Source organism: Pelobates fuscus, chromosome 1 (assembly GCF_036172605.1).
Source record: "Pelobates fuscus isolate aPelFus1 chromosome 1, aPelFus1.pri, whole genome shotgun sequence".
NCBI lineage: Eukaryota > Metazoa > Chordata > Amphibia > Anura > Pelobatidae > Pelobates > Pelobates fuscus.
Window position 1 is genome coordinate 155578447 of NC_086317.1, and position 288358 is coordinate 155866804.

General features: G+C 40.8%; 4 protein-coding genes and 1 long non-coding RNA gene across 9 annotated transcripts; 4 read left to right on the forward strand and 1 right to left on the reverse strand.

The window, feature by feature from the left end:
• The first annotated feature begins 412 nt into the window (after positions 1-412).
• Positions 413-78320, forward strand: IKBKE (inhibitor of nuclear factor kappa B kinase subunit epsilon). 2 transcript variants are annotated; one of them, XM_063451047.1, is made up of 22 exons: positions 413-487; positions 7146-7259; positions 7451-7574; positions 10747-10887; positions 11465-11594; positions 12222-12403; positions 13839-13999; positions 17952-18062; positions 21353-21532; positions 23238-23434; positions 29405-29469; positions 38021-38112; positions 51287-51388; positions 58640-58718; positions 60550-60659; positions 63238-63314; positions 66176-66215; positions 66305-66406; positions 71351-71447; positions 71611-71717; positions 76840-76911; positions 77315-78320. In XM_063451047.1, exons 3-22 carry the CDS (start codon positions 7488-7490, stop codon positions 77346-77348), a joined length of 2166 nt encoding a protein of 721 aa, XP_063307117.1. In that variant the 5' UTR covers positions 413-487; positions 7146-7259; positions 7451-7487; the 3' UTR covers positions 77349-78320. The 2 variants fall into 2 exon arrangements, with proteins under 2 accessions (XP_063307117.1, XP_063307126.1); XM_063451056.1 differs by lacking the exons at positions 413-487; positions 7146-7259; positions 7451-7574; positions 10747-10887 and having other exon boundaries at positions 11471-11622.
• A 5277-nt stretch (positions 78321-83597) lies between these two features.
• RASSF5 (Ras association domain family member 5) lies at positions 83598-187430 on the forward strand. 4 transcript variants are annotated; one of them, XM_063451080.1, is made up of 8 exons: positions 83598-84254; positions 108208-108329; positions 129762-129893; positions 130355-130489; positions 166060-166158; positions 167224-167515; positions 183231-183346; positions 185225-187430. In XM_063451080.1, the coding sequence occupies exons 1-8, from the start codon at positions 84107-84109 to the stop codon at positions 185375-185377; spliced, it is 1197 nt and encodes a 398-aa protein (XP_063307150.1). In that variant the 5' UTR covers positions 83598-84106; the 3' UTR covers positions 185378-187430. The 4 variants fall into 4 exon arrangements, with proteins under 4 accessions (XP_063307150.1, XP_063307158.1, XP_063307167.1 ...); XM_063451088.1 differs by having other exon boundaries at positions 129765-129893; XM_063451097.1 differs by lacking the exons at positions 83598-84254; positions 108208-108329; positions 129762-129893; positions 130355-130489 and adding an exon at positions 148092-148538.
• A 3616-nt stretch (positions 187431-191046) lies between these two features.
• On the reverse strand, positions 191047-225160 carry EIF2D (eukaryotic translation initiation factor 2D). Its single transcript, XM_063451069.1, has 15 exons — positions 224979-225160; positions 217809-217999; positions 216456-216539; positions 207503-207593; positions 205795-205902; positions 205359-205621; positions 204342-204459; positions 203026-203071; positions 202814-202917; positions 201159-201317; positions 200538-200627; positions 197346-197441; positions 196995-197115; positions 196693-196867; positions 191047-191859 (listed from the first exon to the last, which is right to left on the reverse strand). The coding sequence occupies exons 1-15, from the start codon at positions 225032-225034 to the stop codon at positions 191789-191791; spliced, it is 1773 nt and encodes a 590-aa protein (XP_063307139.1). The 5' UTR covers positions 225035-225160; the 3' UTR covers positions 191047-191788.
• A 13207-nt stretch (positions 225161-238367) lies between these two features.
• Positions 238368-270382, forward strand: DYRK3 (dual specificity tyrosine phosphorylation regulated kinase 3). The gene is made up of 3 exons (XM_063451121.1): positions 238368-238642; positions 252539-252654; positions 267958-270382. The coding sequence occupies exons 1-3, from the start codon at positions 238600-238602 to the stop codon at positions 269503-269505; spliced, it is 1707 nt and encodes a 568-aa protein (XP_063307191.1). The 5' UTR covers positions 238368-238599; the 3' UTR covers positions 269506-270382.
• Positions 270383-272490: 2108 nt separating this feature from the next.
• LOC134608367 (uncharacterized) lies at positions 272491-275166 on the forward strand. Its single transcript, XR_010090737.1, has 2 exons — positions 272491-272800; positions 272834-275166. It is a non-coding gene; the product is annotated as an uncharacterized LOC134608367 (long non-coding RNA).
• The last annotated feature ends 13192 nt before the right edge of the window (positions 275167-288358 follow it).

Here is a 288358-nt window from a genome sequence, read left to right on the forward strand (position 1 = left end):
AGACATACGCACCAGAGCAGGGAATCCTTCTAATCTATGTTCGGGGAAAATTCCCAGAACATAGACCACCTCTCTAACGTGCAAAATCCCTTGAATCCCCACGCTAGGGAGCGGGTCATAAGTGCGAGCCGTCGCAAAGCAAGGACCACCTGTATACCTTTCCCAACAATTGAATAACCATGAAACTGTTAAACCCCAATATTCATGAACACTTATGACCTGATCATGTTTAAAAGGTATGGTGCATAATGTCTTAGAACACTGGGGCAGAGATGAAGGAAGGAAGTGATGGCTAATAATCTCATTTTGAAGGTTGAAAGAATATGTGCCCTGTCCCTTTAAGAGGCATGACATTGTTTCAAAATACTACTTCCTTGTTTCCCTTTTCTTTCATATAGTGTGGGAGTGACAGACAGGGTAACAGAAACCGGGGCAGCTTTGTGCTTGTCTTTCAGCATACAGATTTAATTATCGATCCAACATTCAGGTCGGTATTTTAGGAGTACACTGTCCGAAGCAGACCACTCTCTGCAATAGTGTGTAGTTCTATGAACCTTTATACTACTTGTCCTTCGTTTCTTTCTGTGTGTGTTGCATTATGTTTATATCGGGCTTTGGTTTTTATGTTGGCACTTGTATTTTGATTAAATATATTTTCATTGTAATGATACTTCTAAAATGATTTGGGTCATACTGACCTGGATTATGTTTTCATTATTCGGTGATTTGCATTGAAAAGAAGAACAGAACAGATGTAGTTTGGAATGATGAAAATGTGCTTAGTACAAACTTTTGGAGCATACTGTCAATTCTGTGCAGAGATTCAATTTCACCAGTGTTTTTCTTCCTTCTAACACTTCTGCATTCTGTTTTTATTTAGTTCAGAGTTTGAATGGGAATATATTTTGTTAAAAAATACTTAGATATATATTGTGCAATCAATTAAGAATCCCTGCCTATATTGTGTACACTTTAAAAAACGTTTTTTTTTTGTTTTTGTTTTTTTTTATTTTTAAATTTAATTTTATTTATCTGCTAGTGTTACTGATGTTATTTGCACTTGTTTTATCATCATTTTTTGTGTTGCTTGCCTCCTCTAGGCTAGCATATAAATATAACCATGATTTTGAGGCGTCTTTTTTTTTTTTTTTTAATATATTGGGAAGTGCATAAAAGCACTGTAGCATTAGATTTTTTTGTTTGCCACAAATTAGTGAGTAGGTAACCCCATAGTGTTTCATTGTTTAAAGGAGAACTCTGACATTTTAATATGAATTTGTGTATGAGTGACTTCCTTATTAGTTAGATTTGCCTTCCTCCCAATACTAAAATAATGACTGTCTTCTCTCCATATAATACACTCTGCACTGGTCTTGCTGAAGCTCCCCAATCGCCATCACTTTGCAGAAATGCATTAGCTCAGTGCATCTCTATTGCGAGTGTTCTGCGTCTTCATGCTGAACGTCGGTCCTGCAAACATTGCAGGACTTAATATAACGTTCCTACACTCATCCCCACACCACACACAATATTTAAAAGGTTACTCCAACCACCATGACCACTTAAGTGATTTAAAGTGGCCATGGTGATAGGAGTCTGTATGTGCATAGTTACTGCTTGAAACACCGCTCATACAGAGAAATCTGCACTTTTGTGGTGGGGTCTAGTTGGATCTGTTGCACAGATGACTTTCGCCAGGGCTTGACAGATTTGCTTTGAATCTAGGATCCAGGTTTTTCATTTTTTAAAAACATTTTTTAAACCATCAAAGCTTTATTTTAAACCGCAAAAATGCAATTCCTTAAGGGGCACTATACTCACCAGAACCGCTTAATATTGTGGTTCTGGTGTCTATATCCTGTCCCTGCAGGCTTTTCAATGGAAACGCTGCATTTTCAGAGAAAAGGCAGTGTTTACATTGCTGCCTAGTAACACCTCTAAGTGCAGTCATTCAGACGGCCACTAGAAGTACTCCCTAGTACAGTTCTGTACAGTATGCAGCACCAAAAGTTCTCCACGCTCGGCTTGGAGGCACTAAACATTTTCCATAGATATGCATGAATTCAATGCATTTCTATGAGGAGATGCTGATTGGCGCAGTGCTTTTCTGCACATGCGCAATAGCCTCCCAAGGCTTTTTTTATAGGAAAGCATTGAATTGACTTGGGTCATTAAGATTGATTGTAGGGGCCGGCTGAGGAGAGACTGGCTCAGGTGAGTAAAAACATCTTTCTCGGGGGCGGAGCCTAGCTTCCTAGCAGAGTGGACGTGCAGCACGATAGCTCCTGCAAGCCAGCCACTAAAAAGGGGGATATACCCCAAATCACCGCACGCACACCGCTGGGAAGGTGACTACAGAGTGGGGGAGACCCAGGAAAACGTTTTGATACCAAACTTGTACCCGCAACTCACCGGGTCCCCACGAATCCAACTTGAGGCCTAGCTGCGATCGAGCCAGGGAGAGGCGGCCGCTCTCCTGGATGGTAACCTTGCAGATGGCAACCTCACCGTACTCACCTCTAACCCCCCCCCCCTCTGGTCCGGCGGGGGTTATCCCGGTCCACGCTGGGAACCACAGGCAGCCGGCCAACATTGCCTCCGATCACCATGAGGCAGCAAGGCACACCTAAGATGGCGGAGGATGGCGGCAGGCACAAACGAGCGCAGACCCTATGCACCAAACATCCCCAGCACAGCCTGCATCCTACTCCACCTGCACCAGGGGTAAAGTCAGCTCGTAGAGCTCACACACAGAGAATCCCTGCCAGAAAGAAAACTTGCCGACCTAACCTACCCGCAACCAGCTCAAGCACCCAGGTACTCCAGCGCCCTACGGAACATCAAAGACACAGCCTGACCGTGGTGAGGAGGGGCGGTAGCGGTGGGTGTTGGGGGACAGCAAAACACACGGCCTGTACCGGTCCTGAAGACCCTGACAGCCGACCACAGCGTGACCTGCTGGCAAAAGGCATCGGATGATCACAGGACTGAGAGCCCAGTAATCTCTCTAATGCTGCGCTATTCCCCCTCTTTTTCTCCTTATGAAACAAGAAGCCCACTAATAAGCATGCATAGCTTGTAGCCAGTGGACCTTCTCTGGGTGGTGATACTCTCAGTTATCAGCATGTTCTTATCATGGTTTTCGTCTATGCTTTTCTTATGTGTTTAGTTTACCTTTGTGCCGTGATAAGTAGCAATTATCTATGAATAGCCTTGCTATTCTGTTATAAAAGTTGGTTCAGCTTGCGTACCTTTCTAACCTACAACTGTTTATTAAGCATGACCACGATATATATGCTCCTAGCTAGGCATACAGCGGTCATAACGTCCCATTGCTCCTCTTCTACTCATGTCTCAACGTATAACCAATCATACTGTTATCTTTTGTTGAAATCTCTGCTACGATCTCACAACTTAACTACTTAAAGCATGTATAATCTACTGCACATAGCGTGTTTAAAACATAACATTTAAAAAATGTGCCGATATTCTTATGTCACAAATGTACAACTACTGTGTCTATCTCTTTTGAATATGCTGTTGACTAAGGTAGCCTGGAACTCTGTGACGGACTGCTTAATGTAAATTTTGTGCAAAAATTATGTCTATCGTCAGAGTGCTGACAACACATAATGATCTTTTCCCTTGCAGGCAGCAGTGACGGAAATACCACTCGTGCAGCCGGTGTAACTGCACTGGGGCCTGAACGCTGGAAGGAGTCCATCGGGCGGCCCATGCATTTAGGGCCACTGATGGCCCTGGGTGAAGAAGGGCCCGGTCAGGTGCAGCGGGTCTTTAAGACAGCGACTGGACCTCTTTCACATCGGCAGTGCTGGGAGGAAGTGAAAGATGGCCATTTCCTTGCAGCAGCAGGGCCAGTTGGCCATCTCTCACAGGGTTCCTGCCAGGTTCACTAATTTACCCTCTGTCCACACTCCTCTGCGGCAGCACTAGGAGGAAGTGATATCACATCCTGTCACATCCTGCTAGAGCTCTATGGAAGCCCCGCAGGAAGGAGCCCTGGCAAAATTCAGAACCTGGGACCTGTTTCTGCAGAGTGGCCAGCAGGATGAAGTAGCGAATGAAGAGAGAGAAGGGGCATGTGCATATTCCTGCAATAAAGATGGGAGTGTGTGTGTAGCGGAGGCCTGGTATTCCACAGGTTAACTCCACTAAAGATCCCAGTGAGGCTCAGGAACAAGTAGTAAAAATACCGTGAAGTAATAATTCCAGCAAGCAAAGTAATCCACGAATATCCCCATACAGATCCCAATGACTGGACGACACACAGCATCAGGAGCAGAACTGACTTTTAATCCACACAGTCTCCTTATAAAGCATTCTCCCATGCAAGGGAGGGATTTACATTAATCAGTACAGTATCCAATAGTGTAACAGTTACCTCCCACAGATCTCCTCCCCTCAGTATGACACTTAATCCCATTACACATGCTGTAGTTTTCCCCGAGTTCTGGATGTACCCTAAAACAAGCAGTGATAATAATACTTTGGGTACCCCCTGGTAGCCCTGATCTGGGTGACTAACATATCCAAAATTCACCCAGATCAGACCAGGGGTTCGGGAGTTAGATGGAGGGTGTAATTTGACCGACCGCACACGAGGTGGTATCCGAAAACGGTTCCATGTGGTTTGGCCCTGCGGTCGGTCTTCGTTCGGGAGGTAAAACACACATAAAATACTGCCATCCACGATTAACTTTACATTCGTATGAATCCCCTTGTTCGGTACTTTAAACTTACCGAACGGGGGGCTGATTAGCCTTCCCGTTCAGGAGTTACGGAGCCCTGGAGGTCTCAGCGGTGTTCGGGTAATCGAGTGTCCGATTTGAGTTCCAGACACTCGATGACCAAACACCGCTGATATTTTCGTGCGTAAGATGGCCGCCGCCACGTGTTCGTATACCGAACGGCGGCCACCCAGATACATCAATAAAGTACTGATTAACTTGCGGTTAGAGAAGTGTGAAAGCTTAATAAGGTACATACTTCTCTCTGGGGTGGTCTATTGGTTCGGTAGTTTCCATTCGTATGGAGTACGGATCGAAACTACCGAACAATCATATGAATCCTACATACAGTTTAACCATATAAATAGAAAACACACAAATTGCATTTTTACCGCAGTCTTTTAGGACAGCCCTTGTACCATCCGCTACAGTGTGGGTCACTGTGTGCATGTGTGCGTGTGTGTTGGCCTCTGTGTGTATGTGTGGACCAGTGTGTGTTGGTCACCGTGTGTGTTTGTGGTTCACTGTTTGTGAGTGTGGGTCACCCTGTGTGTATTTATGGGCCACTGTGTGTTTTTATGTGGGCCACTGTGTGTTTTTGTGTGGGCCACTGTGTGTTTTGGTGTGGGCCACTGTGTGTTTTGGTGTGGGCCACTGTGTGTTTTGGTGTGGGCCACTGTGTGTTTTGGTGTGGGCCACTGTGTGTTTTGGTGTGGGCCACTGTGTGTTTTGGTGTGGGCCACTGTGTGTTTTGGTGTGGGCCACTGTGTGTTTTGGTGTGGGCCACTGTGTGTTTTGGTGTGGGCCACTGTGTGTTTTGGTGTGGGCCACTGTGTGTTTTGGTGTGGGCCACTGTGTGTTTTGGTGTGGGCCACTGTGTGTTTTGGTGTGGGCCACTGTGTGTTTTGGTGTGGGCCACTGTGTGTTTTGGTGTGGGCCACTGTGTGTTTTGGTGTGGGCCACTGTGTGTTTTGGTGTGGGCCACTGTGTGTTTTGGTGTGGGCCACTGTGTGTTTTGGTGTGGGCCACTGTGTGTTTTGGTGTGGGCCACTGTGTGTTTTGGTGTGGGCCACTGTGTGTTTTGGTGTGGGCCACTGTGTGTTTTGGTGTGGGCCACTGTGTGTTTTGGTGTGGGCCACTGTGTGTTTTGGTGTGGGCCACTGTGTGTTTTGGTGTGGGCCACTGTGTGTTTTGGTGTGGGCCACTGTGTGTTTTGGTGTGGGCCACTGTGTGTTTTGGTGTGGGCCACTGTGTGTTTTGGTGTGGGCCACTGTGTGTTTGTATGTGTGGGCCACTGTGTGTTTGTATGTGTGTATCGACCACTGTGTGTTTGTATGTGTGTGTGGGCCACTGTGTGTTTGTATGTGTGTGTGGGCCACTGTGTGTATGTGTGTATCTGTATTTATAACCGAATATTTGTGTATCTGTGTCTGGCAGTGTATGTTTATATGTCCATACATCCCAGCATTCAAACACCAACACAATAAACAAATACACCCCTGCATTCAGATGCCAACAGTGCACACAAATGCACAACTGCATGCAAACACTACTTACAAAACGCACTACTATATTCAAATGGCAACAATAATTACAAATACTCTCTCTGCATTAGTACAGCCACTGGCAGGCAGCATGCCTGCAAGGGGAAGCCTGGTGCTTCCTTTCCTCTGTGAGCTCCCTCCAGTCTCCCTTTTTTACTAAAATGCGTGATACTGGAAATACTGGAAGGTTTCAAGTCTTTTGATTTTTTTTTTTTTTTAAAGGTGGGGGAAAAAAAGAGATGTTTTAAAAAGTGGAGGAGGAGCCCGTTAAGTGGCAATATACAGAACCAACAATATCAGCTCCATTTAATAGCAGTTTCAGTTACATGTCAATCGTTCTGGTTGCTTCAAATCTTCATCATTATTGTTTGAGAGTGACCAGACTTGTTCAGCCTAGGGTGGCACTAGACTTTAACCTTGTTGCAACGGTCACTGTAACCTGTTTTTCTCCAACACTTGTACATTTGGCGATAGCTGATTTTAAAGGTATGTCAGCCATATAAATTTAGCCAAAATGTTGGGCTTGTATCTACTTCTAGAATCCTCACTATTGGTGATGTGGAGGAACCAGACCCATCGACATATACATTTTGCTGGCTCTGAAGATTGTGAGTTAAATTCTGTGGGTCACTTTTACTGTACATATTACGCAATTACATGTGTGTCCATTTGTTTCCATTGTAGAGTCCCAAAGTGGCTATCAAGACTATTCAGTGAATCAGTTTATTTTTCTTTAGTTTCACTGGTCGTGTAGAAATTATTGTAAGCAAAACTGTGCAAAAATATTTTTTCTATTTTTCCCTCTTTCATAAAATTTGAAATAACCCTAAATCTTGTGTTTATGTATATATAGGTATCAGAAGATACTAATATCTGTCCTTTAAATCACAATGGAATGAACATATGACAAACGTGCCAAAAAGGCCCCCAAAACACAGGATCTCAGACGACCTTTGTCTACACTCAGGTCAGTATAGCACCATTTAATTCCATTTAATTTTACTGATGGCCTTCCTGTTCTCTAAAAAAACATCCTCTTATGGACACCAGAACGCATTTATTATTTTGATTTCGTAACAACGGTATTACTATCTTCTTTATGGGGAGAAGGCCAAGCAATTGTACTAATATTTGTTTGATTATAATTTTTCCCCACAGAATCCATATGATGTTGCAGACTCCACATAATTAGAAAATGCCTAGCACCCCAAATTACCTGTGGGAGTTGGATGATATTTTAGGACAAGGTGCCACAGCATGTGTATACAAGGCACGGAATAAGGTAAATGATCTGTTGTCAAACCCCAGAACGACTTTGGAAAAAAGTGAAGTCCTTGCATCAAATTCCCTTCTCCTATTTCCTACCCTTACTTTTCGAGGGTCTAAAATGCATTGTATATAGGATTGTATCACAGAACTCTCCCATAAGCATAACTCATGGGCATTTAGCATTTAGAATGTCTAATTGCACATATAATTCATTATTTTCTCAAATAAAATACTTGACCTTGATTCACATTACCTACCCAGTTACTTCTTAAATAACCAATAGAAACCCACAGAAATTACTGTATTAAATACAAAGTAAAAAGCGGTATTTTGTTATTTGGAGTATTGGGCGATAGGGGCGACGCATTGCAAGTTAACAGAGCTTTAAAACGGCACGGTCAGCTCTGCATTCAAAATGAGTTATTATAAAAATAAAATCTTTATGAAATACTCACATTCACTGGTTTGGCATTTAAGACTATTCTGCCTTAGTTTTTTTTTTTTCTGTGCTTGATAAAGTTTGAGAAAAGGCGGAGCTACCTTTTGTCAAGCTGTCAGTAATTTTGCCTAAGGAGAAAAATGCTTGCGGCATCCTCTATAGACATTAGTGTTGTATTCTCATGAGAATATAACACTGACATCGGCTCCTGACAGATGAAGCACCTGAAGCTGAAAAGGGACTGGCAGGAATACGATGGCAGTGGTCTTCAGCGACCGGTTCAGGTAAATCGAACTCACCTTCCCCTGCACCCCTTGGTCTGGGGTCTGTTTAAATTATGCCAAGACCCCAGGCAGTGACAGAGCTGCTTTAACACACCATTCTCCGATTAAATTCTCATTCTCCAAACAACTATTTATGCTACGTTAATTTGCAGGGTTATTTACTATAAACCATAAATTGTCTGGAATCCACCAGGAACTGTAAGTGGAGGCCAAAATAGCACGTGTTGAAAACTTCTCCAAAATACCTATGTTTCTAGTTCAGCTATTCTGACTGTCTGTGATTTAGTGAGAAGAGTAACCCTGCAGTTAAAAAAAAAAAAAACTTTAGCAAGGCTAAAAGTATTATCAATATAATATTTGAGCTCAATTAATGTTTCATTAGAATACATCATCTATTATAAATACATAGTCATTAAATGAAAAAAAATAAAATTAAGATTGCATGTTTCTATAAATGATAGCAGTGATGACATCACTTGTGAAGTTATTCCCTGTAATAGATGGTAAATAATGCACCATTTGGCCTTGTTTAGTTCTAGGGTCCTAACATTGAGAAGTACTGAAACATGCATAAATAGGACTATACATAGGACACATATTTGACTCATTCCCAGGTCTAATTAAAGGTACACTCCACTGTCCAAATAAAGAAAAGAAAAGAAAAAAAACACTGTTTAGTACACATACCCCCAATGAAACCTTGCCAGCATTTAACTTTGCCTTTCTTTATTGGGAGAATATCTAAAGACATCTTGCAGAAGTTGCTGATCTCTCAGCGAGAAGTCTCGAGCTTAGATCCATGAGCTAAACAACAAAGGGGTGACAGGACTGGCTGTCTGGCAGCCAGGGGGTGTAACAAATGTAATTTAATAAAAGTGCCAATTTCGGCACTTTTGTAAAAAAAAAAAAATTAAAAAAGGAACACCGTTAACTCATAAATAAATTCAGCAAGCAGACATCCCCTTCCTTTAACCTTTAGACTACTATAATACTTACATGACCCTTAAGGACCAAACTTCTGGAATAAAATGGAATTATGACGTGTCAGACATGTCATGTGTCCTTAAGGGGTTAAACCCTACAGTATCCATGCCCACTTTCCTAGCTTGGAAAAATAATGTAATATAAAAGATTCAATGAATCTGGTACTGAGGGAAAATAATGCCATATTGGCGGACATTAATAATTGTGTATTAGGATGTATCAAAATCCCTCAATGGCATTATTTTCCCATCATACATGGGTCACCTATGTTTCAAATGCACATATACATACATACATACATGTACATATTTGCAATTAAGAGAACCTTTACAAATTTGTTTAATAGGTATAATTTATAATTATCTCCATTACCCTCCCTCTTTACTGGGTACTATTACAGCTATAGGATCCCTTGTAGGCACGGGGGATGAAGCCTGTTAGACAGTGAATATTTTAGTCTAACTATCCTTCTCCATTTTTTTATTGGAAGGCTTCCCACATTATTTACTATCTGGAATTAAACATGACTATGTTCCAATCTCCTTTTAGAAATAGGCAGCGAGTTTCATCTATATACATATGCCTGCTATTTATGGGAGTTGGATTCCAGGTCAGTACCTTATTTACCCCACACTCCTGTGATCACCAAACCTCTATTCCATTGCCTATACGTGTGTAACAGTTGTAGGCAGGGAGCTTTCCTTTATGCGTCTGATTGCTGGATATTATCCTGTTATACGCTACAATATCCATTTGGTGCCGATCTTGGTACTACCAGTTATTCCCTAGTATATCACCCCACTGAGACAAAATCTTGATACAGACGTGTGCATAGATTTATACCCGCTACGTTGGTGATACGCTTTACCTTGATACTGGAATCGGTAGTACGATAGGTTTTACGAATACAACGTTTTTAGTTCTTACTAGGTTGTGATTATTCATTTAGACCTTTCATACTCCTATTTTTTATGTATTTATTTGGGATTTCTTTATTTTATTTTTCTATTTTTATTTCCTTACATTTGGTTTGTTCACAGCATAGAACACCATGGTATTTGATGTTGGGCAATTTTATTAGTTTTTTTGTTTCATTTTTCAAATATGAGATTTTCCTTTGTCTGGATTTAAAATTTTTCCTTTGTATTTGTTACCCATCCCAGCTCTCTCCTTGGTACACCACCTTTTCTCAATATACATATTTTACATTTGATGTTACCCCCCTCTACTTGTGTACCAATCCTATATTTAACTTGCCTTATTCCATTTGTTTTTTTTTTTTGCATATCAAATTAGTTTCAGGTGGAAGGGGTTTTCAATCACAATTTTTTTCTCCACCGTAACCTTTTTGGCTTTTTCTATGTATGTATGTATGTATGTATGTGTATATATCTCTTTTGTAAAGAGAGAGAACACTTTTTTTTCCTATATGGGGGGTGGCCAAGAACTTAATTGTGTCTTGTCTCTTATTTCTGCAGAAATCGGGGGAAGTGGTGGCGGTAAAGGTGTTTAATAACCTGAGTTATCACAGGCCGCCAGAGGTCCAGATGAGAGAGTTTGAGATGCTGAGAAAGCTCAACCACACAAACATCGTCAAGCTTTTCGCTGTAGAGCAAACTGTAAGTCCTGATCATTTCACACCTTTCACAGTGCGATAAATGTGGTGGTAGTTCTCAAAGCCATCTCAAAATCCTAAGCACAGGAGACCAGCAACCTCATTATATTGACAGTTTGTCGTGCTCTGTTAATAATTTCTTGCACCTAATCAATGCACCTGTTTTAATGTTCCTTGTCTCTACTTTGCATAAGTGTTTACTATTTTGCAGATACATGCCTCTGTTATATAGAAACTGAATCATATAGCTGTATATTGAAGCCCAAAGAGAACACCTATAACAGTAATGATTCATTGTTACAAACATTATAATATAGTTCTCCTTAGTGACCTAGACCAATATACCACTTACACCATTGTATATAATCCTTTATTATGTGCCGTGGTTTTTGATACTTGAAATAGGTCCAGGAATTACCAATTGATTTTTCCAGTCTAACATCCTTATCTTCTGTGTTCATCAATCTCCTTATGACTTTGACCACCACACATCTCCGGTGATTGTTCATTCAATCGTTGTTCCTCCTGTTGCCCATGTGATTCTTTCCTATGATTCCTCTGATTCACCATTTATTCCCCAGGGCAATTCCCGGCAGAAGGTCCTAGTTATGGAGTACTGCGCTAGTGGGAGTCTGCTGTCTGTCTTGGAGGAGCCAGAGAATGCTTTTGGACTGTCGGAGTCAGAGTTTCACATTGTGGTGGAGTGTGTCGGTGAGATGCCATACATTGAGAAGTTCAGGTGTCTGCCTCCCTGATATTCATTACTGCCCATGTGTCAGTCTACAAAGAAATCTCCTGACCCATAATAGGGATTTATGTTTCATAACCTGTCCAGAGTGCTTTGTCATGAAAATATATTTAATATCTTTTAGACAAACACTTTTAGGACAAGATGATGAAGGAAAATGATAGGGTATAAACAACCCACTAATTTAATGCATTATATACAAACAATGAAACCATATATATTTATATGCAAAGTTTCCCTCAATTCACTGTTTAGCTCCGTACCACGAAGAGACTTGTATCCCACTTATCATAGTTGCTATCACTTTACACACTACCTGGTTCCCTGTTTACTGAACCAGGCTATGTCATGGTCCAGAGAGAAGAGAGCGAACTCCTGTTCAGATTCATTTTGTAAAAATGTTTTTAGTTCAATACGATACATTTATTAACTGTTGTTTTTGTTTTTTTAAATGCTTGTAATTAGATTTTTTTTGTCTCCTGCTAAAAAAAAGAATCAACCAAAGAGGGAGCTATTTTTGTGATGTGCAAGAATTGTGTGATATCTTGGTTCAGTTTTTTCTGTAGTAATTTCTTCTGTTGGATTCTCAGTTGCAGGAATGAACCACCTTCGTCAAAATGGGGTAGTACACAGGGACATCAAACCCGGGAACATCATGCGTGTGATTGGGGAAGATGGACGAAGCATTTACAAACTGTCAGATTTTGGTGCTGCCCGTGAGCTGGATGATGATGAGAAGTTCGTATCCATTTATGGGACTGAGGAGTATTTGGTGTGTAGCTGCTATATATTCCACTTCTCCCCCCCCCCCCCCCCCCCAAAAACACACATTTGAAAAGCCTGATTACATGGCCTACAAATTCTACATTTCCTGGCAATTCTACAAATTCGTTTCATGTGTGGGGGTTGCTGTTTGCATTGTATTGTGTGTATTGGGGGTCTGCTTGTGGTCTTGATGAGTGATACTGAGTTGTGTGTGTGTGTGTGTGAAAGAGGAGTGACTGTGTATGAGGATTACTGTGTGGGTGTGACATAGTGACTGTGTGGAGCAGAGTGTGACAGAGTGTGTATGAGGATTACTGTGTGGGTGTGACAGTTACTGTGTGGAGCTGAGTGTGACAGAGTGAATGTGTATGAGGATTACTGTGTGGGTGTGACATAGTGACTGTGTGTGGACATGAGTTAGGGAGATGGGCTGTTTTCCTGTACAACCTCCCCACACTGTGCAGTTAATTTTTTCAAAATTTATTTTGCTTTTGCCTCCCTGCTTACCTTTTGGGCATGGAGGGAGCTACTCTTCATTTCTCTGAGGGTTCCTTCTCCTGTCCTTTTTTGACATACTAAGAGCTCTGATAGATTCAGCTTGGACAGTACAATACCTATCTCAGGATATACATTTCACAGTGGTTATGATATTTCTCCAAACAATAAAATATGTGGAAACAAAAAACTGAAATGTCCAATAGCGCCGTATAAAGACCAATAATTCTGTAGAGTAAAAAGTAGTTATCCTACTTACATGGTATAGAGCTCTTGGGTTTTAGATCGTTGGTGGTGCAACCCCCACCTGGGATGTATGGAACCAGAAAGCAAAATGAGTAACAGAGTAAAATCCAAAATAAATTAACTTTATTACAATATAAAAAAACAACGATTAAAAAAATAATACGAATAGATAATAAAATCCACACTTAACACGTTTTACTTTCAGGTTTCATCAGAAGTGTGGAGCTCTAATTTGGAACCTTGATAATTTGATCACCTCTCAGTTCGAAAACAAAAATGAATGTGTACCTTTCTGACTTTGTTATTCCTCTGTATACTTTCATTAATTACATTTTACTCTGTATTACTGCCCTTTCAATGTTACATTCTAATATTACATCATAAAACATTTCAGTATAGTTCAATATCAGATTCTGTATTAATCCTAAAATGCTTTTGTGCCTCTGTAGTGTCAGAAATTATTTACATTGTTTTATTAGTCGTTCTTTACATGCTATGCTATCCTTAAATATAATGGATATTATGTCATTACTCTGAAGGGTAAATGTATTAATCTGCGATCTTGTCCATATAATTACTTTGATTCCTTATCTTTGGGATGTAGCGGAAAGCAATCTGTCTCCAATGTCATGCTCTGATGCTTTGCACCCACACTTTGGTGACATCATTACTCATTTGGACATCATTTTGTTTCTTCTCAGCATCCTGATATGTATGAGAGAGCAGTGTTAAGGAAACCACAACAGAAGGTGTATGGGGTTACAGTTGACCTGTGGAGCATTGGAGTAACCTTTTACCACGCAGCATGTGGTAGGCTTCCATTCATCCCATATGGAGGATCGCGGCGGAATAAGGAGACCATGTGAGCATACATTTTACAAAATGGGAACTGGATATGTCAGAGTAAATAAGAAAAGATTACTTGATGAAGAGAAGGTCTTTGAAACAAACCCGACTCTTTACTTCCTTAGATGTGCACAAATGTTCAATTTAAAGGACCTGTCCCTAAAATGCCTTTTAATGCAATATCCACTTAATTCCCCATGATCCTTTGTAATCTTTGTTCCACTAAAACAAAGCCTCAAGACACTTTCCAATTTTTTTTCTCCATCTATTGACTTGAATATTGACCAAGCCTTTCCCACTAATATACCCCTTATATCTGATATGTATATGTCACTTCCAGGAGGAACACCATTGATGATCCAAAAAAAAAAAAAAAAAAAAGGCGGGAAACTCCTTATTAGATCCCATGTAAAACCATTAAATTAGAGACTTGGTCCAGAGTTCAAGGATTGCATGAGAAGCATCTGATGGCCTTGCATACGCTAGTCAAAAGGTTTAATGGATAAGAGACTGTTCTTTGTAAAATATATATATTCCATATATGAAAACAATGTAAAAATTACAGCATGGAATATTTACAGTTTATCTGCAGAGATACTCCTTGAGAAGTGTCATGACAAGGCTTGATTGGCAAGTTGTAATTGAACCTTGTTGAGGTGTACCAAGATGGAGGTGAGGGGTGGAGTTCATTTTAACTATGGCTCCATGTGTGAGAGAGAATCTTATTCAGACCTGGCACAACGAGGGCATACACAACAAACGCGGATTTGAAGCAGAAACATTAGTTTATTTCTCCCATTCTCTGTATGCTTTCTCTATGCTTACTGCCATAGGCAAAGTACAGAGCTTGTTACAATGATTGACAGGGAGCTAAGAGCAAGGTACTTCAGAATAACTCCCTCCAGTTTCCTTCCACCTATTATTATTGATTATAGCCATCATTTCATTTTACGAGTTGTAAAAGCCACTTACGAAATACAATTGTCCAAAACAGATATAGACAGGAGTTACTGGATATGACTACTAATGAAGTGGCTTTTTAAATTAATAAATATAGTTTGTGTTGAGATTTTGAGCATTGCAACTGCTTCACAGTGTGGAATGTCATGGAGTTTGTTTTGCCAGAGTTTGTGTGCATATTGTCCTTGAATGTTACTGTCAGCATGTCAAACACACAAATTGACATTGTACACACGCAGAAACACTGACAGGGGTTTTTTATGTCCATATGTGTGTTTGTCAGTGTTTCTTTGTGTGTATTCTCAGTATTTGTCTTTTTGATGGTTAATGTTTGTTAGTTTGCAGAGTTTATGCTTGTAATGTCAGCATGTGTGTTTTTAGTGTTTCTGAGTATCCAAAGTCAGTATGTGTGTGTGATTTTTATTTCTGTGTGTAATATCAGCATGTGTGTTTTTAGTGTTTCTGTGTGTGTGCCATTTCGGCACTGTATTTATGACTTAGAATTAATGGATAACAGCAACCAAATTTTAAAGTAAAAAAAAAAAAAATCTTGTTTACTCTCCTAAGTATGGGTATGAAAAAATGAATTCAGCAACAGGCAGCATACAAAGTGACAGATAACATTAGTTTACAGTTTCATACCCTTGTTCTTTAACCAAACTCCACTTTTAGTGCAAAACCACTGTCCCTCTTATAGCCCCACAATTCTCCTCACATACATTCATTTTGCACTAAAAGTGGAGTTTAGTTAAAGTACAAGGTTACAAACTCGTAAATTGCTGTTATCTGTCACTTTGCATGCTGCATGAATTTTCATACCCATACGCGGGAGAATAAAGAAGATACATTTTTTACTTTGAAATACGGTTTCTCTTATCCATTCATTTGTGTGGTTAGACCACCATATTCCATCAGCAAAGGATTGGGGTAGAAAGCCACTGCCTGTGGAATGAAGTCCTGTGTGCATATATTACTCCAGCGTTGGTGGATAATTGGTTACAATTCTAGATTGTGATTTATGGCCCATTCTATAGCCCTCTCCATCTATAGCTCCCTCGTCTACAGCCCCCACCATTTGTAACCTCCTAAATGTATAGCCTCCAACATTTACAGGCACCCCTTAATACATTTTAAATAGTAATCAAACACAAAGTACCTAGAGGCATTCTACTGGGACCCTGCTGGTCCAGTGGCTAGAACAGAACGTGGAGCATGCATCTGCCACACTATCTGTTCCCTCCCTTTGATTCAGTACCTGAATATTATTGTACACAGCAATATTAAGGCGAGCACTAGACGGGTGTGTGTACCAGCTCCGTACATTCACAGAAATACTATTGCAACTGTGCAGTGTTGGGCTGTGCTTGTCAGCTGCAAAGGGAAAACTTTTATACCTCAGGCCACTCACCAACATCCTTATCCTATTGCTCTGCGTCAGTGCCCTCTCGCAGTGTGTGCAGTAGTTTATGACATAACTGCATCCAGTATCTAGGTTGCTGTGCTGATCAGTAGTAATTGAGGCACAGCTCCATGCACTGTCTCTACTCGCCAGAGATGAGTTCTTCTTCATGATCAAAGACAGGCATACCAAAAAAGAGGATAGGGACATTGCAGCGGGAGTGGGAGGAAGTAGCGTGCAAGGAAGTTGATGTATGTGCTTTTATCCCTCTCCTCTGACAAGACATACTATAGACAAAGCCGGTGACAAAAGACCAAATAACACAACGAGGCAATGCGCTCGGGATATAGAAATAGTGATTGGTGGACCAAGTAGTCTAGTGGCACGGTTTGGAAATAAGAATGTGGCATGAGGAGAAGGATGCCAGCTTAGAGATGACACCGAGGTGCAAATATATCTACATTTAGACACACTGCCAATCCACCAAAATCCACGTCTGTATTCACACATTTTATGACTCTCCAGTCAAACACGCGCCTTCATTCACTTTCAGAGATGTCATGTTGTGGATCGCTGTCTATGGACCATTAAAATGCCATGCATTTTGTGGTAGTGAGTAACTTTAAGGCCTAGTTAGTAACATAGGCCTTGAAATGCCAAGTCTGAGCATGTTATGAGGCATACCTTATCTTCTGAGTTGTGTCTCTCCAGCTCTGTCAGAGGAAAATTACAAGTTGTGGTGGTGATTTTCTGTTCATAATTCGTGGGTTATTCCCCAGTAGGGAAGAGTTATTATGGCTTTATCCAATACTTCTTTGAGTTAACATCTGTGAGCGGACGGAGATGTGAATGTCTATTTATTGTATCTTGCTGGCACACTGTATAGGTGATCTCTTTATAAATCAAACCACTTCCCAAATAGTTTAAAGGAACAGTATAGGGTCAGGAACACAAACTTGTATTCCTGACCCTATAGTGTTAAAAACACAATCTTGCCCCCCCTAAATATAGTAAAATCCTACCTTTATTCCATTCTACTTCTGGCTCTGCCCATGATCTCCCTGCTTGGCTGACATTATCAGAAGTGATTCTCTGAGCCAGTCATAATTCTTTCCCATTGGATTGGCTGAGACTGTCAAGAAAGCAGGTCAGTGGCAGAGCCAGCACAAGCCAAACACAGCCCTGGCCAATCAGCATCTCCTCAAAGAGATGCATTGGATAAATGCATCTCTATGAGGAAAGTTCAGGGTCTCCATGCAGATGGTGGAGACACTGAATGTCACTGTGCAGCACTGCCCCTGGAAGCACATCTAGTAGCCATCTGAGGAGGGGCTACTGGAATTATCCCTAGGCTGTAATGTAAACACTACATTTTCTCTGGGGAAAAAAATACATTGTTTACGGCAAAAAGCCTGAAGGTAGTGATTATACTCACCAGAACAAATACAGTAAGCTGTAGTTGTCCTGGTGACTATAATATCCCTTTAAGAGAAGGGTAGTGGGATAAACTGCTAGGGGCCGTTTTAGGATTCTTGTAATGATGTATTATATCTAGAACTGTCACAAAAGGGTGATATATTATTACAAGTAATAATTTTGATTTTATTAGGTACAAAATAACTACTGAGAAGCCAACGGGTGCAATTGCAGGGGTACAGAAGAAAGAAAATGGCCCTATCGAGTGGACTTATGACCTGCCTATTAATTGCCAGCTGTCTGTGTAAGTAAATGTCATGCATGTTTGTTGATGTGTTTAGTTGCCACTCTCTTGTGACATTGCAATTTAAAGGAACGCACTAAGCACCATAACCACTACAGCTCACTGTACTGATCTTGTTGCACTGTCAAACAGTTTGCTAATGACTTGACAACTCACCTGGAAATGCTAGGCGCCCTTCCTCTGAGAGCCGGAAGCGATCAGGGAACAAGTGAACTTATCATGAAAATGTCATTATCAGGGTTATTCACGAAATGGAGAGTTATGTGGAAATAAAAATGAACTTTGAAAAGAAAGCAAAATATGCCCAACTGGAAGTAAAGCTGACTTGAAGAGTTTTTCCATTCTTGCTATTTTGGCCTTTAATTTTAAACTCTGTTTGAATTCTCGACAGTTCACTCACTAGTGAATAGTCTTGCTAATATCTCATATCAAGTAACAAATGTATCATTGATTGTAATGATCAATCATAGTGCTTAATTAGATACAAAGTTTGTACTATCCTAGTTGCCATCTTGGTGGGTGTTACATTAAGGTAACTCTTACCCCCAGCAATGCGTTCCTTGCACCCTCCACTAATGGGACTGCTTGTTCTTTTGAACACTTCCACAGGTTGGACTCAGCTCTCCTAAGAAGTATTTATGCTGGCTTCATTGCCAGCATTTCAGTGTCAGACTAGAGCAGGCCAAACGACATGTTCACTGGGAAAAAAAATCATAGCGTGTGCAGTGTATTTGTTGTAGGTGCTGTGAGAGAGCAGGACCACGCTCTTTAGGAAGGCATGCTCATGCTTCTCTTCTGTCACTTAACTCTTGATGTTGAAACAGTGCTGTTGGTATAATCCTCTGTGTCAGGAACAGTGGCGTAGCGTGGGTTGTCAGCACCCGGGGCAAGGCAAGTAATTTGCGCTCCCTAACCCGTGGATTTTTAGACACACACACACTAACAGACAGACACACACACACACATACACTAACAGACACACACACACACATACACTAACAGACACACACACACACATACACTAACAGACACACACACACACATACACTAACAGACACACACACACACATACACTAACAGACACACACACACACACACTAACAGACACACACACACTAACAGACACACACACACACACACACTAACAGACACACACACACACTAACAGACACACACACACACACACTAACAGACACACACACACACTAACAGACACACACACACACTAACAGACACACACACACACACACTAACAGACACACACACACACACACTAACAGACACACACACACACATACACTAACAGACACACACACACACATACACTAACAGACACACACACACACTAACAGACACACACACACACTAACAGACACACACACACACTAACAGACACACACACTCACTAACAGACACACACACTCACTAACAGACACACACACACACTAACAGACACACACACACACTAACAGACACACACACACACACACTAACAGACACACACACACACACACTAACAGACACACACACACACACTAACAGACACACACACACACACACACACTAACAGACACACACACACACACTAACAGACACAGACACACACACACACACACTAACAGACACACACACACACTAACAGACACACACACTAACAGACACACACACACACACTAACAGACACACACACACACACTAACAGACACACACACACACACTACAGACATGCACACTAACAGACATGCACACTAACAGACATGCACACTAACAGACATGCACACTAACAGACATGCACACTAACAGACATGCACACTAACAGACACGCACACTAACAGACACGCACACTAACAGACACGCACACTAACAGACACGCACACTAACAGACACGCACACTAACAGACACGCACACTAACAGACACGCACACTAACAGACACGCACACTAACAGACACGCACACTAACAGACACGCACACTAACAGACACGCACACTAACAGACACGCACACTAACAGACACGCACACTAACAGACACGCACACTAACAGACACGCACACACACACACTCACATTTTTAACACATTTTTTTTTTAAATGTAACCCCCCCAGCATCCTTACCTTTGGAAATGCTGGGGGGGGGAGGGGGTTCTCTTCCTCCCTGGTGGTCCAGTGGCTGCTGGGCGGGCGGCATTGGCGGGCGGCAGGCTGGCGAGGGAGCACTTCCCCTGAGCTGTCTGCTCAGCTCCCTCGCGCGTTGCAGAGTGAGGCTGGGAGCCGGAATATGACGTCATATTCCGGCTCCCAGCCTCACTCTGCGGCACGCGAGGGAGCTGAGCAGACAGCTCAGAGGAAGTGCTCCCTCGCCGGCCGCCCACCAATGCCGCCCGCCCAGCCTAGCAGCCCGCCGGCATGTCTGTTAGCCGCAAGGCTAACAAGACATTTGCCTTGGGCATTTGGGGGCGGCTTTTTTTGCCGCCCCCTGGAAAATGCCGCCCAAGGCAAATGCCTTGTTTGCCTCGCGGCTAATACGCCCCTGGCGCCCCCCCAGATGTTGCGGCCGGTGCGGCCGGCCCCCCCTGCACCCCCCACGCTACGCCTCTGGTCAGGAAGTGATTTCAAGTGGGTAGGGAACTTCAATTTAAAGGGACACTATAGGCACCCAGACCACTTCAGCAAATGGAAGTGGTCTGGGTGCAGTGTCCCCCTTAGTCCTGCAATCTAAATCATTGCAGTTTTAGAGAAACTGCAATTCTGCAGGACTAAGACTATCTCTAGTGGCTGCCAATCAGATAGCCACTAGAGACACTTATGGGTTTTACCAGACTTGTCTAACTAATGCTGGACGTCATGATGCTCTTCCTAAAGACATCCAGTGTCCGAAAAATCCCCATAGGAAAGCATTGTGTATACCCCACCGGTACACTTTAACATTTATAATAAATATCACCCTCTTTTAAAATTAAATCAATTATAGAGATTGGAATATTGCATGCATTTTCTTATCTTAATGCTTCTAGCAGCATTGGTAAAGACTTTCAATCAATGTTTGGCAGAGCTAAAATACCTGTCAAGCCTATTTGCAATTTTTCACATATTGATAAGAGATTGACAGCAAACAGTATGGTATATCAAGGAATAATTATTTATAAATCATTGCAGTGTGCAGTGCTTGCTTCCTCTTGTGTTTTTTTTTTTTTTTGTTTTCTTTCTTTCAACTGTACTTTCTTTTCAACACTAAAGTCTGCCCATGTGTGTCATTTATAAGCGTCAGAAATGTCCTCTGTCTGCTTTTCAGGGGGATGAAGACCCAATTAGAAGCCATCCTTCCCAATATCCTTGAAGCTGACCAAGAGAAGTGCTGGGGCTTTGATAGTTTTTTTGCAGAGACAAATAAAATTCTTGAGCGCATAAACTTCCACGTCTTTTCCCTGCCACAAGCCACCATGCATAGAATCTATTTGCACCCTTACAGCACGTGAGTGTTCGCAAGAGGTCATAGAACTTGAAAATGAATCACAATGCAAATCTTGCTGGCTTTAACAGATTGGGTATGCAATGCGGACACAAGGGGGAAGTCTAACCATGGGAAAATTCTATCTTTCTGTTAATTAAAAAATAAAAGTATTCAGCATTTAGATTGATTTTGGAAAAAAACCAAAACATAACAATTTAACACATCCACCTACAATATTTACATTCTTAAAATATTTGTTCACACCACAGACTTGAAAATATGTTTAAAAAAAAAAAAAAAATATCAGCAAACTGATGTTTTCTTAACGACATGACAAAATAAGACTTGGAATACATTTACTGATATTCGTGTAAGTCAAAATATAGCACTTTCCGAATAAATCATCAAATATTAGAAATGTCCAGTTTGAGCCATTTTGTTTCTTTTAGACTAATTTCAAATGTGTAATTGATATGGTAATTTACAATGGCTACTATAACAAAGATATTAAATAAGAAAATGTGTGGTTTCTCAGGCAAGTCGTAGTCGAGATCTTTTGGCCATTTGAAGGCCGTGGAGAAACAGTTGCAAATACAACTCTAGTGTTTAGGTAACATATGTTTGTGAAATTCTCTCCATGAAAACTTTTTTTATATTTTAAAATTATTAGAAGGAACACTTCAATTACCATAAGCACTGTATTGTTCTGTAGTGGTTATGGTGTTATAAGTTCTTAACTATTTAAAAATGATTTGACAACTTACCTAGGGGTCCTGTATGGAGCATACAGGGCCAGCTTCAGAAGAGGAAGTGACCCCAGGTAAATTGTCAAACCATTCTTAAAACGTTTGACTCGTGGTCCCATGACCACTACATTAGGTTTAAGTGTCTGTGGTGCTCAGAGTGTTCCTAAGATTGTGTCTATTTCTACAGATGAATTGACGGCGACGTACCTACGGTAGTTAAAGGGTCACTCTAAGCACCATCACACATGTTGTATGACTGTACAGTTAGCGGTTTGCAGGGCACCCTAAGCCTACTCTTGGCTGTGAGAATGGCTGTCCAGTATTAATATTATCATTTTTGCTACAGGCACAACTTGGTAGAGAACTCTCCCTTCTTCAGAAAGAGAACTGGGCCGCATATCACACATGTTTAGAGCTGCATATAGTGTGCTTCACTTACAAGGACACTATTGTTACCAAAACAACTTATGTGCAGCTGTTACATTTATGGTTTGTTATGATTGAAACTGATTTTTGGGGATTCATTTAGAATCCCTTAAGCTCCTGGTAGTCTAGAAAAAGATTTCCTTGACTGGAAGTCTCCTCCTGGTTTTGGTCGAGTCTGCCTCCATCTGAAGGCAGTCACACTAACCAAAGATTTTTATCTATTTTGGAATATCTATGTAATGCATAAAAAAATTGTATTTTTCACCCCAACAATTTTCCTGTTCATGTTTACAGATTGTAACTGCTATCATTATGTGAAATGTTCACTGTTTTTTGAATGTGGTTGTTCTTATGCAGAGAAGTTTATTGGTGAAATGCACATCTATGAATAAATAGCACATGCTTGAATTAAAACCAATCAATTTTACAAGATACTGATTAAAGGGGCAGCCCAAGTAACACCATTTCTTGACATTGAAAATTGCATTGTGTGTCTGAAATGTATGTGTTTTGTTTGGTATTCTCTCTCATAATATCTCCTATTGCTGTTTTAGAATGGCTAATTTCATGGAAGTGGTAGCCACGTACACATTCATGGCTCCAGAAAGACAGACTTATTTTTATGAAGGCCACCATTACTTGATTAATCCAGCCTTGGAGGTCCGGGCCTTGCCCAAGACTACAGAGCAGTATCCTCTTATACTCATTGGCAATGAGTTGCAAACTCTCAATGGAGTCTCCTTCAAAGACCGTAAGTTTTATCAGATTTGTAGCTTTAATTGTGCTGCTTTAACATCTAATCTATTACCTTCTTTTTTTTTTTTTTTTTTTTTTATAATCTTTATTCGGAGATCAACTCCATTTTCCTTTTTTTTTTTTTTTCTTTCTTTTTTACAAATAAAACATTGTTCACAACAATAATAAACAACAAAAAACATCACATAGCAAACAGTGGGCCAAACTAACAATCGAGTTCCTATTGCATATAAGTAAACGAAATAAGAATGTTGTTCTGAACACATCCGAATTCATCTTAAGTCCCCACTGTAAGCACCCCCACAGACAATAAAAAACAAAACATCAATTGGTCATATAGGGTCCTACTGCATGAACATATCGGTCATCATGAACCCAAGGTATTTCAGGAGAGTATCTATTAATCGTCACAAACATCCAACCTCCCAAGCCAAGAATTATATCGCTCTTGATATTTTCTGTTTAACCCAGATTCCATTTTTAATTGGTATTTAATTTGTTCTTTAACTATAGGCCAGGAAGGCACTAACGCCATTTTCCAATACCTTGCGATAGATAATTTGGCCGCTAAAAGAATGTGTAAAATGAGCGGGAGTGAATTGTGACTAACCTGGCGGATATCTAATTGTAAAAGACACAATTGTGGTACATGAGCTAATTGAATCGTGGTGATATGTTTTATCTTGGCCAGAATAATTTTCCAGAATTTCTGAATATAGCTACAGTTCCACCATATATTTTAGTAGTTGCCGCATAACAGATTACGTCTCCAACACAATGGAGTCGCCTGAAGTATTAAACTTCTTAATTTTGCTAGGTACCATATACCATCTATTTACAACTTTAAATTGGCATTCTACCAGGTTAAGACAGTGAATGTATTTGTAAACCAAATTAAGAGCTTCTCTCCATTGGCAGCAAGTAATCTGGATATCCAGATCTTTTTGCCAGGAGTTTATTATGGATTCTAAAGGTTTATCTAGGTCTTTTTGCATTAGACTTAATCCCATAGATAGTAATTTTTTGGGGGAATCTCTATTGAGGATGTTACTTAAATCTTTCAATCGATTAGAGTTTTCTAAATTAACATATTGGTTACAGAAGCCTTTTAACCTAAGGTAGTTGAAGATTTCCTTATTATTTATTTTGTATAGTTGTTTTAAAGTCTGGAAGTCCATCCGCCCATTTCTATCCATTAGGTCTTGAAATTTATGTATCCCCTTCTCGGTCCAACTTTTTGAGTTAAAGTTGGGCATATAATGTGATATATTTCCTAAAGGAAGGAGGGGAATTAGCATATTGTGAAGACCTAGGGATTTCTTAATTTTTTCCCACTCTTTTAAGATGTTTTTCAAAACAGTACTAAGTGATATGGGGTCCGGCTTGTGGTCAGTCCTTAATTTTAAGGGCCAGAAAAGCAGAGACAGATCCTCCAAAACTCCCTCAGTGGGGGTAAGGTCTTGTTCTAGTTTATACCAGATCTCATTCTTACTATCCTTTAGTTGGGTAATGGCCGCGTGTGTGAAAGTCGCGGCTTTTTGGTATTCCTTTAGGATAGGGATCCCCAGACCCCCCTTTTTCACTTTTAAGGATAAGCGGCTTAGGGCTATTCTTGGGGGCTTATGTAGCCAGATAAATTTATTTATAAGGGATTGAGCTAAGGATAACCAGCTGTCCGGGCACGGTAAAGCCACCATTCTAAACAGGTAGACCCATTTAGGGATGATGTATGACTTGATTACGTTAATGCGGCCCCACCATGAGATCTCTAAGTTTTTCCATATTTTCAATTTCTTTGCGGTAAGCTTAAGAAGAGGTAAAAAATTTTGTTCCATAATCCTATTAACGTCACTCGCAATTTCAATTCCTAAGTAACTAAAAGACAACTCTGCCCAATCAAACTCAAATCTTTGGCTAAGGCTAAAGCAGTAGTTTTGTTAACATTGAGTTTGTAACCGGAGTATAGTGAGTATTCGTCTAAACAATTAAAAAGAGCCATTGCGGAGTTTAAAGGCTCTGTTAATGTTAATACGACATCATCAGCGTACATTGTTAATTTGATACAGTCGTCTTTAAGATTAGGGCCTTTTATTGCTTCGTTTTTCCTTATTGATATTGCTAAAGATTCTATTGTCATTAAATAAAGAAGAGGTGAGAGCGGACAGCCCTGTCTTGTCCCGTTATTCAACTGAAAAAACTCTGAGCTGAATCCAGCCCCCATGACTTTTGCAGAAGGAGTTGAATATAAGGCCATTATTGCCTTCCTTATGTTCCCTCGTAGACCAAAGGCTTGTAGGACCGCGTCGAGGAAATCCCACCTGACCCTGTCGAACGCTTTCTCTGCGTCTAGGGACAGGATCAAGAGGGGGCACTTCCTCGACTGGGCCCAGTCCACTACGTCTATCAGACGTCTAACGTTGTATACTGAGGATCTTTTAGAAATAAAACCCACTTGATCCCTATGGATTATATCCGTCATGATCTTATTTAATCTATTTGCCATTATTGATGAGTAAAGTTTCTAATCTATTACCTTCTACTGTCCCACAAGCTAACTGAAGGCATTCCCTCTGATATTCCGGAATTAAACAGTGAACATTCTATTCTTTAATTTGTGAATGCAGCAGTCTCCTGTTTGGACCTGTAATTATACATTTCTCTCCTGGCATTTTAGTTCTTTTGAAATGACCATTAGTTAAAAAAATTAAAAAGTTTTCTTTTCTACTAGTAAAGAAGTGGAATTCTGTAGTGACAGAAAGAAAATGTGGGGGTTGGCTTCTTTCTAAGCCATCACAATGGAGGAATGGGTGACCAAACCTCAAACGTTCCTCCCTTGATGCTGAATAAAAATTATTTAATGGTTATGGGGGAGACATTGATGGGGACGCAGCAGCAAAGGTTTCGGTATGTGTAACCTCTCAGGAACAGATGTACAAGATACTCTTTAGGTGGCACACCACCCCCGTACAGCTTTTAAAAATGGGAGATCACCCCTCAGATGATTGCTGGAGGGTGTGTGGGATGAAATGGATATATACAATCTCTCCGGTTATTTTTGCTCTCTAAACCGTGGAGGGTCTGACCTATCGTGAACAGAAACTTCTTGCATTACAAAACTTCGAAAAGATTCCAATTTTGTTTCCAATTACCGTCCAATCTCTTTGATAAATATGGATATTAAAATCTTATCAAAAGTGTTGGCAGAGAGATTGAAGTCAGTGATCCCAGGTTTAACAAGTCGAGATAAAGTGGGATTTATTACTAACGGGTATGGAAGCGATAATATCAGGACACTGATTAAAATTATTTCCAACATTAACAACAACTATATTCCATCTGCTCTTATTACTTTAGAGGCTGAAAAGGCATTTGATCGAGTGAATTGGAACTTTTTATCACAGGTTTTGGACAGTTTTGAGATGACTGGTCCATTCAAAGACCTGGTTATGAGTCTAGATACCTGTCTATCAGCTAAGATAGCAGGATATGGAGCAATATCAGATTGGTTTGAAATAAATAACGGGACCCGTCAAGGTTGTCCACTTTCTCCTTTATAACATAGCCTGTCTATTGAACCGTTAGCGGCACTTATCAGAGATTCAAATAAAGTCTCTGGAATTCCCATGATAGTAAGGGAAAGTAAACTCTTATTATACGCTGATGATATACTTACTCTTAGCGATGTAAGAAGTTCAATTCCAGATACTTTAGACATCATCAAAGAATTTGGGTTTTATTCGAATTATAAATTAAATCTGAATAAAACGCAGATTATTTCTACTAACTTTAGAGATGAAACAAAGGAATTCCTCCAGACAACATATAATTTTACCTGGAACAAGGAAACAATCGATCATTTGGGCATTGAGTTATGCTTTGGTGTAGATAAGATAGTGCCCTTAAACTATAATAATCTCCTAAAAGAAATTAAAATTATTTTGTACTCATGGAGTAAAGCTTGGGTTTCATGGTTGGGAAAAAATAATGTTGTGAAACCTTATGTAATGCCTAAAATAGAATATGTGATAAGAAATATTCCTATCAGAATTCCAGTTACAATATTAGAACATTTTCATAACTTGATGTGGAATTATGTATGGGATAAAAAGGCTAGGATCTCTAAGACAAATATGATGAGAAAATCAGATAAAGGTGGGATGTCTTTCCCTGATATAGTTCTTACTTCTAATTCTATAGTGTTTTCCCATTCTAGAGTATGGAACACAGTTTTTAAAAACCCACCATTATGGTATCTATATGAGAAATCATGTTGTAAAAACCCTAACTTAATGTGGATATACTGACTGGAACCAAGTGTCTTCAAAATCTTAAACGTATATAATAGAATCATCCACAAGAAGTCAGAAGTATAAAAAATAAGTATGTAACACAGCAAGAATACTTAACCTTTTTAACACCTATAAAAATCTTAGAAATATTCAAGATTTGAATTTAAAAGTATGGAAAGAACAAGGAATAAAGCAATTTGGAGATGTCATGGACAAAGTAAAGATCATAAGGTTCTCCCAAATCCAGATAAAATATAGATTATGTTTTAAAGAATATTTTTCATATCTAGAAGTGACATCCTTTAAAAAAAATAAAAAACAAGCTAGTTACTGAAGACTCGAGCATAGATAAGCTACTGATCATTTAAAAAATAAACAAAATATTTTACTTTAGTAACGATAATGGAAAAGTATTGGGAATGATAAAAAGATCTTGAACAAACATACTCATTAGAGAACTGGTTTAGTTCTTTTAGAATGTTTAAAAAGACAATACATTGTGTTAATATCTGGAAAACCCAGCTTAAAATTATTCATAGATGGTATCGAACTCCATATTTATTACATAAATTTAATATAGATAACCCGGAAATCTGTTGGAGATGTGAAATGGATATAGGAACCCATATGCATATTTGGTGGTCTTGTAAAAAAAAACTTGACTTAACTAAAAGATGGATGAAGGAGTTAATAAAAGAAGTCCTAAATATCGAACCAAATATTGAGATAGAAATGTTTTTATTTCACCTAGCTTTACCCAAGACTACCAAATATGCAACATTTCTAATGATCCACATTTTTATGGCGATTAAACTCTGTATGGCACACTATTGGAAGCTGAAGGATATTCCAGGCCCAAAATAAATGTCAGTTCGAATGCCAAAGTAATATTGAAAAAGGTACATATAAAGCTTTAAATAATCTAAAGATCTATAAAAATATGTGGAATCCCTGGGCATTATACTGCAAAAATCACAATGTTTGAAAATAATCTATATTCAACTTCGGACTCCACTGTAACTAATCAATATCTAACAACCCTCGTTTGTTAAATTAAAAAAAAAAAATTTGGGGGAGGGGGAGGCTGGAGGGGGTGATGTTTTATTGAGATATAGAATGAGTGTAGCTTACGGTCAAATTATTTTAACATCAAGTGGCACAAAACTATTCCTTTAAATAATACATAATAGCTAAACCTATAAGTTGACTAGACAGACTCTTCTTAGAAATTGAATGCTGCTTGTAAACCTGTATATATATATATATATATGTGATTTGTATAAATGTTTGTAACCAATAACAATAAAAAATAATATTTGATAAAAACACTTCAGCTTATTTAACACTAGCACTATTTGATTTGTTTCCCGCATTGAAATTAGTGTAGGACCCACCAATATTGGGGTACTGTGAAGTAGTAGTGGGGTCCACACAACATGGCCATATGGTGGAACTGAATCCCCATAATTTGTTTTGCTGACATAGGTGATTTTAAGCAGCTGTGCAAAGTTCCTATTTTCATCAAACACATATTAACATATTTTATCTCCAGGGTAGTTGGACATACAGGTGAACACGTTATGAATTTCTGGTCAAGGTTGTCTTTTAAATGTATACGCTATTAAGAAAATCTTCTCCTAATTTCGCTCTCTTTTTTATTTTATTTATTTTTTTAGCTTCTAGTGATTATCCCAGATTCCTGCCTTCTGTAAATGTAATTGGTGACTACACAACTGCAAAGGTATGGATAACCTTAAAATATGCAATAATAATAAAGAGTAATACGAATATGTAATTTAACGCTAAACACACTAATTATTTTAAAGGCAAAACAAATTATATGTATTTTAAGATATTTTAATACACAGTTAACTATGGTCAAATACAATAGCAGATATTGGTATTAGGGATTGACCCTATCAAGCATTTAGAAATACTCAAGTGGTATTGCATTAAAATACTGGTAAAGTATAAAAGGTTGCCTAAACATCCAACATATAACCAAAACAAATTAAAGGGACACTCAAATACCAAAACCACTAAATCTTAAGGTAGTCGGTAATATATATATGTTTTAAATAAATAAACTGCTTAATTCCTTTATTAACTTAACGTGACAGTGTAGGCACTGTAACTGGTCCATTTAGTTGAAGTAGTTATAGTTTCTGAAGTCAACTGGTGCTGACTGTTTTTAAGTTTTAATGCTAAATGTGAGTCCTCCGCAACCTATCCCTTATGTTCTGATTGATGGATGATTAGCCTGAGCAGCAATGGGTACCTGTGATTGGCTGAGAGTGTCATCTGATTGCTTTCACAGCACCCATTGCTGGTATGAATATGGCTACAAGGAAGGGTGTCTCTGCCTTAGCCATATCTCCAGTTGGGGTCAGGCCGTCAGTAGGCAGCTACCCTCATTCAGTGTTGGAACTGCTGGAAAATGGATTAACACTGAATGGAGGGACAGCTCCATGGGACTACAGGCACTATAACCAATTCAATTAGATGAAATGGGTATAGTGCCTACAATATTGCACAGAAACAAACCTCAACCATCTCCCAGGATGTTATCTCACACCTGGCAGAACATTCGTCTGACATAGCCGTAATGAGCACACTACATGGTGATCCTTAACCATGTGAGAGTGAGTATGATCATCAAGTAATTGGATGGATATTTAATAAAGTCTGGTGAAGAAACCAATTGGTATATTGGATTTATTTATTATTATAATTTTTTATTTCAGAGGAAATTAGAGTAAATCAAATAATGTAAGCATTTTTGTTTTGCTCTTTATGGCCAAGTGCTTCTAACAAGTCAATGTGAAAAACATGGTATAGTTTAACTTGTACAATAGATGCAAGAATATCGATTCTCCAAAATTGGACATAAGCAGAACTCAAAATGCAACTGCTAGAATAAATGGATTGTAAGTTGTATTAGTATAAAGATATGCCATTACCTACAATTAAATTTAGACAATCACTATTTCAATTTATTGGTGTGAGCGGTGTATATTTTAATTTCATCCCAGAACCATATGCTTGCATTCTGTAGTCATTGTAACAGGTTCACCTCCCCTTGGTTAAATTTGAATCAGCGGGAAGGAACTCTGATTCTCAATCAGAATTGTTTGTCTGGGGGCATAGTATGTCTGGCAGATGATCTTAAAGGGGCACTATAATGTGATGAACACAAACGTGTATTCCCAACACTATAGTTCTAAAACCACCATTTAGATGGTTGGCTCACCTTACCTCTGGTGAGAGAGGTGATTTACACACCTTTTTCCATCGAGGCACGTGGCTCCTCGTGTCTGGTCCCATCCTCGATCTGCCTCCTTAATTGATATCAGAACTCATCCCATAGGAAAGCATTGGGTTGGCTGAGATGGTCAATTCTGATGATCTCAGCCAAGGAGGTGGTTTGAGGGTGGAGCCAAATGCCACTTTTGCCAATCAGCATCTCCTCATAGAGATGCATTGAATGAATGCATCTTTATGAGGAATGCTCAGCATTTCCATGCAGATAGTGGAGACCCTGAACATCAGTGCTGCAGAATGTGCAGCACTGACCCAGGAAGCACCTATAGTGGACATCTGAGGAGTTTCTCTGAAAAGGCAACGTTTACAGAAAAATGCCTGCAGGGACTGACAGTACAGCAAGCTATAGTTGTATTGGTGACTGTAGTGTCCCTTTAAAATCCATTTCCTAGTGTGTAGAGGCAGGTAGAAGTTTGTTAATATAGGTCAGGGATAGGCAACCTTCGTCCATCCAGATGTTGTGGACTACATTTCCCATAATGCTCTTAAACCCTTAATGCTGACGAAGCGGCATGGGAGGTGTAGTCCAAAACATTGGGAGTGCCGAAGGTTACCTATGCCTGAAATAGGTCATAGAGGAGGTTGAGGAATTGTGCTAGTCCTTTAGTAGCACTGAATGGTTGAATAGCAGGATCCGTCATATCAGCTAGTTAAAGCTGTGTTAACATCACTGCCTTGGAACTGGGAATCCCAGTCAGACTACCTTACCAGTAAGTGTATTTGGACAAGACACCTAACAAAATATATATATATTCTTACTTCAATCCTCCTAGATTGTGAGCTCAGTTGAGCAGGGTCATCTTCACCGTCAAATATAACCTTTCTATTGTAAAGCTCTGTGCAATAAAAAAATGCTAATCGTAATAATAATAATGTGATTCCTCATAATTAATACTCATTGTCTTATGATTATTGTAAGACAGTGGTGTTCACGTGTCTAATGGGTTTGACCAGTACAGGGTGGTATGGAAGAATGGTTTATAAGAAACTTTGGACCTGCCAAAATGTGACTAGGTGGTTAGTAAGGCTGGGAAATTAATTGCTGTAGCTAAAGAATTTCTCATTAAGCAGTATTGAAGCAGTATTGAAGCAGTGTTCAGAATTTCAACTATTATGCCAAGTAGGGTAATGGGTAAAAATTACTTGCCAGTGCTAGCCTAATGGATTCATGGCACCAGCCACCATGGCTTAATTTTCACTTATCAAAGGCTAGTGGATGAGCTAACATTTTGAGTCCTGATTAATGCAGTTCCTGAAAAAAGTGAATTGATTCCAGTAGACCAGGAAGAATAAAAATAACTTGCTCCATCATCGTGAAATTAGAGGGTCTGAATAAAATGGTATATATTTGCGAATATTGTTAGTTTAGTTCCAATATAACAACCAGCTAGTCTTTGATTGTGGAAAACAAGAAAGGATTTGTTACTCCATGTTGAAGTGCAGCCTAAGCTACATGAAGCAGTTGGTCTAGGTCTATGGATGGGAAAAATTGTTGCTTTTAATGTAATGATCCTCAAGAGTAGGCCAATTCGTTGTATGTCTATCTGACTGCAAGACCATACTCCATTCTTTTCAGTAAGCTTATCCCCAAGTTAAATTTAAATTGCTGAGGTTTGTAGATGGCTATTTTTGGAGGGTTAAAAAAACTAAGATTCTGTTGAGTATTTTTTTTTATTTTTTTTTTATTAGGGACAAAGCCTGCATCGGATCTTAACTGTCGCATTGTAATTGATTAAAATCTGTAAAAGTATAGAGCTCCCTATCTTTGTTGGAGATTATATCCACCTTCCCTTTTGGATATGGGTCGCATAAAAAAATAAGAAGTTAATAGTGAATAGAGCCTCTAACATCCTGGATAATAGCATTCTTCTTCAGTGCTCTCAAAGTTAATCTTGGCCCAAGATGGCACGTCATGGAGAAGAGTTCTCTTTTTCCTCAGAAGACCTCTCCATGGAACATGGAGAGGAGACCTCTTATAGCCCACCACTTAATAGGGAACTTGCAACCTTTAGCAACAGGAATGCTGAAAAGTATTCTTGCAGAACTGGGGTCCAACATTGGCTTACAATGTTGGCTGCCACTATGCTAGATTGCATCTATTGAGCAGAAGCTTGCTGACCTCCAATCGATCCACCAAAATACCAGTTTTTACACTGATACACTAGAATATCAATAATGGCACTATAATGTTTGAATCAGATGTATTTCGGACAATACAGCTTCTACTGAAAAAACTAATTTTATTTACATGCTATTTGTGGCCTTTATGCTGCCAAAGCCCATTTACTTCATCTAGATAGCATGCTCTGTTTAATAAATGTGGCACACTATTGGTTCTCATTATTAGCCCTTTAGATATCAATGATATGTCACTATGCTAGTTTTACCTTTGCTTTATTATTAACCATACAAGCCTTCAATCCATCAACTCATTTACACTGTACTATGCATATTGATACTTGCATACTGTGTACATGCATGCTTCTCTCATGTGTTGACTGAGATATATAATTGTATTTTTTGCACACAATGTAATCCATGCTCAATAAAATCCTAACCAAGACCCCTCCGCTAGTAGGAATTTTAAACGTGGGTGCCAATAAACAGAGATTACCTGTGGGTCTGCCAATTAATTTGTGTACAAATGCCCTTCATACCTAAATAAAAAAAATAAAATGAAGAAAAAGTAAAACAATAGCAAATAGGAGGGGTAAGAAAAAAGAGATATGAAAGGGTTACCACCATGAGTGGTAACAGATGTTGTCTCCTACAATCCATTCTCTGTTCCGGGCTGCTTAATGGAAATCTTGTGCATGTTTAACATCATTTATGTAAAGACTGAGCTCCTGCAAAGGAAAGCAAGCTTGCCCCTCCCTCTCACCCTGTGTGCGTCTCCTCCCACCCCGTGTGCATCTCCTCCCACCCTGTGTGTGTTCCCTCACGCTATTGCCAAAATAACACTTGTTTGTTTTTAAATCCTCCCCTCACTAACTCAGAGTGTGTACTTGCATGTATATTGTATGTGTATGTGATGTCATTTTAGAATGAGAGATGATTGTCAAATGTCAAACTGGGATAGTCAGAAAGCTGTAACAAAACTTGGGACAAAATGGGATTTTCTCAGACTTAAAGTGATCCTATAGTGCCAGGAAAAAAACTTGTTTTCCTGGCACTATAGGCTCTGGAGAGCCCCCCTCCCTCAGCGCTGGTGACCACTCCTCCCCCGCTGACGCCAGCTCCCGAATGGAGCTGAATGCGCGGCCAGAGGCGCGCGCGCGCATTCAAACACACCCATAGGAAAGCATTACTCAATGCTTTCCTATGGGGATCTTTTTTGATGCTGGAGGTACGTGATTTAGTCCATGTAATGGAGACAGCCACTAGAGGCTGGATTAACCCTGCAGGGTAAACATAGCAGCTTTTCTGAAACTGCTATGCTTTCAGTTGCAGGGTTAAAACTAGGATGACCTGGCACTCAGACCACATCATTGAGCTGAAGTGATCTGGGTGCCTATAGTCCTTTAAGACAAGAAGGTGTATTAGGCAGCCTTTGTTATATCATCAAATATTTATTAACCCTTTAAGGACCAAACTTCTGGAATAAAAGGGAATCATGACATGTCACACATGTCATGTGTCCTTAAGGGGTTAAATGATGAGTTTACTCTCCTCAACATCTTTTCACTACTAATATCTTTCTTCGGAGTAACACTTATGCTTTCATCTCCTCTCTACAGGGTAAATCTGAATGTATAATAGGAATAGGTGATTGGTACCTAGTCTGGCTTCCCAACTCAGACCGTTACATTGTTTAAACTTCTACATCACTTTAGAGTAGACCTTAGTGCATAACATTACATTGTTTTATTAAAAGAGCAAAGAGTGATATTTCCATGCAATGTAACATTTTATAACTCAGCAGTATGATGGAATTTGGTCGGGGGGGGGGGGGGGGGGGGCTGAATATTTTTATAAGACTGGCTGTGTATCTATCAATACTTAAATAATAAGAATTAATAACTCATTACAATTAATAACAACAATTATGTCAAATTTTCTCAACTTTCATCTAATTTATTTTGCATTTGAGGGCATACAAGACTGTAAAACAATGAGACCATGATCTCTATATAATCACATTGCAGGTTTTCATCCGCCTAAGTTTCAAAAGGATTTCTAATTAGGGTTGTGTAATATAATTATGTTCAAGCAAATGCTTTAATTAGTATAGTACATTTTTTATCATCTAAGTGGCAATTATTTAGACTTTAGATGTCTTTGAACATGATAGTCCTGTAATCAGGTTTTACATTATTAGTTCTAAAAACCTTTTATACGTGTTGATTTGGTTTAGTATTACCGTGGTTTGCCCCAGCTGTGGAATCATCAATGTTTTATTAGTTAGTGGGCATGCTCACTTACAGCTGTTATCAAGTGAGGACCAATTTAAATTTAGATATTTTTTTCATTTGTTTCAATTGAGTCTAAATATTAAATGTTGATTCTCATCTCGCCATAAAATCCCAAGTTTTTTTTATCACTTGGTCTTATCTTGTATGTAAAGGGCAAGGAGGCTTGCAGGTTTTTTTTTTTTTGTTGTTGGTTTTTTTTTTTTTTTTTTTTTTTAAGTGAAAGGAATGTTTGTGGTGCCCATTGCTATCACAAGTAATGGATTTAAAGGAACACTATAGGGTCAGGAACACAAGCTTGTAGAATGGCGGAAATCAGCAAGGTGGCGGGATGTGGGTGGGGCAAACAGTTTTTGCCAATCAGCACCTCCTCATAGAGATGCATTGAATCAATGCATCTCTATGAGGAAAATTCAGCGTCCTTATGCAGAGCGTGGAGACGCTGGCAGCGCTACCCCAGGAAGCACCTCCTGTGGCCACTGCAGATGTCCCTAGGGGGCAATGTAAACACTGCTTTTTCTCTGAAAAGGCAGTGTTTACATGAAAATGCCTGATGGGAATGATTATACTTACCAGAACAACTACAATAAGTTGTAGTTGTTCTGGTGACTATAGTGTCCCTTTAAACAAAAAATTTGTGAAAGACAAATTGCCTTTTTTATTTTTTGTGCGTTTATATGCACAATACTAGTATATATCTGCATATCATACAATTGGATATTGTAAAAAATAAAATACCCTCCAACCTATAAATAACTATTTTAAATTAAATAGAATCCAGAGCCAGTCAAAGCCCATGGTGCAGACTTCCATGCCCCCTCCTAACATTAGACTGGAACCTTGCATGATTCAATCACAGGCTTCTCTATAAAAAACAAAGAAAAAAAGTTACTTGCGGTCAAACTCCCACTACTAATGGGCTACCTCAACAGTGGGAGTTTGAGCGCAGGGCATAATTTTGTAGGCTTCTCTTTGATGAGACCTATTCACTGGCTCAGAGCAAATTCAAGCAATCTGAGCAGCAGAGGGTTTAACCCCTTAAGGACCAAACTTGTCATGTGTCCTTAGGGGGTTAAAGGGAAACTCCAGTGCCAGAAAAACGATCAGTTTTTCTGGCACTGGAGGGTCCCTCTCCCTCCCACCCACCAATCCCCGGTTACTGAAGGGGTGAAAACCCCTTCAGTGACTTACCTGGGACAGCGGCGATGTCCCTCGCCGCTGTCTCCGCCTCCGCGACGCTCCTCCTAGTGTTTACGTCGGCCGGTGGGCGAGACTAATCTCGCTCACCGCGCATGCGCATTACGTCTCCCCATAGGAAAGCATTGAAAAATCATTTCAATGCTTTCCTATGGGGTTTTGAGCGACGCTGGAGGTCCTCACACAGCGTGAGGACGTCCAGCGACGCTCTAGCACAGGAAACCTGTGCTAGAACCCAGGAAGTGACCTCTAGTGGCTGTCTAATAGACAGCCACTAGAGGTGGAGTTAACCCTGCAATGTAATTATTGCAGTTTATGAAAAACTGCAATAATTACACTTGCAGGGTTAAGGGTAGTGGGAGTTGGCACCCAGACCACTCCAATGAGCAGAAGTGGTCTGGGTGCCTGGAGTGTCCCTTTAAGGGATGGAGGGAATTTAAAAAAAAACACAAACAAAAGCATTTATTTATTTTTCGTTTTATTAGTTGGGAGAGAGGGGAGGAAAAACGCTTCCCTACTCAATATGTTTGTTGCCAGCGTGATGTATACGCTAACGATGGAAATGTTTTTATGCACAGAATGTACATTAGATAGGTAGTCAAAAGCTCTGTATTGAGCTAAATCATGTGTAACTGGGGTGCAATTAGCCACTGGAACACAACTAAAAAAATTCTCTGCAGTGTTTCAAGCCGATACACTGCACATATCGGCTTGAATTAAATGGAGTCTTGGAAGTATAATTCCCACTAATCTCAGAAGGCAGTTATATGTATGTTCCCACACTGATTGGTGTCAGTCATACTGTGCATTAAATAGACTCTATCGGCACCCACACAATTTAATCTCATCAAGCGGCAATGTTTTCTTTGTAGAGTTTACACACCTCTAGTGACTCTCTGGAAGACAGACAATACAGGCTCTACCTCAGCTATAACAGTTAATCTCCGTTATAGCTCAAATTACTTTCATTTGTTTGGCACACTTTTCCTATGGAGAAGTACTTGATTGGCTGAGATCATCAAGCTTAAGGATCTCAACCAGGGAGGCAGAGTGACAGCACAGAGACCAGCGCAGGGTGTAAAGTAAGTAAATCTTACCTTTTTACTTACCCTTACATAGATAAGGGAACACTATAGCGTTAGGAAGACATGTTTGTATATGTAGAATAACTTTTTTTTTTGCCTGTGCATGTGTGATGTAACAAAACATTGCATTGATGATTTTATTTTGTTATGTGAATTTGTTGACAACCTTTGATAATTGAGACTCACAATTCTTCTACCATTTTTTGTTTATATATGAAAATGTGTTGCGTCTATGCGTATATGGTGGTGCACTGTCTTACCATAATTTGTGCCATTTCAGAATGTCCTTAGTGCGGTTTATCAGACATTACGAGTGACACGATTGCTTTTGAGATGTCAAGAGTTTATTCTCCGAGGGACATACTGGCTCATGTGAGTAAGTTTAGATAAATGTCAACAAGGAGTTCTTCTAAATATAAATAAATTGGATATGTATGTTCAGGCAGAGGGACCCTTAAGATTACTAGCATGCATGGGTTGTATGCAGCCTCACAACACCATTCTTTTGTTGATTAAAAGCAGAGGGAGGAGCAGTGGGATGTATGTTAGCAGAGTACTGCAGGAGTGCGGCAACCAAGGCTGACATCAGGGGGTGACGGCTATTACTCAGGTAAGGAACCTGGTAGAGCAATGTGGCCAGCATGGAACAGGCAGCATTCTGCTATTCCAGCACACCAGGCCCCTGCACTTACCACACTAATTGGCCCTTCTTCACTCCTGTGCGGCAGCGTTGGGAAGAAGTGATGTCATATCACTTCCTGCCAGCCCTCATGGACGCCTTGTCGGAGGTTAGAAGAGGAGCCAGGTGCTCCCAGCCTTATACTTGCCCGATCATCACTAGACCCTGGGTAGCCACCTTCTGTCTGTTTTAATATAATATAGCAGGCTGTATGTCTACTATGATAAATAGGAACATAGTAATATTCTACAGTGTAAATCTGTCTGTATGTTTAGCAGTGTGTGTATGTAACTGTGTTTAGCAATGTGGGTGTTTAGGCAAGTGTAAATCTGTCTGTATGTTTAGCAGTGTGTGTATGTAACTGTGTTTAGCAATGTGGGTGTTTAGGCAAGTGAGTGTATCGGTTTGTGTATGTGTGTGTGTATGTATGTTTAGCAGACCGTGTGTTTAGTATTGAGTGTGTGTCTGACTTTGTGCCTATTACTGTGCATACCTCTCTAAAAAGCATATCTCTGCCTGGAAACCAGTGTGTGTAGGGGGGTGCAGCCAGTGGTTTTGTAAGGGGCTTTAAGAATGCACAGGTTTGCACTTGTGTTAGAGGCCATCTCAATGCTCTCTAGGCCACTAGAATATTGCATGGGGTATAGGATCTGCACCAAAAAAGGCAATTGATTTGCACTTGTATTTAATTAAATTAACTTTTCTGCTATGTAACTATGTAACTCTTCGTGTTATCTTTTGGCCTGCTCCATACTGGTGTGGTACTGTAATTAGTTGAAAATTTTATATATATATTTTTAAACGTATCTTAATCTTTTGTTTAGTCTGTGAACCTGCAATTTTGCGTCTTGACCTGGATTCCTGTTTATAGTTTCTGAAAAGTGAACAGAAATTAGATTAACGGAGAGTAAAAACACAGGTTAACAGCTTGCACATTGGCATGAACGACACTCAGGAGTAAATCTGATTGTTCTGCTCAGGCTTTTATTACAGAGGAAATGCTTTCACATGCACATCAGACATATACAGGCAAAAAACAGTATTTCTTACTTGTGATGAGTGTGTTATAGGGTAAGCTGTTATGCCTTTTAATTAAAGTGAACAAATCTGTTCAAACCAGCTTATGTTCATAAATGGATCCCTTAAAATCGTGCCTAGCGGGGCTGTACCTTCATGAAAAGGTATGTAATAAAATGCAAAGTGGTAGTCTGGGCTTGATTTTTCTCATCTGAAGACAGATGGCACACATTGGGCAAGAACAATTTAGACTTGTTCCTGACTATTAAGCTATTGCCCATACTCCGTTTGAGCTGATTTCATTTCCATCCACATTAGTTACAGTTTCTGCTTCTTGTTGACATTAATTACAGTTCACATTATTCACAGTCTCTGCCTCTTTAAATGGAAAGAGTGATTTTTTGACTACTTTGTACTTTACTTGACTGATTAAGTAGTCCTGTCACCTAGAATTGAACCTGTCAAGAGTGTGTCATGGGAGCCATTTATTAGTGCCTGAAATGGTTTGTAAAACAAATGTAAAAAAGCTTTAGTGTAAAGATTACAGTTACTGAAATAATAAAAATAACAATGCTTAAAATCTGTAAAAAAAAAAAAAAAAGATGAGTGTAGCTTGGTACATTTTGTGATATAATGAATACAAGTTCACACACAATGTCTACAATACAGGCCCACTGGCTAATCAAACCAGGGTCAAATATGTCAAAATGGTCTACAGAGCTTCCACCTCCCTTACTTACAGTGGCGACGCATGCATAGTGCAGCTCCCCACAACACTGTTGTCATAATAAAATAAAATAAAAATGTATTACCGGTGATAAAAATGGTAAACTAGGGAAAGTGTAACCTTACAAATTTCTATCATAAATGGTAGACCTACACTATTTTAGACTGGTACATACATACTCGCTGATAATAAATTATGTCTGTCTGGATAAGTTATTGAGAGCAACTGGGCATGTGTAGAAGTTTAGGTCATTAGCTAAAAATTACCACTCTCTCAGAAGGCTCCCATTAGCAATTTCTGAACTGTCAATTTTAATCTCTGTGCCAACAGAAAAACATTTATTTTTTATTTTTCTGTGACCGTTTTAATCGGAAAACAATCATAGCAAGATAACCATTATACAATGCATCTAATGACAAAGTGATATCAACATAAGGTCATCGTGTAAAATAACAGCACAATTATAGATATACATGATGTACACGTGTCTAAGCTATCACATATTTTGTTGTAATAAGAGAGAAGAATTATCAGATAATAATTAAATAGAAGTTCTCACAACCTCCGCGCAAATGGATGTATCCCTTGTTTGTTAAAAAAGAAAACTAATATATTAAGCAATAAGCCTTTATGGACCACCTGATGCTGGTGTACTGCATTGGCTTTAATACTCTGCTTCAGAGTTTGTGTCTCTGAGTGTCATGGCCAAGAGAGAGTTCAAAAGATAGGGAGAAAGATTCTGGAGTACAGAATTAGAAGAGAGAAGGGAAAAGAGAAATCGTCTAGGTGTAAATGAAAACATAGGGCAGCAAGAAACTTTTAGTAATAGCCCTTGCACCGGTCCATGGTCCTTCCGTTAGAAGAGGGTGTCTGTTCACCAGCAGGAACCGCGAGCTGGCAAGAAATGCTCATAGGTCAGTACCTTAATCTATTACATCACTAGACAACAATGGAGATAAAAACATTTCAATGCCATTGCCAGAGATAAATGTATCTTTGGTAATAGGATGCAGCAGATGTCCATCAAGAATATTTAGGTTTCATGCTAAAAAAAAAAATTGCATACTATGTGTATTTTATTCACTACGTCCGTAAAATAAAAACAACTCTCAGAGCAGTCTTATGATGTATGGATCGTATTTAATAAATGAACTAAGCCGGATGTACACAGAACAATTAGACTATTACAGAACAATTAGACTATTACAACTACTCTTAACACATGCACCAAATAACTAACCTAATTCTCTCTCCTAAACGATATTAACATTTTAAGTTAATACATGTATGGGGGTTATTCACTAAACAGCGTTTTGAAAACACGTGCGTGGCGTTCACAATAGATAACTAGTGAATGTGCTTTATGTGGAGAGTGATTCAATACTGAATATTGACTATATCTTGAAAATGTGTAATCTAAATATTGTATTACTATTTAATGAAGTACAAGCATGTATGCAGGGCGTAAGTGCACAGTATATGGCACTGAGACTGCAGAAAAATGTTTATTGCCCTTTGTACAGAACAATCAAAAGCAACTGCTGACCCATTAGCGCAGAGGAATTGCCTTGTGCCTCACATCAAATATATAATATAGATAATGTATTTAAGAATTATTTTTTATATTTTAATTGTTTAGTAGATAACTCCCTTATTTGTTATCCATATTTAATGTCAAATTAGGGAGCTATCTACTAAACACATGCACACATAACCACAGGTACACAGACAATCATAAATCTCTACAAATATAATCAGGCACAAACACATACAATCAGAGACCTAGATGCACAATCACAAATACACACAATCACAAACACACAGACCTATACACACAGTCACATACACAGCTATAATCACATATGTATGCATACACAGATATACACACACAATCACAGACCCACACACACATACAATCACATACATACATACACACAATCAATCAGACTCTCACACACCTACATTTACAGACCTATACACATAATCACAGATATACCCCAACGCAATCACAGACCTATACACACAATCACATACATACATACATACATACACACACACACACAAAATCGCACACATAATCACAGACCCACACACATAAAATCACTGATTATACACAGATACACACACACATAATCACAGATATACACACTCAGAGACCAGACATATGCATAATCACAAACTTACACACACAATCAGTCACTGACAAAATATACACAAAAATCACGTACACACACATTTAGTACTAAAGAGGTCCTACCTTGCTCTCGGAGGGCTGGAATGGATCCTTTGTCCTTGGTGGCCAGTGGTTGCTGCTGGGCTGAGATCTATCTCTGTGCTCTTCCTGCACAGATCCCTCCCGCACCCAGCCTTGATGCCAATGCTGGGATGATGTCATATCCTGGTGGCCACGACACTACAGGGCGCACGAGGTAGCTGTCCAGGAAGAGCACAGGATGTAGTGGGCTATCTTGCCACCTGGACAGCAACCGTGCCGCACTGCTAGCGGTCCCGGATGCATGCGACCTTCAGGCCATGGGTTGGACACCCCAGCTTTAAGGCATGCATCATTATGTGGAACCCACCCAGAATACGTGAATTATAAGACAGAATAACCTGTTTAGGTAGATATTCCGGTATGTGTTTCTGTATGGATAAATTAAAAGGCTAACATAGCGTAAAAAATATATAGAATATTGAGTCTCAATATATGTGATATAGGTACACTCACAAACGAATGAGAAAAACGAGCCTTTCACCCACTCAGGGGTACTTTGACGAAAATGAGCAGTAGTCTTCCAACCAGATATGTAAATAAAGAATAAGAATATAGTGAAGCACGTATGTAAAAAAGTATAACAAATTTATTGGTCGCACTTACACTTCAGTAGTTTAAAAAGGCATATCTCCAAATAATTGGACCTCCTGGTGTATGGAAATCCAGAGTTCCGTGGTAATAGTACTTGGAGCAGTAATAACAATACATAAAATAAACAATAAAGAATAAAATAAAAGTCCACAGGGAATAAAATCCAACGCGTTTCGTCCTTTGTAGAATATTGGACTTCTTCAGGGATTCTTGTAGATCATTCCTTGCGAGCATTTATACCTAGTGGCGTCTCCGATTCATCTCAATCAGCTGTGCGTTTCGTGTGCGTTCCATAGATGGAGCGCATAAGGGCGCCAAACATCCGGGATTCTCGATTTGTATTTCCGGGTGTGAAAGGCGCATGCGCGGAATACGCGCATGCGTATGTAAAGAGTACCGTGACCTGCGAGGGACATAAAGCAGAAGGCGGAAAACCGCCTGAAAATCTAATACTGACAGATAAAGATACACATTCGTGTGGGTGTGACACTAGTCAAAACCATACAATATATTCGAGGGGAATAGTGTCAAATTGACCTAAAACAAAATATATAAATAGCAGTCTGAGACCACACCAAATATGGTCTATATAGAAAACTCTTCTATTGATCAACTTATAAGGTTAACTAATTATTGTAATGTTTTAGGGATGTCACACCAACATAATATGAATCGAAATTTCCAAAATACAACCATTTATACGAGTAACAGAAATGATAAAATAAACCAGATATAAATATAGATGATTAGCACATCTAGTTGCCATAGTTGCATATAGGAAAAAATAGATTCCATCCTAATACATAAAGATCTAGTAAACATGTGTAAACCAGTGTACATACAAGATACAAGTGAATAGTGGAGTGTAAAAATATACAAAGAAACATCAAATGAGCCCTTGTAGATCGATTTCTTGGTTTAATCCCAACTTCAAAGTTTTAAGATTAAAAATCCAGGAGGCTTCCTTTCTGATTAACTCCTGCATCCTGTCCCCTCCTCTCCATCCTAAATGTACAGAATCAATTCCGAAAGCCTGAAAAGAATCCCAACTAAACAAGGGGCATGAATTGCAATGTTTTGGAACGCTATGATCAAGTTTATTTTTCTTTATGTTGTTAAAGTGTTCTAAAATTCTGATATGTAATTTTCTAGACGTACGTCCAATGTACTGGGCCCCACAACTACATTGCAGTAAATAAATAACAAATGAAGATGAGCAGTGGATATGTTTTCTTATAGTGTATGTTTTATTAGTATAAGTACCTATAAAATCTTTAATTTTTCTTTTTTGATGTTTGCAAGTTGAACAATGACCACAACTAAAAAAACCTTGTATCGGAGTCTTTAGGAAATTATTATTACAGGCTGGTGTACTAGGGAGTAAACTGGGTGCCAATTTATTTTTAAGATTGGCGGATTTTTTATAAATAACCATTGGTGAATCTGGAATTATATGTTTTAGAATATCATCTCTTTTTAATATATACCAATGTTTGTTGAGTATTTTTTCTATCTGTTTTGCTTTGGAGTTAAACTGAGTTATAAAAGCAAATTCAAATTTGTTATTCGTAACCTTGTCTTTATTTTTATTCTTATTTCTATCTTTGTATATAGACCTATTTCCAATTTTTTGAGCTATTGTTAGGCAATCTTCCTTGCTATTTTCATTGTCATTGCTATTCTTTTCTTTCAAAAATACTGTTCTCTCTGTGTTGAGTATCTCAATCTCTGTTTTTTCCATATTTTTTTGATCGTAACCTTTATCCGCATATCTCTTCTTTATAATTTTAGACTGTTCAAGAAAAACCTGGTTCTCTGAACAGTTTCTTCTAAGTCTGGTTAGCTGGCTTTTAGGGATGTTAGAGAGCCACGGCCGGTGGTGGCTACTGGAATATTCTATGGCTGTATTACAGTCCGTGGGTTTAAAATACGTTTTTGTTTTCAGCTGGTTATTTTCTACGTATATCGTTAGGTCTAAAAAATTGATGGTAGAGACATTGGATTCATAAGTAAATTTTAGATTATAGTCATTCCTATTGACCTGGCTCAAAAATATATCTAGATCTTCTTTTGTGCCATCCCAGATGATTAGCACATCGTCGATGAAGCGTCGCCATAGGACCAAACCGCCCCCGTCCTGACAACCTATTTGGATGTGTTGTAATTCCCAGTGGGACACATACAGGTTGGCAAAACTGGGGGCAAATTTGGTACCCATGGCGACGCCGCATCTTTGGAGGAAAAACTGATCATTAAACCAAAAGAAATTTTTTGTGAGAACAAATTTAATGCAGTTAATTAGAAAGTCAATTTGGGTTTCCTGTAGGTCCTGTTGAGACTCAAGTAAATTTTTGATGCAAGTAGTGCCTTTTTGGTGCGGGATATTAGAATATAAGGCGGTAATATCTGCAGTGGCTAGAATGTATGAAGGTTTCCATTGTATTGATTGCAAAACCTGGAGGATATGTTTAGTGTCTTTTATAAAAGTATTTTGTAAAGGTACGTATGGCTGTAAGAAAAAATCCACATATTCCGATAGATTACAGGATAAGGAATTTATTCCACTGATTATGGGGCGTCCTGGGGGTTGTTTTATGTTTTTGTGAATCTTTGGCAGAAAATAAAACACTGCCACCTTACAGTTGGGATTGTAGATATATTTGAATTCGTCCTGATTGATCACATGCCTCTCCAAACCTGCAGATAACAGTGTCCTAAGTTCTGCCAGAAATTCACAAGTGGGATTGTGGTCCAAAATTTGATACGTTTTTTCATCCTTTAAGATGTTATAGGCTTCTTGTAGATAATAAGATTTATGCATGATAACAATCCCCCCCCCCCTTATCTGCTTCTTTTATAACTAGATTATGGTTTTCTGTTAACGATTTTAGTGCTGTCTTTTCCTTCTGTGTGAGGTTTGGTTTAAATTTATCATTGCTGATCTCATTAAAATCCTCCTGTACCAAGTCATTAAATACTTCTAGAAATTTACTTTTTGCTGCCCAGGGAAAAAAGTTGGATTTAGGTTTTAAAGAAGTATGTACAAAAGTAGGATTGGCACTTGTACTATCATTTAGCTCCTCTATAGAATCAGTCTCATTCAGGGTTAAATTCAACGTGTCATTGGTTGTATTTGGAACTTTTTCTTTGAAAAATCTTTTTAGTGTCAATTTCCTTAAAAATTTTTGATTATCCAAATAAAGATTGAAAGGGTTACAGTTAGAGGCAGGGGCAAAATTTAAACCTTTCTTTAACAGTAATAGTTCTGGCGGGGATAGAACTACATCTGATAGGTTAAAGATACCCTCTAAGTGATTCAGTTTTGTCTGTACGTGAGATGTAGTGGAGAGTCTTCCTCCTCCATCTCTAGGTGCGGTCTCTTTTTTATGGGGGATTTTAGATTTTGAAACCTGTTTTGTGTATGTATTGAATACTGGGTTAGACTTGTTTTTTGGTTTTGCTCCTTGTCTAAAAAAATCTCTTGATTTCTTTTTGAATATCTAGGTTGGTTAGGGGAATGGTTAGATGTTGGTGGGTGAGATCTGGAATGGTTTCCAGTATTGGAATGATTATATAATTTTTGCTCCGATGAATTTGAGTAGAAGTTGGAGTTGGAGTTAGAAAATCGTCGTCCAAAAGATTTTTTTGGATGAGAGATTGGGAATCTAGAGTTAGTATGATTCCGTGTGAAATGATTGTTTGATTTTTTAAAATCATTATTGGGTTTAGGCCAATTTCTTTGATTTCCTTTTTGATAATCATCTTGATCTCTTTTAAATTTCGTAGATTTAGTGTTAGAGATTTTATCATCTATGACCTTTATTTTTTCTTTTAGAACTTTATAGTTATATTCCACTGCTTTTGTTTCTATATGTGTGGATATATCTATTTCAATTTGATTGATTTCTTCCTCCAATAATTTTAAGGATCTTTTTTGGTAATTAATCAAACCAATCATGTATTTTTTTGAACATTCATCGTTGGCACTATGCCAGTCTTGCATTAATATTTTATCCTCTAGGCCAAAAGCTGGAACTTTCGATACTCTTAGGCCACGAGGAATAATGTCATAAGCTAGATATTGCTCTAAAGATGTAATCTCCCACCATTTGCGAGTTTCTTTTTCTAGCAAACGTTCCAATTGTACAAATTTATGGTTTAATGGACTTTCTGTCAATCTAGAACCTCCCTTAAATAAGGCATCAATTTTTTGTTTCCTTGCATTTCTCATTTCATCATAAACATTTTGTGAAGCCATTGGCTTTTAGAAAACAATAGTGATATACAATGTGAAGTGACAAAATATAGTAAAACAAAGAAAGTATATACACTAAAGATGAGAAAAACGTATTACTGGGAGTGATCCCAGGTGTACTTCACAGCCACCTAAGTAAATATGGTTATATATAGAAAAGTGGAACCCACCCAGAATACGTGAATTATAAGACAGAATAACCTGTTTAGGTAGATATTCCGGTATGTGTTTCTGTATGGATAAATTAAAAGGCTAACATAGCGTAAAAAATATATAGAATATTGAGTCTCAATATATGTGATATAGGTACACTCACAAACGAATGAGAAAAACGAGCCTTTCACCCACTCAGGGGTACTTTGACGAAAATGAGCAGTAGTCTTCCAACCAGATATGTAAATAAAGAATAAGAATATAGTGAAGTGTGCTAATCATCTGGGATGGCACAAAAGAAGATCTAGATATATTTTTGAGCCAGGTCAATAGGAATGACTATAATCTAAAATTTACTTATGAATCCAATGTCTCTACCATCAATTTTTTAGACCTAACGATATACGTAGAAAATAACCAGCTGAAAACAAAAACGTATTTTAAACCCACGGACTGTAATACAGCCATAGAATATTCCAGTAGCCACCACCGGGCGTGGCTCTCTAACATCCCTAAAAGCCAGCTAACCAGACTTAGAAGAAACTGTTCAGAGAACCAGGTTTTTCTTGAACAGTCTAAAATTATAAAGAAGAGATATGCGGATAAAGGTTACGATCAAAAAAATATGGAAAAAACAGAGATTGAGATACTCAACACAGAGAGAACAGTATTTTTGAAAGAAAAGAATAGCAATGACAATGAAAATAGCAAGGAAGATTGCCTTACAATAGCTCAAAAAATTGGAAATAGGTCTATATACAAAGATAGAAATAAGAATAAAAATAAAGACAAGGTTACGAATAACAAATTTGAATTTGCTTTTATAACTCAGTTTAACTCCAAAGCAAAACAGATAGAAAAAATACTCAAAAAACATTGGTATATATTAAAAAGAGATGATATTCTAAAACATATAATTCCAGATTCACCAATGGTTATTTATAAAAAATCCGCCAATCTTAAAAATAAATTGGCACCCAGTTTACTCCCTAGTACACCAGCCTGTAATAATAATTTCCTAAAGACTCCGATACAAGGTTTTTTTAGTTGTGGTCATTGTTCAACTTGCAAACATCAAAAAAGAAAAATTAAAGATTTTATAGGTACTTATACTAATAAAACATACACTATAAGAAAACATATCCACTGCTCATCTTCATTTGTTATTTATTTACTGCAATGTAGTTGTGGGGCCCAGTACATTGGACGTACGTCTAGAAAATTACATATCAGAATTTTAGAACACTTTAACAACATAAAGAAAAATAAACTTGATCATAGCGTTCCAAAACATTGCAATTCATGCCCCTTGTTTAGTTGGGATTCTTTTCAGGCTTTCGGAATTGATTCTGTACATTTAGGATGGAGAGGAGGGGACAGGATGCAGGAGTTAATCAGAAAGGAAGCCTCCTGGATTTTTAATCTTAAAACTTTGAAGTTGGGATTAAACCAAGAAATCGATCTACAAGGGCTCATTTGATGTTTCTTTGTATATTTTTACACTCCACTATTCACTTGTATCTTGTATGTACACTGGTTTACACATGTTTACTAGATCTTTATGTATTAGGATGGAATCTATTTTTTCCTATATGCAAATATGGCAACTAGATGTGCTAATCATCTATATTTATATCTGGTTTATTTTATCATTTCTGTTACTCGTATAAATGGTTGTATTTTGGTAATTTCGATTCATATTATGTTGGTGTGACATCCCTAAAACATTACAATAATTAGTTAACCTTATAAGTTGATCAATAGAAGAGTTTTCTATATAGACCATATTTGGTGTGGTCTCAGACTGCTATTTATATATTTTGTTTTAGGTCAATTTGACACTATTCCCCTCGAATATATTGTATGGTTTTGACTAGTGTCACACCCACACGAATGTGTATCTTTATCTGTCAGTATTAGATTTTCAGGCGGTTTTCCGCCTTCTGCTTTATGTCCCTCGCAGGTCACGGTACTCTTTACATACGCATGCGCGTATTCCGCGCATGCGCCTTTCACACCCGGAAATACAAATCGAGAATCCCGGATGTTTGGCGCCCTTATGCGCTCCATCTATGGAACGCACACGAAACGCACAGCTGATTGAGATGAATCGGAGACGCCACTAGGTATAAATGCTCGCAAGGAATGATCTACAAGAATCCCTGAAGAAGTCCAATATTCTACAAAGGACGAAACGCGTTGGATTTTATTCCCTGTGGACTTTTATTTTATTCTTTATTGTTTATTTTATGTATTGTTATTACTGCTCCAAGTACTATTACCACGGAACTCTGGATTTCCATACACCAGGAGGTCCAATTATTTGGAGATATGCCTTTTTAAACTACTGAAGTGTAAGTGCGACCAATAAATTTGTTATACTTTTTTACATACGTGCTTCACTATATTCTTATTCTTTATTTACATATCTGGTTGGAAGACTACTGCTCATTTTCGTCAAAGTACCCCTGAGTGGGTGAAAGGCTCGTTTTCTCATTCGTTTGTGAGTGTACCTATATCACATATATTGAGACTCAATATTCTATATATTTTTTACGCTATGTTAGCCTTTTAATTTATCCATACAGAAACACATACCGGAATATCTACCTAAACAGGTTATTCTGTCTTATAATTCACGTATTCTGGGTGGGTTCCACTTTTCTATATATAACCATATTTACTTAGGTGGCTGTGAAGTACACCTGGGATCACTCCCAGTAATAAGTTTTTCTCATCTTTAGTGTATATACTTTCTTTGTTTTACTATGCATCATTATGTGTCCACAATGTATTCACTGATGTACCAGAGGATACATTGTGAAGAAACATGTGGCAAGCCAGGAGACTCCATATACCATACGAGGGTCAATTTACTTGACTTTTCTGAGGTCAGAAACGGCTGCTGTCTCCCAATGCCCAACATTTTAAGGATGGCACTCTTACTGGCAGATGACTTTTTGGTCAGTATAAATGTATGCTCATCCTTGGTTTATGTGTAGTCAAAGGTATGTTTGTGCAATTTCGAAAAAAAAAACCTTGCTTTGGACTTCATCATCATTTTATGGTGACTTAAACATGAAGGTCTTTGATTTTCGAAAGTCTTGAAAAGATGGTGCCTCTACTGGCGTCTATTTCAACAGGGGCAGTGTTTTGCATTGCTAGAAAAAGGGACATCATCTGTTCACAAAAATCACTACGTAAAGCTTTAGTGTTTTGGTGCTTCTATTGTCACTTTAATAACATCAATTCCAATTTATGTGTTTTTCGTTTTTATTTTTTGAAAATACATTTGTAGTACGGAATGTCAGATATTGTCAAATGCACTCATGACATACAGTGAATAGTAAGCATTATGAGAGGTAAAGCAAGATCATATAGTTATCAACACTCCAAACATTTTGAATATGTAATCCTTAAAAATGAAAGGAAAGGGAGTTATAACCTTTAAACAATCCCAATCCCCTCCAATCAACCTCATCCCATTTTTCTTCCTCTCCCCTCACAAGGAAAATTTATATTGGGATAGTACAATTTGGAGGAGTGATGACCTCTCATTGATAAGTGTTTCTTAATCCTGCGTCTGGATCGGCTACACGGATCGAGAAATGCTAATCAAAACTGCTCTTCAAAGGTTCATTAAAGAGAGACCATATAATCCGAATACAGCATGCACATAAAATTCAAGGGTCATTTGGTTAAAAGGGGGATAGTCTGTAGTGAGTTCCATGGAAGGGGACATTTGGCCCTTGCGTATGTATACAACATATTAAGCTAAAAATTTTATCAGTATTTTTATGATTGACTTTTGGTCTTTTGTATTGCAACCATGTAATTTTCTCATCACAGTGAGAGCATAAAAGAACAATGCCGGCGCATCCTAGATAAGAATTCCTCAGTGGTATCCATCTTGAAGTGCCTGGTCAATATTAACAACAAGACTACACGACTGTAAGTATGGGCAGACCTTCTCCACATCATGTAACCTAGACATAACCCACGGTATGTATGAATGGAAAAACATACAAATTAGTAATGGCTTTACTTTTTTTAAGATATATCTAGGTCTTTAAAAAAATCTTCCACCTAGACAAGATACTTCCTGTTATACTTTTCATAAGTACCTCTGTAGGCCGTTTGATAGCCAGCGTATGTTGCATAGGATTATGGGTGTGCAAAGGTATATTAGTAGTACTATGGTATCATTAGGTTTTTTAGCCAGGCTTCATCCACAGGATTCAATGTACCAACCTGACTACACTTGCAAGAATGTAATACTCAGTGGTTCAGGCATTGTCCATTTAATTTGTAAACTGGATAATGAGATGACGAGATTTCTTGACATTTACCCAGAGTTAGTGGCAATTGGTACCTCAACTGCCCACCATTCTCTGTAAAAGTGCCATAGAATGGGCTGTTAAAATGGACTCACTAAGCACCTGCATAAGTTATGATGTAAGAAGCTCCCTGTATTCTTATGCTTTTGACCTGCAGCTATTTTGATAGAACACACCCCTGCTTGATGGCATTACACTGGGATGCTATGCATCTACCTTCCAGTGAAAATAATTGCATATTGGTCGGTTCCCTTATAGCCTCCAATGACAGGTCCTGTTTTGCAGGCCTTATTAACTGTATTTATTTTAAAATAACACTCTAAGCACCATAACCACTACAGCCTAATGATAGTGGTGATTATTGTGTTAGGAGTGCCCTGGAACCCTCCCAGAGTAACTAGTCAAACTGTTTAAGAATGGTTTCACAGCTTACCTGGTGTCTGCTAGGCATCTGTCACCTCTTCTGCAGCCGGAAGCTCTGCCACTGTGCCAAGTCTCAGAATGATGGCCCTGCACTCTAGAGCTTAGCTCACTTTCAGGAGATATAGGCTGCAGAGGAGGTGGATCCCAGGTAAATTGTACCATTCTAAAACGGTTTGACAGGGAAGACTCCAGGGCACTCCTGACCCCGTAACCAGTAAAGCAGACTGTAGTGGTTATTGCGCTTGGAGTGTTCTTTAAATGCATCTATATAGTAATTCTATATTAAAAAAAAAGTGGTCAGCCATAGATAGAAATATCACTCTTAACAGACTAGACCAGTGGTGGCTAAATCTGGCATCCCAGATGTCTGTAAATTATTGGTTAACCTTTGCAATGATACAAGATTGCTTTAGTGCCTAGAGTGACCCTTTAAAGACCAAATTGTTATGGTGGCATAAACCTTCCTTGGTGCTTAAAGAGTCAAGAAAGTTATATCTACTACCTCAATGCAGTTTCACGTGGTTACTGAAGTAATTTTAATGCAGTCCTAGGAAAGATGTGCTGTTTAATGGAATGCTCCTGGACACCTAAAGCAATTGGCTGTGGAGAGTGTTTTTATTTTTTTATTTTTTTTATTCTTTATTTTTGCACACGATAGGCATAGCAAGAGCAATACAACTGTGTGGCTTGCGCAGAAGCCAAAATTCAAAAGAACAGTCTCGTAAACACAATATTTGACATCAGCCCATATGACAAGCGTCTTTATAAATTCTGTACCACTTGCCTCCCATCAAGGATTTTGCATTTTACAATCAGGCTATGCATCCTAAAAAGGAGCCCCAACCCTATCCATGTCAGATTTCACTTTAGGCTCCCTCAATTCTCCGTCAGTATGATCATGCCTGAGTGAGGAGAAAAAAAAAAAAACTGAGACATGTAAAATAGAAAAAGGTAAAGAAGAACAATACCCTTGGAAACCAAGGGTTGAGCAACAAGGTGTGAAATGTGAGGAAACAAGATAGGAAAAGGAGAGGAGGAAGGAAAAAAGGAAAAGAAGATGTAAGTAGAGAGGGTAGGGAGGAGGTGTGAGGGGGGGGGAGGGGCGAACTAGGCCAACGGAGTCCACACCGACACTGGACCTCGCAGTGCCATTTCCCAACCGATACCATACACCCATCCCATCAATCACTACTGGAGCCCATTACGCTATTATCCCACGGTTCCCAAATCCTCTGGAAAGTTGCAGTTGTCCCTCGTAATCTTGCGGTCAGGTCGTCCATGATTCTGCCCTCCCTTATCTTAGAAATCACCCCCCGGAACTCTGGGCCTCCCGGTGAGAGCCACGCCGTTGCTACCGTTCTGCGTGCGCTTAATGTTATCGCCCGTACCAGTTTCTGCTCTCTTCTCGTCCATCCCTCAATAGATCTGTTTAACTGGTAGATCCATGGGTCTAAAACTAGGGATTTGCCAAACGTCTGTGTCAATAGGTCTTCAATGGATTTCCAAAATCCGTGGAATTTCGGGCATTCCCACCACATATGGAGATACGTGCCTCGTAATCCGCAGCCCCTCCAGCAATCGTCCGTATCTATCTTGCGCATTTTGTGCAAAGTCACCGAGTAGTATACCACCTGAGCATGGTTTTCCATGCCTGCTCCTTGGTTGCTTCCCAAATCTCCTGCCATTCAATTCCTTCCAGTTCCTCCCCCAGGTCTGATTCCCATCTATCAGTGTACTTCAATCTACCCCATTCCTTAGTTTCAGTGCTGAGATGGGTATATAGAAGTGTAATCATTCCTTTGGGGGCAGAACCCTCCCTACATAATCTCTCATAGAAAGTAAACTGTCCCTGGGCTGCTGCTTTAATACGGGGTCTTCTAGCGAAGTCCCTTATCTGGACATATCTGAAAAAATCTGCAGGAGTCAAGTGATTATTTTGTTGGAGATCTTCAAATGGTATAATTTCCCCGTTTCTATGCAGTTGGTAAAGACGCTGCAACCCAGTCTGTTCTATGTTTCGGAAGTTCCTAGGGGTCATACCAGGTGGGAACTCTCTGTTCCTAAGTATCGGAGCCATAGGGAGGGGGACGAAGCAAGTCCAAATTTGACGCAGTTCGCATCCCATAGTCGAAGAGAGTTGAGGATGGCCGGGCATGTCGCCCTTAAAATGGGCCTATGTTCTTTTGGTACCCATAACGTGAATTGAGGGACGTCGAGACCCACCATCAAGGATTCAATTTCCACCCACCTCCGTTCCCCAACAGGGGAGTGCCACATGGCCACCTGAGACAGTTGTGCCGCTAAGTATTAATAATACAGGTTTGGTAGACCCAAACCCCCTCTATCTTTACGCCTATACAGGATTTGTCTGGCTATTCTATGCCTCTTATTGTGCCACACAAAGTCACAGATCACCCTCTGTAACGGCATCAGTTGAGATTTCATGACACGGGCAGGGAGAGCCTGGAATAGAAATAATATGCGCGGGAGGATATTCATTTTCACAGAGTGAATACGTCCTAGCCAAGAGATAGGTTTGTCTGACCACTTTTCCAAGTCACCTATCAGGGTCCGTAGCATGGGGTCGTAGTTGCTAGAGTACAATCGACCTTGATCTGCCGTCAGGTGGACGCCTAAGTATTTTAAGGAGTTTGGTTCCTTCCGTATTTGGTACGTTTCCCATATCAGAGCCTCATCGGCCGCCATTAAGCCTATAGGCATCGCGCTAGATTTCTGGATATTTGCCTTGTATCCGGACAGACCCCCGTATTCTTGTATGACACCCTGCAATGCCGATATCGACGCAATCGGGTTCGTTACGGTGAGGAGGAAATCGTCCGCAGAGACAGTGAATTCTTCCTCCCCAACCCTAACCCCACTAATGTTTGGATGCCTGCGAATCGCCTGTAGTAAGGGTTCCATAGCCATTACGAAAAGGAGGGGGGATAGAGGGCACCCCTGTCTGGTTCCGTTGTGCAGTTGGAAAGGATTCAGTGGGGCTCCTGTTATCTGTATCTGTGCCCTAACATCGTGATACATTGCTCTCGTGACTTGCATGAATTCTTCCGGAAATCCGAGGTGTTTCAATACCGAGAACAAGAATTGCCACCTAACCCTATCGAAGGCCTTCTCCGCGTCGATAGAGATCGCTAGAGAAGGTGTTCTGGTTGCCACTTGTTTCCAGATGAGGTCGACATTCCGTCTGGTGTTTTCTAATAATTGCCGTCCTTGTATGAATCCGACTTGATCAGCGTGGATAAGTGAAGGCAGAAGTGGGTTCAGTCTAACCGCCTGTATCTTAGCCAAGATCTTTAAGTAATGATTAATCAACGATATGGGCCTGTAGTTTTCAGGGTGGAGCAGGTCCTTCTCTGGTTTGGGCAACAGTACGATCGTGGCCAATGCCATCTCTGGGCCTAGGCGTCCCCCTTGCCTTAAGTAGTTGAAGAGTGCCACCAGTTGGGGCGTAAGCTCTTCTCTAAAGGCCTTGTAGTACGACCCATCGAAACCGTCCGGGCCTGGTGCCCTTCAGACTCGATATTGCTCTGTCGGCCTCTTCCGCACTGATTTCCGCGGCTAGGCTTTCCGCTGCCTCCCCTCTTAGTTTGTTCATACCCAAACCATCCAGGTACCGCAAGATGTCGTCTTCCCCTTGCACCTCCCGGGTTTGCCCACCCGGTGTGTGATTGTACAGTTGTTTGTAGAAATCCTCAAAGACCTTTGCGATATCCGTCGGCTTCGTTTTCGTTGTGCCATCAGGGTGTCTGATGGCCGTGATGTGGGACCTGTTTTGCCTGGGCCGCAACGTCCTGGCCAAGAGCGTATCCATTTTGTTAGCTTTATCGAAATACGTACGTTTGGACCACGTCATGGCCCGAGCCGTGTCATCCAACATAAGGGTACGGATGTTCCGTCTAACTGCCTCCAGGCGACCGAGTAGCTCATCGTCCGGGGCAGATTGGTGTTTCTGCTCAAGGTTCCATAGTTGTTTCAGTAAGGTTTCCAGCTGATGGTGCTTCAGTTTCTTCTTCCTCGTGGCCAATTTGATCAGGTTCCCCCTTATCACGCCTTATGAGCCGCCCATACCGTGCTAATTCTCATGTCCGGCATGATGTTTTCAACAAAGTAATCTGTTAAAGCCGTTCGAATGTTTTCCAGTAGCTTCGTATCCCTTAACAATGACGTATTTAGTCTACGGAGAGTGTTTTCTTGTTTGTATTATACAAAAAGTGCAGATTTCATTAGAAAGTAACACTTTTGTTTTATAAATTAACAATCAGACAATCGATCATATTACTTACTGGTTTGGTTAACTCAGTGAAGTGAAATTCAAGAGGCAGACAACTGCCCAGAGTCTTGTAAAGACTTCTCATTCAGCTGCATTGGGAAGTCTGTGATTGGACAGACACAGAAAGTCTGTATTGGGGACGAAGGGGAGGGCTTGCAAAGGCTACAGATTAGATCTGCAATAATTAATATTTAATGAATAATTAAAGTCATACATGTTTTCATTGAAGGTAAATCTACTAAATAATGATTTGAATAGTAGAGTGTTACTTTAAGTTAAATAAAAACTGCTAACATCCAAGATTATTCTGAATTCAGTTTACATTTTTGTCTGCATTGTTGTAGTGTTGTGCCGCTGACAGCAATGAGCTTCAACTCCCCAAGAACCTGCCAGCATTTATTTTTCAACTCTGGAATCACAGAATAGCAGAATTCCCATGTTGAGATTGCTCTCGCATTTGGGTGCCTTACTCAGGAGCTATTTTGGTGTTTAGCAACCACCCTTCCTAAGACTGAAATTTTTAACACTGGTTGCCTGGCAACCTCTGTTAACTCATTGAATTCTGAATCGTTAGCTACTCAAATCTATAGCATGCTTACATTCGTCAGGAGTCCTCTTAAAGCAAAGAGGATATCAGGACATATTGTTGGAGCACTTTGTTGAAGCTTTGTGACTTATGGACACCCCCCTTCTTGCACCCCCCCAAATTAAATTTGTTATAGGCCAAGTGACACAGTAATAAAATAAAGACTGGGCATTTCCCTGATAGATCTGTCAGAGATTTACTTATTAACTCATATGGGTTCCTCCTAGTTATTAGGGTTTACGGTAACCTATATTCATTACAGTGCTAATTTTCTGGTGGTCCTCCCTCATTTTGTTTTTAACAACTTTCCTACATGCACACATACCTATACTGTTGTGTTGGTGGAGATGGAGATGGGGCGAGCCACAAGTTTAACTCCTATTCTACTCACTTTAAGTTAACAGAATTTTAGGTTAGGCATCATTTGTGCAGTTTTCTTTTCTTTTTCACATGTTGTTATTTGTATTTTTTGGGGGATCAGTTTATTCATTGGAATTACATTTAGTTTAAGGGTTTTCATAATTTCAAAATGTGATTTATTAGCTGAGTCAGCAGCACCTAGAGGAAAAAATATTCGCTCTAACTGGAAGGAACTGGAACTAAACTGTTCCATAGAAAAGCATAGAAACTGTGCAACTGTGTAACCTAGTGCAGTCAGTGAAGTCAATCCGTGCCCTCTAGCTCAGCTGAGGAATAGCCAGGGAATGCTCCTGGTCTGAATTGCAGAGCATGCTTATTCCCTACTCAACAGATTGCTTAGATCCCTACTCAACAGAGAACCTGGAGGTGTCTAAATACGCCAACACAAAAAAAATATACACTACTCCCTTCCTACCCCAGCTCTAATAAATATTGGGTGGAACAACAAATAACAAACTTGCCTGGAATATAACGTTATACTTGCCTATCAATGTCTTGCGTATAGATGCTCAATATCAATTGAATGAGAGCATGGCTTGTGAGAGGAATGCACTGTGAATAGCCAACTAGGCTTTGCAACTCTAGACCTGCTGGGGCATATCATGCTTCTCTTGACTCAAGAACTTTTCACTATAGAAGTCTCCAGCCAATGGTCTGGATCATTCTATTTTTTTAATTTACTTGTGTTCTTCCTTTATCATTTATTTATTTAATTAGTGTGGTGTTTGATAGACATGATGATACCTGTGGCATGTTTGGTAGGGGTTAAGGTATGGCTTGGACGCCATCTGTTTTTTCTTTTTAACTTTTTATTGTAGCAGCTGGCCTGTGGGAGCTGCAGTAAGCAAATAGCCAGACACACAGCATATGGTAGTATCCAGGTCTGAAATCTGGTGGCCATTCGGCTTGCATAGCACTGGGTAACCTGTGTGTTACCCAGACATGTTTCTTTCTTTATAGTATTTGCCCGTTTGATGAAGGAATGATCTTTTGCTCTCTATAGCCAGCTAGCACGAGGGACTACACAGAATTACTGAATCAACCTGCAGTATTTGTTGCTTCATGCCCATAATCATTATGAAATGAAGTGCATAGAAGGAGAAAGTATTAAAATAAATGTCTTTGGTGTATGCATATTCATTCCACAGGTGCAATGTTATTTACAAAGGAAATTCTGAAGTTCTGGACATGGAGGGGCAAGGAGAAAGTCTATGGAAGAAGCAGTCTGTGAGTTACAAGCGTGTCTTCTATTTATAATCATTATAGTGTTAAGAAATTCAAAGTCTCATTCTTTATATTAAACTATGCTCTTGCTTGTATCAATTAAAACCCCTTTATAAGCTTTGCCAGAATTTCGCTTTGTCATATTTTCACTGAGCAGTCTTCTGCTTGGTCCTTGCATGCATTCTAAGATGAACATAACCATCTTTACAACATCGATGAAGACCAGTGCTCTGCAGACACTCTCTAACATTTGGAGCAATAGTCTGTAGTTATCTTCTATTAACAAGATGTGACCGATCCATGTTGCGTTACCCCAGTGTATGTTATTTTAGTGTTTATTGGGATGAATAATGTAATGGAGATAAGTAAAAAAAAAAAAAAAAAAAAACCTTTTCACGGCACTAACTCATTTTGACAACTTCATCCCACGATGCCTGATACATGCGCACTCCCACATATAATGGAAAATGACTTGCACACACATGTGGTATTTTCTACAGCCATATGCACGCATGGGCTGTGTGTACAGCCATACATGGGTTATCTAATTTACTAACTTTCTCGAGCCATGCCTGTCAATGCATTTACATCATAATAAAAGGAATTAGAAAGAATTTAAAAATTAGCACAACAAGCAGCTAGGTATTAGGTTGTGCTAAAATTAAGGCAGTGATGGTTCCTCTTTAAAATGTGAGTTGTGAGCTGCAGGATTTCATGGCTCATATTTCTCAGATGAACACTTGGTTGTTCTCCTGCAAAGTTCTAATTTTGGAGCAGTCACTATGGAAACAAATACTCAAATTGAAGGCCATAGTTATCATGGTAAGATAGCTTAAACTCAGACTGTGAAAGAAAGCCATGAATCATTCATTAACCCTTTTGCATATTAGGCTGACTATTCTATGACGTGCAAGCTTACATATTGTGTGCTATTCATTCCTGCCATGTAAACAGCTGCACATTCAGAAAGTAACTCTTAACTGCTTAATATTTTCTGTACATCCCTGAAATAGTTGTTCTGTGTTCTTAGGCCAGAGATGGATGTTGCTTGCGGGGCTAAAAATTTCCTATGCTACTAGACAGGCGTAAACGTTGCCCTTCACCGCAAGTATGAAGGGTCTATAGCAGGGATAGGCAACCTTCGGCACTCCAGATGTTGTGGACTACATCCCCCATAATGCTCTTACACCCATAATGCTGGCAAAGCATCATGGGAAGTGTAGTCCAAAACATATGGAGTGCCAAAGGTTGCCTATGCCTGGTCTATAGCATACTCATCAGAGATGAATCTCTACTTGCAAGGCAGAAATTAGTGGCCAAGTGTAAATGTTAGGAATGCTACTTGCAAATTTCTATTATATACAAGAAGAGACTGGTCTGTTAAAGTACTTATAGATGTACCTGGAGACTTATTTCAGAAGCACTTGGATTTCACTTGGGTGAAATAATAATTGGATCACTTAGCACAGTGATGGCAAAGATCTTTGAGCCCGAATTCCAAATGTTCCGCAGAAAAGAAGAAAACCTTCTGAAAATGCCCCAATCTCACTTTACATTTTGTCTGCAAAAAGTTATAGTTTTCTCTCAATTTTGAGAACAGTTGAATAAAGATGTCAAAAGAGATAGACTAGCTCTATGTAGCAAAGTGTCTTTGACTTTACATTGGAACAATACTGATTGGTTTTCATCTATAATACATGTACATTTTCCTCTTCAGTACTGGACTAATATTGATTAACCAAATATCGTAACCATTACAAGTATAATGTTTTGTGTGTGTTTCCCATGAAACAAAGCAGCTATGTAATGTGCGATGTTATCTGTTCTGTTGTAGATCCGCGATATCATGTCCACTTGCTCACACAATGCAGACAAGGAGAGAGTTCTGGGACTTTTGCTGCTAGAGGTAACGAAGGAACAAGATCAGATTCGGCAGGATACAAGGTACACTTTTTCATTGCTCGGAGAAAACAGTACAGGGAGTGCAGAATTATTAGGCAAGTTGTATTTTTGAGGATTAATTTTATTATTGAACAACAACCATGTTCTCAATTAACCCAAAAAACTCATTAATATCAAAGCTGAATATTTTTGGAAGTAGTTTTTAGTTTGTTTTTAGTTTTAGCTATTTTAGGGGGATATCTGTGTGTGCAGGTGACTATTACTGTGCATAATTATTAGGCAACTTAACAAAAAACAAATATATACCCATTTCAATTATTTATTTTTACCAGTGAAACCAATATAACATCTCAACATTCACAAATGTACATTTCTGACATTCAAAAACAAAACAAAAACAAATCAGTGACCAATATAGCCACCTTTCTTTGCAAGGACACTCAAAAGCCTGCCATCCATGGATTCTGTCAGTGTTTTGACCATCAACAGTGTGTTCACCATCAACATTGCGTGCAGAAGCAACCACAGCCTCCCAGACACTGTTCAGAGAGGTGTACTGTTTTCCCTCCTTGTAAATCTCACATTTGATGATGGACCACAGGTTCTCAATGGGGTTCAGATCAGGTGAACAAGGAGGCCATGTCATTAGATTTTCTTCTTTTATACCCTTTCTTGCCAGCCACGCTGTGGAGTACTTGGACGCGTGTGATGGAGCATTGTCCTGCATGAAAATCATGTTTTTCTTGAAGGATGCAGACTTCTTCCTGTACCACTGCTTGAAGAAGGTGTCTTCCAGAAACTGGCAGTAGGACTGGGAGTTGAGCTTGACTCCATCCTCAACCCGAAAAGGCCCCACAAGCTCATCTTTGATGATACCAGCCCAAACCAGTACTCCACCTCCACCTTGCTGGCGTCTGAGTCGGACTGGAGCTCTCTGCCCTTTACCAATCCAGCCACGGGCCCATCCATCTGGCCCATCAAGACTCACTCTCATTTCATCAGTCCATAAAACCTTAGAAAAATCAATCTTGATATATTTCTTGGCCCAGTCTTGACGTTTCAGCTTGTGTGTCTTGTTCAGTGGTGGTCGTCTTTCAGCCTTTCTTACCTTGGCCATGTCTCTGAGTATTGCAAGTCCTTCTTTTGACCCATTTTGCCAAAGGAAAGGAAGTTGCCTAATAATTATGCACACCTGATATAGGGTGTTGATGTCATTAGACCACACCCCTTCTCATTACAGAGATGCACATCACCTAATATGCTTAATTGGTAGTAGGCTTTCGAGCCTATACAGCTTGGAGTAAGACAACATGCATAAAGAGGATGATGTGGTCAAAATACTCATTTGCCTAATAATTCTGCACTCCCTGTATAAACTCTATTTGATGACACAGGCATGAGGTATATAGATTTGGTTATCAAATAGATGAAGTATTTTCTTTTCTTTTTTATCTGATGGACCAGGAAATTTGACATTTCTTTTTTGTTTTTTTTTTTAAAAAAAAATGCTTTGAGGTCTTGAGTTATAGTCTTGGTACAATTTCAATCAATGTTGTATGTACATTGACTTTCAAAAGCATTCAACCACCTTGGATGTTTCCAACCGGGGAGAAAATTAAATCGTATTAGTCTCTTAACCATTTTATTTGTTTGCTGCATTCACTTTGCTTTTTGGTTTTTCTTTTTCCAAATACCGGATATGTGAAAGGTACAAAATAGTTTGTGTTGAAAAAGTTAACGAAACAAAATATATATATATATATATATATAGTTGTATACGTATTAGAGTATGCTGAGTTATAAATGGCAACTTATCTCCACATCACTGGTGACTTCACCTAAAGAAAACGTCATTTGAAAGAACAGCACCAAGACAGGAAAATGATGTAAGAATTATAAATGAATATTGCTGATTATTCAGTTGTGCTGGAACTCTCCTATCTTCTTATTACACAAAAGAAATGTTCCAGACCGTTAAGATATTTTTATTTGTAAATATTAGTTTTAGTTTTTCTAAGGAAGTTGTCAGCATTTAACTCAACGGTACGTACAGGTCCCTAGTTTTCATAAATATCTTTGGTCTCTCATGTTTGTTTCTGAACAGTATGGGACTCGTAGGTCCTTGCGTAATGGTAATTATACAGTAAGGTCATTCACCTTTTAACGACCTTGTGGCTTGGCCACTGAATAAAAGAGTAAGAAAGTAATAATAAATAAGGAATATTTTCATCTACATGTATCTATATATACCTTGCAATAAAGAAGACAAAAACGGTACAAGCTTCTTGTGATTTAAAATTTGAAATCACATCATTATTTGCGAATCTACCTCCCATATTTATATAAATTAGCATTTAGCCATTGACCTCATTGTACAAGCTATACAGAAGCAAGGTTGTAAAATAGAATCCAGCCATAGTATTACATCACAGAGAACGAAAAAAGGTCACCGGATTATTTGGAAAGCGGAAATGATGAAATATATATTTTAACTAAGATGTAAAATTATTGTACGGCTGAACCTCTCTATGTATGTTACTTTTTCTCTTTTAATTATGTCCATTTCAGCTCTGCTGTACTTAAAAATAAGGTAATGGCATATCTGTGTTTTTATCTCCAGTATCAATAGAATGGAACATTGTCTGCAAAAAATGCAGCAGATATTCAAGCAGTTCAATAAAAGGAGGCAGCAGCCACGTAAGTACTGCATGTTGCTAATAAAACCTAAAAGCGGTAGATGGCAAATTATCCCACTATCTATTATGCACCAGTGGACAGCTTGATGAAATGAAATCAGCAGTTACCTGGTGAAATTACAGGTTACAGATCCCTAAAGACCAGAGATCTGCTTTAGCAACTGATTATCTGGTATTTTTGGGTCGAACAATCCAAAATGATGGATGGTCTTTCAGGATTTTTCAAGATCTACTGCCCTCTTAGACTGATCTATGATCTGACAAAGCTGATTGAAATTCGCTTTGAATTCCTGACACAAGGTACTTTATTGAATAACAACAACAAAATTGCGCACTGCACTCGCAATTCAATGCAGCCTATACATAACACTTTTAGTCCCAGACGGACTTCGTACGTTTTTTTTACTCACTAACTTGTAATTTGTAATGATTTGATAATGTTGCAAATTTAAGGTCAGAAGCCAACCCCCTTTAGGTTGTCAGTCTGATGAAGCTAATCAGATGATGTGGCGCTGCCAACTTAGCATGTGTGGTGTGGGCTGTGATTGGGAAATTGCTTGTCGGTTATTGGGTGTCAAAGAATGAGTGGCGCTTAAAGACGAGATTTGAAGTCACGCCAATATCAAAGATGCAGTCTTTCACTCTGGAGGGTTGCCAGCTTATTTTTCCATGTACAAGTACTGTATAATGAACATCTCTAACAGGATAATGTCAACGAGTTCTAGATTCACTGGAAGGATGCATCCTGTAGATAAACAATAGTCATAAGTAAACCTTTTGGCTGGGACAGTCACAGGTTCCTTTAATGTAACTGCAGATGATATAATATGCTTAACTGTAACCTGCCCAATCATTTATTCACTAAATGGCATACATGGTTATTCATGTGAATAGAAGGCTTTTTAAAAAAAAAAAATATATTTTTTTTTTATTTCATTCTATGCAACACATTTTTTTCTATAGCGTGTGTTATCCCCACATGCAAAATGGGCCGTGACCTGATTTTTTTTCAAAAGAAAATTATTTTAGTTTTTGTATAATGATTTTTTTAATCAAGAAAATAAAATAAAACTAGGCAACTTGTAATATCAACAATATGACATACATTAGAAAATATCCTAATTATGATAAAAGTATATAAAGTTTGCATTCCTCTTTATAGAGCGTCATAGTGGCAAATAAAACAAAATTAATGCAGATTGTGCAATAGGAAAAAACCTTTATAAATACAGGGTGACCATTAATATTTTTTTATTTTAAAATGTTTCAATTGATTAATATCTATTAATATTAATAGACCATTATCCTGAATCATAGTTAAGCAGTGTAAGGTGGATACAAAAAATTATTGACAGTCACTGGCCAAGCTACTAGGACATTCCAGAGTTTTCCGAACTTAAAAAAATAATTATTGGGGGAGGGGGGCTGGGTTTCATGGCGGCAGTGCACGTTTTGCTGGAGCTCCCACTCCTGAGGTTCTATACTAGAAGTTATTCTACTCCTACAACTCTCAATCGGAGACAACACTACCTAGTGTCTATACAGGACGGGTGCTTTAGATCGGTACTTTGAAGCTCCTGCCTTCGGATATCCCTGGGGAATCTGAGAGGTCTGGTGAATCGCCGTAATGGTAGAGGCGGATGCTCTCCTTAGTCCACTTGGTATCGACCTTTACGGAACGCCTCCACAGTCCCATTAACCTCCCCCCCCCCCCCCCCCCGGGCTGAGGGGTTATCCTGGTCCCCACTGGGCTGTTCCATACATGGTCTCTTACAACTCAGTGTTTCATTCCGTCAGCTCCAACATAACTCCGCACAAACAAGATGCTTTTGCTACCCTGGGGAAGGCCCGACGCTGCAACAGACAACTCAGCTCTCTTGAAGCTGGAAGTTATTTTCAGGCAGTTTTGGTTGACCTTGGAGGAGCGTTTAACAACACCACCAGAATTTAAGGCTGGGGATCGGAGGAGGGCTCCACAAAACAAAGAGTGGAGAGCTCCTGTTAGGTACCACATCTAAGCCGGTGCCTGTCCAGTCAGCCGCTTGCGCACCCGGCTGAAGGCCTCTGGAAGTTTGGCCTTCAGCATCGCCCACATCAGCAGAGGTCCGTTCACATTCTCCATTGCGGGAGGAGGATTTGGACTTTGTAAGAACCCGAGTTTGTGGCACTGTGATGCCGGCCTACACACCAGCCTGGGCAGAGAGGAAGCCCTTTCTCACTCCAGTACTACGGACGATACCTGTTGCCCACCTGCGAATCCCAGTGGTCTGCCCACTTCTGGAATTTGGGTGAAAGAGGACTAGTGTTCTATGAAGGCCATTCACTCCATATCTTCTATAGCATAATCATAATGAATGTCATCTATTCCTACTCTTTTTGTTTAATTTTGACCTGATGTCTTTTCTGTTTATTTTCACTGGCATGAGGCTAGAAGCATTTTACGTTTTTTATAAGAATCAGTCCCGGTGGTGTATTCTTCATAGTGTATGTACTTATTCCATGTAGTGGTACCTGAGCTATATCACATCTACGTATATGCTAAGCAATTGATCCTCTTTCTGTTCTCCCTGTTACACACGCTGCATTTCCCCCACATGTCTCTCCATCTCTTTCTGGCTACATTACTTCTTGTGAAATTGTAGACATGTATACTCTTATCACTCTTTACATACTTCACAACAAGTATACTTTACTACAAAAATGAGACATTTTCTTTCTTGAAACTTAACCTGACCTGTTGCAATGCTTGTTCTTGTGCAATTACTCTGATGACTGATTTTCCTATATTACATGTATTACTTAAAAGCCTCAATAAAAAACAAATTGACAAATATATATTATTCTATTTATTTATTTTTTTAGAACTTACATACAATGAGGAACAAATTCACAAACTGGATAAGTAAGTTATACTCTAGATCTGATTTGTTAACCTTCTTGTTTGTTGTTGTTTTTTTGCCATTATAAATGCCCTTTTCTGTATATTCACAGATTAAATCTAGGCACCTTGGCCAAAAAGGTTCTCTTAATTTTCCAAGAGGAGGTTGTGTTGATATATCAGACAGCTCTGTCACAACATGCCATCAGGATAAGGTAAGGTGGAACATTCTCATGAGCCAATTTTTTGTGTGGAAGGCTCTGCGGCCCATATTCACAGTTACCTTTGAGCAGCTGCTATACATTTACCTGATATTAAGACTGGCAGTGATTGTTGGTATGTGGGCAGTAGGCATACCACTTGACTCTGTGGTAAGCATTGATTACTTCTCATTTAGGGAGTGGCTTGCTGATTATTTTATAAGGTTCAAGGGTGCAGGATATGACACCAGTTGAGTGGGTGGAACAATAAAAATGTCTTTATTAAGGGCAAAACAGTCTAATCTTTCTAATTGCTAGAATTTTAAAAATAAAGTAATACATCACCAATTTATTGTAAAACTACATCCAGGCCCAACACGGCTGGGGAAGGTTCCTGTGCAGTGCATCCACTCGCAGGTAAGGCTTCTGGCAAAACTTGAAAAAAAGGTCCAACTTTTATAATCTTATAAGAAGGGGCTTACATAATTCACTAATATATGCAAGTGTCATGCTTATTTTATTAGTGCAAACGTGCAATTTCTCATATATCTAAGATATCAGCACATCCCTGAAGCATTTTCCAGGTTCCCAAGGATGTCTCACACTACAAGGAATTTGCAAACAATAAATATTGTAGGGATCTTTAGAATTATGGGCAATATGTCCAAAACATTCCAGAACATTGATAAGAAGTCAGTTTATTTCAGTCAGTATCAAACTTCCAAAAGTCTCTGCTCTAGACAAACTTTGGGAAAAGGGCTTGGTGAAAATCCTGCAGGATCCAATAATTAATTACAGTGATTGTATTTAAATAAAGGTTTTTTTCCTCATATGAAAATACGCAGTGTAAGTGTAACATTCAATATTTAAAGGGGTGTATGTGTGTGTGTAATATGAGAAAGTAATAACTTCCAGGGAGTTCAGGTGTTGTGGTTTATGAATGCCAGCAGAACTGGTTGATGCAGAATTTTCCTAAAACACTCTCTCTCACTGTTAGGTTGTGCAGACACACACTTGTAAAACCATATACACACCTACTTGTTAGGCCACCCTTCCCGGCTCCAATTTTAATTTTACCCTTCTCCCCTTACTTATATGCAGGACATGTGTTGGGTAGAGTGAGACTTTTCTCTTTCTCCCTAGCCATTCAAATGTATTTCAGTGAGGGAACCGGGGAGAATTAATGATGTCACTTGCAAACCTCCTCTGCCACGCAGAAAAGTGAGTTGTGGGGCGGGGCCTAACCGTCGATCAGGCTGGTCGCACATGGAGAGAACTCTGAGCAGAAACCCACTAAAAAGCGACAAATTGCAGACAAAATACACCAGAACCAACATCTGGGAACAATAGAGCTACAGTGATACCCCGAGACTCATTTGGGTGAAGTTCCATGCTCGGAAAAACATTATAAAAAACGTTCACGAATTGCGGCCTACCAGCAGCTGCAAACGGGGGAGAGGTGGCAGATCTCCCTGTGAGCAGCACTGCAGGACAGCATTGACACACCTGGGACCCTCGTTCCCCCCCCCAGCCGGTGAGGGTCATCCCGCATAAGCACAAAGGCTTTCCCTTCAAGCCAACTGAGGTACACGGTAACCCATCCACCCCTGGGGCCTGTGTTCAGCTTTACCGCTGACACCAAGATGGCGGCGGAGGACCCTGAAAATGCAGCACGAAGCCCACAAGCGACACTTGAAGAGCGGCTAGATGAGTTATTTAACAAATTCTGGCAGAAGCTGAGAGACAGAGAGGAGCAGAAAAGAGAGAGCAAGCACCTTAACAAGCCTCAGGACCCTCCTTCCCTCCCGACAGACAAGCGTTGGACGGTGCACGCGGCTCCCAGCTCAGCGCGGCAGGAGAAACAGACGACCCGCTTGTGCCTTAAGAGACCCGGTGCCCGCTACCACCTACCTGGACAGAAGGCCCGCATGGGAAAGATCCTAGTGCGGACCAGGCCTTCATCACGAGCGGAGCACACTAAACCTCGAGTTCCTGCTCGCAGCTGCAAGACGGACCAGAGCAGAGGGACTCGCACATGGGCTCCTGACAGGGCCTGGGGCCAGCGAGACGAGCAGCCTCGGGATCATGAGACTCTATGTACCTATGTGTTGCCAAAGACTAGCACAGGTGTTGGGTGACCAGTACTAGCCAGTGGGGAGAAAGGGGTGGGTGGCGGCAGAAGCTACCGAGAGCGGTGCTGTTCCACGCATCTCTTTCTGCCTAAGAATGACCAAGGTGCCTCCCTTTACTCATAAAATACCAACCTGGTGGAGCATGTTATCATTAGTTTTGTTTTCTTTTAATTTAGTTAACATTCCAGATTTAAACATCTCTACTTAGGATGTTGTACCACTTTTATTTGTCAGTTTGGTTTAAGCTTGCGTAACACTTACACACTCAACCACAGTGCACTTGGATAGCATAACGTAGGACCTGCAGTCTAACTTGATGAGCACTGTATATGTTTAATCTTAAAAGCCTAGGATACAATTCACTTAAGCACGATAATCCATTTGTCTGGATAACCCACTAAGACAACTCGCTACAAGTGACTCAGACAAGTTGGATAGCCTGTAACTCAGCTACTTAGCTTACTAAATGTAAAAAGGTCCTCATGTTTTTTGCTCTTTTTAGTCACACATGTTTTTTTTGGTTTTTTTTTGTTTGTTTTTTTCTTATTTTTGGCTGCCTTCGCATTACTCGTGACCCAGTAGCATCAATCTAAGGCACACTGACATAGCCTGTACAATTTGAATGTGTGCAGCTTACAGCATATAGAGCCTGAACACCTATCTAATATAGGACCATACTCCATGACTAAATCCTGTTCGATTAGGACACTTCCCAAGCTACACTAGACATGGATAAGTTGGAGCTAGACACTATGTCGGTGCCTTAAAAAATTGATCAAGCTTGTTTAATATCTACTAGTACTTCTATCATTTCTCCTGTATTCTCTGGTCTTAAGCGCAGACCTATGATTCAGCCTGTTTATTGAAAACATAAAAAATGTGCAGTTCTTAATATGCCATGACACTGTATCAACCTGTGATCTTGCAATACGCTTATCAATGCCGTTGTGGCATCACAAGCATGTATGTTATTTTGTGCACTAAGAAAATAAAGAATTAAAAAAAAAAAAAAAAGTGAGTTGTATCAATTTCAGGTAACCCTGGACATCTGTGACCTGTCCTTATATTAAGCCCTTATCTTTGGCACCTTGTCCACATTGGAAAAAGATCTGGACTTTGTGGAAATAGTTATCACTACGTTACCAGGCATATACCAGAGTTTCACCCACTCACTCAACCTCTCCTTTCCACCTAGCCTTTCCTGTGTGTCCCTCCCCTTTGTTCTAACCACCATTTTACTCATTACTTTTTGCAGTATTCACTATTTTACTTCTGTTAAAGTGCTCTTTACCACCCTTTGGTGATGTTTCTAAGATTTCACATTGTTTGTAAATCTCGGAATATCTAGACAAATTTAAATATATAAAATAAATCACCATCAGGTTTGCTCTGCACACAATTTATAATAACAGGCAGATAACTTTAAAATAAATACAAGAAATAATGAAATGTATATAAATAAATATATGAAACCAAGAGGGCTGCACTCACCTGAACATGCATACATTAGTGGGTGCCGCTTAAATAAAACTTACATTCTGCGGACCTTGAAATTGCACGATTTCATATACTTAAATACACTCTGTGGCGAAACCGACCTCGCCACATGTCCTTGGAGGGGGCTGATTGCCCGCCTCTTGCCTTTGGACTATGGACCAGACTTTATGGGAATGTGATACCCCAGATAGCCATACCATGGAGCCTATTCATATAATGAAAGACTATGGGAAAGACTTTAGCTCCATGGCAATTGTACTGTGTGAGTAGGATCTGCGCGCTATTCTGTAGTTTTGTGCGTGCAGATCCCAGCTATCTGGGGATAGGTGAAATGTCTGTGTGTTATGTGTAAATGTGACTTTATGTATTTTAAAGTGTTTTATGTTGTTTTGCAACCATGTGGTTAATGGAGTCTGCCTTTAGTCCTGGGTAATTGGATTACTTCTCCAATTAACTCCAGGGCAGAAGGGAGGAAACCAGGGTGCATTGTGGGGATGTTTTTCTGCCAGCCAGAAAGGAACAAAAGATACTTTTAGTAACTTTTGAACCCCTGGTCGGATTCATGCCATTTTTTTAATATGTTGTTCCCCTGAATGGATTGATTGTGGATATGTATTTTTATGTGAATGTGATGTATGGTTTTAAAGTTATGAAAGTTGTGTAAAAGTATATTTTACACTGTATGCATAATGGGATTATGTGTCACACTAAGGGGAGGGGATGTGTGGGAGGTAACATCTATGTCATTGGTTCTTTTATGCCTCCCCCTGGGTGTGGCCTGTATGTGTGAGTTGGAAATAAAAGCCAGGCTGGATGAGCCAGTCCAGAGTTCCTGTTTTACCCTCAAAGTGATGTGTCGTCTCATTATTGGGGGGAAGGATTTATGGCATGCTGTTCCAGTTGACTGCTAGGAGTACAAGCCTATTCGTATGGTTCCTATTCAATGGTCTACAGCATTCCTATGCTTGAGAAGGTTCATATGCTGCATCGGTTCGGTGATTGTGGTGTCTGCCAGAGTGCTTGGAGTCCTCAGGAAGCACTAGGAGCATCCATTAACGGAGGTACTCAGTCGGGGTGCCAGATGATCCGTTACACACTCTATGGACAAAAGTATTGGGACCCCCAAATATAGAATGGTGTCATACAGTACATGTCATGGTTGACAGATATTCTCCAAGCTATGTTTTGTTCATTGTCCGATTTATATGTTCTATTCCCCACCAATATTATTATGTAAAAGTGATGTCAAAAACCTATGCAGTAACTTATGGGATGTGAGTATCAAAACATTATTATTTTATTCCACCATTTATATTTTGTGCTTCCCTAGAACGATCTTTGAGATTCAGAACCACTTCAGCCTAGTGAATGGATACACGGCAGACGGAATCCGAGATTTGCAGTGCTATGAGGAAACTGTCAGCAATGTATGTGTAGTGCATCTTCAAATAAAACATTTTATGTGTCATTGTTGGATTGTAAACATGCTGTAAATTGCTTGGACCCTTGATATCTGTGGTCATGTAGTAGGCTGGAAGTTGGTGACTGTGGTTGTTAACCAATGTGTGTGTCTCCCAATCTTTCTTGCAGACGTTGGAGAAATTATCTCAACATTTTCAGCAAGTAGGTGTGGTGCACTCAAACCATAGTCCCGTGAATTCATGCACCCATGAAGTCAAAGATGATCTAGTGCTTAGGTGAGTTAGTTTTAGAACACACTAATGCTCTTGATTAACCTTTTCTTAACTAGGTAACTAGTCCTCTAGTATCTTTGGACAGGGAAAAGAAAGAGTAATGCCTTTTTGACAAAGTTGAAGGACTTATAGGCAATGTTAAAGGGGAACGATCCGTTTTCCTGGCACTGGAGGGTCCCCTCTCCCTCCCACCCCCCCAATCCCCAGTTGCTGAAGGGGTGAAAACCCCTTCAGTGACTTACCTGAGGCAGCGACATGTCCCACGTCGCTGCCTGCTCCTCCCCCGCCGCTCCACCTTCTGCCTACGTCGGTCGGTGGGCGAGACTGATCCCGCCCACCGGCCGAGGAGACCTAATGCGCATGCGCGGCAATGCCGCGCATGCGCATTAGCGCACCCCCATAGGAAAGCATTGAAAGCGCTTTTCAATGCTTTCCTATGGGGAATTGAGCGACGCTGGAGGTCCTCACACTGCGTGAGGACGTCCAGCGACGCTCTAGCACAGAAAACCTGTGCTATAGAGCAGGAAGTTCCCTCTAGTGGCTGTCTACTAGACAGCCACTAGGGGAGGACTTAACACTGCAAGATAATTATTGCAGTTTAAAAAAAATGAGCAGAAGTGGTCTGGGTGCCTACAGTGTCCCTTTAATGTAATTAAAAACCAAAAAGTATTTGATGGGTAGGGACTGTGGGCAGGATCATCTGATATGCAAATTGTATACGTTTTCTCTGTAATTGCACAAATCAGCAGAATAATCTCTGAGCTTGTACCCATTTTCGGGGCTCTCCTATTCTCTGTTTTTATTAGAAGATCTGTTTGTTCTGAAAGTCATTTCATGAATGATGAACACCTTAAGGACGGCGGGCGTTCTATGCCGTCCTTTTTTAGGCAGTCCTAAACGCCTGCGTCCTTTCTACTTACCGGGCTCCAGCGTTGCCACGACGGCGGTCGTGATCCTCTGCCCGATCCGGCCTCCCTACCCACCCCACCCCCCCTCCTCCCCCCGCCCGCCATGTAATCACATGGCCGGAATAGCCGGCTTATGCAGTACCTGCAGGCTGTCCCCCTTATGCCTGTAAAAAAAGTTTGTAAAAGTTATAAAACCGTTTTTGAATTAAATAAAAAGTACTTAGATCGTGTGTGTGTATATATATATTTTATATATATGATCTAAGCACTTTTATATACACAATCCATTATTCTAAGTGTATTTTAACGCTAACTTTGGCCAGTGTTTGTGACTAAGTGGCTACTAGAAAAGACTGGACATACTCCATTTGTAATACCTTGGGTTGTCTACTTTTGCAAATGGTATGCCATCATGGGGGTAATTTTTATTCCTGGGCCACCATTTGGTCTCAAAGGCAACATAACCAGTCTGGCAAATTTCAATGTGTACTAACTGAAAATTTTAATGTGCTCTATTTGACCCTGTAACTTTCCAAAACACCATAAAACCTGTACATTGGGGGTACTGTTTTACCTGTGAGACATCGCTGAATACAAATGTGCCTACTTTATTGCAGTAATGCCTATCAGTATTGTGACATTCACAGTTAAAATGCCATGCAGAACTAAAATAATAAAATGTCTTAATTTCTCTTTTTTTTTTTTTTTTTTTTTTTTATATTTTATTCATATTAAATTGTTTACTATACAAATATTTGATGTGACAATATGCCATGTTTCTCCTGAACAAAATGATATATGATAAGTGTGAGTGCACATAATATGAAAGAGGTGAATTACGCCTGAACAGACATAAAGCGCAAATTCAAGGTTTTGTTTACGTTTTGTTTTGATTACAACTTGTACAACTGGCTCAGTCCTTAAGTGGTTAATAAACAGACTGAATTGTTGCAGTGGGGTATTTAAGCATAGACCATCTAGTCATGAGCCAAGAGCAGCATACTAGAGTGGGGTGGCAGGATCCTTGGCATTGTTCTAACTCTGACCCTGTAACAGGAACTGGCCAAGCCTGACCAGTGGAAGTGTGCTGCCTGCATTTGTTTTTACAACATACAGTATGTGATTTTACATTAACTACACATTGGTCAGTGTACAATTCTGCATAGTGCACACCTAAAACAAAAACAATTACATTAAGCTGTAGTTGTTCTGATGACTATAGTGTCCCTGTAATCAAGTATCTCTTAAAGGGACTCTCCAGGCAGCAGTTTTAACTCACCTGGTTCCAGCACCGGGAGCCTTGTGAAGCCGCGCCCCCTATTTCGTCAAAATGACGAAATAGGCGGGCGCAAGCAGGGAGCAATCAGACTCTTCCATTTGGAGGCGTCATTGCTCCCTTGTGCGCGTGCGTGGCTTTGCCGCACATGCGCACGTATTTCATAGGGCGGCATTAATGCCGCCCTATCAAGTCCTGAGCGCACTACCGCGCATGCGCACAGTGTGCGCGGCTCCGAGCTGAGCTGACTGTCAGCTCGCGGTCTTTGCCTGCCCCCTCTCCACTGCTGACAGGCAGGGGAGAGAGAAGGCGCGCGCACACAGTGCCTTCTCTCTCCTGCACACGTCAGACGTATTTTAATATGTCTGACATGTACATAGCCTTTTTAGGGCCCTACATGATAGGAAGTCCCTCTGGTGGCCGTCTGAGTGATGGCCACTGGAGGTATTCCTATCAATCAATGTAAACACTGTATTTTCTCTGAAAATACAGTGTTTACGTTAGATTGCCTGCAGGGAACTATAGATCTCACCTGAACAAATACATTAAGCTGTAGTTGTTCAGGTGACTATAGTGTCCCTTTACTATTCAGCCACCAGCTTGGTTAATTACTTGTTGAAAATCCCAAATAAGTTTCAGATTTTAGGCCATAAATATATATATTTTTTTATTTTGGCCTACAAAATTTAAGATCATTTTGATTTTCAGCCGTTTGTGAATAACTTTGTATGCTTCTGTATTCAAAATTCTTATACTAAACTACTTCTAGTATCGATTTGGACAGAATTCATATCTGCTAGGAATAAACATATACTTGGTTTGATCATCCATGTTCCGACAGGGACTTAAACTGTGATGTGACGTAAGAAAATCTCCAGTTAGGAGGCTCATCTATGGCATAGGAATGTTCCTGACCATGAGATTTTGAAAACCTGCTCATCCACAATGAGATTCCGAATTCAGAGTAAAATCCCTGAGCCCCAGGTCAAACCTTTGCGATAACCCATATATGCATTCTCCAGACTTGAATTTGTTTAAAGGGACACTGTAGTCACTAGAACAACTACAGCTTATTGAATTTGTTCTGGTGTGTTCAATCATTACCTTCAGGCTTTTTGCTGTAAACACTGTATTTTCAGAGAAAATGCAGTGTTTACATTACAGCCTAGTGATACCTTCACTGGCCACTCCTCAGATGGCTGTTAGAGATCCTTCCTGGGTCATGGCTGCCTAAAATACATCCAAACATTCAGTATCTCCTCCCTGTGCATGCAGACACTGAACTTTCCTCATAGAGATTCAATGATTCAATTCATATCTATGAGGAGTTGCTGATTGGCCAGGTCTGTGTGTGAATCATGCTGGCTCTGCCCCTGATCTGCCTCTTTGTCAGTCTCAGCCAATCCTATGGGGAAGCATTGTGATTGGATCAGGCTACCACTTCTGATGATGTCAGCAGACAGCTTGTTTTTTTTTATAGGCAAACAGCATGCAGATCTACAGTTCCTGGCTTGAATACAATAAGATTTTGCTATATTTATGGAGACATGAGGGATCCAGGGGGGCTAGATGGTGGTTTTAACACTAAAGGGTCAGGAATACATGTTTTTGTTCCTGACCCTATCGTGATCCTTTAATAATGGCATTTCAAGAGGTTCAATTCAAATAAAATCATGAGAATAATTAGTTCATTTTAAAATGAGAAATTGTATTTATAAGTTTCTACCTGGGAGTTCTTGATTATTGTTCTAACCTTTAAAGGGTGAAACACTTAAATGTGTAATTAGAGAAGAAATGATTAAAGTAGGACATTGTGTATTGAACCGACAACCTCAGGAAGCAAAGTCAGCACATTAAACTCCTACACAATTATATACATAAACACTGCAGTAGAAAGCTGATTATACATAATAGAGAGAGAGAGAATCTTCAAGGAGTACAAAACCTAAAAACGGAAGTGTTCACGCTAGGTAGGAACACGTTTAATCACAATTGCAGCATTTATATCACATTCTACACAGCTACTTATTGTTGAAGAATTTTGCTACCATAGCTATTCTGCTCTGCAATTTGCAATTCCCCGGTCACATTCTGTCAATGCCCGGTTTAGTGGATATCTCTGTTTGTAAGTTGCTGTAAACCTCATGAATCTTTTACCTGTACTCATAACATTATTCACCTTAGTCGATACAGACATAATATCTCCTACACAAGCAAATATATGGTTTAATGTTCTCACATCTCTAGACTAGGATCTGGAAAAGCTTTGGATTACGTATCAAATGTGTACCTCTTCTTAGAATCTAGATTTCGGGATGTAAACAAAGGTAGAAAAACAAATATATGTGAACTTAATTTACATATCTGTGTTTAAGAAGACATATGTCGAACTTATTCTATGTGTGGGGGCCCACAAGACCATTTCGTTATGTCATTTTTCTATATTTCCTTATCAACTCTGGTCTCTTCTCAATTGCAGCCAACAGCATGACCTACTCCATTTTATATACAAATTACTTTATAGTACCACTGATGTAACAATGCTGTAGTTGCTCGGATAATGTCTGTCTTCCAGTGCAATTGTCTCAGAGCTCAGCACTTATTTACTCATTCAAGGCTATGTATGTCATTTACATGAGATTACATTCTTATTAATGCATAATTAGCTCATTTACATGCGTCTACATACTCATTTGGCCTACAGTGTTCCTATTTGTGTGGCATTATTGTAATGTGTTGGTGACATGCAGATCACCAGTCATGCTTATTGCATACAGATACGCTGTCATGGTTGACACTCTCGCCCATTTTACCACATCACATCTGATTGCATCTAGTTCATTGGGCATTTACGTAGTGAGCATAGTAACCCATTAATAACAAAACATGTACTTTTTACAAAAGCATTAGTATCTCTCATTGGCTTGTTTGTATATCCCAGGATGTTGCAGCTCAGAGATCAAATGAAAACTGTGACTTATGAAATGGAGCATAACAATAGCATTATTGATAGGTAAGTAGTGTCATTTTTTTGTGGTAAACTGAGCTCTTTATCCATACTTGCCCCATATGTTTTGGATCGGTGTGCCTGATCTTATTATTGGTACAAACGTGCCTCGTTCTCCACAACTTACGTTAACTACTAGATCCAGCTATACAGGTTCCTTGCAGAACATTTGAACCATGTCTAAATGTTTCAAAACATGGCCGTCTCAGTCGATCCATGGTCTGCAGACAGACTATGTATATATGTTCTACAGAGCATGGCTCAATCTCCTGATGTTAAGAGAACCCCTTGGATTAGGCTCATATTTCACCACATGTGCACGGTTTATGAATTTCAGAGGCATCCATACACACTTCTATTTCTCTGTTAATCTAATTTATGAACCATATATTGTTTTTTTTTTTAACAGATTGGGTGTTCCCTCCTCGTCTCAAGGCACCTGAACTTTGGACAGTATTCTAAACCGTTTTAGAAACATCGTGAATGTGTAGAAGTTTGATAAACTTTTTTTTACTTTTTTTTTCATCAGAAATAATACAGTAATAAGTATGAATTGTCCTGATATCTGATTCCTCCCTCCTCTGCCCCCCCCTGTCTGATGTCAAAAGACAAAGTCTCTTTTCTTAATAAAAACAAAAAAAACTTTCCAAGGATTTAAAAGAAAAAATGAAAGCAGTAAAAGGAAATGAGTAAATGATTAAAAAGCAAACATTATTTCCAGGGAGATTACTTTACTTTACAAAGCACAGTTGATTCAGTCTAAGTGTAAACAGAAACTGACAGTATTATGTCAGACAGTTGTCCAGACTTGCCTATGTTGGCTTCTTAATCGCAAGCAAGGTGTAGCAACATTCTGGCAAAAAAAATAATACAATTCTAAATATATAAAAAAAAAAAAAATTGTTGTATTTTTCTTCAATTGCTTGTAAAGTGATTGGATAAATAAGCCTGATTAATGATGACAATATATGCATTATCTAACACAGAAATAGGTCTTGATTTGTTTGTGCACCATATAAATCCATAGAAATAGATAGGATATCTTCGCTATCAGGTAGGAAGAGAAATAGGTAGGTAGATATGTAACTGTTATAATAATTGCCTTTTACAAAGCCAGACGTGATTTCTGAATCTTTTGTGAATCAGGGTAGGTTTAAGATGTATTCGAGTATTTGTCTTTTACAAATCAATCTAAAAGAACATTTGTTCTAAAATAAATCACAAAATGAAAACTTTTATACAATAAAGATCTGCTAAGAAGGCAAAATGGGAAAGGAGGGGGCAACATATGGATGGAAAACTGTACAATAAATTATTATTTATCTGTCAACACTGTGATCAAATATACCTGTATAAAAATAATTGTGCAAAGTAGACCAGAAATAATCACTAAAATACAAAACGCATAGAAAAAGACGGCAATAAACAATTTCAAATCTGTAAGCATTCACAAGTGTGTTAATGTTAACCTAAAATGGTAGAAACGGGGTACAGTTATTTAGTAATTTGTCTGATGCTAGTGGTTTAAAGGCTTAGTCTTACTAGTTGGTGTGGATATGGTAAAATGATGCTGTTTTGGTAGATTTTTTTCCAGTAATTTTGTACTTCTTCTACATCGCTGCAAAAACATTACCATCTTCAGCTTCCTCTGATGGTAAAGAGATGAGGAGAACACATGGAGACGGAGTGCAATATGCTTCTAAAATTGCATACATGCAATGCTAACAGACTGGTCAAGAAAGAGTTGCTCTTTCCACACAGATCAGGTCGAAACAACCATTAAATTCTCCATGCGCATTGAACACCACTCATGTGCAACATTTTGAAGGCCCAATGAGGGTTTCTTTCATTATAGGGGTATGGCCAGAAGTGTAGCCATATGCAATTGTATTTATTTTGTATTCTCCTACCAAACATTACTGTACATTTTCTTATTTTATACACTCATACACACCAATCACATGAAGTACCTATCAACAGGAACCATTAGGATAGTAAGTTGCGACCCACAATAGGGGCTGTCCTTCTTATACAAGAACATTTGGGAGGTATGCATGTGACTATTACATGGACAGGTAAACTTGCAGTTGTAACCATGGCAGCTTAGCGTGTTTAGGACTAAATACTTTGTTTATTTTCTTTCAATAATTGTGTTTTGTATGTATTATATTGTGTTGATTATTTTCAATATATATATATATTGTATTAATTTCTGCTTTTTTAGGGGATAGGAGTGGGCAGAAATGTAAACAGTTTGCCTCTCTCGTGTTTAACTATAATTCATGAAATAAAGGTACTGGAAGCAGCCATATTTGTTTAGCACACCACCGCTAGCTACTACAAGATGGCAATACATGTATTCTTTGGTACACACGAGAGAGTTGAATAGCACTGATAATTAATGAAAATTGTAAAAAGATTTGCAGATGGTATCTTACTCTTAGTGGCCAAAATTATTTATTATAACTAGGCAATGTCTTAGAGTACTAGTGCTAGGAGGCTAGGTCATTATCTCTTTGATGCTTGACAGTTTAGTGCTGTGAGGACTAATCTTGCTACCTCAAGTGTATGTGAACTACATGGCTAAGTATTATGGGAAATATAGTTCACATATACTACCCATTACTAGTGATAACTGCAAAATACTGCTGGGTTAAAGAACACCCAACACACATGCACAAAAGCAAGTAATAACACAATTCATTGTTTAACTGGCTTCAGTATGATTGTGCTGTTTCTGTTTGATGAACAATTAAATATTAAATTATTTTTGAATAAAGTAATGCTGTTTTTGTTTTTTAACTGGGCCTTCTGTTGCCATGTTGTTGTAGGGGTTTGGAGTGGGAATCTGTCTTAAGCAATCATTATAGGTATGTCCTTGGACCTGAATGTCCTATATGGCATTGCCCCATCTACACTTTCTGGACACCTTCACATTTTTAAGAACTTGGAGACGAAAAGGGTTGCAAATGCCTCCACCTAATAAGGGATTATATAGTGCACAACACAAGGTTCATTAGGAACATAAATAACAAACTATGATCTGCATTCAATATAATCTACATTTAATAAAGCATTTAGAGAGAATTGAAATATATATATAATGAAAGTTCTGTGGTGAACTGAAACGTTGATTCTAACTGGCATCTGCTGAATAAAAGCGAAGTTTTATTTTCACCCTATTTAAAGTCCCTGGAGTGCTATCTTTATATTGACTGTTATATATGTGTATATATATAATCTACGATCCTGTACTCACATTTGTAGTATAAGTGCCACGGTGCTCTTTCAGCCAAATCAACCTAAATCTCCACGAAAAAAGGCACACGCTGGGCTTTTTGAAGAAAATTATTTGTCTTTATTAATAACACACGGGTTACAGCACATCAAGTTGATTTGCTGTAACCCGTGTGTTATTAATAAAGACACACGGGCGATTCTCAGATTGAGATTCTGGGATTTTGGAGGCCAAGGTAATACTTTGAATGCTTTTTCATGTTCCTCAAGCAATTCCTGAACAGTTTTTGCAGTGCGGCAAGGTGCTTTTCTGCTGAATGAGGTCACTGCCATCAGGGAACACGATTGCCATGAAGGGGTGTACACAGTCTGCAGCAATCTCTAGGTAAGTGGTACATGCCAACATAACATTCAAATGATTGCCAGAACCCAAGATTTCTCAGCAGAACATTGCCCAGAGCATAACACTGCCTGCGCCAGACTGCCTTCTTCCCATAGTGTATCCTGCTGCCATCTCTTACCCAGCTAAGCAGCACACGCGAAAATGTGGTTCATCAGACCAGGCAACCTTCTTCCATTGCTCCATTGTTTTGTTCTGATACTCTTATCCCCATTGAGGGCGCTTTCGGCGGTGGAGAGGAGTCCTCTTGGGCACCACTCTGACTGGTTTGCAGCTATGCAGACCTGTATGCAGCAAACTGTGATGTGCTGTGTGTTTTGGCACCTTTCTAAAATTGCCAGCATTATGTTTTTCAGCAATTTGAACTACAGTAGGCCTTCTGTATGATCGGACCAGACAGATTAGCCTTCGCTCCCCATGTGCATCAATAAGCCTCGAGTGCCCATGACACTGACGGTTGTTTCACCATTTGTCCTTCTATCCATTACTTTTAGTAGTTACTAACCACTGCATACCGGAACACCCCACGAGCCTTACCGTTTTGGAGATACTCTGACCCAGTCGTCTAGCCATTACAATTTGGCCCCCTGTCAAACTCACTCAGATCTTTTTGCTTGCCCATTTTGCCTACTACCAACACATGAAATTCCAGAACTGACTGTTCACTTGCTGCCTGATCTATCCTATCCCTTGACATGTCATTGTAACGATTTTGTTAAACTTATTCACTTCATCTCTCAGTGGTTTTAATTGTGTGGCTAATCACCCAGTGTGCATGTGTATATCTATATATATGACTTTTTTAATAATACCTTTAGTCACTTTAAAAAATTGCTGGCTTTCATGTTACAAGTTGAATGTAAACCTTAGCCACCCTTTAAAAAAAAAAAAAAAATAGATCCCTGTGGCATGCAGCAAAACAAAATGTGACTCTATTCTAGAACAGAACTTTGACCTATGCTGTCGGCTTCTTTTAGCATCCTGCATTGTTCAACTCAGTAGGAGTGTCTTCAGTAAATAAAGTTTGAAACAAAACTCCAAACTCCATAATCATTAAAGCAAGCTCCAGTGGTTATGGTACTCGAAGGGCAATGGCACCCCAACTGAAGTAGTCAAACCGTTTCAGAACGGATTGTACTGCTGATAAATAATAAAAAAAAACTCTAGGGAAGATCCCCTAAAAAAATGTTAGTACCGCAACCCCGATTCACTCCTGCAAAAAAGAAAATCAAAGTCCTTTGGTTACTTACTTGGTAACACTATATCCATAGGCAGTATACTGGTGGTGGACTAATCCAATATGAAAATATCACCACATCGCTCCAGACAGTGAGAGCGGACCTTCTGGAGCGATGTGGTGATAGTCTCAGAAAAGTTTGATTTTGTTTACCTGGAGTCCACTGTGCTCCACTCCCTGCCTCTTCTATTGAGCTCTTAGGGCTGGAAGTAGTTCTGGTGCCTGAGTATTCTTTTCATTATAGTTAATTTGTGCCTGTGTGCAACTGAGTTGGCACCAGATTTTACTTCCTAAGTTGGTAACCAATCTTCTTGGTTAATAGAGGAACTCCTTATTAGACTCATGGTGCCAAACATTTTATAGTTTTTGATTTTATCAGGATTATTCACTAAATAAGAATTACTGGAATTCAAAGTAAATCTAAAATGTAAGGCCAAATTTAGCCAATTTTCTAGTTTGTCTATTTTGGCCTACGTTTTGAAATTCACTTTCATAGCAACTCTTTATTTACTGAATAATTCTATATGTATCAGAAAGATACTTTAAAAACATATATGTTGAGTTGGGCTTTTTATAGAATAAATGAACGAAGGGTGGCATTAAAATGAAGAATGGAGAGATACGTGACTCTCTGAATGCCAAGACTTAATTTGCTAAAAGAGATCTGGTAGAAGCATCATACTCACGAAAAATTTTTTCTTTGCGTTAATTGGTTTAACCTAATACTTCCAAATACCATTATTTTAATTTACTGAAAATGGAAAGGAATGAGATTTTCAAGTTAAATAAAGGAATAGATTTCATGTTTGAAGAAAAGACTCTTCAAATTGAGCTTGTCTACAAGGATGATGAAATGAATATGAGAATGCAATTACTGTATACAAAGTATATTCAAGGTCAGTACAAATCTCTTCATGCATTGGAAATGTATAGAGGATATTGGAACATTCCACAAGGTTAGATAAAACAACATTGCATGTTGAAGAAAGACATGTTTATTTGTTTTACAGTTAGGACAGTAAAGGTGTGCAATTCACTTGCAAATTAAGTTGTGGTTATTTCAGTCAGTGCTTTCAAAGAAATATATAGGATGCCTTCCTAACCATAGACCCATTAAGGAATAAAATAATGTAATGCAGAGTAGTTTCTGTGGCATTGATCTTGAGAAGAAAATCTATTTGCTTTTGTTAACCCTTATTTTATTTGACAAAACTGGAAAATCTGTCTGTTTTTTTGTTTGTTTCTGCCTTATTCTGAATTTAAAACAAAAAAAGAAAGAAAAAAGTAAAATTATTTATTTTTGTTTTTATAAACCTAATTAACAGCGCTATTGTAAGTAATTAATAGCAGACACTGAAAAATATCAGCTCCGCAAAATGAATTACAGAAAAGATTTATTTATTTTATTTTTATATTTCCAGAAAATAAATATTTGTCTGCTGTGTAATAAGAAAGTTAAGGGAATTTATAAGGGGTTTGTTCTTACACTTTGCATGGTTTCAAGACCTCTTTGCAAAAAGAATTAAAAAAAAAAAAAAAAAAAATCAATGTCATTCCATTTTTGTAGAAATATTGATGTCTAATGGGTTTCCCTTGAGGGTGTCTAAGGGTTCTAAATAAATATGGCTGTCTGTGGGATTTTTTTTTCTTTTTCCGTTTACAAACTGCTGAATAACTCTACAGAGCGTGGTGCAATGATTTGCAGGCTCCACTTGCTGCTAAGGGTTACAGGACTGAAATGATTGAAGAAACTAGGAGATTTTGACAGTGCAAAGAGGAGGATAGGATGTGAGCACACTGGTCCCTGTATAATACTGCCTGGTTTTAGGTTACAGCCTCAACCACTTCAGTTTTTTATCTTATCTTACAAAGAGCCCCAGAAATAGAAAGTATTTTTTTTTCCTAGAGCTGGTACAGGGAAGAAAGACTGTTATGAATCTTGGCTGAGAAATCTGTCTATAAGCCAGTGGAGCCCAGAAGCTGTTCGGTGCTTGAATTTCATTCCTATTTATCCAGTAACGGTGACGACAGAGAGGGAAAAAAAAAATCTCTAATCAAATGCTTGGTTGCAAAGCATTTGTCTCTTATTTTCACATATATTTCCAGGCATTTTCATTTTCTTTAAAAGGTTGATCTCTGCTGTGATTTTCTTTCATTTGCCTTGAAATATGCTTGCTGCAATTTTCTTCGTACTGTTCGTGAGAACTGTAAAAATCTCTCTCAGTTCCCAGTGCTAATGAGTGACGATGCTAAGATACCAAATTATTGTTCTGTCTTCTGTTAATATCAATGGAAATCGAAATCGATGTGGGGGATTATAGCTCAGAATGGCACACAGGAGGACTGAGACGGCGTGCTTTGGGGTAGTGACGAAAAAAATTCGCAACATTTTTAGGCACTTTCCAAAGTCAAAATCATGGTCAGAGGGTCTACAGCTTTTTCCAACTCCTAACCGTGAGCTACTGAGGAAGAAAGGTAAGTGGGAGTAATATGTTCTTCTTTTGCAGATGAGGTCATTGTTTACTTGGTAAAACTTACGATGTGTGTTGTTCTGAAATGTATTATATAAGACGGTTGTAATCAGAGCACTGTTACTAAAAACAGTTCTCGAATACTCAACATCGCAATTAATGTCTTCTCTTTCTGCAAGATCTGCCCTCTTCTTCTTATCTTACCAGGTTATTTTCCTTCCTCAAAACCATTACCATGGAGTTTAGTAACCAAACAGGTTGTGGTTAGATGAGCTCTAGTGTTAAATATGGGACAAAATATCAGACTTGACCAGAATCATCAACTCAGTTGAGTGGGTTTTTCCCTCATATATTTTGGACTAAATTTTGTAAGTTTGTGGCCAACCCACCACTGCTAAGGAGTATAGTTAGCAAACAATGAGCATAATATTGACTTTGAGTTGAGTATCATCTAAAACAGACAAATGGGAAAAATATCTTCCACCGTAGTCTGAATGTTGCAAAGGTCTACTTACCACAACACCTTACATTCCATCAGGGAACTTTAACGTTATCAATTATTTCAGGATATCTTCTACGCTCTAAAAGGTTTATTCCTTTAACAGCAAATTGCCAAATCATTATCTCCTTGATTTTAATATTTATGGATACACTTTTTATATATTTTTTTCAAAATATTAAATTTTGAAGGGACATTATAGACACCTAGACCTCTTCATCTCATTGAAGTGTTCAAAGTGCAGTGTCCCTGTTCCTAATGTTTACCCTGCAGGGTTAAGACTGCCTCTAGTGGCTGTCTACAAGAGACGCTTCCTGCATTTACAAGGAGTTTAACTCTGTGAAATGGCGCTGGACTTCCTCACGCTTTTCATGAGGTCCTGAAAAACCTCATAGGAAAGCATTGATTCAATAGGAAAGGAATATAAGGAAGGCCTAATGCGCATGGCGCTCACCATACATGAACATTAGGTTTCCCGGTCGCCGTGACATCTCGGGAGGAGGAGCCCAACCCAGCACCAAGGTACTTTGGATCTTCAATAAGGTATAAACACTTTTTAAAAACCCTTTCTTGACTGGTGAGGTGTATAGAGGGAGGTGGGTGGGGGTATAACTTACACTATAGTGTTCTTTTAAAGTATTTTTAAAAGTATGACATCATTTTAAAAGTTAACCCAAAACTATTAAATGATTTAAAAAGCATATTGAAAAATATTAAATAGAGATGTGTATTTGTGTGCATAAACTATTTTGGTCCGAATTTTGCATTTTGGATGAAGCCCTATGAGTGAGTGATCATCTACACAGTGAAATAGGACTGGGTATTATTATTATTATTATTATTGCCATTTATATAGCGCCAACAGATTCCGTAGCGCTTTACAATATTTTGAGAGGGGGGGATGTAACAATAAATAAGACAATTACAAGAAAACTTACAGGAATAATAGGTTGAGGAGGACCCTGCTCAAATGAGCTTACAGTCTATAGGAGGTGGGGTATTAGAAACATTAGGATAGGAAATATCAAGTAGGAGTGAAGCAGAGCTGGAGGAGAGAGCAAAGCACTATCCCATAGGAGAGCAAGAGACAGGTATGTAAGGGAGAGATTACTCTGGGAGGCCATATGCTTTCCTGAAGAGATGGGATTTAAGGCCCTTCTTAAATGGATTGAAGACTAGGGGAGAGTCTGATGGCAGTAGACAAGTTATTCCATAGGAGAGGAGCCGCCCGTGAGAGGTCCTGCAAGCGTGAGTTGGCCGTACGGGTGCGAGCAGCGGTCAGGAGGTGGTCGCGGGCAGAGCGGAGGGTACGAGGAGGGGCATACCTCTGGATCAGTGAAGAGATATAAGAGGGGCTGGAATTGTTCAGTGCTTTAAATGTATGGGTTAGCACTTTGAAATGACTCCTATAGGATACAGGGAGCCAATGTAAGGACTGGCAGAGGGGCGAGGTGTGAGAGGACCGACTGGATAGGAAAATCAGTCTAGCTGCAGCATTCATTACAGACTGTAACGGGGCAGTACGGCTTTTGGGGAGACCAATCAGGAGAGGGTTACAGTAATCCATGCGGGAAATTACTACGCAATGGACAAGCTCCTTGGTAGCATCTTGCGTAAGAAAGGGGCGGATGGGGGCTATGTTTTTGAGTTGGAACCTACAGGACTTGGCAACAAACTGGATGTGAGACTCAAAGGTGAGACCAGAGTCAAGTATGACGCCAAGACAGCGCACTTGTAGGGATGGACTCATGTGGATATCACTGACTTGAAGGGAGAGTGAGAGAGGAGGATCAGTATTAGGAGGAGGAAAGACAAGGAGTTCAGTTTTAGAGAGGTTAAGTTTGAGAAAGCGTGACGACATCCAGTCAGAGATGGAAGAGAGGCAAGCAGTGACACGTTGCAGGACGGCCGGGGAGAGGTCCGGTGAGGAGAGGTATATCTGAGTGTCATCAGCGTACAGGTGGTAGTTGAATCCAAAAGAGGCAATAAGTTTTCCAAGAGAGGCAGTATAAAGAGAAAATAGAAGGGGACCAAGGACAGAGCCTTGAGGAACTCCAACCGAGACAGGGCGAGGGGAGGAGGTATCCTTGGAAAAGGAGACACTAAATGAGCGTTGGGAGAGATAGGAGGAAAACCAAGAGAGGACAGAGTCACAGAGACCGAGTGATTGAAGAGTTTGAAGGAGGAGAGCATGATCAACTGTGTCAAAGGCAGCAGAGAGGTCAAGGAGAATTAATATGGAGTAGTGACCTTTGGATTTAGCGGAGATTAGGTCATTAGTCACTTTGATAAGAGCGGTCTCAGTAGAGTGGAGAGGGCGGAAGCCAGACTGAAGAGGGTCAAGGAGAGAGTTGGAATTAAGGAAGTGAGACACACGGGTAAAGACAAGTCTTTCCAAAAGCTTTGATGAGTAAGGGAGCAGGGATATGGGACGACAGTTATAGGGGTAGGACGGGTCAAGAGATGTTTTTTTCAGGATAGGTATTACAGTGGCATGTTTAAGGTCAGCAGGAACAGTGCCAGAAGAGAGAGAGCAGTTAAAGATGTGTGTTAGGATAGGCACAAGACAAGGGGAGAGAGATCTGACGAGGTGAGATGGGACAGGATCAAGTGGGCAAGTGGTGGGGTGAGAGGAATGGAGAAGTGCAGCCACCTCTTGTTCAGTAGCTGGGGAGAAAGTCTGAAGGGTAGGGAAAGCATGATTTATGTGTGGTTGAGAAAGAGAACGGCAAGGAGGGGAGAATTGTTTCCTTAGCTGTTCAATCTTGTCAGTAAAGTAATATGCAAAGCTATCAGCTGTAAGGTTAGTTTGGGGGGTGGCCACAGCAGGGCGGAGAAGGGAATTAAAAGTGTCAAAGAGACGTCTGGGATTGCGGGAGCATGAACTAATGAGAGAGGAAAAGTAGGACTGTTTGGCCAGGGCAAGGGCTGCGCTGTACGAAAGCAACATGAATCTATAATGAAGATAGTCTGCCTGGGTGCGGGACTTCCTCCAGGAGCGTTCAGCACAGCGGGAGCAACTCTGCAGATAGCGTGTTGATTTATTATGCCAAGGTTGGGGTCGTGTTCTCCTCTGTAGCGGTACTTACCCTCTCCAGGGGCCGGCCGGGGTCCTCCCTTCTCGCCGCGCGCGGTCCTGCTCCTGCACGAGCCGCGCGCGGCTCAGCCAACGATGGGATCAGTCAGGCGGGCAGTGACCGCGAGAAGCGGTCACATGTCCCGCCCGACACTAAGAGCGCGCCGCGCGTCTCGGGCGCGCTCTTAAAGGGACAGTGGGAGACTAAATTAGAATCAGTCTCCCATTGGCCCCTGTCAGGCCACATTCCCCATTCACTCACGTTTTGGGGGCGTGGATATGACAGGAGCCAATCAAAGTGAACCTTAGGGTTTTTATACTCACCTGTTTCCCCTTGCTCCTTGCCCTATCGTGGTTTCTGTCCAGTTCCCTTTAGTGCTTGTATCGTTCAGTTGGTTTTTTGGTGCTTGACCTTGGCTTTGTTCCTGACTCCGCTCTCTCCTTATCCTTGCTTGCTTATCCGCTGTTTTGTCCTCTGTGTACCAGTCCTCGGCTTGTTCTACGTTACGCTGTCTCTCAGTTCCCTTGACCTCGGCTTGTTCTGACTCTGTCTTTCTCTCGTCCTAGTCCGGCCATTCTAAGGTCCGGTAGACGAACTCTGTTTCTTGTCTCTTGACTGTGAACTATTCCTGCGTGTTGGGGTATATTACCGTGACATTACGATAGGGCCATGGACCCCGCAGGTTTAGGTCAACAGATGGCCACTCATGAGGCTAGATTCGCAGAACAGGATCACCGTATGGATCAAATGGCTCAAGCCATCCAGACACTGTTATCCAGATCTGTTCCGGTACCTGTACCTACGCCTCCTGTAAACCCTATACCGGACACAGCTAATATGTCTAATGCTTCTGCACATCTAACCCCGCCACCTAGGTATGGAGGGGACGCTAAGACATGTAGGGGATTCCTTAATCAAGTGGAATTCCACTTCGAAATGTACCCACGTTCATTTCCCACTGACAGATCTAAGGTGGGTTTTCTTATGCACCAGCTTACGGATAAGGCACTAGAATGGGCAAATCCTATTTGGGAGGCTAATGGGCCTATGGTACACGACTTTAATAGCTTCCTCACAGCGTTCCGTAGAACATTTGACACGACTAAAAGGTCAAAAAATGCCGCCAGGGCATTAATGAGAATAAAGCAAGGATCTAAATCTGTAGCCGATTATGCTATTCAGTTCCGGACCCTTGCCTCACAGGTAGATTGGACTAATAATGGCCTTACTACTGCCTTTATGGAAGGTCTGTCTGATACTATCTTAGATGAGGTAGCAGCTAAGGACCTTCCTGTACCCCTGGAGGACCTGATTGACTATCTTATCGATATAGATAACAGGATCCGTGACAGGTTATATACCAGGTCCAGAAATAGACATTTTGTTCCCTTTAACTCCCCTAGAGCTGAGACTCCCGAGGGATCTAAAGGTTCTGAGGAGGAACCTATGCAGTTAGGGGTTGCTAAACTTACCGACGCTGAAAAGCTTTATAGGAGAAAGGAGGGACTTTGTCTTTATTGTGGTAGGAGGGGTCATATGAGACAAGAATGTCCCGTGCGTCCGGGAAACTATCGCACCTAAGACCGTATAGAGGACTGGCCTTGGGTGTGACATCACAGTCCTCACATTTGCCTCTTAATAAGTTACTTCTTCCTGTTTCCCTGCACCTTGATAGTAACTGCATAGCAGGGAATATACTAGCCCTGGTTGATTCCGGAGCGGCCGAAAACTTTATTGATTCCAGTTTTGTCAAGGAGAATAACATACCCACCAGAGAGAAGGAGACACCCTTGGCCGTTGAGGCCATAGATGGTAGACCATTATGCTCTCCTATTATCACACATGAGACTGTTCCCCTACATATGTCTACAGGGGTGTTACACTCTGAGACCATTCGGTTTCAGATCATTACTTCTCCTTCCTCTCACCTCGTGTTAGGGTATCCTTGGTTACGTACTCATAATCCCACCATTGATTGGGAGTCAGGACAAATAGCTTCTTGGAGTGATTCTTGCCAAGAGTCTTGTGTTGTTAAAGTCACCCCTTTGAATTCTACTCATATTCCTCCCGTGCCTACGATCATACCCTCTCAGTACCTGTCTCTTAAATCTGTTTTTGATAAAAGGGAGGCTGAAAGATTGCCACCTCACAGGCCTTACGATTGTGCAATTAATTTATTACCTGGTACGATGCCTCCCAAAGGGAGAATATATCCTTTATCTCCTCAGGAGAATCTGGTTATGGAGGAATATATCAAGGAATCTCTAGAGAAGGGATTTATAAGAAGATCCTCTTCCCCGGCAGGGGCTGGGTTCTTCTTTGTGTCTAAGAAAGATGGCGAATTAAGGCCTTGCATTGACTATAGGGGCCTTAATAAAATCACCGTCAAAAATGCGTATCCCATACCTTTGATCACAGAACTTTTTGATAGGCTTAAACAGGCCACAGTTTTTACTAAATTGGACCTTAGGGGTGCTTACAACCTCATACGTATCAAAAAGGATCACGAGTGGAAGACTGCTTTCAATACCAGGAGTGGCCACTACGAGTACACTGTGATGCCCTTTGGTCTTTGTAACGCCCCAGCAGTTTTTCAAGAATTTATTAATGATGTCCTACGTCAATTTATACATACATTCGTTATAGTATACTTGGACGACATATTAATTTATTCTAATGATTTACAGACTCATCACATGCATGTTAAATTAGTGTTGAGAACTCTTCTGGTTAACGGTCTCTATTGCAAACTCGAAAAATGTTCATTTGATCAATCTGAAGTCCAATTCTTGGGTTATATAATCTCTGCCAAGGGTTTTCGTATGGATCCCAAGAAACTGTCTGCCATTATGGAATGGCCTCTGCCCCAGGGTTTGAAAGCCATTCAGCGTTTTCTGGGGTTCTCTAATTATTATAGGCGTTTTATTAAAGGGTTTTCTGCCATTGTAGCGCCTATAACCAGAATGACCAAGAAGGATGGTAATACTCATGTCTGGAAACCAGAAGCACTCGAGGCCTTTGAATTCTTGAAAGCTACATTTGCCTCTGCTCCTGTTTTACAGCATCCTGTCCCTTCACTGCCCTTTATTCTTGAGGTTGATGCTTCTGAGATAGGGGTAGGTGCTATCTTGTCTCAAAGAGATTCACCTGAAAAGCCGTTACACCCTTGTGGCTTCTTTTCCAGACAGATGTCCAAAGCAGAGAGGAATTATGATGTAGGCAATCGTGAACTCCTTGCTATCATTTTGGCGCTCAAGGAATGGAGACATCTGCTAGAGGGTACCAGGGATCCTATCCTCATTTTAACGGATCACAAAAACCTCTCATACCTTAGTGAAGCAAAAAGATTGTCTTCTAGGCAGGCCAGGTGGTCTCTGTTTTTGTCTCGTTTTAATTACATAATCACTTACAGACCGGGTGATCGTAATACTAAAGCTGACGCTCTGTCCAGACAATTCGAGACTACTGACAAACTCGAGGTCGATGTTACCCCTGTCATTCCGCCTGACAGAATAATAGCGACTACTGTTCTTTCTATTTCGTCTTCTCTCTTACAGACTATTCAGGCTAAACAAAACTTGGCTCCTGAGGAGAGGCCTGCTGATAAGCTATTCGTTGATATACCAGAGAGACGAGACATCTTGTCATTATATCATGACACTAGAACTGCTGGACACCCTGGTATTTCTAAGACAGTCTCAGCAGTTTCTAGATATTTCTGGTGGGCTTCCTTGCGCAAGGACGTCACCGATTACGTTAATGCCTGTAGCACTTGTGCCAGTATGAAGTCCTCCCACAGAGTTCCTTGTGGGTTGTTGCATCCGTTGCCCATACCCGAGAGGCCATGGTCCAATATATCCATGGATTTTATTGTTGAATTGCCTCCCTCTAATGGTAAAACGGTCATCCTGATGATTGTGGATCGTTTTTCTAAGATGGCTCATTTTGTGTCTCTTGTCAAATTGCCATCATCCAAGGAACTTGCCTCTATCTTTGCCGGGGAGGTGTTTCGGTTGCATGGTATTCCCACTTCGATCGTGTCCGATAGGGGTAGCCAGTTTATTTCCAGATTCTGGAGAGCGTTTTGTGCAGAGATGGGTATCTCCCTCTCGTTTTCTTCAGCCTACCACCCCCAGTCTAATGGAGCTGCTGAACGTGCCAACCAATCTCTGGAGCAGTATCTTCGCTGTTTCGTGTCCCACCATCAGAACAATTGGGCTGACCTGCTTCCTTGGGCTGAGTTTGCTCGTAATAATGCTGCTCATGAATCCTCCGGTAACAGCCCTTTTTACGTTGTTTATGGCCGGCATCCCGTGGTTCTTCCAGCTGCATTCTCCTTACAGGGCATGCCAGCTCTGGACGAACATTTGGCTAGTCTACGTAATACTTGGGAGCAGGTTCAGTGTTCTTTGGTGGCCTCAGCTGCTCGCCAGAAGGTTCACGCTGACAAGCATCGCAGGGCGGCTCCATCCTATGCGGTGGGAGACCGGGTTTGGCTTTCTACTCGCAATATTCGTCTTCGTGTGCCTTCTATGAAGTTGGCCCCTCGTTTTATTGGTCCTTTTCGTATCTTACATGTGGTTAATCCTGTCTCGTATGCATTGGATCTTCCAAAAAATCTACGCATTCCTAATGTGTTTCATACCTCCTTGTTAAAACCCCTCCTGTGCAACCGTTTTACTCGGCATATCCCCCCTCCTCCTCCGGTTTCGGTGGAGGGCCATGAGGAGTTTGAAGTGGCGGCTGTAATTGACTCTCGCTTGCTTCGGGGTCGCCTCCAATATCTGGTACATTGGAAGGGCTATGGGCCTGAGGAACGCAGTTGGATTTCCGCTGACGCTGTTCACGCTCCTCGCCTTGTGCGTTCTTTCCACGCTCGTTTTCCTGCCAGGCCTGCTCCTCCCCGCCCGGTGGGCGTGTCTTCAGGGGGGGGTACTGTAGCGGTACTTACCCTCTCCAGGGGCCGGCCGGGGTCCTCCCTTCTCGCCGCGCGCGGTCCTGCTCCTGCACGAGCCGCGCGCGGCTCAGCCAACGATGGGATCAGTCAGGCGGGCAGTTGGGGTTGGGGTCGTGTTCTCCTCGTGGTGCATGTTTGGAGTGGGGCTGCAGTGTTCAAGGCAGATGTGAGGGTAGTGTTATATGTGGAAATGGCCAGTGAGGGACAGGAGAGGGAAGGGATTGATAGCAGTTGTGAATCAATGTCAGCCGACAGCTGCTGGAGGTCAATAGAGTTAAGGTTCCTCCTGAGCTGAGGGGGGTTAGGCTGAGGTTGTTGGGTGAGGGGGTAATTGAGAGCAAACGATAAGAGGATTCAGAGTGTGTATATAGGGTAAGGGATCTAGCGTGTATCTGGAGCGTAATGTGTGTAGTGGTGCAGTGTGAGGGGTGCTGTAGTGTATATATATATATATATGTTTGGACATATTGTATGTGTGAGGGGCACAGTGTGTTGGGTGTGCAGTGAGTGTAAGAGGGGTGCTGTGTGTGTAAGGGTGTTCTTATCTACCGTCACATTCTATGTTTCTGATTTTCTTTGTCTGTTAACTCACTCAGGGTTAATATATATATATATATATATATATAATGTATGTGTGTGTGTGAGAGTGCTGTGTGTTTGTAAGGGTGCTGTGTACGTGAATATGTTTATTTACATTTTTTTTAAAAATGTATTTAAAAAAAAACAAAAACTTTATATCGCCCCCTCCCTTCTTACCTTTTTCCATTCCTGGTGGTCTTGGTGGTGAGAATGAACTCTAGCCTGCAGCAACGCTGCGACCTCGAGAGGAACCCAGCAGAGCTGCTGGCTAGAGCTCCCTGGGTCCTCTCCTGACTCCCTCCAGCCATATATCAGTGCCTGTGGGCCGGTGAGGGAGATCGTTGATCTCCCCACTGGCCCATGAAGGCACACAGCAGGGCCAGTGCTCTGATAGCGCTGGCTCTGCATGGGCCGGCTGAGGAGATCCTGTGATCTCCCCTGTCGGCCTCGGCCCATAGCCGAGCATTTGCCCAGTATGCCCGATGGCCAGTCCGGGATCAGCTGTGCTTCTCAAAATGAGCTGTGCAAAGAAGAGGGCGGACCTGCCTGGAAAGGGGGCATATCCATCCACACACCAATCATTTTAGCCGGTGTTCTTTTAGTGCTCCCTGCAGGGTCCAAGTGCCCTGAAAAAAGCACATCTTATAATGTACTGGTGCTATTTGTTGTGGATCAGAATGTTGATCTTTCTTATATTCAGAGGAAACCCAAATTGTTGTAACAAGTGCACTCGGAGAAGCAAGAATTAGACACCAGACACCTGTTGGTATTCAAAATAAGCCTCTGACGTTTTTTATTCATCAGCTGGGTTTTATACATTAAAAAGTAAGTGCTTACGTGCAAATACTCTTAGAACAAAAATAGCAAGGGAATACAGATAAGACATAGGAATGAGCGCCATGTATACATAACAAATAAGTTTCTGAGTAAGAGAGAACAACAAGATTAGAGTAGAGACATCTTAGGTGGGGGCTCTCTGCTCCCGGGACTTAGACATATATGGTCTTAAGTGTTGTTCAAGCATCAAGCAATCAATCCTGATTCCAAGTTAGCCAATTTTAATATAGGATATCATTATATGACACCTATAAGCTTGAGCCTTGGAATCAAGATAAATTCTATCACAATCCCCTCTTTTGATCCAAGGGTCACCCAAATGTCCAAGGTATATCCAGGCCTGCTAGCCAAAGCCTGTGGGACTTTCATTTATTGCTTCACCACGGTTCCCTTGGACTGAGCGACCACCAGAATCAGCGGAGGAGAATTCCTTCATTTGTTAGGCGAGGTAACATCATAAAACCCTTCAGAAGTCGGAGCTGGAATGTAAGTTAAGGTACGACCAACAGTAGGTTTGCTTTTACATAGAGAGGTTAGTAGACATGAAAAAAATCTAAAGGTTAGAAAAATAGCCATAATGACAAATATAGCTAATAGCAAAAAGTACAAAATTTTCTTAATTAGTAAAGTCAACCATGTTCCTAGCCCAAATGTCCAATCCCAATCCTCAAAGAAGCCGTTATCTTGTTTGATATCCTGTACTAAGTCATGTAAATCTTTTATATGTTTATGGATCATAGTGCCATGGTCAGATAGGTTAAAACAGAACATACCTTCAATAGCTTCACATCCTAAGTCATGTTTCATTAGTAAGTAGTCAATGGCTGCTCTATTCTCAAGGATTGCCTTCTTATTTGCCTGGTTGTCCATAAGTAGCTCTTCTAGGGCCTGTGAAGTGGCATTTAAACCTTTTGCAAGGGAACAGGCTACAGCATTAACTACTCGGGTATTATACAGTGCTAAGCCTGGGACTCCTACCAAGGTGTACGCTAGGGCAGAGTATTCGGCTTTGGATAAGAGAGTGATTTCAGAGTTACAATCAGAAGTAAGGGTGTTTTTAACATCTCTCCTGTCTCTCAGCAGTTTGTGTAGCTGGGTAGTTTTAGTGATCAGGTCAGATTTTGGAAAACATGGTCATGGTTAGTCGAGAAATTGCACAGGGACCTCCTGTAATGTTACCTGGGACATAAGCATAAGTAATATTTCCACAGGAGAAAGTCCATCCTTTAGTAAGATAGACATTGTAGTGGTAACTCATAACTTGGTGAGTTTTGGTACAATTCATAGTGGTGCTCAGGGCTCTACAATTCGTGGTATTTTTCCACCATGTGGGGCAAAACAGGGATTCAGTATTAGGGTCTCTTGAACAATTACATGAAAAAGACAAAAAACATAGTTCAGCGCCTGTCACATTAATTGTCTTCAGGGATAGGGGGGGGGGGGGGGGGCATGCCTACCAGTGGTTTGAAGGCATAAGAATATAGTTGTAGAGATTTATGGGGTCTATGGGTATGTAGGTACTTCCTCAACAGTGAGATTGGTGTGGGGACAGCTATAAGACAAGATTCTATGGCGTTTTCAGTACTAAGGAGAGGGTTGAGGCAAAAGGAGGTTAAATTGAAAGCCTTTGCTATCTGCAACCATATATTTTCCTGCCATGCATTATTATTTTCTGGTCTCAAGTCAGAGTAGCATATCTGAACAGAGCATAATATGGTAAAGGATATGAACAGCTTCATGTTGGTGGATCAGTCGGAGTGACTTGTTTACAGTGACTGGCGTGTATCCACGTGGCTTTTCCTTCTAGTTTTACCGAGGTAGCCGTAGTCAAGAGCACTTGGAATGGACCGTCAAAGCGTGGTTCAAGTCCTTTCCTCACATGCCTCTTTATCACCACCCAATCACCAGGCTGCAGTTTGTGAGTTGCAGAGTCAGAGTCTGGATCTGGAATAGAATCAAAGACTTGTTTATGCACCTTGTCTAATATTTGGTGTAGGGCCTGAACATAGGCAGTCATACTACCATGCTGCATCTGGAGGGTTTGGGGAAAATAGAGGCCTGTCTTTGGGGCACATCCAAACAGGATCTCAAAAGGGGATAGGCCATGTCTGGAATTGGGGGTGAATCTCAAAGAAAAGAGTGCTAGGGGAAGGCATTCAGTCCAGGGCTTCCCTGTGTCTTGCATGGCTTTTGCAATCTTGTTCTTTAAGGTGCCATTTGCCCTTTCTACTTTCCCACTACTCTGGGGGTGATAAGGGGTGTGGAAGGCCTGACTGATCCCTAAGGCTTTCATAATTTCTTGCATTATTTCCCCAGTGAAATGGCTACCTCTGTCACTTTCAATCACTTCAGGTACTCCATATCTACATACCAGTTCCTTCAGAAGCTTACTCGCTGTTATCTTTGTTGTGGCTTTCGACACTGGGTAGGCCTCTGGCCAACCTGAAAAGAGATCAATGCACACCAACACATATTCATACACTCCTACCTTAGGTAGTTGAATATAATCTATCTGCAGTCTTTGAAACGGGTAAAGTGGCCTTGGTGTGTGCTTACTCGGTGTTTTGACAGCCTGTCCTGGATTGTTCCTAGCACAAATCATGCAAGCTTGGGTGTGTTTAGCTGCTACAACAGTAAATCCGGGTGCTACCCAATGGGTGTTTACTAAGCTGTTCATGTGCATCTTGGATAGATGTGTAGGTCCATGGGCAATCTGGGCCATCATGGGGTACAATACTCGTGGCAAACACAGTCTTTTACCTTTTCTCCACATTTTGTCATCATCAGGTTCTGCATCTTGTTTCCTCCAGAGGTCATGTTCTTCCTTGCTTGCCTGTCTTTGTAAGCTCAACAGTATATTGTAGTCAACGGCGTCATCTGTAAGAACAACTTGTAGGAAGGTTTTACCTTTAGAGGGATGAACTTGAATTGCTGCTTGCTTGGCAGCTTTGTCTGCTCTGTGGTTTCCTCTTGAAATTTCATCTGTGATCTTCACGTGAGCTGCCACCTTGATGATGCCTACTTGAGTGGGTAACAGGATAGCGTCCATAAGTGCACTCACGGCTTCAGAATTCTTGATTGGAGTTCCTGCTGAGGTGAGAAAATCACGAGCCCGCCAAATAGGGCCAAAATCATGGGCTATACCAAAAGCATAGCGAGAGTCTGTAAAAATATTAGCAGTCTTACCAGAAGCCATTTTACACGCTTCAGCGAGTGCCTTCAGCTCTGCCTCCTGTGCAGAGCAGTGAGGAGCGAGTGGTTCAGCTTTTATTATCTCATGTGCAGAGACTACAGCATATCCAGTGTGGAAATTACCCTTCTCATCAGCATATCTGGAACCATCTACAAAAAACTCAAAATCTGCATTAGATAATGGAGAATCAGTTACATGCAAAAAACCTGCTGTTTCTTGTGCCATTAGTGCTGCACAATCATGGGGTACCTGGGCATCAGCTAACTCATCTGGTGAAAGTGAATTTACAAAAAGATCAGAAGTACAAGTACCATTCCCACTCCCCTCTTTTAAATCCAGGGGAAGTAATGTAGATGGATTTATTACCATACACCTTTTAAGAGTAACATTAGGTGGCATAAGCAAGGCACATTGCATTCTGAGATGCCTTGCAGTATGTATGTGTTTTGGTTGAACTTGTGACAGTATGCTGTTGATATCATGTGGTGTGTATATGGTCACCGGATTATCTAAAACAATATCAGTGGCTTTGTCCAGGAGGGCAGTAACAGCCGCCACTGCCCTAACACATGAGGGGGCACCCCTGGCAACAGGGTCCAATCTGGTGGAGTAGTAAGCTATTGGTCTTTGTTTACCACCATGGTCCTGTGTAAGGACAGATGTAGCATAACCTGATTGCTCAGTACAGAACAGGTTAAAATTCTTTCTGTAATCTGGGAGACCCAGTGCTGGAGCTGACGTTACCAGTATCTTAAGTGTATAGAAGGCATTTTCTGCCGCATGGTTTAATTTAAATGGTTTGTTTTCGTTGGCAAGACAATCATACAGTGGTTGCATGTAGATAGCTACTGAATGGCCCCACTGGGGTGTCTATGGGGGCAACTAGGGGTTCCTTTAAGTCTGGGCTATCTGCCTGCTCTAATGAACCCATAGGTCTTACAGGGGCTGCTAGGGGACCATATGAAGTCCCACTGCGTAATATTACTGGAAAGAGAGGTTTTGATCTCTGTAAAAGGGAAAGCGCCTGTCCTTTAGGGACCAAAGGAGTCCCTGCATTATCCTGGTAAAGGGGTGGGTTTACAAGATTTTTCCCAGGATCCTGCCTACTCTGGGACCCTAGAGGTCCAAAACATTGATAATATGGTACACCTTTCCTGGTGGTTTCTCTACAACCACATTTAGTTAATTCAACAGCAGTATCATGCCATTTTTGTGCAACTTCTACTAAGTTATTATCTTCTAACCAACCTCTGTAATTTGCCATAAATTCACTCCATATATGTGGGTCTAGAGTGCCCTCTGAGGGCATGCCAGCTTTCTTAAGTAACCTCTTAACATTCTTAATTGCTCCTTGTCCTTTGTGATGCTTGACAATAGTCAAAGCCGTAAATCCCCCTTGGGTACTTTCAGAGCTACCCATCTTAAAACTTGTAAGGGTTAATTACTTCCTTACACAAGACAAACTGTACAATAACAGTGTATTTAAACACTTATGACCGCTGCAGTGGAATTTTCACAGTTCTGTCTTCTAAACACAGATCAGGAGATCTGCCCTTGGAGGATTCTAACTCAAATTATAAAACAAATGACAAGGCAAACAATACAAATAACTTACAACCCACAGTTCTATTCCACTATCTCAAGATTCCTTTCACAAGACATAACACAACCTCCACCTGAATATAACCATAATACCACAGAAAACAAGTTCTTTAGATCAGACGTTTTTAAAATCCTTACCCACCCGGACCGGGGTCTCAAAGAGCACCAGAGAGTCTAAATCATTTATAGGTAGAAAAATAAAAGCTTTTTCTTACCCGCTGCAGCTGATTAACCGTCTGGGCTCCGAGCCAACCCTTCTGGGTCCGGATGAACTGGATTCGTCTGATCCCGGGTCACGGCACCAAATTGTTGTGGATCAGAATGTTGATCTTTCTTATATTCAGAGGAAACCCAAATTGTTGTAACAAGTGCACTCGGAGAAGCAAGAATTAGACACCAGACACCTGTTGGTATTCAAAATAAGCCTCTGACGTTTTTTATTCATCAGCTGGGTTTTATACATTAAAAAGTAAGTGCTTACGTGCAAATACTCTTAGAACAAAAATAGCAAGGGAATACAGATAAGACATAGGAATGAGCGCCATGTATACATAACAAATAAGTTTCTGAGTAAGAGAGAACAACAAGATTAGAGTAGAGACATCTTAGGTGGGGGCTCTCTGCTCCCGGGACTTAGACATATATGGTCTTAAGTGTTGTTCAAGCATCAAGCAATCAATCCTGATTCCAAGTTAGCCAATTTTAATATAGGATATCATTATATGACACCTATAAGCTTGAGCCTTGGAATCAAGATAAATTCTATCACATATTATTGTTGGGGACAGTTCCCTGATGTCCCCAAAAGTAGGACACGACTCACAAATTTGGAATTTCCTACCATAAGCCTCGAGATCTTTGGGAGGCTTATCCTAACCCTAAATTGAATCCCTCCCATCCCCTACCTTAGTCCCACATTTAAGGTCTCAATGTCTATGCCTGAGAAATTGCATTAACTTAAGCCTAGGTTTAACGTGCCTTAAAGGACCACTCTAGTGCCAGGAAAGCATACTCGTTTTCCTGGCACTAGAGTGCCCTGAGGGTGCCCCCACCCTCAGGGACCCCCTCCCGCCCGGCTCTGGAAAGGGGAAAAGGGTTAACACTTACCTTTTTCCAGCGCTGGGCGGGGAGCTCTCCTCCTCCTCTCCGCCTCCGATCCTCCCCGTCGGCTGAATGCGCACGCGCGGCAAGAGCTGCGCGCGCATTCAGCCGGTCGCATAGGAAAGCATTCATAATGCTTTCCTATGGACGCTTGCGTGCTCTCACTGTGATTTTCACAGTGAGAATCACGCAAGCGCCTCTAGCGGCTGTCAGTGAGACAGCTACTAGAGGAAAAAGGGGAAGGCTTAACTAATTGATAAACATAGCAGTTTCTCTGAAACTGCTATGTTTATAAAAAAAATTAGTTAACCCTAGCTGGACCTGGCACCCATATCACTTCATTAAGCTGAAGTGGTCTGGGTGCCTAGAGTGGTCCTTTAACAACTATGCAATCCATGTGCCCCTGTACAAAATGTAATCCAACTCTTAACTCTAAACCCAATAATTCTAAACACCACTTATACCACAACATTAACCCCTCTTAAGCGTGTAACTCTCTTAACATTAACAGGGTTTTTACTAAAGTGTGCATTTGAGATGAATTTAAAGTGAATTTAAAATTTAAGGACAGAGTAGCCAATTTGAAACCATAGCTGACAAAAAGATTTTTTCCAATTCATCAGTATTGACCTTGAAGTTCACTTTGAATACACCTTGTAACCCCCGATGTTAACCTCTATCAAGCCTGACACATGACGGATATATTCCGTCATGATTCCCTTTTATTCCAGAAGTTGTGTCATTAAGGGGTTAAGATAAAGATCTGTAACCCTTTGTGCATTCACACAGCTGCATACATTCACTATACCAGGCATATAGGTCTGATTTTGTCAGGACAGTTCTGATATCACTTGGCTGCAGTGGTTATGGTGCTTAGAGTGAGCCCTCAATTTATCTGTCCTCTATCCCCTTTTCGAGCTGCGCGTATCTCATACCTTTAATATGAAATTACGGTAGAAGAATTGCTAGCGTGTTTAAAAAATTTTTTTTCATAAACATAAAGTCCATTAATCTGATTTAGGATGTCAAATAAAAAAAAATACTCCTCCCTATGTCAGATGAATTTGCTTTGGGACCTTAAAATGTGAATTCTGCGAGTGTCAGGGATGGGTTAAACTATTACACTGTAATGTGTCTTGTGCCTCCTGAGAAGTTTGGCTAATCAATGGCTTGTGTAACACCAGAAGAAAGGTCAGTACCTCTGCAAGGCTCACTTACATAGACATGGAGACGTGAGGGGGGAAGGGGGTGGCAGCGCTAACAATCGATTAATCACATCTCCTGGTTCATTACAAGAATTATACAATCCAGGAATTCATTCCTCCCTATTCCCACTAATTGTTATAATGCATTTCATTTGGCACCTCTTTCTACATGATTACGTCCGTTTGAGTTATCGTCACTGTGCCCACAATTTGCCCTTATCTACAATTAAAACACTCTGACAGAATATTTTCTTCCTGAAACTGCAAGCAACTGGCTGTTATCTAAATCCTTTGGCTACTTTCGGTGCTGAAAATGTCAAGTTTTATTGGGATATTTTAGTCTTCCTATAGCTAATTTCTGTGATGCCTAAGGTTGTCACGGTAACCATGTAACACCCTACCATCACTGCAGCTAGGAATCTTGGGCACTCATGCAAAGGCTTTCATACCCGCTGTCACCATGGCAACATGCCAATCATATAGATGGAAACATTTACGTGGGGCAGGATTTGTAAGGCTCCGAACAAGCAATGTGTTCCCTGCACCCAACCATTAATTGTTACGTTGGTCATGCTTACAGGAAATCAGCAGGATTTGCCTCACGTTCTGAATCTTTACTTAAGGGAACACTATAATGTCAGGAATACAAATATGTATTCCTAACAATATAGTCCTGGTATGGCTGTTTACCAGCCCTGCTCCGATTGTGTTAGAAAGGTGTTTTACCCACCTTTCCTTCCACACCGTGCCGGTTTCACCACGGCTGGCTCAGTCTGGCTCCATTTTCATGAAAACTTGATTATTTCAACCATTCCAGTGCTTTCCCATAGGAAAGCATTAAGAGGCTATTGCAAATGCATAGAAAATGCAGTACTGCGCCAATCAGCATCTGCTCATAGAGATACATTGAATCAATTAATCTTTATGTGCGCTGTTCAGCGCCTCTGAGCGACTGCACCTCTCATGGCCTTCTGAGTGATTGCCACTAGAGGTGTAACTAACCAACAATGTAATGTAAACACTGCATTTCCTGTAAAGAAGGGTTAACAGCATTAACAGTGTTCAGCATCAACATGCTGTGAGTGATTACTCTGAGTATGGAGATCTATGAGGGCAGTGGCGTACATACCAGGGTCGCAGGGGTCGCGGCTGCGACCGGGCCCGGCCCACCAGGGGGCCCGGCCGCCCCTGCGACCCGGTATGTAGCCACTGGGCCAGCCTCTTCTCCTGGGAGGCCCTAGAGCCGGCCACCTCCGGGCCCCCCCGAGGCTGGCCCTGCTGCCACCCGGCTGGCCGGTCCTGCGGGCGCGCGAGGGAGCACTCTCCCCTGAGTGCTTCCTCTTCAGCTCCCTCGCGCACCGCGTAGGGATGCCGGCGCCAGAAGATGACGTCATCTTCCGGCTCCGGTATCCGTACGCGGCGCGCGAGGGAGCTGAAAAGGAAGCACTCAGGGGAGAGTGCTCCCTCGCGCGCCCGCCAGCCTGACTGCCCGCCGGGTGACCGGACCCCCAGGAGCCCAGCAGCACCACTGGACCCCAGGGAATCCCCTCAGCACTCCAAAAGGTAAGGAGGCTGGGGGGATTAAATACAAAAAAATGTTAGTGTGTGTTAGTGTGTGAGTGTTAGTGTGTTAGTGTGTGTTAGTGTGAGTGTGAGTGTTAGTGTTAGTGTGTGTGTGTGTGTGTGTGTGTTAGTGTTAGTGTTTGTGTCTGCTAGTGAGTGTCAGTGAGTGTGTTACTGTGTGTGTCTGTTACTGTGTGTGTTTGTGTGTGTGTTAGAGTGTGTGTGTCTGCTAGTGTCAGTGAGTGAGTGTGTGTCTGCTAGTGAGTGTCAGTGATTGTGTTACTGTGTGTGTCTGTTACTGAGTGTGTTTGTGTGTGTGTTAGTGAGTCTGTTTGATGTCTGTTAGTGAGTGTGTGTTTGTCAGTGAGAGTGTATGTTTTGTAAGTGAGTGTGTATGTATGTCTGTCGCTGAGTGTGTCTCTGTCAGTAAATGTGTGTGTCTGTTTGCTAGTGTGTATGCGTCTGTTCGTGAGAGTGTGTGTGTGTGTCTTCAGCACTTACCTTTCTCCAGCGCCGGACTCCCTTGGCGCAGAGGAACCCTCCGCCTCTCAGCTCCGAATGCGCATGCGCGGCAAGAGCCGCGCACGCATTCAAACCGCCCATAGGAAAGCATTACTCAATGCTTTTCTATGGACGTTCAGTGTCTTAGAATCGCGGAAGCGCCTCTAGCGGCTGTCAGTGAGACAGCCACTAGAGGCTGGATTAACCCTCAGTGAAACATAGCAGTTTCTCTGAAACTGCTATGTTTTCAGCTGCAGGGTTAAAACCAGAGGGACCTGACACCCAGACCACTTCATTGAGCTGATGTGATCTGGGTGTCTGTAGTGGTCCTTTAAGTGTGTGCATCTGTATGCACTGGCGTACATACCGCGGTCGCAGGGTTCGCAGCCCTGCAACCCCTGCGACCAGGTGCCCGCCGCAATGTGTTGCGGCCCCGGTCCGCCAGAGTAAGCGCGGGGGGTTGGGGGGGGCCCACGGATCAATTTTCGCACCGGGGCCCCATGGGTCATGTGTACGCCACTGTATGAGGGGCATTATATTGGACCATGCCGGGGAGGCTGTACCTCCTCTATGATATCACAGGAGGTGGGGAGCTAGAAAATATAACATTTATTTTATTATTGTGTACGGCAAACAGGGGAACTTAATACCACTAGGGACAGGGGCCCTGTAGCGTTTGGTTTGTATTCCTAACATTATAGTGGTCCTTTAATTATTTTGAAGATTCCGATCTTACAGGTATGAGCAGCCTATTTTAAAACAATGTATTGATTGTGGCAAAGATAGGGTTTCTACAGTGATAGTTTAAACAGACCAAATGTAAGTGGGTTTTTAGCATCTTATAACATCTACCTGGGGTTTTCTGATGAGCGTGCCTACGTTACCTGGCCAGACGAACATTTGTGTACAGTATATTTGCTGGTTTCTAACATGTACTCAGTCTTACCAGAGGAGACGGAATATCATGACTGCAGATCACTTACATTCCACAGCTTTATTATTGTTCCTACATGTCAACTCAGCCAGCTTTATATCACCACCTGTCAGCTGTTGGGGTGACTACCCAACAGACAGATACACCGGATAACTCCAAGAGTCCGTACAGTCTGCCTTCTGCCATCAGCCCTGGCAGCTGCGACTCCCCAAAGCCTTGTCTTGCATTACTTGCGCTGGCCAGGACCCTGATCTCCATTTGTCGGCATCGCGCCCCTGCTCCTGCCTTTCTTTCTGGCAATGGTGAGTACCCTCCTCTTGCACACATACTTATACTGTCACCCATGTTGCAACAAATGTATTCCATAAATCCACAACCCTTACTGAGTGGCAGCAGTCATGCCTCCCCTTCCTTACAGTCCAGGGGATCTCTTTCTTTTTAATTGCTTTCTATGGGCTTTATTTATTATTATTATATATGCATTGTATCTGTTCACTCAAGTTAGCTGATGATGAGAAAACTAAAGATGGTATAAAATCCACTCTCTGTATTTGTCTCACATCGAAAGGCACTTGGAGAAACTCATGATGTCTACTGGGCAGGTTAAAATGTCAACAGTTGCTTGCTACCTGTGAAGGCCTCTTAGATAATTACCATTGCTAGTAGACTTGTGCAAATGCTTTTCACCCGGACAAATGAATGAAATGTTTTTTAATCTGCACCAAACTAATCAATCCATCCTGGATTTACCCGTGGAGTCTTATTCAGTGACTAAGATGCCGCAGGTAAATCCCAAATGGATCGATTTGTGCTCATGTGCATTTGATTATTTTGTTTTTGCTGTAAAGCGTTTGTGCACTTAAATAGCAGTGAAAATCTTAGGGGGTAGCAGCTATTCATAATAATCTGAGCCCCACTTAGGGAGCATACATTTAATTAAACCATGCTGTTTTCTATAGGCAAGATGATATATTATCACTATCCAGTCTATTCGTAGAATGGTATAAGCAACTCTTTTAACATGTTTTTATCTTTTTTTAAACAGTGAAACAGTGATCTTAAAAGTTGTCTTTCTATGCAGTGTTTCTGCTTGACACTGCACACAGGGGCAAGATGCACCCCTGGCACACATAGTTGTGTAATGATCTTCTCCCTTGCAGGCAGTGCGCTCTTTCCTCCCTCCCTCCGTGCACTCTCTTAAGCCCACCCCCACCCTATAAAATACCCTTTCACTGCTCACCAGCTCAGAATGTGCATATGCTCTCTGGCCTATGAAACGGTCCAACCATCCAATCAAATGCTTCTCAATTAAACCACGCAAGGGCAGGGATGACATTAGACTAAGGCGTGGAAATCTGCTCTGGGAGGTTCACGTGGCGCTGGATTTCAGTTACATTTAATGTAGGTGAAAGTTTAAGATCCAGTGATCATCAGTCAGTGTGGTTTAATATAAGAACAGTGACTGAGTCACACCACACAAAAACAAAAGTTTTAGACTTTAGAAAAACAGACTTTTCTAAAATTAGAAAATGCGTAAAGGAGTCCTTGTCAGACTGGAGCAGTTTAAATGGAGTCCAGGAGAAATGGGATTATATAAAAGTTGCACTGTTGAAGGCAACAGAAAATTGCATTAGGCTTGTCAGTAAAAGCAAAACATTTAAGAAACCACTGTGGTACGCAGATGTGGCCAAAATAGTAAAAAACGAAAAGTTAGCATTTAGTAATTATAAAAAAATATCTGATCTATAAGATTAGGCAGAAAGAGGCTAAGCAAGTTATAAGAGCCTTCAAAGCACACACAGAAGAGAAAATAGCACAGTCAGTAAAAAAGGGGGATAAAACATTTTTCAGATACATAAATGAGAAAAGGAAAGTAAAACTTAGTTAGTTAATCTTACTTTGATTAAAAACAAAAGAAGGAATGTATGTAGAAGAGGATAAAGGTCTATCTGATTGCCTCAGTGAATATTTTTGTTCAGTATTTACAAATGAAAATGAAGGAAAGGGGCCACAGTTAGGAAAAAGGACAAATTAGTCATTTGTTACATGTGAGTTTACAAAGGAAGAGGTTCTATTTCATCTGTCAAAAGTAAAGACAAATAAGTCGATGGGGCCTAATGCAATGAACCCAAAGTTATTAAAACCATTAACGGATTTATTTAACCAATCATTGTTAACAGGAGTAGTCCCAGATGGAGTAGTCCCAGATGGATTGCAGGATAAAACTTACCAGGAAAGATTAAAGGAACTTAACATGTATAGCTTGGAGGAAAGACGAGACATGGGGGATATGATAGAAACATTTAAATACATAAAGGGAATCAACACAGTAAAGGAGGAGACTATATTTAAAAGAAGGAGAACTACCACAACAAGAGCACATAGTCTTAAATTAGAGGGGCAAAAGTTTAAAAATAATTTCAGGAAGTATTACTTTACTGAGAGGGTAGTGGATGCATGGAATAGCCTTCCAGCTGAAGTGGTAGAGGTTAACACAGTGAGGGAGTTTAAGCATGTGTGGGATAGGCATAAGGCTATCCCAGACTTAAGATAAGGCCAGGGACTAATTAAAAGTATTTTGAAATATTGGGCAGACTAGACGGGCCGAATGGTTTATCACTTTCCCAACTACTGAAGTAAGGCTTACTCGCCTATAGTTGCCCGACTATTCCCTACTACCTTTCTTGTGAATGGGTAAAACATTCGCCAATTTCCAATCTTCTGGGACTACTCCTGTTAACAATGATTGGTTAAATAAATCCGTTAATGGTTTTGCTAGTACATCACTAAGTTCTTTTAATAACTTTGGGTGTATTACATCAGGCCCCATCAACTTATTTGTCTTTACTTTTGACAGTTGAAATAGAACGTGTTCCTCTGTAAACTCACATGTAACAAATGACTCATTTGTCCATTTTCCTAACTGAGGCCCCTTTCCTTCATTTTCATCTGTAAATACTGAACAAAAATATTCCCTGAGGCAATCAGCTAGACCTTTATCCTCTTCTACATACATTCATTCTTTTGTCTGTAATCTAAGTAATCCTTGTTTTACTTTCCTTTTCTCATTTATGTATCTAAAAAAAATGTAGCCCCCTTTTTTACTGACTGTGCTATTTTCTCTTCTGTGTAGGTTACAGTGTAGGTGTAAAACTTGCTGGGCGTTATCCTGTTCCAGGGTCCCCATGCGACCTGTCAGGCTTCGTATATCCTTCCGGATATCAGCCACATTTGTCTGGATATTACGCCTGAGGTCTGCCACTAGGTCTTGCATGACGGCTTTTGTGACCAGAGACGCGTCCGACTGAGGTTGGGTCGGTGCCAGCGCCATTGGAACGGTTCAGTAAGTGTCCTCTGGTCCCAAAGTCAGGTCGTCGGACAGATCAGAGCCTTCTTCTAAGTAGGGGGCTATCAGAGCCTTCTTCTAAGTAGGGAGCCATGTGCCTGCCACCACAAATCTCCTTTGCTCATGCTCTGTCTGGGCTTCTCTGGCTTTTGGTTCGTTAATTTTTCTGCCCATCACGATTCAGCCTGTCAGAGGGTCAGGAAATGGTCCGCAATTAACGGTCAAGAGTGGATATATGTTTGATTAATTAGTGTTGTCATACAGAGCTCGCCGAGGTTGCGACCATTTAGCTGTCGGAGTCCTACTTTGTTGTAACTACCAATAGGGCATTGTAAGTTAAAATAAAATGCATGTTATGAAATGTTAGAGTAACCCTTTAACTGACAAACAACATGCAGAAATTATACTTATTATGATAACCCAATGTAGGAAATATAATTATATAATGTTACAACTGATGAAGGGTAATTGATAAAGAATAAGATCCAAATACTTCAATGGTTTAGTGTATAATACTGTGACTGTACAATATCAGTGATAAAATATAGTATCTTTATATACAGATTATACTTTCCCACAACTCTTGGACTGTCAGAGCCTTATCCAGCTGGAGCAAAGTGATGAGACGAAATCCTTAATCGAGACCCCATCCCATGTGAACGTTTTAAACCTACATCATAAGCAGGTACTTCTCTTTATTCCGTGTGCCTTTTCACCAGATGTATTACGTGCATTGTGTCTTGTTCTACTTTGGCTATGACCAGGGCTGGACTGAGAAAGAAATTCGGCCAGGATATTTTTGAATCACAGCGGCCCACTGAGAAGGATGGCGGGCCAGAGAGGGGGTGTTTTGTTATCACCAGTGGGCAAGGAGTGCAGTATGAGGCTGTGCGTGAGATGCATGTGTGTGTGTGAGGGGTGTAGTGTGTATCAAAGGTGCTGTGTGTATGTATGTGTGTCTGTGCAAAGGGTGCAGTGTGTGAGTGCAGTGTGTGTGTGAAAGGTGTAGTGTGTATGAAGTGTGTATGTATGTGTGTCTGTGTAAAGGACGCAGTGTGGGAGAAGTGCAGTGTGTGGCGGGTCTAGTTAGTGTGTGTGTGTATGTGTGTGTGTGTTTCTTGTGCCGTGGGGGGAAGATGAGTGCAGTGTGTGTGAAGGCTGCAGTGTGTGTGTGTGGGGGGTGCAGTGTATGTGTGAAAGGTGCAGTGTGTGTGTGTATGTGCCTGTGTGAAGAGTGTGTGTGTCTGTGTGAAGGCTACAGTGTGTGTGTGTGTGTGTGTGTGTGTGAGGGGTGCAGTGTATGTGTGTATGTGTCTGTGTGAAGAGTGTGTGAAGAGTGCTATGTGTGTGTTTGGTGTGTAGTGGAGGGAGGAGAAGGAGTGCAGTGTGTGTGTGTGTGTGAGGGGTGCTGTGTGTGAGGGGTGCTGTGTATATGAAAGGTGCTGTGTGTATGCAGTGTCGTCTTTAATACTGATTGGACCCTGGGCAAACATTTGCCTAGGCCCTCTGGACCCTGCCCCCTCACCCTCATTCCGGGCATGCAATCACATCCTCCACCCCAACCCAGCGGCAGAATTAATGTCTAGAGTGCCCTGGTGCAAGAAATTGTTTACAGGCCTCCCCTGTAGCGCAAGAAGGAAGAAAAGATAGACCCCATCTTTCATATAAGTCCTGCAATACTATGCCAGCTGGGGATCGAACATACTTGCAGGGTTGTATTTGTGAGCAGTGTTTGTGCATTTGAAAGGCAAGCATGTTTTTGTATAGAGTGCATGTAGGGGTGTATTTGTATGTACTGTTACCACTGGAATGCAAAGGTGTACTTGTGTGTAACTTTTGCGTTTGAATGCAGGAGTGTGTTTGTCTGTAGTGTTGACTTTTAAATGCAGGTGTGCTTTTGTGTGTAGAGTTGGTGTTTGTATATCATTTTAGCGTTTTAATACAGGGGTGTGTTTGTATGTAATGTTTGTATTTGCATGCAGGGGTGTGTTTGGATGTAGTGTTGTCTTTTAAATGCATATGTACATTTATGTGTAGTATTGGTGTTTCAGCAAAGGGGTGCATTGCATGTAATGTTTGTGTTTTCAGGTGTGTGTTTGCATGTTGTGTTTGATTTCTGGGATGTAGGCACATACATATTAACACATATAAAAATACACATTAACATGCAGATACACACATATAAACACCTTGACACATACTGGCATATATATACACACACTCAGATACACACCCTTTGACACACAGATACACGACATACACATACACACACTGGCACATTCACACACAGAGATACACACGCACACACACACACACACACTGACACAGATATGTACACACACTCAGATACACACATATACAGAGGTACACCTGCAGGGATGTATTTGTGTACAGTGCTAGCGATGGAATGTAGGAGTGTATTTGTGTGCATTGTTGGGATTAAATTCTGGGATGTATGCATTACCACACACTCAGATGCACACTTATACACGACACATACATACACACACTCAGAAACACACACACACACACACGTATACATACACACAGATACACATACACACTGACACAAACACAGCCAGATACACACACACAGCCAGATACACACGCACACAACTAGATACACACACTTACTGAGACCCAGGTACACACACATATATGTGTCAATTTACATATTTTATTCTCTGCCCTCCAACAGCTCCTGGACAGCAACCTTGGCCAATATAACGTCTCAACTCTATTCTTACATAGTTAAAATAAATATTTTTGAATTTTGTATTTATTTATATTTAGTAGGGAACTGTCAGGTTCTTCTATGATTTTAACATGTAATTATCCCCAGTGTGTTACATTACAAACACCTTCACATGGGTGTTTGTAATGTCTGATGAATAAAAGTGAAATCAGAAATTAGCAAAACAAACAGAAAAAAAAATAGCCACCCTCCTGTCTCCTTACCTTTTGGGTACAGAAGGGTGGCTTCCCTGGGAGTCTGCCCGCAGCTTTCCCATGCCCTCTCACCATCATGTTTGCATCCTCCTCCGTGTGGTGTGTGCCTCCTCCCCAGTGGCACTGAGAAGAAAGTGATCTGTTCTTACTGGGAGGAAGTGATCTGACCGTACTTCCTCCCAGCATGCCCGGGAAACCAAGAGAATCACATGGCACTTTCCTTGGCTGTCGAATCACTGACTTCCCAATGCAGCTCAATGAGAAGTCATTTCTCGGCAAATGCTTTGGGCAATTGCCTTCCTCTTTAGTTTAGCATTAGCAAGGTTAATTTATAAAAGTGTCACTTTTTGTAAAATGAAAAATAACAAACTCTTCCCCAAGTGTGGTTGGAATTGTTATGAAAGGCTGACCCCCCTCAGATTTTATTTTGTTCCTATGCCAATTCTTTCAAGTACAAAACATAGTGGTTCAAGGTCTGTGGAGGAAAGGTATGGTATTAGTCAAGGTATTGGTCAAACTACCTTTGTCAAGGTATTTTAACAGTTAAAATGTATGGGTGTTTACAAGCGCTCCCTCTGAATATTGTCTTTCATTTAAATGGTGTCTGAGTGACAGTGCTTATTTAGATAATGGCTTTGCCCCCCTCCCTCCCCCCATGGAACATTTTCCGTGGACACCCCTGTTACCATGGCTTTTGAATTACTAATACATACACATGAATGAAATGTATAATGTGTAGGAGGTTGTACGTGGGAAGCAGCTGGTGGCTCTGGATTGTTAGAAAGGTTTTAGAACTGAAGTCTGTATAGGAATCAGATACTCCATTTCTCATACAGAAATTTACTGCATTTCCACAGAAATTAACCTCTGGCATTTTGTCTACTGTGGTTTACAATTCCCATTATGCTTGTCAATTCAGAAATACGTTGTATAGTTCTGTCCTAAAACCAGAGCAGGATTAAAGGACCACTATAGGCACCCAGACCACTTCAGCTTAATGAAGTGGTCTGGGAGCCAGGTCCAGCTAGGTTTAACCCCTTTTGCTGTAAACATAGTGGCCGTCTTATTGACAGCCGCTAGAGGCGCTTCCGCGCTTCTCACTGTGATTTTCACAGTGAGAAGACGCCAGCGTCCATAGGAAAACATTGAGAATGCTTTCCTATGAGACTTGCTGAATGTGCGCGCGGCTCTTGCCGCGCATGCGCATTCAGCCAGGGACGTCAGAAGAGGGAGGAGAGTCCCAGCGCCGAGGGAGCCCGGCGCTGGAAAAAAGGTAAGGGATTAACCCCTTCCTCCCCCTTCAGCTCCACGGGAGTGGGACCCTGAGGGTGGGGGCACCCTCAGGGCACTATAGTGCCAGGAAAGCAAGTATGTTTTCCTGGCACTATAGTGGTCCTTTAACCATAAAGTGACCTTTAGGTGCTTCCTAGGGCCAAAAGTTTAGGCATGGGCTTAGGAACACAAATTTGTCTGGCCCCATTTGCTATTAATGTTTGAAGAATGAAGGGGGTCCCAAACCACTAACCTGCATAGAGGACTGGGAGTTTATAAAGGCACACTACAGGCATCCAGGCCATCATATCTCATTGAAGTGGTTTGGTTGCAGTGTATGTGTCCAATTAACCCCATGTGAAACGACGCTAGACATCCCCACGCCTTGTATATATAGAGTCTTGAAAATCCCATAGGAAATAATTCAATGCTTTCCTATAGGGAAGGTCTAATGAATGTGCGCCAGTAGCCATGCATAGACATTAGGTTTCCCCATCACTGCAACTTCGTGGGAGGTGAACACTAAGCCAGCGCAGAGTGACCTCGGCACTGGATTCCGGTAAGTGAAAGAAAGGGTTTTTAACCTTTTTATAACCGGCTGAGGAGGGATGGGGGAGGGGGGGAGAGGGGAGGGGGGTACAGAGGCACACTTTAATGTTAGGAATACAGTTTTGTATTCTTTTTTATTTTTTTATTCTTTATTTATTCCAAGGTAAAACAGTACAGTGAAAACACAATATATCGAAACATTGGATATTGTAACAGTTTGTATGCCATGTCCCCAGTACATCTTTAAAAACAAAAGAGTGACACTCCTTACATACTTTTCCTACACCAACATATCTTGGAGTGAGTATAACAAACAATATAGCGTGGACACACTGTCCTCCCTGGTATATTTTAATTTATAACATAAAAGGAAAATCAGATAAGACGTGAATAAGCTATAAATCACCACATAGACATTTCTTTAGTCGAGAGGACATGCCCTATTCTTTCTCATGTTTTCATATGCGGGTTCCAAAAATCCGCCTCTGAATCACTTAAAAATTGCAATCCGTCTGTTTCTGTGCGTACAGGTCCATGTCCTCACATAATGCATATTAGTTACGTATTGAGTGGTTATATTTCAACATTTGCCAGTTTTGTATTCTTAACACTACACTGATCAGCTACAACATTAAAACCACTGACAGGTGAAGTGAATAACATTGATCATATAAATAAATATACAACACTTTTTTTTATATTTACATTTTTAATTAGCTTGTAAGGCGTTGGGGGGGGGGATGGCGCATGATAATTCTGTGTCTAGATGCGCTTTTGATGTAAATCTGGTTCTGGCCCATATCTCTCTTAACCCCAACTTTAATCCCGTTAACCCTAACTGTTATTAAATCTCCATACTTCCCTTACCCCCCAGCAATCCTGTCTTTAACCTACCACTAATACTACATTCCTATAACCTCAACTATCCTCCATTAGCATTGCGGTTATCGATAGTGGTGCAATGACACTAAATTCTTAAGAAGTAATAATATTGACATTACAGACTCACCATTTAATGCTGTCATACTTTATGCTAAATTCTTGGTTCTCTTACAATGTTTATGCTGTTCTTTTGCTGGGGCCTGCTCTAGTGTATTTAAAAAAAAGATAGAATCTTTACCGCTGCCCAGCAGTGTCATTCGCACCAGCAAAGGGATTTGGTTTTACCTACGGAGGATCCTGTGTGATCCTTCATAAATCTCAATACAAATCAATACATTTCATAAGTTGTCAGCATCACTTCGATCTGTGTTCACGAAAACGTGGCTGACCTAGCAATCCTTCGCTGAAAGGACTCTAGATGGTTACAATCTGGTAAAATGGCAGCTGTACCTTGCATTCAGTGACACAAACAACTTTGCTTTGCTTTCTTGGAAAGTACCGTATTTTGTCAATAAAATGGTTAAAGAAATCCTCTGTCTGTCAAGGCTTGAATGCAGTGTCGAGTTGCTTGACAGCACGGTGAAAATGTTTTAAATTGCTGACAAGCGTAGAGGAGCATTCTATTTTTTTCCTATCTCTAGTGACAGCTGTTAGATCATTTGTAATAAATAGGCACTAAGATTCCTGCTAAAGTTTCCCAAAATGCATCACAAGGTTATCTTGAATCATATAGTGACAGATTATGCTGTGCTGCTAATTGTTGCTGGTAATTATCAACAAATGTGATAATGGAGCATCGGCATACTCATTAACTAACACCTTGCAAAAGTAATTATTCAACAGTGTTGCGTAATGTACATAACAAAGTTGTAACTCCATCTCTTTTGTTGAACAGATTGTGGCTTTACAAAGGCCATATTTTATTTTAATAAACCTTTGCTGCGATTGTAGTGTCTCATTTTTATAACATTTGATGCTTACTTTAGAGTTCTGAGATTGCAATGCAAACTAACCAAGTATACTATAAAAACAAACAAACAAACAAATTGTTGAGGATAATAAAATCACGTAAAACAACTGGTTCAAATTAAAATTGTATTATTTAACAGATAAGCAAAATTACAAAACAAAGTGACATAGGTTTTAGCACTTTCAATGTTATTTAGCTGGTGCACACATAATCAGATAAAAGCTGTTTCTTATACGTTTTGCAGATATCCCAGTGATGCAGTTTGTCCAATAGAATTCTCTGCACGTTCTCCAACTCAGGGTTTTCTTATCTCGTCCTTACAGTTTTTGGGTGTTGTAACATCATTTGTGCACGTCAAACAGAATTTAGCTGAACTACACAGAAAAGCTTTTGTTTAATATCACTGTAAGCATAAAACTGATATTAAGCATTGGGAAAGATATAGGCAGGTAATGTTTTCTTTAACAAAACCAACCTAAAAAAATGTATTACGCAATAATGGAGATATCACCATGGAAAGCATTAGAATGTCTCTCATTATTTAGCACTTTGCACCCAAAATAGCATGTATACACCCTCCTCCCAAGAAAAAAGCAGTAGTGTAATGTAGTCTTGCAGTGTACACAGAGGTGGGCTGAGCAATTAGGGGACAGAACAAGGGCCCACCACTAACGGGACTCCAGACTGGCTCTAACCATTATACTCCGTGTAGATGTTTCTGTGGGATCAATAATTTATCTTATTTTCCTAAGGGGCAAGACTACTCTATTTTTGCTCCAGTTGGTATATTCTATTTATGTGTCCTGGATGAAGGAGAGGTCTGGTCCCTCTAGCATAAATGGGTCCCATGGCTGTAATTATTTTACATGCATCTTTCATCCAGTGAAATGTTTTCACCAAGCAGAACTGGAGCAGTGTCAATGATGCATTTTACTTAAAGGAAAACTACAGTGTTAGAAACACAAAACTATATCCCCCCCCTTCCCCTCAACTTTAGTGACAAAGGGTTAAAAAAAATTCCTTTTTACACCTACCCGATTCCAGCGATGATGTCCAACGTTGCTGGATCGCGCCCCTCCTCCCCAGAAGTCAGACGATTGCCTCAGTGCTTTCCTGTGGAGATTTTCAACACACTGGGCGTGCTCATGCAAGGAGTGAGGACGTATAGCGTCGTTTTACAGAGCCAAACTTCATGAAACTCCAGGAAGTGCCTCATGAAGCCCATGGAACAGCAGACTAGGTGGAATGGGCCTTGACATAGCTAGGAGGCAGGCCTATGAATGAGTTGTGGCTTGATTGGTGTAGGTCAGTTAGGGGGAGTGGCCTAGTCCCATATAATGATACGCCATTTTAATTCAGTTTCCATTTTAATTTTAAAATCCCTTACCTGTTGGTAGCTGTTGCTGTCTTCCTGGTGGGGTTTTTTTTCTTCTTTTTCTTTCAGATGGATTCCTTGGCGGCTGAGAGTGATATGGCAGCGATCCTGGAAGGTGTCAGGGCAGCAGTTCGAAAGCATGGAGTGGCTTGGATGGAGCAGCAGCTGGGAGCAGCACTGAGTATGGCGGGTCCGTCGGTGGCGCCGGCGCGCAGGACAGCCCGTCGGACAAGGCTGCCGCAATGTCTGAGCCCTGATTCCGGTGCTGGCGTGGTTCGGGGCCGCAGCCCGTCAGCGGGCATGCCAGGGGCCTGCTCGACGAGAGGTAGTGGCCGGGCTCGGACCCGCGGAGGAGGCGGCCCGGGGGCGGCCGCACACCATGGACATGAGTCAGAGGCTGAGGTGTGCGGTCTGGACAAGATGGCGCCGCGCCGCCCGGCGGCTGCCAGGTGTTCCATTTCACCGGCGGCAGCAGGCCCCTCCACTGCAGCGGGCGCTGCTGGGAGCAAGGATCAGCCATCTGGGCGGAGCACACATGGTGAGTCGCCCCCTGGGGCTGTTAAGGCGAAAAGGGGGAAAAAGCAGGGGTTGGGGAGCGAGGCCCTCTTAATCCAGTCAGGTTCCGCTGAGGATGGGGCAGCCAGTATGGGCTTGGACAACAGGGAACCCATAGCACCTGCAAGCTATTCCAGGGTAGGTGGGGAGGCGTCCCGAGCACTCAGCAAGGTACGGCAGGGTAGGGCCAGACCGCAGGCACCCCCTTCCAAAGCGCAGCAGCCGCAGGTGACAGGCCAGAGCACAGTGTGGCGGGGTCACAGCAGGCAGCAGCATGGCCCCCTCCCGGATTGGCGCAGGGACTGGGCGCTGTAGGCCAACAGACCAGCGGGTGGGCAGGGACAGCCGCACTCAGGATAGGGCAGCCAGCCCCCCAAGGTGGCGTAGAGCCAGTGGGGGGGACAGGAGGGCTAGCCATCACTCCAGGAGTAACCGGCGGAGCAGGCAGCGCAGTAGCAGTGGGGAGTCTGTGGCTGGGCGTTGCTGTGGCTCACCCGTTAGGGGATCAGTCTCGCAGGGGAGTGCATCCAGGTCAGTGAGCGGGGGCTCCCCCGACAGGCGGGGCAGAAGATTTTCGGGGGATAGTTACGGCCGCAAGGGTCAGGATGCCGGGAGGCGCAGTCCGCATAGAGGCTCAACGGGTAAGGTCAGGGAGGATCTGGGTTCTGATGACGGCCTCCCCAGGTTTGCTTCTTTTGTTCACAGGCCATTGGATGTCAGGTCGGCGGGCCGCAGGAGGCCTCAGGACGGCGGGGATTTCCAAGCAGCTTCGCCAGGACCATCACACGGCGGATTTCGGGCAGCAGCCCCAGGATCGGCAACACCACGGGGTTTGGTTGGTGAGTCCCACAGTACACCACACTCGGGAGATTTGTTAGAGGGCTTAAAATCGTTTCTTACATCGTGGAGTTCAGGTTTGGATAGGGGGGCTTCCTTTAGCAAGGTTTGGTTGCCAGGGTCATCGGGTCTGGGGACGGGAGAGAAGCCAATCACAGGACGGGCAGGGAGCAGTACAGGGTAGGTTACGGCGGTGTCAGCTGGGTCGGTAGCCACAGAAGGGGTGGCTGAGAGGGACCTGCTAGTGGGTGATATACCAGATGCAGCACGGCAGAATGTGCATGTGTAGGTTGCGGGTCCGCTAGGGTGTCATCTCAAATTGGAGGTTAATGAAAAACTGTGGAAAGGGGAATTTGTGGAGATCTTCTCCCTTCTCCCATTAGAGGAATACCTAGACTTGAAGGAAGAGGATAAAAAGGATTCCAAGAAGGAAGAGGAAGAAAAACGGCGGCGGTATAGAAAAATCCCTAAAACTTTCGGGAATTGGCTGTGAGCCTTTTGCATACTGGGGAGTGTCCTGGGGGAGAAGGCGCCTGAGAAATGCTTGCAGCTATTCTGTTACCTAGACGGTGTGTGGGAGTCTTAACGCACTTATGGGGGACTAGCCTGGTAGCGGTATGATGAACAGTTCCGTCAGAGGTTATCGGCTAATCCGGGAATGCGGTGGGATCAGATGGACCTGCCTTTCGGGGGGGGGGGGGCTGGCGTCGGTCCCTCTTCCACCTCGTCGGCTGCTCAAAGGAAGGGATTCTGCTGGCTCTTCAATGAGGGCCAAGGTAAGTGGGGTTCCGCATGCCGTTTTAGGCATGAATGCTCTGGATGCGGTGGGGGGCATGGTTACAACCGCCACCCTCCCTGATTTCATATGTCCGTATTCTCTCTCAGAAATATTAATTGCGTTTCAATTTATCTCTAGTTGTCAGACACAGAGGTACTCTTCTCATGGAGCAGACTTGTAGACAAACATTTCCTGACCAATAGTCTGCAGTCCTCTGTGAATATGGCCACCAAGATTACCATGTAGTGTGTGGTTAGCTCTGTAAAACAGGGAAGCACTTTTCCTAAGAACAGAGCTTTTATCCTTAGCACGAAAAATTCATAAATGCAATTGAGGTTTTTAAAAGCAATCAATGACAAACTTCTGCAGAAGAGAGAAGTATACAACCATTCTCTAGAATTCTGTCTGAAGTAGTTTTTCCCCTAAGTGTTTAAATCATTTTGTTTTTCTTTAAATATTTCCATTGAGACATATTATAAATATTATAAATTAATAAATAAAAAAAATGATAACAATAAAAATATATGAAACTGACAAGTACTGGCTATTTTTCTGAAAAAGTAGAGAAGCAGCAACTCTTATTAATTACAAATTACAGTGCACATTAATGAGGTATCTCAATCAGTGAAGACAAAAAAAATGAATAATAGAAATAAATAAGTAACAAGTAAATGTGAAGTAACTTCCTCAAATACCATACTTATATAAAAAAGGGAGGGGGTAAGAGGGAAGTGGGGGAGGGCTTCATCAGATCTTTTAAAGGAACACTATAGTCAGCAGAACAACTATAGCTTAATATAGTTGTTCTGGTGTGTATATTATGTTCCTGCAGGCTTTTCAATGTAAACACTGCATTTTCATAACTACCTAGTAACACCTGTAGTGGCAGTCACACAGGCGGCTACTATTGGTGCTTTCTGGGTCAATGCTTTACATTCAGCATCTCCATGCTCTGCATGGAGACACTGAACATTCCTCATACAGGTGCAGTGATTCAATGCATCTCGAACAGGAGATGCTGATTAGCACAGTATTTTAAATAGCCTCCCAATGCTTTTCTATGGCTGCCGTGGAGGCCGAGCAGGGCCAGCTGCAATTGAATTTGCAGCACTGGAAAAATGGTGAGGTTTGCACATTTTTAAAGTATAGAGGGGGACCGGGGGGCTTAACAGTGATTACAAAGCTATATAGTGTCAGGAATAGGTTTGTATTCCTGACACTATAGTGTTCCTTTAAGTGGAATCCAGTAAATGATGTGTAGCTAACCAGACTTTTGCAGGGCATCTAGGTAGGTCAAATAAAATATGTCCCTTCTCGTGCAAAGGGAAGTTTCAGGTTCTGATTGGTTGCTTATTACATCATCTATTTTTATCAGTAACTTTCACTGAAGGTTAGAAAAGAGAGCTGCAATTTCAGGATGGCCACTTCCTCTTTTGAAATTCTTAGATTATTGAGCAATAATTACAGCTAATTTCAGTATATATTGGTTACATAAAAAAAAAAAAAAAAGTATTGGGTATATAGATTTCAACTGGTTCTTGTAATGAAAATTTAGATCATTTCAGGTGATAGGTCTTTATTAACATTTTGAATCACAGGATATTTGAACATAGACAGGTTTTGTGTACTATAGTGAGATGCAAACTGTGGTAAAAAAAAATGGAATTGCTGTATGTACCCTTCTTAAAGACACCTTATGCCACTCAAAGTATTCAGTCATGTTTATTTTCCATCCATTTGTCTCAAAGCAAACACAATACATGTATTTCCTAGTAATAGATGGCTCTATTCTTTATAGCTGTTGAGTTATGGGTCATAGACACATTAAGCATTGGTGGTAAACTAGGCAACTATGGTATACTAAACATATGTTGGCATATAGGTGATCTATTTGACTGTTGCTAAAACACAAACAACAACTTGACTAAATATTTTAATACTTACCATCCATTGTCTACAAAGTCCACAAGTCTTGACAGGTGTATAGTCGCCATTTGGGCAGTCGGAATCCAGGACAAACCAACCCATATCCAACCCAATAACACGCAGACACTAAGGAATATGGGAAAATTTGTCCTCAGCTTTATTAACCAATAATAATAATAATAATAATAACGATAATCATAAATTAACAGGTAAACATGGGTCATTGCCCCCCATACTCCGCCCTCGTATCCTGTTCCTTCCGCTACCATATAAAAGGCAATGACCCCCATATAAATAACACATATACATACTTATAACATACACCAACATTATTCCAATCCACCAATTGTAAAAGTGCCAACCATCCATTAACTACGGCAGGGGTATACCCGGATACCCCTGCCCCTCCAGGTTCTGAGCCACCTCCAGGACTCGAAACCTCTCAACCACCGATGACCACAACTTGTTTGTTCCACCTCACGTTCATCCTGGGGAGCCTATTTCCTCTCCTTCAGCTCCCCGTCCCGCCGCTGTGAAAGAAAAGGGTAAATTGACACATAATAAACAGAGGGAGGGTGGGTGGGACAAACTCAACCAGGTAGAAAGTTAGAATGACTCACCTAAAATGGCTGCTTATTTAAATAGCCAATCCTACTTACCCATAATTCCAACCCTTGCTTACTTCCTCCTAAGCCCGCCTCCTAACCCCTGTCAAGGCTTTTTTCCGCTTAGCTGCGCTCTAGCTACATGGGGCTACATTATGTTTGGAATATAGAAATCATCACCATGGTATCATTTTACTAGAAAACTTAATAACCGTCTCAATTTTAGATACTCTAAGCACCAAAATAACTTTAGCTTAATGAAGCAGTTTGGGTGTATAAATCTTGTCCTACAGTCTCAATGCTCAATTCTCTTCTACTTTGGAGTAACATTACTTTGTTTATGTAGCCCTAGCCTACCCACCTGTGGCTGAGACTCCCAAAGCCAACTGGTCTACTGGGATACCAGGAAAATTCCTGATGGGCTGGCATACCTTCGGGACAGTGCACGACCACCTAGGGCACACTAGCCAGGGGGGTGCACAGCACAGCACACCCCTCCTGCCGGTCACAGCATTTAGCATGGTAGAGCCATGGACCGGGGCAGAGGAGCTTTTATTCCCCTATCCGTTCTGACAGGAAATGCACTCAGTGAGCACTGAAGTGCTTCCTGTCAGACCGGATACAGGTACAGAAGCTTCTCTAGCCTGGTCAGCTGCTCGACCACTCTACAAGAAGGGTCGGGGTGTAGACATCTGGGGAGAATGAGACACATGGAAGTGCTGGGGTGGGAAATGAGACACCTGGGGGGGGGTGAGACAAATGGAGTGCTGGGGGGAACTGAGACACATGGAGTGCTGGGGGGGACTGAGACACATGGAGGGCTGGGGGGACTGAGACACATGGAGGGGCTTGGGGTGAGAATGAGACACATAGAGGGGATATGGGGGGAAATAAGACACATTGGGGTGTCTCATGAGGCACATGGAGGGGCTGGGATAGGGGAAATGAGACACCTGTTGGGAATGAGACACACAGAGGTGCTGGGTGAAATTAGACACCTGGGGGGTAACGAGACACATGGGGGGACTGGAGGGAAAATGAGACACATGGAGGTGCTGGGTGGGAGATAAGACAGATGGGGGGCTTGGGGAGGATAATGAGACACTTGGGGAGGATAATGAGACACATGGAGGGACTTGGGGAGGTTAATGAGACGCAGAGGGAGTTGGGGGGAGAATAAGACACATGGAGGGGCTTGGGGGGGAAATGAGACACATGGAGGGGCTGGGGGGGAAATGAGACACATGGAGGGGCTGGGGGATAGGAGACATGTGGTGGGGCTGAGGGGGAAATGAGACACATGGGAGGACGAGACACATGGAGGGGCTGGGGTGGGGGAAATGAGACACCTAGGGGAGACACATGGAGGGACTTGGGAGGAAATGAGATGCATGGAGCGCTTGTGGGCAGATGAGACACATGGAGGGGCCAGGGGGGAATGAGACACATGGAGAGCTGGGGGTGAATGAGGCACATGGTGGGGTTAGCGAGGAAATGAGACACCGGGGGGAAATGAGACACCCGGGGGGGGGGGGGTGAAACATATGTAGGGGCAGGAGGAAATGGGACACCTGGGGGGTATGAGTCACATGGAGGGGATTGGTGTGGGAAGTGAGACACATGGGGGGGCTGGAGGGAAAATGAGACAGATGGAGGTGCTGGGTGGGGGATAAAACACATGGGGGGTTTGGGGAGGATAATGAGACACTTGGGGGATAATGAGACACATGGAGGGACTTGGGGAAGATAATGAGACACATGGAGGGACTTGGGGAGGATAATAGGACACATGGAGGGAGTTGGGGGGGAGAACGAGACACATGGAGGGAGTTGGGGGGGAAATGAGACACATGGATGGGCTTAGGGGGTTAAATGAGACACATGGAGGGGCTGGGGAGGAAATGAGACACATGGAGGGCTGCGGGATATGAGACATGTGGTGGGGCTGAGGGGGAAATGAGACACCTGGGAGGATGAGACACATGGAGGGGCTGGGGTGGGGGAAATGAGACACCTTGGGGAGACACATGGAGGGACTTGGGGGGAAATGAGACACCTGAGGTGAATGAGACACATGGAGAGCTGGGTGTGAATGAGGCACATGGTGGGGTTAGCGAGGAATTGAGACACCTGGGGGAAATGAGACACCTTGGGGGGATAAAGGGGGGGGGGGTGAAACATATGTAGGGGCAGGAGGAAATGGAACACCTGGGAGGAATGATTTACATGGAGGTGTCTAGGGGGGGGGGAATAAGACACATGAGGTGAATGAGACACATGGAGAGCTGGGGGTTAATGAGGCACATGGTGGGATTAGTGAGGAAATGAGACACCTGGGGGAAATTAGACACCTTGAGGGGGAGAGGGGGGTGAAACATATGTAGAGGCAGGAGGAAATGGAACACCTGGGGGGAATGAGTCATATGGAGGTGTCTGGGGGGGGGGGGGATAAGACACACGGAAGGGTGTGAGAAATGAGACACATGGAGAGGCAGGGGGTTGAATGAGACACATGGAGGAGCTGGAGGGGGGAATAAGACACCTTGGGGTGTCTTATGAGACACATGGAGGGGCTGGGATAGGGGAAATGAGACACCTGGTGGGAATGAGACACATAGAGGGGCTGGGTGAAATGAGACACCTGAGGTGAATGAGACACATGGAGAGCTGGGTGTGAATGAGGCACATGGTGGGGTTAGCGAGGAATTGAGACACCTGGGGGAAATGAGACACCTTGGGGGGGGATAAAGGGGGGGGTGAAACATATGTAGGGGCAGGAGGAAATGGAACACCTGGGAGGAATGATTTACATGGAGGTGTCGGGGGGGGGGGGGGGGAATAAGACACATGAGGTGAATGAGACACATGGAGAGCTGGGGGTTAATGAGGCACATGGTGGGATTAGTGAGGAAATGAGACACCTGGGGGAAATTAGACACCTTGAGGGGGAGAGGGGGGTGAAACATATGTAGAGGCAGGAGGAAATGGAACACCTGGGGGGAATGAGTCATATGGAGGTGTCTGGGGGGGGGGGATAAGACACACGGAAGGGTGTGAGAAATGAGACACATGGAGAGGCAGGGGGTTGAATGAGACACATGGAGGAGCTGGAGGGGGGAATAAGACACCTTGGGGTGTCTTATGAGACACATGGAGGGGCTGGGATAGGGGAAATGAGACACCTGGTGGGAATGAGACACATAGAGGGGCTGGGTGAAATGAGACACCTGAGGTGAATGAGACACATGGAGAGCTGGGTGTGAATGAGGCACATGGTGGGGTTAGCGAGGAATTGAGACACCTGGGGGAAATGAGACACCTTGGGGGGATAAAGGGGGGGGGGTGAAACATATGTAGGGGCAGGAGGAAATGGAACACCTGGGAGGAATGATTTACATGGAGGTGTCTGGGGGGGGGGGGGGGGGGGAATAAGACACATGAGGTGAATGAGACACATGGAGAGCTGGGGGTTAATGAGGCACATGGTGGGATTAGTGAGGAAATGAGACACCTGGGGGAAATTAGACACCTTGAGGGGGGGAGGGGGGTGAAACATATGTAGAGGCAGGAGGAAATGGAACACCTGGGGGGAATGAGTCATATGGAGGTGTCTGGGGGGGGGGGGGGATAAGACACACGGAAGGGTGTGAGAAATGAGACACATGGAGAGGCAGGGGGTTGAATGAGACACATGGAGGAGCTGGAGGGGGGAATAAGACACCTTGGGGTGTCTTATGAGACACATGGAGGGGCTGGGATAGGGGAAATGAGACACCTGGTGGGAATGAGACACATAGAGGGGCTGGGTGAAATGAGACACCTGGGGGCTAACGAGACAAATGGGAGGGCTGAAGGGAAAATGAGACACATGGAGGTGCTGGGTGGGGGATAAGACACATGGGGGGCTTGGGGAGGATAATGAGACACATGAAGGGACTGGGGGGAATGAGACACATGGGAGGGACTTGGGGGGGAATGAGACACATGGGGGGGCTTGGGGGGGAAATGAGACACATGGAGGGGATTGGGGGGGATTGAGATGCATGGAGGAGCTTGGGGTGAGAATGAGAGGCATGGAGAAGCTGGGGGTAGAATGAGAAGCAATGAGCGATTGGGGGGAATAATAAGAAGCATGGAGCGGCTTAGGGGGGAATGAGATACATGGAGTTCTGGGTGGATATGTGACATTTGATTGGGCTGGGGGGGGGGGGGGGGAATGATACACCTGGGAGGAGGAAACACATGGAGGAAACACAGAAATAACACGTGGGGCAGAATGAGACACAGGGAGGGGCTGGGGGGAGAATGAGACACATGGAGGAGCTGGTGGGGGAATAAGAAACATGGTGGGGCTTAAGGAGGTAAATGAGACACATGGAGGGGCAGGGGGGTGAATGAGACACATGGTGGGGCAGGAGGTAAATTAAACTTCTAAAGTAAACCCACTGTGCTGTGAAATCTGATTGGAAATGAAACCTTTTCATGGAAGCTGTGTGAGTCACAACCAGGGGAGGTGTGACTAGGGCTGTATAAACAGAAAGAAATGATTAACTTCTAAATGGCAGAGAATTGAGCAGTCTCACTTTTGTTCCTACTGCTGCTCACGGGGGACTGTGCAATTACTGCTTTTTATCCAATCGAGTTATTTGTACCCTAATGTCAGGGATCTTACCTTGATGAGGAGTCTGACTTGCAGAGTTAAAGCACCCTTTTCAATTTTACACAAACCATGGAGACCCAAGTAGAAATCTCCAAGGTTGTGAGATAGTGCACTTGGGCTGTAAAGACACAGTGCTTCCAGAACGTAGTACCGGCAAGGATAATCCAAAAGAGTAGTCGTGGACTTAATCAAAAGTCAGGACAGGTGGCAAACAGGCAGAGATTCAAACTAGGAGTCAGACGTACAGCAAGTTTTCACAAAGAGGAACAAACAATCTGATTATGAGGCTGAACCAGGGCAGAGTTTAAATAGGTTGATAATTGCCACTTATTCTGGAAACCAGGAACAGGTGTTCAGCGATCCAGGAGTAGAGACTCCGACATAACAGGAAAAACCCAAAACACACACACCGCACAGGTTGGGAACTGCAGGCTGATGGGGCACATCAGGTGGTCCATGCATTTAGATCCACCTGATAGGCATATGTCATCAGGGGCATGGTCATGAGCTGCCGTGCTTTAACAACTCAACCTGACCCCTGTAGAAGTGCAGCCATCACTGGGAGGAAGTGAGATCCTGCCACTTCCTCCCAGCTAGTATGCTCTGAGCTGTGTGGGAGCGAGAGGAGGAGATAGGACAGACCAGCAGTGCAAGTACCTAATTCACAAGAATCCCAGCCAGTAGAAGCCACCCTCCTGCACCCAAAAGGTAAGAAACTGGAGGGTGACTAAAAAGTTGACCTGTTTGAGTGTTTTTGTGTGTCTGTATCTGTAGGTATGTAGTGTTTGTATCTGTATGCGTGTCTGTATCTGTATGTCTGTGTATCTGTTACGTGTCAGTGTTTATCGGTATGTCTGTGTATCTGTTTGTCATTGTGTCTGTGTGTCTGTATCAGCATAGGCGTGCGCACGGGGTGTGCCGGGTGTGCCTGGGCACACCCTAATCCCCGCGGCACGCCTATGTATTGAGACCGGCAGGGGAGATCTCAGGATCTCCCCTGCCGGCTCATGCAGAGCCGGCGCTATCCGAGCGCCGGCTCTGCTCTCAGCCTCCCCTCCCCGGCTCACATGCAGGGAGGGAGGCAGGAGAGGACCGGCGGAGCTCTTGCCAGCAGCTCCGCCGGGTTCCTCTCGCGAGATCTCAGCGTTGCCGCGGCAACGCTCAGATCTCGCGTGAGTGAACTCTAGCCCTGCGGGGCTAGAGTTCACTCTCCACTGGACCACCAGGGATGGATGGCGGCAGCAGGATCCCCCCTCCCAGGCATAAGGTAAGAAGGGAGGGGGGATAACTGATCTGCCCCCACCTCCACTGGACCACCAGGGAAAGCAGCAAGGAAGGATCCCCCCTCCCTACATAAAGTAAGAAGGGAGGGGGGATATTGAGTAATGTACCTCCACCCCCCACAATCACCCACACACACATATACACAGCACCAACACACATACAGCACCCACACACAGCACCCACACACAGCACCCATAGACATACACAGCACCCACACACATACACAGCACCCACAGACATACACAGCAGCCACAGACATACAGCACCCACACACATACAGCACCCACAGACATACACAGCACCCACAGACATACACAGCACCCACAGACATACACAGCACCCACACACATACACAGCACCCACACACATACACAGCACCCACACACATACACAGCACCCACACACATACACAGCACCCACACACAGCACCCATAGACATACACAGCACCCATAGACATACACAGCACCCACACACATACACAGCACCCACACACATACACAGCACCCACACACATACACAGCACCCACACACATACACAGCACCCACAGACATACCCACACACATACACAGCACCAACACACATACACAGCACCCACACACACAGCACTCTCACACACATTACACAAACAGCACTCTCACACTCACACAGCACACTAACAGTACCCTCACAAACACAAACAGGACCCTAACAAACACACACAGCACACTACCAGTACCCTCACACACAAACATCACCCTCACACACAGTACATTTACAGCACCCTCACAAGTGCACACACACACACAAACAGCACCCTGACACACAGTACATTCACAGCACCCTCACAAGCATGCACACACAAACACCCTCACCCACATAGTACACTACCAGCACCCTCACACACACATCACACTAACAGCACCCTCACACAGCACACACACAGCTTTGTGTCTGTGTGTGTATATATGTGTATATATATATATACATACATATACATATATATATATATATATATATATATATATATATATACACGCCGCGTGTGCTTGTGCTTTAGGGTGCACACCCTAATGCAATAGGCTGCGCACGCCTATGTGTATCAGTCTGTATTTGCATGTGTTTCAGTGTTGGTATCTGTGAAGGTTCTGGAGTGGCCATCACAGATCTTAATATCATCGAGCCACTTTGGAGAGAACTCAAACGTGCGGTCCATGCAAGACGACCAAAGACTTTGCATGACGTGGAGGCATTTTGCCAAGATGAATGGGCAACTATATCACCAGCAAGAATTAGGGGCCTCATAGACAACTATTACAAAAAACTGCACACTGTCATTGATGCTAAAGGGGGCAGCGCACAGTCAGGGGTCATTTAACTTTTTTCTTTGTTGCCATGCTTTGTTTTATTATTGTGCCATTCTCAGTGGCGTACATACCAGGGTCGCAGGGGTCGCGGCTGCGACCGGGCCCGGCCCACCAGGGGGCCCGGCTGCCCCTGCGACCCGGTATGTAGCCACTGGGCCAGCCTCTTCTCCTGGGGGGCCCTAGAGCCGGCCACCTCCGGGCCCCCCCGAGGCTGGCCCTGCTGCCACCCGGCCTCCTTACCTTTTGGAGTGCTGAGGGGATTCCCTGGGGTCCAGTGGTGCTGCTGGGCTCCTGGGGGTCCGGTCACCCGGCGGGCAGTCAGGCTGGCGGGCGCGCGAGTGAGCACTCTCCCCTGAGTGCTTCCTCTTCAGCTCCCTCGCGCACCGCGTAGGGATGCCAGCGCCGGAAGATGATGTCATCTTCCGGCGCCGGTATCAGTACGCGGCGCGCGAGGGAGCTGAAGAGGAAGCACACAGGGGAGAGTGCTCCCTCGCGCGCCCGCCAGCCTGACTGCCCGCCGGGTGACCGGACCCCCAGGAGCCCAGCAGCACCACTGGACCCCAGGGAATCCCCTCAGCACTCCAAAAGGTAAAGAGGCTGGGGGGATTAAATAAAAAAAAACGTTAGTGTGTGTGTGAGTGTTAGTGTGTGTTAGTGTTAGTGTTAGTGTGAGTGTGTGTGTAAGTGTGAGTGTGAGTGTGTGTGTGTGAGTGTTAGTGTGAGTGTTTGTGTCTGCTAGTGAGTGTCAGTGAGTGTGTTACTGTGTGTGTCTGTTACTGTGTGTGTTTGTGTGTGTGTTAGAGTGTGTGTGTCTGCTAGTGTCAGTGAGTGAGTGTGTGTCTGCTAGTGAGTGTCAGTGATTGTGTTACTGTGTGTGTCTGTTACTGAGTGTGTTTGTGTGTGTGTTAGTGAGTCTGTTTGATGTCTGTTAGTGAGTGTGTGTTTGTCAGTGAGAGTGTATGTTTTGTAAGTGAGTGTGTATGTATGTCTGTCGCTGAGTGTGTCTCTGTCAGTAAATGTGTGTGTCTGTTAGCTAGTGTGTATGCGTCTGTTCGTGAGAGTGTGTGTGTGTGTCTTCAGCACTTACCTTTCTCCAGCGCCGGACTCCCTTGGCGCAGGGGAACCCTCCGCCTCTCAGCTCCGAATGCGCATGCGCGGCAAGAGCCGCGCACGCATTCAAACCGCCCATAGGAAAGCATTACTCAATGCTTTTCTATGGACGTTCAGTGTCTTAGAATCGCGGAAGCGCCTCTAGCGGCTGTCAGTGAGACAGCCACTAGAGGCTGGATTAACCCTCAGTGAAACATAGCAGTTTCTCTGAAACTGCTATGTTTTCAGCTGCAGGGTTAAAACCAGAGGGACCTGACACCCAGACCACTTCATTGAGCTGATGTGATCTGGGTGTCTGTAGTGGTCCTTTAAGTGTGTGCATCTGTATGCACTGGCGTACATACCGCGGTCGCAGGGTTCGCAGCCCTGCAACCCCTGCGACCAGGTGCCCGCCGCAATGTGTTGCGGCCCCGGTCCGCCAGAGTAAGCGCGGGGGGTTGGGGGGGGCCCACGGATCAATTTTCGCACCGGGGCCCCATGGGTCATGTGTACGCCACTGGCCATTCTGTTATAACCTACAGTTGATTATGAATCCCATAATAAATGCAAGAAATGTGTTTTGCCTGCTCAGTCATGTTTTCTTTACAAAATTGATACATGTATTACCAATTCTCCAAGGGTATGCACACTTTTAAGCACAACTGTATACTAATATGCCTGGGGCAGAGGAAGAGCAGGGAGAGCCTGGGGTAGAGGAGAAGCAGGGAGATCTTAGGGTGGAGAAAAAGGTCAGGTGGGACAGAGAAAAACATATACATTTGAAATAACATCAACTATATTAATTACAAACATGTGGCTATTAATTATGAGGGGTAGAATTTGTAGAAATGGACTGCCAAGGGGTACACAAGCAACAAAAGGTTTTGAACCACTGCCTTGGAAAATTAGCTTCACAAATTAAATAATGTTGGTTGCAGGATCAATTTCACTTCCAAATAAATTGCTTTTGTAGCATCTTGAAGATGGGTAGAATGTTTGTTTAATTACAGAACCGTTTCTCTTCTTTTTTACCTCTATCAGGAGAATACCGACGATAAAGATGTAGAAGAATCAATCTCAGATGATGGAATGGGATTGCTGGAGCTATCTGCAACTATACTGGGACCACGAGAAAGGAAAAGATTAGGTGGAAGAAAATATAAACTTTTCTTGGTATGTTGGAAACATTGCCATTTTTTTAATATGTCTAAACTGAATAAATTGCAACCCAAATCTGAAAGTTGAGTGTAATTTAACAAATATCTATTAAAGTGAATGTTTAAATACTGCCAAACTTCATGGCAGTCAAGTTTCTACTGACAATGATCTAGACAGAGTAGCACAATGCAGATAATATCGCGTAGTATATTAAAACCGTATTTCATAAGAGAATTCACTGGAGAAACAATGCTTGGCCAGAAAACCTATCAATATGGTCTGGTTTCTATAAACAGTATATTAATATAGCAAGCCTTCTCTTTGAAGACAAAATGCTCCCAAAATGTGCTATCACAATAAAAATGTTGAAAGACTGCACTTCACTGAGACACACTGCAAAATTCTACATGGGCATGTATTTGTTCAGACAAATAAAGTGATATATTCTGAAAATATTTTTCTTTCTTTCCTGATAGGAGGACACAGAAGCTACAGATCTAGAAGAATCAATCTCAGGTGATGGAATGGTTGGGCTATTGGAACTATCTGCAACTTTGTGGAGACCAAAAGAGAGGAAAAGGTTAAGTGGACGGAAAACAAAATTTGGCGTGGTATGTTGGAAATTAAGATATATTCAAATCAGAATAAATTTTGCATTAACTGAAGCTAAAACTCTAGAAATGTTGTGTTTTACAACAAAAAAATGGGTCAAAGGTAAAACAAGTGTGATTCATTACATTCTGGTATATTTACGAGCAGTCAGATTTTCCAAAAGGGGAAAGAATGGGACACAAAGAACAATTAGTGAAATAGTATATAATAATTGTGCTTTATTGCAGATTTCATTATACAACTTAGAGAAGGAACATAAGAACAAATGTTTTATCTTAATAAAGACCTGCGAGTCGAAACTTTTATATTTTTATTTTGATATAATAGAATTAACTTTTTTGGAAAATTCATTGAGTGCTCTTAGATTTTCGGTTTATATATATATACATCTAAACTTATAGTAACAGAATGTGACAGCAGATAAGAACCATTTGGCCCATCTAGTCTGCAAAATTTTCTAAATACTTTCATTAGTCCCTGGCCTTATCTTATAGATAGCATAGCCTTATGCCTATCTCACGCATGCTTAAACTCCTTCATTGTGTTAACCTCTACCACTTCAGCTGGAAGGCTATTCCATGCATCCACTACCCTCTCAGTAAAGTAATACTTCATAATATTATTTTTAAACCTTTGCCCCTCTAAGACTATGTCCTCTTGTTGTGGTAGTTTTTCTTCTTTTAAATATAGTCTCCTCCTTTATGGTGTTGATTCCATTTATGTTTCTATCATATCCCCCCTGTCTCGTCTTTCCTCCAAGCTATACATGTTAAGATCCTTTAAACTTTCCTGGTAAGTATTATCCTGTAATCCATGTACCAGTTTAGTAACCCTTCTCTGAACTCTCTCCAGAGTATCAATATCCTTCTGGAGATACGGTCTCCAGTACTCTGCCCTTGGGTTTTGACTTCCAAGATGCATTATCTTGCACTTATCCACATTAAATGTCAGTTGCCACAGCTCTGACCATTTTTCTCGTTTATCTAAATCATTTTCCATTTGGCTCGTCCCTCCTGCAAAATCAACCCTGTTACATATCTTAGTATCATCAGCAAAAATACATACCTTACCATCAAGACCTTCTGCAATATCACTAATAAAAATATTAAGCAGAATGGGTCCAAGTACAGATCCCTGAGTTACCCCACTGGTGACAAGACCATGCTTCGAATATACTCCATTGACTACAACCCTCTGTTGTCTATCACTAAGCCACTGCCTTACCTATTCAACAATATTTGAATCCAAACTTAAAGATTGCAGTTTATTGATAAGCCTTCTATGTGCAACAGTGTCAAAAGCCTTACTGAAATCTAGGTAAGTTATGTATACTGCACCACCCTAATCTATTATTTTAGTTACCCAATCAAAAAATCAATAAGATTAGTTTGTCATGATTCCAACTGCTCCATCCTATTATTAATAAGTCCAATAGATGATAGCAATGATGCCATCATGGCATGAACATCAGGCGGCTGGGATCCACTAGGCCACTCCCCAGCATCAGAGTTGTCGGTGTTGACATTCAGAAGCTTAAACAACTCTGCTTTCCTGGCAGTAGCCGGGAATGGAATATTCCTCCTGCGGAGTTCAGCAGCAATACGTGGTATAGTCCACGATCTGAGTAATGATGGATTAGCTGCATCTACTCCGCGGAAAGGAGTACCAGACCTTGCAGGGGTGCTGGGAAGGGACAGTTCTTCTGGGACATCAGGAGCCTGGGACATACTGAAATATAAAAGTACCATTTAGTGTGAAACCCAATTGGTACTGACAGACTAGCTATTGCCAAGTAGCAAAACAATTCCACTAAAAGTGACAGGTGAGGCCCTGCTAGTTGCCAAGTGGCTTGAGAGGCTCTAACTATGCGATGGCCCGAGGGGATTGTTGAGGCCACCGAACGTTGTGGTGGGGTGTCGGCCTCACGAAGACAATAAAAGCAGAAGGTAGTATGGGAGTGACAGGTGAGGCCCTCTCTATGAAACTATGCGAGGCGAATAACTATGCATTGGACTGATGGGCATATACCTCAGAGTATGAGAATGGGTGTTGGCCTCGCAGGACCACTAGCCTATGGCATAAAGGCCGGGAAAACATACACTGTTCGACACCTAGATCCCAAACAGCCAGTAACTTATACTAATAGGGAACAACTACGTAGACCGAAAAGTAAATCGTCGTACCTGAGACTGTAAAGGCTGAATGTAGGTTTAATAGGACTAGAGTAGGGATAGTAGTAATAGGGTACAGTAACCTAAAATTGAGAAAATGTAGAATAGTATCTGAGAATGTAGGAATCTGTGTGGGCCAGATCGTGGGCACAAATAATTTAAGGTAACCTACCCTACTGTTGGATACGAGGTAAAAATGGTAAATGCTGCCAGGAATGATGAGTACCTTGACAGGAAAAGGTTGGACAAAGTGTGTCACCTAAACAAGTGAAACATGAGCATTAACAAGAGGGAAGAGTGTAGGATTATGGTATAATTATGAACTAAATTGTGACCAATCTAGAAATGACAACTTTGCTGGACATCCAAAGATAGAAACAATATATGCAGATTCAATTGTACCCATCTGAATCTAAGAATAAAACATGCAAACATATATATGTTTAATTTAATAACAGGTGAACCCCATTAGTTTATAGTATGACTTAAACTTCTCTAGGGTAAAGAGTAAGAAAATAAAATTTTAACTGCAATACCAAGTTACACCCGTAGGGGGATCCTACTACCAACCATTAGAATTCCATATAACCAAATACTCATTCGCATAACTATGTGTCATTCATAACGCTTAAAAGTAATTGGGAAGATTTGCACGAGCACCCTAAGCAAACTGGGTTTTTGTGTGACTCCTAGAACCGAAAGAATACTTGTGTTCACATAAATTAGAAATACGTGTAAACTTGTATGCAAAAAAGGAGCCTAACAAGGTAACTGTTCGTGCGGGTAAAAGAACCAAAAAGCCCCTTAAAAATTCAACATATGAGAATAACTGTATGTGTGAGTATGCCAGAACGGGCCAAAACATCCTACACAAAAGCATCTCCTCCTCAAAGGCCCTTAGAAAAAATACCATTGTTTTATTCCTCTGGGACTTTTTAAGTATATCTAAGTTATTTCTATCACTATTTGGTTCTACTGTAAATATATATATATATATATATATACATATATACATCCATACTCATTTCAATTTCAATTTGTACTTGGCGCAAATCAGTTGCGCACCGGGGCCTCATGGATTGTGTGTATGCCACTGATAGTGAGCTTAGGAGTAAAAGGGAGTATAAGGTTTCTCTCACACCTCACCCCTCTGCCAGTCCTTACATTGGCTTCCTGTATGCTATAGGAGTCAATTCAAGGTACTAACTCACACCTATAAAGCACTGAACAACTCTAGCCCCTCTTATATCTCCTCACAGATCCATAGGTATGTCCCTTATCGGTCTCTCCGCTCTGCCCGTGACCACCTCCTGTCCGTTGTCCGCACCCATACGGCCAACTCACGCTTCCAGGACTTCTCGCGGGCGTTTCCCTTTCTATGGAATAGCCTGCCTACCGCCATCAGACTCTCCTCTAGTCTTGCATCTTTTAAGAAGTGCCTTAAAACCCATCTCTTTAGGAAAGCTTATGGCCTCCAAGACTAACCCCTACCTCACATACCTGTCTCTTGCCCTCTCCTAAAGGGCAGCCCACCTTATTTGACTGCAAATTCCTGTCCTAATGTGTTTTACACCCCACCTCCTATAGAATGTAAGCTCAATTGAGCAGGGTCCTCTTCAACCTTTTGTTCCCATAAGTTTATTTGTAATTGTCCTATTTATAGTTAAATCCCCTCTCATAATATTGTAAAGCGCTACGGAATCTGTTGGCGCTATATAAATGGCAATAATAATAATAATAAGGTAAAATATGATAAACGAGTGATTGCTGACCCTTTAAGTTTCAGCCCCTTATCACTCACAATCCCAGAAACAAAGATTTTTACTGGTTGGAACGTCTGGGAAGCCAAATCCATAAGTCTTTTATTAGACATTTGACAGCATAGGCTATTTTTATGTTACAAATGTATCTATGGATTTATAGCTCATATAAACAAAGCAAGCCCTGATCCTGTGATGTATATTCTAATAGGACTGCTCTGGTAAATTTTAATAAATATGATAATGAATTAACATGGTTATGAACCAGTGTCAAATAGCCTGATGCAAAGCAAGCACAGGATCTGCTCAATATTTATTTAACCATGATGAAATTTCAGGGTAAATGGTTGCCAACGCAAGTTGTTTTAAATTTATTTGCGTCAGATTTTGTTTGATATTTTAAGTAGAAGGCTAATAAGTAAACAAAGTAATAACAGTCCTTGCAAGCATAGGGCAGCATATATACCTCCGACACGGGGGAAACAACATTCTCCCATACATATTTGAGGAGAAAAATATACTCAAAAACATTGTGTAATTTGAAACACTTGTGAGGTTGTCCAGTAATAGTGTGGTTGTGGATAGGATCAGTGTGACTACCAGTTATAGTGTGAAATACAATGTATAGCCAGGGTACACTTACGAATAGCAAACATTTGTCAAATGGAGGGTGAAAAGTAGCCCTAGTCATGCAAATAACAGAACACCAAATCAAAAAATAGGTTGTTTCCAGTGATCAGCTTTCCAATTTATAGGGTAAAGGGTTTTTCACTAAAGCGAGCATTCCAAGTGAATTTCAAATTTAAGACAAAAAATTGCCAAAAAAAATCTCAAAGTCATCTGTGCTTCCAGTTCAGTTACTTTGGCCTAACATTTGAAATTCACTTTGAATTCTCAATCTAGTGAATAACCCTGAAATTGAGGGCAATGTTTCAATCCACACAGCGTTTGAAGTGAATAAGTGCAACAGGGCACTAGTCTGTAGGAAAGTCATGGGACTATTTATAGTAAAGCAAGGAAAATTAGGTGTTATCTTGGTGGTTTCATTTACACGAGTTTGATTTCCTGCTACGGTAGTGTGCAAATGAAATTTACATTGGATTTAGGTCATACTGGCAATGTGCCAAACATGGCCGCTTCTGAAGTGATTGTATGCTGGATATGTAATAGAGACATTAAATAATGTCCGACATCTAATTTAATTTCAGCTTGGCAGATATAGTATTAGACACCTCTAGGTCAGGAAGGTGTAAATTCCATCTGGATGGGGTTAGCCCTCCTAGCTGAGATTATGTATAGAATGGAGAATTCCGTAAATATTACCAATTGAATGGGAATTTATAATCTTTGATGCGTGAGTGATCTTTGGGGAAGGACTAAACCCATTCTTGTAAGTGGGATACGGTAGAGTGAATAAAAAAAAAATGGAATATAAATTGTGGAGAATTTTTTCTTCAGTTGGATAAAGCTAAGGATTCATCTACTGTTCCAGTCTAAACAGTCTTTAACAGAAGTTTGGTTACCAAATTTCCAGCCGTTGCCCCCCCTTTGAATTTTGGGGTTGTATAGTAAAAAGGAATGGATACGGAGTATTGCTATTGAAGTTTAGACTGAGTTTAGCTAGTTTCCAAGCCTTTATTGTGTAAGAGAGAAATGTCTGTTTTTCCTCACTTCCTCAAGGAAATTAAGATCTGGGATATGTAAGAGCTGAGCTAGAGTAAAATTGTGACATCATTTTTAATCTGATTAAGTATCCATACATTTCTTATGTAATCCAGTCCAAAGTGTGTTTTTTTATTTTGCCTCCAGAGTAAGGTTTCTGACATTAGGAATATGGCCTAGATAACAAAACTTGCGATGCATTTCCCTACCAGAAGAAGGTGGCGAAAATATTGTTTATTCTCTTTGTCGTTCCTGGACAAGAGAAGGAGCACATCTGTAATGAATATTGTAATTTATGGATAACAATGGTAACCTCGTCTTCTTTTTTTTTTTTTTTTTTAAATTTAGGTCGTTCTTCAAAATGTCTGCAGACTAGTTCACAAAAAGAACCATTGGATTGGCAAATTGCATGGCTAGATGCATACATGTCATCATTGCTAATGCAGTTTTAACCATCCTAAGATGCTATCGATAATAAATCCACAGCAAACAATACAAACAGGGTAAATCCAAAAGCAAGGTCAAATCCAGGCAGCAAGGTTCAGGAGCGAATAAACAGACCAAGGGTCAATATCCAGGATCAGGTTGTCAGCCATATTAAACAGAAAAAATATAATTGAGCCAAATGTCCTAAGCAAACAGCACAGAACAACTAAGCAATGAAAGTTCAGCTGTTCTGTGTTTAAATAGGGTGCCAAATCTTGGCAACGCCCCTGCAGCGCGCCACCATTCTGCCTCCATACTGTGCAAGGCTTAGGTTGCCATGGGGACATTGAAAAGGATGCCTTTCACTGTAGTTGCGCCCACTGGCCTGTTCTGTGGCTTGTATACTGTGCGCATGTCCCCTGACATCTGGTGTTTCCCAGGAGACATGGCGTGCATCACATGATCGCATATGCAGACGGCCGTGAGTGAGCCGTTGGGGGTGGTCCTGACACAAGCAAAAGGGACACATTGTACAAATGTATTTATTTATTTTTTTAAATTTCTGGTTCCCTAGAAATTGGGGACGGGGACATCATAGAGAGACCGCTTGTGTGACTGGTGCCAGATTGAGTCAGACTAACCAAACTTTTATTTATCCTTGCAAAGGACAACGCCAAAGGACAATGTACAGTTTCTTATTCAATATGATTTCAGACAGTTATTAGATCCTGCATCACATATTGCTCTTGATGGATTGAGTGCTTTTAATATCTTTTTGATATATTATTAATGTGGGTTTTTATCATGAGTAACATTCTGTAATATTTTTTCAATAAACGTTTCTCAGCTCATCTATTCTTGTACAATTTAATGACTTGAACGTTTTAGGACATCTTGTCCTGAAAGTATCGCCTGAATCTTAATGATAGTGTAGGCACAATACTCCATGAAAATTAAGCTTAAATATTTATCAAATTTACTGTAATAAATAATGAAATGTTAATATAGAGAACCAATTATCTCACTACTGGGAACAGGGAAGGAGATCCCATGTGCATCCCTTTATGTTATTTGTTAGAAAATTACTAGTCATGGGAAAAAGAAAGTACACCCTCTTTGAATTATTTGGTTTTACAAATCAGGACATATTAACAATCCTCTGTTCCTTCGCAGGTCTTAAAATTGGGTAAATACAGCCTCAGATGAACAACAACACATGGCATATTAGACAGTGGCATGATTTATTTAACAAAAATGCAATATGTTGCATCAGTACTTCACTGCTAGAATGATCTTCACATGATGCAAGTCGGTAAATGATGTGAGCTGGTCATTAGGCTTAAGAAAATAGCATTACAACCAGTAATCATCAGCAAGTTTGTGCCCCTTATGGAGCTTAATGTCTGGGCCCCTGTATCTGCCCACAGATCCCACCGGGCTGCCTGCCATTCCACCACCATCTCTCGGGCACTTAGAACTGTTGTCATTGCTGTCCCACTGGCCGGCATGTATTGTGGGCATAGGTGGTGTAGCGAGTATATATGTGTGTGTTTGTATAGGGGCTGTAATGTGTTTTTAGATAATTATATGTATGTTTGAAGGGCATGTAGTATGTGTGTTTAGAAGATGTAGTGTATGTATAAAGGGAATCCAGCTCTGTGTATGTGTAAATGAGGAAGTGTATGTGTTTGTATGTAAGGGAAGACGTGTGTCCAAGGCATGCAATTTGTTTTGTTCCTACCTCTTGAATCTTCTACCTTAGTCATATATTCAGCTGGTCTAATAATAAATGTGTCTGCGTGTGACTTGCTAATGCAAGTTCTTCTATATGCTCGCATCTAACATAATGAGTACAAATTACATGTCTCCAAATTACGCGGCATCCTGATTTTGGTGGGAAGGTCACGATTTTAGGGTCTTGTCCTGCTGTTGCGACTTGGTTTCCTGGTGTCCGGCCTGGCCCAGGCTGACCTGCTAATCCTTTGGGTGGACCCCCCTTTCCAGATAGGCCTTCCCCTTTTTATCCTGCCCATCTGCACCCTGCTTCATGGGATTCTGATGTTGGGGGAATGAAGAAGTAATAGTGGTTTCAGAACACTGAATTTCTGACTTTTTTCCTGCATGTTTTCTTTGGGGGTATATACATAAAACAGCTTGCAAAAGCTGAAGACCATCTTGCCTTTGCATGCCCTCCCCTTTATCCCAGGCACAGACTATCCATCTGTGGCAGGCAATAACTAGCTCTGTCAAGCTGATGGAAGCAGAATAAAAAATCCCCAGCTGTGATTCTGCCCCTAGTTATAAAAGTGCTGATTTCTTTTGAAACTGGCACTTTAATAACCTATTGTAGAGTCCTCCCCCATCATCCCGATTTAGACCCAGGGAACAGTTCTTGAGCAGCATAGAGTGAGTGCTTCATTTCAGTGCTGTGCAGCAGGCACTAGGCTCATGCAGAGAGCGCTTCAGCAGCACTCTCCGCATGGTCCTCTATGTTTGGGTCCAATCTGGAGGATGTCAAGCATGCCAGGCTGACATGTCCCTTCAGTGGGTGGGCCTGTCTACTTTTTAGATGGGCCTACCCATTTAGAACATCGCCGGTGATGCATATTGGCCACCTAATGTTGGAAGGTATGGAATGAATAAACGGCAGGACAGGCTTCTGCAGAAGCCACGTATGACTCAGCCATCATTCATTGTAGCTCGGCATCCTGCCTTTGTTCCAGGGAAGAGCCCCAAGATACTCTTTGCATCATAAATACTATAGTGGGCCGCAGTGGTTATGATGCTCAGAGTAACCCTTTAAGGTTGGTTTGCACATGGAAAAGTAAGGAAGAAAAATTAGTTATTTGTATTTATTTATTTATTTTGTTTTTGTTTTGTTTTCTTATCTTACACATTCAAGAAAAAAAATTACCATTTGGGCGCTTACTTGTAAAAACGTGCTTTCTCTTACTGGCTGAATTTTCAATCTGATTGCCAAATGAGGCATCTTGAAATAAGTTTACCAAAATATTTCACAGGGTGTGCCGTCAAATGTTGGAAGCAAAAACCATTTATTTCTTGTAAATGCTGCCATTTATTTGTGTGTGCCATATTTTACATTCTATTTCTCCTTTTCAAATCTTTATCCTTTAGATTTGTAGTTCGCTAGTAAACCACTAGAGGGTGCAGGCACTAATGGCTTTCCCAGATATATGTAACAACCAAGGCCAGGTTTCTGTTTTTGTGGCTAAATAATCAATTTTTCAATTTAGGATAGAAACAAGGAACTAAAAAAAGTATTTTCATAGACCTAAATATGTTTAGCTCCAACAACTTGTTCAAAATGAGGAGGTGTCCTTTATAGGTACAGATTACAAGACTACAGGAAAATGATGAAAGAAAAATATACAATTGGGGTTTATATATACAGTCGTCTGGTCCCATAGCCAGTAAATATAAGCAACTGAATTTTATCTCGATTGTGACAGGACTTTCAATGTTTTATTAATGATACTAATACCAATACTCGGTCTGTGCATAACTCTCATCTATCACAGTCACTCGGAACACCCCTCCTCCCCCAGACATTGCTCCTAAAATGCAAAAACAGCAAGGATTCCATTTTGCTGTATCTCTTATCTGGCACGCTGTACCATTTTAATATACTGTGATCATTACAGCTAAGACTGCACAAAGACTTTAGTATTTGTTCTTTAACTCCTTCCCTAGCAAAACTAAATAGGTGTAATGTATTTGAACAAAGGACAGAGGGCTAGAATTTCCGTTTGTTAAAACAGCATATTTGTTTGTACACTTTTTTCATGGATTTATAAAAACTATTGTTATGTCAGTTTATAGATATTTTACTTGTAGATTTTACTTACACTTACAATTATTTATGGAGCGCCAACAAATTCCACAGTGGTGTACAGTAGATAAACAAGACAATAATTCTAACAAAACATGTTTAACGTGCAGGAACAGTAAATAAAGAGGGCCCTGCCCAAATGAGCATGCAGTTTACTTGTTTTTACTTACTTGTTGATTTTTATATTAAATGGCATCCGATATATTGCAACACCGCTGGCAGGTTAATAGAAATAGCCTAGAAGAGGAAATAACAATTTTAGAACATTCATGAGGTGGTAAGCTTATTCAAGCAGGGTCCTCAGTAACCTCTTGTAATATTTATAATAGTTTGTCAAATTGTTGTTAAATTCTCTTTTAAAACAAAATTGTAACGAATATAATGAATATGAATATGTTGGTGCCATGTAAACCTGATATTAAAGGGACACTATAGTCACCTACACTAATAAACTACATCTTATTGAATTTGTTCTGGTGAGTAGAATCATTCCCTTCAGGCTTTTTGCAGTAAACACTCTTTTTTTCTGAGAAAATGCTTTGTTTACATTACAGCCTAGGGATAACTCCACTGGCTTCTCCTCAGATGGCTATTAGAGGTGCTTCCTGGGGCAGTGCTGGGTCTTAGCCAGTCCTATGGGACATCATTGTTATTGGCTCAGGAAATCCCTTTTGATTATGTCAACCAAGCAGGCAGATCAGTGACATGGCCAGCAGATGTAGACACGATTAAAAGTAAGATTTTGCTATATTTAGGGGGGTAGGGAGGTTAAATTGTGGTTTACAGCCTCCGATTCTGGTTCATGCCGGAGGCTGTGTGAAGGGGGTGGGTATAGGAAGCATATAATAGCTATGCTCCCTGTGTACCACACAGCGCAGCTTGCGCCTAGTGATGGGGCTGAGCACACAGCCAGTGTTGAACTGCAGAGAGCAAGGTAGCATGCTCCCTTAGGGACCTGATTTCCTGAGTTGATAAGTATGATATTGTGACTGCATGTATTACTGTATGTATGTTTCTTTACTCCTCTGTATGACTGTGCCTGTATATCTCTGTATGACTGTGCCTGTATGTCTCTACATGACTGTATGACTGTGTCTGAATGTCTCTATATGATTATATGTTTTTATGTCTCTGTAAGATTGTATGCCTCTGTATGTCTATATATCTGTGTATGCCTGTGTCTGCATGTCTCTGTGTGACTGTCTGTGTCTGTATGACTATATGTCTGTATATGTATGTCTCTGTATGACTGTGTATGTATCTCTCTGTATGTGTCTGTATGATTGTATGACTGTGTATGTATGTCTCTGTATCTGTATCACTGCATGTCTTTTTCTCTGTATGCCTGTGTTTGTATGTCTCTGAATGCTTGTGTCTGTATGAATCTGTATACCTATGTCTGTATGACTCGGGGGAAGAAAAAGCCCCACAAAATGGCTGGGAGGAGTAAGAGGCACACAAAGGTACTGGTGGGGGTAGAAAGAGAGACAGAAAGGGGCTGGGGGAAGTAAGAGATATGCAAAGGAGCTGGGGGAAGAAAGAGACACACAAATGTTGGGGAGAGTAAGAGACACACAAAGGGGCTGGTGGGCATGTAAGAGACACACAAGGGGACTGGTGGGGAAGTTAGAGACACACAAAGGGGCTGGTGGGGAATTAATAGAAATACAAAGGGGCTGGGGAAGTAAGAGACACACAATGAGGTGTAAGACAAAAAAAGTGGGAGAAAGATACTCTAAAGATATAAGACACACAAAGGGGCAAAAGGGACATTCATATGAAACACAAAAGGGGGTTACGAGAGACAATGGGGATGGGGGAACGGCAAAATGCATCTTAACCTGTGTAGCCAAAAATCGTACCACCGGCCACTGGCGTACATACCGCGGTCGCAGGGTCGCCGCTGAGACCGGGCCTGTCACTCTAGGGGGCCCGGCCGCCCTGCGTACACCTGCGAACGGGTACCCGCCATCATCTTTTGCGGCCACAGCCCAACCGGCAAACCTAGGGGGCCATTAGGTAGCCCATGCTGTCAGGGCCACCCGATGGATATGGATTGTCAGGGGGCCCGGTCAGCGCTGGGCGCGTTAACAGCGTGACTGGGCCCCCTGTGGTGACATCCCAAGCTAGGAGGAAGTGACTCCTCCCAGCATACAGACAGCCCGCGCGGGAGGAAGGAGAGGGAGTCAGAGTGGGAACTCTGACTCCCATCCACCTGAGCCACCACTGGACCCCAGGGAAAGTCACCCTCCTGCACCTAAAAGGTAGGAAACAGGAGGGTGACTTAAACATTTTGTCTGTGTGTATTTGTATGTATGTGTGTATGTGTCTGTCTGTGTGCCTGTTTGTCTGTATGTATGTGTGTGTCTCTGTATGTGTGTGTCTGCCTGTATGTATGTATGTGTGTGTGTCTGCCTGTATGTATGTATGTGTGTGTGTGTGCTTGTCTGTTTGTATGTATGTGCGTCTTGTGTGTGTGTCTGTCTGTATGCGTGCCTGTCTGTATGTATGTATGCCTGTATGTGTGTGAGTCTGTCTGTGTGTGTGTGAACCTGTCTGTCTGTCTGTGTCTGCCTGTGTGTATGTGTCTGCCTGTGTGTATGTGTCTGCCTGTTTGTTTGTATGTATGTATGTGTCTTTGTATGTATGTGTGTCTTGTGTGTGTGTTTGTCTTCCTGTATGTGTCTGTGTGTCTGTCTGTATGTATGTCTGCCTGTATGTGTGTGTGTGTCTGTCTGTATGTAGGTGTTTGTATGTGTGCCTGTCTGTTTGTATGTATGTGTCAGTGTGTGTGCCTGTCTGTGTCTGTGTCTGTGTGTGTGTTGGTCTGTATGTAAGTGTATGTGTGTGTCTGTATGTATATATGTGTACCTGTCTGTTTGTATGTATGTGTGTGTGTCTGTGTGTATATGTCTGTATGTATCTGTCTGTATGTGTCTATGTGTGTGTGTGTCTATGTATGTATGTGTGTGTGTGTGTGTCTGTCGGGAGGGGAGTGAGGGGAAAAAGGAGGGGGGGGGCCACGGATCAGTCTCGCACCGGGGCCCCATGGATTGTGTGTACCACTGCCACTGCCACCGGCCCTGCTGGCGGAGAATCAGTTTCTCAGTCAGCTGTGGAACAGCTTGGAGGTAGAGGAAAAGATCAGCGTAGTCTTACTTATTTACCTTCCCATGTTAAACAAGGTAGGCCCTGAAAAGGACAACAGTGTAAAGTGTGTCCCAAAATAGTTTTCTGGCCAATGTTCTTGTAATGTATAATCAATCTACTCATTGCTAACTCTGTTAATACAATCACTTGATAATTAAACAATATAACAAATCAGTTTAAGGTGCTTTGGGGAGGGGTGGGGGGTAATTATTGTAGTTATATTTTTAATAAAAATGGAAACTCCACTTTAGAAAAGGACATCAGTGATTCCTGGATATGCTCCATCTTCCCTGATGTTGAAATATTACACAGAAAACCCCCTAAAAATCCTCCCGAGTACCTTTTACACTTTAAAACCAGAGCCAACAAAATAAGAATTCAACCAAGAAAATACCATCCATGGTTTGTTACAGTACACAGTGTCTCGTTACAGTACATGTATGACAGACAGGAGAACTATAATCACATACATGGATAGACTTAGCAATTGCAGAATACTGAAACATGTTCATGCAATTGACCTTGAGCATGGCATTGCTAAATATATTTTTTGTTGTACAAAGGGAAAATTAAAATAGTCTGGCTAAACTAATAGACATTGGACACTCTTTATAGGGGGAAATATAGAAAGTCCATGAGAGACCCATTAAAATTAGAGTATTCCGTCTTAAGTACCCTAATGATCAATTGAGGTAGTGCAGGCTTAGAAAACAAGCAAACAACATAAATTACCACTTCACTACAGTAATCTATATATTAAAGAAAGATCAGAAACTGGAAAAAGGTTAGGAAGTTTGGAAAATGGTATTAATCAGTAAATAAACTTCGAGAGACAGAACAATTACATTTATATAGATTGCTGTTCAGGGACACCTAAAAGTGTTTATATAAATTTACACAATTTTAGTTTTTCATTTATTTATTGAATACATGAAAAACAGGCCTGAGAATACTGTTGTCCTCAGTTAAGCTGACCCACTTTGTGACCACATATCAAAGATCAGCAATTAAATTTTTTTTTACTTACTATCTAGGGCTAAAGTTTTGAAACACGGCCATGGGCAATCATATGTTTTTGAAAGTGAAGTGGTTAAAGAGTCAACGGTTAATCTAGGTCCATGTAGCATGTGGTAACGGTAATTCCTCTGAATAACAACTTTGACGGTGACTTCTTCACCTCTAACACAAACACACAGTTTCTGCAAGACACAATTTTGTCAACCCAGTTACTCGCGGTGTCCGGATGTAAAACGTAGATGCAGTATCTCTGCTTGGTTTTTGCAAGAGGAAGTTGAGTAAAATACTGAAAGTTGAGTTGTGAAATGAGGAGTCTAAAGGTGTTTATACATGTTCTAATAAATATATATAATAATGGAAGAAATACAAGTTTAAAAAATAAATAAATATATAAAACTAAGTATTTAATTCAATAAATACTATCTTGTGGTGAGCTGACAGATTAACTCAACCACTTGCAACACTGAATCAATATAATGGAATTGTATGTGTCACTATACAGCCAGTGTTACATATCCTCTCCTATGTTCTAAGAGTGCTCAATACAACTTAAAGGGACTCTATAGTCACCAGAACTACAGTTTAATGTAGTTGTTCTGGTGTGTATAGTATGTGCCTGCAGGCTTTTAATGTAAAGACTGCTTTTTCAGAGATAAAAGGTGCGTTTTACACCTTTTTAAAGTATAGAGAGGGGGTCTGTTGTCTAAACGACAATTACAAAACTATAGTGTCAGGAATACATGTTTATATCCCTGACACTGTAGTGTTCCTTTAAAGTTCAAGATGTGAAACAGCTTACTCCCATTAAATATAACTTTTTATAGGAAAAACAAAAAGCACATGAGTTTAAAAAGCAGTCAGCAAAATGTATTCCTCAATATACATTACATAATGTTTACAGTTAATCTAGCCCCTAAATAGAGTCTTAAAGTTATCAGGATTTACATATTCATTCTTCACTTGTTATTCTTGGCAAAATTTAATTTTAGCTTTTTAGTTTAAAAAAAAAAAAAAATATTTATCATAAATGCAGAATTCAAAATCCAAAATGTAATGCCATGTATAACCATTAAAAGAGACTCTATAGACACATTAACCACTTCAATTTATTGAATTTGTTTTAGTGTAAGGTCTGTCCCTTTCGTCTTACATTTAACAAATGCATGATAAAGGAGCTTGTAGCTCCACCTCCAAGTCCGTCAATCAGAGAGCTTAGAATTAACTTCCTGATGTAGAGGGGCTTTACACTGTAGGAGGATAAAATAAAAATGTAGGCAAAATCGTTTTACATAGGACAAGGTCATTGAAGTCTTATCTGCTTCTGAGTTGGATGTGATAAGGAATGAGACTAAGATGTGCGAGTGATAATATTCTTTGTATAAAGAATGCTACATGATTCAGGGAATTGAGGCAATGTAATCGAGTTGTGCAGATTGTCCATAATATATTTAGATGTCTAGAACTGGTTGTCAGTAGGTTTGACATGTCTCTTGGTTCCGTAATGTACCTCAGATATTTAACTTAATCCTTACTGGCTGCATATGTATTCTATCACTGGTAGTTCTATGACAGTGTCAGTGTAGCTGCTACCTCAAATCGGAATTATTCTACACTTTGCATAGAATGTGTGCCATCATGCTAACTGTACTAGATATATTGATCAGACATAGAAAAGGAAAAGTGGTTGGCATTTTTTTTTTAATTCTTTATTTTTGTCGTGACACATGTGATAATAAGGAAAACAGTAAGACGCAGAAGCCGATATGATCAATATGCTCAGTTGCACTTTGGATGCATGACTAAAATGTGCGTAATCTGTCACTACATTGTTATATAAAATACATTAAAAAAAAATAGAACCACATAAGCGAGAAACTAAGAAAAGGTTAGGTACTATTGAGTGAAGCCTTGTCAGTGTTGTCCGTTGCGGTCCGCACGGGCCATTGGGTGTGGTGTCGGGGTAAGAGTCCGTCCCTGTCTCCTCCGCCCATCTCCGTTTCCCTGGGCCTGTGGGGGCCCCTAGAGGGCGATCGTAGTGGTCAAGTGGCTAGCTGTGTCCCAGTACGGGTGTGCTATGCATCCCTTGAGCCGGTCCTGCTTAAGAAAGTGGAGCAGCGGCTCGGGGGCCCCTCCGGCGCCCACATCAGTGCGAGGGTGTCCCCTGTGTAACCGTTAGTCGCAGTCATTCCTTTACCAAATGAGTGGTTGCTCCTTATCGGGTTTTGAGAGGTCTCTACTCCATGTGGTTGGCATTTTGAAGTCAAATAAAACACAGTTGTGTAGTTTACACATGATTTTCACTTGTATCTTTGTATAATTATTAATGTTTCAGGGTATAGACTGCAAAAGAGATTGAATGTGATTTATAGTGATACTGGAAAATGTTACCTCCTTTGGCTAATACTGGTACTGGCTTCCAAAAACCAGAAACTTGTTTCCTCTCATACCCCAGAAGATCAGTTGGGCTGATATTTGGGAGCTGGGCATGATGAATTCATCGTCATGTTCACGGAACTATTGCTGGACAAATACAGTCTTGTGTATATGACAGTAACTAAAAGAAAGTTCATTAAGAGGTGGATACACCTCTTCTGTCAAAATCAAGTCACATTAATAGCAATGAACATATATTGCTGTGGCATGAAAACAGATTTGCCTCATCAAATCGCCAGCCTGTAATGTTGGCACATGCCATGATGGATGCAGTGATTTACAATGATAGTCTGCAATGGCTAATGTGTTTATTGCTTAGCCCACATCAAAAAGTATTTTGTGTTTTACTAAATTAAACTGTACTCTGTTAGGTCAAAATATAACATACCCCATTTGTATCTAGTTATAAAGCCATATATTTCTGTTCTTCATCAATTAACTAAATTGAGCTGATCTGTTACTCTACGCAAGTCATTCCAGTCTGTTTCCATCTCCTCCATTAGTCTTTTTTTTTCAATGGATTCCCATCAAGCATTTTTCTATTGGGTGGTGGTTCATCGTTGAAAAATATGGCAAACAAGTTAGCGAAAACAAAGCACCGTAACACCTATTACAAAGTCATACTGTGGTGACCAGCGTCTCCTACCATTCCCTGTTAGCAGTTGGCCTTTACCATTCAAATAGTACAAATTCACAAAACCAGTCTCAGATGTGCAAAAGCTTAAACAAATCCTTCTTTAACCTTTCTTTTCAATCTCTTTGACTGTGATTGTATTGGATTTAACAGTTTTCATCGTTCAGATACCATAGCTTTCCCCTGGCTTCATCGTGTCAGTCTATTTCATAGGAAGAACAGGTATTCGGAATGTGTTAAGAATTGTTGATGTGCATAGATGCATTTTATTAATCTTTTTTTATTTGTGGGAGCGTGGCCTTTTTATGAAGACCACAAGCTGTAGACCCCCCACAGCTAACCTCTTATTGCAGCACCCAGCAAATCGCTGCATTAAAAAAGAACCAAGCTAGGGGAAGTGGTTTAACTGAAATACAAACTGCATCGAGCAGGAAAAGAGGAGGGAGAGGTGGGGGAGAACAGAGAGAAGGAGGCTGAGAGCAAGGCTGTATCTCACTGCTATAGAGACACTGAGCAGACCGCAGATGCTAAGCAAATTAAAGTGAGACGGAGACAAGCAGGCAGCCACACTAGCGTACCTGAGCAATGGATAGAAGTGGCAGGGGTCCAGCACATGTGTTGAACTAAGAAAAAAATATCACAGAAGGCATTACTTGGGTCATGCCCTCCATTTAACCATAAAGCTATAGGACCAGTGTTTTTGAACCGGTGGCAATAAGGCATTAAAGGAAAAAATAAAAGGATACATCCAGACACATCGACTGATTGGCCATGACACGCTAAATGTCTACAGATTGTTCACTCCATTGAAAGTGTTTGGGTGCCAGTGCTTTGGTGCCCATGACGGTGAGCGAAAGTATGAGCAGTGGGTACTGCAGCCTGGAGGAGGAAATTGAAGACTACTTTTTTACAGCTAGAGAGAACCTATCGAGAAAGATCACTAAGGTAAAGCAGATTGGGAGATCCGTGTGGGTTGTTTGTAGACAAAAGACCGTAACGGGATTGTAGCAAGTATTTTAGGAGGTAACTAGTGATGGGATGGGTAACCTTTGGCACTTCAAGTAATGACCACGCTGGGATTTATGGTCTAAATATGGAATTGTAGTAAACTGAAAACCAAAACTGCTAAATTTAGGCTTAAAAATAGCCGAGTTGTGATTAAAACTGAATTGGAAGATTTTTCCAATTCACATATATTTTAGCCTAAATGTTGATTTTCTGTGTTCAGTTCATGACAATTTGGTGTTTAGTGAATAAATCCCTGTGTTTCTCCTAATGCCCAGCCACTCATTTGAATGGCTCGGCATCAGGGGAATTGTAGGCCACAACAGATGGCGTGCCAAAAGTTAATAATCCCTAGCTTAAAAGCCATATAAGTGTTTAAATTAGTGGATGAAGTATGCGTTGCCAGTTAAAAGAGTAGTAATGAGCCCTACGGTAGGGGTCCACTATGGGGGGAGAAAATAGCTGCCGGTTTGCGGAAGGGGAGTGAATTTCTGCCTTAGCAGTCAATTGAACATTTTATACAGAGAGTGCCTTATTCATTCTGTATGTGGGAGATCATTTTATATATCATTATTGTAAGTAAGTGTGTTTGGGGGGAGGGGAGGTGTGGGGCAGTTAGATTTTTTTTAAAGTTAACAACACTTCCTGCTGTCAGAGAAAGATTCTAGACACCTACAGATTATATGACTAACAGTGAATAACAGCAAACAGTCAACTATGTGACCTGGACTGAAATATTTATTTTATAGATTATAGCTGTTAGGCACATACAATGCTTATCATATTTGCTGGGATTTATTAGTAGATGTTTAATGGTGGGGGCTTGACTGACCACCACTAGCGAATGTCTTGAATTTGTCTATAACCCATTGAAATGCTAGTTTTAACTTCTATGGGTTTATTCAATAAAAATGTAGAATTGAAAAGCCAATTACAATACAATTTCTAGACCACAAAATAATCAAAATAGAAAAATCTAGCTGTATATAGAGTTTGAGAAATGTTTCAATCAGTCTATTTAGGTCTGCAATTCCCAGTGTAGTGAATAAATATGTGTAGCCTGCACACTTTGCCATATAGAATAAAATGGAAGCTCTCAGATTTGTACAGCTAAATAATGGTTTGGGCCGCAAAATCCCATTAATTGAAAAAACAAACAAAAAAAAAAAAAAACTGACCCATCGATACCAATTAGAAGCTGCTGAAGTACTGCTTTGCTACACGTTCTTGAGAACAGAAATTGCTTAAAGTTGGGTTAAAGTTGGCTAAAGTTTATTGGAGGCCCTGCATGGAGACCCTGGTCCTTTAAAGGTTTTTAATAAATAAATAAAAAATATATATATAATATTTGTCATGTTTTGGATTTTTTTCTGCAGTACAGTAAAATGAGAAGATAAGACTGGGCATTTTAGTAAAAACCCCTGGATGTTGGGCTAAGGTAACATCCCCAGGACGTACTTGGAAACCAGAGTAATCCGAATGTACCTTTCCTGGTTAAATACTTTGTTATTATTATTTTGTGCTGCAACTGAAAATGTGAATTTCCCCTCCTACAAACCAGTAATACTTACTATGTGCATAGCTTGTATAAATGGCTGTAGAGTATTTCAAGATGGATAGTGGACATAGATTATTGGGTTAAACAGTAAATGCTGTTTTACCCAGTAGATAGATAGATAGATAGATAGATAGATAGATAGATAGATAGATAGATAGATAGATAGATAGATAGACAGATACATAGATAAATAGATACATAGATATGTGTGTGTAATAGAATCATTGATTCAGTCCATTTGAAATACATACAACTTAGCATATGTTTGGTGACCAGTTAGCCTCATAGCCTCAGAGCATTCCTAGTTAAAGGGACACTATAGTCACATGAACAACTTTAGCTTAATGAAGCAGTTTTGGTGTATAGAACATGCCCCTGCAGCCTCACTGCTCAATCATCTGCCATTTAGGAGTTAAATCCCTTTGTTTATGAACCCTAGTCACACCTCCCTGCATGTGACTTGCACAGCCTTCCATAAACACTTCCTGTAAAGAGAGCCCTATTTAGGCTTTCTTTATTGAAAGTTCTGTTTAATTAAGATTTTCTTATCCCCTGCTATGTTAATAGCTTGCTAGACCCTGCAAGAGCCTCCTGTATGTGATTAAAGTTCAATTTAGAGATTGAGATGCAATTATTTAAGGTAAATTACATCTGTTTGAAAGTGAAACCAGTTTTTTTTTCATGCAGGCTCTGTCAATCACAGCCAGGGGAGGTGTGGCTAGGGCTGCATAAACAGAAACAAAGTGATTTAACTCCTAAATGACAGTGAGTTGAGCAGTGAAATTGCAGGGGAATGATCTATACACAAAAACTGCTTTATTTAGCGAAAGTAATTTAGGTGACTATAGTGTTCCTTTAAGTGTACAAAACTTAACATTTGCCTTTTACCTCCTCAAATCTCATTTGAAATTTTGCAGCATTTCAAGCACACTTTATGTAGCTTATTTGTTGTATTATATTATGTAATGCATGCCAGTGAATGCCACACATCAAGCTGGAATGCATGCTAATGATGTAAATAACAAGTGCATGACTGGAACACAGGCACCTGATATCTGTCATGAAGCACCACAAAACTGGTGGTAAGATGAGGCCTTGATCTGCAGCCATTAATGGAAGCTGAAAGGACCAGACCAAGAGTAGTCTTACAGGAGTAAATATTCCAAAATATTTAGTATTGTTGCATGGACCAGTGCTACCAGAGTACTCAGAGATTGCTGCTTAGCTGCCTCCACCAGATGCTGCTCTTCTGAGGAGTTTTGAAAGTCAGACAAGGGTTATCAGCTACAACATTAGGTAGCAGGCCTTGTAGTGGCCACAACCACCACTAAATTGGTAGATATCAATGATATCTTAGTAGTTTTTTTTTATTTTACAGCTCTATGATAAATTCTGTCTACCGAGCTACTTTGTACAACGTTTTAAAATGAAGATGGCCGATTTCTTAATTTTTATTGCCTTCAAGAAACACTATAGAATTATTAATACAAAATTGTATTCATAATGTTATAGTGCTATTGTCACTAGTTAGTTAGTTCCCAATAAAATTAAGAAAATAAAGATGTTATTCAGCCTTTTTCCAACACTAAGACTCCCTCAGTGCTTGTCACCTTTCCACCTCCTGCAACATTATCGAGGAGGCAAGGCCTACTCCAGTGATTCTCCAATCCAATGCTCCTCATAAAGCATTGGGGACATGATGGACATGTGCATCGAGCACCACATGCATCCACTGCTTCTCATAGGAAAGCATATAGATTCCACTACTTTCCTATGAGCTGCCGCATCACGTGACTGAGTTTTCAGTATGACAACCACTAGAGGTGTGTTCAACCCTTCGAGGTAAACATTGCAGTTTCTACAAAATGACAATGCTTTACCTTGATAGGTTAAACGTGCATGGCCACTGCACCCAGACCACTTCATTGAGATGAAGTGGTGTAAGTGACTTTAGTGGTCCTCTAATATAATAGATCAGGTGTGGGAGTAGCAGTGATCCTCTCATTGGATACAAATGGTTAGAAGGTCCTTTACCACTCCAACTTTCTACTCTCGTGATCCATGTGTGAGAGAGCAGGTAAAAGTGGGCACGAGATGCGACGTCCATTCGTCAATCCCAAGCAATGTAGTGAACAGCCCTACTGAGGTTTCTCCTCTGCATTTAGCTTTTGGATACTCATTCTAATGGTAATGCAAAGAAGAGGTTACATCAATGGTGGTAAGTCCCTCACAGTGACAGTGATTCATTACTAATGAATGCAGCATCATTCTGTCAAGTTCTGATACTACATATTGGCTATGTACATTTAAAGGCACACTCCATGTACCAGTAGTGCTGTTTGTGCATGGTTTCACAACCTACCTCAGGTATTCTAGGTGCTGGTTGTCCCTCTTCTGCAGCCTTGAAGCTCCCTGTAAGGAGTTTACACTAGTTCCCCTAAGATGAGCGCTCTCAGTCGCTGAGAGTCCCCTGGTACTGTTCAGTGCAGGGAGCTATCGGGGTACAGAGGAGAAGGAAACCCCAGGTAAGTTGTCAAAAACACAAACCGTTTCACTGCTTACCCTGGGAGAATGCCATCCCACTCATGGCACCTTAACTACTACAGCAGGCTGTATCGTTTATAGTGCTTGGAGTATTTCTTTAAAAACTGGACTTAATGCTTTACATTTTTTAAAGGTAATTACACCATACAGTCTCTAGATTTAATTCCCTTCTAAGCATTAACGTAATATTGCTTGTGGCCTGATGTTGTTGGTCCTTCTAGAATCTAGAGAGTCAGGGTGGGGGTTGTTTCCCTTAGCAGAGGAAGTGCAGCAACACTTCTGCTGAACTACTTCCGCTTTTCAGTGCATATTATCAGTGTTACAATGCTAGGAATATACACGGATGTCGTAAAAATGTGTAATAATATGCACAATGCTAAAATGTTGCAAAACTGTCAATTATCAGAGGTGTTCATATCTATATATTTCAGTAAATCAAAAAATCAACAAATTATTGGAAGTACTACCTGGGGTGGTCTAATCTCCTTTCCTGTTGAGAGAATACACAGAAGCTTATTACCCCTCTGGGCATTTCTCATTCCCTAAACCTGTCAACCCTGTCTCTCCTAACAGAGTTAATAGCCCACAGTCCTCCATTTTATTGTCTCACGTTCCCACCACATAGGTTTACTTTATACTTATTGACATGAGTGTTATTAGATACTGGCATCATGCCTAGCAATATCATTCTTCACATCGTACTTCCTATTATTTTCTTACTCCTCACCTTCTCTAGATGATAAGCTCTCTTTTTCCTTTTAAATTTGTAATGATTAATTGCTTCTCTTTATCCAGATTGTAAAATTGTGAAGCACCTCATAATATCTTGGGAAACATGTATCATAAATGCTAATAATAATATCTTTTACACAGATACAGTGATCTCCCAAAACGTTGGAGTTATGTGTGACCCATACAATCCCAAGCAATATATGGAAACTCTCTCAAACCTTTTTACTTGTAGTCTTTATGGAACAGCCATACACATGTGCAGTTTTATTTAAGAGAAACTGCTATGTTTACATTGAAGAGTTAGAACCACCTTTAGTGACTGTCAGTATAACAGGCACTAAATGCAATGGTGTATTCTGGATTTGTGCTGCCCTTGGCATGACTAAATTCGGGCACCCCTGTAATCTAAATTTGCCCTGCCACTTTAAATCAAAGCCACTTTTTTGACTGACAAACGCACGCCCTCCTTGACACATGCACCGACATACACTCACTGATGGATACAGTCATTGGCACACACATAAAGTCATTGGCACACACACTGTTTAACCCCTTAAGGACACATGACATGTGTGACATGTCATAATTCCCTTTTATTCCAGAAGTTTGGTCCTTAAGGGGTTAAACAACCCACACTTTCACTGACAGACAAACACTGACACACATACTCACTGGCAGGCACACACTCTCAGATACACACGCACTGACATACACTCACTGACACAAACATCCTCACTGATTTGACACACTCATATTCATTCACTCACTCACTCATAGCCACACACTGACAGCTACACACACACACACTCCCTGACAGACAGACACACACACTTCCAATTCAATGCTTTTCTAAGTTTGAATACACTAGCAGCACTCGTTGCGCATTAGTTCTCCAGTATTCCTCTATTTAGGGATACCATATTTTCTGGGACACATATCATTTATACAAATTAATAGGCAATGTCCCACAAACACGCCCTAACTTGGACACACATAGCCACCCAGATACTGGAATCGGAACCGAACTATACGACAACTATGCTACGTATGACTAAGACACACACACAGACACACACAAGACAAACGTTTCTCATTTTGTTTCTATAATGATCACCTATATGGCTCTTATACAATGGCAAGTTTCTGAATACAAGTACCTGACTCTACCTGTGTTGCTCACTAGAGGGGGCTGAGAGAACACATGCTCTCGCGCAACCTATGCTCAAAGAGCTTCTACTACTAACTTTCACAGCATTGTCACCAGCCAACATATGATTGTTAACTGTACAGAGTTCAATTTGTTACCGCTTTGTTAATGATATATTGCAACCGTTGATTTGACCTGTTGCACTGGACGGCTCACCGTCATACAACGCTTTTCCATCTAAGCTAAGCCTCTGCGTAGGCATACACATTCATGTTGTCATAAATGTTAAGTACTTGACTACACACAACGTTCACAAAAATAAAAACCATTTAAAACAAATTAATGGGCAATGTAAAGAAATACTGCCCTGCAGGCAGTAAATCAGATGATAAATCAATCAGAAATCCTGCAGCTTATTTCTTATGTATAATACAGGGCCATACAGTGTTGCCCATGTGCCCAGGCCGACAGGGGAGAACCTTTGATCTCCCCTGCTGGCCCACGGAGAGCTGGCCCTGCTTGCTTGCTTTGGGCCCTCTTGGGCCAGTGAGATCATCAAAGATCTCCCCTACCGGCCCAAAGGCCCTTCGTTAGTGACAGGGAGGGTGGGAGGGACGCGGAGAGAGGGAGGACCTAGGAGGCCTTTCCTCCTGAGAGCATGCTGGTCTGAGTGTTTCAATGCTCCGACACACCATTCTGCTTGTGAGAGGCATGAAGATAACCTGCAGCCAGAAGAGTTGCAGGCTGTAGCTCTCATCACCAGACCACCAGGGCTGGCTGTGTCCCCCCCCCCCCTTCACCATAGGTAAGAATAAGGGTGGGGGGCCCAAGAGATGGCCCGCTGGCCACCTTAGGGCCCCCCAATGCTTTCAGATGCTCAGAGTGGCGGGCGATGAGGGAGCGCAGTCCTCTGAGCTCTTCCTGCTCCCTTACGTGCCCTTCTATGATGCCGGGAGCCTGAATATGACGTCACTCCGGCGTCACTCCGACGTCACTCACAGGATTTCCCCTGCCAGCCCCTGCAGGGCCAGCGCGCTACCCGAGCACCGGCCCCGCTCTGTGCCTCCATGGGCCGGTGGGGAGATCAAAGATCTCCCTCACCGGCCCAGAGGCAGTTACAGGCGGCCGCCGGCAGGAGAGGGTGTGAGGGAGGGAGGCAGAAGAGAGGACCGGCGGAGCTCTAGCCAGCAGCTCCGCCGGGTCCTCTCGCGAGGTCTGAGCGTTACCGCGATTACCGCGGCAACGCTCAGATCTCGCGAGAGTGAACTCTAGCCTATAGGCTAAAGTTCACTCTCACCATTGGACCACCAGGGAAGGATGGCAGCACGGAACCCCCCCACCCCCCAGACAGAACGGATCCCCCCCCTCCTTCCAGGCTAAAGATAAGAAGGGAGGAGGGGGGATATAACTTTTTTTTTATTAATAAAAAAATATATTACAATTTAAATAAAATATACATTCACACTCACACACACAGCACCCCCAGACACACACACAGCACCCCCAGACACACACACAGCACCCTCAGACACACACAGCACCCTCAGACACACACAGCACCCCCAGACACACATAGCACCCCCAGACACACATAGCACCCCCAGACACACAGCACCCCCAAACACACAGCACCCCCAAACACACACAGCACCCAAACACACACAGCACCCAGACACACACAGCACCCCCAAACACACACAGCACTCCCAAACACACACAGCACCCAGACACACACAGCACCCTCAGACACACACAGTACCCTCAGACACACACAGCACCCCCAGACACACACAGCACCCAGACACACACAGCACCCTCAGACACACACAGCACCCAGACACACAAAGCACCCTCAGACACACAAAGCACCCAAACACACAAAGCACCCAAACACACACAGCACCCTCAGACACACACAGCACCCAAACACACACAGCACCCTCGCTCACACATATACAGCACACTCCCACACATACATACATACATACATACATACATAATATATATATATATATATATATGTATTATATAAATATAATAATCCTCAGTGAGTTAACAGACAAAGAAAATTAGAAACCTAGAATGTGACGGCACATCAAAACACCCTCACACACAGCACCCCTCTTACATACATACACACACTGCGCCCCTCAGACATACAATACGTCCAGAAATATATATATTATATACACACACACACACTACAGCACCCCTCACACTGCACCACTACACACATTACGCTCCAGATACACGCTAGATCCCTTACCCTATATGCACTCGTAATCCTCTACACACACACACACACACACACACACACAATCTCCTATACACACTCTGGGTCCTATACACAGTAGATCTCCTACACACACACACTGCACCACCTACACATACAACATTCTCTAAACACACCCTCTCTACAACCCCTACACACACTACGTCACCTATACACACACACTACAACCCGTATGCACACACTCGCTACATCCCCTATAACACTATGCCCCCTATACACACACTCTCTACAGCGCCTAGCCACACATATTACACCACAAACACAAATGAATTTGACCTATTTACACAATACCACACCACACTCTACACACACGCAATCCCACAAGCAGGCTCCAAACATATGCACCATGCACTTTCCTGGCCCTTTTGTCCTCTGGTATCCCACTTGTGGAGACACCAGAGACAATTTAAAAGCAAACACAGCGCAAGCATGTTATTAAATTTGCTTGCGCTGCGCAGAACAAATTCAAGGCCTTTTTCTAATGCCAGAGCTCTTCAGCGCGGCTCTGCGCATTGAACTAACATGCTCACTTTGAGAGAGGGCGTGCTTGTCATTAGTGATGACAAAACACACCCTCTCTGGCCCCGCCCCCTTCTTAGGGGGCTGCTCTGATTGAAAAATGCCCAGGCCTAATTTTTTTTCCAGTCCGGCCCTGATGGTGCCAGGAGTATCCTGGCACCCACTCATTGTAAGTAGTCAAGTATTTTTGCAATGGTCTGGACTGGGAATAAAAAGCAGTGCTGGAAAATGTTCTACCTGTTCTACCAATCAAAGTATGCAGATATACAGATGGTAAGAAAAAAGTAACACTGAAAATAATAAACATGAAAGAGTGCACTTATAAGACATATAAATAAACAAATGAACTGCTCTATTATAAAGGAACACTCCAAATATATAAAGCACATGCTGATGTGCTTTTTGTGTGAAGAGTGTGTAATATTTTGTTTTTTAAAAATGTGTATTTCAATAAAAATTCACACTTTTATCAGTCTATCTATCCTGTCACACCTCCACAACTATTTATAAAGCAGACAGGGTTTTTTTTTTGTATTGCTTAGTTTAGTTCATTATAGCTTCACCCTGTTCCAAATTATTATGCAAATGACATTTTCCTCATTTACCTAAATAATTGATGTAAATGACAGTCAGCATAATTCTCATGTTATCAACTATTAAGAGTACAATTCAAATTTTGTTGAACAAACCTCCTAGTGATAACAGTATTGTTTTTAAACATAAAAACCTTACAATGCACTGTTCCAAATTTTTACGCACAGCAAGTTTCAAAACACTTTATAGGGTGTAAAGAACTGAAAATTGTCATTTGTTGTGTTTGCAGCATAATTAATGAAATCAAAAGCTATTTCAATACAACTTATAACAACATTTTAACTTTTTAAACATTTTAACAGGTCACGTTACATTTTAACATAGGACCCCTTATTTGATAGCAGCTTCACGAGTGAGTTTTTGGACAGTTTCTGCTTGAATTTGTTTGCAAGATGTCAGAATAGCCCACCAGAGCTGCTGTTTGAATGTAAACTGCCTCCCACCCTCATAGATCTTTTGCTTGAGGATGCTTGAGGAAGGTTCTCAATAGGATTGAGGTCAGGGGAGGATGGAGGCCACACCATGACTTTCTCTCCTTTTATCCCCATAGCAGCCATTGATGCAGATGTATTTTTTGCAGCATGAGATGGTGCATTGTCATGCATGAAGATGATTTTATTATGGAAAGCATAGTTCGTCCTTCGGTACCAGGGAAGAAAGTGGTCAGTCAGAAACTCCACATACTTTGCAGAGGTCATCTTTACACCTTTGGGGACCCTAAAGGGGCCGACCAGCTCTCTTCCCATGATTCCGGCCCAAAACATGACTCTTCCACTGCCTTTCTGACGTCGCAGCCTTGTTGGAACAGGGTGGCCGTCCACCAACTATCCACTACTCCATCCATGTGGACCATCCAGGGTTGCATGGCACTCATCAGTGAACAGGACTGTTTGAAAATTTGTCTTCATGTATTTTTCTGCCCAATGCAGCTGTTTCTGCTTGTGAGCATTGGTTAGTGGTGGCCGAATAGAAGGTTTATGCACAGTTGCAAGACTCTGGAGGACTCTACACCTTGATGTCCGTGGGACTTCAGAGGCACCAGCAGCTTCAAATATCTGTTTGCTGCTATGTAATGGTATTTTAGCAGCTGCTCTCTTGATCCGATGCATGGATCTGGCAGAAATCTTCCTCAATGTGCCTTCATCTGCACGAACCCGTCTGTGCTCTGAATCAGCCACAAATCTCTTAATAGTGCGATGATCACGCTTAAGTTTTTGTGAAATATCTAATGTTCTCATACCTCGTCCAAGGCATTGAACTAGTTCACTCTTTTTGGCAGCAGAGAGATCCTTTTTCTTTCCCATATTGCATTAAAATGGTGCTCTGCTTAATAATGTGGAACACCCTCCTTTAGTAGTTTTTCCTTAAATTAAGCTCACCTGGCAATCTAATTATCACAGGTGTTCGAGATTGTTTTCAGTGATCAAAAGAGCCCTGAGACACAATGCCATCCACGAGTTAAACTGAAAAAAAAAATATTTAATCTTTGTGACACTTAAATATAATTTGCATAATAATTTGGAACAGGGTGTAATCACAAGTGGCAGACACTTTCCCAGAGTTCTTTGCCTGCTTTGAAAATAGTTCTCAGTGCGCTGTAATACAGCTAATTGAGAAGTTTGTGACAGGACGGGAGTTCATATGTTCAGTGAGCAGCCACTGGCCATTCCCCAGCATAGACAATCCTTTTTGTGCCCTGGGTAAATGGGGAGGGCTTTCAGTGTCTGCAGATACTAGATCTGCAGCTATTGCAAGCTAATCTTTCTTTATCTCCAAAGAAAACATGCAAAACGAATTATATGCATGTTTGGGGTTATATGTACTAAATTGTTATATTTGTTTTAATTTTTTCAATACAGTATTCCTTTCTTACTTTACGCAGACAGTGAACCTTTCAACCCCATTACCTTAACATCCTGAGAAAAGTCACGTAATGTGTCTGAAACTTTCAATATATCCCATTGCATGTCTATTTAAATGAACACTAAATGTATTCCTAACAGTATAGTGTTCTAGTAATAAATTAGAAGGTGTGCCTCCTCCCCCCCAATGAAATTAAAAAAAAAATAACAAAAGAAAAAGATTTATCTGTATTTCCCCGTCGCACTGGTCTTCTCAATCTTTATGATCTCAGCCAATCCAATGCATTTTGTATAGTAAAAGAAGAAAATACAAGTTGAGCAGGCACAGTATTGTGGAACACGCATTTGTTTCTTAGGGAATGAAGAGTAGTCTGGATATATGGGGCAATAAGGGGCAGTCACTATTTTTTGTAATGCCTCCATTTCTAGGAAGTAGTAGGGGGATAAGGGGTACCATAATTCTAGTTTCCCTTCCCACTGCCGAGGGGATGGGATATTAATAGCTGCTTACCATTTAGTGAATATGCCCAAACCCAAGCCATAGCAGGTAGGGGCATAAGGGAGGATTAAATGATTTGTTGTTTTTTTTTTTTTAGCCAGGAGCTGGCCAGTCACCACGGTACTTAATTCTCATGCTGCCAAAGTGTATGTAGCTGTTTTTTTTAATTTTTTTATTATTTGCCCATTGGTAAAATTAGGTGAGGTCCCACACTTTTTTCCCCAGGACTTGGGGTATAATAATAATAATTAATAATTATTATGTACACTGCATTGCATTGGTATTCCCCTGACCTTGGATGCTTCCAACCAGTATCTAATAAACAGTGATTATTGGGGGGGGGGGGGAGGAGGGGGGGGAGCAGTGTAGTGTCCCTTTAATGCTGGAACATTGGGTGTAGGATTGATAACACTGATTTTGCTCTCTGGTAGGCTTGAGGTTATGTCAAGATGATGTTATGGAGTCATGTCATGGGGATGCCCAACATGTGGCTGTATGCCTTCCTGCTGAGGCTTGAGGTCACATCTCATAGTAGCTTGAGACTGCAATTAGGTCCCTTAATTTGTATATTATGTGAACAGTGATGGTTGCTATTGTTATGTTATATATTGTGATGCATTGAGAAACAAGAAGACAGGTGTTATAGAAGCAGTGGCATCTTGGATAATGCTTCGGGTTCATATAAGGAAAATTGGCATTAGGGAATGCACTTGATTTTACGTCATTTGGGAATTAAATGTGAACAACTAGTTTATCTAGCAACTTTATGTCAGAACTGTTAAATATATTCTACTTGAATTATACTAAGTATAATTCATTTATAAAGCATCAACACATTTTAGATTCAACATTGTACATTATAACAGTTGTATTGTATTTATAAAGCAACAAAGTATTCCGCAGTGCTGCATACAAAATGCTACACAAGGCAAAAAAGAAAAAAAAAGCACAGGAAGAAGACTACAGGGAGTGCAGAATTATTAGGCAAGTTGTATTTTTGAGGATTAATTTTATTATTGAACAACAACCATGTTCTCAATGAACCCAAAAAACTCATTAATATCAAAGCTGAATATTTTTGGAAGTAGTTTTTAGTTTGTTTTTAGTTATAGCTATTTTAGGGGGATATCTGTGTGTGCAGGTGACTATTACTGTGCATAATTATTAGGCAACTTAACAAAAAACAAATATATACCCATTTCAATTATTTATTTTTACCAGTGAAACCAATATAACATCTCAACATTCACAAATATACATTTCTGACATTCAAAAACATAACAAAAACAAATCAGTGACCAATATAGCCACCTTTCTTTGCAAGGACACTCAAAAGCCTGCCATCCATGGATTCTGTCAGTGTTTTGATCTGTTCACCATCAACATTGCGTGCAGAAGCAACCACAGCCTCCCAGACACTGTTCAGAGAGGTGTACCGTTTTCCCTCCTTGTAAATCTCACATTTGATGATGGACCACAGGTTCTCAATGGGGTTCAGATCAGGTGAACAAGGAGGCCATGTCATTAGATTTTCTTCTTTTATACCCTTTCTTGCCAGCCACGCTGTGGAGTACTTGGACGCGTGTGATGGAGCATTGTCCTGCATGAAAATCATGTTTTTCTTGAAGGATGCAGACTTCTTCCTGTACCACTGCTTGAAGAAGGTGTCTTCCAGAAACTGGCAGTAGGACTGGGAGTTGAGCTTGACTCCATCCTCAACCCGAAAAGGCCCCACAAGCTCATCTTTGATGATACCAGCCCAAACCAGTACTCCACCTCCACCTTGCTGGCGTCTGAGTCGGACTGGAGCTCTCTGCCCTTTACCAATTCAGCCACGGGCCCATCCATCTGGCCCATCAAGACTCACTCTCATTTCATCAGTCCATAAAACCTTAGAAAAATCAGTCTTGAGATATTTCTTGGCCCAGTCTTGACGTTTCAACTTGTGTGTCTTGTTCAGTGGTGGTCGTCTTTCAGCCTTTCTTACCTTGGCCATGTCCCTGAGTATTGCACACCTTGTGCTTTTGGGCACTCCAGTGATGTTGCAGCTCTGAAATATGGCCAAACTGGTGGTAAGTGGCATCTTGGCAGCTGCACGCTTGGCTTTTCTCAGTTCATGGGCAGTTATTTTGCGCCTTGGTTTCTCCACACGCTTCTTGTGACCCTGTTGACTATTTTGAATGAAACGCTTGATTGTTCGATGATCACGCTTCAGAAGCTTTGCAATTTTAAGAGTGCTGCATCCCTCTGCAAGATATCTCACTATTTTTGACTTTTCTGAGCCTGTCAAGTCCTTCTTTTGACCCATTTTGCCAAAGGAAAGGAAGTTGCCTAATAATTATGCACACCTGATATAGGGTGTTGATGTCATTAGACCACACCTCTTCTCATTACAGAGATGCACATCACCTAATATGCTTAATTGGTAGTAGGCTTTCGAGCCTATATAGCTTGGAGTAAGACAACATGCATAAAGAGGATGATGTGGTCAAAATACTAATTTGCCTAATAATTCTGCACTCCCTGTAAATGCACATACTGCATATGATTAACACTTATAATTTTTAAGTGTCTTTGCATAAGTGCATGCTTGAGGAGGAAAAAGCAACTTACTTGTGATCTCTCTCCCATATAAATCTACCAGCCTACCTGTAGAGTTTGCAGACTGTTTATTGTAGCATTTGAAGTGCATTGTGCCTGACTTTGTTGAATTTCCTCTCTCCAGTGCTGTATTTCCGAGTGGAAAGTTTGAGACTTAAAAAATATATATATATGTATACAGTTGCAAGAAAAAGTATGTGAACCCATTGGAATGATATGGATTTCTGCACAAATTGGTCATAAAATGTGATCTGATCATCATCTAAGTCACAACAATAGACAATCACAGTCTGCTTAAACTAATAACACACAAAGAATGAAATGTTGCCATGTTTTTATTGAACACACCATGTAAACATTCACAGTGCAGGTGGAAAAAGTATGTGAACCCTTGGATTTAATAACTGGTTGAACCTCCTTTGGCAGCAATAACTTCAACCAAACGTTTCCTGTAGTTGCAGATCAGACATGCACAACGGTCAGGAGTAATTCTTGACCATTCCTCTTTACAGAACTGTTTCAGTTCAGCAATATTCTTGGGATGTCTGGTGTGAATCGCTTTCTTGAGGTCATGCCACAGCATCTCAATCGGGTTGAGGTCAGGACTCTGACTGGGCCACTTCAGAAGGTGTATATTCTTCTGTTTAAGCCATTCTGTTGTTGATTTACTTCTATGCTTTGGGTCATTGTCCTGTTGCAACACCCATCTTCTGTTGAGTTTCAGCTGGTAGACAGATGGCCTTAAGTTCTCCTGCAAAATGGCTTGATAAACTTGTGAATTCATTTTTCCTTCGATGATAGCAATCCGTCCAGGCCCTGATGCAGCAAAGCAGCCCCAAACCATGATGCCCCCACCACCATACTTCACAGTTGGGATGAGGTTTTGATGTTGGTGTGCTGTGCCTCTTTTTCGCCACACATAGTGTTGTGTGTTTCTTCCAAACAACTCAACTTTGGTTTCATCTGTCCACAGAATATTTTGCCAGTACTGCTATGGAACATCCAGGTGCTCTTGTGCAAACTGTAAACGTGCAGCAATGTTTTGTTTGGACAGCAGTGGCTTCCTCTGTGGTATCCTCCCATGAAATCCATTCTGGTTTAGTGTTTTACGTATTGTAGATTCGCTAACAGGGATGTTAGCATTTGCCAGTGACTTTTGTAAGTCTTTAGCTCACACTCTAGGATTCTTCTTCACCTCATTGAGCAGTCTGTGCTGTGCTCTTGCAGTCATCTTTACAGGACGGCCACTCCTAGGGAGAGTAGCAGCAGTGCTGAACTTTCTCCATTTATAGACAATTTGTCTTACCACGGACTGATGAACAGCAAGGCTTTTGGAGATACTTTTATAACCCTTTCCAGCTTTATGCAAGTCAACAATTCTTAATCGTAGGTCTTCTGAGAGCTCTTTTGTGCGAGGCATCATTCACATCAGGCAATGCTTCTTGTAAAAAGCAAACCCAGAACTGGTGTGTGTTTTTAATAGGGCAGGGCAGCTGTAACCAACACCTCCAATCTCATCTCATTGATTGGACTCCAGTTGGCTGACATCTCACTCCAATTAGCTCTTGGAGATGTCATTAGTCTAGGGGTTCACATACTTTTTCCACCTGCACTGTGAATGTTTACATGGTGTGTTCAATAAAAACATGGCAACATTTCATTCTTTGTGTGTTATTAGTTTAAGCAGACTGTGATTGTCTATTGTTGTGACTTAGATGATGAGATCACATTTTATAAAACCAATTTGTGCAGAAATCCATATCTTTCGAAAGAGTTCACATACTTTTTCTTGCAACTGTATATATATATAGGAATACAAGGCCCTTGGAAGTTGATATACATGTGCACTCTTTACAAACAACATTTTAAACAAGTATTTTTTAAAGAAACAAAACAGAAAATCATTAACATAGTGTGCCTTCTTTCACTCTTATAAAAGTACAGATGTCAAGAGACATTGCACTTTTGTAAAGGTGCTAAGTTACATCTGTCGACCAGATAGCCAGGATGGTGTTCTTCCTGATCACTTGTGTTCCAGCACATAAGAAGCATTGACAGTGTAGAGCGGTGATTGCTTTGCATGCACACGGACTCCCAATGCTTCTCTATAAAGCATTCTATTGACTGGGAGGTCATCAGCACTGGTGACCTCCCGGCAGGTCATGTGGAGCTGCAGTTTAGTGATCATGCAAGCCTCTGGATTACAGGTGAGCTAATTTCTTTTTTTTCTAACAGGAAATAAAGGGCCAGTGGGGACTAGGAGATTCACCAACACTCCAGCATTATGAATAAATGTATTCACATATAATAATAACACAGTATTTAACCATGAAAGGTACATTCAGATTACTATGTCCTGGGAATGTTACTTTTGCACAACATCCAGGAGATGTTACTATTACCCAATTTAACATATAACACTGGAGTGGTTCTATCATCCTAAAACAAGCTCTTAGATTGCTGCATTTGCAACTAAATCTTGATTTAGAAACCAAAGCGGTACGTTACAGATGTCTGTCATCTCCCATGAACACTTGGTTGGGGAGATGAGAAGATCTCACTCCAGCTTAGCATTGTGCACTGTGAGAGAGCGCCAATAGTGTGTCTAACTATATGGCAAAACAAACCACTCTTACAGCTCCCTCGAATTGTTCAGCATCATCTTTTCTGCCAATGCAGCAGTGCAGGGCTATGCAAGGGACCTGTGAGAGTGACCAGTATCAGCAAAAGAGGCACGTACCAGTATTTCTTCTCTAGCACACTCCAATTTATATTATTACACATCTATTGGATGTAACGACTAATAGCAGAGGGCTGTGACTACTTTCCCCCCCATACTATGATCGTTTAGGAGATTATGTGCCTGTAACGGAGGAAATATGACTATGGGAGGAGGAGAGTTTTGGTAGACACTGTCTGTGTGGGGCATATAAAAAGGGCAACTAACAGACATGTACAAATATAGGGAACAAATACGCAAGGGGTATTAAAGACGCCATTGGGGGTAGTATATTATATTGATCTATACGGAGCGTTAAAGTATTATAGGACAGAGGACAGATCCTAGTGAATTCCACCTCTTCACCATGTGTTTTATATCCAAAATTTCCAGGATGCCCCGAAAGAGGAAAAAAAAACCACTACTCAGGAGCTGAGGCAGAAAATAGAGAACTTCAACAAGATGGTTCAAAATGGCCTAATCATGAAAATGGTGAGCTTTTATGTTTAATACTACTTACATACCTACACAAGACCATGATCAGAGGCCATAAAACTGAAAATGTTTCTGTTGTAAAAAGATGGTGGGTGCCACATTAAATGTCACTGAACTTTTGCAGTACAATACCGGTTACTTGGTTACCAGCACTTGTCTGTGGAAATTGCACAGTTATGTGGTAAAGTATATACAGGAAGGGATGTGGCTGAGACGGTTGAATGCACTGAAATAGGTATTTATATAAACAGTACATGACCAAAAAGTATATAAAGAGAGGTTATGGCACTATGGAACCCACTACGTAGCTATAACTATTTTAATTTATTAAGCTGCTATAAATAACCCCAAATAATTAATTTCAATTCTTTATACAATATATTGCATAATATTTAAACCCCAGTAATACTTATCATTTTGATTCCATTCTCCAATAATTCGATAGATAATAAAATTTTGTGGATGAATACATATTCACATGTTACACCATTTTAATCTGACTTTATTTTTATTGCCTGTGTTCCTCATCCATCAGCGAATTCCTCCTAATTTTAAGAATGGATATAGAATATAGACTGTAAACCAAGATGGGGAGTCACTGGGAAAGTGTCTACACTCGATTTACGAGAAGTTTATTCACTTTCTTACAGTGCAATCCAACCATAGTTTATTGTTGCTTTTTATTGTTAAAAAAAATAATGGTTTAAAAAAAAATTGGTTTAAAAAAAATATATGGTTCTGTGGTGGTAATGCACAGTTCTAGTGATGTATATTGTTATACTACAATCCTAGTCCTATACTAGAGAGGCTCTGGTCTACTTTTAAATATACCTTCTTCTAAAGGCTGAGGTTAACTCTACAACTATTTTGCAGAAGATTACACAGTGCATTAGTAAATTATATAGGTGTGGTTGAACATCTCATAAACATCTGAGACGTTGTTCCACATTCACAGTGGGTAAGAGACCATTTTGGAATTAGTATATCATGTATGTCCTATATCAAGGCATGAATAAAAAACAAAACAATAATAAAGCCCCCAATTCTTCTCATTATTTCCAGGCTGATGATGGCACTTATACAGGATTCATTAAGGTGCATTTAAATCTCCGACATCCAGTAACAGTTACTGGTGGCTCTCAGTCACTGTCTAACACGATGAAGGAGGTTTTACCAAATAAGGTAGCAGAAAACAAGACATCATTCTTTCTACCATTGGATGCGGTAAAACAGCTTCATATCAGCAGCGTGACAACAGCAAGTGAGGTCATCAGGGGACTTCTACAGAAATTTCAGGTTCTGGATGACCCTCAGAAATTTGCACTGTTTAAGCAGATGAAGAGAGATGGTCAAGGTAAGATATTTGTGCCCCTTGTTATCATTATGAACATTCTAACAATTGTGGGATTCTACGTATATTGTTTGGGGATTGGCATCTGCACACGCTCCGGCCTAGTCTGTTTTTCATTCTTCGCTCTAGAGGCAGAGGAAGTGGTCTTCAGGAAAGTATATTTTGCTAGCTCATTGAGCAGGGCCCTCCACCTCTCTGTTCCTGTACGTCCAGTTGTCTGGTTACAATGACATGTCTGTTAGTCCACCCATTGTACAGCGCACGGAATCTATATAAATAATAATGGTGCGCTATATAAATAATAATGGTGATTTCGGCAGCACAGTGTGTACAGAGTGACAGTAACTAGAGGCATTTATACCCTGCAATTAAAGCATTTCAGTTCCTGCTGAATGGCAATGTTTTACACTGCATGGATAAAACAAGGGGTTCACAGCACCCAGTGGTCTGGGTATCTAGAGTATCCATTTAATATGTAGTTTAGTCATGTTTCCAGCTTCATACACTGACCAGTAATAATTTTGTCCATATGTTATGGCAGATCTGGTCTACAGATCTGATTCAGTTTGGTTTATCTGTAATCTGGTTTATCTGTGGAATGTAATCTTCAAATAGTGCCACAGATACTCCCTAGGATTGATATCAGGACACTATGATTTTTACTTTTTATTTCAAACTGCCTTCAACTTGTGCTTTGGGTTACTGTCGTGTTTGAAGGTAACCTTTCTCCAGAACTTCAGCTTGTTAACAGACTGAAAAAGGTTGTCCTGCTGTATGCATTGTCCTGTATTTTGTTCCATCTATAAATTCTTCAGTTCTCACAAGATTCCTGATGAAGATCGCTCCCACACCATGAGGCTGTCACCAGCATATTTCACTGTAGGGGAAATGTTTGTTGAGGCATGGCCAGTGTTTTGTTTACACCACACCTAGTGGTTTGAATTGTGGCTCTAATTTGGCTTCTTTTTTTATCTACATTTAAGTACAGTCAACAGTACAAGGCTGTAATAAGAACGAAATGCCAAAATACAAATTTAACAACCATCTTGGTCTCTACTAACAACAAAACGTTCTTCATATATTTTAGCCAAGTCATTTTCACGCTTTTTAAACCAAACTTTAGACATGCTTTCACATGGCTGGTTTTGAGTAATGACTTCTTTCTTGTCAGTCTGCCACACAGTCCACTTTGATGCAGAGCTCTTGAAATTGTTGTTTGGTGCACATTCACTCCAGTCTCAGCCACTGACATATGTAGCTGTTTAACCCTTTAAGGACACATGACATGTATGACATGTCATGATTCCCTTTTATTCCAGAAGTTTGGTCCTTACGGGGTTAAAGTGACTGATGGCATCTTCTTAGCTCCACTCACAAGTTTTCTCATTGCTTGATTGACGGGTTTTTGAGGGCAAACTTTGCTAGACCGTGTCTGAGGGTGTGTGATGTAGCCTACACCTCTCTGAATTTAATAATGAGATGGGACTGAAGTTCTGGAAAACTGTACAGGACTTAACCAGGTTAGGAATAGTAATAATATGTGCAAGCAGAAATTATTTGGGAAAGGATTGTTCAGTAGTATTGAAATTAAAAAGTGATACCAGGGAATAGATGAAAACGCTTTATAATAAAAACTAGAAAGACCATCTGGGCCTGCAGATCTGTGAGGTTTCAGCCTCCTAACTACAGTGGAAACTTCTTCCAGTGAGATTGGAGCATTGAGATTATTCATCTGAGATTCTATGATAGAAGATAATTGCAAAGTACTCTTTAAGTGAGCAGGTAAATACATTTGTGTTGCTTTATCCGTTATGAGAGTATCATTGATTCTCCATGAACCTTTACTGTGAAAAGGTGTAGCCTCTTTCTGGAAGAGGAGAAGAGCAGAATGATCTGACCAATGAATTGGATTAATAATACATGTGTTTACCTTCTGTATTAGATGTTTATCTACTACAAAGTGATCTAAGCAAGAATAGCTCTTGTGTCTGTAATAATGAAATTAGGTCTGTCTTTAGATGTTGGATTGGTACTTTTCCAGGGATCTATAAGTGTGTAAGAATGGCAAAATGTTTAAAAAGAGGATCCTAATAAAGAGAAATGTTCAATAGTAGAAGCGGCGTGGGATCCAGGAGTATGTAATTAAGAGTTGGTGGCAATATTAAAACCCTTTCAAATTAAAATACGATAAAATATCTTTCTTTAAGGTGTATTTTTGCAAAAAGTGGCTTACGGAAGTATATTTGTTTTGTATTTGGCGCATGTAATCTTGGCTATTAACAGAAGTCAAAATAATATAATGTCCTTTTGTGTCAATAGTTTGAGAATAAAGCTGAAATAGTATAAACTTGTGTATAAAGATTGAAACACCATCAGATTTAGTATAACCTGTTGATTGAAAAGTAATAGAAAAATCACATGATGTTAGATAAGGGTGTTTTAAACTACAGCTAAATGTGTTTAATACAAATTATCTGGGGTGTGAATGCAAGTGTGTGAAGCAACCGTTAGTAATCTCGGGTTGTATCGAGCTACTTCTGTTTTTCGATTAAGTCACGGAGCTTTGTCCGAGTACTGAAAGGCATGTTGAGTGAGAAATAGAAGGGGGAGATACGGAGGTAGGGGGGGGGGGGCAGTAAGATGAGACAGAGGTTTGAGGAGAGGGAGGGCTGGGGTGGGGTGGGTGGGGGTTCCATTGCCCGTGCCCATGGCATCGCGTGAATCGTAGCATAGCTCAATCTCCATTCGGAGGGGGGTGCGGGGTTCCTCGTGTCCGCAGACGATCGTCCCTGTCAGAGCTTTGGTCTGCAACATAGAGTAGCCACGGGCGCCATCTCTCCACATTCTTATCCTCGAGACCCAGAAGGGTGGCCTGTATTGATTCTGCTCTATAGATCTCCTCTACTCGTTCCATCCATTGCGTTATTGTAGGAATATTCGTCTGTTTCCAGTAAAAAAATCTTTAATGCCATCTCAGAAATGTAACTAGTTGATCCAAAAAGAAAGCAAAAAACCCAGTTTGACGTGCTTCCAATTTGGCAGCAAATTAGAAAATTCCTTCTAAACCCCAAAAAGGCAGTCAAATATATCCTTGGATCTAGAAGCTATTACCCTAGAATTGACAAAACTAGAAGTGTATTCATACTTAACTGTTGATTTTAGAGAAAAGAAAAAAAGCTATTTAAAGATTTCCCAAAATTGTAAAAAGAAAAGAAAAAGATCAAGCCCCCATGGGCATACTCCTGCGTGCTCCTCGCTCTATAACCAAATATGTCGCATAAGAATTACCCGTGTGTCTCATTTCCTCAATTCCAACTCTATCCTTGACCCTCTTCAATCTGGCTTCCGCCCTCTCCACTCTACTGAGACTGCGCTTATCAAAGTTACTAACGACCTAATCACAGCTAAATCCAAAGGCCACTACTTCATACTAATTCTTCTTGACCTCTCAGCGGCCTTTGATCAGCTCTCCTTCTTCAAACTCTTCAATCACTTAGTCTCTGTGACTCTGTCCTCTCGTGGGTTTCTTCTTATCTCTCCCAACGCTCATTCAGTGTCTCTTTTTCTAATGATACGTCCTCCCCTCGTCCTGTCTCGGTTGGAGTCAGCCAAGGCTCTGTCCTTGGTCCCCTTCTATTTTCTCTTTATACTGCCTCTCTTGGCAAACTTATTACCTCTTTTGGATTCCACTACCACCTGTACGTTGATGACACCTAGTTATATCTCTCCTCCCCGGACCTCTCCCCTGCCATCCTGCAACGTGTCACTGCTTGCCTTTCTTCCATCTCTGACTGGATGTCCTCCCGCTTTCTGAAACTCAATCTTTCTAAAACTGAGCTCCTTGTCTTTCCTCCTCCTAATACTGATCCTCCTCTTTCGCTCTCCCTTCAAGTTTGTGGTACCCACATCAGTCCATCCTTGCAAGTGCGCTGTCTTGGCGTCATACTTGATTCTGGCCTCACCTTTGAGCCTCACATCCAGCATGTTGCCAAATCCTGTAGATTCCATCTTAAAAACATAGCCCGCATTCGCCCCTTTCTTGCACCAGATACTACCAAGGAGCTTGTCCATGCTGTAGTAATTTCCCGCATGGATTATTGTAACCCTCTCCTGATTGGTCTTCCCAAAAGCCGTACTGCACCGCTACAGTCCGTAATGAACGCTGCTGCCAGACTGATTTTCCTCTCTAGTCGTTTCTCTCACACCTCACCCCTCTGCCAGTCCTTACAGTCCTGTATTCTATTGGAGTCAATTCAAGGTACTAATTCACACCTATAAAGCACTGAACAACTCTAGCCCCTCTTATATCTCCTCACAGATCCATAGGTATGTCCCTTCTTGGTCTCTCCGCTCTGACCGTGACCACCGTTGTCCGCACCCATACGGCCAAATCACGCTTGCAGGACTTCTCGCGGTCGGCTCCCTTCCTATGGAATAGCCTGCCTACCGCCATCAGACTCTCCCCTAGTCTTGCATCTTTTAAGAAGTGCCTTAAAACCCATCTCTTTAGGAAAGCTTATGGCCTCCCAGAGTAACCCCTACCTCACATACCTGTCTCTTGCCCTCTCCTAAAGGGCAGCCCACCTTATTTGACTGCAAATTCCTGTCCTAATGTGTTTTACACCCCACCTCCTATAGAATGTAAGTTCAATTGAGCAGGGTCCTCTTTAACCTATTGTTCCTGTAAGTTTATTTGTAATTGTCCTATTTATAGTTAAATCCCCCTCTCATAATATTGTAAAGCGCTACGGAATCTGTTGGCGCTATATAAATGGTAATAATAATAATAATAATAATAGCTGTTGCACATGGTTCTTAATTCTGGAACATGAGCATTATATATCTCAAAAGAAGAGAAAGACAAAGAAAGTGATAAGGCTGTAATATCAGCAAATAAAGTATATTCACACATACAGCAGATTAATATTTTAAAATACTTATAACAGAAATAATACAGGTAATGTAAGCTAAACTTCTCGGGTTCATTAAAAGTAACTATAGTTTTTGTGTAAATACTCTTGTATAGTGAAATATAACCTCTCCTTGATTATACACCTTGCTGGAAGGTAAATTGTCTGTATGATTAACCGTAAGCTGTACTTCATAGAGAAAATAATAAAGTAAATAGAGAGCCCCATGAAGAAGTCAAAACAATAAGAAGATAAAAATTTACAAAAAAAAGAAAATAAATAAAATAAAAAATAGACAAAATTAAAAAGTCACAGTTGTCCAGCCACCAAATATTTCCTTTCCAGCACGCCATAAAGCTCTAAAACCCAGAAATCTGCATACAGGGCACGCTACCGCATCGATGCCCTTTCAGTACACCCCAAGGCAAAACAAACCGAGGCACAAATCTGGGGCCTACAACCACCCGACGCCACAAGGCCTAGAGTCACTCCTCAACACCCTCATTGGAGCACACAGCCCAAGCATACCGGAGCAATCCTGGCTGTCCCCGCTGCCCGACACTCCAGCCATGAAGCGTCATACACAAAAGCCCGACAGTGACGTAGGGGCCAGACGCTCGCAGCCCGAAAGACTGCAACGGATAAGGCCGGTTATGCCACAGCGGCACCTCCCTCAGGGTCAGAAAGCCGGGAACTGGAACCCGAGCAAACACCCCAAACTGAGCCACCGCTAAGCTTACAGCAGGCAGATAGCTTAGCACCAACTATTAAAGGGGACCTTAAAGTACTCCTCGCAGACCTTCATAAAATGATGGCGGCTGACCTCGCACGTGTATGCACGGAGATTCGAGCTAACACTGACCACATAAAGGCAATGGAGGAAGACATCCTGGACGTCCAAACCACGGTGTCCAACCTAGAAGATCCAGTACAACTGCTCAATACTCACCACCAAACACTGTCACAGCGGCTGACAACCCTTGAACTCCAACTAAGGTGAAACAATATTAAAATCCGAGGCATACCAGCGGCAGTAGGGGCAGAAGAACTCCTGCATTACACTTGGAGCCTGTTAGCTGCTGTACTCCTGCCAGCGAGGGTAAAAAAGTTATACTGGATGGCGTCTCCCGAATCACCAACACGGCCAAACCCTCTACCTCTACCGCTGCACCTCCATGATTGACAAAGGTTGTATCATGGCGGTAGTACGGGGCAAAACCCCACTGCAGTTTGAGGACTCCTCGTTAAATTTCTTTCAAGGCCTAACTCGGGCAATGCTGCAGTGGTGCAGAAATTTGGGCCCCATCACGACTCGCCTTCCGGTCCAAAGGAGTGCCTTACTGCTGGGGAACTCAGTCTGCATGAAAATTTAGATGGTCAGTCTGGTGTGAATGCACATCAGGTCACTTGCCAATCATGCAGGATGACCAACCAAGGGCATACTGTGCAGACAGCACCCTGAGCTTGGCATTAAGCTCTACGCTTTTTAAGGACTGTCCCTTAGCACTCACTGGTCCACTCCTTATCCGTATTCCCCTTATGCGAATATTGTTATGTTAAGATCTATTCTCCAGATCTATTCATCTGACTTAAAAAAGCATACTTCTTTGCATAAAGTAATATGCTCATTTAGTAGAGCATTAAGTTTGCTGGATTATTTAATCATTTTTTTTCTTCTAATAGCTCAAATTGTTATTTCTTGAGATCTGCAGCCATAGCACATTTGTTAACTTTAACTTAATGAAGCAGTTTTGGTGTATAGATCATGCCCCTGCAGTCTCACTGCTCAGGTTTCTGCCATTTAGGAGTTAAATTGCTTTGTTTATATAGCCCTAGTCACACCTCTCTGCATGTGACTTACACAGACATTCTAAACACTTCCTGTAAAGAGTCATCTAATGTTTACACTTCCTTTATGGCAAATTGTTTAATTTAGAATTTGTTATCTTTCTTCTGCTCTTTTAATAGCTTGCTAGACCCTGCAGGAGCCTCCTGTTTTTCATTAAAGTTCAATTTACAAAGCAGGAGATAAAAAAAATGTAAGTAAGGTATATCTGATTAAAAATGAAACCATTTCTTTTCATGCAGGCTATGTTAGTCACAGCAAGGGGAGGTGTGGCTAGGGCTCCATAAACAGAAACAAAAGTGATTTAACTTCTAAATAGCAGAGCATTGAGCATGATCTATACACAAAAACTGGTTAATTAAGCTAAAGTTGTTTTGGTGACTATAGTGTCCCTTTAATATCTTTTAGATCTTCATGAAAATCTGAAAGTATAAGCTTGATATCCTCGGCTGTATCTAAAATAATCTAATTCTCTAGGGACCTCCGGTATTCTGGCGCTTGGTTTGAGGCCTCGTTAGAGTCCGCAGCTTCTGGAATTTCTGCTTTGTCTGTGATATAGATGTGATGCTAGAAAACATTGTTTGTTTTGAGGAATCTCTCTCTGATTTTGCTGGCGGCTTATTGTTTATCTAGGTGTATCCAGCTGCTCCTTTGTGTAATGCATACAGACGCCAAGTCTGGTAGTTGCGGTGCACGTCTGTCAACAATGACATCCTAACTCCACTCCAGAGTTACTTTATTATATTGTATACACTGTCTGTTACTATATCCTACTAAGGCCAATCACATGGTAAAGTATGTAATGTAGAAAGTGTCAGCGCTTCAAAAGTTTACCCCTAATTCTTATAGAAAAGGGGAATAAATGTGACTGTATTTTTATTCTTTACTGTAAAGTCTTTATCCACCTTTGTAGTGGTGGATATGCATAAGCCAGATTTAATAACCGTATTTCTGGTGTTCTGGTCAGAAATAAAATGGTGTTGAGAATCGACAGCTCGGTATTATGATAATGTCTTTGCAAATAATATTTCAAGCGGGATAAAATCAAACACGGTTTATTTAGCAAATAATTAAAAAGGATTCTTGTTAAAAATAAGAGAAGTGGTATAATATATAGTAATAACCACTAGTAAGTCCAGTACATGCAGTTAAGCAGTGAGTGTATGGTAACATGGTGAAGTATGCACGCTCAGGTTGAGTCCTATTTTACCGGCAAGGTGTGGTTACTATGGTGACAACTTTCATAGCATACATTTATATGCTTTACTAGCAAGTAGTGATGTTGCAAACATAAAATTTTCAGTTCGCGAATGGCGAACGCGAACTTTCACGAACCGGCGAACCACCGCCATAGACTTCAATGGGCAGGCGAATTTTAAAACCCACAGGGACTCTTTCTGGCCACAATAGTGATGGAAAAGTTGTTTCAAGGGGACAAACACCTGCACTGTGGCATGCCGGAGGGGGATCCATGGCAAAACTCCCATGGAAAATTACACAGTTGATGCAGAGTCTGGTTTTAATCCATAAAGGGCATAAATCACCTAACATTCCTAAATCACAATGGATATGGATTGACACCTGACATATGACATATTGACACCTTGACATATGGATTGACACCTGTCCTCAGAGACCCTGATACACACTGACACAGAGCAGAATAGGGACTGTTCCCCCTACATAGGGTCACTTGGCAGATATGGATTGACACCTATCCTAAGGATCCCTGATACACACTGACACAGAGCAGAATAGGGACTGTTCCCCCTACATAGGGTCACTTGGCAGATATGGATTGACACCTATCCTAAGGATCCCTAATACACACTGACACAGAGCAGAATAGGGACTGTTCCCCCTACATAGGGTCACTTGGCAGATATGGATTGACACCTGTCCTCAGGGACCCTGATACACACTGGGGAGGGGGACCTACTGTCCTCCCCCCGCCCCCACCCCTGCGCGGTGGGTGGGGGCCATGAAAATAATGAGGGGGAGACCTACTGTCCTCCCCCCCGGCCCCCACCCCTGCGCGGTGGGTGGGGGCCATAAATCACAATGGGGGGACCTACTGTCCTCCCCCCGCCCCCACCCCTGCGCGGTGGGTGGGGACCATAAAAATAACGAGGGGGAGACCTACTGTCCTCCCTCCCTGGCCCTCACCCCTGCACGGTGGGTGGGGACCATGAAAATAATGAGGGAGGCGACCTACTGTCCTCCCCCCTGGCCCCCACCCCTACACGGTGGGTGGGGGCCATAAATCACAATGGGGGGACCTACTGTCCTCCCCCCCTGGCCCCCACCCCTGCACGGTGGGTGGGGGCCATAAAAATAATGAGGGGGGGACCTACTGTCCTCCCCCCCCTGGCCCCCACCCCTGAGTGGTGGGTGGGGGCCCTAAATAAAAATCCCCCCCCCCCATCAAAGGTGACTAGAGGTCCCCAAGCCCTTAGTCACCCACCCCCCATCCCAAAATAAGTAACCCCTTACCTAACCCCTTCACCCTAAAAAATAGTGAGGGGGGAATAAAATAACTAACTGTAACGGATCAACTGGCACCCCGACTGGGTACCTCCGTTGAAAGATGCTCCTAGCGCTTCCAGAGGACTCCAAGCACTCCACCAGACACCATAAGCACCGCAGGCTGCAGCTATCTCCCTTCAGAACGAAGCAGGAACAAGCTCTTACAAGTGCTCAGTGATTATAGCAAGGGAATATGCCTAGCATAGCAATCCTTTGTAGCAGATTCCCCCAATAAGAGACAGGACTCAAGTTGAGGGTAAAAATAGAACTCTCTGGCTGCTAGCTTGCAGCCCTTTTTATTAGGTGCTCCCATGAAGGGGAGGGACACACACAGTAACGTACATTAACCAATCACACAATAGTTACATCCCACACATAGCCCTCCCCTCTACCTGTAAACTAATTATCTGTACAATTATCATAGGTAGGGAAAATACAGTTTTTACACAACATTCATAACTCCCAAAATATACATCACATTCGCATAAAAATACATATTCACAATCAATCCATTCAGGGGAATAACATATAAAAAAATGGCATGAATCAGACCAGGGGTTCAAAAGTTAGTAAAAGTATCTTTTGTTCCCCCTGGCTGATTGTATTTTAATCTGGCTCAAACAGTAAAAGTCAAACATCCCCACAATGCATCCTGGCTTCCTCCCTTCTGCCCTGGAGATAATTGGAGAAGAAATCTAATTATCTCCAAAGACAGAGCCAAACTCCATTACCCACATGGCAGACAAAAAGACAGTAAAAGACATAAAATTACATACTGATACATTTAGTACATAAAACACACATTTCTACATATCCCCAGATAGCTTTGATCTGACTGCACATTATTAGATGAATGGCACTCAGATCACATGAATAAGCCTTTCTGCAGGGAAAATAAACAGTTTAACCTGCAGGGCCATAGTCCAAAGGCAAGAGGCGGGCAAGCAGCCCCCTCCAAGGACACGTGGCGAGGTCGGTTTCGCCACACTTCTCCCCTTTGCCCCCCAGACTAACAGGGTATCTGACCTCCTGCCGGTCAGTGCCCTGGTTAGTCCAGCAACCCACCCACGAAGCCCAAACAGCAGTACAGCCCACCCACAATAAATGTTTACTCCACCTGGATAAAGTAGCAACTTGTCCATGTCCAGGTGCCTCACCACGGCTGTGTGGGGAGCTGGTAGACTACCTTGGTGGGTTGCTGAGTGGGCAGAGACCAGCGGTACTCTGCCCTGGTGCCAGCGCTACCACCGAAGTAGCCTGATTGGAGCCTGGTTGTGGGAGGGGGAGACCGACCGTCTCCCCTCTGGGTACACAGCTCTGGGGCTGGGGGACAGGACCGACCGTCCCTACCCCTTGGGCTGTAAGCGCAGAGACTACGGTCCCATCTGCACAGTTGCGGGGCTCAACATCTCCCCTTGGTGGGTTAGGCTGCCGCTGGAGAGAGGGTGTAACAAGCTCCTCTCTCTGGACTGTCCACTGCCGCTGGGGAGGAAGGACGACACCTTCAGCTCCCTGGGGTACACACTGTCGCTGGGGAGGAAGGATTGCACCCTCAGCTCCCTGGGATACACACTGCCGCTGGGGAGAAAGGACGACACCTTCGGCTCCCTGGGTTACACACTGCTGCTGGGGAGGAAGGACGGCACCTTCCGCTGGGGCAGCCTGTAGAAAGTCAGGCTCAGGGGAAGGAAACAAGGGAGGACAGAGGCCAGCGGCGCTCTGCCCAGTTGCCAGCTCTTCTGCTGGGGGGTCAGGGAACAAAGGAGTTGGCTGGGGAGGAGAAATATCACTTACCTCCCCCTGGTACTCCGGCTGCTGCTGGGGGGGGGGAGGTCGATGCTCTCCACTTTCTGTAACTCCAGCTCTAGTTGGGGATCTGGGCCGGTTGCCCAGCATCCCTGTAGGGCCGGTGGAGAGATCTCGGTCCCATCTCCACCTGCCTGCAGGGGGTCCTCCCAGGACCAGTCTATGAGGTCCTCTACCTCGGGTACCTCTGGTTGCTGTTGGGGAGGGAGACCGGTTGTCTCTTCCTCCAATAACACATTCTGCCGCTGGGGAGTGAGACCGACTGTCTCCCCTCCCTGTAAAACATACTGCCGCTGGGGATCTGGCCCGGGTGCCCAGCATCCCTGTAGGGCCGGTAGAGAGACCTCGGTCCCATCTCCACCGGCCACCTCGGTTTCTTCCTCGTCCCACTCTACCTGTGGCTGGAGTTTCTCCCAACGTGCCCACTGGCCTTCCCTCAACGCCCTGTGTTGTAGGTTCCGGGTCACCATGTCCCACACGAACCGCACGTATTTCTCCTCTGGATTGGGTCCGTAAAACTTCAGGTGTAACCCTACCATCGTGCCAAACTCTAGTACGGAGTAGCTATACGCCATGCTTGCTGTAGCCACTGCTGGTTCCATTATGTTGCTGAAGATAAGGATGCTGCACAACTCCACACGTTACCGGTATCTCCGAGCTGCTTCTCCTCGCACTAGGACGCCATCCCACCGCTTGCCACCAATGTAACGGATCAACTGGCACCCCGACTGGGTACCTCCATTGAAAGATGCTCCTAGCGCTTCCAGAGGACTCCAAGCACTCCACCAGACACCATAAGCACCGCAGGCTGCAGCTATCTCCCTTCAGAACGAAGCAGGAACAAGCTCTTACAAGTGCTCAGTGATTATAGCAAGGGAATATGCCTAGCATAGCAATCCCTTGTAGCAGATTCCCCCAATAAGAGACAAGACTCAAGTTGAGGGTAAAAATAGAACTCTCTGGCTGCTAGCTTGCAGCCCTTTTTATTAGGTGCTCCCATGAATGGGAGGGACACACACAGTAACGTACATTAACCAATCACACAATAGTTACATCCCACACATAGCCCTCCCCTCTACCTGGAAACTAATTATCTGTACAATTATCATAGGTAGGGAAAATACAGTTTTTACACAACATTCATAACTCCCAAAATATACATCACATTCGCATAAAAATACATATTCACAATCAATCAATTCAGGGGAATAACATATAAAAAAATGGCATGAATCAGACCAGGGGTTCAAAAGTTAGTAAAAGTATATTTTGTTCCCCCTGGCTGATTGTATTTTAATCTGGCTCAAACAGTAAAAGTCAAACATCCCCACAATGCATCCTGGCTTCCTCCCTTCTGCCCTGGAGATAATTGGAGAAGAAATCTAATTATCTCCAAAGACAGAGCCAAACTCCATTACCCACATGGCAGACAAAAAGACAGTAAAAGACATAAAATTACATACTGATACATTTAGTACATAAAACACACATTTCTACATATCCCCAGATAGCTTTGATCTGACTGCACATTATTAGATGAATGGCACTCAGATCACACGAATAAGCCTTTCTGCAGGGAAAATAAACAGTTTAACCTGCAGGGCCATAGTCCAAAGGCAAGAGGCGGGCAAGCAGCCCCCTCCAAGGACACGTGGCGAGGTCGGTTTCGCCACACTAACCTGTAAAGAAAAACTCAACTTACCATTTGACGTCTTCTTTTTTCTAAAATCTTATTTTTTTCTGCCCCAAAAAAGGGCAAATAAAAAGCCATAAGAACCGACGCAATTTAAAAAAAAATAAATAATAAAAACGAGCGCAAAAAAAAAAAGCAATCTTCACCCATGGAGGGCTCCACGCAGACTGAGCTCTGCAGGGTGGGGGAAGGCTTATAAAGCCTTGCCACGCCCTACAATTACCTATCATTCTGATATTATTTATATATTTATAAAATATTTTACCAGGAAGGATACATTGAGATCTCACAAAACAATGCTTAAGTTGATGCTATTGTGCTAGTATATAGTGTTATTATACGGTCTAATCTTTGTGAGACACACACACAGTCGGACACACACACACAGTCAGACACACACTGTCGGACACACAGTCAGACACACACAGTCAGACACACACAGTCAGACACACACACACACACACTAACACACACAGTCACAGACACACGCACACACTAACAGACACACACATACACACTATCAGACACACACAGTCAGAGACACACACACACACTCACATTAACATTTATTTTTTTTATTTACTCCCCCCCCCCCCGCCTCCCTACCTTTGGGAATGCTGGGGGTGGGGGGGTTCTCCCATTCCCTGGTGGTCCAGTGGCTGCAGGACGGCACTGGCGGGCAGGCTGGGCGGCCGGTGAGGAAGCTCTTCCCCTGAGCTCTCTGCTCAGCTCCCTCGCGCCGCCCACAGAGTGAGGCTGGGAGGCGGAGCCGGAATATGACGTCATATTCCGGCTCCCAGCCTCACTCTGCGGGCGACGCGCGAGGGAGCTGAGCAGAGAGCTCAGGGGAAGAGCTCCCTCGCCGGCCGCCCAGCAACCAGCAACCAGCCCAGCATGTCTGTTAGTCGCAAGGCTAACAAGACATTTGCCTTGGGCATTTGGGGGCGGCGTTTTTGCCGCCCCCTGGAAAATGCAGCCCAAGGCAAATGCCTTGTTTGCCTCGCGGCTAATACGCCCCTGCCGGTCCACATATAGCAGCCTCACTCACCCTGCTGGCAATGAGCTGCAGATACTGCACAAGGTATCTCCACCACTCAAAATGGCGGACGCACCCTCCCCACGCGGTGGACAGGACGGGTGTGCAGCGGTGGACCTCATGCTACAGCACCTAAATTAGTTCTTTGCTAAGCTATGGCAGAAGTTGGAGGTATGTGCAGATACAGCGGAAGGGGGTCAGAGGGGCAATCGGAGGCGCACACGAGATGGGGTGCAGGGGGCCCCGTCGGGCACACTCACTTATCAAGCACCTAAGCCATACAAACTCAGCCCACCCAGGCTGCCAGCCGGCGGAATCCCTCACAGAAACAGAAGCTCAGACTCCACAAACGAACCCACGCTTCAGCACAACCCCTTAGAGACAGCCAGGCCCGCAGACACCTAAAGAGCAGTCGGAAGACCCCCACTCAGCGAGTCATGCCGTGCACACCAAGACAATCCCAGGACCTCACTCCCAAAGTCAGACACAGCCAGTCCAGCAGAGCCAAGAGACAAGAGAGCAGGCACGCCTGGAGGCGGCGGGGTACCCCCACGGAGTACAGGCACAAGCGTACAAACCCACCACTGAGACACAATGCCTGCCTCCCGGAACCTTGGAGTCGGAGGGGAGACCAGAGTCACAGTGCCATGACTTATGACACCAGAACAGAGGGCCCCCACACCGCACCGGCACAGTTGCCACGGTGGCCGCAGGCGGGAATCAGGTGATCATGGGACTGCTCCTGCACCCTGAGATTCACTCAGATAGATGCATACCCACAGGCCGCAGAGACTACAAAACCTCTCTACGCCCATGCAGCTGCCTCATACAGTGTAAGGATCTTTTCAGGACTGTACCCGATTACACTGCACCTGTAGCCCAACGGAACACTGGCAACCCGGCATGAACTGTCACCAGGTGGAAGCCTATAGCCCAGCCGGGGTGAAGGTTGAATGACTGCATAGCTGTGCTGGAATGCCAGGCTTGCTACCATTACAGATCACCTTTGTTTAGCTAATGATACAAGGCAGTGCTCCCCACACACCTTTACTACTAGAAGAAGTTTAAAAGTCCCGGTCAGCTCAGGCTTCTACCCATTTTCCATTATCTGCTTGCATACTTCTCTCACACTAAAGTACCTGTGCATCAGATCTTCCATGCCATGACACACTCAAGATAGATTACCACTAAAACTCTGTCTTAGGCATTACATTGGTTGCCATGATAAACATAGCTTTATACACAGCAGTGAGTTGTTGGACTAACATGCATAATCGTGCCTATAACTATAACTCTAGATGAACATAGCATGTAAACATTAAATGTACCTCACCCAATAACCAGTATGTGCCATACACTCTTAGGCTACAGCATTCAACAACTGATGCACATACACTAGTAATTTGTATTGTTATCCTGTTAATTTTTATAAAAAAATTGTGCTGTTCACTCTTGCCATAACATTGTTTGCCTTGAATGCCTGCACTCGCTGATGTGGCGATGCAGGTCATTACGTTGTATAATATTATGCACATGAAAAATAAAGAATTTCAAAAAATATGTTTAAATACTTTATATGCCAAGACTCTATGACACAAATAAAAGCCATTTGAACACCTATATGCCAAGACTCTGTAAAACCATGATTCTCACCGAAACGTTTGCTCTTGCTGTTGTGGTAAAGTAAGCCTGCATGTACTTAGTTTCAAAGAAAAAAATAAAGAATGTGAAGGAAAAAAAAAATAGCAACCATGTTGGGAACTGGTTGGTAAATAGCCTCTACTAAATACTAGCTACAGCTATTTACCTACAAAGTTGGAAATGAGCTCTTAGTCATAACTCTTAAATATGTTGACATTTAACCTTGTGGTTCAAGAAAAGTAACCTTTCCAATTTTCCAGTTCATTTTCAGAAGCTTGCATTGACAGAACATCCTCTATACTTGCGTCTTTTGGCTGGACCAGAAACAGACCTGCTGAATTTTGTAATGAAAGAGAATGATAAAGGAGATGTACAGGTAAGTCCGTCTATTGTTCTTTAATTATTGATTTCTACAGTACATGAGGGTAATTCGCTTAACATCCAAATCGCAAATTCATATGAGCTAAATCATTGAGTACAAATGTAGTGTCTGCTAAAATGAGCTCGAAATTCTCTGTATTTATACCAACTAAACACTGTGGCCACGATATTGATACACTTTCCAAATTATTAGGTACTGTTAGATTTCCCCCCCAAATTTTTTTAGTTCAAATTGGTCAACGTTTTTTTCTTTTCTTTCTTTCTGTATTACTTTATTAATACAAGACCTTAAAGGGACACTATAGTCACCTGAACAACTTTAACTTAATGAAGCAGTTTTGGTGTATAGAACATGCCCCTGCAGCCTCACTGCTCAATACTCTGCCATTTAGGAATTAAATCCCTTTGTTTATGAACCCTAGTCACACCTCCCTGCATGTGACTTGCACAGCCTTCCATAAACACTTCCTGTAAAGAGAGCCCTATTTAGGCTTTCTTTATTGCAAGCTCTGTTTAATTAAGAAGTTCTTATCCCCTGCTATGTTAATAGCTTACTAGACCCTGCAAGAGCCTCCTGTATGTGATTAAAGTTCAATTTAGAGATTGAGATACAATTATTTAAGGTAAATTACATCTGTTTGAAAGTGAAAACAGTTTTTTTTTTCATGCAGGCTCTGTCAATCACAGCCAGGGGAGGTGTGGCTAGGGCTGCTTAAACAGAAACAAAGTGATTTTACTCCTAAATGACAGTGAATTGAGCAGTGAAATTGCAGGGGAATGATCTATACACTAAAACTGCTTTATTTAGCTAAAGTAATTTAGGTGACTATAGTGTTCCTTTAATTTGTTATAGTTAACTCCACCAGAATTGACATACATATTTCAACCTGTCTCCTTTGGGGGTATTGTGAAGGAAATGTTTTCCAGGTCAGCCATTGTGGCCTAAAATTTTCAATCCCATTTCCAATTCTCCACAATTGTTGATTAAGGGAATAAACACATTCATGTCATGTAATATGAATGCCATTTTTCTTAATGCGTAAATATCACAGACAAAATATTTTTTAGAGCAGCAAGGCTTCGGGTTTGCAAATTGACTGGGTTCTCTCTTGTATTTTATGAGAATGCCCAAACTAGAGGGATTGTTTAATAAATTGAGGCAGTAGGCAAATCCAATAGCTATCTGATCATTTGTACGTCGTAGGCAGAGGTTCTATATAGTTCCAGCAGACGGACATACTTTAAATGCTTTTACCTAGCCACTTCTGAACACAAACTTGCCATTGCCAACGCCAACATATAAATAATGGTGGTACATGGCGGTTTTAAGTGCTAATTCTTGCTTAATCTAACATATACATGATATATAGACCAAACTGTGAAATAGGCTGTGAATAGACTGATTACTTAGGTAGAAGAGCTACTTATCCAACTGAGCCATTCCACTCATTCTATGAGTTGATTGGAACTGCAGCAGGGGAATAAATGATATTTATAGTATAGTATGGCAATGCTAATGATAATTTCAGTAAATTAATTTAAATATTCTTCAGATATACATAAAGGTAAATGAATAAGAACAATGCCGGTAAACTAGATGGGTAGACTAAATGGGAGAATGTATACTTAACCAGTGCTGCTATATTAACGAATGTTTCCAAAAAAGCAAGAACATGCCACTTAACTTATGATACATGATGATGAACGCTTTCATAATTGAATATATTAAGGAAATTAATGTTGGACACATTTCAGTCACAGTAAGTCTACTAGGACAATCCTCATAAAAGTGTAATATTTTATTAAATCAAGACACAGCAGACTACTTACCGTAGTTAGTTCTACTTGATTAATGTCTCTGTCTCCTTGGCAGTGGGAAGCCTTTACAGTTCCGGAGCTTCAAAATTTCCTTCTTATTCTGGACAAAGAGGAGCGAGAAAAAGTACACCAGGTGCACACAAAATATGATACTTTTCGTCAGCATCTGCAGAATGTACTCACGGAGGCTACAAGAAAACCCGTATAGCTTTAACGCATTTGGGAAGAAGCAAGAGGACACTGGGATCTGTCTTGGTGGTCTACACTGGCAGAACATTTTTGAGGAGGAGGCTGAGATGGCATTCAAGCACTATCTGCCATATTTTGCAACCTCCTACCTCTAAAGGATCATATAAAGTCATGCTGGGCTCAAATCGTAATTCCCTAATTATCTTTAGAAATGGTGCCTTCATTAGTAAAGTTGAAATCAGGGGCAATTTGCACTTTCTGACCCCAAGATATCTGCTTTTTTGGACCATAAAGTTAATCTCCAAATGCTCAGGGACTTCAATCTGCTTGGGTTATTTTATTTCCCACCTAATTTAAGTGAACTCTTTCCCTGAGGTTCACTTTGCAATAAGGCACTAGGGTCAATATCAGGTAACCAATATGAAGAGCCATATGCATCTTCTGCGAGTTTCATGACCCAGCAAGGCTTTTATGTCATCTCTTCTTCCCTCACTCAGTAGTCTTCTTATTTATTTATTTATTGCATAGTGAGATTATGCTACTGATAAAAAAAAAAAGGCAGCTGAATGCTAGCTACTTCAATGTATTTTTATGATCTAAGAACCAAACTTATTATAATGTGTTTTTGCAATGAAGAGAATGAAACGGAAAGAGCAAGCTGTGAATCCTACCATGTGGCCATTTATGGTTGGGACTCTACCTAATGGCATACAAGAGTTAGAAAAATAATGGTTATTTGTTAAAAAATTATTTACAGTATCTGAATTTTTTTTTAAATTTAATTTATGACATAGGTGAACATCTGTACAACAAAGATCCCAATTATTATTAACTATAACATGCTGTAAACCAATAAATAGATATCTATATAAATATGCACTTGGATACCATATTGGCAATTTAAGGTGAGGAAAACATTCAACATACTAAGGAAGAGATGGAAACTTGCAGTAAATGTTTTTCTTTATTTTTAAATTAAGGATTTTGTTGCACTTTCATATCTTGTTTGCAGAGCATTGCCTAAGTGCAGTTAATTTATTGAATGTCGCACTGCTAATTCCAACCAAATGTCTTTTGATAAATATAGGCTTTATTGTAATACATGACTGGTTTGTCCCTGAGCACAGAGATTATTTTACCCTAAATCTTGAGCACCGGGTCCTTATTCTAGTTTTGTGGGTGGTCAGCAGTTAGGACATAAACATTACCTTCATTAGACCCCAGGCAAGTTCTTAAATGTATTAGAGTATTTAATAGCACTGCTGTTCCGTGTACAACCGAGGCTGTTTGACACTGGGAAGAGACTGATGAATGTGCTTTGTAGAATTTTCTTTAATAATATATTACTGTTGAAAAATGGGGCCTTATAAAAAAAAATTATGAATGGAGAATGAATTTCCAATATGACGTGCATGATTTGGGTACTGTCAAGAATAAGATGCACACTTCTACGTGATGGGATAAACCTGTATATAATTGATTACCCCACCATAAATAGGTATGTCCATTTTTGTTTCACAATTCTAATGCCTCTTGTGCATTGTTTTTACCTCTGAAGAAAAAAAAAAGCCATTTAATGTCATAACGCAACAGCGAAACCAACAACCAGAACTGTACTATACTTGAAGCACTTCCTCTAAACAGATTTTACATAGAATACTGTATTATAAGTGCTGGTATAGAATTATATTTTTTTTCAAACAGGGGCTCATTTAAAAATTGTAAGTTAATTTACAGAAGCCTATCTGGGTTCAGAGTCATTTTAGGAGACATTAAGACGTTTTTATGGAGACATTAAGCAAAAAAAAACCCCCAAAAATCTATTCTAGAAGTCGTTGCCAATCCCCAATTTAATGTCAAACTGTTTAGGATTGGTTTTACATATACCAGGGCTGCCCAGTGCATGGAGACCATCCCATCATTGATGAGGTATTATCATTGTTAATTTTGTACAGCAGCGATTGGCTAAGAGTGCTGGGGGCAGGTTAGCCCTAGTGTTCTCAGCATTTCAATGAAGTCCTGGTTGGGGCAAAGTTGCAGATGAGGTGGGTGGGAGGTCTCCAGAAACAGTTCATGTCAAACTGTCAAACAGTTTTTTGTTTTTACATTAAAACATAATTTTTTTTATTTTTACAGTAAATCATGGAATGGTTCCAGAGCAACATTAACCTCTACAGTTGGCTATATTGGTTATGTTGTTTAGTGTGAACAGTTTTATGTATTTTAAAAAAAATCTTATTACCATCTATAATTGTACATTTACTACTTTCCTTGTCTCCAGCTTGTTTAGGAACAGTTGTATTCCAAGGATTCTATAATACCCCTACACATATGACAGATTGTGTTACATAAATATAATGTATTGTATTTGCCCCAATATAGTTATTTGCAGATTAGCTGACAAATCAAAAATTAATGAATAAACCCAAAAATGTTCAATTGCACTATAAGAAAGTAACCTAAAATGTAAAAGGGAAAAACAGCTGTGTATATGCTATGAGCTCATGCATAGGGTTTAATGGGAAATGCCAAGTGGTGCTTGCTGTTTCTCAGTCAATAAGAAATAATAATGAATAAAACGTGCTGGTGTGAATGCTTCTAATTTACTATGAATGAGTAGACTGCAGGGATAGGCAACCTTCGGCACTCCAGATGTTGTGGACTACATCTCCCACAATACTCTTACAGCCATAATGTTGGAAAGCATCATGGGAGGTGTAGTCCAAAACATCTGCAGTGCCGAAGGTTGCCTATCCCTGGAGTAGAGCAAAGAGTTACCATTTGTGCATGCATGACTTAATGCTTTCCCATCATCAAGTGCAGAGATTAAAATATATACTCACCTAAAAATTGCTTCTTCGTCACCCAAAACGTGGGCTGTGAATTAACATGTCAATATATACTAATTTACATTGTCTAAACACAAAGGGACTAATTTGTTTAAAAATAATACATTCAAAGACTTTCCATGTTACATTTTTAGCATTTCCATTTCTTGTTATAGGTCAACAATGGACCATTGAGACATTGTTGGTTGAAGTACAAATAAAAAAAAAAAAATGGTATCCAATGTACACTGTAACTTGCAAGACATTTTCTCTGCCAGCTAGTTAAACTGACAGACAAGAAACATGTTACCAATGTAGTGGTTATGGTGACAGGGGTTCCCAATGCTATCCTATAGTAAGTAGTCAGTGTTTTCAAATGGTTTGATGCTTATCTGAATCCCCCTCTAATGGCTAAACATGAAGACCCTTTTTGCATTTGCACTGTCCACTCTCCAATAAGTTTAGTCCAAATAAGATATATCTATTGTGGAATACTGTGGGCACCTGGGTTCAAAGACATCTTGACCTCTGACACCAGAATATAGTTATGGTGCTTTGCGGGCCTCTTTAAGAAGTAGTATATTTATTTTGTTTATAGTTTTGATGCCTATTAACAGAAAAGTACTCTGAAACTATGTTGCCTTTAAAAGCAGTTAAAACTACTTTTGTATAGATCCATAAACACTGCCTTGGAGATCAGTTACATGATATAATAAAGCCTATATGGCCAACTGAACTAAATTGGAAAAGACTTCGTGGGCTACAGGTTTTTAATTGAACATGCCAGCTGGACAGCCCTGATCTCTGAAAACTAGGCTCAAGCACAGGTCTTTAATCAATTTTCTAATGACAATGTCCCAGGCGCAGTGTGACCTAATCTTAAGAAATGTCATACCTCTGGCAGTGCCTTGTGACCTGCAGCTGCTTTTGCTGTGTTAATGTGTGAGTGGCAAACCTCCAGGAAAGAATGTACCACACATTGGTGGAAACAAAAAAATGCTTCTGTACTTATTTTCTTTTTATTTATTTTGAATGTCTTCGGATTGAGTGTTGGAAAACACATATGTAAAATGATTGTAGACATTGAAAAGTGTATTAAGAGAAAATAGAGATGTATATAATAAAAAAAACTGTTTTAAACCGTAATTTCTAGCGTTCTTTATTCTTTGGAACCGTCCTTATACTTTTAATGGTAAATAGACATCTTAACGTCCCCTGAATAATCGGGGAAACAAACATTTTTCATTTTTCAAATAAATTCTTTTTTTTTTTCTGAAAGAGTGCCTGTTAAAAAAGCATGAATGGCAGTGAAATTGTTTAAAATATTGTACTTAAGTACAATTGAGAAAAATCCCAAAAACTTTTAAACAGGGCTATCCACTAACATGAAAATTGAAAGTGAATTTTAAATATAAGGCCAATATAGATAAAATGGAAGCACGACTGACTTAGATCATTTTCCCAGTCCTACTATTTTGTCCTTAAATTTGAAATTCACTTTTAATTCACACTTTCTAAATAAATAAATATTAGAATAGATCTGATCTGTACCTATATCTATCTTTATTCTGAAAAATATACTATTGAAAATTGAATCAACAGGAAATGTAAATAGGAAAATATTTGGGTGCTTATCTAGAGCACAGGGAACTAATTAAAGTAGATTATTTGCAAGTGGGGCATATGCATTGTTTAAGGACCAAGTCTATATTTTCATTCTGCAAAATAATGGTGTAATCTTCTGTTCTGAGAGGCAGTTGGGAGGGACATGTCTTCTCATATCTGTCAGACAGAGCTGTTTTAGATGGGTTGGGGTTCATCAGTAGAAATTGACAGGGTTATTCACAAAAGTAAGAATTCAAACAGCACTTAAATTTTAAATATAGTCAGCAAAACAACTTTAGCTTAATGACACTGTTTTGGTGTATAGATCATGCCCCCTACAGTTTCACTGCTTAATTCTCTGCCAGTTAGGAATTAAATGACTTTGTTTATGCAGCCCTAGTCACACCTCCCTGCATGTGACTTACACAGACTTCCTAAACACTTCCTTTAAAGAGTCATCTAATGATTACATTTCCTTTATGTCAAATGTTTTTTTAATATAAAATGTCTTATATCCTGCTCTGTTAATAACTTGCTAGGCCCTGTAGGAGCTTCCTGTATGCAATTAAAGTTAATTTTACAGAGCAGGAGATAAATAAAAATGTAAGTAAGTAACATCTGATTCAAAATGAAACCCTTTTTTCATGCAGGCTGTGTAACTAACAGTCAGGGGAGGTGTGGCTAGGGCTGCATAAACAGAAACAAAAGTGATTCAACTCCTAAATGGCAGAGAATTGAGCAGCGAAATTTCAGGGGCATGATACATACACCAAAACTGCTTCATTAGGCTAAAGTTGTTTTTGTGACAATAGTGTCCCTTTAAGGTCAAAATACTCAAACTGAAAAGATTCCCTTAGAGTCCAGCTAATTTGACCTTAAATTTGAAATTTACTTTGAATTCCCTTTTGAGTGAATAAACCTGTGACTTTTGAATGTTGAGAGGGTATGAAATGATTGCTTTGGCTTGTCTCTATCAGATTGAGTCTGATTTTGTGCACACGTATGTGATAAGAAATATTTAAAATGGCAGACTTACTCCCTTGCCTATCTAACACAAAACATGACAGCATTGGTATTCATATATTACACATTCCACATGAGAGTTTCTCATCATGAGACTAGAAGTACTTCTCAGACGGGCAGATTTCCAAGACCCACTCATGTGATGACTTCTATAAGTACTGATATCCTGTCAAAAAGACAGATCTGTAATTTATTGAAGATAGTACTTCCTCGGCACTTTCTAGTAATTGTATATGTGAAATACAGTGTTATGCATTGACAGTTGGCAAGACGCAAGCCAGGCACTCTATAAGAGTAATGACAAGTCTTGAAATGGACACACACTGTTAATCCCTAGAGCACTACCGCAAGCCGATGTGCTTTAGAGGTTCAGGATGCTTCATTAAGTGTGTGTTAAGGAGTGTTAAAGCTCATGTTTTTGTTTTTTTTCCCCATTAAACTAATTTTGCTTTCCATGACAGCCCAATGTAATAGAAGGAACTCACATTACTACTAGAAGGCATGTGTGTTGATGCATGTGTTCCTTCACAGGAAGTACTTGAGGACTGATGATGAGAAACTCTGTCCTAAACATGTCCATGGTCCATGGAGCTGCGGTACCAGTTCTTTACTTGGCTGTATTCACAGTTTTATATGTAGTATTACCAGGTTCTATGGCAGTTAATTGGTTTACGAATAAATATTTCCATCACATATAAATCTACTGTTCGAAATCTATTAAGCTTGAGAAGAATTTAATCCCTTAACATTGCAAAGGAGAGAGGTCTTATGGTACCTCTGAGCTAATGAGGCTATGAGTTTGCAACCATTATGAACTATCGCTTAGGTCTGTCCTTCCTAAAGGCAGCTGGAGCTACTTAAACTATGTGCGCTAGCAGGTGATTCATGGGAAGTATTTTAATAGGCTGGCGGAGATCTGGTTCTTGGCTTGATGGTTTCAATCCAGACATTAGAGAACAGATGAAGACATCTTGTCACTTCTTCTTGCCAGGTTTAGTTGCCAAGTCCAGGCCATTGACATACTTTCTAGGTATCTTAAAATCATCTGCAAACAAAATTCATAAAAACAAAAAATAAAAGGGGGGTTAGCTTATTTGAAACATTTTATTTTTTCCCACCAAAGAAAATGTCATACGCACAGCTATAGAAATGTTATATACCACAAAAAGTCTATATATACACCATATAGATTATGGACTAGCTCAGAAAAGAGATGCAAAGAAAAATGTGGTTTACCATAAGTGTAACAGAGAGGACATTGGTGAAAAAAATAATGCTATGGTGAGGTTAACATCCACAGCCATGCAACATGAGACAAACACATATTTGGGAGTTCAGCTCAAAGACTTAAATATGTATCCTGCGTGTGCAAATCAGATTTTTACAAAAAAAATGTAATCTTTATTATTTTTTTGAAATATATTTTAGAGTAATAAAATTATAGTTTTATGTTTAAGGTTATTGTAGGCAAAAGGTTATTCAGAATGAAATATGTATTAGCTATGCAGCATTTGGCTGTATATTCATGCAAAGTTTATCTTTTTGGTAAATTAGTTCTTGCTAGTTAAGTTAATTAAACTTTTGTTTTAAATATGTTTATTGGTTGCACACCATAAATCTCAATGCAAACGTATTTGTATTCAAGCATGGAGGTGCCTGCGCAGAGGCGTAATTAGCAATACATGTGTGGGTATGCGAGCAGTTGCCTACGCAGAGGCATATTAATTGAGTTGTTGGTTTTACAGCAAGTAGATTCATATTCAGTCATGTGCGTTTTGTGACTCTTGCTATGTTAGTGGCTTGTCTTTGTGTTTATGCTTATGCTATCTGGTGTGGTTCGAGATTATGTTTGTGTATTTATCTTGTGTTGGCTGGTTTATGCAGTTGCTTTGTGTTAGTCGGTATGTGCAGTTGTTCTGTGTAGTTGCATTGAGTTTGTTGGGTTGTATACGTGTTTTGTGTCAGTTGGTTTGTGTAGGTGCTTTGTGTTAGCTGGTTGTGCAGTCGCTTTGTGTTAGCTGGTTGTGCAGTCGCTTTGTGTTAGCTGTTTGGATAGTTACCTTGTGTTTGCAGGTTTATGCAGGTGTTACGAGTTAGCTAGTCCGTGTGGTTGCTTTGAGTTGGCTGGTTTGTGGAGGTGCTTTACGCTAGCTGGTTTGTGTAGGTGCCTTGTGTTAGTCGAGTTGTGTGATTGCTTAGGCATAATATCACACAGTGCAGTAATTAGGCAGTTAAGCAGGCATTATTAAAACATGTAAAGCTTTTGGTATCAGCTAATAACATAGCACCTTGTCTTTGCTGCTAGGACAGATGCCTATTGATCTGTGCTACCCTGCACTATTTCAGCTGGTAAAGCATTCGGTAATGAATAAAAAACATAGCGTTAAGCCTTTGCTGTCTGGTCTAATGCTCATCGATCTGCCGTACATATTTATAACCAAAAAGGGTTTATTAACAGGCACATTACGCTATACGCATTGTTATTGTCTAGTCTGTCATAATTCTAACTCGTGGAATTAAGGAAGCAGTGTACATGCTTAACTGGGCAATCCAACGTTCCCTGGAGTAGTTAGGGAGGCTTATATTTAGGCTATCTGCTTAAAAAGTAAATGCAAACATGTAACGAACTATGTGAATTTTAAAACGGCAGGGTGGCCTTGTCAGTCCGCATGGCCTTCTGGGGGGAGCCTCCCATGGCACTGCTACCTCACTGTCCCTGGGTCACCAGGCCTTCTTCCATCTCCCCCATGCCGATCCCCGCTCGCCGGTCGGGCCCCCAACAGTACCGTGGGCACTCAGGAGCACAAGCTGTCCGTTGGACACCACCACAAAAGTCCTCCGGTCATCCGCTCCCTGCACCTCCCCAGCTCCACGTGGGCCTCTTGAGGTGTGCACTCCTGTGTCTCACCCAGTGCCGGCCACATGTTTGGAGCTGGTGTCCATCCCCGGTCCGTCGGGAGGGTGGTACTGTCCTGCCCCACCGGGCTCACGGCATCAGGGACAGGGCTCCCCGGGGACCTCCCAGACCCAGAGGCCCGGGTACCCACCTCTCCTGCGGTTGGGGACGCCGCACAGGGGATCCGTCTGGCGCTCGGCTCTGCCAGGGCCCGTGCGAGCCGCCCATGGTAACCCACTCTGGTTTCTCTGTTTGGAGTCTTCGGGCGGGCTTCATTCCAGTCGCCTTTGCCCGTTCAGGCGGTTGGCTCAGACCCCACGCGGTGTCTTCCGCACTGGAGTGTGCCGCCGCCATGTGGCCGGGATTGCCCCCCCACCCCCACCGGCTGGGTGGGGGGGGGAGCAGGGGCCGGGCTGCCTCTCGTGACAGCGCCGTCTTTCATGCCATCATCACAGCTGGTACATCGTGTCCTCCAGGTTGCCTGCCAGCGATCTGTGCGTCGTGGGGAGCCGCCATTGCGATGGTGAGTAGGCCTGCTGCTTTATTTGCGGTGTTCCCAGCTCGGAACCCGCCCAGTTTGGGGTCTCCATAAAGCCCGGGTGCTGCTTGTTAAATATTTGTGGGTCTTTTCTGTGTTGGGGCAGTCTGAGCGCTGTTTTTGGCAGTTTTTCCGGGTTCAGGCCGGGAGGCATAGTGTTCTGCTTCCTCTCAGCTCGACGGCCCGGCCCCGCCCCCCCTTAATTAAACTTTTGACTTCAGAGACAACATACTTTTTCACAGGAAAAATTTTATTCTGCAAATCTGTGTACACGCAATGAACACTTTTAAATTGTTCTCCAAATATGACACAAACTCTGTTAAGTTAATTAACACAAACTCTGTTAAGATATAGCGGTCAATATAATCTGAAAAGTTATTATTCTAAGTTTGAAATGTTAGAATAACGAGCAAGAATGTTTTAAAAAATAAATAAAATAAAAAAAATCTTGATTTAAATCAAATCCCCCCTGGTAGCAAACATATGCTCTGGGGTGCTTTGAGGCTGAAATATTATAATGCTTGGGTGACAACCCCTGCCATGTGCTATAAATGTCCCAAGCTATATTGCAAGACCAAGCTGTACCTAACATTATCGCTATGGTTCTCATATTGGGCCAGAAGTACAATATTTCCACTAATGATATTATATGGTGAAGGCTGGAGCCATAAAAGTACTTTTTTTTTTTTTTTTTTTTTAATTCTGTATTTTATTTGTGCATGAAGACATACATATAGCACACCGTGCCACAACAGCTCGAGTATGCATAATGACATAAAGGTGTACATCAGTTAGGCAGTAGAAAAACTTGCACATTTTTACATTTTTAACGTGTAACAATGAGTTATGTCTAGGCTGATTTTGATAAAATTACAAAACTGGATTAGCTTAAGGCAGGTTATAAAGGTGATAGATAACAGTGCATGTTAGTTGTTCAAGCTTACGTTACTATGTGGTGATTAGCTGTGTCTGGCTAAACATGCTGTTTAGCTTAAATCTGGTAGTTACAACCCGTCTATGCTATACATTTCAACGACAATGTTAGTAGGTTTAGACAAAAAATAAACATGAAATAAAGTTTAGCATTAATAGATCACGTTGTGAGCTTGGTTTGCTTCAGGTACACCTTCCCCTTCGGCTGTCCCAGCTTCTTCGGTGGCAGGCGCTTAGAGTAAAGTCGGGATCTGTAAGGTTGGGCTGCTTGAGGAAGCAAGGGGTTAGTTCTGTGTGGTACATGTGCGGTACAATTAGCATGGCGTATAATAAGTCCTAGATCAAGGGGGGCGATAGTCTGCTACTACTGGAGGCTATGTGTCCCAGTCTTCCTGCCTCATGTCCCACAGAGTCCTCCTCAGCCTATGCCTTTAAAGGTTGGTCCCGGGTTTGGTAATCCGTTCAGGGGCTCACCCGTTCCGACCACCAGGTCTGTGTGCTTCATGTGCTTTGCTGCCCGTTTGCTGAGATGTGGACGGACCATCTTTTTCCCCGGTATATTTGCAGGCGTGGTGTGGGCCCCTCTTGGGTGTGAGTGCAGGCTCTTCCCAGCTCTCATGGTTAGCAGCTCTGTTTTTATCTGCTTGAGTGCGGCTTGCTGTAATTTGTGCCGTGCGGTAATCGCTGTCGGGCGCCGCCCCGTGTGTGTCCCTGCCTGCAGGAAAGAGTGTCTTCTCCTTCGCCATATTATTTTGGCGCGCTTGGCCTGACTGGGTGTGTGCTTTGGACGCGAGCGGTATGGCGGTGCCTTAGGTGGGTCTGAAGCTTTAGCCTTACTTGCGCTCAGCCGGTCTGCTAATTTGTCCCAAAACGCTTTAAATGTGGCGTCCAGCCGGGCTAGGATGTCAGTCTCCTTTGTTGGGCCTGTTGGCTCGAGTGTAGTCTCCGCCATTTTGTTTATAGGTCGGTCCCGTTGGGGTTGCTGCCACAGCTTCTGGGGTGGTCCTCCTGGGACCGGGATGACCCCCACCGGTCCATAGGGGGGGGGGGGGGGGTTAGGGCCCGTAATCATGCTTATCTCTGTTGGAGGCATCAGGGGAGCGGCCGTCTCCCCTGTGCCGGCCATGCAGACAGGCCTTGAGGAGTACTTCGAGGGTTTCTGCTTGGTATGCCACATATTTGGTGTCGGTAGGTAGCCCCCGGTCTCGCCTTTCTGCTGGGTACTCGTATGAAGAATTTGCGGTAAGTTTTAGGCGTATAACCCGAGGTTTCCGTCCCGTGGTGCAGGAGCTGCTCTTTTCTGCGACCTCTCGGCTCTCAAAAGTACATTTTTCTAAGCACAAAGTTTACACTAGCATTAGGCCATGCTTTTCTCTACAGAGTTAGGTGTGCCTGACACTAAAACTGTACCACAGTCATATATCCCATTAAAATCCATCTCTCTATTCTCAACACAGTTCATTGAGGAGGAGTTCCTAATTGCGGTCTATTCACACAATATTTGTACTGACCTATTAAAAGTCTGCCGACATTTAACACCTGATTTCCCTGTATCTGCACTTGCACTCTGTCTTTTGCACCTGGGAGGGGTGTGCAAGTGGCGCTGGCCTGGACTCGCTGCTGCAGTAAGTTAGCAATTGTAGAAGGATCCATCCCGTACAGCTCCAGGTTCTTTATCATTGTGACCTATAATGAGACATAAAATAGTCATCTTATTGAAGCAAAACAAAAACTTGCACAACAAGTAAGAAAATTGTGTTTCCAAACTGCCTCTTTGCTTCTTATTTTGTGGTACATAATAAATAAAGCAAACCTTTTTGTTTGATCCCCTCTGTGCCATGCTGATATCAATAGGGTCGATGTTTCCTTTCCGAACAATGGGGGAAGACCCAGGGAAGGTAATCTGGTGTGAATGCTGCATCCTTTCTAAACACCTGGGGAAGTGTCCATATGATGACAAAGAGAACAACAGAGACAGCAACTACAATGAGACCCGCGCCCTATTATTCCACTCCTTCTAGTCCCCAAACTGAAATTATATGAAATACTGTATAATAAGCTGTAGGTTATTTTTTTTAAACAACTGCAATGAAAATGGTTGAAACAGTGCTAAGGTACTTGAATCAATTAACTTTAATGTTGCAGAGGAGGTTACTAGTTCTACCTTGTGAGAAGGTCGTCCCATTTGAGAAATGTAACATCGTCATATTCCGATTTGTCCAGAAGGCAGTCACACAGTATGGGGTTTACCTTCACAAAGCTGAGGAAAGAAAAAAATTGTGATTTAATGCGGTTGGTGAATAAAAGGTGATCAAAACTGTAAAATATGTAATTTATTCTCGTTTTTTAAAGATATTAGGAGCAGATCTACAGTGATCAAGTTCCATTTAACTGCACACATGGAGAGAGAGGGGTCGTCTGTCTCTTATCTTCTGTAACTTTCCCTTCATGTCTCCTCCACCAAGCCTACACTAGACTTCATCTGCTAAGTATTAGCAACATTACATGTTTGTACATAGTATATTTATTTGTTTGCATCTTTCCAATGACCTCCTATGCCTTTGTGTTGGGTACAAGGATAGTTCAGAAAAAGCCTTTACTGTAATTAGCAAGATGGTCAAAAGAGACAACACTGTGTTGCTTGGACACTGCACAATGTGTTTTGAGGTCAATGCCATCTTCATCAAAAGGTGCCGATCTGGTGTCATAATTGGCACAGCAATTAAATGGTCACCTTTATAAAAAAATTTCCATGTGGGAATTGTCAACAAATAAAATCAAACAATTGGATGAGTTTACAATGATTGGCAGTATTGCTATATTTTAAATGAATAAAAAAGTTATAAGCAAATCAACACATGTTCATTTTTTTTATTTTAATGTCACCGCAAGTGTCCATGAACCATAAAACCATGAGTTGCTGAGAGTCCTACAGGATAGTTTACAAAACCATCATAATAATAGGAACTGCCTGTGAAGGAATGGCCCATCACTTGGTTCGGCAATATTCGTTTTTTCCCTGTTCATTTGTTTGTTCGAAATCACCTAGTCGATTCCCGAACGAGTACCACCCCAACACCAAATTAGATCATGGAACACCAAGTATTCAGTGCAAAACCACAACGGAAACTATTAATAAAATGCTCCACTGGGTGGCCGCCATTTTGTGCAACCAACTAGGTGGCCACCCAGGCAGCCCTTTTGTCTCCCGAACGCAAGCAGCGGTACCTGGTTGTTGAGTGCCTGGAACTTATTTCGGCTAAGCACTCTCGCGAACACGGAACTGCTGCCTGTTCAAGTTCCCGCCCACCTATACGAACGGCCTTCAGGAGATATGAACTACCGACTAGGGGGAGCATTCAACCCTTGAAAGCATTCAGATATTTTGTGTGGGTTTCGCATGGAAATCCTCAAACTGAAACCGGCCGTTGCCACGATTTCTCTGAAACCATTTTGAGCTTCTACCTCGTGGCCGACTGGTCAAAACTTTACCTCAATGGCAATTCTAAATCACTGAACCAATTTGAGTGCTTTTGGATATTTTAGATCACTCAGATCAGGGCTATCCGGTGATATGACTCTCGATGGATTTCCATGTATTTTGGGGGTACTTTTAGGGTGTTGTAAAAGTTGTCAGATTTTTTTGTACCTGGGAGATAATGGAGTTGTAAGTTTCCTGACTCAATTATCTCTCAGGCACAGGGTGGAGTTTACTGTATGTATAAATTGAGAGTGCTTGCCTGAAATAAACAGATCTACTCACAGCATTCAGTCTCGACTAATGGGAAAGCTATACCAGCAATATTTATCTTCACATTGGGAAAGGGAATCCATGGCGCTGATATACTGGCGTCCACCACACTGCCTAAAATGGTGTACTTTTTATAGAAACTCAAAAATGAAATGTGTTTCATTACAAGTCAGAAATGTAAGACCATAGTGTATAATACATTTTATTCTATACTCTATACAGTGCCACTATATAGTTTTAGTATTGTACTTAAAAATACCACATGTGCAATTACAATGTAATTTCAAAGGGAATCCTGGTGAAGTACGTGAATGTTGAACTTCTAAACAAAGTAAGAAGTGTACATATCTTGGACAATTTTGTACTCAAGGGATGTTGGAACACAAATTTGGCTATTTCTTTACTTTGGCACACAATTAATAGCAACAAAGCAAAGTGTGTAAAAGTGTGGCGGCAATATGGCTTCATTAACCCCTTAAGGACCAAATTTCTGGAATAAAAGGGAATCATGACATGTCACACATGTCATGTGTCCTTAAGGGGTTAAAGTAATTCCCCATAAAAATGGCCTTACATGAATACTGATAATAAATGTATACATTTGATATTTGATTCAATGCATCACTATGAGGAGATGCGGATTGGTGCAGTGCAGCGTTTTGCAGCACATGCACGATAGCCTCCCAATGCTGTTTCTATGGGAAAGCATTGGATTGTCTGAGATCATTATGTTTGAAGATGCCAATCAAGGAGGCGGGACAAGCTGGGACGAGACTGAAGTAGAGTGGGAAAAAGGGTGAGTTTAAACACCTTATTTCTCCACAGAGGGGTGGCCGGACACCTGGATGACTGTTTAAACACTGTAGTGTCAGGAATTCATGTTTGTGTTCTGATGCTATAGCGTTCCTTCAAGGGGAAGTAAATGTTCACTTGGCTATACTGTGTGTACGTTAAATGACATAACAGAGTTACACAATGATCTTATTCTTTTTCATATAACCTTGTAGAGAATATATAGTTAATGAGAAAAGGGGAAAGTTGTCGCCCATAAAAGCGCCGATTTCAAAGTATGGCTCACAGGGTTCTTTAAATTGTGAGTGATTCTACATATACATAATAATCTATTATATTCTAGATTTTACATTTTCATTGGTTATACAAACTAAAGAGCAATACAAGTAGTTTAATACTTTATTTTACAGGGCATTATATAGTTTTCAAATCCTGCACTGTAACAACAGACACATCCATTGTAATAATATATGAAAATTGGTATATACAGCTATTGTATAGAAGTATTATCACATTAAAAAAATTCTAGCAACCAGGGTTCTTTTCACCTTCTATGATCCAAGCGTCCTTGGCAAAGCAATAAAGTAAATGCTCACTAATGTGAATCAAATAATGCACTGATAGCTGCTGAATTGATCTTGTATGTGCATCCAATTAAGTCACAGTGATTGAACGGTTACAAGACAATCTAAGCAATAAGAATTCTGCACTCAATGAAACATGAACAGGGTATCCCTATAAATATTACATGCCATATTAAGTCACTTCCATGGCTGGGTCAGGAAACAAGAAAAAACAGATACGATCCCTTACTTCTTGTTATCTGGGTCCACCAGCTCGTTGGTTTTCACATACGTAATGATTATGCTTCGAACATCACTCTGTGTGAGGAGGTTGCCCTTCCTGTAAATAAATTAAAAGGATTATCAGGAAATCAATTATTGGCTGTAGATCATGGAATTATAGCTCAACAATACTGCTAAAATATTACATAGACTGAGAAGGATGTTCACTTAATGTAAATTCTAGTTACACAGACACTGGTAAATTGATAAATATGTATTACATAATTTAACAAAATAATTCACACATATAACATGTATTGTGCACATGAATAAGTGTAATAGCTGGATAACAACGGACTCCAAAACACAACTTAAGAGAATACTTATAACACACAAAAATCTAGTAACTGAGTTCTTGGAGTGATATCTGCTAAACATCACTGGTGAGGACTCAAAAAAGACAAAGCTATCTTCTAGCCGGTCAGTATTTTAGTTCTGGACTGCCCAGTAACAAGCCCATTCTTAGAGTTATGTTACACCTCTTTCAATTTATCTTTGTTATAAACAAGAAAGAAAACACAATAGCACAATAGAGGGGGGTTTGTGGCTCTGCTATAGGGAAAATGTTTCTGCTCATCGTGTTCCTTACCTGTGTCCAGTATCCTGAAACAGTGGGAGCATCTTGGCAGAAATACCGTACAAGGAGGTAATTTCAGGTGGTTGATATGGATGATCTCCTGCCTCGCTCTCATTTTCCACAAGTGTTGGAGTGGTTGCTTCAGTGACTGGTGCAAGAAAGGATCTGATGCTGCAAACACATAGAGCACATATGTTACAGGAAAAAAATACAAAAAACAAAGATACATATGGTAGTGAGTAGTAGTTGAAAAGTAAACAAAAACACTGTTACGGGTGCACTTTACTCATCATAATCACTACAAATCATTGTTGTACTGCTATGAGTTTTTAGGTGCCATTCTTCAATTTTCTGTCACATTGTTTTAGAGCGGTTTGACAAAAGTAAGGTTCTCCACTCACTCAAAGCCCAGCCCCTACACAGCCACTCACGTAATGTTAAAGATTCACTTCTTCCTTATCGATTGAAAGCCTTCCAACCAGGGTGCAGGAAGTGGGCTTACACTGAGCTGTAGTAGTTATGGTGCTAACAGTGCCCCTTTAAAGATGCAGTAAATACGCTTTGCACTCAGTGGGACGATGTATATAATCATGATTTGACTCACTGCCCAATATTGTTTACGTTCTAAGCAGTTTCCATTAAGTAAGATGCTTGCACACATAAAAAACAAACAAAATGCTGGACCCCAAAAAGAAGACTCCCTTCGAGAAAAGGTTAATTGATATTAAAAAACTACATGGAAAAAAAAAACTTTTTGTGAATTCACTTTCAAGCAAATAAGAAACTAATGTAACATAATTAATATGAAACCCCTCACCCCTGAACAGCAGATAAAAACTATTAACACCACTCTAAGCCATATTTTTCTTTGCTTTAAAAATAAATAAATTATATTTTCACACAATAGTAATTGTGTGAGTAAACTGGTGTTTCGATAGTCGAATTATATATATATATTAGCTTTAATAAATGGACTCTCTCAACTTCAGGTAGCAGAATGATGGTAACTACAGCATGTCCGATGTGGCTAACTAACTATTCCTTATGAGTTAAGGGTTATGATTAAGATATTGATTAAGGAAGTAAGGGTAAAGTCTTGTGGTTAAGCGACTGGATAATGAGCTCGGTTTAAACAGTAAAGTTAGGCTAAGTTAGAAATATTTGTGTCGGTGCCAAGTGTTAACAATTAGAGGCAGGATGATGGTTGAGCTTTGGCTATGGGTGTAAGGCATACAAGTTATGGCAGTGCTGTTACAGCTTTGGTTTCACAATACATTTTGGATGGCAACTATCATCATTCAAAGCCAGTTTGGGCCTAACATAGAATCAATAAGGCTCAAAATATCCACTCTCCACTAGCCAGCAGTAATTGAAGGTTAAGACCTGCATGCTTGCAGGGGAGAGTAACTTTTAGGCCTGGGTAGTAGTGTAGGAAAATTTGAGCTCTTCAATCAAAAGCACATGTGTTAGCTGTGATGCATGTTGGGAGCAAGGTATCAAGAATACATACAGTGATATAAAGGATTGCTGCCCCAGCAGCTCTGCAATACTGGTAATGCAATATTGTGATGAGTGCCCACTTATGCACTAGCAACAGAATTTTAGAGGGTTAGTACAAGAATTCTTAAATAGCACCAATATTACCATTAGGCTGATTTTACACTTACTCTGGGTGCTTCCAGTCTATATCCACAATGCTTTCCACCCCTTTAGTAAGCTCCTTTACCTGCAGAATCTTGCGCTGCTGCATTGTTTGCAAAAATTTGGAAAGCTAAAAGAATAAAGAAGAAATACTGCAATACTGTGCTTCTATTTTAGTTATAAAACACACACACACACACACACTATTAAACTCAGAAACAAACAGGAGACAATTTACCTTTTTGTAGCTGGACTTCTTAATGTCCACTTGCTGTCCTTCGGGGCTGGGTTAAATGAAAATGAATAAATAATTAGTGAAACCAGTGTTATAATGTCCAGTTGTTAATAGTCACATTTTTGTTCGCCTTTCTGTAAACCAAACCAGTGTTTATTTTTTGTATACTTAGAACCAGGTTACTGGCATTTTGCCATCCACAATGCATGTGGACATCAAGATGTATGCAGGTAGTTAAATAAATCATCTACACATTAAATCCAAGACAGCCATTACAATGAATACAGAGGAAGATGTATCTATCTGGACCGGCTATCCGTGTGTAGATCTTGAAGTTGCGTAGCTTGCAAAATATGTGTACTTAAAATAAATAAATTTGTATCTAAATATTTGCAGACACACTTTATGGGTAAAATTGTGCACTCCAGCAGACAGAATGTGGTCTTGTCTGTCTTGACGGATTTCCATTAACAAGTTAAACTTAACCATGCTTAGAGGAACACAAACATGTATTATGTTTCGCACCATGGTCTAACATTTTAAGCTTGAAGGAATCACATCATTTCTGGAGCACATACCACCCATCCCCCACTTGGTTCCAGTCTGTATGAGCGCCCTACAAATGGAGAGTGAGGTCCAATGAGCGTCCTTTTAAAATTTATATTACATTGATCATGATGCAGCTCTATGCTGCTACAGGTTGGATTCCACACAGAACCCATGCTTCACATTTTAAAAATGGACAATATAGGCACCAAAACAACTTTATCTTGGTGAAGCAGTTTGGTGTATAAATCATGCCTCTTGCAGTCACACTGCTCAGATCTCTGTCAATTAGTAGTCAAATCACTTTGTTTATACAGCCCTAGTCACACCTCCCTGCATGTGACTTGCACATCTTTCCTAAAGACTTCCTGAAAAGTAATCTGGGTATATTAGGTTCCTGTATTGCACAGTCTGTGTAACCTAGAATTTCTTATCTCCTGGTCTGTTAATAGCCTCCTAGACTGTGCAGAAGATTCCCATGTGTGATTAAAGTTCAATGTACAGAGCATGAGATAAAAACTTCTAAAGCAAGTTAATGTCTGGTTTAAATTTAAACCCTTTTTTCCCCCCATGCAGGATGCGTGAGTTACAGCCTACAAACTAAAACTGCTTCATTAAGCTCAAGTTTTTTGATGCCAGTTAGTATGCCGGGCTAATATACAAACACCAACAGCTGCCAGGCTCTCTCAGAATTGCCTTATGTTCCATGCATAATAAAAACACAAAAATTAAAATCTAGACAGTGCATTTTTCGCTGTTATTTTAACACTCACCAGCAGGGGTAGAGGTAATTTCGAAGAAATGTGCTTGTGAGCAATGGGAGATCAGGTTTCTTCAGCTTATATTTTAAAGCATGAAAGAAGCACTGGTTCAGTAAGCTATCCATAACTTCTGCAGATTTAAAGAAAGGGCAAATTAGTTTGTTTTTGGATAAATCGAATGATGCTTTACACGTGACAATTTTACCAATTTCTTTTTGCACACTCCGCTTGGGTGGACAGATCTCCCGTACTCCCTATGAGATAGATAGCAGCCATATAGAAACATATACCCCTCCTGTATAATAATGGGAGTGTTGCTGGAGACTAAACAGATCCCATATACTCCTGCTTGACAGTGGTTTATGGCTTAAGTGCAGAGCCCAAAGACAAGAAAGCGGCTCCAGATTGGTGATGCATTTGCTTGGTTTTGGACGGTTCCTACAGCTGCTTCTGCTTGCACTGTATTAGCAGAAGTATAAGGGACCATGAATGTATTGGTTTTATTTTAGGTTCAGTCTGTTTATATATTTTAAAGCATAAACCATAAAATGCATCAAAGAATCAAGCATCATAACCACTACTTAGACAACTTACTTGCACACTATCCCAAATCCCTTTGCACATTTAAATAACTATGCATGGGGAGTTGGGATAGTGCACAAGTAACTTTTTTGTTTGGTTTTTATTGTATGTACTGGAGCTGATGTGTACTAAAGTCATTGCTGCCACCCAGGCATAGTGGGAGTTTGAGTTCAGGGCTTAATTTTCTATATTTGTACCGTAACCACTGTTGTGGTTATGATGCACACCTCAAACAGCCACTGTAGTGCTTATGATGCTAAGACTTTCATAGGTATTTACTCACACCTCAAAAATTTACTATAACCTTATCATAAAGTTTGGAGTGCCATGGTTTTGTGCACATTTGCTTCTCTGTATTTATCAACAAGTATCACATTAAACAAAATCAATAAAATAAGAACAATTTATATTGTTTCATCACACCTTTTAAATCATTTTAGCACTCACCTTGTGGGGATCTTTGGCAATGGCCCGTGTCTTCAGTGTCTTCATCCTCTACCTTATCTGTGCTATTTTGGAGAACAACAGTCCCTTGTTCTGTTAGATTAAGTGTTTCCAATTCTCTTTCTGGAAACTCTGGAAGGGATACCTCCTTTGTTCTTGAGATCTCAGATTCCTGGGGGGAATCTTGTTCTTCTTCTTTATCCTTTGGTGCAGGATTCACTTCCAGTGGAGCAATACTTGGAGGGGAAGACTTATCACCAAACACCCTGTCATCATGGCATGTGTGTGGACAAAGATTAGACACAGTTTAAATACATATTTCACAACATGAGCTTGCACAACATACTTTACAGTTTGTGAAGTGGTCCTTTTTCCTGGACATGCTGATGGAACCAAAAATAATCAGGGTGAAGCTACTAAGGTTCTACAGGTCACTTACCATAGCTGGTCTCTGTAGGTGTGTAATATGTTGATACCTTTCCCCTTCATCCCTGATGCCTGCATTTCCTTTGTAGACATAGTAGCCACACCTACTGCCACTGGAGCCCTTGACATAAAGAGGATAAAGTAGTCATTCCGTGCAACCATTGCATATATATTCCATACACAGCAGTCTAAAGGAAGTCCTTGCAAAGAGCCAATGAGAGGTATTACTGCTGACATGGTCATTTAAATTAATAAATAACACATATCCTAACAACAGATACGCTATAAGTTAGACAAAATACAAATTGGAGAACAGTGCACATACCAAAACAAAAAATAGTTTCAAATTTTACAAGACTACTTATCACCTATCTTAGCAAACGAATACGGGGATTCAGTTACACCATATGGCCATATTGTGTTAAGCCTACCACTACGTCACAGTAACCCAATATTGGTGGTGCCCCTTTGGAGGTAACCACAGGAAAGCATAAATTGAGGAGTCTCAGAGAGCAGCTTAAACAGTTAGCATGTTAATCTCCCATGTTAAAATGAGTGTAGGGCTCATCTATATTAGAGAAAATTCCCTGCATGTCTGAATACATTCTGAAAGTGTGTTGTCATTATGTTTCCAACATTCTCCAGACTCTATATTTAGGTCAGTGAATGCGGCATGCACCCATCTGTCTTAAGAAATGGAATGGCACATTAAGTGGTTTTTTTTTTGTTTTTGTTTTTATAGTTGAACATCCTTTGATCCATATGGTATCATTGTCCTTTTTAATGGTGTTTATTTAAAGGCACTTAAAGGACCACTATAGTGCCAGGAAAACATACTCGTTTTCATGGCACTATAGTGCCCTGAGGGTGCCCCCACCCTCAGGGACCCCCTCCCGCCGGGCTCGGGGGAGAGTAAAGGGTTAAAACTTACCTTTATTCCAGTGCCGGGCGGGGAGCTCTCCTCCTCCTCCTCCTCTCCACCTCCGATCCTCCCAAGAGCTGCGCGCCCATTCAGCCGGTCTCATAGGAAAGCATTTACAATGCTTTCCTATGGACGCTTGCGTGCTCTCACTGTGATTTTCACAGTGAGAATCACGCAAGCGCCTCTAGCGGCTGTCAGTGAGACAGCCAGTAGAGGATTTGGAGGCTGGATTAATCCTATTATAAACATAGCAGTTTCTCTGAAACTGCTATGTTTATAAAAAAAAAAGGGTTAATCCTAGAGGGACCTGGCACCCAGACCACTTCATTAAGCTGAAGTGGTCTGGGTGCCTAGAGTGGTCCTTTAAAGGACAAAAGGTTGAGTTAACCATACTTGGACATTACATGACTAATGTAAAGTTATATAGATGTACATAACTTGTGTAAATGCTTTATGAGTGAATAGTGTGTCCGCATTTTCATTTTACAAAAAGTGCAGATTTCAATAGAAATAGGCACTTTAATAAATTGAACTTGTTACATCCCCTCGCTGTCAATGAGTCCTGGTATTTCCGGTTTGTTTAGCTCAGTGAGACATCTTTATAATATATTCTGTCTATAGAGTTCTTTTTTTGTCATAAGATGGGCAGTGCTACTTCAAACACATTAAAATGCTCTCTTTTAGAGAGCAAGGAAATCCGCTTAGAGTGATAGCTGATGAGAGAGACTATCAGCGGTTAAAGTGTTAAATATGAATTTTATTAATGAGGTAATGAAGGTTTTGCTGTGGAGGAATCTACCTGTTTCCAAACACTGTGACAGCACAAAGAGTTCCCCGTTTTACTTCAGGTAGACCACTAGAGGGCACCACAACTCCAGGTAACATCAGATCTGCAAAAGACAAGCATCACATGACAGGAAGTAACTTTATTTATAATGCATGGACGGAACATATGCCCTTTGTATGTCATTTTCAAAACATACAGTTTATTTTTTAGGCAGAAACAGGTTAATTAACATTGGTTTTATGCACCATGCTAACGAAGTTAAATAAAAAATGTGCATTTGACTTTCAGTTAGCATGCCTTTACAATAAGCTCAAATAATTTGATCACAGAGATTTTATATTCACCTCTATAACGCCTCCCACTACCGTCCTATTCCCCATCCCTTTAGCTACATTTACCTCTTACCCCACTCATTAGCACAACATTGGACTAGACTACCAAGAGCTTAAAGAAGAGCCTTGGTGGGTTTTAGTTGAAGGGCAGTGAGGATGGGTTAGGCATTGATGGGGGTGATTTACAAGCTAATTAAACATAAATGCTGTTGCATTTTTAGGTTTGATAAAATGGAGAGATGTGTCAAAATACAATGATCTGAAAATCTGTGCAAAGTTCTAAAACTGGCAACTGGCAACTGGCAACTATGGAAAGCTAATTACTCCACTTTCACAACTTTGTCACTTTTTTTTTAAGATCACAACACATTGATAAATGTCCCTAATTTCACCCAACAGTACTGAAGGTACCGAAATGCACAATACAAAACAAAAACAAAAACAACTACTTGCATTAACAGCAAACTGAGAAAACTATTTCACCATTATGAAGGCAGCACCCTAGCCATTTTTTTTAAATTCAAAAGCATTTTGGGGAGAGGGGCCTGACTGACACGATGACTGATCCCACTTTCTAAAAGTTTTGACAGCCAAGGTGACACTTAAAGGAACACTATAGTCACCTAAATTACTTTAGCTAAATAAAGCAGTTTTATTGTATGGATCATTCCCTGCAATTTCACTGCTCAATTTACTGTCATTTAGGAGTTAAATCACTTTGTTTCCGTTTATGCAGCCCTAGCCACACCTCCCCTGGCTATGATTGACAGAGCCTGCATGAAAAAAAAAACTGGTTTCACTTTCAAACAGATGTAATTTACCTTAAATAATTGTATCTCAATCTCTAAATTAAACTGTAATCACATACAGGAGGCTCTTGCAGGGTCTAGCAAGCTATTAACATAGCAGGGGATAAGAAAATCTTAATTAACCCCTTAAGGACCAAACTTCTGGAATAAAAAGGAATTATGACATGCCACACATGTCATGTGTCCTTAAGGGGTTAAACAGAACTTGCAATAAAGAAAGCCTTAATAGGGCTCTCTTTACAGGAAGTGTTTATGGAAGGCTGTGCAAGTCACATGCAGGGAGGTGTGACTAGGGTTCATAAACAAAGGGATTTAACTCCTAAATGGCAGAGGATTGAGCAGTGAGGCTGCAGGGGCATGTTCTCTACACCAAAACTGCTGCATTAAGCTAAAGGTGTTCAGGTGACTATAGAGTCCCTTTAACACCACCATCTAGCCCCCTTGGGCCCCTCATGCCTCCATAAATATAGTAAAAATCTTACTGTATTCAAGCCTGAAGCGGTAAATTTGCATGCTGTTAGAACAAACAAGCAGTCTGCTGACATGTGGTAGCCTGATCCAATCACAGTGCTTCCCCATAGGATTGGCTGAGACTGACAAAGAGGCAGATCAGGGGCAGAGCCAGCACAATTCAAACACAGCCCTGGCCAATCAGCATCTCCTCATAGAGATGAATTGAATCAATGAATCGCTATTAGGAAAGTTTAGTGTCTGCATGCAGAGGGAGGAGATACTGAATCACAGGATGCTGTGCACAGTGCTGCCCTGTGCTATGCTGACAGCAGATCTGAGTGGATGGAGGCATATTATGCATCCATCAACGCCGAAGTCCCTCTGGTTCACTCTGAGTGACTGCAACTGGAGGTGTTCCTAGCTTTCAATGTAAACACTGTATTTTCTCAGAAAATACAGTGTTTACATGAGAAAGGCTGCAGGGAGCTATAGTTCTCACCTGAACAACCTCATTAAGCTGAAGTTATTCAGGTGACTATAGTGTCCCTTTAAGTCTTTCCACGTCTGCAGGGGTTAAAAGCAATATTTTTCTCCCCTGACTGCAATCTCTAGCAGTTGACTCCCTTTTCTTTCTCAAGCAGTAACCTTGAATAATTTAGATAAGATGTGCTAGACATGCGCAGTAGACTTACAGCAATACGTAATAGGAATACTGTTTGCACTGAAAATGCTATGATTGGTTGATCTTGCTTTTTGTTGTACACATTACTAAGAAAACAGTTTTTCATATATACGATGTACCAGCATTAAAAAAAGGCTTCTTCTTTCTTGAACTTTATCTGACAGGCGTGAGCATTGATTGTTCATTGCAGTGAACATATATAGAGACAAGGGAAAGCAGAATGGGTTACTCCATGGCAGCGTAAAGGGTTACAGACCCTGTAAAATTTTGCAGCCTAACAAGTAGAGACTGGGTGAGAGTTTAACAGATAAGGGAAGGGAGATCCACAGGAACAGTGCAACCCTAGAGAAGTCTAGAAGGCAAGCATCAGAGGTGGGAGTACGAACAGAGGATAGACGCAGGTCTTCGGCAGAGCGTAGGGGCCTTGACGGGGCATACTTGTGTATTAGATAGGATACATAAGTGGGAGAAGCATTATGTAGAGATTTGAAAGAAAGAACAAGAATTTTATATTGAGCCCTATATCTTACGGGAAGCCAATGCAGGGACTGACAGAGGGGCGAGGCGTGGGAGGTGCGTGCGGACAGGAAGATGAGCCTCGCCGCCACATTCATTTTAGACTGCAATGGGGCAAGTTGGAAACACGTAAGCTTACTAAGAAGGGGATTGCAGTAGTCAAGACGAGAGAAGACAGTGGCATGCACCAGCCCTTTAGCAGCATCTGGCATTAAGTAGGGGCGGATGCGCGCAATGTTTTTGAAATGGAAGCGGCAGGATTTGTTGATCCGCTGGACATGAAGTGTGAAGGATAGGTCGGAGTCAAAGAGAACACCTAGGCAGTGAGTCTGCGTGGTGGAGCGGATGGTAGCACCATTAACGTGGAGGGAGACAGACACAGGAGTAGCAACACTTGAGGGAGGAAAGACCAGAAGTTCTGTTTTGGACAAGTTGAGTTTAAGGAAGTGGGCAGCCATCCAGTTAGTAATAGCAGAGAGACAGTCAGAGACAATAGTCAAGAGGGGTTGGGAGAGATCAGGGGAGGGGAGATAGATTTGCGTCATCTGTATAGAAGTGATATTGGAAGCCAAAGGAGCTGATGAGTTTACCAAGGGAGGCAGCATAGATTGTGAACAGTAGGGGACCAAGGACTGAACATTGGGGGACACCAACAGAGAGAACTTGGGAGGAAGAGGCAGAGCCAGAGAAAGAGACACTAAAAGAGCACTGGGTGAGGTTGGAGGAGCACCAGGAGAGAGCAATATCTCGTAGACCGAGATTATGGAGGATGAGAAAAAGCTGTTGATGATCAACAGTATCAAAAGCAGCGGAAAGGTCAAGGTGAATTAGGATAGAGTAGTGACCATGAGATTTTGCAGTGAGTAGATCGTTTGATACTGTGGTCAGAGCAGTTTCCACAGAGTGCTGAGCGCGGAAACCAGACTGAAGTGGGTCGAGCAAAGAATTGGACTCGAGGAAGTCTGTCAATCTCACATACACAAGTCTTTCAAGGATCTTGGACGCAAAAGGCAGTAGCAAAATAGTGCAGTAGTTGGGCGGGGAGTTAGGGTCAAGGTTGTTTTTTTTTTGTTTTTTTTTAGAATCGAGGTTACAGTTGTAGATGAGAGGGAGAGATTGAGAATTTTAGTGAGAGGTAGAGAAAGAGAAGAAGACAGAGTACGGATGAGATGTGAGTGAATAGGATCAAGGGAGCAGGTGGGGGGCGGGAGGACCATAGCAGATGAGAAACCTCTTCTACTGTAGCGGGTGCAAATGAGCATAGAAAAGCAGAGGGAGTGAGTTTGGGGCAAGTATTGTAAGGGGAAGGAGAGAGATTAGAGATCTCTTACCTGATTGTAGAGATCTTGTCAGTGAAGTGAGTTGCAAAGTTTGTGGCGGTTAAGTTGGTAGGAGGAGGAATAAGAGCAACATGGCGAAGAATAGAGTTAAAAGTGTGAAATAGTTGTTTGGGTTCGCAGGAGAGTGTGGTTATGAGGATATTGGAGTAATTTACCTTTGCAGAGGAAAAAGCCAAGCTGTAAGAGTGCAGCATAAATGTATAGTGGAGAAAGTCAGATGCGGAGAGAGAGACTTTCTCCAGCAGCGTTCAGCAGTTCTGGAGCATTTTTGGAGGTATATAGCCAGCTTGGTGTGCCAAGGTTGTAGTTGGGGGTGCTTGCTGCGTTAAGTGTAATAGGTGCCATGATGTCTAGTTGAAAGGAGAGGGTGGATTTGTACAAGGAGATTACAGAGCTAGGGCAGGTGAGGTTTGAGATAGGTAAAAGGAGAGTTTGGAGAAGAGCTTTAGGTCCAGACATTGGAATTTTCTGTGATATTCATGTCCTGAGGTTGGTGTCAGTTGGGTCTTGGGTGTACTGATGTCAAAAGTCAGCAGATGGTGGTCAGATAGAGGAAAAGGAATATTGGAGAGGTTAGAGGCGGTACAGAGGTTAGTGAAGGCGAGATCAAGAGTGTTTCCCGCTGTATGGATAACAGAAAATCAAGAAAAAAGTATAGACTAGCCTGGTCAGGGTTATAAATATACTCAAAATCCAGAAACAAGTAAAGGTCAATACCAAAATTACAGACAAGGTTAGAGGAACGCACTAGATGGGTACTGCAAACAGAAACTACAATGGGACACTGCAAATGGGGCTAGGGAACTTTAAATAGTGTAGTGTTTAAACTGATTGGTCCACGTCACTCTTGCGACCACAAAATGTATGGAAACATGTCGTTGGAGTGACGTAAGTGGGACCAGAAATGACACGGTGCGCCTTTTCATTATTTAAGGGTGCACCTTGATCGCGAGCAGCATCCTTTACATTGCTAAGAGGCTGGCCACTTACACAGTTCACCCAATTGACACACACAGAGAAGGCTGGAATAACGCGCTGATCGGGTGTGTTGCGTTTTAATTAGACAGCTCGGACTCTATTGGACCTCGAGAGGAAAACAGCGATGACAGATGACTTCTGATGACAGAAGTGTGAAAACCAGCTAGGGGAGCTTTACTCGCCATTGGATTCCAGGTGGATTTATACTTATTTTACAGGTTTATAAGAATATCTCAGATAAAATAGAAAGGTGAACAGCGCTAAAGATCAGAAATTGTACATACGTTTAGTAGAAATACTGGCCAGCGGAGTAACTTAAAAAAAAAAGGAAAAACAAAGATACAAATAATGGTACAGTATGTATGAACGATATAATTCCACAAGAACGAAGGTGTTCTATTCACACTCACACTATGAGGAGCTATATCAGCTCGGTGTTAAGAGCTTGGACGGAATAATCCCCGTCTATGGATTTCTTGAGGTTCCAGATCGTTGGTGAGTTTATAGGTGTAAGTATTCGTTATATGAAAAACAAGAGTAAAATACGCCACATGGTATAGTACGTAAATATAAAATATTGTAGTAAGAGTAGATGATCCTACTTACATATACTAGAGCAACGACCTGCTCTAGTTTGGAGAATTTCAGGTGGAATAATCCCCACCTAGGGATATAGTGGACCCAGGTATGGCAGCAAAGCAGTATTAAATAGGAAGGAGGACAAAAAAAAAAATGACTGGATGGTTTAAACATTATATATACTTTAATACAATAAGTAAAAAGTGAATAATACACTATAAAACCAGTCCTGTATAAAAGTCCAAAATTCTTTGGACTTTTGGACTTTTATACAGGACTGGTTTTATAGTGTATTATTCACTTTTTACTTATTGTATTAAAGTATATATAATTTTTAAACCATCCAGTCATTTTTTTTTTGTCCTCCTTCCTATTTAATAATGCTTTGCTGATATACCTGGGTCCACTATATCCCTAGGTGGGGATTATTCCACCTGAAATTCTCCAAACTAGAGCAGGTCGTTGCTCTAGTATATGTAAGTAGGATCATCTACTCTTACTACAATATTTTATATTTACGTACTATACCATGTGGCGTATTTTACTCTTGTTTTTCATATAACGAATACTTACACCTATAAACTCACCAACGATCTGGAACCTCAAGAAATCCATAGACGGGGATTATTCCGTCCAAGCTCTTAACACCGAGCTGATATAGCTCCTCAAAGTGTGAGTGTGAATAGAACACCTTCGTTCTTGTGGAATTATATCGTTCATACATACTGTACCATTATTTGTATCTTTGTTTTTCCTTTTTTTTAAGTTACTCCGCTGGCCAGTATTTCTACTAAACGTATGTACAATTTCTGATCTTTAGCGCTGTTCACCTTTCTATTTTATCTGTCCATTTATCACAAGGTAGAGGGAACACCTTGTTGGTGAACTGCTGCTCACCCTTGAGAAGAGAGCGCTTATTACCCTTTTGTATAAGAATATCTCGCATTCGTACATGTACCTGCAAACCAAAACGAAAAATTAAATAAAAAAAAATAAAAAAAAGCAACAGTATCTTAACCTGCTAACTCCACTGCGGCCAATAACCCTATGAGTCAAGTTCAGAATATGAATGTTTAGGTGTCTAAGGACCAAAGACGGCTTCTAACAAACTGGTCCTTAACAACACTAACCTGACATGGAGTGTCCTAATTCGCTATTGACTGCGGGGCTGCAGGGGTCTACCAATAGTAAATAAATAATCAGTACTAAATTGTAACTGTGTAGTGTAGAGTGGCACTGCTCCTTAAAGGGGTAATAGTGGATCTGCCTATTTCACATAGCAGAACCGTATCCAATACAGCTTACAAATAGATGTGCTTGTGTTAAGTGGTTTTCACAGTTTTTAAAGATGAACTGAGACTGCCTCTCTTTTTATACAATAAAATCGCCAACTAAAAGATATCCGATGGTTGTGTTAAAAGTTTTTTTATTTAAAATTAATTGAATTTACATTTTTTAATTGACATAGTTTACTGGCCTCGGTTGCGCAAAGTATGTAAATTTGTTAACTCTTAAAGTGCCTTATACACGCTTGACACATTGAAAGATAACTAATTTACATTCACTGCAAGTAGCAAATCCCCCGAAATAAGGAAGGGCAGTGGAGGCAAAGTAATAGCTTTTACTTGAGTGAAGGAACAAGGAACTGTCAAGAACCCTACAAACTGTTGCAGAAGTACTTCCTTTTGTTTCCCAATACCCTGTTCGGTATTCAGACTGTGCGAATACATTCCCCGACCAGTTATAATTATTTATTCGTGTATACGAACGACGGACCACCCAGCCCCTGGTGTGTGCCGCCACTTAATCCCGGTCACCTTTGAAAGTACCGTGCCGCTAATTGACCGCCGAGAAGCTGCGGTCTACGGTTAACCACAAGCATAATGGACTCTCTCTGGGTGGCCTCGTTCGTGTAATAATTCACCGAACTGAACTCACGAAAGATTCCGGAACGAGGCCCACCCGCATCCTGGCGTGTGTTCCCAATTAGAACGTTGAAGCTGCGGTTAACCGCAAGTTAAGTACCCCATTTCATGGCGGTCGCCGTTCGGTAAGACAACCAGCCTGTGAGCGGGATTCGCGTAATTGTTCAACCGTTACTCGTTCCAGGGGTATTAGGTCCATGTCTCGCTGTTCATCTATCAACCTAAAAACATGGCCGCCATCTCGTGTTCGGGACAAAAGACACAAATGGACTTTATATCAAGGAACCTAGCCATATCATTCGTGAGTTCTGAGCGCTATTCGCCCATCTGCTGCACTCAGAACTGGGCTACATAATGAACGGTGGAATGGGAAATTTGTCTGTTAAAGTATTAATGTTATGTAATTTTATACAGTTTTATGTGTTGTAATAAAACGTGGGATTTTGGGCACTTGGAGATAATAACATTGTCCCAACTGTTGGACTCATTATCTCCAAGCTGGGCGGTAACAATTTCAAATGATACATTGTATTACTATTGGTCAACTGCTCATATTGTCACTGTATCCCATCAGGTCCCTGGACCTGGGGTTTTGCATAAATAGTGATGCCTGTGTGCCATTAAAGCCAGTTCGTTTTACCCTCAACTCGCAGCCTCGACTCGTGTTGTAGGGAACCGGGAATCCTAGCTTTACTATAGCTAGTGGGATATTCTACACTTACAGGTTTCTACCGTTCGAAGCAGCGTTCGACTCTCCAACTTTGGGAACCAGGACATCTAAGCGATCCAACCTCCTGCTAGACCGGAGGCAATCGTAACATGTAATTTCTAGAGAAGTGACAGTTCCGCTTTAAATCCCTTATAAAAATCTTTTCAACCTGCAACAGTAATTATGACAGAGAGCACATTATTTAAAGCTATTGTGTAAACAATTCTAATTGTACTCTGCCGGGTTGCAAGATTTCTTTACAAAAAACATCTACTATATTATTGTCATGTTACAGGAATGCTTGGAACGTAGAAGAACATTTTCCAGATCCTTACAGGGTTATTCACTAACATTAGAATCGTCAGGAATTCACAGTAAATTTTACATTTAAGGATAAAGTAGCCAAACTGGAAAAGTCAGCTATGCTTCCAGATCAGCTACTTTGGTCTTAAATTTGTTCTCACTTTAGCGAACAACTCAGATAAAATTTTGGTGCCAGTTAAGAAGATCTGTTCAGAGTTTTGTCTTAATTCTGAAATCAGAATCTGCTAACGTGTTGCATCTTTCTTTAGCATCTCAAGCAATAGAATAGCTTTCTGGATAACGTAGCCTTAAACACAGTAAATATCCAGTGTTTCTTACCTGCACCTCCAGCTAACTTCTCTAGTACAGGCATCCAGGTGGTGAAAGCCGGGAGTAGATCAGGATAGCGCCATAAAGTATAGACTGCGTGGATTAAAAAAAAACATAAAGCTGGTTACAACCATGGTCATAGTAACATCAGAAATATGTGAAAATCTTAACACTAATAGTTTATAATTCGTATTAACCCCATAAGGATAATTTAACTTGGGCATTTTAGGCACCATAATTACTACATGCCAATGTAGTGCTTATAATGCAACTGCCATCCCCAGTGTGACTGTCAGAGTGATAGCCCCTATAGGCATTTAAACCCTACATTGCAGGTTTAAACCGACAGTGACATGGCACCCAGACTACTTCAATGAGATGCAGTGATCTGGGTGCCTATTGTATCCCTTTAATGAAAGGACATATATAATATGGTCACAAGTAAAAGAGACCCCTTCCTCCTCACCCCCCAAAAAAGAACACATACAACAAGGAGCATCACAAGTTAAAGCACAATAATTTTACAAACGTATGTATAATGGTACATAAGCTGTGAGATTTATATTGATTTCCTCCATATTTTAAAGTGTGCATCACACTAGAGTTGCCAGATCCACTGTGTTTGGACATTTACATTTTTCTACAAAATATATTTAAAAAAAAAAAAAAGCTATGTCTAGCCTGTTCATGGAGATCCAGTGCAGCTGTTTACAGAACCTCATTTACTAGGTGGATAACAGCCCCCAACCTTTATTTTAGGTACTGCACGTGCGCGAGCAGCCTCATTTATTCTAAAAGAGAAAACCCTGCACAAGGTGTTTGTTGGAAAAGTACAGGTGACAAGGTATCAGTCACGGCCTATGACTCCCTCTGCTACAAGAAATTCAGGGCTTGAGCAAAGATTCCTGTTTGTAAACAAGAACTATTTATCTTTTAACATGTAAAATGGTCAGTCCATTTAAAGGAATAGATTTGGACATTTAGATCTAGGTTCCCCCCCCCCCCCTATATTTCCCAGTAATTTACAAGCTTCTGTGTATACATTTTCTGTATAAGTAACTATAATGTTAAGAAACTATGAAAACAGACAGCGTAGACACCATAAAGATTAAGGTATTTATTTAGAATATTGAAAACACAATTGCACAGTTTAGGCTAAATAGCTTAGTAGGAGAATATAAAAAAAAATATATATATATATATATATATATATATATATATATATATATATATATAAGCAATTAGTTAATTGAATTTGGTAATTTGTATGGTTTATAAATCCTTATGTGCCAGTGTAGATCTTCTAACAGACTTTTTTTTTTTTAAATCACAATTACTTTTATGGGGATTCCTAAATCTAACCTGATGGGTAGAGATTTCGATCCAGCTCAAACATGATGGGGTTATGGTTCTGGACATACACCGTAACAGCATCTCCTTTGTGGGTATAGATCTTAACAACATTCAATTCTTCTTTTGATGGCATCAGCTCCGCAAGGTTTTCAGTGGTAAGTGAAGGAAATGATGAATTAATATCAGCTCGGAGCTTCCTCCTATATAGAATATGAGAATACAGAAACCATGCCTTCTATTTTATTGTCAAGTTGAACATTTGTTTAAAAAGTATTTTCATTTGTTCAAATAATCTTTAATTTTTTGGCAATATAATGAACAATAATGATGACACATAAAAATGTTACAATGTTATTTAAACAAATATAAAACGGTAATCCCCCCACCTGTCTCACTAGCATCAAAGAGGACCCAGTGGCCAAAGACAGTTATATTTAAATGTTAAATGATGTTCAGGTGATAGTAAACTATACTTCCCATGTTGCTTTTCTACCCTTATTTGTAGTTATTGTTATGACTTGTGGATGCTGCATCTCCCAACGGCACAATCAGCACCAGAACAACTCCCCATTGCATATACTGCACTTTAATAACTCCACACTGCCAGTGTTTATACATTTGCTTTTTTTCTCACATGGAACTGGCATGGTTGTTTGTGTATTTGTGCAATGTAATTCACTGCACAAAAATGGACATTGACGTTGTTGTTTATTCTCCCATTGACCTTTAACTTGCGGCTAAGGGCATCCAAACCACTTCATCTCAATGAAGTGATCTAGGTGCAGTGGCACTGTCCTTTTAACTCTGGACAGCGATATTTCGATTGAAGGGCTAAACACATCGCTAGAGGCTGTTTCCCTCACAACCTCTAGAATCGCTTGAGCTGCAACGACCGAGTTTCACTAAGTTATGTGATGGTCGATGCTCATGAGGACGTCGAACGTCAGCAAATGCAGCTCATAGGGAAGCAGTATTTAGAAAATTGGTCAGACTAGATGGGCCGAATGGTTCTTACCTGCCGTCACATTCTATGTTTCTATGAAGCAGTGGATTCATTATAAGTAGCATTTAATTTGATGTGCGCGTGGTGCATGCACATTTAAGAAACTCTCTAGACTGCACAGGAAAAAAAGCAAGTGGTGCCTCCAGGAAGACATAGCAGGAGCCTGAGTGGACAGCAGCACTAAGTGAGTCATGGCGCTGGAAAAAAAACAACCTTTTTTTCCCACAATTTTCTTAAATGACAAAAGGTGAGCCCTGAATCTAACTAGTGATACTATAACATTAGGAATAAATGTTTGTATTCCTAACGCCATATTTTTCCTTTATGTTATATAGGAAATTGCTTCAAATTTTATATGTAAGCAGGGATGTGGAATTATCGCCTGACGCATGAGACATGCACGTTCTGGATGCCGGGCGAGCAGTTTTTCTTTTCTTTTAGCCTTGCTGTGGGCAAGCATATGTGCTGCCATGGAGGTATTTGGAATCTATAGCTGGCTTGGACTGCTGTGCGCTGCTAGGCATGAGAAGGTGCGAGGAGCCATTCCTCACGATGCACTGAGCTTATGGTTGACGGAATACAGCATGATGTCATATCCTGGCGGTTGGCAATCTGTGCATGGAAGAAAGGGGGGGCAAACTACAGACAGGCTGATGGACCATGAATATATATATATATATATATATACACACACACACACACACACACACGAACAGTGGAATATCTGCTAAACTAACAGAAAGCAAAACAACATAGCGTATAACTGTGTGGATAAAGTGCCAAATAGTACAACCCCAAATGGTCACTCACAATTTCAATGAAGGAAAAATACTTTGTATGTAATTCCCCTCAAAGGGTTAAGTCTTCTAGATGTCTTCAGATCATCATGGGTTAGATGGAGATCATATACTCAAAAGATATATAAAATTGTAGTGCAAGTAGATTGAATAATAAACAAATGTATTGATTTACATATAGATTAAAATTAGTCGATGGAATGAATCAAAGTCACCATCAGGCATCCTACGCGTTTCGTCCGTGCTAGGGACTTTACAATATCAGACTACAATCAAAAAAGTAAGAACAAGGGGGCGGGGCCGGGTCGCCGAGCAGAGCGGTCGCAGGAAAGCTCCGCTCCTGCAAACAACGACCCCATAATGCCTAAAAAAAACATGATTTTTATCACCAACCTCAATTATAACGGCGACCCTCGATGAATATGGGCTACTGGAACCGGGGAGAGGCTTGCTCATTGAGTTTTAGTCCCCCGGTGGGGAGATCTCCGCAGCATCAAACGGGACCTTTTCCTGGCGGTGAGTGAAGTGGACGGCCGCCGCTCCACTATCCCGCCTACTGGAGCCAGACAGACAAACTACATCTGAGTTGCCCCGCCCCCCCCCCCTGGTCTAGCTCCCTCTGCACAGCAACCCCACAAGTGAACGCTTACCTAACCACTCCACGTGGCAAGACACAGGCAAGCAGCGGCGGAGACCCGGCAGGACCCAAACTGCTTGCCACGCTGATAGACCGCCACAAGCCTGCCTCAGCCAGCGTCCACCAACCTCGCAGCAGAGCAAAGTACTCACCCCACACCCACCTTGCAACACGACGGCTCTTAAGAGGGCTCAACAAAGCCGCCCAGCGGTTCCAGCACGGTCTCTCACTCAGACCCACAGCGGCACCACGGAGGTCACTCAGGAGAGTGCACACAAGGGCACAGCTGCAGCTGGAGAAGCTGAAAAGAACCCCCAAAAAACGAACAAAGCACCAACTTACCTACCCGCAATCAATGGCGCCGCCATGCAGTTTGACTGCGCTGTACCCCAGGCCGGCATGGGCAGACCGGGGCTAGGACTGAGCTGTGAGTAAAGCCTCTGGCTGCTCGCTACCGAAACTTGCCTGTACACCTACACACATAAGCACAACTAGCATGGCTACACACACGTATATAGTCTGGCATGTGACACTGTAATAATATTGAGCATATCGTCTAACATTTCCTTCTTTCTTTAGCATCTGCTATGTAGGCATACACCCAAACAACCAGCCTGCTAACTAGACATGATGTGTAACCTCACAGCCTAACTGCAATATAGATTGCTCAGGTCTTATACTGCAAATCTTAGCTAGGCACAAACGATAAACATATATTTTACATTCACAACAATGTTATGCCTAATGTACCTACTATACACATGCCTCCTACTACTCATGTTTTACTGTTCATCCTCACTCTAAATATAAAACGGACGTGACTGTCACAAGAGGTCTATGTAGCAATGTAAGCACTTCCTTTTCTCTGAAAAGGCAGTGTTTACTATGCTAACACACACACACACACTATGATAAAGGCAGAGTCTACACTCTGTAATTCACAAAACATGGGATTTTTGCTAAATAAATCTAAATGGAAAAATTGAAGCAAAAATATAATTGTTCTGACTATAGCAGTGTTACAAAAAAATTCCAGATAAACTATTTTTGCTTCTATTATTCCCATTCAGATTTAATTTGTGAAAATGAGTTTAGCAAATAGCCCTGTCAATCTCCACAGCTCTAGGCAAGGGCCTTCAATCTTTCCAATTGTATATTATTTATGGCCAGGTCAAGTAGATTGTCCTGATGGACGAGTATGTTGGGCTACCAGTTTAGCCTCTTTAGACAAGTAGATAAAAAAAAAATCCACACCTCTGATAAGGAGTACATTTTAAACTAAAATTATAAAAACATTCATTGGTTTCCTTTCAACTTTTAACCAAGTAAATTATATCTGTTTGTATCTTTAAACTAGCAAGATTACATCTACACATTAACGGGTGTAGATGCATGCCCTGAATTAAATATTTGGAAATATAATTTCACTTCAAATGAATTTTGATAGAGTAAGACATTATATGATTCATTTCCATAATAACAGCCAATTGCTATCAGCAATTATGAAATTTGATTTATAGTACATTTCTCACTTTACTATTCAAAGTGTGTGGCACATCAAATCCACAAGCACTTGCTTATCTGGTTTGAGTCATTTAAGTAAATGTTTTCAAAATGATTCTGGCGTGTTGAATCAAGCCACATTTCAATGTCTTTAACAGAGCAATCCATACAACTCAACATGTATAACATCTCCCTGGGCACAGGAAGGGAGTTCACATGCTGTATAAACGTCCCATATCATTATGACAACTATGACCAATCCAGAATACTCTGTCGCCACAGTGTATGGAAGATATAAGTCTGTAGGTTTGTCAATGAACTCCAGCAATAAGCCATAGAATTGGGTGGAGGTATAATTGTATAATACAGCCCTAACTTAGTCATTCTTCTTTTGGTTTAGCAACATTATTTGGAAGCTTAAGTAAAGCGTGTGAGAAAACGTTAATATCAACCATTAATTAAAAATGTTTTGTAATTATATTAGTCAATATTAAACAATAGGTCGACAAAACATCTATATGGTTTGCAGCAATATGTAATGGACCAATCAGAGTGAACGAGAGAGTGTTTCATAGTTCATCCATTGTTTGTTGCAAGGGTGGCTCAACATGTAGGCATAGTGAGCCATATGCCTCAGGCAGCAGTAACAGGTGACATTGTAACTTTCCTTTTGGTGTATATCATGGCTTTCATTTTTATGTACATTTTTTGATTTAGGGATAATTATGTGTAAGTGTTTTCCACAGTTATGGAAAAAAGGAAACCTCCTATCTTCTAGAAAAATGAGTTCTAGCCAGCATGTAACTCACATATAAATCATTGGTTTGTGCAAATTAATCTCAGAAGATGACTTTTAGCATCTGTATGGACAGATCGGGTCAGTGTCATCTTCTTATACTGAAGTTGGTTCTAGGTCACATTTAACTCTGCTTAGCTCTGTGGCTAAAATTGCCTAGTTTAGTAGTTTAGACTAGTAGTAGTGACATTCATTATACTAATGACTGAGAATGTATTTAATTTATCTACCAAGCCAGGTTGTACTTTCAGAGGAAGATTGTGTTGTGTTATGTTATTGCTAAAAGTATTTCAATCTAGGAAAAATGTATTGTACTGTTTAATCCCTCAAGGATGCAACAAGTTTGTAACCAATGCTTTTTGGTGTCCATTCTACCATAGTTTTACCTGTGTAAGGGGTTACTCCAACCACCATGACCAATTCATTGATTTGACGTGGCCACGGCGGTAGTAGTCAGTATGTCCAGTGTTAAAGCAAAACAAATATTGCATGGACTTAATTATGGTTTTAAAGTTAAAGATTTGCCATGCAGAGATTACAACTTTATAGTAATTACAAAACCACTACACAAAAACATATATTTGTAGATCTGCAAGGCTTTTTAACTAAGAGCATTTTGACAATTTTTATATAACCAGATAACACAAAGCTTGGTCAACATATTTATTTTTGTAGGGGGGAGGGGGGGGGGGGATTTGGGGTAATTCACAGACCACACATGTCCAATTACTGCAAATACTCAATAGTTGTATTCGGCTACTTTTCTTGATTGCAATGATACCCCACACGTATACATTTGCCTATAATCCATCCACTAATCCTATCCCTAAAACATCCCCTAATCCCACTTTGGAGATATTCCCTCTGTTTACGGTAGTAGTGACATCAGAGGGTTTTCAGAGCTCACACAGTACCGAGGCCTCTGTGAGCACTTTGTACTGTCTAAATGTAGCATAAATGATCTGGGTGTAGTGGCCAGGTTGTTTTGGCTCTTCGATCTAAAATATTGCCATTTAGTAGACAGAAACATTTTAATTGGAAGGCTCAACAAACCTCTAGTGGCAGTCTTCCTGACAGCCACTAGAGATGCTTCCAGTGAAACAACAGATTTTGACTTTGTTATGTGATATTTCATGTCTGGCCCAATCCAGTGCTTCTCATAGAGAAGTACTGGGAACATACACTGCAGGTGCAACACTCAAATGCTTCTCATAAAGAAACATGGTGTGAAAGCCTCACAATGAAAGGCATTGCATTCTGCTTTGAAAGAGTGCTCAAAGTGAGTGCGGCAGAAAGCCCTCCTAACTATCTGATTGACAATCAAGAGGGTGTAACTAAGGACTTTTAAAAGGAACACTCCAAGCACTATAACTACTGAGGCACCCCCAATTGTAAGGAGTCAAACCATTTAATAGCAGTTTGACTTCTTACCTGCGGTCCAGCAGGCGCCGCTCCCCACCTCCTCTAGAATTATGCGAGAGCCATAAACTCCCACTGGGCTTGACTCAGCGAACAGAACTTTCGGCACTCTCTAAAAACAGTAGTCATACCTCAACCTTTCTAAAAATGGTTTTACTCCTTACAATAAGAGGGCACTAGTGCACTCCTGGCACCATAACCACTACAGAACACTGTAGCAGTTATGGTGCTTAGAGTGTCCCTTTAATTTAGCCACTCTGACTTTAGTTATATCCCAGGAGAGAAACATGAGCTCAAGAATCCTTCTCTCTTCCTTGCATATGAGTTTTGTGAAAAAGTCTAACTTAATGGTAACAATAGTGAAGAGCTGCAGTCTGAAAGAATAGTTCCTACTTATCCTGGGCAAGCCATGTGTTCTGGTACTGCCTTGACATTGTATCCCTCTCAATGCCCAGTGTCACTCACACCATGCATTAGTAGTATTTATTAATGCCATACATTTATGAAAACATGATTTGCCCGTTTAGATGATGCTTAGATGGGGCAATACATACATGTAAATATACTGCATCTTTATTATTCACAGTCTGTGTTTCAGATCAGTCCTTACATATATTGTGCCAGTGTCACCACGATAACAATAAGGCAATATTGCAATAAAAGAAATTGCACCAGCAAATAAGGAGGAGAACCACAATCTATTTACAGTGACTGCTGACCCACCTTAAAGTATGTATGGGGTTAAAAAAAAAAAAAAAAAAAAGAGGAGAGAGCGAGTGAGAGTTTGTGTGTATACATACACATTTTTTTTAATACAAAGATACACTATTTCAAACAGATCTAGTAAAGTCTATGGACATAGTTACACTATATACTAAAGTGCCATGTCGTTGTATAGTAAAGATAAGGAATCAACGTGTTTACATATTGCACATGTATGAGATCATAGCTCGGCAGTATCCCCTGTGGCTGGCTGTAAGCAGGGGAGCAATATTGTTATTGGGGTGGGATAGCGGCTGTGTACCTGTCCGAGCCTTTGATGGCTGTGTTGGATTTGGTTTTGAAGACCTTGGCAAACATGATGGAAGCCAGAAACACCAGCGATGGAGACGAAACACGATCCGAGAAGAGAGCCAGCTACCGGTGTCAGCATACAGCATGAATTATCCCCTGGAGGCCGCCATGTTGTGTCCGGCCAGCAATACAGTCTCTCTGGAAACAAGAACTAGTGCTCCATGTGCCTGCGATTTCAATTCGTTCTTCATACAGGCAGAGGGAAATGAAACATTTTCATTGTGCGCGGTGTTAAGAGCAACAAACATCCGAAAAACCGTATATAATCGTGGTTGCAAGCTTTACATAATATTTTATATTTATAATTCACTAAACATGAAACTGTAGCAAGTACAAAAATCAGGCTAAAATATCGATTTTGGTTTTGGTTTTTTGTAGATCATCTATTTTAGACTAAATGTTGCCATTGGTTTTAAATGCACTGCCGTCACTGTTAATTGAACAAACCGCAGAAGAAATGTATTTGCTAAACTCCAAACTGAAGTGAATTGAAACAAGAATGGCATAATTTGATAAACATCTGGGATATCCTCCATCTCTGGAGTAGTCAGAGCTTGGCTTTTTTTTTTTTAACCCCTTAAGGACCAAACTTCTGGAATAAAAGGAAATCATGACATGTCACACATGTCATGTGTCCTTAAGGGGTTAAACCTGAATTTTGCCATTTGGATTTAAATTGAAGTTTTGTGAAACTTCAACTTAAATATGTTGCACCCATTGGTAACAGTGACGCTGCACGGTAGGAGGTTCCAGTTAGAGTTGTTAGTAAAGTTAGGTTATATTTTGGAGTAGGGTAGAGGTTCTATTGCATTATAGAAAATTATAGTTAGGAGGATGTATGTGTTAGGATTTAGGGTGTTTACCTACCTTTAAGTTAACATAGATTGCAAGCCCTATAATAGCAGTTACATATAGTTACATTGCTGAAAAGAGACTTGCGTCCATCAAGTTTAGCCTTCCTCACATTTGTTTTTTGCTGTTGATCCAAAAGAAGGCAAAAAACCCAGTTTGAAGCACTTCCAATTTTGCAACAAACTAGGAAAGAAATTCCTTCTTGGCCCCAGAATAGCAATCAGATTTATCCTTTGATCACAAAGCTATTACCCTACATTGAAAATTTATATCCTTGAATATTCTGTTTTTGCAAGTATGCATCTAGTTGCTGTTTGAACATCTGTATGGACTCTGATTAAACCACTTCTTCAGGCAGAGACTTCCACATCCTTATTGTTCTTACAGTAAAAAAACCTTTTCTTTGCCTTAGACAAATTCTTCTTTCTTCCAGTCTAAACGCATGACCTGATGTCCTATGTAAAGTCCGGTTTGTGAATAGATTTCCACACAATGGTTTGTATTGGCCCCGAATATATTTGTATAATGTTATCATATCCCCTCTCAGGCGAAATTTTTCTAAACTAGAGAGGTTTATATTTGTTAACCTTTCTTCATAGCTGATATGTTCCATTCCTTTTATTAATTTTGTAGCCCGCCTCTGCACTTTTTCTAGTGACATAATATCCTTCTTTAGAACAGGTGCCCAAAATTGCACAGCATATTCAATATGTGGTCTTACCAGTGATTTATAAAGAGGCACAATGATATTCTCATCCCGAGAATGAATTCCCTTTTTCATGCATGACAATACCCTACTGGCCTTACCCACTGCTGATTGACATTGCACATTGTTGCATAGTTTGTTGTCTATAACAATTCCCAAGTCCTTATCGTGTGTTGTTATCCCTAATTCACTTCCATTAACGGTATATGTTGCTTGTGCATTCTTTACACCAAAGTTCATAATTTTGCATTTTTCAACATTAAAGTTCATCTGCCATTTGAGTGCCCAGTCCCTAAGTCTATCTAAATCCCTCTGCAGCAAAGTAATACATTGCTCACATTGTATTACTTTACAGAGTTTTTTTGTTTCATCTGCAAACACTGAAACATAACTTCCAATGCTTTTTTCAAGATCATTTATAAACATGTTAAATAGAAGGGGTCCCAGAACAGAACCCTAAGGGAAACCGCTTGCCACCTCTGCCCAGCTTAAAAATTTACCATTAATTACAACTCTTTGTACTCTATTTTTATGCCAATGTTCTACCCAAGAACAAGAATTTCCATTTAGACCGATTTCTTTGGGTTTGAACACTAATCTATTGTGTGGAACTGTATCAAATGCCTTGGCAAAATCCAAATAGATCACATCCACTGCAACACCCTGATCTATATGTCTACTTACTTCTTCGTAGAATGCAATCAAGTTAGTTTGACATGACCTGTGCTTCATAACACCATGCTGATTTTTGCTGATAACCATGTTCTTCTCAAGGAATTCTTGAATATTATCGCTTAATAACCTTTCAAATATTTTCCCAGCTACATAAGTTAAGCTCACAGGTCTATAATTTCCAGGCAAGGATTTTGAACCCCTTTTGAATATAGGAACCACATCTACCTTCCTCCAAAACACTGCCTGAAAGAAAAGAATCTTGAAAGATTAAAAACAGAGGTTCGCTTATTTCTACACTTAGTTCCTTAAGTACTCGTGGATGAATACCGTCAGGCCCTGGGGCTTTGTTTATATTAACTTTCTTTAGTTGCTGCAGCACCTTTTCTTGAGTTAACCAATTACAATTGTTCTGCAAGTTTTTAGCAGTAATCATTTGCACATCTATTGCCATGGGTTCTTCCTTAATGTATACGTAGGAGAAATAGTTATTCATTTCTGCCTTTTCCTTCATTAACTAACACCTCCATTCAAGTTTTTAGTGTACCTGCACTTTAATCTCTTGTTTTTTTTTTTTTTTTTAGAATTTATGTACTTAAAGAAGCTTTGGGGTTGGTTTTGCTTTCTTTGACTATCATCTTTTTATTTTGAAGTTTACCGAATCTAATCGCCTTTTTGCACGCATTATTGGCTTCCTTATATCTTTTATAGGATGCATCTGATTTGTCCGATTTAAATGCTTTAAAAGCCCTTTTCTTATTTTTAATCTCTTGTTTTACTTCTCTACTAAGCCACATTGGTTTCAATTTGTTTCTTGTATATTTATTACCCAATGGTACATACTTAGAAATGTACCTTTCTAATATTTGTTGGAAGATGATCCATTTATCCTCAGTGTTCTTTTCACTAAAGGGTTTATGCCAGTCAATATATTGTAAAGCTGCACTTAACTTATAGAAATTGGCATTTTTAAAATGATATGTTTTGGTATACCCCATGTACTTTTGTTTTTTTGAGTTTATTTCAAAGGACACTATATTCTGATCACTATTTCCCAAGTGCTCATGTATTTGGTCAAAAGATCAACGTTGTTTGTTAGAACCAGGTCCAGACAAACGTCCTTTCTATTTGGTGCTTGTACAAGTTGTGACATGAAGGTATCATTTAACAAGTTAAAATACCTTATTCCCTTTGCTGAGCTACTAGTCCCTCTTTCCCAATTTATGTTCTGGTAATTAAAATCTCAAATAATTAAAGTGTGACTCAGATTTGCAGCTTTCTCAGTTATAGCTAATAGCACTTTGAACGCTTGAACTTTCTAAATCCTTCCTTACTGTCAAAGAACCCCCAAGCAACTTAACCATAACTATCACTAAACCTACATCAGCCATGGCCAGGATACATTAATGTAGCCATTGTCACTAAATAACTGGGTACAGGAACAATTCCCCTCAAAATAGAGGTAAAATGGCACGGCTTTCTTCAACACAGCAACATAGCAATGTCACTCATTGTCAGGATTTTAACAAATTTTAACTGGACGCTTAAGAGTCCCTGTCTTGTTGCAATGAGCTTGATGTATAAATTAACACCTTAAGGATGGAGGCAGTTGTACAAGTTTAGATTAAAACGAAACATAAACAAAACCTGGAATTTGCACTACATGTTCAACCATAATTCACCTCTTTCATATTAAATGCACCCACACTTATTATATATCATCTTGTTCAGGGGAAACAGGGCTTTCATTTCACATCAAATATTTTTATTTATATATTAAACATTTAATATGAAAAAAATATTTAACAAATGTGAGAGATTAAAAGTTTAAATGTTTTTTGTTCTGCATGGCATTTTAACTGTGAATGTTATAATACGGTTAGCTTATTGCAATACATATTAGCATATTTTATTCAGAGATGTCACCCAAGTACAAAAGAACCCCCCATGTACAGGTTTTATGGTGTTTTGGAAAGTTACAGGGTCAAATATAGCACATTACATTTTTCAGTTTATACACAATGAAATATGCCAGACTGGTCATGTTGCTTTTTAGACCGTATGGTAGCCTAGGAATGAGATTCACCCCCATGATCGCATACCATTTGCAAAGGTAGACAACCCAGGGTATTACAAATGGAGTATGCCCAGTCTTTTTTAGTAGCCACTTAGTCACAAACACTGGCCAAACTTAGTGTTCATATTTGTTTGTGTGTGAAAAATGCAAAAAACTAATTTGAACACTAATTTTGGACGGTGTTTGTGACTAAGTGGCAGTTAAAAAAGACTGGACAAACCCTATTTGTAATACCTTGGGTTGTCTACTTTGGCAAATGGTATGCTATCATGGGGGTAATTCTCATACGGTCTCAAAGGCAACATAACCAATCTGGCGAATTTCAATGTAAAAAAAAGAAAATACAAGCCTTATATTTGACTCTGTAACTTTTGAAAACACCAAAAAACCTGTACATGGTGGGTACTGTTATACTCGGGAGACTTTGCTGAACACAAATATTAGTGTTTCAACAATTATATCAGTGAAAGTGCCGTTTTTGTGTGAAATATGCAAAAAACTGAATTATCTGGACTTTGTGCCTTGGTTGTCAGGCAGGTCCCTCATATTGTAATTAATAAAATGACAGTTATGTAAAAATATTATATAAATATATTTGTAGAATTGAAATATATATATATATATATATATATATTTATTTTTTTTACATTTATTTATATATATAGCTATATATATATATAATTCTAAATGTATTTTGATTTACATGCATATTAATATCAAAATATTTTTTTCATTTTATTTATTGATTTTTATTATATATATATATATCATTCTAAGTGTATTTTAATATATATATATATTGAACAAAATTATAAACGCAACACTTGTTTTTGCCCCCATTTGTCCTGAGCTGAACTCAAAGATCTAAGACTGCACATTTTAGAGTGGCCTTTTATTGTGGCCAGCCTAAGGCACACCTATGCAATAATAATGCTGTCTAATCAGCACTTTGCTACACCTGTGAGATGGATGGATTATCTCTGCAAAAGAGAAGTGCTCACGAACACAGATTTAGACAGATTTGTGAGCAATATTTGAGAGAAATAGGCCTTTTGTGTACATAGAAAAAGTCTTAGATCTTTGAGCTCAGCTCATGAAAAATGGGGGCAAAAACAAAAGTGTTGCGTTTATAATTTTGTTCAGTGTATATAATTATATATTAAAATACACTTTTAATAATGATGTATGTATATGTGTATAAAAATATATATGATCTATATATATATATATATATTCCAATAAATGGATAGCACTCCAGGGTCTTTCAGATGAAAATAAAATTTTACTTTTAATTCATGTTAAAAATACATCAACGTTTCGGCTCTCCTCTGGAGCCTTCTTCAGGATGAGAGACAGACCTGAAGAAGGCTCCAGAGGAGAGCCGAAACGTTGATGTATTTTTTTTTTTAACATGAATTAAAAGTTACATTTTATTTTCATCTGAAAGACCCTGGAGTGCTATCCATTTATTGGAATATCTACATCATTGTGCTGGATCAGCACCGGGCAATATTAGTATCTACCAGGAGTGCAAGCATTTTTGGATTTTATAAGTACAGTTGTTTTTGTTGTTTGTTTTTTTATCCCTTACAGTGAGTTGGAGGGTGTGGCAGAGGGAGCTATAGTGCTAGAAATACAGCTTTGTATTGCTGGTATTATAGTATCCCTTTAATAATTTTTTGAGCAATGGATTTGCTCACTATTTGTTGCATGGGTGGAACAATCCCCACCAAGTATTTCAAGGTAGTATTCCAGGAAGATGTGCTCCAGAAACAATGATAGATTAAAATAAATAACAATGACAGAAAAGGCTGGCAGGTTCAAAACTGTTAAACTGTTCATAAGCAATGTGAAAATTGACAGATTACTGTTCTATGGCGCCTACTATTTCACCATAATCTATACAACACACCTTAGTGATTATGGTGCTAAGAATGTCCCTTTAAAGAGAGATTCTAAGCTGAACTTTATCTAACACCTAAAACTAAGCATGTTTGTATTTAATAAAATAATAGTACTATTTAGGGTGTGGAAGCTGGTCAGTGGAAAAGTTATTATTCCCCTAGACATGCACTGCAAGTTATTGTAAGAAATGATCTCATTTGATCTCACTTGATCAGAAACAACAGAGGGTGTGAACCTAATACAAACACTAAAGCAGTATTTTTGCAGGATGAAAACAGATGTGCATTACATAAGTAATGTGAATTCTACATGTTTAGCCCTGATATTTTTTGTAAAGCAAAATTGGGTTTTGGTAATCACAACACTATTATTGTTTTTGAAATGACTTACTTTTAAACATATGATAAATGATTCAATGATAAAATATTTTAACCCAGGCTTTGGATCCTTCTGTTGCGATGGTAACAAACTGAATCACTATGGAGTTGCTTTCTCAGAGGTTATATGGGAGGAATATTCCCCTGGTTACCTAGTAATGAACTGCTATGAAACCAGGCAGAATTCTGAGTTTTCCCTTGGCTGCTTTATGGAGGTCAGAATCCTTCCTTTCAAGCAGCATATAATGGATTGCAGACCTAGCTAACTATTTTTGTAGTTGTAATTTGTAAGGTGACAGGGATGTTTTAAACTTGTACAGTGTTTTGCAGCTACATTATCTTTCTAGGTTACACCAACTTGTCTCCAGTGCAGTCTGTCAGTAATACCTAGTTGATGAACAATATCAAAAGGCAACATGATAAACTGACAGAACATTGTCAAATTTGCACTTCAACAAACATCTGATGATGATCATGGGCAGTGCCGGTGCTCTTCTGCCAACTGGTACTCCATGCTGGCATGTAGGAATGCACACATCTGACACTTTACTTTAGTCTCTGCTGCTAACCTTAAATGGATAATATAATGTTAGGAATACAAATCTATATTCCTAACACTATAGTGCCCTCTGGTCTTCTCCCCCTCCCAGAACATAAAGGGTTAAAAAAAACCTCACCCAAGTCTATCGCTGATGTCCCTTGGCCTCCTCCGATGTCATCCGTTGCGGGAGCCTAATGTGCATGCGTGTCGACCCTATAGGAAAGAATTGCTTTAACCCTTTAAGGACCAAACTTCTGGAATAAAAGGGAATCATGACATGTCACACATGTCATGTGTCCTTAAGGGGTTAATGATTTCCTATGGGGATTTAACTGACACGTGCAGTTGAGGTATGGTGAAAAAATAATAAACTGTATGATATTTTATACAATTCTTGAGCAATATATAAAACAAAAAATAAGCTATAGGTTGTGCTATGTATTTTGTATGTAGGTTTTGTTAATATCCATGCCCTGCTTGGCACACCGAGCATAATATTTAAAATAAATTAACACTTGCAGTGCCATGTACATGGAGCATGCGCACGTATAGAGCTATTGAAGGAATGCCTTAAGAGTTTTTCTGAAGATTCCCCAGCACTTATGAGCGCATCCAGGACATATTGGGAAGGTGAAGTCTTCTTCAATGTGGGTGTGTAGTGGGTGCCTTTTTTCTTCATTACTTTACTTCCTTTGCATTATTCACCAAAGTAAATGCTTCACTCGTGTTTAATGGATTGAAGTAGCAGTTCTATGTTACATTACATTACATTGTTGTGTTTTATTTTTGCCATCCACAAGGTGGCTTCACTGCATTATTTTCTTTCTCAGAGCAGACACGTATGTTATCAAGTCTCAATTTGGACTCTTGTGATAAAACAGTTGAAATGTATTTTTACTAATTTGCGTCACAGATATCAAAGAGTAGGAGTGGAGAATTACTGTCAAAGCACAGCGTGAATGAGAGTCCAAAGTAGCATTTGCTTAGTTTCTGTGAGTGGGAGAGGTACCAGACTATTGAAAACCTCACACTAATCGCAACAAATAAGAAATAGAAGTTATTTTCAATATATGGACCATAAAAAAGTACTTTGATCACTTTATTATACATTACCTATTCTGCCTTACAAATTAAGTCATGTTATTCTTTTGGCATCAATCACTCATAGCTCCCATAGTAAGAAAATGTTTTTTACCTTTTGGGATTTACCTACTAAACACCAAATTGTTGTGAATTGCCTTATACATGTTTTATTTATTACTGGCATTTAGTAAATGACAACATATTGCATAGCGCTGTATGATTAGGGTAGGACATATAATATACACAGACCAATACAAAAGGCCAGTGGCGTACACACAACCCATGGGGTCCCAGTGCGAAAACTGATCCGTGGGCAACTTCCCCCCCCCCCCCGATGACACCAGGGCCAGCCTCGGGGGGCCCTGAGGTGGCCGGCTCCTGGGCCCCCCAGGAGAAGAGGCTGGCCACACTGGGTACATACCGAGGTCGCAGCGTGGGTGGCCGGGCCCCCTGGTGTGCCGGGCCCGGTCGCAGCCGCGACCCCGGTATGTACACCACTGCAAAAGGCCTTGCCCATGATCTAAGTTCTAGCCATGGAAGCAACTTTTTTTATGAGGTGCTTAGATATACAGTCAATGAGCTTACAATCTAAAGGATATAATGGGGATTTGATATACTATATAATTAATGGAAGGCCCATCAGTATGTAAACAACATAGCAATGTTTGCCATACAGATAATGCATTTAATTGAGAAGCTCATATCACAAGAAACGATCAGCACTTTCAGGATTGCACATATTTAGTGCAATTAAAGAACTCTGCCATGGACTGAAAGCTCTCAGTGCAGTTTGTGAAGAGCAACCACTAATGACATGCAAGTACAGTGCGGAGTACCAGAAGCAGAACACAAATAAGATTATTAAGCATTAAGCATAGTATTACATATTCCCATCCTACAGCCATGAGTATAGAGGAACAAGCAGTTTCTCTTCTTAAACCTTCACCTACAGCAAATCAGCAGGTAGTGTTGATACTTTGAACAGTCCTTGTAATTAATTTCTTACACGGCCTTGCCATAGCCAAAGGCTTATTCGAAGCTGCTCAGATTATCTTTACACCACCACCAAGGTTGTTAAGAAATAGGAATGGTCATCAATAGTGTGTCTAGAGACATCCATAGCTTTTATTTCCTTGTTTTAACTTTCAAACTTTGTTAGAAACTAGTGTTAACAATATTCAAATAGACAAAATTAAAGGATTCAATAAAAAGGAACTGTCACTTAGCTGAGATTAGCACAACCAAAATTACCAACTTAAAGTTGGCTATTGGAAGTGATATTTTTTTATTAATCCATTTCTATTTTGCAAAGTACATACATTCATTAATATGTGCAGTGCTACTAAAATAAATCCTAAGCACATGTGCACATACAGAATTTGTCCTTAGATGCTCAAGTGTGAGACATCATGTGTTGACGGAGACATGGAAGCGGTAGAGGCATAATTCACCTCAGTAAAATCTGAAATCATGTTTACAGAGGTAAAGTAACGAGGAACTGTCATTTCTCAGTTCCTCTTTAAATTCGCCCAACAATAAACTGTGAATGAGTAATTCAGATGTTCAGAATTTTCATCCTGTGCAAAAGTATGTTACTCATCTCTTTGCATTCTAGGGTTTTCCTGTCCGTTTTGTGTGGCTGCAAAAAGATTTTTTTTGTTTTTTTTTTTAAATGTACTTGCTGAATATAAAAAAATTCCCCTGAACCACAAGGAAATGCTGTAGGTATACATACAGTCTCATAATGGGTTCAGTACGAGCATTTTCATGAGCACTCTTACACACAGGAGCAGTAAATATCTTGTATATAGTAATGGAGAAAGCTGTGAATTGGGTATTTCTGGCAGTGTACATGAGAAAAGCTGGACACAGTTCATACCTCGGATTATCTGATATCTCACAAACCAAAGCTGAATATATCTACAAAGGTGATGCACATGTCTTGACAATGAGCTATGCACAACATTGTAAAATGCATTTGTAAACTCTTCAGAAAGACTAACTTTACACATCAGAAGTTTTCACTGGTTTATTACCAGGTCCACTGAGACAAAGTACCAGATTCTAAAATATTCAATTCAATAAAAAAAATATTGCTTTGAAAGCAGCTTTAATAACACGAATATAAATGTAAAAATGTATACATATATTCTGTAGTAGTGTGTCTTTCAAAAATATTCATAAAAATGTAGCAATTAATAGGAATGGCAAAATTTCTCCACTAAGTATACCCAGGCCATGTAAAGAAAAAACCTGTGTAATTCTAACATAGCTGTTGACATTTTCATTCCCAACTGCTTAAAGTAGTTCTGTCACCTTCTGGGGTCTCTACAGGTTTTGCAAAGTGATGGTGCCATCACAGCTTGGTGTGTGGTGCCCCGGGGCCAAGCAAAAGTTAGATATACTTAACTGATGCTGTTCCCGCAGATACCACTATTTTCTTTCTTCAGCTCCTGGAGCTTCACCCTCCAGGAAACCAGGTCTGTGCTGTACTCTCGTGCATGTGTGACAGTACAGCACTAATGTCTCTATTTATTTATTTATTATTGCTATTTATAAAGCGCACACAGATTCCGCAGCGCTGTACAATTAGTTGAGAAACGTACAATATACACATACAAATACAAGGGGTAAGAGAGGATCTCTAGGATCCCATGAGAGCCTCCACAGTCTCACAATGGGTGACAAAACTTGACAGGTAGCTCCACCTTTTATTAAGTGAAGGAAAAATAAATTATGTATTTTTTGAGATAAAAAAGAAAGTAAGAACAGATTAGGAAGAGAAAAGGAACATATTTAAGCAAAGTTTAGAGTGACAGAGCCACTTTAACTGTGCAAGCAATGTACAATATCATACAAATCCAATAATTCTGAAATCCTTGGTTTGACCCAATATTATGTTCCCATGCCATTTTAGTGGGTCCCCATATTTTGGAAAAGATACATCATATTCATCAGGTCCTAGGCAACGAACAAGTTTACCATAGCAGCATGCTCTTCCTCAACACCTTGGCCATTTTTGTTACTCTTTTATGACAAAGAAGGGTCAGTGAGATAGTTCAAATAAATATAACAAGGAAAGGGTTGCTTTCAAAAGAAGACTAAAAACAGGTTGCTTGAAAACATGATTTTAAAATTTAGGCTAAATTAATTGGTTAGAAAAAAACATATCCAATGCAGCTGTAATAACATCTCCAATTTTAGCTGGAAGTATGCAACTTTCTTTTTGGTTCACCACAGTTTATGGTTTTGTGAGTGAAAATGGAAGTGATGGTTCCTCTTTAAATTTGTATACAGTCCAAAGAACACAACTTTTCTAATTTATTTTGAAAACATAGTATCATCGGAAAGCATTGTAATCACATGTTTACAAGTACTATAAACTTGCAGCTGCACCAGTTTCTACACACGTGACAGATATTTATTATACTTCAGTAAATTGGTGAATCATGATTTCACATTTAAGGCCAAAATAGCTGAAATAAAAAATAAATAATAATCAGCAATGCTACCAGTTCAGCAGCTACTTTGACCTTAACTTTTAATTCTCACTTTAGTGAATAACCCCGATAGTTATAGCTTCGCTATTTGTATCTGAGTTTTGCCATTTGTTAAAATGCAATGTTAAATGGGCATGCAAGGCACCAAAATAAAACTGGCGTGGAACGCACCTTTTCCAAGCCAGTTTTGTGAATTGGGATTCCTGATTGGCTTAGAGCCCCTGCCCGGCGACACTAAGTGCTCCCTGAAAGTGACATTTCTGAACCTGGATGTCGTCTGAAAGGCGAGTGGAGGATGAGGAAACTTAGGGTTAAACTGGCACCATAACAACTTCATTTAGATGAAGCTTAAACTGCTTAAGGCAACATAAATTCATTTAGATGAAGTTTAGACTACTTAAAGGACCACTATATTGCCAGGAAAACAAACTCGTTTTCCTGGCACTATTGGGTCATTAGGTGCCCCCTACACTCAGGGCCCACCACCCGCTGGGCTGAAGGGGTTAAAACCCCTTCAGCCACTTACCTTTCTCCACCGCCGGGCTGGGGAACTCTCCACTCCCTGCCGTCGTCAGATCTAAATGTGCACGCGTAGCAAGAGCCGCTCGTGCATTCAAACCACCCATAGGAAAGCATTACTCAATGCTTTCCTATGAACATCCAGCGTCTTCGCACTGATTTTCACAGAAGTGCCTCAAGCTGGGATAGGCAACTTTTGCACCCCAGATGTTGTGGACTATCTCCCCCATAAAGCTGGCAAAGCATCATGGGAGGTGTAGTCCAAAACATCTGGAGTGCCGAAGGTTGCCTATGCCTGCACTAGAGGCTGGCTTCTCTGAAACTGCTATGTTTACACCTGACGGGTTAAAACCTGGGGGACCTGGCACTCAGATCGCTTCATTGAGCTGAAGGTCCGAGTGCCTATAGTGGTCCTTTAAGGCAACATAAGTTAATTTAGATTAAGTTGTTATGGTGCCTTAAGCAGTCTAAGCTGCCCATTTAAGTAAATAACCTCACAGTCAGCTACCACAGTGCATTCCAACCTTAACAGCAATAAATGAAGAATGACCTAGTCTGCCTTAAATGAGACATTTTACCCATTACTAAACCCAGTGTTATACAGCCTGCAGCCTAGCCCGGGGGCAGGACCGGTGATTTCCCGGGACTTTCCCCCGCTGACAAGCGTCACTCAGCCTAGCAACCAGCAGCCAGCATGAGGGGGACCTGCCCAGCTCCTGAGGGCTCTGTTTCCCTCCTCCTCGACCGCCACACAGCCTGGCCTCGCGCCCCTCCCTTCCTTCCCCATTGGAAGCCCCCCCCTTCCTTCCCCATTGGAAGCCCCCCCCTTCCTTCCCCATTGGAAGCCCCCGACATCCGGGTTCAGTTAGATTAGCTCCTCCCCCCCGTGCCTTCGAGCTCTTCCTGTTGCCCCTGTATTCCAGGACAGCAGCCCGTGCAGCCAGACCCTGGGAGTAACAGGCTCCGCCCCCGCTTCCGTCAATAACCGCACAATAACCCCGCCCCGTGCCAAGCCCCGCCCTTCCACCCACAGGTCCCCCCTCTATTGCCATGGTTTCCTCCGCACTCCTTCTAGTTGCCGTAGTCACGTAGCGAGTTGGTCTGTCCCCCCGCCTACCCCGATGTGGAACCGCCCCTCTGTGACTGGTTCACGATAACATTCCACTCTGGCCCCGCCCACTGCCTGGCTCAGTGTCTGCTGCTCCCTGTGTCCCCAGTGTGTGTGTGTCCGGCCGGCCGGCGGGTGGAGTCCCTGTCAGCCCCCTGTCTGTGAGCCCCAGCATTGCCCGGGGATGGATTACACCGGCCCCTCATCGCCCCTCTCCCCCCACCGCCAGCCATGATGCTCCTCACCAGGAAGCCGGAGGGCCCCATTACAGCAGGTACAGTATGGATTAGCAGTGTGATGGGGGAGGGGGTTACTGTAACTGTGTGCCATGCGGTGTGTACAGCTCAATGGGGGCTCCAACTACCCTGCCCAGCCAGCACTCAGGGTGAAGGGGAGCCAAGCTTAGCCATCAGTGTGCTGGGTGATCTGCAGAGACTATACCTCCTATCATGCTCAGCCAGCACTCAGGATCATGGGGAGCCAAGCTTAGCCATCAGTGTGCTGGCTACAGAGACTACACTTCCCATCATGCTCAGCCAGACAGGATGCTGTAGTCCACACTGTGTGCCAGGCTGCATGTATTGTGCCCTCAATAGCAGCACATGTACAATGCACACTGCATGGAGTGAGAGTGGATGCCCCCATCACTGCTATTTAGCATTTTTAATGTGCTCACCTTGGTATGTAAAAGGCTCTGCACACATAGCTGTGCTTTACTTATAAAGCCAACACAATCTACCAAAGTTAATGATTCGATAGTATAATAATATAATAATGTGGGGATGTAACTGTGCTAGTTTCGGTGAGTTCCCCTTGGTTGGAACAGACACATCATGTTGGTCCCCCCCCCCCCCCCCCAGAGAACTGGACACAATTACCTGCTTACTGTAGAGGTTTTAATGACAATGAGAAGAGTTTAGCTGAATTACATTTTAATCATTGGGTGCTATGCTGTTTTTACAATTGAAGAACTGGTTAAAAAGCTATAATTTGTGTCTGTCAATAAAAGGTTAACACCCACACAATGGATTAAAATGTTGTCATAAAAGCAGACAAATCCAGAAAATGCATAAACGAAAAATAGCCGTAAACGCAATATTAAAATCTACATGCATGGATATATTTATTATTAACATTTTTTTTTTTTTTTTTAAATCTAGCCATTGTACTCAGTGCTTGATATATTGTAGCATAATATACTCATTTAACAGGGATAATAAATATGCAGACTTGCAGGGAGGGCCTTGTATACCTCATGTACATTTCTCTAATAAGTACATATGGAAGAGAACTTTGTATTTCTATAGGGTTTATTTACTGAAATCTAAATTGTAATCAATTGAAAACCAAATTGGACAATTTTGGCTAGTTGTGACTATAGCTGAGTTGTAATTTTCCCCCTAAATAAGCAATTTTAGCCTTAGATTTGCAATTCAGTTTTCAATTCAATGTTATTTGACATTTAGTGAATACATTATGTGTCTGAAGAAGTGATATACTATGTGTCACTATTTGGAATGGTATGAAACATAGTTTGCATGGTTAAGTAGCTGAGATGAATGTGTCAACAGCCCTTATCTATATTTTAGCATTATTGACCTGTCACCACATATCTGATCCACCTTCTGCTATTGATGGCAGATGTCCAGTAATGTCTAGTTGCCAGTTTTATGACTGTGCCTAGTAATATGCATACACGTGTATTTAAAAATAACATATATATAAATTTGTGTGTGTACATTAGTGAGCATTGTATCGTTGGGAAAAATGTGTTTGAGGGTGCTGGAGACATCATAATATTCCATGAGACTGAAGGAATCATGAATGTCTTTAGAACCCCAAGATGCCATTATTTTCCAGTAGCACATAGTTGACCGTTGGGTATCTTTCTTTTTTATATTACGTTGTTTTTAGGGTTAAACGAACACTAGTTGTCAATGTCCATGTCCTTATCTAGAGTAGTGATCCCCATTGCTATGAAATGAATTAACAAAAATAATAATAATTACTCGTCTTTGTCCAGTGTTGAAACTCCCTTGGCACTGCTTACCTCTCCGCCTCCAAAGACACAATCGAGGAGGCATGGCCTCCTGTGGCGATTGTCCAATCCAATGTTTCTCATGAGCTGCTACGTCACGTGACTGAGTTTTGCTTGGTCTGTGGCAGCGTGAGTGCCTCTTGTGGCTGACAGTATGACAGTCACATTAGGCATGTTAACACTTCAATGTAAAGATTGCCCTTTCTGCAAAATGACAGTGTTTTCCCTTGAAGTGTTAAACGTCCAGGACCACTGCACCTAAACCACTTTATTAAGATGAAGTAGTCTGGGTGACTTTAGTGTTCTTTTACGGTTCCTTTGATCTGGAGCATTACATTATCTGCTGGTTATGCATGTCATGTTTACATTAGCAGCTGCTGCCCGAGAGTGCAAATCCCACTACTCCTGGACATGTATCTTAACAGTGCTGCACTGCAGCTCCACACTCTACTATCCTGTTCCTACCATGCTCACCCTTAGCCATCCTACTACTGGATTAAACAAAACTCCCCATATCTGGTAAACCACACTTACTGCTTTTCCCCTAACACCTAAAACACACACATTCACAAACACTTACCTTGACATACAATTCAGTTGCATCTCAGACCGTACTCCCTTCCCCCATTGGTTTCTGCTCCCTACCATCCTGACTTAGATCTTCTACATAGATACATAAGCAAGTATCTTTCTTCCACCCGATTCTGCGTTTTTATGTTTCGTTTGATGAAATAAACATGAAGAAGTACATAAAACAAAAGCATTCAAGCATCAGTGTTCTCTCTAAAGACTGTTATTACATCAACCCTGTTTGATGACACGTGACTCTGTTTTATGTTCTTTTATCATTTCATATCCCAATGTCCTATGTACTCTGTGATTATACTATTCATGAATATATTATTACTAATCTATATAAAGCACTCGCACCTTGGGTTAGAGTGCTATAAAATAAATGAAATAAAGTGGTAGTGTATAGTGTGATTAATGGAAAATATAATTTTTTTCTAATTTGACCATTTGCAGGACATTTTTAAATACAATATATTTTAACATTATGCTTTACTAACTACGTCTTAAAGTAAAAATAATTTGAAGGCCTGGTATCAATTAACATTAAAAATTCCAATTTTCCCAAAGTACTTTGCAGGTGCACAATTAATGTTTAAGCTTATCTATGTATATTGATATATATTTAACACAACTATTCGAAGAACAGCAGGTATATTGCTTTCCGTGTCTGATTTATATGCCTGTCATAAGAAACCGTATCATGGCATTAATAATTTGCACCTCTATGATTTTGCTAATTTAGGATAATAAGTGGGTTATTTACTAATGTAGATTCTTATTGAATGATGGACGGTACATGGGAAGCTGTTTGTCCATAAAACCCAATGCCACTTTTGCCTGATGGAGGGATTTAATAAAAATCCAGTAAAGCTTTTAATCCTTAGTTTTATAGAAGATTAAGGTAATCCTGTTACATACATAACAGCCAATGTTGATCATTTAACTTGCGTATCACAGAGTTTAGCGATGTAAACCATGTTTAGATTGTCATTGCATTGTTTCGGTTTTTTTTTTAACAACAACGAAAACCGCGCGCATATTATTGCTGATAAATATTTAGGGGGATCTGCATTATACATTTGGGACTACTAGTATCTGTGTAATTTTTTTTGTTAGATGTGCAAAATGTTAAGTTTTTAAACTAACCACTATAAATGTTAGTATTCGGGGACGAGGTAAACCTAACCTTCTTTTTTTTTTTATTTTATTTTTTTACATCTGTTGGATATTTTTATGCACACTTAACTGGTCATTACAGTTGTCCTGTTTATTAGAATGCAATGCCCAGCAGAGATAAGTAAATACCCTTTCACCTCTGCTGCTTGAACTGGACACAGACTGTCATGGACCCATGGTTCCTCACACCAGTGGAATTATTTATAGATATACTGAATTAATTGTGGCCCGTGCTTTAGATAGAGATGTTTCTTCTATAGTTAAAATAATACCATAATCCTCCTCTCTGACATCTGCTACTGATAAAGTGGAAAAATAAGATTCAGAGTTATTCACAAATGTGTTGGGGATTTTAAAGTGAATTTTACATTTTAGAACCAAATGACTGATTTGCAAATATTCTCAGTCAGCTATATTTTAATTTTAGCTATTTTACCCTCAAACTGGAAGCTCATTTTGAATTCTTGGTAATGAACACTTTGGTGAACATCCTTGGATTGAATTATACTATTTATACACAATTCCTACACGTAAACTTTCTCTTATGTTATGTTTTGAGCAAAAATGAGTGTTTGCTTCCTGCAAAAAATGTTCAAAAAATGTCATCCACATAACAATGTGATTACTTTATTAAATATACTACTAATAATATGCAGTAACAGAGCATCTACAGGTCTCTGTTTTAAGTTAAGTTAAGTTAAGGGGCCTTCTTGATCCTCAATAGTTGATTGTTTTCTTGGACCTGCTTTTTGTTAGTCTGTTGGTCTGGGCATGTTTTTGTTTAGTTTTTTTCGTATTGTTAATATTTAAAGTAGCATTGGAAACCATGACAGTCTGGCTAAGGGTGGATTAATTCAACAATCACATTGATTATAATACTTTGGTTATTTTTGCTTACTTGGTGTCCCAGATTGAAAAGACAGCTTAACCTAACGTTTATAAATGTATTTCCCTTTCGTATTTCAAAGGTAAAAAATTAGCAGGGTGCTTCTACAACAGCATCAATATTTTGGATGGTGTCCTTGCTTTCATCATCTTTTTGACGCAGGAACCTTTTCCCATCTACGATAGAGTACACGAAGGCTGCGTGTTTGGATTTATTTCCATGGAAAATACTTTTGTCCATTGTCTTGTACGCAAGAATTGTTTAAATAGTTCTCCTTTTTTAGGGATTGACTTTTATTCTTTCTCTCTCACATATTTGTAATGTCTATATAAAAAAGACTTGCACTCTAGTAAATCTCATCATGAAAATATTGCATTATTTACTTTCATAAACTTAAAAATTGGTCGACACGTTACACCAGAAAATGTGTAGGATCCACTATTTAAATTTTAAAGCGACATTGTCACCCCCTTCCCAATGGGTATTTCATAAAGATAGAATTTCACTTAAACACCAAGACAGCCAAGAGATATACTGAGACAAATTAGGGTCTTCTTTGTCTCTGTTTATTTCATATACCTGACCCTTCTAGACACTGGGCGGAGCTACAGCCATCAAAAAGTGTCAATTCCCAGATTTATCCATGGAAGATCCCACAGTCTCACAAGATCCTCCTGTACTCTCTTGCATGCACACCCTGTGCCTGACCACCAGTTGCAATCCGACATCTTTGCAAAGTCCCCAAATGGTGACTGTTTTGCTTTAATATACCAAGCTGAAGTTTCTAATTTTGCCATACCCTTAAAACCGATGAGCTAAAATCTTTTTTTTTTTTTTGCTTTGTTAAATGGTCAGTCTAAGCTCCATAAGCACTTTAGTATTACTGCAAACTGCATTGTGCCTTTAGCATCCTTGGCCCATTTTAATTTCTGAGAGTGGTTTGGAGCGCCTGCAGTTTGTAAATATCACACAGCTATAAGACATCCCACAAGGACTGTCAATCAGCTGCAATATTCAGGTCCATGTTACCTTATACAAGTATTGTCCCTGTTGTGTGTGGCGTCTGCACACAGAGAGAAAGCTCCGTCTCCTCCCCAAAGGGGATGTGTAGTCTGCAGATCTATCTCAAGCAAAACACAGCTAATTAAACCTTGAATCTGGTTGTGTGTAAACTGATATCATCTGCAGTATATCTGCTCCATTCATCCATACAGTTTTCAGGTATTTATTTTTTTTATGCATTAGAATGTTCTATTTTTAGCTTTTTAATATTTTGTTGTGAGAAATATTGGTGCATTTCCTAGAAAACTGTTCTAGGAAAAATATTGGGTGTGAATTCTGTTGGCGCACACAACAAATGTGAAGTCACATTTTCCTGGACAATAGATCAGTAATTTGTTTTATTTGTATTCATTTATTTATAAATACCTGATACAATCAAATCAGGATGATAGCGTTAGGAATGCAGATATGTGTATATCTAAATTTGCACGTTTCCCATGATTTCCCATGATTCCAGCTTTTTTGTTTTTTTGTGTAAATATCCCACAGCAACATTTTCTCTAGTTACCTGGATTTTAAGTTTGCTTGGATTTGTTTAATAAATTTTTGTATAAAGAGCTGAAAAACATCACTGTTCCATTGTTTTTATTTTATTTTAATTTGTCAGTAGGTTATGTCTTCATTTATTGTTTTTTTTTTTTTATAAACTTTTTGAAAAATTTGTCAATAAAAAATATTAGAAGGGGGGGAAAAACCCACCCATCACAGAAGGTTAACCACAAGGGATGGTAGTTTTGTTATTCATTTACTCCATACCTGATTTATCCTCACTTAATCTTTTTACATAGAGTTTGATAAATAGAAATTTCCAGTTGTATTTGTCATGCAAAGTTAAAATACAGTGCTGTTGTCCGTAGAGCTTACAATCCTATTGTAAATTGCCAGACGTTAAAAACTGAGCAAGCTTTCAAGCTGTATTTAATCCATAAAATTGATCTTTGTTGAATATGTGCTTTTTCAGTATCATATTGTGAAATATTAGTTAATGTTGAATGGATACAGAATCTTGGAAGCTCTTTAATTGCTGGACACTTTGCGTGAGATTTTGTACACAGATGTAACGCGTTTTATTTTGACCTTTCCTCTGTTCTGTCCATCTCACCGATGCCTTAATTCGATGTGACTGTGCTGGCAGGAATGTTGTGTAATTGTAATAAGGCTCAGGCAGTCATGCAGGGTTATTCACGAACATGAGAATTTCAAGTTCAAGGCTATGATTCCAGTTTAGCTACTTAGGTCTTAAATTTGAAATTCACTTTGAATTCTCACTTTTGTGAGTAACGGTGAAAGTTTGAAGTCTCGAATATAAATACATTTTGAGGATTTCTTTCAGAAATCAACAATTCTTTTTACCAGACTCTAATTTTATCCCAGAGAATGTGGTCTATCTTCTCTTTATTGTTGTCTGAAGATTTCATAAATTCTTTCTACTATCGAAGCACGCATGCTGTCATGTATATTTTGTATTTGATGGGCTTCTTCCTGCATGACATAATTCTTTTTGAATAACATGATAGAGAAGACAGCTGAAAGTGGTATGTCCAACATTTTGCAGAACTGTATCAATAAACCCTTTCATTTCTTGGATTATTAGTCTGTTGGCAGGATTAATCACATGCATGCAAATATCATGTGCAGAGCGGATTTAACAATAATCATTGGTAAGCAGGGCAACATTAATTCTTGCTGTATATAACATATAAAAAAGATTTCTGCCATGGAACACAGAAAGAGATTAATTAAAAGTATGAATATTGGCCTTCGACATGCACCTGCATTCCTAAACATTCACATTTAGAACATTCACGAAAAGAGCCCTTTGTCCAGTTCAACTTGAAGGTCCATTCCATTTCCATCTTTTGTTATTTCCTATTCCTGTTAAATTTGTAATATCATGGGTAAGAGTTGGTAGCTCCATCGTTAATGTGAATCTGTCATCCACAAATGTGATTAGGCCATTTTTTGTTAAATTAAAGGGTTACTCTGTTACCAGTGTTTTTCCATAAAATATAATTTTTTTTGTTTGTAGTAAGACCTGTGCTTGTCCACCCTACCTCCAGTGCCCTTCAAAATAAAGCGGCTTAAACGCACCTCTTTTCCATTGCCGAGGCCGAATTCTAACTCATCCTGATCCTTCTTGGCTGACATCACTTCCCATTGCTGTGCGTGCTGGCGTCAAATGTCAGTTTTGCACAGAATTGGCAGTAGCCAGTTTGGAAATTTGTTCTGGGCTGGCTAAAGATGCTTCTGGAAGTGGAGTTGTACCTCTGGCAGCAAAGGGGTCAAACTCCATATGTGCAACATTTCAAAGTGAGGCATTGCTCATACAGACTCCAGGCAATATGACCAATTCAAATCAGTGAAGTGGTAATGGTGCTTCAAGTAGTGCTACAAGCACCATAAATATCTGCTCATTGCAAATGTTTAAATGTAAAGAGGTCCATGTGCCTGACACGTTTCCCTTTTATGTCAAAAAAGGAACAGCTGTTCCTTCCATTTTCCCATGCCCCAGTATACATTATTATAGCACTTGTTGGGGTGAGTAGTATATAAATCACAGTTGTCGTGGCAGCACTTTAGCGTGCAAGATGACTTCACTGCTCACTGATGGTCCAGCTGTGTTCTGGCGTTCCTTCCATAGTTCCATGTATGTGGCCCCTTGGGAGATATTTTACATGGTATGTTCTGTCCTTGGCTAAGTTGCATGTTGGTATCGGGTTGTGCGTGAATATTATCTTTTAATTATGTTGATCGATATTCACTCATATTGTAAGTGGGAAAAATAATGCATACCTAAAGGTTAATTATTTCTAACTACCATCATTAATGTGAGGCAAATGTATCAATCGATGAACTCCTATCTGCTGTTAGTATAAAGGACCTTTCAAAATAAACAGAAACTTTAGTTGTTGCCATAGGAGTCTGCTCGTCACAACACAGTTTTGAGCAGTGAATCATGCAAGAAAATGACAGGTATCTTATACAGTACAAACTAAAAGGCTGACTTGTATTGCCAAGCATGCTAGAATATAATAACTTAAAATTACAGGCTCTCCTACATTGACAGACTATGTTAGATTTTTGTAGAGCGCTTTTTACATTTTATTTAAGAATTTTTTTGGGTGAAAGTGAATGTCACAATGTATATTCAGTAGTTTAGCATTTTTTTAATTATACATTTAGTCAACTAAAGTTAACATGGCAGTAGTTGTACATATGTGCAGCAAGCTGACATTTCTACTGGGGATGCACCGCACGTTATACCATTCATATGTGCACTGCATATTTAACTGGGTTCAATAAGACTTTGGATTAGATATTTGTTCCTGTTCTTGGTTTCAGTCAGCTGCCACTGCAGCTAATTCAAAAAACTATTATGCAAGTATTTCAACATACATGGTTATTCACTAAAGATTTTAATGTGAATTTAAAATTTAAGGTGAAAACAATTCTCCCAGTCCTTGATGCTTTCAGTTTAGCTACAGTGGCCTTGAAGGGACACTATAGTTACCAGAACTACAGCTTAATACAGGCATTGTAATGTAAACACTGCTAATATACTGTCTAGCAGTAACTCATTAGTGGCAGTAACTCACTGGTGGCAGTAACTCAGTAACCCACTTGAGGGGCTTCCTGAGTCAGTGTTGCGCAAACGCTCCATGGTTAGAATGATGTGTTTGTGTTTCTAACGTTAGTGTTCCTTTAAGTCCAAGGTCGCTTTAAGGAGCATGTGTGATCAGCTCTCATTCGTTTCTAGGAGGAAAACCTGTCAACATTCATGTTATAAAGTAATAAGTAGGAGAAAACCAATTAAATGTTGTATTGTTGTAAATTGATTGATTAACATTGTATCTGTATTATTATATACTGCATCACCATATGCCAACCTAACAATTTTAAATATTCTCCAAATGATCTAGGTCATAAGTGCTATGGGAATACACCATTCCTTTTCTCGTTGCATATATTTTACACATATATATTTTTGTAGGCTCTACATTCTCACTTTTATACTATCACTTTAAAAGTTATGTTAAGAACTCCATATGTGCAGCATGTACTTGCAAATGCAACAGGAAGTAAACCGTGTATGTTACAAGAATTATCAAAACATTTAAAAATCTTAGCATATGACAAATTTTAAGGGAATTTATATCATGTTCTCAATAGTCAAGATATGTAACTGTTAACATTTTTTTAGTTAGTTTTTTAAAATATTTTTTGGCCCCCCGCTTTGTTTTTTTATATTTTATATAGTGCTCCTTTAAGAGTATCCTCGTAAGTGTGTCAGCCAGAAGTTCCAGCCTGTTAAATTCTAGACTTTTGATTCTAGCCAGGTTATTTTTAGGTCCTTAGAATTGTTGATAACCAGTGTGGCAAAGCACTAATGGTAATTAACCTTATTGTTCAATGAATGTATTTCACAACCAGTGCACTCCCATTTATAAAAATGCGTGCGTACAACATTGCAAAGTGCAGGAAGTTCTACTGGCCTTAACAATGAAGTTGAACAGCTCACAGTAGTTTCCAGAATTTGCTTTATTGAATAGGTTATCAGTGACAGACATCATGCTGTTGACAATTGTGTTTTTAGCAACAACTATACCATTTTACATACATAGCTACTGGATGCAATAACAATCACTAATCAAGTCCCAATTCACCATTTTCTGGATGTTTTTTTTTATTAATAATAGAGCATTGGCCCATAAAAACACTGTCATCGGTATAGTGTACTAGAAGCAGAATTTAATAGAATTGTTGTTTAAACTAAAAATAACCCTTAAAAATGATGTAGCAGCAAGAAAAAGAAAATATAAAATATTTTATAACAAATGTGGAGTGGAATACATTAAGTAGTAAGTGTGTGTATGTATGTGTGTGAATATAAAAATATATATATATATACTTGTAAAAACAAAAAACAATGTACCGCTGCAAGTGAAAGAGAGAGAGTAGATACTGTTCTCCGGTACAGGAAAGGCCAAGAGGCTGGAGTAGGGAGATGTGGTAGGTTAAAGGACCACTATGGTGCCAGGAAAACAAACTCGTTTACCTGGCACTATAGGGTCTTTGGGTCCCCCCCCCTCCCCCCACCCCCACCCTCAGGGTCCCACTCCCGCTGTGCTGAAGGGGTTGGAAGGGGTTACATTCTTACCTTTCTAGCGCTGTGCTCCCTCTGTGCTGGGGACTCTCCTCCCTCTTCTGACGTCAACTTCAAACAACTTCAAAAGGCTAATTGTAACTATATCCACTTTGAAACCATTATTAAAGGATCTGTGAGTAGCTGTAAATGTAGAAGAGCTGAAGAAAACGCTCGTGAACTGAAGAGCTCAGTCCTTTTAAAGTGTCGGTAGGGATTACTGGAGGTAGATGGCAAAAGTAGTTATTTCATTTGAAGAGGAACTAAGGCAGAGGGTAAATAAGCCGGTGAAACAACAGGTGTTATAATTTCCTTCTGAAAGCGCAGGACAGCTGGTAGCAAAAAGATAAGTTCTAATAAGTCACTCTTGGGAGCATTTAAAGAATTGAATGAAATGCAGATATTGAAACAACTGCTTGTATCTAGTCCAGGTTAATGCAACATGTGAAAAAACAATGAGAAGAATGCCTGCATTGAACAGTATCAAATAGATGTAGTTTGTTGTAGCAATAATAAAGCAACTAGCTCTAGAATCAATTATTAATTTCTGAGCAGAGTGCGTTAACTCAATGATTACGGGAATGGGGTTGTAAATAATGAGCACCATCTTTGTGCCCGTCCCACAAGGCCTGCTTTTCTCTCCCCGGTGCCCCGTTTTTATAGTGCTTTGGAATATGTGTAAATTGTATTACTCTACTGTACAATAACACATCACAATAAAATGCAGGGTTTATAATTGTATCACAGTAATACACAGTTTAAATGAGGGTATCACAGAGCTTCTAGTAATAACACTATCAAATCCCTTGTAAAACACTATTTAAACTGTCTTTCATATGTTTATCATCAAATTTGTCTAAATAAGATAATTTCTTGTTCTATTTCTCCGATTCGAGTAAATCCGAATCAAAAGATTATGGTGATCGGTTTAGTGATAATGCAATAACTACCCATTATGTATGCTTGTTTTATATTGTAATAAAACAAGACATTTCTATAAACAATAGTCCCCACCCCATCCATTTTGTGAAAGAGATTTTGCATTGCCAGACAGAAGAGAATCCTGCTTTAGCTCTTTGTACTTCACTATGTTTTATACATCAACTCCTGAATTGGCTTTTGATTTATTTTTATTAAGCATTTGAAATCTATAATTATTAGTTTTATTGCATTTAGTCGGCAAGGTGCCTTTAATTAGGCTCCTTCTCTGTTGTCTGCTACCCACCCAGAATCACGTTTACACTGTAATCGCATCAAGCTAGCATTTTTTTCTATACGAAAGAACTTCTGATAAAATTCTGTCACTTTCAGAACTCCCATGATTGTCCCACCATTTGCAAAAGACAGGGTTAATCGAGATGGAAAAAAACTCTCCCAGGATGCATTTTTAGTTTTGTTATTATGATCTAAAGTTTGAGTTTTATTCTGAATGTGCTATAATTCCATTTAGTAAACACCCCTCAGTTGCAAGAAGTCTGGGAATGGGTGACTGTCACGCAGGGGCAGAGACTGCGGACACACATTATGGTGCATGTCTGTATCTCAGAATTTGCTTTCCTTTCAGTCTTTATGGTCACAGAGAACAAAACGCCTGAAAACAAGCAAAAAAATCAAAGCCCTGTACTATTGTTTTCTAGCTTGTCTGTATTTGCCTCTGTACAGCATGCTTCAAATGGGTATTCCAAATCATATCAGAGCATTAGGCTTCCTGATTGCAGAGTTCTAAGTGCAACTCGTGTCACATGATTGGTGTGATGTAATACAGTGGAATATGTGCCAAAGGTCACGAGAAAAAGGGAATGGGGGCCTTAGTTAATATGCACAACAAAGAAGAAATTAAAGCTATTTTTTTAAATTGCATTTCAGTTGCATAAATTATTAATGGTCAGTCTGCTAAGATTTCTTAGCAAGCCCTCCAGTGGAAACATCCCCACTCACACCCCTTAAAGTAAAGTGTCCTTCTGTCCGTTTAGAATGTTGGGCATTATGTGTAATGTGTGTATATAAGGCCTAGCTCGGGGCTAACGGAGGCTAAGTAAGGCAGGCGAGGAGTGGCGCCTGAGAAGTCACACTATTCTTAAACGATTAGACTACCTATGATTGGGGGGGCGTTAAGCCACTGCTGGCACTATAACTATAACAGTGCACTGTATTGCTTATGGAGCTTGGTGTTCCTTTTAGGGATAATTATGAATAAAAGTACTAACATAAGCACCGACTTACATGCTATACATTCATTTTTGTTTGTAAACTAAACTTATCGTGGCTGTATGAGCCCATTCAGCCACCTATAGTGTGGTATAGGATAGTAGAGCTGAGCTATTGCAGTGCAAAGGAAATGCTGAGCGATGGGGGGGAAAAACGAGGAGGTAGGCATATGGAGAAGGATTAAATGGGGATTCCTTGCTCTATAGCCAATGCAAAGGAACTTAGGTTACTATGGTGCTTGGATTGTCTGACACAACATGAGAAGTGTATGCTATACTAAGCATTGGAAAAGTAACTTTTTTTTCTGTAAATTACCGTAAGTTGTTTCTGCCACATAGCAGAGGCTTCTTGTAATATTGGTCTGTTTTCTCACTCCTAGCTTCAATAAAGGGTTATCTCTAAAATTGTTGTTTTACATTTAAATGAACACTATAGTCACCTAAACAACTTTAGCTTAATGAAGCAGTTTTAGTGTATAGATCATGAGTCTCAGGTTTTACTGCTCAATCCACTGCCATTTAGGAGTTAAATCACTTTGTTTCTGTTAATGCAGCCCTTGTATCAACTCCCCTGACTCTGATTGACACAGCCTGCATGACAAAAAAAAACGGTTTCACTTTCAATCAGATGTAATTTACCTTAAACATTTGTATGTCTCTCTCTGTAAATTGAACTTTAATCACATGCAGGAGGCTCTTGCATGGTCTAGCAAGCTATTAACATAGCAGGGTATAAGAAAATCTAAATTAAACAGAACTTGCAATAAAGGAAGGATAAACTTTAGATGACTCTTTACAGGAAGTGTTTAGGAAGGCTGTGCAAGTCACATGCAGGGAGGTGTGACTAGGGTTCATAAACAAATTGATTTAACTCCTAAATGGCAGAGAATTGAGCAGCGAGACTGCAGGGACATGGTCTATACACCAAAACGGCTTCATTAAGCTAAAGTTTTTTTGGTGACTATAGTGTCCCTTTAATAATTACCGTTAGGTTTAAAGGATTTTCTTTACCCATTATACAAGTGTTTCATGCAGAAACCTGTTGGATCTACTCTAATACCATCTTTTTTTTCCCCCTGTTGCAGTGAGATATGGTGAAGGCTTATACGATTCCTATATGAGACTTGACCAAGCCACAGCACAGGATGCTGCAGTGGAAAAAGAGAGCCCCTCTGCACTGCCTTCTATCGGGAGACTTACTGTAAGTAGTACAATATGCCTTGCGACTGTTGTCCTTTTATCATCTCTAGGTTAAAAAATGAATAAATAATAATTTGTTAGCATGCTCTATCTATCTATCTATTGTGTGCAATTGTCTTATGAATGGAGTACGTTTGAGGTTGTGCATACTAATGCATACTAATATAACATTAAACATGCACACTGTTTATTTTCTTGAGAAATGCTGCTTTGTTTAGACAACATTTCCGTGTATCTAGTCTTGGGATTACTTGAATATTTTCCAAGTGTGATGTTTTGCATGTTTCCAATATGGAAGGTTTTCTGGGTCCTGTGTGCAAGATTAATACCTACAGGGATATATGTATAGATATACATAAGACTTACCGTATTTTTCGCTCCATAAGACGCACCTCACCATAAGACGCACCTAGTTTTTAGAGGAAGAAACCCAGAAAAAAAATATTCTGAACAAACTGTCCCATAGTGTTTCTTACTATGGGACAGTTTGTACAGAATATTTTTTTCTCCCCTGTCCCATAGTGTCCCCCCCTCCCATAGTCTTCATCCCCCCCCCATCCCCATAGACTTCATCTCCCCCCCCCTCCCCACAGAATTCATCTCCCCCCCCCTCCCCACAGACTTCATCTCCCCCCCCCTCCCCACAGACTTCATCTCCCCCCCCTCCCCACAGACTTCATCTCCCCCCCCCCTCCCCACAGACTTCATCTCCCCCCCCCTCCCCACAGACTTCATCTCCCCCCCCCTCCCCACAGACTTCATCTCCCCCCCCTCCCCACAGACTTCATCTCCCCCCCCCCTCCCCACAGACTTCATCTCCCCCCCCCTCCTCACAGACTTCATCTCCCCCCCCCTCCCCACAGACTTCATCTCCCCCCCCTCCCCACAGACTTCATCTCCCCCCCCCCCACAGACTTCATCTCCCCCCCCCTCCCCACAGACTTCATCTCCCCCCCCTCCCCACAGACTTCATCTCCCCCCCCCTCCCCACAGACTTCATCTCCCCCCCCCTCCCCACAGACTTCATCTCCCCTCCCCACAGACTTCATCTCCCCCCCTCCCCACAGACTTCATCTCCCCCCCCTCCCCACAGACTTCATCTCCCCCCCCCCTCCCCACAGACTTAATCTCCCCCCCTCCCCACAGACTTCATCTCCCCCCCCTCCCCACAGACTTCATCTCCCCCCCCTCCCCACAGACTTCATCTCCCCCTCCCCCTCCCCACAGACTTCATCTCCCCCCCCCTCCCCACAGACTTCATCTCCCCCCCCCCCTCCCCACAGACTTCATCCCCCTCCCCACAGACTTCATCCCCCTCCCCACAGACTTCATCCCCCTCCCCACAGACTTCATCCCCCTCCCCACAGACTTCACCCCCCCCCCCCCCATATTCTTCTCTCCCATACTGTCCCCCTCCCCTTGTCCCATAATTACTTACCTGTCTTGCAGCGTTGGCCGGCAGCACAGGGCGCACCGCGGTACTGGAACTTGAATTTCATGTTCCGGTTTCCGGCGGGACTGAAAGGAAGTGCGCACTCAGCTTGTGCACACTTCCTTTCAGTCCCGCCGGAAACCGGAACATGAAATTCAAGTTCCAGTACCGCGGTGCGCCCTGTGCTGCCGGCCAACGCTGCAAGACAGGTAAGTAAAGCTTCATATTCGCTCCATAAGACGCACAGACATTTCCCCTCACTTTTGAGGGGAAAAAAGTGCGTCTTATGGAGCGAAAAATACGGTAATTCTGGTAGAATAATTTATTTTGCCTTTCTTAGTCAAGTAAAATGTTTTCTCTTGATCTGTTGCTAATGAAGTAAACAGCATTGCTAGCCATTTCATAGGTCATTAGCAAAACAAAGAGACAGATCATTTAACAGACACCACAATATGTGTGTTACTATGGAGAGTTTGTGTCCTGACTGGATAGTTTATGCCAGAAGCCACCATAGAATGAAAGCTTGTGTATGTTGCTCATGCCAAGGCAACATTTTGTATTTTTGTCTCTTCAGCCCTTTTATTTCAATACATTCCTTCCAGGGTTAACTGTGTGGTATTGTGTAAAAACAAACCCTGGTTCATAGTGTTTTTATACAGTACACATACTCAGTGGTACGTGCTCAGAATTTATGTAAGTCCTGCGATTTGTATTCAACTGTTTTTGGCAGGCATTATAATACATTTTTACAAATAAGGGCCTTTTTTTCTACAGAGCATTGTTATTGTGAATCCGTTAATACAGCAAAAAAATAATGGACATAATGTTGGCTTTTTTTTTTGTTGGCATAGCAGTAAGATGCATTTAAAATAGGTTATTTCATTCTTCCTTCCTTTAATGATTAGAACAGAACTGACTTACGTGTAACTGACCTTTGCATTCTTATTGAATGAGCATTTTGTAAGTTGTTTTTTTCCAGATTTTTTTTTGCTAAAACCAGAATCCTAATGAAATGTTCTGAGCTTTTAAACCAGGGGTGCCCAAAATGTAGATCCCTAGATGTTGTAGAACTTCAACTTCCATGATGCTTTTGCATGCCTTTAGACTGACAAAGCATCACGGAAGCTTTAGTGTTAAAACATCTGGGGATCTACATTTTAAGCATCCCTATTTTAACCCCTTAAGGACCAAACTTCTGGAATAAAAGGGAATCATGACATGTCACACATGTCATGTGTCCTTAAGGGGTTAAACCATTAAGAAATAATGCAAGCTTAATGTTAATGTTCAGGTTTTGTAATAGCCTTTTTTTGTAATGGGTTTGAAAAATTAGCTTTTTTTTCAATGGCAATAATGCAATTCTTAAAGAAACTCTACAGTCATCAGAACCACTACACTTTAATGTGCAGCACTACACTACACTCTGCATGGAGGCACTAAAGGTTCCCCATAGAGTTGCATTGATTTAAAGCATATCTATGAGGAGATGCTGATTGGTGCAGTATTTTGCCGTGCATGCTCAATAGCATCCTAATGCTTATTAGCATCCCTATGGGAATGAATTGGATTGGCTGAGATCATCAAGATTGGTAATTTAGGCTATGTAAGTGGACAATCTGCGGTGGACTTGGGGCGGCAGGCAGCAGATAGAACTACATGAGGATAGAGACAGGAGGAGGAGGGAACGGACTGACAAATCCCGACCTGGCGCACAGGATTTGTCGAGCCCTACATTTATATATGTATGTATGTATGTATGTATGTATGTATGTATGTATGTACAAAAATGAAGAGATGCACTCTGAGGACTTAACAAGTGAAAAAAAGGGGATTTATTCCAGTAGGTATAACATCAAAAATTGACCACGTTTTGACCCATTCGGGTCTTTCTCAAGGTCCTTGAGAAAGACCCGAATGGGTCGAAACGTCTGTCAATTTTTGATATTATACCTACTGGAATAAATCCCCCTTTTTTTTCACTTGTTAAGTCCTCAGAGTGCATCTCTTCATTTTTGTTTATATATTTCTTCAACGTGGGATTGCAAAATTGGATGATTTGTATGAAAGGGTGAGTGCCAAGAATCATATTTTTGTGTGTGTATGTGTGTGTGTGTGTGTATATATATATATATATATATATATATATATATATATATATATATATATATATATATATATATATATATATATATATATATATATATATATATATATAATAGTTTTGAACCAGCCCAACTTCAGTGGGTAAATTGAAAACACAGTGCACACATTTCAGAGATATGTGATGTTTACAGACCAATGTGGCCTTTAAATCAGCTTTACTTGAAACATGTTCTATGGTATTTCTCTGCTGTCCATATCCATCACTATCCCATGTCTCACACTTTAGTTCGCATCTCTTGGCACGGAGAACCGCATTGGTGCAAATCCAGGCATGAGATGTGTTTTTAATTCCTCTGCTGCCAGTGGGGACAGTGCCGCTCTAAATTAAGATGGCTTAGTTGGGCTGTCATGTAATTTTTCCCTCCCAGTAGCATAGGGATAGAAGTGAGCTGAAAGGCAAAAAATCAAGGCAAGAGTGCAATAACCAGAAGTCTTGTCAATCTGCTTTGTTTTTTTTTTGGTTTTTTTTTAAACCGTAGTCTCTCACATGATTGATTACCTTGCCTGTTTCCTTTATACTCAAAACACTTTTACAGTTCTGGCAGTTGTACATTTTTTTTTTAATCCTCTTCCATTTCCAACACTCAGTAAATCCCATCCTTATCATATACACCATATCCCCACCCCTTCGTTGTCTATCTCAATCTTGTCCATCTTCACCTCCCTTTGCTACTGCAATCATATAGGGACATTTAGGATCCCAATTAAGCTGTCCAACTATTTGATCACTGTGCTGTGTGCATACATATTCATAGCACTGCTACTGCTAGGAGACTACCTTGATGACTCAGCAGGGAAATTATATTCCCTGTGATGTCCATGGGAAAGGGAGGATCCAAAGCACTGGAAAAGATTAAAGATGAAGATAGTAATCACTGTAATGACTTAAAGGAAAAATTTCAGGTAATTTCGTAGCACCAATACCATAATCCTTTAGTGATGATGGTCCTTAGGGTTGGTTAGCCATTATAGCATAGCTAGGAATAGGACTGCAACTTTTAAATGTCCAAAAATGATCTATGCACCACGATGTACAGAATAAGCCTTACTGTGGGCACAGTACGTCAAGCTGCCTGCTTAAATGCATGCATTTTTCATTGTACCAGGGGTGTGGAAAGTAAAAAAATAAATACAAAAAAATCTACTTGTCTATGGCAATAAAGCGGTAACCGAAACCACTTGTTCTGACTTGCAAAATAATTTTGATTATTTATTAATGCATGGTTAGTCCAGCGGGGGTTAAAATTCTGTAGTGGTTCAGCATGGGTGAAAACTAATTGGTGTTCTAGTGAGGGGGCCTGGAGCTGCCTGAGGGTCTGCATGTGTCTACTAAAGATAATTTTTTAAAAAGGGTATGAAGAACAGTAGGACTGGGCGGACAGCAGGATACACAGCAGGGAGCAGATTGCAGTTGCTTCTGCTGCTGAGCCTCATGCTGACCCCCCCCCCCCCCCCATCCCCGTCCCCCCCCCCCCCCAGCCTACAGGAGGAGGAGAACAATCCAGGGCGGGAGGTACATCACCGGCTTAAAGGGGCCCCTGATCTGCCTCTTTGTCAGTCTCAGCCAATCCTATGGGGAAGCACTGTGATTGGATCAGGCTACCACATGTCAGCAGACTGCTTGTTTTTCGGAGTCCAACAGCATGAGTCTAACATAGTAACAGCTTCTGGCTTGAATACAGTAAGATTTTAACTATATTTATGGAGGCATGAGGGGCCCAGGGGGGCTAGATGGTGGTGTTAACACTATAGGGTCAGGAATAGATGTTTGTGTTCCTGACCCTATAGTGATCCTTTAAGAGAAATGCTGGAACAGTTTGGGTTACTGTGGTATGTACATCCACGGGGTGCAGACCACCGTAATCACTCTTTCGCGCTCCAGCACTCATTAGTAATTTCTGGACTGAGAGGGAACGATGAAGGTGGTATGCACCCACTGCAGGTAGAAACCACACTCTCTCTGGCCCAGCCACACTCTCCCTGTATCAACAATGCTGTTTGCCTACAGCAGAACTAAAGGGGGAGGGTCTTCCTGTCCTGCGCCCAGGACAGGCAAAATTAATTCCGCGTGCCTTTTGCATGTTATCAGGATTTACTTTACTAAATGACAGTTCTTCCTAAATCAGACATACTGCTATGTGTTTATTCCTAGCATTCATTTTTGCCATTGGTTTCTTTGCAATGGCTGTTCTCTAAATGAAAAAGGAAATTCCCTGTGACTCCTACAATGAGCATAATTCAGCAGTCTTGCCTGGTTTCACTTCCTCTTAACCCTGTAGTGTGTGTTAGTCACCATAAATCCGTCATGCTGTATGGATCTACAGCTTGTTTTTTTTTTGTCTTCGGCAGAATATCCTCACGTAACCCCTGAGGTGAACAGCTGTGAATAACAAAACATAAAAAAAAAATAGATGATCAGATTTGTGAACCTTCCACAAATATTGAAGCATTGCAACATGTTAATAAGGATCTACTTTGCAACTATCCAGATTTCCTCAAAAAAACAAAACTTTAAATGTGTTTTTAAGAATTTGTAAGATTCTATTTGATGAGGTTAAAGTGCAACATCTGTTGTTTTAATGTATTGTATAGGATGAATTTGAAGGGGCACTATAGTCACCATAACAACTACAGATACAGCAAATATCACAGCTTAATGTAGTTGTTCTGGTTGTTCAGAGAAAAGGCAGTGTTAACATTACTGCTCACAGACACCTCCAGTGGCAGTCACTCAGGAGGGCACTAGAGGTGCTTCCCGGGTCAGTGCTACACAAAATGCAGCACTGCTGTTCAGTGTCTTGACTCTCTGTGATTCAATGCATCTTTATGAGGAGATGCTGATTGGCCAGGGTGGAGTTCGGCTCCGCTCTCACCCCGCCTCTTTGGCTGAGATCTTCAAAATTGACGATCTCAGACAATTTAATGCTTTCCTATGGGAAAGCATTGGATTGACTAAGATTGTCAATTCTGATGATCTCAACCAAGGAGGCAGATCGGGGCAGGGCGGTCTAGCGCAAGCCTACAATAAAAGTAAGTAAACTACTTATATGGTGGGTACTGGGGACCCAAATAGTGTTGTGGTCAGGAATGTGTTCACAGTGGAAAGTATTTCTTGGGCATACAATAGATAGGATGGAATATGTAAAGACCTTTCAGTTCTTATGAGTGCTGCTTGCTTACAGGTATGTGTAAGGAATTTGAGTCTGTTTTGAAAGACTGAGAAATTGGCTTCTTAATTTTACAGGCATTTGTGTTTGTAAGTATTGCAGCTCACTCAGTGCTAGTGATATGTGCCTATAGTATTTCTTTCCTTGCTGTGTATTTCTAGCTTGCACTATACTATAATAGCAAGTATTGCAGACTTCTGTACAGATTGGGTAGAGGGGGAAGTAAAGCTTTGGGTGTTAGGCAGAGGGTCAATTTACAGTTGCACGGAAGATGAACTTTGTTTGGCTGCAGGGTGAGACTCCTGGTGCGATCAGTTGGGAAATGTGGCTATTTATATATTGGACTGCAAAACAAAACCTGTCCATGTATACAAAGGGTTAGGGGTAGGACGCATACTTCTAATTCATGTATTCATAAGTTTAAACGTGTGCATAAACACAAATGTTTTGTTTATTCTTTTGAGAATTTGTGTTCCATATAAAATCTATAAATAAAATATAAAATTTCTCAAGTCTATAAAGGCTAGCTTGCCAATGTATTTGAGCCCTATCTCTCTCTCTCTCTCTCTGTATACATATGCATAGGTTTATACTATTATATAATTGTGTATATACAGGCCTCCAAACAGTCTCACTATTGGTGGCCAGGCCCCCGAAATTGCTTTAGTTCCCTGGTGTCCCGCCTCTGTGGTCACTAGGATCATGCAGGGCCAGGTCAGTACCCCCGGGGATACTTGATTCCCCAGTCCTGATTGTTGGGAGGTATGTATTTATTATAAAAACGGTTGTTTGTTTATATGTATAGAGCGATATATAGGTCTCAAAACCAATGGCAAGTAGAAATATAGACTTAAGGTATGCGCCTTCATGACTGCGCTTTAAAGTGTACCTGTCATAAAGTAGGTTCATTTAAAAAAAAAAAAAAAAAAAGACATCTATACTCTGTGCGAGCAGAAACGCTGGGAAATGTATAGAATGTAATTTAAGATCCGTTAAAATGTTGGTCCCTCCTTAGCAGCCAATCAAATCCTCAACCGACCCTGTGTGCCTCTTGCTGGGGTTGTATGGGATGTGCATGTTGGCATCAGCATGAAGGATGGCCCTGCTTGGGAAAGTGTCTCTAGGTAGGACCAAACATAGCAGGCAGGGGGCAGCAATTGAGAGTGGGTTTTAGAATGCTGGTACTTTCTTAAGGGGCTACAAGAAAGAAATATTATAACTAGTCACAAAGCAGTTAAATAAACCAGTCATTTATCACTATATTTAGTGCCTTGGGAGCTGTCATTGCTTTAGGTGAAAATACAGTGACAGGTTCACTTACAACCAGAGAATTGAGCAGCTGTATGATATCAGAATAGCTCTGGGCCCTTAAGCCCCACTGTCTCGTTTCTTTTTCTCTTGTCCACTAGTAGACAGTTGCTTTGCCAATCCTTATGGGAATTCATCTTTTTCTGCTCATAAATGCCAAGCATTGCAAGGGATAATCAGACAAAGAAATATTGAGTTATTTACTAAAGTGAGAATAAAAAGTGAATTCAAAGTTGAAGGGACACTCAAGTACCCAAATACAAAATAAATACAAATCACTGATTAGTATATATACCTCAGTGAAAAAATAAATGCAGAATCAAATGCATGTGAGTGTTAATTTGGCATATATCTAAAAACAGCTTGCAATACTGGCAGTTGTGTTGTCTGCAGTCTTTGCAATCCCTCCCCTTCTAATCCCGCCCAGACTTTCTGTAGCTGTCCAATCACAGACTTTACAATGCAGCTCAGTGAGAAGTCTTTGCAAGGCAGGTGCTCTGAGTATTTGCTGAGCTAACCAAACCAGGAACTTACAGGACCTGTTGTCTACTTAAAAGCCAAGGGGGTGTAACCAGGTTAATTTATAAAACTGTAAATTTATATTGAAATCTGTAATTTTTGCAAAATTAAATAAAGAGGACACTCTCTTCGCACATAAGGCTTTTCAGCAAACTAAAGTGCTTCAGGGGTCTGGAGTGTTCCATTATTAAAAAAAACAAAAAACAGGTCAGAAGAGTTTAGTAAATAATCCCGATGGTAAGGCTAAACTTGAGTTTATTTTTATTTTTTTTCCTTCTATTTATCTAGCAGTTTAAAGTTATGCAGACAGTGTTTGCATCTGTTTGTCATCCACTAGCGCTAACCCAACATAGGCATCATTCATGGACACTATAGGCACCCAGACCTCTTCAGCTCATAAGCTTAGCTTCGCCTCATCTGGGTAGTGTCCCTATTGCCCTTAGTGCTGCAATGTTAAACACTGCAGATCCAGAGAAACTGTAATGTTTACATTGCAACCCTTGAGACTGCCTCCAGTGGCTATCTTCCAGACAGCCACAGGGGGCGCTTCATGGATCGAAAAGGACCTTTGGTCCATCCAGCGTCAGATTTTTTTTCCCATATGAAAGCATTGATTCATTGCTTTCCTATGAGAAGGTCTAATGCGAGCGCTGCAGTTGCCGGGCATGCGCATTAGCGCTCCCTAGTCGCTAGACGTCGGAGGGGGCGGAGCGTCGACCCAGCGCTGAGGGACATCGGCGTTGCAATCAGGTAACTAAAAAGCTTTGCATTCCTGACACTTTGTCAGCCTACCTGATTTATAGGGGGAAAAAAAGACCATAAATAAGTTCCCCTCTGCACTTCATTATACATGTAGATGTTAAAGGACACTATAGTCACCAGAACAGCTACAGCTTAATGTAGTTGTTCTGGTGAGTATAATGATCATATGCATGCATTTTCATGCAAACACTGCCTTTTCAGAGAAGATGGCCACTGGAAATGCTTCCTGGCTCAGTGCTGCATAGTAGGCAGCACTGCCATTCAGTGTTTCCACGCTCTGCATGAGGACGCTGAATTTACCTCATAGAGATGCATTGATCCAATGCATCTCTATGAGGAGGTGCTGATTAGCCAAAATGGTGTTTGGCCCCGCCCCCATCCCGCCTCCTTGCCGATTTCAGACAATCCAATGCTTTTGAAGTTGTGTACTACAAAATAAAATAAAAAATGTAATACACATTCAGGGTTTACTAAAGTGAGAATAGTCAGAAATTAAAAGTGAACTTCACATTTTAGACCACAGTATCTGACCCTGGATAATTTTCCAATTCAACTATGCTGGCATTCAATTTGAAATTAATTTTGAATTCCCAATTCCCTGATTCTGGCAAATTACTGGCAAAATTATAGTTTGAAAAAAAATTACTGTTCTATTTTCATATATCAAGATTGTGTCCAGCTTGTAAAATGTAAATTGAGTAGATGATAAAAGTGCAGATTTGGTTCAGTGTTATTGATACCAACCCTCGACTTATTGTACACACCACGGCTCACAGTTTTTGTGAAGCTGACAGCCAGCTATAACTGTCTTTCCCTTCAAGATATTCCAGGAATTATTTCTCAATGCTTACTCTCTGTCAGTCTTAAATGCTGGCTGGGAAAGGGTCTTCCTGACAAAATATATTGCCAAGTCTGTTAGCAGTGTATTTTTTATCCCTTCTTTAACAAGCACCCTGTTCTGGAAAGCATTCCCGATCTTGACCCTAAGCCACTTGTGTCCTGTAGCTAAGTCAGTTGTGTTGCCTAGATTGTCCCTATTTCCCTGCAGTGATGCAATAGGTGTTCTTGCCTTCCTGGCAACAGTGTATGTGATCGAAGGCACTATTCTCCTATTTCCTTCATTGCTAGAAATACAGCTATGATGAGCAGACGTGGATATTTGCTGATCGCCAGTAAGTGATGATTTGTTTCTCCTGTAAGTACTTTGATTTATAGAGTGTGCTTGTCACTGTCGTTCATCATTTCAGATAAATGCTGATTACTGAAAAATAATGAAAGGATTTGCTGCTTTCCCTTAAAAAAAATTGCCAGATATCGCCAAATCATATATTTCAGAAATATATTTGTAACTAGTTAACTGTGAAAGTACAGGTGCCTCAATACCATTGTTTTATTCAACATGACTCATCATGCTGAATTTCACACACCTTATCTTATATGTTTGCTGTATCATAGCAACAAAGTAAGTGGTTTGCTCCTAATGCGTATAAAGAACAGCTTGCTACCAAATATTCTGGATCTTATATTACAGTGTGTTGTGTGGGAGAACCTCCTGCCAAGTTGATCACTGAAGTTTTCTGCTGTGAAGTGTCCAACCCTGCTATTTTAACTGACAGGGCACAGCACCAACCCCTGACTACCTGTGTGCTTTCTTTGTTACCTGCTGATCAGAATCTCTTGTCATTTAAGCATCCCCAAGTACCTGCTGGTATTCGCAACTAACCAAACTCTTTCTAAGACATCGCCATCAAGAATTCATTCGAGTTCAGAGTTCTTAATGGTACTTTCGGAGAACATGCAACAATTGATATTATTACAAAGTCTGCTAAATCTTTATTTTCCATATACAACTATTTTGTTTATTTGTTGTTTCTGTGTGTTTAATATTTTAGTTTATTTGCTGTCGCTGTGACGCAAATTCATGACACAGATTTGCCTTGGTAAAATTACACTTGCAATATAATGTTTTATTACAGTTTGAAAAAGGTAACCAGTTTACTATACCTTAAAAAAAACTTTAGTGAGCTGTTATTTTAAAGGTTTTTTTTTCCTTCTGGTGAGCATGTCCTTCTGTACAGGCAAGGCCATCACTATGCTTAGACTTTCTGACCTTCAGTCCTTGTATTCCAAGATTAGTATTTCCAAAGTGGATTGTTTTGCTAATTCTTAAATGGACTCTATAGTCCCCAAAACAACTTTAGCTTAATGAAGCAGTTTTGGTGTATATATCATGCCCCTCTCACTGCTCAATTCTCTGCCATTTAGGAGTTAAATCAAATTGTTTATGCAGCCCTAGTGACACCTCCCTGCATGTGATTTACACAGCCTTCCTAAACACTTCCTGTAAAGACTCCTCTAATGTTTCTACTTCCTTTATTGCAAATTCTGCTTAATTTATCATTTCTTATATCCTGCTTTGTTAATGCTAGACCTTGTAGGAGCCTACTGTATGTAATTAAAGTTCAATTTACAGAGCAGGAGATAAAAACGTTTAAAGTAAGTTACATCTGATTGAACGTAAAAAAACATTTTTCAAGCAGGCTGTGTCAGTCACAACCAGTGGAGGTGTGGCTTGGGCTGCATAAACAGAAACAAAAGTGATTTAATTCCTAAAGGGCAGAGAATTGAACAGGGAAACTTCAGGGACATGATCTATACACAAAAATAAATAATGATCCCCCATGTTCTGAAAAGTGAAGCTTTTGTCATCTCTTGATTATTTAATATTTTTTGTCCTACTCCGTTCTCAACCATTCGTGACCTAGCCCTCTCCTCAATTTCTTACACTTTCCTCTATTCTCCTATCATACACCCTGTACTTTTCCTCCAGCGGTCGTGTCCACCTGCCTTTTTTCCTCCCCCTCTCTTGAGCCTAATTTTTTCCCACTCTGTCCCATCCTTCGTGCTCACTGTTCCTGTTCATGTTTCTGTTTTGATAAAGTGAGACTATGCTTTGGGATACCGTATTAGTCAGATGAGTAATTTCTAATTAAGCTCAAACTGGTAAAAATATATGACATCTTGACTGATGTACAGTCCTAGTTCGATGCTTGTTGCCACTTTTATGTCGGAGGATTATAAATGAATATTTAGCCGAGATATGATGTACATTTTGTAATTGTAGCATGGTTACACTGGACTGGCTGGCCCTTTGCCATTAAAAGTTCTTCTCTCCGGATTCCTCGTTTAATAAGTCACGTTTGTGGATCTGTGTTTCTCTGAGAAGCTTTGAAATCTCACATTGACTTAAAAGGGATGATGCATGAAGCTTATGCACAGTCCAATCTGGCAGGAACATTCATTCATGAATCATATCCCTGCTTACAGTCGGCCTGTGCACACCAGCAGGCTCCTGTATCCAGGCAGGAAATCTTTGTAAATTAGCAATGTCCTGCCATGTTCCACCCCAGCCTGGTTTATTTATACATTGGCTCTTTTTAGCTAGCTGCTATTCCTTGTTCCTGTTGAGGTTTTTTTTACATAGTCAGCATTTCAAGTTTGCCACCACTTGCTATAATGGGAAGCAGATGTCATTGCTTGAGTATTTGCAGCGCCCATCTAACAAGTGTTTACATCCAGTATGTAACCAAAGGATTCTCATTTCAAACTGCTGGGAGAATGAAAGATATTAATAGCATCTTTTTATGATTTTATTAGCGTCTATTCATCCAAATATAACAGTGTAGATTAGCAAGTATGAATACATGAAATGAGATGTCTGCATTCAATGGGGCCAAAATTTAGAGACTCATATTGGTAATCTGCAGTTTGTACTAAGCAATCCTAAGAAAACCGTGCATATATATCAGTTACGAATTCTGCAGCAAGATTCTTCTCACTAATTTAACGGAACACTGTAGCATTAGGAATACAAACCTATATTCTTAACGCAAGGGTCTCCTAGTGACAGATTACTTTTAGGTCCTGTTTGTGTAAAATGCTAAACAAACCAACAAAAAACGATTTTAATTAAGGACCTAATGCACATGTACACACATCCAATAATGCTTCACAAAGGAAATCATTGAACTCCGTGCTTTTTTATGAGCTGCATTAGTAACACATCATTTTTTGCGGAAGCACCACTAGTGGCTTTCTGAAAGAGTTTTTTGTTTTAACGCTGCAATGTAAACATTGCTATTTCTACAAAATTGCAGGGTTCTAACACCAGATTGCACTCTGTATTCCTAACTAGTACTAGTAGCCCCCACTCCGTTCAGCATTCAAAGGATTAAAAACTTTTTTTTACTCACCTTGATTTTCGGTGCTGTTGACCTCTCCTCCCCAGGCAATGCTCATCATATAGAAGTGGACCTATTGGGCATGCGCAGTGAGCGCCAAGCACACTTTAAAATTTTCTTATAGGAAAGCATTGAATCAATGATTTCTTAAGGGGCAATCACATCACTTGACCAAGTTTTACTTGGTCAGTGCAGGGGAAGTGCCTCTAGAGGCAGTCTTAACCCTGCAATATAAAAATTTCAGTTTCTTAAAAAGGGTAAGGTTTTACATTGCAGGGTTAAGAGGCAGGGACACTGCATGAAGTGGTCTGAGTGCCAGTAATGTGCCTTTAAAGTAAATCTGTCATGCACAGATCATGTGAACAATTATGTATTTAAAGGGACACTATAGTCACCAGAACTACTACAGCTTAATGTAGTTGTTCTGGTGAGTATAATCATTGCCTTCGGGCATTTTCATGCAAACACGTCCTTTTCCAAGAAAATGCAGTGTTTACATTGCCCCCTAGGGACACCTCCAAGTGGCCACTCCTCAGATGGTGAACAGTAAGCAGCACTGCCGTTCAACGTCTCCACACTCTCCACGGGGACGCAGAATTTTCCTCATAGGGAAGCATTTATTCCGTGCATCTCTAGAAGGAGGTGCTCATTAGCTAAAACAGCATTTGCCCCGCCCCATCCCACTTCCTAGATGATTTCAACCAATTCAATGCTTTCCCATAGGGATAGTATTGGATTGGCTAAAAATCTGCAATTCTGATGATGTCGCCAAGGAGGCGGATCTTGGGCAGGGCCAGCATCAGCGGACCCGCGCGACACTGGAAATAAGATGAGTTTTCACTTTTGCTAAATGGTGGGTTAACCACTATAGGGTCAGGAATACATGTTTGTTTTCCTGACCCTATAGTGTTCCTTTAACTACTGAATGTGCATTTATCTCATCCATTCTGCTAATGACATCATAGCTTTATCTGAAATTAACTCACTGCAGACTTGCTCCATGCATGCAAGTGTGATAAGCAACTGTGTCATTTGAAACCGGGATGGCCTTTCACAGCACCCTTAGCTGCAGTGGCAGAGCAGTAACGCTCAGGAAGATCAGAGTAACAAATAGCTTTTTTATTTTATCCATTTTTTAAATTTATTTGCATTTGTTTGTATATACCTCTACTGCTGGAGTAGTACATGCTGATGTTTTTTCTAGTACTTTGTCAAAAGCACATTTTATTTTTCTGTATGTATTCTGTGATGGTGTATGCTTGTATAATTCTTTATTACTGAAAATGTTTATTGAAAAATGCGTGAAAATGGGTTCAGTGGGTAATAGCTCAAAAAGCAATCATTAACTTTTATCACAAAGATGAATTATATATGTAATTGCTTTAGGATCTGTTAATATCTTCATTATCTCTTCACTGTAGCAGTGCTGCCATGCTAGAGGATGTGCTTATTGTGGACACAACTTTTAAATACACCTTGCATTCATAACCTTTTGCCACTTAACTTAGAGAGCATGCTGGCAAACTGAAAATGTTCAATTCATTTTTGTAAAAAAAAAAGTGTATTTATATATGTATGTGTGTTTTTTTATGTATATGTGTATATATAATGTTGTGTTTTTTTCACAACTCTTTCCAATTTCACGTATCTTATACCATTTTTAAATTATATTTAAATATAATTTTCACTGTTTATTTTTCTTTTCTCAACAGATAAGTGGAACTAAATTTGCAATGAAGGATCATCAACAAGTCAAAGTCCAGCAGTTGTTTGAAGACTCTGGCAACCGCAGAGTGGGTGCAGGAATTCCTGGGCCTGACAGCACATTCCCTGTGTTGACTAAAGAAAAGTCATCAGACAGCTCATGCACCTCAAAATCCAGTGACAGTTCTACAAAATCCTTAAAGACCACATACCTAAATCCTGAGCAGGCACTGAAGCAATATAAGCACCAACTGTCAACATATGAACAACAAGAAATCCCCACTGTCAGTGAGGTCTATTTTGTGGGTCCAAATGCAAAAAAGAGACAAGGAATTGTTGGGGGCCCAAACAATGGAGGATATGATGATGACCAAGGAGGATACCATTTGGTTCCACATGACCACTTGGCTTACCGATATGAGATGTTAAAGGTCATTGGGAAAGGAAGTTTTGGACAGGTTGCAAAGGTTTATGACCATAAGCTCCACCAGCAGGTAGCCCTGAAAGTAGTCCGTAATGAAAAGAGGTTTCATAGGCAAGCAGCAGAGGAAATCAGAATTTTAGAACACCTGAAAAAGCAGGACAAGACCGGTAGCATGAATGTTATACACATGCTGGAGAGCTTTACTTTCCGCAACCATATCTGCATGACTTTTGAGCTCTTGAACATGAATTTGTATGAACTAATTAAGAGGAACAAATTCCATGGTTTCAGTCTGCAGTTGGTTCGCAAGTTTGCCCACTCTATTTTACAATGTTTGGAAGCATTACACAGGAACAAGATCATCCACTGTGACCTAAAGCCTGAAAACATTCTCCTCAAACAGCAAGGTCGTAGTGGAATTAAGGTAATAGACTTTGGGTCGAGTTGCTTTGAGCACCAGAGAGTGTATACCTACATTCAGTCTCGCTTCTACCGAGCTCCTGAGGTTATACTTGGAAGTCGTTATGGAATGCCCATTGATATGTGGAGCTTTGGCTGTATACTTGTTGAGCTCTTGACTGGTTACCCGCTCTTTCCAGGAGAGGATGAAGGAGATCAATTGGCATGCATGATGGAACTTCTTGGAGCTCCTACACCAAAGCTTCTAGAACAAGCCAAGAGAGCCAAGAACTTTGTAAATTCCAAGGGCTATCCACGCTACTGTACAGTTACTACACTTCCAAATGGAACAACAGTCCTAAATGGGAGTAGGTCACGCAGGGGCAAAATGCGTGGTGCTCCTGGCAGCAAAGACTGGGTTATGGCCTTGAAGGGGTGTGAAGACATGCTTTTCATTGACTTCTTAAAAGGTTGTCTAAACTGGGACCCAGCTGCCCGCATGGCCCCTAGCCAAGCACTGCGTCACCAATGGATCTGCAAGAGACAACCTAAGCCCCCAGTCATAGATAAGTCCTCAGGGAAAAGGATTGCAAGCCATACCAGCTCCTTTCCAGGCATGGGCTCCAAGCTACCACCAGTTGCAGGTGTAGCAAACAAATTACGAGCCAATTTAATGAACGATTCAAATGGGAGCATACCACTTCGGACAGTCCTACCCAAGCTAGTGAGCTAATCCAGGTTTTGTACCAAGCACAGTCATAAGAATATTTTGATACCCATAACTTAACCACAACGCATTTTAAATTGTATCATTTTAATTTTTTTTTTTACTGATTTAAATAAGAAACGAGGAAAAAAATATAGGAATTGGCTCTGTATATAATCTATTTTAAATAATTCAGTTTTCAAGGGCTAAGCATTTCAATCACCATCTGGTACAAACTTGATTCTCTCTGTTTTATAGGTCAGTCGGTTTTGTCTTTTAATGAAGTAAAGCAATAATAATCTCTTATGTATGATGAAGGTGTAAATATATGTTAAGTGATAACTGTTGTTCACTTGCAGTACTATCAATTCATTTAAAGGAGCACACAAGGTACCAGTCTTACTCCAAAATATGTGCATATTTTTTTCTATCCTCTGTTGTCACTGGCCAGAAATGCCAAATACGACCTATGATGTATGTTAAAAGAGGACTAGGCTCAGTAAATATGAAATATTTTAAGAGAAGTAAAATTACCTGTGCAAACACTATAAGGAGATTTATCATATAGACCCATCTTTAGTGAACGCACTTCTTTCAATATTTTTTTTTTCTCTCTCAATGACTTTCCCAGGCCTCCCAACATACCTATTTTTAGTGAAACGACTCTGATTTTGGGGTCCTGTCCTGCCATCTCACTTCAGTTCCCTGGCATCTATTTGAGGACACATGCAGCTGTTCCTGGGCTGCATAGTGTGATGGCATCATCAGGTCTGTTGCCCTGTTCAGGACCATGCAGGGATCTTCCGTAAGGCTCCCTGCATTGTTCTGAAGGCTGGGGGCAATTCAGACAGGCTGCAAGTGGGTGGTCCGGCCCCTTTCCCAGGGGGGACCACCAATTACGGGCGTCACTAGTGACACCTCTTCACTGGTCCACCCGTCACACATCCCAATTCTGCTGGCCAATATGTTGGGATGTATGCTTGGCCAAGGTGGGTGTTTTAATGCAGGAGTCTGCTAAATTTACCTGATGGCCTGTAATCATTCCCAGATTTTATTGTTAATGAGATTAACTCTAGGCTAAAAGGTGTATGTATTTTAACTTTTATCCTATTTTATCCTATGTTAACTTTGCCGGACTTAAAGTCTGGCAAAGCATCATGGGTGTTAGTTTTACAGCAGTTACCTGTCTGTCTCTCCTTCTCTAATACATGTTACAAATCAAGAGAATGCTTTGTTTGTACAGTTCCCTGAGACTACAACAGAATCTGCATCATACAGCTGGCAGTTCTCACGAACGTTAAGTCTGCCTTGGCTATGATGTTCTTATTCAGCATTATCCTCCCTGCTCCCACCTCAGAAAAAAAAAAAAAAATCGTACTTGATCTTTTATTTACAAGAGAATGGCTGTTCCTTTAATGAAGACATCTATTGTGTATGTTAAATCCAGATGCATTGCCACGTCAAGTTGAAAAGGTTACATATGTGAAAATTGCCTTCCAAATTCCTCTTATTTATTAAAAAGAAAATGTATTCATTAAAAAGCAGGATTCATTAAAGTGACATCTTCCTGTCTGACATTTGTTATATGTTTGTATAAACACACAATCGGAAAAAGTAATTTTTTATTACCACAGATATCATAGCCACTGTCTCTTGCATTCATTTTTTCTAATACAATGCTTGATTCCCCTCACCCTTTGGATTAGTGCGTTGCTATTTACTCATGGTAGCTTAGCCTTCTTATGACAGGTGAGCAAGCAAAAATGTTTACTCTTCTAGCATTGAAGGGGTTAAAGAATAAAAATCTTCTTTTGTTTGGCTAAACACCTTCATTCCAGCTGCAGTAATAGAGTCCTTGTTAGCTAGTAAAACAGAGCTCTGCCGGTATATGTGGTGATCAAGCAGTTAAATAGAGGTTTAATTTCATTGTTGGTAAATTTTGTTTACCTGGGTGCTGCTTCAAGTTTAAGGAATGATTTAGTTGCCAATGGAGCTATTTTACGGATAAAATGCGCTACCAGTTATATGCATGCATGTGTGTGTTTCTTCGATGCCTGTGTCGATTTGAAATAGTGTATGAATTGATCTTGCTTGTTTTTCTTATATAAAGGAATTCTGCCCTCGATGAGTAATATGTTCTTTTTAATTATGTTTATGTACTCTCCATCCTCTCTGTCGCTTACAATGCTCTATCACACAGGCGGCATTTTGAAATGTTGTGGTCTTACAAAATAAATGATATCACCACCCCAAAGTCAGGTGTTATTAACTTGCAGCATTTAGGAGCCAAGCTGGCTTGTATAGGAGCCTACCTGAACTGACTCAGTGCCAGGCAACAGCTGTTTCTGTATAACTCTATTTAAAATTCTTATAAAATTAGGTGTCAGCAATGATATTTTTATGAACCCTGGCGTTTTGGTTCCTGAGTCAGATCAATGTTTTTCCCTAGGTTCATCAGTTTAGCCAGAGAGGCTGACTCAGCATGGAATATATGACTCCGCAGTGGAGTATATGATAAATAAATATACTTTGACCAAAAATGGTCTGAACCCTGCTATATAATTATTGTGTGACAGCTACACTTTTCCTTAATATAGTAGGTTATCTTTTATTATCTCTAATGCAATCAATTAACCTTTGAACTTTTTATGTGCCCCACATAAAACCCAGAAACTAGTCCTGCACTAAAATTCACATTATTTTTGGCCGGCATCAATGGCTATAGTATTCAGCTCCAAAGTAGTCCGTATATAGTGTTAAGTATATATCACATCACTCTTTACTCCCTGCTATTGGCTGATCATTGCTTGTTCGTATTTATTGGTATGCCAAAATAATTGCTACAAACTGAACAGTTTAGGTCTGTAGAATATGATTCACTTATTGGCAAGCAGTATTACTAATTGTGATTAACACATGTCACAAAACTCTGCAATGCATAAGAAGTGATCAACAAATTCCATAATGTAAATAATGTTGAATAATTTGAACATTCGTACTATATATAGATCAGTGGTTCTGAAGCCAGTGGTTCTGGTTTGGGAAATACTGATATAGTGCATACCTGTTGTTTAAACACACAATGTTATCGCTAAAGACTGAGTGATGATCATTTTCCATAGGTGTTCTTTTGAGAATACAAAAAACAATAAGACTTGTTTGTTTTTATTCTTGATATAGTCTTGTGACTTGCCCATGGCATGGGGTAGGCAACTTTCGGCTCTCTAGATGTTGTAGTCTACATCTTCCATAATGTTCTTCTAGCCTTAATGCTGGCAAAGCATAATGGGAGCTGTTGTCCACAACATCGAGAGAGCCAGAGGTTGCCTACGAGGGTTACAGTAAATACTGTGAGTGGATTCAGGAAAGCTGGAAAAATGTTTGTTGGCTTGACCTATATTTTTATTAGGTGGAGTTATTTAGGCCATGATCTACAAACCTGCAGGAGTGTTTTTGTTTATTTTGTAGCGGCTCTTTAAAGCAAATGGTTCAATTATCGCATTGATGTTGTGGTCAGCAAGTACGTTTATGCGGTCCCTCGAGAACTGCTGCTGTGTGAAGTTTTGTTTCTCTCTGAAAGTTGTTGGGATTAGCTAGTAAGATGGTCACGTGTTTCCAACCCACAGGTGTCCCCTGGGACAATGGAAATGAGATCAGAGAGATAATGAGGGCGCAGGAAATCCCAGATCACAGACTGCATTGACAAAGAGAGCAGGATAAAAACATAATAAAAGACTGAGCCGCACCCTGACTACGCTTCCCTCATCTTCTGAATGGATAGCGGGGGCCACTGTGACAGGGTACACGTCAAAGATCCTGCAGTATGATCGACATCAGAAAGACAATAAACTCAAGCTGTAAACTGATTTGAGGGTGATATTAATTGATTACATTATTGCTTTGCTAATGTTTGAAAAAAAACAACTGCCTCTAGACATCTGCTATCAACAGGGACCTATGTATCACTTTTTTGTTAGAGACCTAAAGTGCCTTGCTTTAGAAAGCAATGCAAGCCATTTTGTTAGGAATAAAGCACGTTTTCTTAAGTCCCTTTAAGAAATTGCTTCCTATAGATGGTATGCGTACAGGAAATCCTGCATACTTTCTATATGACTCCTTTCTGAGTCGTACTCTGACAGAGAATGCAGTAAGGGCAGAGGCTTGTTATATTCACTGCAGCTTTTACCCATGTAGTTCAGAAAGTGCCAGGGAGAAGGAATCGAATAAATAGAGGGAGAATCGTTATGTAGTTTAATGGTCGCTAATGCTACCCTACAGTATTAGACGTTTGTGTTTTGGGGTTCTCATGTAAACAATTGCAGCCTTTGTGCTGTAGGAACATGATCAATGAGGTGATTTTTATGAAAGTTTTAACATTTTAATAGAAGCTAAGTAGGTTTATGGTATAGAAATTGGTTTTGATATGTGGTTGATAAAGAAATGAATAAAAGCAAGTGGAAAAATAATCTGTATTGAAAAGGTGGACAATAAAGAGAGACTAGCTAAAAAGAGAAACACACTTTGCCTTGTATGAAAGAGTCTTTTGAAATATTCATAAATGTGGGTGTAAACGTTTCCACAGCTAGACAGATGGTTAAAATTATATGCATACATATTGTTTTTCCGAAGTCTAGGGAGCCATTTTATTTTGTGCTTTCTGATTAGAAAGTGGTTTGTGTGGAAGAAAACAAATACATTGAGTTTAATGTCAAGTATCTAAAGTTTTTGTATCAAAGATTGGTAAAACCTATTTATTAGATATTACTATAATGTGTGGGGGATTTTTTTTTTTTTTTTTTTTTTAACATAGGGGTACCTTACTTGCCCCATTAGTTTTATCAGTAGAGGTAATATCCTGTTTATGGTAGTGTGTTTTTTTTTTTAAACAAAAGATGTACTATTTAAATGGGGGAGTGTATGTAAGCCTTTTGTGGGAAACTGGTAAGTAGTGTGAGGTTAAGCTCAGGAGCAAATACATTAGTAAGTAAATGGCAATCGTGAAGAAATGTTTGTTAAATCATGTGCTGAATGCTAGAGTCCTCAGGAGCAAATTGCAAGTTTCTTTGAAGTCTGAGTTTTTTTTGATCATTTTTATTAAGGTCTTCCTTTAAACAGTGTCTTAGAAGGATTTAATTACCAAAGCAAGACACTATATATATATATATATATTTATATATATATATATATTCTGTTTTTTATGTGGTTGGCGGATTATGGATGTTATATAATAGTTATCCTCTGGTTTTCAGTGCATGAATCTCAAAATTGCCACCTACTGCAAATCTAATTACATTTTCGGGGAGTGGGGTGGTGAGTCAAAATATTTGCTTAAAATCCTGCTTCTACCTCATTTCAGTGCTTCGACTTGCAGGATTTCCACTTAAGATCTTATTTGTGGTAATTACTGAGGTCCCAACTCCAAACTTTAAATTACAGAGTGTTGTATTTTTATTTATTCTTAATATGAGTACAGACAACTCATTTATAAATGTACATATGTATTCAGAGAGTATATCTTGAAAGAAAATCCTCGGTGGAACCTGAACTTGGAAGGCCACAGATAGTGAGGTTTATTTGAGAGAGGACGTCAAGAGTGCAGGCAACAACACAACACGTTTCATATATTTTGGCCTAAATACTTAACTGTTCTTTTCTTCTTGACTAATTGTGTAAAACAAATGTTATGCAGCATTATGCATCCTTGCGCTGCCTCATCTGTCCCATCTCTCTTGTTCTGAAATACTTCCTTCTTGTATGTGTGTACTACCCCTTGCTGTCCCTCTCTCCTACCCTGCTGTGTCCACTAACATAATTGTTGTATGTCTAATCTTAAAGCATGGCAAAGCCTTTTGTAGAGTTCTAGTCCATTTAGCAGTTTTCTTAAAAAGAAAGATGACAATGCGAATGAAAGTTGTGCACAGAGAACTTATCCCTATTTTTCTCCTCTGCCCTTCATTTTATCTCTTGAGGTGCTAGGTTAAATATGTAAACCAATCAATACTCCATAGACCAGACTAAGAGACTCCTGATTGGCCAAGCTGCTTCCTGGAGTGGGCAAAGCTCTAAGACTGATGATGTAACATGTGCGAATATGCGCAAATCTAAGGATTTTTTTTTTTTTTATGTATATTTTGGATTGGTTGCTTTTCCATGCATCTATACAATGCATAAAAAGTTCAATACCAGCGAGTGCTCCTTTATGGTAAACAACTGACTCAAGGACTGTGGAAGATGTAGTTCAACCAAGATTGACCGTTCATATTTGTCTTTTGCTTAGTGATCTGTCTAACATGACTTGTTAATTGCTGTTAATTATCTAAACCCAGATAAATATACTTTTCAGCACACTCTCTTGATACTTCAGTCAAGTTTATTAAAACATGCAGTACTTCTGCACGTCTTGCAAAAAGATATTCCCATTTCACATTTCCTTGTTATGTCTGCTTTTAAAATGTTTCCTTTGTAAATGCCACAAACATTAAGGTTTACATCCTTAAAAAGCCAACTCATCACATGATCACGTTCTTTTTCTGGCAGATTGTGCTTTTAAAATGTCCACTTTGTAAATTTTACTTGTATGTACTGTGAGCTATTTGCGTTGTACAGATGTGGCACTTTGAAATAAGTATGGATTTTTTTTTTCTTTTTAAAATGTGACATATTGAGGATTTGCAATCCTTTTGGATCCAGCATCATATTTCTACCAAATAAGATGTACAATGACATATGCAAATATTTGTTACATTTGTAAAGTGGGGTCCAATTGTATTATCTGTCAATATTGAAATAAAAAAAAAAGGTTCTTTTGCAAAGTTGTGTGTGTATATTTTTTTTATATTTGGGTACCCCCAAGGCGTGAGCAATCATTTTGGTCTTCTTGATATCGCCAAAGCATTACCTATGTCAATTTTGTGCAACTTTTAATTTATTGGCTTTAGAGCAAGGGGTGCTCAAACTGTAGATCCCCAGATGTAGTTGTAGAACTTCAATCAGTGGGGAATCTATCTTTTTGGCACCCCTGACCTAGAGAGTCCTATGATTCCATACATGCAAAATGCTTTTCTCTGCCTTTTTAGATGGCATTTGTTAAATGCAAAGGTCAATGTTTAAAGAAATAAACCGCACTCTAAGACCCCAAATAACTGTTCTTCTAACAGTCTAAGCACCAAAATAACTGCATCTTAATCTAGTGGTTTTAGTACATAGATGCTGTCTCTTTTCTTTTGCAATGTCAAACATTACGTATAAGAAACCATATAAGTAATGTTTATATTTGTCAGACACTACGCCTCTAAAAAAAAAAAAAACCTTTGAAAAGTGAAGTATGATGATGATTATGATGCCTAGCATGTATCATGCTTCTCAAGAGAAGCACTGGATTTATTTCCTTATCTGAGAGGCATCAGATTGCCAAGATTGAGATGTAGGTCACCACTGAGATGGAAGTGAGATTATCAAGGATGATGATCTCTGAGGAGGTGAAAAAGCAGCTGATGGTAGACTTTTGTTGCTCTGGTTTAAAGTGAAGTTAAACCTTTTTTTAAATTTTTTTTTAAAAGTGAGGCATGGAACCTAAAGAAATAAAGGACCACTCTTCGGATGAAAATACATTTACTTACTATCAAATGTAAAGGAGAACTTTAGTGTTAGGAATACAACGATGTATTCCTAGCACTAAAGGGTCCATCTGTCCCCCTCCTCCCATGTGACGGGTAAAACCATTTTTCACTTCCCTAATTCCAGCACCGAGATCCGTTGTAGCTGGGTTGGGCTCCTCCTGCACAATCAGCTGATGAAGAGGGACCTAATGTGCAAGTGAATCAATGTTTTCCTATGGGGTTTTCGTAGATTCTGGATGTCCTCAGGCAAAGCTTGAGGACGCCCAATGTCGTTTCACAGAGTCAAACTCAGTGAAAGTCCAGGATGTGCCGCTATAGGCTGTCTTAAACCTGCAATATAAACAGTGCAGTTTCTCTGAAACTACAATATTTGCAGCTGCAGGGCTAAGGGGACAGGGACAGTGCAACAAGACCACTTAAAAGAGATGAAGTGGTCTGGGTGCCTATAGTGTCCCTTTAATGAGAAATTATTATACAATAACTAGGAAAAAGCTTATCTACATGATTTTAGATCATTGTAATTCAGTATTTAACAAATCCTATGTGCAATGGAGATGTATGCTCTGCAGCTGTAGAAAAGCACTTGTATAACTTGCAATGTTGCACATGTTATAGAAACCAGGTTCAAACTGTTAAGGAATTAAATAAAGAATTCTGATCTCTGAGCAACAGTGTTTGTTCCAAGAAGTTTTGCTGCAGGGCTATTCCAGGTATCTATTAGCATTGTTGTACATTTAACACAATAGCTCTTGGTCTTTCGCCCTCCACCTTTAAATTACTCCACATATTATTTCCAGCACTGTTGTTTACTGGTATGTAAAACAAACATTCTTACCTTTTCTATACAGATCTCTTTGTTTATTTTCTAAATTTTTCAAAAAATAATTAATCTGCATAAGAGTCTCTTGTTGCAGGTTTCATTTAATTTCCTGATTTCGTCCAAAGTTTTCACTTTTTTAAAGTGATATGCAAAGTACCAGCTATCTTCTTGTAGTAAAATGCATTATGGGGAGATTGATTTTTGATACATACAATTGGCAATGAATGAATGACTCCTTTTTATATTTTTGTATTTGATGAAGTGGACTTTAGCGCAAGTGTTGTAACATTAGCTCACCTGTATCAATTGCATATCCAAACGAAGGTCTCTTGTTGCAGAGACTACCCTTTCAGACCTCTGTCTCTCCATGGACAGCTGCAGCTCATTGGCAGACAGCATGCAATGCCACCCTTGCCAATGCCCAGCCCGATGAACCTGGTACAGCGTTCTATGTATAATGATGGATCACTGTTTTAATTTTTGCTTATGTTGATCTAAAAGTTTAATTGAAATTTCAGTATGGGTCATTCTGACAATGTGTTTTCTAATGCCTTACATTAATATTATTATTTTATTATTTATAAAGCGCAAACAAATTCCGTAGCGCTGTACAATGGGATGAAAGAGGCTCGAAGATTTGAGATAACTTTATTAACTTTTTTTTAATGATTTGCGGACGTTGAAATGAGGCGTTCAGACTGCTGAATGTTTTTGATCAGGCAGTTATTACTTCAGTAATTTACTGAAGTTGAAATTAGCTGTTGACCAGGCACACTTTGCTGGGAATTTTGATTAGCTCAGCAGAGGTTTGATAATCCAGCCTTACTAGAGAAAAGCTGATGCTGCACAGGCGATAGAGCCTGGGATGATACTGAACAGTAGCCAGTCTGTGTTCCATAGGAGACCATGCTAAAGTTCATGTCAGTGTCTTTGCTTCTAATGCTTTTATTCTGACTACATGAGCCCTGTAACACTTGAAAAGTAGGCATCCATGGGAATCCGGCCTGATTGTTTTATGTCATTCAAAGTGCCTTTTCTTTTTGGAGGATATTCAGCAGCCTTTACTATATAAAAAAAATAAATACAAGGCTTTAAAAGTTTCACTCTTAGTTTTGGTACATTTCAGAGGTAGATAATGAAGGTTTTTATTTATTTTGTGGCCACATTCAGACATTGAAAGCATATGGCTTACTGGCTCTTGGGTACACCTGCAGTAAAAACGAACACACCATCTTAAACATGCGCAACTCTACCACTTCTGATCAGCACACTCATAAGTAGCTAAGAGATAGCACTACCTCGTAGTTGGTAATAATGGGTGGTGACTATCCTTCCGAAAAATAAGCAAATGTGGAGGGGGCTCAATTCATTTTATAAGTGTTTAGAGTGTTTAGAGTAGGAGCAAATTACATGATGAGAGAGTAAGCAGGTGATGTGGAAAAATGATGAGCTCAGCATGGGAAAGATACACTTATTCACATGCGCACACCATTATTACGAGAGGAAGATCCCTGAATGACAATGTGCCCTCCTCTTAGAAGTGAAATGGTGGTAAGTAGACTTGTGCATAGTGAAAAAAATTAGGATTGGTCTGGCTAGCAATTGTTTTCGTTAAAAAAAAAAAAAAAATGTTTTGCACAAACAAATGGTGTGAAACAGTTGCTATCCTTCTTCTGCCATATATTTATATAATATAAATAGTTACACACTATTTGGTTTACAGATCAAGTGAGAAGTAGAAACCATTTACATAGGAAAAAAAGGGTCAGTTAAAAAAACCAAAACACAATAATTATATATTAGATTATTCTGCTCCATTTTTCCCCCTCTATTGGTAATTTGATCTGTGAATAAAATCAACATTTGGTGGCTCTCCTTTAGCCTATTATTCATCTTTTTTTTTTTTCTCTCGCAATTATCTGTTTATTTTTTGGCGCCATGGATGGAAATCAGAATCACAAAACAAATTACATGGTTCGTCCATTATCCATTTTTTTCGTTTTGTGATTCATCCAAATAGTGTTTTAGAGTGCTAGATTCCGTACAAATCACTGATCCCCATAATTTGGATAAAATACATTTAGTTTGAAACCGAATACACAAGTCTAGAGGCAAATGTGTTAAATGCTACACTGCGATCAGGAAGAGTGGTCAGAAATGTTGACGTTAAGTTCTATAATGCCCTATACAAAAGTTGGAATTTTTCCAAATTTATGAACCAGAGCAATGTTTTTTTTTGTTTGTTTGTTTTGTTTAAAATTACCAATTCTTTAAAACAAACTGGTTAGTAAAATGTTGCACACTTACTTTACTCAAAACCCAACAACATATACACAAACATAGAGGAAAGTAGTGATGATTATAGAAGTGAGAAGATGGATTGAATTCTAAGATGCGAAGATGCCGTATACAGCAGGAGAGTGCAATTTTAGTTCTCCTCATGTGTATTTTACTAAACACACTCCTTAAAATTGTACACAGGGCCGGCGCAACTGATAGGCGAATATTTCCTGGTGGTCTCTCCCTCTCTGGGCCGCAGTGCTGGGCGAGCGGTTCTTGAGCCGCACCCCCCAGCGCCGGGCCGATCCTCTGAGTGCCAGAAAATGGGGGCGAAAATGGGGGCGCCAAGAGGAACTTTGTCACAGGGCGCCTGCGAATCTGTGCTATGTAAGGCAGAGGAGGCACCTGCTTACCTTGATGGCAGGTGCCTGCTCTGCCAACAAATCCCAGTGACCGGAAGAGAGGGGGGCTCTTCTTGCTGCTTCCCACTCATCCCTCTGTGATGCCGGGAGCCGGAATATGACGTCATTTCGGCCCCGGCATACTAAACAACGCACTGGAGGAGTGAGGAGCTGCCCCACACTGAACCCCAGGGTGGTAGGGAGGCTGGGAGGCTGGATGGGCCTCAAAAAATGTAATTGTGTGAGTCTGTGTCAGTGAGTGTGTGTGTGTGTGTCAGTGAGTGTTTGACTGTAAGTGTGTGTGTCAGTGAGTGAGTGTATGTCTGTCGAGTTTCTCTGTGCGTGTCAGTGAGAGTGTCTGTCTGCCAGTGTGTGTCTGTCAGTGGTAACTGAATGTAGAGTTTTATAGAGCATAAACAATATTGTGCTAGTGTATTTACTTGGACTCTATTATTGTTATTGTTATTATACAAGGACATTACAAGAAATGGGTTGACCGTTTGTTACTCCTACTCATTAGTGTGATATTGTTTACCCAGCCCCAATGAGGATGTGAGCTGTTGCCTCGGGGAGTAATTAAGCTGCCCAAAATGTGATGAGTTGATTAATTGTGGTATGAGTAATGATTTCCATCAGCAGAAACAGAAATGGGTGAGGCTTCCAAGTGAAACCAATGTTTATATTACCCTATGTAATCTGAATTCATTTTGTGCACTGCACACCTGTCCTAAATACTATTTAGGTGAGCAGTTCATTATAAACTAAATTAAAGTTAACTGTTTAGCATATTACAGTTTTATGGTTAAACTTAGATTGAAGACACTTTAAGCACTATAACAGCTTCATTTTACTGAAGTGGTTATAGTGCCTGGAATGCCCTGGTGCCGTCCAACTCCGGGCACTATAACCAATTCAATGAGATAAGATGGTTATAGTGCCTACAGAAAGGGCTTCAAAAGTGTCCCTCAAGGTTGTTAATGGTTTACAATTCCATAAATACAACTGCATAAATGATGTAAAAGCTGCCTATGTTCCATTAAAGAATTAAGGGCTAAAAAAAACAAAAAAAAAACGACCCGAATGTTCATAGCTAATTTCACTTCAATATGGGTTTATTTTGTTGTTCTTTAGCTAAATCTGCCTATTATGTTTTATTGCACTGATTCATAAGACAGCAGAAAAATAGTTTCTTATCCGTTAGTGTCACATAGGTTTGTTTCAGGTTAAGGATTGTACCTAAAAATATAAGCACCTAAACCTCTTAACATAAATCCAACAGAATTAAAGAAAACAACACTGTCGTCAGACTAGGAATAGTCTCACTAATAAATTAATAACGGAGATAAAAGTAGAGAAGTATGATCGTGAACCCAAAGTCTCACTTTTATCCTGTACAGAATAAAGGGCCATACTTATATAGCTTTGAAACCATGGTAAATCAAGAGTTCACAAATATAAATAAAAAGGCAAATTAAGACACAATCTCTCAAAGGAAGAGAATAGATGTCTTACATTTTTAATTAATAGTGAAATATAGTAATCAATGAAACAGATAAGAGGGGGGCATTGTCTAGAAATTATTTACAAGAATCTGAAAACATTTTGGGAAATAGTAATACATATAGCAAATTACATAGTGTTGCCATGTTGTTTTTTTTTTTTTTATTTAATATTGAAAGAATTTTTGGCAGCAGCAGTTACAAATGATACCTCTCAAAAGAACTATGAATTTCTTTTTGATAATAATCCAGTTTTACCCATATTTTATTTTTGTCTCAAAGATACACAAATGTTATGTTTTCCCCTTAATCGGTTTATAAATTCTCTTATGGCTTTAATAGATTTTTATCTACAGGAATATGCATGGGAAGCAATTTTATACATTAAAGAGACCAAGTCCTTGCTTCAAGAGATGGACAGTATGTAAGTCACATGCAGGGAGGTGTGACTAGGGTTCACAAACAAAGTGATTTAACTCCTAAATGGCAGAGGATTGAGGAGGGAGACTGCAGAGACTGCATGATCTATATACCAACACTCCTTCATTAAGCTAAAGTTGTTATGGTGACTATAGTGTCCCTGTAATATAGATCATTGGATTATTAAAATAAGTCTGGATAAACATTGGCCTATACTACTTCAGAATCCATTATTAATTATATAAAAAAAGAAAATTTAATAAATTATAAAAATAAATAAAAGACAATTCCTGTTAAATGCTATACTGAAATCCTAAAACATACAGAGCCTGCTGACAGCATTACCTACCAGTGATAAACTGTTATATAAATAAGTAAGCAAAGTGGAGTGCAAGAAGAAAAAATGCTTATCAAATGTGCTGAATGCTCATTAGAGTGGGTGTGCATTAAAAAAGGAGTGAAGAAACACAAATGTCTAAAGTACAGAAATGGTAACAACACACATTTAGACGACTGATGTCTGCATGGTAGCTGATAAGCGAAGGAAAACGTTTTAATCACATTTCAAAAGGAAATGAGACATCTTATTATGTAACATTGTTTTGTTGCGCAGAGACAAATAAACTAATCATGTTTCCAGATATTTTTCCTTTTTCCAGGTGTTAAGAAATGTCTGAATTACTGAGAGAGAAAAGAAAATTACACTTCTAATGGCTCAAAGGATGATGGAACATCAATGCAATTTTTATATAATATATTTAAAATTATTTTTATCCCTAAATGTTGGTGAAATAATTAGACAATTTCAGATTTTTTCAGTGCTTTTTTTTTTATTTTTTTTTATTTTATCAAATCCATTCTGTGAATATCACTCAAACCATTATATAAAATGTATAGTTCAAGTTCTACACTGCTGGCCATCCCTGAAAAGTTACCTGCCACTAAAAAGTCTGGAAGGTCCGTAACACATTTACCACTTATTAAACATCAGGCAGAAAAGCCATTTTCCTGGCACTGTAGAATCCTGGAGTGCCCCCCATCCCACGTCGCTGAAGGGGTTAAAACCGCCGGCAGGGGAGACCCAATGCACATGCGCGGCAATGGCCACGCGCGTCTATTAGACCTCCCCATAGGATAGCATTATTTAATGCTTTCCTATGGCGATTCTGACGAGGCTGGAGGTACATACATAGCGTGAGGATGTCCAGCGTCGTTTGGACGATCAAAGGTCGTCTAAGAAGCAGGAAGTCCCTCTAGTGGCTGACTGGTAGACAGCCACTAGAGGAGGACTTAACCCTGCAAGGTAATTATTGCAGTTTAGAAAAACTGCAATAATTACACTTGCAGGGTTAAGAGTGATGGGAATTGGCACCCAGACCACTTCAATGAGCTGAAGGGGTCTGGGTGCCTACAGTGTCCCTTTAATACCTGTGCACATATTTATTACGCAGAAATGCTGCACACAGAGATTCCTACTATTATGCCCACTTCAGATTACTGAAGAAGTTATGGTGGTTGGAATAACCCTTTAATTTGTCATATATTTATGTAAGGTTGTTATCAGGTATATTTATCTCCAAAGAATTTTCCATTCTGTCTCTGTTTAACATTATTAGAATATTAAACAACTGTAAATGTAGCAAGGATAGTGCAAAAAATATATATACATATTTTTAATGCAAATGTTTTCACCTTTGAATTTTCCTAAAATTACATTAGATATAATTGCAGCTGAAATCTGATAATACATTTGGGTGATTGTCTATGGGCAAATGTTTCCTGTTTACAAACAACATGAAAAATAAATTACCATAAAATTCGGTGGAGATTAACAGTAAAATGGTTTACTCCTGACTCCAGGCCCTATAACCAATTCAATCAGAGTAAATATTTAAAGAGTCTAGACCCTAAAACACTTTAGCTTGAGTGTGTCCTCTTTTTTTGTTTTTCTTTATTTTGCAAAAAGTGCAGATTTCAATAGACATTCACATTTTTTTTAAATTAACCTGGTTACACTCTCCTTGGCTTTCAAGCAGACAACATGTCCTGTTATTTGCTGGTTTGGTTAACTCAGTGAAGCTAAACTCAAAAGGTAGCAATTGCTCAGAGCACCTGCATTGGAAAGACTTCTCATTGAGCTGCATTGGTAAGGCTGTGATTGGACAGCCACAGAAAAGCTTGACGTGGTTAGAAGGGGAGGGCTTGCAAAGGCAGCAGACAAGAAAACTGCAGGTTTTGCAAGCTGTTTTTATATATACCCCCAATGAAAAAAAAACATAATTATTTGCATGCAAGTTTTGATTTGATGTATATCTACTAAATAGTGATTTTGATTTATTTTGTGTTTGGTCAGTGTAGTGTCCTTTTACATATGGTGAGTTGTAGCCTGGAGGTATTTATTTAAATACAGAATAACCCCCCATTTCTGGAAACAATCTATGGGGCACCTTTTCGGTAAACAGTGAATTGTAGTGAATTTTCAAGGGACTTGCAAAAAAAGGGAAAAAAAATCTCTTCGCTGGCCACTATTTTAGTCTAAGATGGGAGTCATTGCATTACAACTCACAGTTTGATGAGTAAACCATTATGGGATTTATATGAAATCCAAGTTTGCATAAATCAAGTTTTCAGTATCGCAACATTGCACACTATCTGCCCTCTGAGTGAAGTGGATTCTTGCACTGTGATATTCATAGACACACGTGTGGGAATGCCAGCCCCTCTTCTTGGCTTCTATTTTATTCCGTCACTATTACAAGCATCAGGGCCTTAATATGGGAATGTAAACAGCACGAGCAATAAGGCCCAAATTAGAAGCACAGTGAGGAACGAGTAAAGAGAGCTGGCTGCGTGGATGTGAGTTGCAGGGGATAGGTTAAGCCCTGAGTTTGAATCGGTCACCTTCCTTGTTATAAAAATGAATTCCACGGTATGCTGTCTAATCTCCTTAGCCTGAGCAGGACTCTTGTTCCAAAACATCCAGCTAAGTAGCTTACAGTGCATCAGATACATTTATTTTTAGCTTTGTTTCCATAGGGTAAAAAAAAGACGTATCTTAAGTGAACGCATCCTTTCCTAAACGTGCCTAGACTTATTTCTTGCATATTATAACTAAAATAAGAATAGAGAAATACATACAAAAACAAAGTTTTTGGGATTGGGGTATTTCCACTAAACACTAATCAGTAGTTAAGACTAATTGTAGTTAAAATGTAATTGCAATGTTTCGGCTGCAGTAGATGCAAAGATTCCCCAAATAGGCCACAGATGCAGATATGTTATTTTGGCCTATATTTTGCAATTTGATTTTCAGTTCCAAACAGTTTGTTGTTTACTGATTAAATTTAAAAAATGTATGCTAATGTAAATTATTTGCACCCTTTTCCCTCATAAAATAGATTTGATTTCCCACAAGCACTTTGATTAAAAGTATAAATATTACACTTCTTGAATGCCGCCAAGAGCTTGATCCCGGCTCGCTGGAAGACAACCACCGTCCCAACGGTAGCGAACTGGATGGAGAAGGTTGAGGAAATATATAGCATGGAGAGCCTCACGGCAGAATTGAGAGGTACGGGGGAGAAATGCACCCGCCTCTGGCCTCCCTGGATTGGGTACATGGCTCGTGGGCCTGCGGGACAGCCGGAGCGGTGGGCCGAATAGACGGGTAGGCGCCGGCACACACGGGGTTGGGACGTGGGATGTGGGGGTGCTGGTGGATTCCCCCCTTCCCTCCCCCCTGCCCTGGCCGACATCTCCCTTCCCTTCCTCTCTCACTTCCCCCTTCCCCCCTTTATTTTTTATTTTTTGTATTTTATTTCCCCTTTCTCCCTCTCTCCCTTACCATACACGACTGACCTTACACCAACGCAGCCCAGACGGATAATGGTCACTGACCTGTTAACGCAGAGTACGGGGCCCGGACTCCCAGGCTCGCACTTGAACTGCCCATGACAGCACTCAAGTCATTAACTCAAGCCATAATACATGGGCGGGACGAAGGCGGGGGTAGAGATTAGTCCCCCCCAAAAAAACACGTTACCCCTATCCTACCTTCCCTCATATACACATACAGAACATGTTATAAAGTTCATTTTGCGCAGTTGCGCTCGGTTGTTCAGTTAACCACAGAGGCTGGGTGGGGACATACAGGCGGGAAAAATGGAGTGAGCATTACCAAATGTGTGATAATATACTTGATGTCTGTAAGCGTTATGCCTGTTTATTCTCTGTATACACGTATACTGTGCTTCAATAAAAAAGAAGATTGCCCAAAAAAAGTATAAATATTGGGAGCGGAGCTTGACCGCCATGCGGAGAAGTTGCATCCATCCGGAACTCTGATCGAATGGCCGACTTTCAGCTTTATTTGCTGCAAGACAGCCGAGCTACACTGGTACCTCACTTACCCACCCCATGGAGCTCTCAGTGAAAAGGAGGCTGGGGCATCATGGACTCCCTGGATGCAACCGCCGAGGCAGGTCCGACTTGTGGCCTAGCAGTTGATGCGGAGCAGGAGACTCGGCCAGTCTCCCAGCCCTGAAGTCCTGCAGGGCACCACAGATTCCCCCACGACCCCCTTCTGGACCGACCGGGTTACCCAGGTTCTCCATGGCATCTCTACAAGCCTGGAACTACACACACGAGCCCTGCTGGATGGACACAGGTGGAAGGATGCAGTGTCACTCCGTTTACCTAAAATGGTGGCTGCAAGCACCGCGACGACTTCTACAAGCAACACGGATCCCACACTCCATGGTGGCAGGCTGCAAACATGCCTGAATCGGCTCTGTGCAGCATCGGAGTGGCGGGAGCTAGAGAGGTCAGTGACACTAACACCACAGCGGCTAACCCCCCAAAGGCGACAGCGGAGAGGAGAGCTCCCCGTGACCTGCGGAGATAGGCAGCACTCGAGTTCAAAGAGCTGGCAAACAGAACGCTGCTGCTGCCACACGACTAGGTGACACTCTGCTCAGGCCCTTTCTCGGCCTCAACCCGGGACTGACTAATCCAGCCACTAGAGATGGTGTGGGGTGAACAGCATGAACAGATCCTGGGACTAGAATTTATCCTGAAGAGCACTGTTTGCTTACTAATCCGTTGCAGCCTTTCTGCCACAGACCCCCTTTGATCTCACCACTAGGGGTTACTTGCTTTGTAGTTGATTAACACAAATGCTGTGGTTTTACATACATCTTGAACTCCAGTTTTGAATTAATTGAATATTAATTGAATATTAATCTTGTTTAGCATATTTTACACCTCTCAATACTGTCCTGTCTGAAAAGTTCTGCCATATAGAAAGCATAGATGTAACTCTCAAACTCAGACAACTGTATATAGCATGCCTAGCTTGTTTAACTCCTTTGTTACGCATGTTCCTTAAACTTTCTAAAAATGTCCAGTCATCTCACGTAATGCCTATGTTTAAATATGTTTTTCTCCGCTTGCTAGTGTTGTCGTGACACTGTAAGCTTGTCTGTTATAATATGCACAACCCAAAAAAAATAATAAGAAAAGTATAAATATTGTATGCTTATTATGTTAAATGAGTACCCTAAGCATAGTAAATTCAAGTCTTTGTAGTGGTTATGGGACACTACAGTCCTTGGGGACTCTAACCTGTTAGTGCCAAATCATTTTGATAGGTTTGCCAAAAACTGGAGTACTCTCAGCACCTAATGCCAGTCCGACTGCTGCCGTTCGGCTAATGCAGAAGTAAAACAAAGACCTGCCAAGTCCCATGATCACCATTTTCCATCAGTTATCTGAATCACCAAACCCCCTGGCTCTGTCACCTGATGTTGGGAAGACTGAAGGAAAATGACAATGTGTTATTAA

Bases quoted from the DNA above. Each gene is read 5' to 3' on its own strand.
- IKBKE (XM_063451047.1), top strand. From the start codon at position 7,488: ATGCCTAGCACCCCAAATTACCTGTGGGAGTTGGATGATATTTTAGGA. The intron at 7,575-10,746 runs GTAAATGATCTG...TTATTTCTGCAG, and splicing joins TATACAAGGCACGGAATAAG to AAATCGGGGGAAGTGGTGGC. The intron at 38,113-51,286 runs GTGAGTAAGTTT...TTCTCATCACAG, and splicing joins CGAGGGACATACTGGCTCAT to TGAGAGCATAAAAGAACAAT.
- RASSF5 (XM_063451080.1), top strand. From the start codon at position 84,107: ATGGCACACAGGAGGACTGAGACGGCGTGCTTTGGGGTAGTGACGAAA. The intron at 108,330-129,761 runs GTACTTCTCTTT...TACCTCTATCAG, and splicing joins TAAACCTACATCATAAGCAG to GAGAATACCGACGATAAAGA. The intron at 130,490-166,059 runs GTATGTTGGAAA...CAAAATTTCCAG, and splicing joins GGAAAACAAAATTTGGCGTG to GATGCCCCGAAAGAGGAAAA.
- EIF2D (XM_063451069.1), bottom strand. From the start codon at position 225,034: ATGTTTGCCAAGGTCTTCAAAACCAAATCCAACACAGCCATCAAAGGC. The intron at 197,116-197,345 runs GTAGAACTAGTA...ACACTTCCCCAG, and splicing joins TGGGACGACCTTCTCACAAG to GTGTTTAGAAAGGATGCAGC. The intron at 196,868-196,994 runs GTTTGCTTTATT...GTCTCATTATAG, and splicing joins AGAGGGGATCAAACAAAAAG to GTCACAATGATAAAGAACCT.
- DYRK3 (XM_063451121.1), top strand. From the start codon at position 238,600: ATGATGCTCCTCACCAGGAAGCCGGAGGGCCCCATTACAGCAG. The intron at 238,643-252,538 runs GTACAGTATGGA...CCCCTGTTGCAG, and splicing joins GGAGGGCCCCATTACAGCAG to TGAGATATGGTGAAGGCTTA. The intron at 252,655-267,957 runs GTAAGTAGTACA...TTTTCTCAACAG, and splicing joins CTTCTATCGGGAGACTTACT to ATAAGTGGAACTAAATTTGC.